Source organism: Thunnus albacares, chromosome 6, assembly GCF_914725855.1.
Source record: "Thunnus albacares chromosome 6, fThuAlb1.1, whole genome shotgun sequence".
Classification (NCBI taxonomy): domain Eukaryota; kingdom Metazoa; phylum Chordata; class Actinopteri; order Scombriformes; family Scombridae; genus Thunnus; species Thunnus albacares.
In genome coordinates this window covers 29,831,722-30,120,079 of record NC_058111.1, presented here as the reverse complement: position 1 = coordinate 30,120,079, position 288,358 = coordinate 29,831,722, and the positions used below count along the sequence as shown (strand labels likewise).

The window sequence follows — 288,358 nt, the reverse complement described above, 5'->3', positions numbered from 1 at the left end:
CGCTTAAATGCAGTGGAGAAACCACCCATTGTAAGTGAGGAGTTGATGATGTGTGTGACCCAACCAGGAAGTGCTCTGCTCCAACAAAGCCTGATAACAGCTACAATCCCAATCAAACTCCAAAACAAAGTTTCAAAAACACTCACCAACCAACTACTGTCTCTCCAATTAAGACCATAAACTCATTAGGAAACTTTTACTGAGGTAATAAATCAAGTGAAAAGTAGGGTCATTTCATCTCAGCTTCTATACAATCGGACTTCTTTTTGCAACCAGTGGAGTTGCCCCCTGCTGTCCATAAGAGAGAATGCAGGTTTAAGGCACTTCCGCATTGGTTTCACTTTTCAGGCTGGGAACTACCTGCTAGGCTGAACCTGTCTGCTGCTTGAGTAGCTCCACTGAAACACTGGCAGTGGAGGAGAACTGTGCTTTGAAAGGTTCAGTAACAGCTCCAGTTACACAACAATTGAATGTTTTAAAACAAGATTGTACCAGCTGATAACTGCAGGAATAGACAGTCAGAGAGATGAAGAGCTGCAGGACAAGATGCAGTTTGTCTACCTCTCATTTTTATTATATGACTCACACAGCCATGCCCCACCCGCCCCCCAGCCTCTTGTCCACATTTTAGCATTTTTAGAAATTATGCAGTGGATGGAGTAAGGCTCAGACCTGCAGTGCAGTCACACTTTAAATGAATGCTTTCTGCATTTAGATAAAAAAAAAACATCAGTCCTGATAGGAGACTTATGATTTATTATTTTAAAAAATTAGATGTTGTCCTCATACAATAATTAGATTTTCACTTGTTCCTCAGCCCTTACTGATGCAGTGAATGATGCTTGATGAGGGGAGATATGTTTTGCTTGCTTTCTTTAACTACATGTTAGATGTTTTTATATGTAAAATGCCAAACAAAGTAGCATATTATTACACTGTAAAACAAGTTAATGGAATTCAAAAAGCACCCTCTCACTGCATTTCAGTATTCATAGATAAGTGGACCAAGACCACATAGGAAAGGCATAAAACTCCACATACATGCCATTGGTTTTTTCAACTGACTGCACAATGTATGAATGAGACAGACGGAAGATGTATGTACATACTTTGGTGGATGTGAGGTATTACTTACAGTTTTATTTTTCCATTCTGCAAGACGAAACATAACACCTGGTAACTGTACAGGAGATGGCAGTGTGTCCGAGCCCCCGCAGTCAGCCTGAGTACATGAACAAAGTTTTGTCACACACATACAGAAATCACCATTTTTTAAATCAACAAAAGAAAAGAAAGGAAAGTTCTTGTATGTGATGTTAGATTGTTTTCGACAGTGATCCAAAACATGTTTTTCTTGTTCTTCCTTTTTTAAAATCAGTGTAGATGCATAATTCATTCCCTTACTATGTCTCTCTTCAGCTCCTCAATGGTCCTTTGCTCCATTTTTTTCCTCTCTTGATAGTTGCACCAAAAGTCAGTGGGTCTGGCTTGGACCTCAGATAGATGGGAGGAAAACACTCCTAGCAGCAGCAGCAGGAGTCCTACAGGAGCACAAAGCGGAGATGAATGACGAACTGCCATCTAGCTCCTTTGTGAGGCAGCAGCCGGACTGTTACCTGTCCGTGTTTGTTTTATTGTGCCATCCCCCTTCCCTTTTATTGCCCTCGGTCGCACTCGTGCTCAATAAAGATAGCGGCAAGTACTGCATCTCATCGGAAGCTGTTTCCATATCCTTCTCTTCTCTTGCCAAAATCCCAGCCACACCAAGCTTTGCCCTGACAAGTTGTATGTGAGTTAATTTGTTTCAAGAAGTGTTTCAGGAAAGGATTACCATGACTTATGAATCACTGTTTACTCCTAATGAATGGTGTGGATTTCCTAATGGACTGATATTTTATATCAAAGCAGGAGTCCTCACATGATCTCGAATGAAATATCATGTTTAACTTCCAGATGACACATTTACACCACTTTAAGTGTGTATAAACCACACTGACACTAGACCCCCCCCCCCTTTTGTAAATAAGGTTTGTAATACAGGGCATGAGTCCAGGCAGCAAACTTACTGCTAGAAGCCATAACACGTTGCTGGATGCATGGTGTCTCTCAGCTGTGGTCTGTCCATCTCCATTGCTCTTCCACGTAACTTCACAGAAATGAGCTCAGAGCACAGATTTATAGATCACTTTGAATCCAGCAGAAATGCCATTTTCCGTGTGTAGAGTTCAGGCCATTTCACGAGTAACAGGTCCATGGTCTGGTGAAAGCATCATTCAACTTGCTTCCTTTTTTAAAAAATTAGGACAATAGACCAGCTGTTTAATAAACTGGCAATGTTTTATCATGCCAGACTGTAACACAGAGTGCAAGCTTGTAAAGCAAGTAGGCTCTATATTTGATTTAGCCCAAAGTTAATGTTTGACTCTGGATCCTCAATGCAAATAAGACAAGAGAGGCACCATGTCGAACCAGACACTAACTCAGTTATAGCATGATAATACAGACATGAAGGATTTACCTGCATCTTTTGTGTTGATTCATCCTGTGGAATATCTGTATCTGTTAGTTCATATCACACTAAAATAGAGAAGGGTTGTTTTAATAACAACCGGCGCTGCTAAGGTCAATATTACTACAAACTATTACTATGACAACTACCACTACTACTAATATTCCAATGCATGACAAAACAAAAGTGTAGAATAACAAACTGATGATACTGGCTTTTCATCAAATTTTGTTTTGGCAGTTTTCACTTTGAGATAAGCAATATGAGCAGAATTTATGGTCCACTTGCAAAATGTCCTGTGAGTCTCTGGAAGTTGAAAACAAAATAACCCTAATGATGTCATGAGTGTTATCCTGGCTTGGGCTTGAGACTATTTTAAACAGAAAGCTGGTGTTACAGACTGGGGGACTGGGGGTGTGGGGTTTGAGAGAAGTGAGCATTTAGTAAGCAGGGAGACTAATGAAAGATATTCATATTACATTATGGGGAAGTATGGGAAGCCTGAACCATACTAGGTATCATAAATCAGGATATCTCAGCCTCTACTGCTTTGATTTTGGCCATTCATTGAATAATTTACACAATATATTACACAAATGTTTTTTTGGGTACTAACAAACAGAACAAACTGAAAACACGAAACTGGGATATTATCTCTTTATGCAGTTGTTATGGCAAATGTGTTAGCAAACAATTAACTAGTCTTACACCCCCAAAAGGCATGGAGCAACATTCACTTAGTATTGCATTTCTGGCCACTCAGTGAATATAAGTCTGGGGATGACAAACACTTCACATATGAGCAAGAATTTGAGTTTATCATTCATTATTAAGGTCACTATGTGTATCATTTGAACATCTCTGACTTTGGCACATACTACGCTGACAACCACCCACTCTCTACTCACTGACCCACGACCACTGAACAAACAACACTGCTAAAACTATATGCCATCAGAGCAATTTCAAGGATGCTATAATCATGTAAAAAATCTACAAATAGAGGCCTAAACAGAAAAATGGGTTGCAAAAAAGTTTCAATTTATAATGTGCCTACAGTGTCATCATTAGAGTGCACTACATTCTGTGTATTTTAAAATCAAGAGGGAAAAAGGCTCTGCAATGACAGTCTGGTTATGTTGCGCAATGCTGCAATGCTGTGACTTAATTTGAATATTTCCTTGGAATTCCAGTGAGGTATGAGGATCATACCAGAGGTGAGTCAGAACGTAAAAAGGGAAGTCTAGGCATGTCCTAAAATTCATCCCAAATTTGTCATCACCATCGTCATTCAAAACTACAGTCAATCTTTTTTTTTCTGATAAGACATTCCCTGGAAGTGCTACGTTTTCCACCAGTCATAGAATTCATAGAATTTGAAAGCCCTACCTATGCTGACCTCAGAGGTGCCTCCTACATTGTGGACAAGGCAAGGGGACAATGAGCCGTCTCCATCTCAGAGCAGTGAATTACAAAGAGCTGTGACAAATATCTTTGCCATTCACATCATGAAGTCCCAAAGGTGGACAGCAGAGCAGAGCATCCAGACCGGGAGAAGAAAATGTATGTTTAAATGAATGTAATGTAATTTTATACATCAGTGTCACAGAGGTTCTCTTTAAGTGGTTTGGCTCATGCTCATGGCATTAATATCTTTGTTAACATTGATGTGTATTTGTGTGTGTGTGTGTGTGTGTGTGTGTGTGTGTGTGTGTGTGTGTGTGTGTGTGTGTGTGTGTGTGTACGTGTAGCACAAGGGTCCTTTGCAGCGCATTATCTTGCAGTTGTGTGTCCCTACGGGAAGAGCCGTTACCATGGCAACACCAAGCAATGAGTACCTTTTAAAAGGCTGGGCTCCTCTCTCTCTCTCCCTCTCTCTATCTCTCTCTCTCTTTCTTTTATCAGCTCTCAGGCCATTCTACCCAATTCACCCACAATAGTCAGCTGGCAGACAGAGGGGATGGTACAACAGGGGGATTTCTTGATGTTCAGCTGGGTTCTTTATATCCTGCAGACTGCCCATGTGCATTTGGTCTGTTAGAAAAAGAGGGAACTTTGTCATTTTTGCCACAGTGGGATATCTCTAACTACTAGAACATCTTTGTCATTTTCTATCAAAAGGATATCTTGACAACAGGATGTAAAGCCGGTGTCTGCTGGGAGGATGGGTCATTGATGCGTCTTCTACACCAGCCTGGTCTCACCTCTACACTGACCAAGGCCTTGCTTACTGAAGATGATGGCTGGATACACACACTCAGGAATTACCTCCATTTTGGGAATAAATGGAAATGTCTTTTCATGTTGTTAGCACATTCTCTTAATTTCAAAGCAAAATTGGATGATACACATCTAAGGAAGCGTGCAGCCCAAGAGATTTCCTTTCCTGGCCTTAATTTATAACAGTAGAGGAAATGAGAAAGTCGAAGGAGGAATGGTATTTAAAGAATTTATTTAATTATCAGTAATGTCAGCAAAGACCTTTTGTCCCCAAAGAAGACCCAGGGAGCAGAGGCTCCTTCTGGATGTTGGAAAGTCTGACAGGGATGAAGATGAGGCAAAAGACACTGACTGTTTGCAGCAATTCTCCAGTTGTCCTGCCTGTAACCAAGAATATGACGTCACTCTGATCCTACCATGCTCTCACACAATGTGTGTTCTTTGCATAGCAGCTGGAGGGGGGACAAGGTCAGGTCAATCTCTCCGCCAAAGTGCAAGCGTGCCTGTCTGCTCTGTGCTGTGCCCCTGCTGTCGACATGCTGTGGAGCTGCCGTGCCAGACCTGGTCATCAGCCACCTCCTGTCTACCAAAACATCCCACCCTGAGGTCTTCATGTGTCAGCCAGGAGACAGGCACCAAGGAGGGAGCATCTGGAGATCACCTCCAGCATCTGCAGGTGAGAGAGACATGCTGTGTTTGAAGCTGACTTATTACATTGTATAAATATATGTATATATATATATATATGTATGTGTATATATATATATATGTATGTATATATATATGTATGTTTGTGTATAAATATATATATATATGTAAAAGTATGTAAGTAGGGCTGTAGGCCAGATTTTAGAACTATTGAGATTATGTGTTGAAGTACCCCCAGCCATACATTATGCAGAAAAAAGAATTTATTTGATTTATTTGTTCTCAGATTTGATCTATCAAGTTTTGTGATGGAGAAAAAAATATGTACTTATTTATTTTCTTATTTATTTTTGTTTAAGTAAAAGCCGTCAAATAGCAGTACAAATACTGGAAATGGTTGCTCAAACCATTTATTTACCTTTACCTTGAAGAATCACTATCACTACTGGAAGCAAAAATGAATTCTTGCAAAAAAACTTGCAACTTATCTGACTGATACTATGTTCACTGGTTTGGATTAAGAATTTATGAAATCTTAAAATTATTAAATTCCATCCCTCCACTATCACTATATCTAGGGGGACACATACTGCAGGGATGCAGGTGAAGAAACAGCAAAGAGCTGTTTACATGGTGAGTGTAGTAAGGTATTTGTATATGTATTATATCATATTGTTTTTTCAATTCAATAATTTAATCAAGTTTGTAGCTTGTTTTTATTATTATACATAGATTTCTGTGTTGTTGTTATTCTGTTTTATTCTCTTGATTCTTAACTTATTTATGTATTTTATTAGTGTATTAATCTTTGTTTTTATGTGAAGCACTTTGAATTACCTCCAATGTATGAATTGTATGTATGAATGAAAATGAAAATGTATGAATGCTATAAAAATACATTTCGATTGATTTAAGTGATTCATAAGTCCAGACGGTTTATAACAGTAAACATATATGATCCTGATGTCAACATGGGAATCTTTTGACAACATTCTCCCTATACAACTAGGCTCCACTGCTACCAGTTCCTCAATAACACCAGTGGATGGTGCTGAAGACCTGTGGGAGGAAGAGATGGCGCAATCTGTTTTTGGTCAGCAAACATGTTTATAATTCCCACAAAATACTTTTAAAATACACTAATGTATGTTGAAGATGAGCAATATTTTTAGCTGAATGAACTGCTATAATAAGAGCCAACACATCCATTAATAAATGTCTTTTTTTACCTATTTTAGGACTATGTTTTGCTCTGGACCCTTCAACTGTCCCTCCACCCCTCCGTCTTTCCAACTCCTCCCTCACTGTCTTCTACCAAGGAGAGAGCCCTCCTGTTCCACTTCCAGACAACAGAGTCAGGAGGTCCATGATGACCTCTGACCCCGGGGTTATGCTGGCCCTCCCTCAGGTGTGCGCTGATGTTGTTATCACACGGGGACAGTATTACTGGGAAGTGGATGTCTGTAACAGCTCCATCTACAGAGTTGGTAAGAACTCTCGAGTTTGTTTCAGTTGGTTCAGTGCCAGAGTGATTACTGCCTCCAGAAACCCACACCGTTAGTCAGCAAGACTATGCTTGCTCAAGCCCACACTAACATAAACATGCACACGAATATGCAAAAACACACATGCACACGTCATCAGACACAATTTCATTGTTCATAGTGCCACCATGTGGTGAGGATTTTGACAGACCACACATTATTGGTTAAGCAACAGGAAAAGTGATTTCTATTCTTTATCAGCAGCCTGGAGCAAGTTTCCCTAATAACTGCAACTTGTGTTAAACTTTATTTTCTATTACTATGGCATGATAAGAAACTGACACTTTACAGCTTTGAAAAAGAAAATTCAACCACTGAAAAGCCTCTTTGGTTGATGAAATTCCTTTTGGAAAAATGATACCTATAAATTGCCTGGAGTGTTTTAAAATGGATGGAATAATGTCTCATCATTCTGGTATTTGTAAGTGTTGGGCATAAACAGATTGATATTTAAAAAATTAAATGTTGATATTAATTTAAAGGGAATGGAAGAATTAATATTGAGCCTGTCCACCTTAACCATTAAATGCATGGGTGTTTTGCATTCATAATGTTTTTGGGGACACATTAACATGCAGACAACAGTTGCAAATTAAAATAAAATTGCTTGTAACCTTTCATAACATAGTATTGACAATATTAAACTGCAAAAAAAAACATATTTTGCAATGTATTTGCTTTTTTCCAACAATTTAGAGGTGCCAAAAAGTTTTTCAAAAGTTTCCGCAAAACGAGTCAGCAATAATCATACATCACAGTCTGTCTTGTGGTCTTCACAACATGTTTGTGTGCCCTGTCCACTACTTTGTGGTCAAGCTAATATCCTCTGAGCTAGCATAGTCATTTTCATGCAAAATTGTAATCCACAACATTATGTGCTTCAGACACATCTTAATTTTCCGTCACTGTCATTTTCAGTCACTGTGATCAAAACCCCCCAATATCAGAAAAACAAAGAAAGTGCTACTCTACAGCATACCTGGGACCCTGGTGCTAAACTAACATACAGAAAGTTACTCATTCTTTTGTTACAGTATGCTATCACCTGCATACCTTTTTGGAGGAAAACTTTTAGAGAAAAACATTAGAACAAGTCTAGAAGTCTACAACTAGCAGTCAGGCTGTATGTACAGCAGTGCTCTGAGCTAAATGCAAAAGTCAGTATGCTAACATGATAACAGTGACCATACTAACATGCTGATGTTCAGCATGCAAGTCTACCATGTTATTAGTTCAGCATTTTGCTTATTAGCACTAAGTGCAGCTCATGCTGATGGAAATGTAATTAGTTTTGCAGAGTATTCTGATTTATATTTTAATCTTGATACATGAAAAATCAGGGGGTCCCCAAAGTTATTACAATTTAGTCTGACTGGGACATGAATGCCTGTACCAGATTTATTGCAATCCATCCAGGAGTTGTTGGGACATTACACTTAAAACCAAATGTCAGCTTCACGGTGGTACAATAGGAAAAGTTAGGGCATCATCAAAGGCAGCAAGGATTCATCCTCTGGGGACCATGAATGTCTATACAAAATTCCAATCCATCTGATAGTTAATGAGATATTTCTGTTTGGATTAAAATTGTAGACTGACCAACAGACCAGCATCGCCATCCCTAATGCCACGTTGCTAGTATGGCTAACTACAATGATTTTCAATTTGTAGGCGTGGAATAAAATAGAATAAAATTAAAGAAAGAATCAGATGGGTTGAAATATGGTGTTGAGATAAACACTCAAGATATGCGCTTAAGACTTAAAAATGTTAGAATTTTGTTTTGTAAAGGCTGTAAATGCATAAATATACATAGCGAATATGGAACTCAAGTCTTCTGTCCCTCTCAGGTGTGAGCTCATTGGACGGTTCTGGCGGTTGGTGGCTCGAAAGGCAGGGCTTGTCATTTTGCACAGTGTATGATGGGAGCATGGAGCCTCTCTGCACTGTCCCACCCCAGATCAAAACCCTTGGGGTCTTCCTCAACATTGGAGGGGGCACCCTGAGCTTCCACAACCCTCTGACCCAGGAGCACCTTGCCACACTGCCAACCCGCTTCAACCCTGCTGGTGTGCTCCCAGCTCTGGGTCTGGGCCAGGGCAGGCTGAGGCTGCGCTCCAGCCTTCCTACTCCTCCCCACGTCTTCCTCAGTAAAGACTCAGCCTACAGGGGGGCTTGTGGGGCCAGTGGAAGCCGGTGGCGCAGGGAGATTCCCTTCCAGTCGGTGCGGAAAGTGATTCAGAAGTTTGAGGAGCTGGCTGCGTCGGACACAGACTCAGGCCTGGTGTCCACTTTTGGATCGTCCTGCTCCACCTTGGCGTCACTTCCAGATCTTGGGATTCCAGGGATGTTTCCCTCTGGGCACACAGGACAGGAAGCTGGGGCTGAATAAGAAGAACTTTTGAGTCTTACTCTTGAATGGAAACATCCACCGACCAACATACCCACAATTCCTGTGAGGGGTTTGATCTTTGGGTGTCATTTGAAAGGCAAATTTTTCATCTTGAAGGACTTTTGGCTGCCTCTTTCCACTCTCTGCGTGACCCCGGACCAGCAATTGACTCTCTCCCCAGGACACAGTCCTTTCCTCTCAACCAAACAACCCCCGCTGCTTTGGGCTTGGGCCAGAAAGAGTCCTCTATAATGTGAAGTGTGAGGAAAGGGTGGGCTTTTACCAGCGGGATTCCTTGATTTGTCTCTGTATGACGGTTGTCAGACAGTAGGGGTCCTACACTAGTGCCATGCACGTTCTTGTATGTGTGTATGTGGGCACAAGCACTACCCATGAGTGTGTGCATTTGCTCAGTCGCTCAAGGATTCTGATGTGTGTGTGAGCAAGAGAGAACAATGTATAAGCAGTGGGGGGTGAGATGCCGAGGTGTGAGTACAGTGACACCAGCGGTGTTGACACAGAGCAGAGAGGACAGGTGGTAACATACGTTTATCCCACGGCCTGCCCTCGATAGGACAGTAGGCTGCCCTTTCCTGACCCTTTGAAAACCACAGGACTCCCAAAGACTTCAAAAGGGGCGACAGAGAGCGAGAGAACAGAGAGGGAGAAAGAGAAAACAGCATGCATGAATTAAAGACAGCAGGTGATGAACTGGTAAAAAGAAATGAGCTGAGAGAGGGATTCCCAACAGCTTTCATGGCAAGAAGGTCTGAATAGATCAACTGGCTCAGGCCACACCATCTGAGAATTAGTTTAAAGGAAGTATTGAGCTGCATAAGCCACTGTATTACATTAGAAGTAGTAAGATTACAGTATAGTGATAGACAACCATGTGGCAACTGTTGTCATTAGTTGTCCTGGCACATTAAGAGATGAAATTACACACACCTGTTGCACTGCTTTTAGTCAATCACACATCATTTTATTGGCTAGATGTTGAATGAAAATGCTGTGTTTTATTATCTTTGCTGAGCTTTTTCTCTGCAACTAAGACCTTCTCTTGCGTCTCTTCTTCACTGGCTTTTAGCTCCACACACCCTTGGTTTTGCATGTGAGGCCCAGATTCAATTTGTGCAATTTTGGCAAAGGAAGTAATGAAAGTATAAACTTTTCCTCATTTTCTCCCCAATCCCTGGAGATCCAAGCCCCATTTGAAGAACCACTGGTGCCGAGGACTATTTATACTTGGCATGGCCAATGTTCATATGCACTCTCCCTGTGACCACTTGACTTATGATTAAGTAATGTGGGCTTTAGAGTAGAACTCCCTCCTGTCCTATCTTCTCGTTTCCTGTCTCTGTTTTTTGCAATGACTGTGTTTGGCTTTTTGGGTGGTGCAATCTCAAAGTTTTTGGTCCTAAACAGTAAATCTCATTGTAAGAAGAAAAAAATCCTTGAAATTAAAACAAGCATTAATCAGAAGGGGCACTACAGGAGGATTTTGGAGGACGAGTAGCAGTGGCCAATTTTCCATTGAGATTCATTCATTTCACGCATGCACCAAATCAGTTAAGCAACGGGTCAGACTCTGTAATAACCGATGAGTCAAAAAAAGGCGCTTGACTGTCGCCTCTCAGACCACTCATCAGGATGACTGAGTGTTGATGTTTAAAGGTCGAGGTATTTACCGCTCGAGTAAAAAAAGACCGCTTTTGGCGCAGCCTTCTCTCTGCAGATCTATTGGCTTTACGAAACCCGCCTAGAATAAAGTGTGTGGAAGCAATTTCACTCTTGTAAACAGAAATGAGACCGGCGTGATGCAGATTTCAAAGGACCGAGGAGAGAGGGGGAGTCTGCCAGGAAGGATGGATAAGACTTGAAACGCGTTGTGCCATGTGTGCGTATTTGGCAGCCTTTATATATTCTGTCCTTCTGAGCATGAACTGTATGCCAAGGTGAAGTGTTGTGATGTAACCAAGTAGAGTTACTCCAGTATTTCCATTTTTATTCTACTTATACCTCTGCGTATCAGAGGTAAATGTTGTACGTTATTTCTACTATATTACTTTGCATATTAAGATTTCACACAAAATATATGATCGGTGTATAAAATGTGATACATTGTTATACATTAATCTATCCAGCAACTCATTATAAAGTGGTTAAAATCAGCTTCCCCCTCCAACATTAAAATGCTGCTCAGACATGAATTGCAACCGCAATAACAGGCTTATATAAGACTTACATGGGGACATTTTTCTGCGTAATGACCTCTTTCACTTTTGAGACTTAAGGTAATTTTGCTGATAATACTTATGTACTTTTCTTAAGTGAGATTTTGAATAGCTCATTAGCTCAGTAGCTAATTTCAACTTGCAGTGGACTAGTTTTGCAGTGTTGTATTACTATTTTTACTTCAGTAAAAGATGTGAATACTTCTTCCACCACTGGCAACACATCTGATGACCTACAAAGTCTCTCATAAGGAAGCATCACCATTTAGTTTAATTTACCCTACTGAAATTTGAATATTCTTGTCAGTCAATCACATGGCGCTCCATTTTCTTTCTCCAGAAATTACACTCTTTATTGGTGGCAAATTATGCCTTTTAGTGGTTGACTTTACCCTATACCCACATAGTTCCTTTCCCCGAGGTGTCAAAACAAACCAAGCAGCTCCACACACCTCCACAACAAGCACACCCAGTACATTTGGAGTTGGCTCCTGCTCGCTAATTGCCTCCAGTAATTATTGCCACACACTCTCCATCACGGATCCCAATTCGGAAATAGCGACGGTGAGAGGCAGAAGTTTTTACTGTGTCTGCAAATGGATTCCGTTTGTATGAATAAACATCAACTCTGCAAGACTTCCTACATTTGCACATTGAGTGATGAAGGGCCCATTCGCTCCTTTCCGTTGCCAGCAGCAGCAAGAAATTAGCTTTACAACTGAGCGGGGCGCCTCTTATTACCATCATTATCAACATCAGCATAACAGTGGACGTGAAGGCATCATGCACGTCTTGTTTTGTTGCTCTGTCATTGCTATTTAGTGGGAACTCGGGCAGTTTTTACGGCTTGCTCTGAGGTACATCCTGCCTTAACTGATATGCAATGACGCTGTGAGGTGAAGATTACAGCTCCTGTGCTGGGAAAAATGGGATACAGTTTAGCTCAGATCTGATTGTTTTAGATAATTTCCCTACATCTCGTAAGTAACTTTAGATGTCTGCTTTTGATACAATTGATACAATAACCGTAACCTAAAATGCGCACATAAGTTAAGAATGCAACGGGAAATGCACAATTACTGAGTCAGATATAATTGGGTATTTAAGAAGCATTTCCAGTAAATTAACATGTGAGAAAGAGAAGGCCACGTATACTCTAAACAGAGTTTATTCTATAGGCCACATGGGAGCCTTTTTAGTTCCATAAATCCTTTTGGAAATGTTCTCTACTGCATCATGTTTTATTTACAATCCCGTGGGCTGAGAAAAACTACATGCATACATTTTTAATTTTTAATTTTTTTAACAAATTACAAGGCTATTTTAGTCTCATTGTAAAAGGCAAGGGGTAAAACATGTCATGCTTGTTAGTGCAACAAGCTTCCATGTGATGAGGAACAGGTGGTGTGTGTGTGACTGAGGGGAAAAGGGGGCGGGGGGGACACATCTGCCGGGCTACCATAGCTCACAGGCTGAATATTCACACCTCCCAGTCCGACCAGCAAACAGGATGCGGTCCCCGGTGGGTGCTGTGTAGTCAGACAGACAGATTTGAGGGGGTGGGGGGTTGATACCGTTAAACAACCCGCATTTATGACCTGCAAGCCAGGCCGTCTGACAAACAAGAGCAAATACACAGCGCGGTGATGGAAAGTGAAGTATCCATGTGTGTATCCATCCAGCTGCACCATCATGCACCATTATGGATGATTCACAGCCGATACCCCCCCTCCGCTCGCCCCCAACACACACACTCCCCAGGCATGCCTGAGAGCAAATTTCGATAATGTCCCTTTAATGATGTCACATGCGAGTCTGTAAAAATCTGTAGCTGCATATTTCCTCCATGCCAGCAGTGTTTCATATCGGCTTATTTCGCTCTCCTCTGGAGAGATTCCTGGACTGTGGAGCGATATTATTAAAAAAAAGGAACATTATGTCTGCTTCTAATTAAGTCCTGATCGGAATCAGAGTCATAAAGCGCAGTCCACGGTTAATCGATTTTATTGGGCTGTAGAGTTTCTTGGCATATTAGAAATGATTTCAGAGTTCATTCTCACTCTTTTTCCCCCTCTAGTCTCTTTCCCTTTACGTCACACCTCTCCTGACTTAAAACACATAAAAAAAGTCGGTAGCCTATAATAAATGAGGATGAGATAGCTTTGTAAATGTGCGTCCTGCAGCGGAACCCAGGCTATCTGGGGCCATCTGAGGTTAAATGTATTGCAAATTACCCCATTATCTTCAACAAGTCATATTCAATATCAACATAAACCATATCTGATAATATGTAAATAACATGCTAATTGAAAAGAATGTGGGTTCTTCTGTGGCCTCATGATAAGGTACGCATGAAAGGTTTGCTGGATTCTATGCATCTCCAAGTCCAAACTTCATTAGGGAATCTGGCAATTTTATGTTTTTTGTAGAAAAAAACATAAAACTGCACTTAGTGTCTAATCAAGACTGCGTCTGTAAAACTGCATGGCTCTAGTAATTAAAAACGCTTTTCCAAATCTATAATTAACACTCGGCAATGGGCTCAAGCTTTTATTAAACTGCCAGAGTCAACTTTCACCAAAATAACATCATGCTTGGAGTTACATGGACACCTTATGACTGAAAGGAGTATTGGATGAGTATTTGGATGCCGATTCAATGATGGCCTCATACACAGGAAGGATCTCGTGTCATGATTTATTTTTCATAAATGGCCTTATAATGAAATTGAGTTCGGAGCCCTCCCAGAGAGTCCGTTTCTAAACATGCGCTGGACGCCTCCAATACACAAAAACGTTGCCGTCATTATCCCAGTGGGGCTATAAGTGTACTGGGGTTTTGTTAGCTCCAATAGACAATTTACCATCCAGTCTGCCTAATGAATCACCGTGTGCAGCGCAGAAGAAAAGCGTCGCTTATCACCCTATGATGAAGTGCAAACAGGCCATCATCGACTCTCGTTGCTGGTGGGGGGAGAGCTGCGTGAATCCCCACACCAGGATGGAAGTGGCTCCCACAGGCCACATAATGTGACACATGCATAAAAATAACACCTTGCGCTCGCACCTTGACCTGCACTTTTGGCACAAAACCGGTCAGATTTGACACTTTTTTACGTGACGCTATAAAGACACACAGTTTAGGGGCTTTTGGGGGCTGATCAGTTGTTTATCTGTGGACAAAGTAGACCACAGAACAACTTAAATGAAAGAAAGTGAAGTACACCGGTGTTGTTGTCCCTCACTGGTTCTCAGAGTGTGGTCTGGAGATTTTAATGATAAGAGCAAACAACAAAATCTCACTGTAAATGCACTTTTCCTCTAGATTATATTGTAACAAACCTACTCTTAGATGAGCTTAAACAGGACAACGTGTGCGATAAGCTTGGCAACATTATCATCATTACTGATTATTATTATTATCAAAATTCCCCAATCAATCATTCAGTTATTCCAAACATCTTGGTCATATAATAAGCCTGACCTTCACTGATATAAATCAGCCCATGAGCACCACTACAGTAATGTAAACTTGAACCGCAGAGCGTTTGCTCTGGCCCCCGAGGGACCCCTATAAGAGTAACCGAACTGTTGCTCAACTGCTTTGTTTTGTTTGATGGGAAATTTTCCCAGATCTAAATAGGCCCTAATAAATTTCACTCCTTATTGATGTTGTGAACACACTGGCCACAGTTAGTTTTAAAAGATTTGATGGTAAATAGCTTCTGGCACCTCTGTTCATGAGAGAGGCCTGCAAATTAAACAAGTCATAATAAATGGGATTTTAAGTAGACTGGTCCAGGTATAGACTTTGAGGCAAGCCAAAAGAAACAGTTCAAGGTCTGAAAGAGGACAGAGGTTTGTAGAGGGCCAGGACAAATTGAAACGGGTTGCCTCAAGGTATTCCAACTATTTTCATTTGTTTCTGTTAAGTCACTTAGGTCTCAGCTCCAAACACACTTGAAAAAATAGACGGTTCAGCCAGCCACTGCAGACCCTCACACACATTCCTGACTTACTGTACACGATCTGTAGATTCACACTTTGTCTCCACAGGAGCTGTGACGTACTACTGTTTCACTCCACTCTACTTCAAGGGTGTCATCTGACTAAAGTGTGGCATCCTGAGCAGATTCTTTAGGTTTTATCACTGCAACCGAGTGTGAAAATCAGAGTAGAATTGTCATAATTCTACATAGAGGCCATATGACAAACAAACAAGCAAGCCAATGAATAGGTATAGAAGCAGAAATGACCACACTACCACCACCCACAACAATAGCATGATAATAATAGACTTTTATTTGCTCTAGATTATTAAAATGATGAAATAAAACAAAACCACAACCTCACTGAGACAAGCACAATTGATTGGAAAACAAAACAATAAAGATATAAAAAGTCACTTCAGAATATGCCAATTTATGTCCTTATAAGTTTAGTTTAGTCTCCAGAGATGTAACCAGTGTTTTGTACTTTTATGGTAAATGCATTATATGCAACTCAGCTTATATTTAAATGTATAATAAACACATTAGGCTAATTTCTAGTAGGAAACCATATCTTTTTAACATAAGCAGAGCATTCAGGGCTAGGGTCTCTCTTTCACCCCCAAAAATAATATATGTCCCTTCACTTTGTCTGTAAGAATTTATTTGGTAAAAAAACAACAACAACAACAACAACAACAACAAAAAAACAGTGGAAAGTTTGGATAGAAAATGTATCAGACGCAGGCTCGTTTCCATACCTTAAGCGTAAGTGAATTGATAGGGGCGTCGATTTCCCTTTCCATCACCCACCCCCACCCATCACCCATCACCCATCCCTCCCATCACCCCCCCCTCCCCTCCCCTCCCCTCCCAGCCGGTGGCTGCCTCAAGCTGTCAGGGAAGGAGGCTATAAAACAGAAAGGGACGGGGCTCTGTGGAGGCTGCTGGTACTGAGGAAAGACACACAGCACAGTTGACCAGAAAACCTCTGTCTGACTGAAACTCGGATGATTTAAAACAGTGAGGACCTTCAGCTGATGACCACGGACACTTGGATATAAAGAGGGAACTTTACGTTTGTTAGGGGACGTAATTAGTGGTTTCAAGCCGACAGTGGCTTCATAAACTGTTCGACAACGGAGGTTTGAGGGAAACATTTCGTGGAGAGAAAGAGACTGACGTTTGGGATGCTGGTTCCGCGCGCGCTCCGCTCCGTGCTGTGCGTACTGAGCTGCGCGTGGCTGCACACCGGAGCGGCCTCGCGGCTCAAGTCTCCCGCTCTGCCCATCCAGTCAGAGAGAGAGCCGCTGCCCTCCAAAGGCTTGTCAGGTAAGAAAACCAACATGTTATCATAACTTTGTTTTTTGTCTTAAGTTTTTATTTATCTATGGTGCAATTGTGTCTGGTAGGCAACAGAAGGAGGAAGAGAGTAGCGAAACTCCCTTCAAAATGTGTAAATTTTAATGTGACGAGTCACCGGCACGTTGGGTCTCTGACTGCAGAGTAAAAAGCTACATTTTCTACGAAGAGGAGCTAGTCGTCAATTCGGTTTACACAACAAACAGCATTTAACGGTTATAATAGCAATAATGTCATGCTTCAGAAGTCTCTGATATTTTCGACCCATCACACATAGAGGGGGGCAGCAGCGAGCACAAGTAGGTTTACGTTGACTAATTTAAAGTCCTGATTTTGTCTAAATTGATGCTGTGTTTTGCATCATAATTATGCCGAATTGCAGTGAGCATACTGGCATTGTTACCAGTCGAAGTGTAAGTATAAAATGTATTTGTTTTATGCAGAAAAACAATGAAAATTTAAATTATCAGATTTTCTCACGAAGTTTGGTGTGTTGTTCTGCAGGCGGGTACCGGTGCCAGGTGAGTGACCTGAGTTCAGCAGCCTGTAAGCTGCAGCCTGCAACTTTTAAAACGTATCTAGAGTTAGGTTCAGTGGTCTTAACTTTTCCCGCTTTACCAGCATGCAAGCAAAATTTTGTCAATTCCAATGTTTCCTTAAGTAGTTAAATGTTCCTCTAAACTCGAGCTGCTTCATGTGTAAACTAGCGGCGACTATCTGAGTCATAACCGCAATGAATGCCATTTGATTCATGTGTAAAAGCCCCTACGTACAAAGCTCACTGCGGTTTTTATAAGGTAACTACTCTGGAGTTCAAAACTGTGGGAACTCCACAGCGCCGTTAACGTGTAATTCAACGTTGGAAACTGTAATCAATCGACTTTCCATTACAAGCATTGGCTCCTCTGAGATGATTTATTTCAGATGAAACAGAAGTGGCAGGCAAAGCGAGCGGCTCACAGTTTGGCTCTCTTTAACTGGACTGGACTGTTTAAAGTGTGTAGTCACTGTAATGAAAGAATAATATGAACCAGGTTGGTAGCAGCGAGAAAGGCAAGGCATCAGCGGTGAAGTTGGCGAAGGGTAACATCACGTTTAGTGTGTGTGTGTGTGTGTGTGTGTGTGTGTGTGTGCGTGCGTGCGTGTGTGCGTGTGTGTACACTCAGACAAGGGCGCTCGCCACGAACACTGCATACAGGCACTTATCCTAACCAAAGATCACTATAATATTCCTGTAGTAACTCAGCGTGACTAACACTCAATTATGATTTTAGTATAGTAATAATAACACTAAAAGCTATTGTTATCTCCTGTAACGTCAATATACAGTGCAGTCACTATATATTAGAAAAGTGATATTCATTGTTTTGGCTCTACTCCAGCACACTGGATTTCACATGAAACCATAACACACTGACATTTAGCTTTAACAGTGTTCGAGGGTGTTTACATCCACATTGGCTGAGCGGGATTGTCTACAAAGGTCTGTAATTTCTACAGAGTTCAAATGGTGTGGATGTGAACCCTCAAATTAAAGCACAAAATCAGCACTTAAACACCATAGTCATTGTTTCTTTTCAAATCCAGTGTGTAGAAGCACAGAGCCAAAAAAAAAACTGCCCTACCATGTATGGCTTGCACTGATATAATCCTTTTAATATACATCATGTCTAGTGTGTTTTTGTGTGAGCTTATAATAAATAGTACTTCATACTATTTTAATATCCAATTGCTTGCTTTCATGTAGGATTTATAGTATGTCTTCAAAATTTGTTTAATGGCTTCTGAAAATCTTTTGGAATAAGGCTTGGCTTATATCTTGTACATTTCTGGGAACCTCTGATAATCTTTCAGTGGAAAATTGAATGTCTCCCATGCCTGTGCATGGATCATTTAAATGAGAGAGGATGCAAGGTTGAGTCCCAAAACTCATGAGGCATCCAGGAAGTTTCGGTCGCCTCCAACATGCCTGGGCAGTGAGCTGTGCAAGATTTATTTGTTGTTGAATATGGAAATGGGTACAATGCTTCACTCTGCATAGTTTTTCATCCTGCGGTCTGACACTTAATGACAGTTATTTCTTGCTCTACAATATCAGGAACTTTATGTAAGGCAGAGTTCAGCTCACATCTTTAAATGTGATCATTAAAGCAAGCTGCAGCTAAATTCTAACATAATTAAAAAGGACAAACCTCATATGTAGTCATATAATTCCACTTAGTGTCTAATCAAGACAGCCTCTGGTTTGGAAAGAGCCAAAGAATTGTGATCATAATCATCCAATGTTTGACCCTGAAGACAGCCATGTGTAATCAGCAGTGTTTGTATTACAGGATGCTCATTCGGAGGTCGATTCTATTCTCTGGAGGACACATGGCACCCAGACCTTGGGGAGCCCTTTGGCGTCATGCATTGTGTCCAGTGCCTCTGCGAACCTGTAAGTTTTTTCTCAATCTCTGTATATATCAATCTCACTTAACGACGAGTTCCAGGTGAATTTGTAATCAATTCTTGCCCTAGACATAAACTGATATATCTATTTCTCTGGTGTTGTGCAGCAAAAGAGTCGTCGCGGCAAGGTGTTTGGGAAAGTAAACTGTAAGAACATTAAGCAGGACTGTCCGGACCCTGACTGTGATGATCCCGTCCTGCTGCCAGGGCACTGCTGTAAAACCTGCCCTAAAGGTAATCAACCACTGACCCACGCTTACTTCCTGCAGCTCGAAGGTGTTTGCTAAAATGTCTGTTTAAATTACTGCAAAAACCTTATGGGAGAAAAACAAAAAAAGTATTGCACTCAGTTGTCGATCCCTCCTTTGTCACAGTAATGGCCTCTTATTCACATGTTTATTCTTTGTTTTAAACATACCTCTCTCTCTTTTTCTTCCCCCTCCCTGTCTGTCTTCGTCTTTCCCAATTGCTCTCCTGGGTCTTTAGCTTTTTTCTTTTCCTCCTGTCAACTGGTTAGTCTTAAAACAGCTGTTGGACACAATGAACAGGTCAATTGATTTTCCGTTCAGCTGGCTCAAATAGACATTTTCTCTAACCAGCCACAACCAAAAGTACCACCCATCTATTTAGCCTCATTCACACATTGCCACTTACCTTGTCCACACACTGCTGCACATACAATTCCCTCTATTAGAGAATTAGAGCTCCCCTGCACACGCTCACACACTCACGTGCACACACACACACACATACACACACAGGGTGGGTCCTCATGCTGCGCTGTTATTCAGCAGATTTGGGTGTTTTTCTACGCTATGTGTCTGGTAATGGAATGGAAAGTAAAGGTAAAGCACTGTGGCCTCCATCACTAGGACAACACTGTGCTGTGTGTGTGTGTGTGTGTGTGTGTCAAGAACTGGACAGTGTGAGGGCTGTGTATGTGTATGTATGTGTGTGTTGTGGTCAAGTTTTAGGGAAAAGGTTGAGTGTGTTTGTCTTAGCTTTGGCACCAACGCTGCTGGTATGTTTGTGTAAGTGATGGAAAATGGTGTGTGTGTTTGTGTGTTTATATATGTGTGTGTAATGACTGGTGCACCTGAGGATACAGTATTGCTAAGTGGGGAGAAGTGAGAGTGACACTACCCAGAAGCCCTCGAGCGTGCCCAGTGGAGCAGAGGAGTGAGGGAGTGAGAAAGGAATGATGAGATTTGAGATTTGTGGGTGGTGTGTGTGTGTGTGTGTGTGAATCAGACACCAAGAAAGAAAGCAGACAATCCAGCCGAGCTCCTCAGAATAAGCCGGGGAGAAGTAAAGTTTGGTTGACTTAGAACCATTGTGTGGTTTTCTTTCTCGAGATCATGTCAGTGTATCTGGATTTGGCTGAAAGTGCAGCGCTGTGTGTGTCACTGTGTATTTGTGTGTGTGTGTGTGTGTGTGTAAAGCAGTGAGGTCTACTCATTACATCAGGACGCACAGCAGTTTGTGTGGAACAGCGGGTCATTGTTGGGATCGCACGCCAGTGTCACTCCCAATTCTCCTTAAGCTCCTCAGCTGCAAGAGACTACCCTGGTTAGTTACTGCTGGCTTAGAGAGAGAAGAGAGACTTCAGCCTTCAGTGCTGTACTGAAATTGGTGTTCTCTCCTGCTAGAGTTCCTTCTTCCAGTGTCTGGCCTTCCTAATGTCATTTTGACCTGTTTGTCACACTCCCTCTCTGACTGGGCTGCTCATGTGCGCACATTTCACACTATCTATCCATACTCCAAACATAATCAAGGGGAAAAGAAAGACAGACAATTCTTCAGTCTCATCTGCGCACCAGACTTTGGAGAGCTATGTAGCAGAATGTGTTTTGAAAAGTTTGGGTTCACTTGGTTTATCTTTCCAGACACCGAAACAGTCTCAAAGTCAGGCACTAAAACTCTTTATTGGAAACCAGAAAACCACTACTGCTAATAGGGTTCCTACCAGAAAACTATAAAAACGACAAAATAGGATAACTGCAGCTATCTCTCTTTAATTAACTGTAAAAAAAAATCTTTCCACAGGTGATGATGACAAGAAACAGACAGACTCTGTGCTGGACAGCTTTGAGTATTTCCATGAGAAGGGCAAAGGGAAGGAGGATGACCTCCACAAATCTTACAATGATCGATCCTACCTGAGCTCTGAGGACATGGGCCCCGGAGAGAGCCGCACTGGTGAGTATGAGCACTGACAGTCAGACACACAGACCATCAACACACACATATTAAGACAGTGTGTTAAAGAGTATAACATAACTCAGTGGGAAAAATGACATAATTTATTGGGTCTAAATACAACTGCAAGAATAACTCCAAGGTTTTGCAGTCATGCAACACTTGTACACATGCAATTACGCACACACACAGTACGAATGATCAGTACGTATGAACAAGCCTGCTAAACATGTCTTAATATAGTAAGTACCTATCTAACCGTCTCTCCTGATTTTTCCTACAGACTTTGTGGCAGTGTTGACAGGGGTGATGGACTCATGGCTGCCCACCTCCAGTGGTGTTGCCAGAGCTCGTTTCTCTCTGAGCAGAACCAGCCTGGCCTTCTCCATCACATACCAAAGGTAAAACATTTTTGTGGCATTGTAGTTTCCAAAGGTGGCACTCTTCTCTTCAGAATTTCAAATCAACAATTTGTCTATTATTTGAACCACAATTTTGTTGTGTCAGTCAGCATAAAGAGGCAGCAAATGTATATGAAAACACTGTTATTAATCAAATTATATTAATCAAATTTCTGTCCCTTTTTTTAAATTTACCTCCCTCTTTCCTGTTTCCAGAATGAGCCGTCCCAGTAAAATAGTCTTCCTGGATTCAGATGGCACGACTGCTTTTGAATACAGAGTCCCCAAGGGACAGTCAGACATGGTAAGGCACCACACAAATAGAGAAACATCACCTCTTGCTTCTGTTAGTGCTCTTTTTTATTATGTGTGCATGGGTGTCTGCGTGTTTCCTGAAAGAGAGATGAATGATGAATCACCATGATGAATGCTCTGACTCCATGACTCTGTGCTCAAACTCTGACTCCTTTTCCCATAACTCACTTTGCAATAATAAACAGCAGCACGCACACACATACAGTGACACTGGCTTTCTGCTTCAATGCTTCTTTCTAAACATTACAAGCTCAGTCTGATTGCAGCAAACATCAACAATCACTCACTCACTCACTCACTCACTCACTCACTCACACTAAAGGTAACATCAGGGCAAACAGCTATCAGATCAGAAGTGTAGAACACTGAGTTTTAATAAAAAGGCAGATATCCTGATAAATCAGTAAACCAATATGTCAGTGTAACAGTAGTACCCATGCATGCATGTCCACACACTCCCTAAGGTCTGACTTTATCACTACACATCATTTCCTGCCAAAACACACATCTCCTCATTCCATTTCAGGCCAAACACTCTGCTCAGCGAGGCAGGAGCCCCCTAAATACAGGTCCCAGAAATTGGCCTATTATTATTTTTAGATAAATGTCAGTGTCAAGCACCAGAGGACCTTAGAGAAAACACTCTAGCACAAAAAAGGAACACAGGGGGATGAGGGAGTTTGCTGGAGCAAAACTTTTGGAAAGAGAGAATTTTTCACATGTTACATCACTGCTTAGCAGGGGGACAGAGAGTATCGCTAATTAAAACGGAGATTACCCCTGAACTCTGAGTTATGAGGTGCCGGCACACTGCCACATATCTTCCCTCCTCTCTCAGGGAGAAATAGGAGTTTTATGTTGAAGGTTTGCAGCCTGGGGTTGAGTGTACAATCACATGGTTTGATGTATTCAACAGATGTGCATGTGTTGTGTGTATCTGTTTGGATGTGTTTTTGTGTGTTTGCCTAAATGTGCAAGAGAAGTATGAAAATGTTTGAAAATCATAGCTCAACTATGGTTTGTTGTCCACACAGTTTTCACTGCAACCATACTGCAGCTTACCTGCCTGTGTGTTTGTTTGTGTGTGTATAGATCTGTGGAGTATGGAAGAACCTAGCTAAGCCTCTCCTGCAACAGCTGCAGTCGGAGCAGATGCGCATCAGCATGACTACATCGACAAGCAGACAAGAAGAAGTAGAAGGGAAGATCATCAAACACAGGGCTCTGTTTGCTGGTGCGTGTTTGTGGGATATTATTGCATATTATACCATATGTGTATAAATGTGTTGTTTCTATTTTTTTATGTAATCTTTCCTTTAGACATGTTTATGCGTTTGTCTTTGTGTTGCAGTATACAATAAACTCAATATTTACAAAGCAGGGGAGTTGTATATCTTCTCATGTAATCTTAAAAAGCCTTGCATGGATTAATGTAGCTAAAATGTGTGTTTGTTTATAGAGAAGTATTTGCACAGGCCTGTAAGAGAATACAGATACTCAGTACGATAATGTGTTTTATGTACAGAGACATTCAGTTCAACGCTGACATCGGAGGAGGAGAATTCAGGCATGGGAGGCATCGCCATGTTGACGCTGAGTGACACAGAGAACAACCTCCACTTTATACTTATCCTTCAAGGCCTCATCAAACACAAAGACAAAGGTGAGAGGGGGGAGACAAAGGGGGAGAGGGGGGTTTGGATGAGCAGAAAAAAGAAAGAAATATGTTTTGGGATGACAGGAATTTAATCCTTTCTGGAAAAATAAAGGCTTAACAAAGCCACTCTGACTCCAATCATCCTCTGGGATCTCTTGGCATTTTACACCGTTGCTTTTAGGTGCTAAAACCTTCTTAAATCTGGGGATCAATGTTGAAGTGGTGGCATTAATAACAGACATTAATGAGAAAACTTTCCCTCATTCCTCAGAGCCTCTTCTGGTGCCTATCCGGGTCCAGCTGATGTATCGCCATCACATCCTGAGAGAGATCCGAGCCAACATCACCTCTCATGTGAGTAAAAACACATGTTAACAAGGGTATATCTTGTGACTGACATGGGCTTTTCAAAGTGAACACCGAAAGCTGTCGGTTGCCATATTTTATATTTTTATGTTTCCTGTATTTCCCAGACATGTTTTGGAAAAGCTGAAAGAGCGAATTACACTGTGTGGCATTGGAATTAATCATGCAAACTGCGTTATTCATCATACTGGTGGTTGCTGACTAATTTTGAATAACAGTGTAATATCAGAAGCTATCAAAGATGCGAGAAAGGGGAAAGAGTTGGGAAAAAGTGTTATCAGGGACAGACTAAGAATTAAGGGGCGAGTGTGGGAGGAGGAGTAGAGTTGTTGTCGGTTAGGAACATATGACACAGCAACACACTCACACTCCTGGTCCCCCCCACCCCTCCCGCCTCCTCCTCCTCCTCCTCCTCCTCCTCCTCCTCCTCCTGCTCTCGGAGACGGATGTGGTTCAGTCACCACATCCTAGCACTGTTGTCGCCACCGCTCTGATCTCAGCTAACTAACCCGAGACGTGACAAGAAAAATGGATGGAGAGGAATAAGAGACAGGAGAAAGTGTGTGTGTGTGTGTGAGTGTGAGACAGAGAGAGATAGAAGAGTTTTTGCAGGAGACAGATGTGAGCGAGGGATGAGAGACAGAATAAAGAGGGAGGGAGGAAGAGAGGATGGACTGCATACACACTCCTCACACATGTCAGTGGTTAGTGGTCTGTGGGCTGAGATGGATAGAGGGAGGGAAAGAGGGAGGAGGAGTGATGAAAGGCGGGTCTGTTTTTAATTCTGCCAGGAATTGCGTGAAGGGCCGATGCGCCTCTTTTGAGCCTGGAGGTGAGAGAGAACGTCCGTGAAAAATATGTGAAATGTTCAGCTACAGCCACATGACCCCTCAAAGTGTCCTTGAGCTAGACGCTGAAACCCAAAGTGCTGACTCATTTTTTTTTTGTCAAGCCGAATAACAGAGGCATGTAAACAACATATTGCACATATTATGAAGTTTAAGAATACGAGTTCCTTAATTTCTTTGTCCCCAAACTTGCGTAGATAAGCAAACACGTTTCATTTTTTAATATTTTTAAATGTGTGAAAGCATTTTCTGAGTGACTAGCAATCCAGACAGTGTTATTGATTTACACAAGACTCCAATACATCATTTTCGCACCTTACTTCCCTCTCATTATTCTCTTCATTCATTTTCACAAATTTAAGTCGCCTTCCCTCTGACCAGCCCCTTCTCCGTTCCAACTCTGTTTTGGCTCCTCACTGTGTGGATTTATGGTACATGTATATTTATACTGAACTGAGGCCCTGAGGTCATAAAAGTAACATTTCTTCAACGCGCTCGTACATCTGTCCTATTAATCCAACATTTCTCAACGTCCTCAGCAATCCCTCGTCCTCCTGGAGTCTAGTCTGTCTGCTTAAAATTAAACCTCGCTCAGTATGAAACGTGTTAAGGCAATGCAAGCCATATTTTTTCGCCCCAGGGTTTTAAGTGTGTACTTGTGAGTGGGGGTGATTTTAAAGCATGTGTTTTTATGTAACACCACTTTTTGTGTCCGTAATGTTTATAACTTTGCGATGCCTTTGTGATTGCTGAATTAATCTTATCATAAAGAGATTTTACTGTCCTCCATCCTGTTTGGCCCTTTGTGCTCTGGTTGTTTTTATTTAGTATAAACCAAAGTTCATTTTAGTTGGAAAGAAAACACTACTTTTGTCTGTCTTCTAAATAAGTTGGGGTTTAGTTACTTTGGTAACATGTCAGTGTTGTAACAAAACCACATCAACAAGATCTTAATGGCATAATGTGACATTTTCATCTCTGGTATTGAATAGACGCTTGTTTACAATGGGAGAAAGATTCTTACTCACCCATTTGTGGACCCAGATAAACCAGCATCTCAGCCTCAAGCTAACTATTTCAATCTGTGCAGGATCCAGACTTTGCAGAGGTGCTGACAGACTTGAACAGCCGCGAACTCTTCTGGTTATCTCGTGGTCAGCTGGAGATCGCCGTGGCAACCGAGGGTCAAGATCCCCAGCAAATCTCTGGCTTCATTACTGGCAGAAAATCCTGTGACAGTAAGTTTCCCCCTCACAATCAAACACCTTTACACAGGTGAAATTAAATCATCTTTTCTTCTACATGTCTCTTCTCCACATTATTCCAGCGAGTTGGTACCATACACTGTAAAGACAACAAATACTGAGGTTGCTAAGAATGTGTTTTGCGTTGTAGTTCGTTTGTGCTAGTCCATCTGTGGCTGTTTTTGTCATTCTCCTCTATAAATACTTGTTCTCCCTCTTTTTCTCTCCATCCTTTCAAGTCTTATCGCTAGGGGAAAACCATGTTTATAGACCTTCTGTTTAAATTGGTGGCCCACCAAGACTGTGTATGCTTGTCTCTGTGTGTTTGTGTGTGTGAGAAAGAGAAAGAGGTTTCAGGAATGTTGTGGACAGCCCAATTGTCTGAAACCGTTAAAGCACACACATGGTCTTTTCATGAGACACATACTTAAACATGAACATTGAACATCGAGGTGTCCAACACGCTTTGAATGGCGCATTGTCTTAATGCGCACACACACATGCAAGCACAAACAGACACAAATATATATAAAGTTGTTTTTCTTTTAGTCCAAGTTTTAAACACACACACATGCACACACTCTCAGACCGACACACACTGGCGCTGCCAAGGTCACAGTCTGCTGGACCTGACTCTCCATGCCGGTGTTCCAGTGCTGTGATTAACAGCTTGACGTTATGTGTGAAGAATTCAAACCCAACACACTCCTTTCCCTCTCTTTCCTCCTTCTCTTTCCCGCTTTCTCTCATTCACAGTCTCTCCCTTCATGTCTCCATCCTGTCATCTGCAACCTCTCTTGTGTCTCTTTGGCGTCGTTCCTCCTCCTGTCTTCTACCATTATTTCTGTCTCTGTGTCATTCTCAAATTGTTCTCTGCGCTTTTCTCATCTTTCTCTGTTACTCATTCCCTCCTGTCCTCTCAGTTCCTCAGCTCGATCTTTTTAAGCCTGCTGCATTCAACAAGGGTTACCTCATTCTAAGGCTTAACCTTGGGTGGGTTTCTGTGTGTGTGTGTGTGTGTGTGTGTGCCAGACAGTACAACAATATGTATGTTCTTGGCCCAAGGTCTCACAGACAATTACACAAGCAGACACGCCTCCTGATTAGTGGTCCAATTGAGTCTGTCCCCTAAATGACTGTTTCTCGGTGAAGGGATGGTGTGGCTTGGATGTGTGTGTGGTTGCAGGACGTGAGGGAATGCAATGTGCCCCCTTCTTTCCCCTCCTTCAACTTACTAGCAAATTTAAACATGACAGAAATCATTGCCTCATCTCGCATGCTGTCAGGCTCTACTATGGTTTAAGGGAGGGAAACTCCGAGGGGAAAAGTGATGGTCTCAGATAAGTAATGTGTGCAGGAATGTGCTCTAAAGTCGATTTTTGATATTAATCTGTCTCTGTCTGGCTCAGCCATCCAGAGTGTGATGTCCAGCGGTGATGCATTGACTCCGGGGAAGACAGGAGGTGTTGGCTCCGCTATCTTCAACCTCCATGATAACGGCACACTGGACTACCAGGTATCTGCATTATTCTTTTCAGTGCAGTTATTTGATTATATGTCACTTGAACCTGATGGTGGAGTATATTACTATAAATAATTTACATTGTACTTAAAAGTACTTAAAATGTTACTTTAAATGAATTTGATAGTCTTTTCAATAAAAATCACAGCAATAAAACAGGAGAGAGAACATAAAAATCATCACCAACAATCAACCACTTCCTCCCCTTCCTTCAGGTTCAGGTTGCAGGTCTCACCAGCGATGTGGTCGGCCTCACAATTGAGCTGAAGCCACGGCGGCGTAACAAGCGCTCGATACTGTACGACCTAACGCCGGAGTACAACAAGGGCACAGGCCAGGCGTCGGGCAGCTGGAGTCGTCTGGAGGCCCGACACATCCACATGCTGCTGCAGAATGAACTCTTCATCAATGTGGCCACGGCTCACAACCAGGAGGGGGAGCTGAGGGGGCAGATCAAGGCCCTGCCCTACAGCGGCCTGGAGGCACCCAGACATGGTATGGAGTTTCTGAAATATGTGGAATTTAACAAATGTATTGCTTTCTAAATGTACTGCAGATATCTATATAAGTCTTTGGAAGACTCTAACTTAGCTCAGAAATGTCATGGAGCTTTAGCATTAGTGCTACATTTTCAAGGTTAAATTTTAAATCCATACATATATCTCATCTAACCATTTTCTTCATCCTCCAGAGTTGCCCATCCCTCTGGCTGGCCACTTTGTGTACCCACCAGTAAGAACTGGTGCTTCTGGCCACGCCTGGGTGTCAGTGGACAAGCAGTGTCACCTTCATTATGAGATCATCGTGGCGGGCCTCAGCAAGACTGACGACCTCACCGTGAACGCCCACCTCCATGGGCTGGCTGAGATCGGAGAGCTAGAAGACAGCACCACCACTCACAAGAGGCTGCTGACCGGCTTCTATGGCTCACAGGTACATCATTGTACACACACATAGAAATAAATGCAACTATGTGCACACATGCCCACAACCACACCGAATGTACACCCAAACGGAAACACACTCATGTCCCCTTTTCTCTCCTCTCCTCCAGGCTCAGGGAGTGTTGAAGGACATCAGCGTTGAATTGCTTCAACACCTGGACCAAGGAACAGCATTCATCCAGGTCAGCACCAAGCTGAACCCCCGAGGAGAAATGCGTGGACGGGTATGTACAGATACTACAATGTGTCCTATACTTCTTGCTTTTTTGTTGTTTTGTTGTTTTTTAAAATGTATTATTAAATTTGAAGCAGTATCCCTGGTCAAACACTAGGCATGGGTTGGTCACCTAAAAAGTTTAATTCATCTGCATTTCAACAAAGGATTTTAATGTCCTAAAAGTTTTAGAATTCCTGGTGTGATTTTTATTTCTAAAGGTATTAAAGAAGCATTTAAATATGAATATCAGCAGTTTCAACACAGAAAAGGGGAATGGAATTTAAACCCATATCTACATCCATACGTGACATACAGCTCAGCCACAGCACGCAGTTACTTACCCACGCAGTTGGTTTAGTAAAACACAACTGTTTTACTATTGCATGACAACCATTTACAACTATAGTGCTATAAACGCTAGCAGAGCAAGCTAGTCTCTGACAGCACCAAGCCATGACTCGGACCCTGTGATTTGTGATGCTGAATACATGGACAGAGTGGTGGAATTTGATCATAAAATTGGTAAAACTGTAAAACATGGAATATTGTGGAATTTGCCAAAATGTGGATGCAATTTATAAAAATCAGGGTTTTTCCCTTCCATTATGAGTGTTTTTTTCACAGCGCTTAAGCTGAATGAACAGAAAAAACTATGCTGAGTCAGGTTTTGGTGTTATTTACGGGCACGCTGCTGCAGCTTCTGTCCTCTGTATATGTATCTGTGTTTCACCGAGGGGAGGGCAGGGCTCAGCTCCTCCTCCTCCACAAACACACAAACACACACACACGCGCACAAACACACACACACACACACATACACACACACACACACACAGCACGGCTAAGTCCTCCAAACAACTGAGGAATCAAACAGCTAAATTTAGAGCAGAGCAATATCCAAACAACTACTATGAGTCAGGAGAACAACTGTTCTGTATGTTTTGCCAACATATGAATGTGAAGCTCAGATGTGAAGCACTTTAAAGGATGACATTTTTTTTTTATGACTGTATTGAAGCACTTTCTTTGATAAAAACTAGTGCAATGTTGTTTTACATGACATTCATTGATATTAATTAAATTTTGAATATTCTCTTATTGAATTGTTGAAAGTATATTCATCCACCTCATAATTAGATACTCTTTCTGATGACAAAATGTGCTTAAATCGTAAAACACAGAATAAAAAAAAATTAAAACGGAAAACACAGAATTTGGGAAAAAATAAAACGAGATCTGGAAAAAATTCCGACGGATTTCACACAGTCCTACATAACACAGAGGGATTAGAGCATTTTGTGCTCAATCTTTGGCCTCTGTAAATGGATTCATTATAATACAGGAACAGATTTTAGGGCATGAGCTAATATTCAAAACATTAAAATGAATATTAAATTGAGAAAGTGCTTTAGAATTTTAAAATTTTCTCACTTTGCACTTTCAAATCTCAGAAAATGTTTTTGAGATTTTAGGACCAAGCCAAGAAGTACCGCTCTACCTTAAGAAAGGCAAAGCAGAAAAAGTGATTAGATTAAAGAGGAGCAGTGGAGTCCCCGGAGGCCTCCTTTAACCATCTGAGTGTTTATGTGTCTGTGTGATTGCTCACTTAGCGCTCACTAGCCCACACAAACACACTCTTTCACTGGCAGGTGCTGTCTGCTTGGACAGACTTTGTTGAAAAGTAAAAGTTTTATTGGGTTTCAGAAACACATACACACACACACATGCACACACACACAAACTAAGACCACAGTTGCTCACAAACCTATTTGCAGCTCTGCAGGTGTAGTGGTTGATGAGCTCTTTTAGGCAGCCAGGTTATAACAAAAAAGGTGATGACTCACACATACACACACATGCACACGCACACACACACACACACACACACACACACACACACATCAGTAGAGTCCAGCTGTTTTAATAGCAAACAGGGCCAACACATAAACAACCATCTGCTCAGGAGCACAGAAATGTTCCATTTAGGAACAATTAACAAGTCAGCTTGACACCAGCCTCAAATCAGGTGTGGCCAACAAATTACTAATGTACTCACTTCCCTCTTCTTTCTTACTCTTGCTTCTTTCATCCCTCTCTCCCTTTTACCTCCATCTATCCCTTTCTTTCTTTCTTTCTTTCTTTCTTTCTTTCCTTCCTCTAGGTCCATGTGCCAAACAACTGTGAGTTTGGGACCAGGGGGGATGTGGAGGAGGCTGAGTTTGACGACCTTTTTGTGAAAGACCCCGAGGAGCTGAAGAAAGACCCCCATACCTGCTTCTTTGAGAACCAGCACCACGCTCACGGCTCCCGCTGGACGCCCAACTACGACAAGTGTTTCTCCTGCAGCTGCCAGGTAAAAACAACAAACACCAAGGCAGCAATGAAATGTGTCTGTTAAATGAATTCATTGATGTTTTTGAAGAGAAACTAAGAAATACATTTGTAAGGAATCAATATTGTATTTTATCTTGTGTCACAAACTAAACTTACTCCTCTTCATCTCTCTCAGAAGCGAACTGTGATCTGTGATCCGGTAATCTGCCCGGTGCTGACCTGCTCCCGAACCATTCAGCCTGAGGACAAGTGCTGCCCGATATGTGATGGTGAGGTTTTTGTTTTAGTTGAGATATAATGTGTGTAATATTAGACTGTGAAACAGTGTTTTTATAGTAGTTATGCTGCTGCGAGTTCTTGGTTGTGAGCAGATTTTATCGTTTCGGGTGAAGTCCCAAAGTTCCTTACAGTAATCATAAAGTTGAAGACTAATCCTTTTTATGTCCCCATTTCCTTTTTCCTGTACAGAGAGGAAGGAGCCCAAGGACATGAACGCTCCAGAGAGGGTGGAAGAACATCCTGAAGGTAGGAACTAACACTCCTGTCTGACTTAGTTTCTTGCTCCCTCCCTCTCTTTGTTTGATTTGATTTGTCTCTAAAGAGTTCTTCTCTTTTTCCTTTTATCTCTCAATACAGTATCCCTTTCATTGAATCTCCACCTACTGTTAAAAAGTTAACTATAAATCATTTTCTTGCCAGTTGTCCTCAGTAACCTTTTCTATCCTCTTTCTGTCTCTCAGGTTGTTACTTTGAAGGAGACCAGAAGATGCATGCCCCAGGAACTACATGGCATCCCTTTGTACCTCCCTTTGGCTACATTAAATGTGCTGTCTGCACTTGTAAGGTAAATATACATCAATAAACCCACTCACATCTGGTTGGCTTTACTTTCCATTAGCCCTTAATGGATCATTTATCCTGTATTAGACTCAAAGAAATTGAGGCATAAATTTCTCATCAGTTCATTCTTGGAAAACGTTCAGACTTTTTAAATGGAAAAAGCACTAAGTCAACTGTATTTGGTGCTGGGAAAAAGAAAATAATTGCTGCTAACCTGCTGCTAATTCTACATTATGTCTTTAGGGGTCAACAGGCGAGGTACACTGTGAGAAGGTGACATGTCCGGTGCTGACCTGCAGTCATCCTGTAAGACGGAATCCCTCCGACTGCTGTAAGGAGTGTCCGGATGAGGAGAGGACCTCTGCAGGCCTGGAGCACAGCGACATGATGCAAGCAGATGGCCCGAGACACTGCAAATTTGGCAAGAACTATTACCAGAACAGTGACAACTGGCATCCCTGGGTACCGGTGGTAGGGGAGATGAAGTGCATCAACTGCTGGTGTGATGTAAGTATTGTGGGAGCTGAGAAATGTGACCCAAGTGGAAATATTGTCATTTCAGAATTTTTATTGACATATACGTATATCTGGTTGTCATAAAAATGACCCAAAGGTAGCAAAAAATTGATTCATTGAACTAAAGTTATGTTTTGGGAAAGAATACTGAAATATTTTCTTTTCATGAAAGCACAAAAATGATGAGTCACAGTTCATAACAAGTTCAAACTAAATTCTTTTAACATAACAAAATAAAATTGCTTTGATAACGATCTGAAGTCAGCACTTTAGCAAATATGCTCTACTTGTGCACAGAGCCTTTTTATCTCTGCTGCTCTAATTAGTTTTATATGAATAAAGGGTCAAATGGCTGTAATCTGAAAGGTTTGTATCAACAAACTCAAAGAGAATCATCACTCATCTCTGTTGTTCTCCCTAAGCTCTACAGAGCTTTTTAGCATCATTCAGTTCATTGTTTTGGTTTTATGTCCTGTAACTTTACTGTTTTGGTTCACTCTCACCAGTCTCATTAACATTGTTTCCAGATGCAAAAGGCAGCTTTTTTCAGCGTATAGTGTACAGTGGGTTTCACTGAACATAGTGGAGCATCTAGCCGCTAACTAGACAGTTATTTTCCTCAGCAGTTGGTGGAGACCAAAACAGAGCTAAAAGGAGAGCCAATATTGGACTTACATTCACCAGATAGCCAGAAGAATGTTTCCAAATGCATAAATATGTAACTGTTTGCAAACACAGTCACCATATCGACTTGAATAGATGATTAATATAATAAAAACAAAAAAAGTCTAACAAAATCATAGTTGGTACCTCCTGTCATAGTGGAGGGAACCTTGTAATCTGCAGTTCAGATGCATGGCGTGTTGCTCCCTGTGTCATATTGTGATATGTCGTCTTGTCATATCTCCTCGTGTCTCTTTCACCTGTACCGCTACATTTTGCCTCATTTCACCAACCCTCCATCTTCCCCTATTATTTTCCACAGCATGGTGTGACCAAGTGTCAAAGGAAGCAATGTCCAGTACTGACTTGCACCAACATCACCCGCAGAGAGGGCTCCTGCTGTCCTGAATGCCTTGGTGAGCAATGAACACACACAAAATGCACCAGCAGGGGTTAGGCTGATAGGTCTGACCAGTCCTGTGCGATGGAGGTTCCTCACTGAATAGAAATATGTAATAATCTGTCAGATCTGCAATGAAATCTTTGTCATTAACTAGTGGAGTGCCTGTTTGGAATGGGCCGAATAGCTTGGCCTCCGGCTACTACTTCAACGCATAGAAAAATTAATACAGTTGATGTGAGGTGTCAATGGGGAACAACAACAACATGAAAGAAACTAACATTCTATTATACACAGATTATATAAATAATAAGTACTCTAATAGTAATAGTAATGTTATTTTCTAATTTCAAGTGGCCTAAAATAAGGGCTGCATTTAAAAATAAAATAATGTGCATCCTAAAATAAAGTGGATCGATCATATTGGACCCTTAGATCGTTCATATTTTCTGTGTCTTCAGTTCGGATTTGAGTGAGTAGATTTTTGCAAGATTTGTGCTTTGTCTGTAGTGGCGCTGCACAGTTGTCACGGTCTTAGAACATGTGAGACAAACAGGTTTTGAACTGCCCGTGAAAAGTATTTCCTTCGTTTTACACACGTAACTACAGTCACTGTATGTTGGGCTCTGAGCTCTTCCAAAATGTGGGTGACCTACGCTCAACACTGTACCTGAACACCTCCTGTGTAAACACAATGGTTCACTCACTGCTGCTGATATGCGTAATGTGCTGCTCACGCTATGTTTGCTCAAAAGATTTGGGCTTTGTCTGTAGTGGCGCTGCACAATTGCCACAGTCTCAGAACATGTGAGACAAACTGGTTTTGAACTTCCTGTGGAAGTATTTGCTCCATTTTACACACGTAACCACAGTCATTGTGTATTGGGCTCTGAGCACTTCCAAAACGCAGGTGACCTACGCTCAACAATGTATCTGAACACCTCCTGTGTAGTCACTCGCTGCTGCTGCTAATGATCTGCTAAATGTGCTGCTAACACAATGCTTTCTGTCTAGACATGGGTTAAGAGTGTCCATTCTTGACTAAAAGCAATGTTTTTGCTATCTACTTTTCTCTTTTTCAAGCACTTTTCTCTGACTCGTGTCACACCTTGTCTCTGGTTTCTCCCTGACCTGCTGGAGTCAGTTGGCAGAGCTTTGAAGCTCCGCCCTGGCCCTGCACAGTGCAGAGTGGCTCGCTGGTCATTGGTTTATTCATAGTTTATTAATATTAAACATATTGCATGTCCAAATTGTACCAAATTTGACACCGCACTCCCTTGGGTTCCCAGCCATACATCTGCCAAGTGTGGAGTCGATTGGATGAATGGTTCAAGAGATATGTGTAAGGGAATACATACAGACAGACATACAGAGATTCCTTCCTTTAGTAGAGAGACAAATTCATTCAGTCAAACCTAAGGAGATTCAGTTTTGTGAACTTTGATCCTAAATGGATTTTTCTTTTATTCCCCATAGATTCCAAAGAGGAAGATGACCTGATGATGAAGGCTCCAGACAAAAGGCGAAGCTCGAGACACTGATCTACCCCACCTTTACCCAGTTAACCCTCCTCCTCCCAGATGGACCCAAACCCAGAGCTGCACATTGGGTCTTCTTCCCTCCCTCCCTCCCTCCCTCCTCACCTCACACCCACCCTGTCATCAGCTTCAGGATTGTAATGAACAGAGAAGAGCAGAGACGGATGAGTAATAAAATGCAAACAGAAAATATTTCCAAAGACTCGTTAAGTGACGGGATGAAGCAATGGAGAGGACTAACCAGACTTTACCAACCTGCTACCGTCTGCTTCTTGCCTTCCTTTTTTGCTGGAATTTCTTTTTGCTCTTTTTTTTATCTTCTCAATGGACAAAAGACATAGACGTAGATATAAAACACAGCTGTTCAGTGGGATTGTTTAGCTGTTGTTGTTGAAAGAGGTTCAACTTGGTTTTAAGTGGCAAACGTTGGCAAGAGTTGTATTTCATTGACAGGGCTTCTTTTTGAAGTAAAGCCATAGCTACTGAATGGAGAAGTGAAGAAAGTGTTGCTTAAATATGTGTGAATGTGTATGTGTGTGTCTGGATGTGTGTATGTGTGTGTGTGTGTGAGATTTTTTTTAACCCGTAAAGATACAATTAATTAGCAATACACACGTAAATCACAGTAAACTTACTGGATGGCAAGGCAGGGTTCAAAAACTGTAAAAAAAAAACAAAAAAAAACAGTGAAAACCTGGAAAAGTGTCTCTTCATCCAGTCTGCTACATTCTTTTCTATTAAAAATATATTTCCACTCAACTGAACCAGTCAAAAAGTATCAATCATCTGCAGTAGGCATCAAGATCAGTGTTACTTCACTGGGAGAGAAGCTTGAAGTAGCTCAGCTGGTTGTTGTTTTAGTACAATACTAGCAAACACAAGCTTTGTCTTCACCTCCTGTTGATCTCATTGATCTCTGCTTTGGTTGTTCCTATTTCTGTTTTGAATTAAGTAATATTTTATGAATTTTTCTATCATTGTTGTTGATGAATATGAAGCTGGTTTGTATTTTGTATTTATTGAATGGTGTGGAGACAAAATAAAAAAAGATGTTTGTTGGTAAAAGAGAGAATGCCTGTGGGTTTGTTTTGGATGCAGCTACTAACCAGCGTCCCCTAATAATCCCATCCCTCGCTCCCTTTTTTGCATTTATATCTTAGTTTTTCATCTCCAGTCCATGGGATTTTCCACTGTGTTGCTGTCTCTCTCTTTCCATTTGTGTTTCTCTTTCCGCTCACTTTTTCACATATGGAGCTGTGATTAGAGGGATGACGAGCCAGATTGACCTGACTTAATCTTTTACTTTTTGTTTCTTTCTCCACTTTTCTGTCTCTGCCACTTCATCAATTCCCTTCATCTTCTTTTGCCCTTTTTTCCTCTAATCGGCTATTTTTTTCCCTCTGTTCTTTTATTTCTTTCCATTATTCCCGTTCTCTTCTGATCTCCTCGCTTTTCTTATTTCCTTCATTTTTTTCCACATTTCTTTTCTCCTTTCCTCGCTTGCTTTCCTCCTCAGACAGTCACCACATGTGTTCAGCAATGTTTTGTCCCTTACATACCTCCCCATGTACACACACACACATGGACACACTCATACACACACATGCAGAGTGCAGACAGACTGAAACATAAACACATATTCACAGATGTACACATGTACAAACTCCTGAATCAGGAACACACACATTGCCAAAGGGCAAGCAGAATTCTTTCCAACACACACACATACACATACACACACACACACACACACACACACACACACACACACACACACACACACATATCATGATCACTTTTGGGGACACTACATAGACTTACATTCATTTCCTGGAGACTTACCGTAACCTTAACCACTAACCCTTAACAACAGCTTTTTCCCAATAGGGGACACAGCTTTTGTGTCCCTAATTAACTGGTCCTAAGTCTGAAATTTGTCCCCAGAAGTAGCCTATGACAGACCACTAAAATCTGCTACTGCCCTCTGCTGGCCTAATCACATAATTACAGTAAAGGTGCCCACTAAAATCCTGCTGGCTGACAGCGGTTCTGACGGCACCTGTTGACCTCCCCCAGGCACAGAGCAGTGTGTATGTGTGTGTGTAAGTGTGTGTTTGCACTAAAGGCATGTTGGAAAGTCATCAGGACAGCAGGGAGAGGTGTACGGGGGGGTTGTCATAGCCGGATGGTGGAGGTCAAAGGTTAAGCATTCTGGGACTGTGGCAGCCTGTGAAGAAGCATGAGACATGTATCAGCCTGAGCCCTGCACCTGCAGATATATGCCTGTGTGTGTGTGTGTGTGTGTGTGTGTGTGTGTGTGTGTGAGTGCAAATGCTCAGCAACTTGAACAGTCCAGAAGAAATGATATAGGCCAAACAACTGACAAGAATTATGCAGACAAAAAATTAACAAACAACCCAGAACTGAGAGTTTCCCTAAACTATTCCAATAAATTCTCTCTGAACATTTGACACATGTTTGCAATTTTGTGATGAACTTCTTTCCAGTGTATGTATACAAATAGAGTTAACATGCCAGAGACGCCAAAAATATCTTAATATCTAATCATGACACAAAAAGTATATTGATGCTCTTTTCTTGGCTTCATCTTCCACGTCCTCAGATATTGTTCTCTCTGTTGCTGATAGGAAACATTTGACAGGCACTGTGTTGACTTATTCTTATTATCTATCACTGATTCAATTTAAATTAGAGCCACATGTAATGAGCGGGACTCTGGTCCCATTTCTTGTTGTGGTTAAAGTAAAATGCTGCACTGTTTTGTCCAACATGGATGTCATGCTGATTTGTTTTTTACTCACTGTTCTTAGACCTCTTATTTATATATTTCAGCAGGTTGGTCTTAGGCATAGCTAAATGCTAATGCAATCATGCTAGCATGTTCACAATAACAATGCTACCATGCTGATATTTAGCATGTGAATGTTTATTGTGTTAACCATCTCAGTTTAGTGTGTTTACATGTTAACATTTGCTAATTAACAGTAAACAGCTGTCATGCAGCTGAGGATGATGGGAAGTTTTACGGGTATAATGGACAATTGGACAATATGAGTTTTTGACCTGATGCTAGCACTAAATGAAAAATTCAGAAGATCATCAAGATTATTACAAGTCATCCTGCAGAGGACCTGGATGTATGCACCAAATTCAACGACAATCAATTTGATATTTGTCAAGACATGTTTGTCAAAAATGTCAACCTCATGATGGAGCTAGAGGGAAAGTCAAGGGATCACCAAAGTCATTAGGATTCATTCTCTGGGTACCACAAATATCTGTACAATATTTCATAGCAATCCATCCAATAGTGGTTGAGATATTTCAGTCTGAACCAAACTAGACCGACCAACCAAGCAACCAACATTGCTATCTCTAAAGCTGCTAGTGTGATTAAAAAACTGATATTGATATACAATATGGAATCAATATATGTATCCAGTGTTAAGAATTTTAAAAAAAAATGTAATCGCAGGCACCCCAGTTTGCCTATGCAACAGGTGAGCCCCTGCCTGGATAGTATACACCCTCCTCCTGACCACCAAACATCTCTATGAGGGCTGTCGCTTTTTCAAAAGGTCAAATTCAAACTAACAAGTAATTTATTCAAATTCATTTTGAACACAACTCATTTACCATGTTTGAGATACAATTTGATGTGTCATAAACATATATGTCCAGCGATGTCCATCTATCAGCGGTCAGAGAGTGTGTCTTACTGTTCAGTATTTATATTTTCCCATATGGTATCATACAACTGCACTATGTGTTTTTGGATTGCACTGTGTCTTAAGTAGGCGGTCAGATAAGGTTGTAGAGTTAACTCTGCTTGTTTGATGCCTCCGCTGCTTCATTTATGTGGCAAGTTAGCTGTTGATCTCAGATTTGTTGTCATTGTAGAGTAACGCAGCTGCTTTTCACAAATTTGGCAAACAACCTTATCTTTGTTGGAAACTTTGCCATCTTCAGTGTTGCCCCCAAAATACTTCCACACACTGCTTCCTAGATGCTACAGTGTTGTGATTATCCCGTTAGCTCCATTTTTATTTATTAACTGAGTTTAGTGATAGCTTCAAAGAGCATGCGGAACCTCTTGCCATGTGAAACACTTTATGTCTTTGTGCAAAACTTCAGGTACATACATTTCCATTTGCAGTGCCAAAACCCATACCTCACACACTGACACACTGTCTTTCACTTCTCCTGTCTTTTATTTTTCTTTCATTCTTCTGTCTTTGTCTTCCTCTGTTGCCTTTTCCTTCTCTCATTCATTCCTCATGTGCCTCACTGATGGTGTCAGTGAACAGGTCAACTGATTTTCATTCAGCTGGATCAAATAGAGCTCTACCTGAAACAGCGTCGCCTGATGTACGATTAATGTATTTGTATGATAATTTTGCTCTCTGTACGATGTTTGGTCAAATGCCAAAAGTCCCATAATGTACAATAATTTGATCATTTTGTGACACTTAGTATTAGTAGTTGTAATCAGTCTAAGCTATCTCATTTTATTGACTTCCCGCCACGTTCAGGACAGTAAAATATGGATCCTACGTCTGTATTTACGCATCTCTTATCACATGATGTCTTTCCAGCCAATCACGCTTGTTGTTGTGGTTGTCGTTCTCCCGTGAGAGTTTGCACAAGAGATAGCTTACTGCTGCATCCATGTGAAAAAAGTAAAGAAAACGTCTGCTGAACAGGAAGGTGAAGACAGACGAGAGGCAAAGAAGAGGACAGAATCATTGTTGGAACAGCCAAAAACTTAGCAATAACTCAGCAACAAACATACAGGAATGAGTGCGAAAGTGAACCCAGTTTTACTGGATGGCTAAAACCTGTTGCAACCTGTTGGTTATGACTCACATACGATAATTTTTCTCAAAATACAATCATTTTAAGACTCTGGTATGATACTTTAACATTTCCCATCTGGCTGACCTGAAGTACTACACATTTATTTAGTCTCATCTTTGCTTCTGTTTAGCTTGGTTGAAAACCACTTTAAATCTCTCTGGCACTGTCCCAACACCTACTAACACACACACACACACACACACACACACACACACACATACACAATTGTTAGCATAACAGTGTGATATATGTGTTTCATTTGATGTGAAAGGAATGTAAACTGCTACATTTCTCACTTTATAAAGTAAAGCAGAACTCACAAAACCTTCAGCTTCTGGATTTCAACATTTTTTTTAGGAATGTTTGAATATTTAGTGTTAGAAAATCATATGAACAAATGTTTCATTTCATGTATAGAAGATGTAAATTTGTATTTGTTTCAATCATTTTCATGTAGCTAGCAGCATGGCTCTAGGAATGGTCCAGACCAAAATTTTTCAACATCTTACAGAAGTATTGTCATGAAATTTGTTAGACATTCATGGTCACCAGAGGATGAATCCTACTGACTTTGTTGATCCTCTTACTTTTGCTCTAGAACCACCATGAGGTTCACTTTTTGGTTTAAACTGAAATGTCTTAACAACAATAAGATGGAGCACAATGAAATTCAGTACAGACATTCATGTTCCCCTCAAGATTCATTGTAATAACTTTTATGATCCCTTAATTTTTCATCCAGCACCATCATTAGGTCAAAATTTCTCACTTGTCAGATATTTTTGTTTTCCGTTTTGCAGTAGTCCTATACGATAAAAAACAATACAAACAACTTCATGAGTCCCACTAGGGTCAATTTGTTTGGAGCAGTGCAATAACATACAAACAAACAAATAAATAATACAATATACGGCACCCAAAAGTGGCAAAAAAAAAACACCAGGGAGATGTATGTGGAATAAGAAAACATAAATAACATTAATAAATGAGCTTGATAGATACAATATAAAACATCAGATAAAACATCCGCCAACAATAATAATGCTAAGACCTATGGAGCATTTACAGTAAGTAGTCGAATCACATTATTATGCAATTAGAAATTAGGCCGATATCTACAGGAGGATTTAAATCCTCCTATAGATATCTACCTAAAGTATGAGTGTCAGCTGGGTATAGCAAGACTTTAATAGTAATTTTAAAAAATGTTTTAAAATTGCATTAATTTCATTTGCAGATCCTGTGTAAGAATATTTTTACATAGGTGTATTCAGTAAAGAGGTTCAGTAGCATAGAGTAGAATAACAACATTAATATTGGTTGTTATTGTTAATATACCTCACTTTCAAAGCTTGGTGACTTGGTGGTCCGATCTGATCTTATCTTATTTTGCCATTTAGTTTAAAAATGTCCTTTTAGTTGCTTTAAAGTTAAAAATAAAGTGGTATAATAACCCTCTGTGAGTTGGAGCAAAGTTTATTGACATAACATGTAATTATAATAATGACGCAGATCAGTGGGGCCAATTAGGTGGGTTTAAAGTTATGGGTGTCGATTATATTAGATGAAAGGACTTGGCTGAAGCTTGTGTAGTTTAGTGAATTAATGACCCATCAGTTCATTAAAGGGAAAACTAGTGTGAATGAATACAAAACACAGACAAAGTAAGAATAATGCAAATGGTGTCATGAGAGATGTGAGAGGAGGGTGGTGCAAGAAAAGCTAATTTGAAGGAAAAACGTTGGGTTTATAAGAAGAGGAGAGAAATAATGAACTGAGATGAGGAGGGGGTGGAGGAGGTTGGTCTGCGGTGTTGGTGTGACCAGGGTTATTTATCTTTATTTATCTTTCACACTGCTGAGAAAAAAACAGTGTATGTGTGTGTGTGTGTGAGAGAGAGAGAGAGAGAGAGAGAAAGAGACCTGGAAAATACATTTCAGAGCCTGTAAGTCTTGTTGGCATTTTTTCATTTTTATATACCAGAACTCCTACAAACACACATGTCAGCAGAACCAAAACTCACAGTTTAAAATATACTGAGGGTATCACAACAACAGAGAATACACTGTAAGCACACATACCCACACACAACCACATTTATCATGTATTGACAGTAGTGCTATAGTGTGAAAACAGGTGTTTGGTCATCAGCAGATCTCATTTATCTCTCTCTCTCTCTCTCTGCCACACACACACACACACACACACACACACACACACACACACACACACACACATTCCCCTTGTTATTGTAGTCATATTAATATTATAGCATACACATGAATATAAAAAGGCTAATTTCAATGTTAATTTTAACATTAGAATTTTAACTAATACTTTGACTGCTACTAGTTTAAACTAATTTTAAATCATATGCTACTGGGTAGTTTAATCTAGAATGATGCGTCATATTTTATCAGGTGATTTAATTTGTATCTGAAATCTTTATCTGCAAATGTAGTGGAGTAGAAATCTAAAGTAATTACATCATTTTAGTGAATGAATTTAGTGACTTATCACTGACTGGTCCAGTGAGCAGTTCACGTCAGGGAAGCAGAGTAAAAAACGGGTAAATGATTGTATCCATGGCAATCAGCAAATTCCCTAACACCAGTGGTGGAAAATACTCAAGTACATTTACTTAGTAAGTATTATGCTCAATTACAGTTTTGAGGATCCTGTACCTCAGTTTAAAATTTACATTTTATACCACTCTACTCCACCTTATTTTTCATTCCATGTTTGATATTTGATCTCCACTTCTATGCAGAATAGAAGCTCTTCTGTATTTGCTGTTCTACTACATTTATCTGACAGTTTGTAGCTTATAGATTTTATACACAAAATATATGATCAACAAACTATATAATGCATTGTTATAGATTAAACTATCCAATAAATACTTAAAAATAAATAATATTTTGAATGCAGGACTTTTAACAGAGTATTTTTTAAGTGTGGTATTGATAATTTTACTTAAGTAAATGATCTGGTTACTCCCCCTAGCACTGCCAGTACCAACACTTTCAATTAGAGAAAGGGTGTGAATAAGGCACGATAGGTCCCATGTCTAACAAATTGCATTGTTCAGTTGATCTGTACACTTACAGGTAATAAATATTAAAACTTGTTCTAATCTGAGGAGTCTGTATTCTGAGGAATGAACATCTGATTCAGTGTTTTGCACTTCATATGTAACAACAGCATTTTGTCTAAGTCAGTCTGTTTGGCTATTTGCAGAAAGAGTTTTGCACTTTGAAAATTTGAGCCAAAGCTATCTTAAAATACCGTAATACTAGAAATATTTGATGGGGAAATATGTATAATATATGAATGACGTGTTAGGAATGTATTCATCAAGGGCAGTAGGTTGGGACACCCTCAGACACACTATACTGGAGAGAGAGGGAAAGTTTATCAATATTTTATCACTGCTGCCCTCTGCTGTGAACAGCTGAACTGACATTTTAAATCAAGAGTATTAAAATGAGGATTTACAGTGTTTAATCAACTATATATATATAAATATATATGAGCCCTATATGGCATCATAAATTGGTTCTTTAGGCTTGTACCATCGCAGCAGCAGTCTTTATGTCGTCATTAAGAACCTTTTCAAAACTGTTCTGAGATGTCTCAGCCTCCGATATGCTCTGATGATGACTAATTCTCTTTCTCAGTGTTGCCCTTCTGAGTTTTCACACAGTTTACATGCTCCACTGGTGCAGTTGCAAGGGTAAATGCCTTGCTAAAGGGCATGACGGCAGTAATTACTCAAGGAAAGAATTAAATTCTTCTCCCTGTGCAGATTGTTTGAGCCTAGCCAGTCTGTCTAACCTTCAGGCACCTTGGACATACACAAACAGGTCCAAGTGCATCTGGGAGAAGATTGAGAAAAAGTTGCAGCAAAACCAGTTTCATCATATCAAAATGACTTTGACTGTAATTTTCTGGGAAATTCATCTTTTTGTTTAACCTGTGCCTGGAGCAACAAAACATTCTCTGGCATTAAGGATGAAAGTAAAGGACTTGATGTTTTATAGGCGGCCAAATATTATATTAAATGAAGGGGAAAAGTTTGCTTTCTGTCTTTATCCCTTTGTTAAACCTTTTCTTGAGTTTATACCATCAGCAGCCACTTTCAAACCTCTCTATCTGAAGAGGTCACTTACACACTTCTATCTCCTTCTCTACCCGCTGTTCTCACATTTGGGATTTCACATGTTTATAGTGTCTAAGACATAAATATAAAACACATAAAAAGGCATCAAAACAAAATATAAAATAAACACAAAGCATTATAAAAAAAAAGACACATATAAATGGGATTTTAAGAGTAAAAGAAATTAAAGGTAAGCTAAAATAGAATGAAACAGATTGAAAAAGAAAATAATAATTACAGTCCAGTTACAGTACAGTGAGAATGAGACTTATGAATGAAGTCATACTTTAATTTAGTCCAAACTTTAATTTGATTAAAGGCAGTAGCAAAAAGAAAAGTTTTAAGTCTTATTTAAAACATTGGAGCATGGAGTATGGAGTTGGAGCATGCATAAAAACTGAACTCTGCTTCTCCATGTTTAGTTTTGACTGTCCCAGACCATCTGTGAGGTCACGATAGTTCATACTGTAAAGTAACAGCAGATCAGAAATGTATTTTGGTCCTAAACTATTCAGTGCTTTATAAACCAACAGCAGTATTTTAAAATCAATTCCTTTCACAAACAGGAAGTCAGTGTAGAGATCTGAAACTGATGTGGTCCAAATTTTTGGACTCAGTTAGAACTTTAGCAGCACAGTTCTGAATCAGCTGCAGCTGTCTGATTGACATTTCAGACACTGCCTTTCATCTTTAGCTCTTGTTAAGCTAAAGATAAAAGCATAGGCAAGGTTTTCTAAATCCTGCTGAGACACAAGTCCTTTAATTCTTAATATGTTCTGACTTGGATGTTAAAATTTAGGTCCAAAACTACACCAAGATTTCTGGCTTGGTTTGTGGTCTGGCACTGGTTTTTAACTGTTTTTTGTTTTAGGTTTACAAAAGTGGAAGACATTTTTTCACATCCAGTCACTAGTGTATTCATTGTACTTTTTTAGTAAATAGATGGAATCATAGCCATGTGCTGATATCAATAAGTAAATTTGTGTGTTGTTTGCATAGATATTTTGTGGTTTTCCATAATTTGAACTTGTGGGAGCACGTAGGTGTTGAACAGAAGAGGCCCAAAAATGGAGCCTTGTGGAACTCCACGTCCTTTTGGTTCACCCAGATGTGTAATTGGACACAAAGTAGTCCCTTTCCTACAAACAGGAATTTAAAAGTTTAGCATTGTGCCAAAAAGTCCCATCCAGTTGTCCAGTCTGTTTAGTAATATGTTCAACTGTGTCTTATGCAGAACTGAAATTCTGCCACTGACTGTGTTTAAATAGATGTCATACAAGAGCAGTGTCAGTGCTGTAATGTGATCAAAATTCTGACTGGTAATTTTTTAACAATAGTTTAACAATAACTGCCTGGTAAGAAAGATGTATATCTATATTTTACAATATCAGGAACCCATTTAAAAGTAGATCAATATCTGACAAAAATGTTTGACATAAAATCTTATTACCAGACCTCTGCTGGAGCTGATCAGTCTTTGAACTGGTTAAAGCTGCAACAGGCATTTTATTGGCCCAGAGTGGCAGTGAGAGATAAACACTGAAAGACTTCTGCCCATATCATGTCAGTAAACTACACTTTTCAAAACTCAGTTTCTCATCATTTTTACCTTACAGCTGTGTAGTTTTAAAAACCACTGAACTTTTTTCTGATTTGCTCCCTCTCTCTAAGTTTTATACTAATGAACCCTCATGTAGCTGTTAATTGTGATGCTCTCTTGAATGCAGGGGAAAAGCTAAAGATTTAGTATCTACTCAAGGACACTTAAGCCAGGCAGCAAACATTTGGGGTGCTGGGGGATCAAACCTCAGACTTTCCTCTCACAGGTTGCTAGATTCTCCTCTATGGTGGCCACTTGGTGGGATGTATATGCCACACGTCGTCTGATGTTTCTGTGGTTACATCAGCCAGCCTCTCAGAGCTTGCTGCCCAGCTTTTCCTTCATCTAGACCATCAAAGATTAAAGTACTTCACATGATGCATGCTCCAGGAATCTTTATTTTTCTTTTGCAATAGAAGTTTCTCCAGCTGACAGGCATTAAAGGTCATCTCTTGTAATGTTTGTCTTTTGAAAAAAGGAGTTCAGATGTGAAATCTGTGCAGTCGCTGGGTTTCTCAATTATCCAAGGAGCTTGGTTCTCATTGTGATGCTAGCAAAAACCTCATTGAATTCATAATTCATTTTAATTGTGAGAATATGTTAATAAATCTTCTAGCAGCTAAATTCATTCTAAATCCTGCTTTAGTTATAAACTTTTCATATGCATTTCTGTATTTATATGCAAATGATGGCACCCGTAGATGGTTTCAACTCAATGAATCCCATCTTTGTTAATTTCTTCACTTTCTCTGCACCATATGTCTCTTTCCACCTTCTTTTATGCAAAAATCAACAATTATTACCTGCAATTTATCAGCGAATGTCTGAAAAATAGACAAGTGTATCATTTTTCATTCTTTTATCAAAGCATTGATGGAGATAATTAAAACTGAGACACTGAAGCATTGAAAAATTGAATATTATCCATCATCGATTGCATTTTTATGTCTTATCATGTTTTATTGTGATATATTGTTACCTCATGTCATGTTATGTTATGCCATATCTTGTCATGTCATGTTATGTTAAATTAGGTTATGTAGTGGTGTGTCCTGTCATGTAATTATGTTACATTACGTTACGTTACGTTACGTTACGTTACGTTACGTTACGTTACGTTACGTTACGTTACGTCATTTTATGTCATGTCATGTCATGTCATGTCATGTCATGTCATGTCATAGAATGTTATGTTATGTTATGTTATGTTACGTTACGTCATTTTATGTCATGTTATGTCATGGAATGTTATGTTATGTTGTTGTGCAAAGTCAATTCAGATGTAGTTATATCATCATTATTTTATGTCCTGTCATGTGTTGTCTTATGTTATCTTATGTTATTCCCCATTTTAATAGACTTTCATTCCAAATAATGACTTTAAAGACTTATTGCTTCTTACTGTCTGCATGTCACTAAACAGAAAATTGTGCTTTTCTGTTCATCTTTGCAGGGTAGAAACAGCCTCATGAGCTATTTTCTCACATTATACTCAGCGCTGTTCTACTCTCACATAGGTCATCAGCTTTCTCCTGTGCTGGGAGCAAAAAATCTTTCTGTTATTTGCTCAATTTCCACCACTCTGAGCAGACTTTAGTTAATAATGTTACTTTTTGACAAATGCAGTGTTATATTTGCAGCCAGACAACTTGATTTAAAGATTGGTAGATTAACTCTCTCCATTTGCTATGAGCAGGAAGCAGAACTACTCACATAAGTGTGACAGACTGAGGCACAAATGGCCTTAACTTCCTCCAAAATTCATGTGTTAATCTGTTGGTAGCCCCAAGCTAAGGCTGCAGTAGAAGGTAAACACATCTGTATACACCTTGTAAGGCATTATCATGAAAATTAGTACCAAAGTGATGTAAAAGACATGAAAAGCAGACATTTACCTTTTTATTTCTCAGTTGAATCCTAACCTGAACTACTGTAATGTGATTGTAAAAATTGCAACAAAAAAATTCACTTTTACTATCCCAGCAAATCACTTGTGGGATCACTTTTTCCCTTCATTGATAGAAGAAGGATGTTTATGAGTAGCTACCTCCCAACATGTTTCCTCTGCCAACTGGATATGGCTTAATTCATCATTGCCTGCGGGGTTTATTGCATCTTGTAACTCTGTTGCCGCCTCATCAGTGACAGCAGGGCCAGATATGGTAATGTCAGACTATCATTACTCCTACTACCTCTATTACTGACGTACATTATCTGCAACCTGAACGCAGAGGTTGAGAGGGTTAGAGGCTGGACAGACAAGACAAGACAGACAACACACTGCTGACATCTGCTGAGACAGATGGAGAGACAAACTCACTGCAAGAATGAAATTGTGATCCATCTTCTTTTACACAGTCCTAAATGTTTCCTTATCAGCAATCTGTGTATCCCAAACATTTTCTGATAGGATCAAGTCATTCTAAGCTGTAAATGATAGTGTGTATTCTGTTATGAGAGCCAATGATTTGATTCTGTATATCAGAGATAATGTATATTACATGTGTTAAATCATATTTCCAGACCAGAGTCATGCGCTGCTTATAATAATGAAATATGAATATTTAGCTGTCAAACCAGAATACTTGAAAATGTTTAATTACTGTAATTGAAAGGACCCACACCTGTGTCATCTCCCATACAAAAAAGCACACATCAAATTCATGTTTTCATGTGTACTTTTGTGAAATATTACATTCATTTGAAATGTGCAAAACCACATGTGCCTTTATGTGAATTTATCTCATTAGAAAAGGTGTTTCAGGAAACCTAATGAGACTAAACCATTTGTTGTGAATAAATCATTATCTTATCAACACTTTGAATCGAATCTTTAGCTTTTGCTTCTTTTAAATCTCATGTCAGTTTCTTTGATTCATTCTGTTTTATCTGTAACACTGTTGTCTTGGCCAATGCTGGATTATCAACTGGGCTAAGTGAGCAACTGCCCAGGGTCCCAGCCCCTGAAGGGCCCCAAAGGCCCAAGTTTGTCTGTATGGCAGGCTCAATAGGAACTAATTTTTGCTCCAGGGGACCTCCTAGAGGTTTACAAAAGACGTTTGTGACCTAAGTGGGACTAACCTGGTCAAACAAAGGTTAAATGAAATCATGTCTTACCTGGTTTTGGATTATTAACAAGTATTAATAATACTACAGATATGAATAATATAAACTATATTTGTATAGCTCCTCTGTATGAACAGAGCTACACTGTACCGTAAAAGAAAACAAACCCAGACATACAGTATAGAAAACAGCCCTTAAACAGCATTACTGACTCCATTAAGACCTACAGCTCATTAAGCCTGATTCAGCAAAACTCAACAATCATAACAGCTTCCTCACACACACATAAAACAACACATAAATAGACCTACTACTACCTAGCGCCTAATGAGAGCAATGAAATGCCAGCGGTTAAACACACACTGAGGTTAATTGAATTAAACAGCTTATTCTGACTATTCTGCTCTGTGACCCTGAGCTGTGTTCTTCATGTTTGGAAGGCACTTCACATGCCTCTCCCAAGACACATATTCATCTCCAGCCACAGTAATACCCTATAGTAGCCCACTTACAATTCAAGCTGTTCAATTCCAAAATTCCCAAAGTGTTGCACTCTATTATTGTGGAGGGGCTCTGTCACTTCCACTGTGCTTATCGAACCATGCAGACAGAGAAAATTATGCCATATCTCCCACTGGCAGAGGAAAAAAGTAGGAAAGAGCTAAAATATGTTTCAACTCTCTCTATATATTATCAGTGCAAGGCTGTATGGATACAGTTAACAGTCTAAACGTAGGAGGGGAAGAGCTGATTTTGGTGCTGTGAGAGGAGGCAGAGACAGACGAAACAGAACAAAAATGGTTATTTTGGTGCCGGAGTGTGTCTGTACAGTAACTCATAGACACTGGATGGATGTAGAATCTCTTTAGTTTCACATGCATTGCTCATATTTCCTCTTATTGCTCGGGAAACAAGAAGAAGAAGAAAAGTCAGGTGAGTCAAAGACAAAGAGATTCTCAAGCAGACTCGGGTGCTGTACATGAGACACAAGCAGCGAAGAAGCTCAGCAAGGAAGCTTCCTGTTTGTTTGTCCAACCTTTTAACCTTAGACACCCCAGTCTGGGATATTCAGGCTCTAATTAGTGCTTATAGATTCCAGATTCCTATATATCTGATAAGTCTTTAAAGTGCACAGATGAATCTGCTTTAGGATCTCGGCAGCTGGTTCACTGGTCTGTGTGCTAATTGAGCGAGATTGCAAAGGGGGCAATGCAGGAGTGTCGCAAATTACTTTATTGACTTCCTTATGCTCTCGGCGTTTCATGTGAAGAATGGTTGTAGAAGAAGAGTCTGATGTCACAATGTAAAAGGCGCAGAAATAATTAGTGCCTCTGCTTCACTGGCTTATATTTGGAAATTCAGCAGCATATACCACATCATGACATCATCCGACTTATGTTCAAATGTTCACAGTAGAAGGGACTCACTGACAGGAGTCACATGTAACAAATATAAGAGCACGTTTCCTGTAAATCTCAAATTTTGTGCTGGAAACAGGCTTTCTTCTCATGTTTTGCGCTGTAAAGAAATCCACGCTGATATGCAATTTGCATACAATGTAGATGAATGTAGTATAGATTAGTTGATGCCGAAACGCTACATGTTGCACCTTTAACTCTTCAAATCAGCTACTGGAGCCCTGGTTCAGGTTTTCTGGAAGAGCGATTCTTTGGGACTCAATAAAAGAGGAAAAATGTGTCTTGTAAAAAATAAAGCAGTGTAACTAAACAAGCATCTGCAGGCATGCTATCAGCTCTGTGAGGCTGTACTTAGGCACAGCAGTGCTTTGAGCTACATGCTAACATCAGCATGCTAACAAGTTCACTGAGTTTGAGTTTTCTCTCTCAGTGGGTAAAGGAGTTCAGAATCATTTGGATATTATATCCCCTTTAGGCCACCGTCACATTCATCTCTTCAGTTTCCAAATGCTCATGGTGAGGTGTTACTTTTGACCTGAATGCCTATGGCAGAGTGTCACATTTTGAAATGAAAATTTTGAAGTCACTATAGTATGCTGATCTTATACTAAGCTTTTTGATGTCCCCATACACTGTAGATATGTGTGCAAACCAGAGACTCATTAAATAAAAGGTTTGAATTAGAGAGGGAGATTTTACTCAGCAGGAGAGAAGAGGAAAACTACTCAGATCAGTCTCCCTAAACAAGGTTTAAAGATGCAGAAGCAGGTTCTTTGGGTATTTTAATGTGACAGAATCCCTTCTATAGACCTAATAGTTCTCTATAACAAACACCATGCTCAGAAATGGAAGTGGTGTGGTGAACTGCTTAAGAATGCATGAAATGCTCCATACAAAAGTTAATAGAGCTACTATGGTGCTGAGGAACTGTAAAACTCTGTTTTGCACCACTTATATATAATAAGTTACCCATTATAAAAGATTTATATGTTGTAATTAATAGATTCATTAATGGGAAATAAAACATTTACTATAAACTTTATAGACTAGTTATAAAGTAATAAGTGTTTTTTTCACAGTTGCCTGTTTGTGAAAAAATTATAGAGTCACAGTATAAATGTTGGTAATTTGGGATGTCCTGGCATCCCTGTACTGAAGCATGGTGGTGGCAGCATCATACTGTGGGGATGCAGCAGGTCCTGGAAGGCTTGTGAGGGTAGAAGGTCAAATGAATACAGCTAACTACAGGGTAATCCTGTTGCAGTCTGCAAGAAACCTGCCACTTGGGAAAAGATGTTTTTTTTCCTCCAAGACAATGACCGCAAGCTACACAAGAATGGCTCAAAAACAACAATGGAGTGGCTGAATGAAAGGCCAGATCTCAATCCAATAGAGAATCTGTGGCTAGACTTGAAAAAGGCGGTTCACTCAGGATCCCCATGCATCCCGACAGAGCTTGAACAGTTTGCAAAGAGGAATGAAGAAAATGCAAAGCTGACAGAGAGCTATCTACACTGACTCAAGGCTGCAACTGCTGTGAAAAGTGCATCAACTAAATAGAGGGGTTGAATATGTGTGCAAACATGTATTTAGTATTTTATATTTGTAATTAATTTAGATAATTTTGTAGAGATCTGTTTTGTTTTTGGTTTTTGTCTGCTGATGATGTTCAGAAAAGACACATTAGGCTACATCTACTTTGATGTTTAAAGATATTAAAACATGACGACTTAAAAAAGAAGTTGAATACGTTTTATAAGCACCATAAGTGAGTTATAAGTAAATCATTAAAGATAAATAAAGCTGTTAGTTTTAATAACCCTGAATGGTGCCTCGTGCCATTGTTTAACTGAATCAGGAGGAAAAGAGACAAACACTGACTAAAATGCATGCAATGTTATATCTTCAAGTTTTGTTTTTTTTTCTTAAATGTGAAAATTTTCTATTGGAGGTGTTTTAATCGGATTTAAAAACTCAAAAGTAACGCAGAGTTCGCCTCCATCCAGCTCCATGCCTCTAATGCGCACTAGGTGTCAAATTACTTTGCAGCAACTGACTACATCCATCTGAATTTTTAAAAAATTGTTATCTATAACTATTCTTAACAAGACGGAGGGATGTCTAATCACAAGAAATATATGATTTGGATTCGTTTTTTCTGGATTATAATCTTCTCACCCTTTATAAAAAAAAAAAGCCCTCTACATGTGAAGGAATGTCAGCTGCTGCACCTTGACGCGCAGATGAGACAGATGTTCCTCACGTCTGCAAGCTTGGTGATTTCCCGTCGGTGCCGGCATCTAAACCGAATTCTCAAAAACCTCCCACAGGTAGCCTCCTCTCTCTCCCATTCTGCTCCTTGCGTCGCCTGCCTCCCCCCAGCAGTGCGCACAACCCCCACCCACCGCATCCCAGTGTGTCCAGTCCGCTCCAGGTTGTGGGAGCCCGGCTCAGCTCTGCACATCTGGAGAAGCGAGGAGGAACCAGGGATGAGACGGGATCGAGAGGTTTTTTTTTTTTTGTCGCGGCATCAACCCGCATTGCAACACAGGAGCGATGCTGAGGACTGGCTGTTGAATGTCTGAGGAGCATCACTCGCCTCTTGTCATTGTTTTACGTGTTTATTTTATGATCATATTGCACTGAACAGACAGATAAACACACTGTGCGCAGACACCCACCCACTCCAGTCATTAAAAATCATCCTAATAGGATTACAGAGAGGGTGTGTTTTTGGATATTTAATGCGTCTTGGAAGTTGGGCTGTTGCAACCAATAGGATTCCATCCAGCCTGGCCCCGGCGGCAGCCTGAAACAACAGGATCTGGACTGGGCTAGTTGACAGCAATCTGAAATCTTTGAAGCAGCAGCAGCGCTCAAGTTGTTGAGGAGGATGAACAGTTGCCTTGAATGAAACTTTGTCTTTAAACTTGCGGGATTTCGACCTGTCCGCCGCTCCCTTCCTCCCCCCTCCTCCGTCCTCAGCGCTCGGAGGGTGAGAGATGGAGAGCTGCAGGTGACTGACCGCTCACCGCCGCTTAAGGACGCCTACTGGGGATTTACTGGACATACTGGGAATACCCAGGGGCCCAGGGCAGGATGGTGAGTAGGCTGCGCACTGCGCGCCCGCATGCCTGATGAGTGCGCGTGTGTTTGTGAAACAGCGACAGCATCAACTGCCTTTCATCTGCCCTTAACGGCTTCACGTCTCCTCTCAGTCAACTTCCTCACTCCATCCTCACCTCCACCATCTCTCTCTCTCTCTCTCTCTCTCTCTCGCTCTCTCTCACACACACACACACACACACACACACACACACATCACGCGCGCGCGCGCGCATGCCCACACACATTCAAAGGGGGGCTGGTTTGGCGCGGTGGTCATGGTTCTACTTGTCACAAGACAGATATGATATCTGCACATCAGTTGCAGGCTCGCAAATCACAAGATGGTCTCTGAGAACTCGACGCTTCACACACATTAGGCTATCTGTGACTTAATGGGCGAAGTAATCATGTGCCCTAATTTCAAGAAATGGAAAAAACTCCTCCAATTATGCGAGGCTGGCGTCTCCAGTCATGACCCCCCCTCTACACACCCCACCACACACACACACACACACACACACACACACACACACACACACACACACACTCGAGCACACACAGTGTTGTCATAATGCTGAACTGGCTAGAGGCGACCAGTTGACTTTGATTTTGTCAAAGAGGAATCAAAGGCAAGGCGCTGGCCCGCAGCAGAGTGCATGAACACTCCACAGGTCCAGGTTCTCAGTGAAATACTCTGTATGCTGAGTGGCAACATGAGGACCATGACTGTGCCTGGATTGTGCCACTAGGGGGCCCAGAGCAACCATGTTGCATAGCCTCCCACATTTAACCCTGCGTGTGTTGGAGGAGGAAAACTTTCAGATACTCCGGCTTCACATGTTCACAGCATTCCAGCAGTCGTTTTTGAATTTAGGTTTTTGCAAGTTTTCTGTTTTCCCTCATTTTGCCCTTTTCTACTTCTTACATCATTGATTTTATTCCCACAGTGCTTCAGTGAAGTCTCATTGACCTGTTGCATCCAGCTGGGTTTTCCATGTACCAGGTGATAATAACTATTGACAGCGACTGTGACACTAAGACAGTGATTTTATTGTTAGAAAGTGCATTGAGTCACTATTCTGAACAAATCTTCTGGTTGATGTGCATTCTGATGTAGAAGCTACAGGTGGTTGTTATCTCTGTGATTCTATGGAAACTCTGGAAAGAAGCTTTTACGCTTTAATCCAAAAGAACTGACACAAATGAACTGGATGTCAATGATACTTTGGAAACATTTTATATTGATAAACCCCATCGTATTTTGATATACTGTATATTGATGTAATATCAAGTCACCTTTTGTTAAACTGGGGCAATGAGTATGACAAATTACACATATATTTTTTTAATATCAGTCCATGGTGACACTGCATGTTGTACTAATTTCTGAGAGCCTTACATACACGGATTACAATTAGAGCTGATATAAATGCAGAAATGTTCTGAATGATTTCAAAAAGATGTCAGGAGAGCTGCTCAGAAAAATAAAGCATGTGCAGGTGCCACAAGATCCCAATCCCTTTTCTGTAGTTTATGTTAAGAAATCAAATTTGTCTCAAATAAATGGTATTTACAGGAATAAACCACCATACCATTATGTTTTGGAGTTAAATGCTATCTATTGATTGCATCAATATTAATTTTTAAACTTTTGAACTTATTCACAAGAGTATTATTGCTAATGAGATGCTAACTATAAACCCTGAGTACTTACATCACAGCTGACACTAATGTAACCTGCCACATGGTTCTGATAGTGTTTCTAGGAACCATAGATTTCATAATCTTACTATTATTTTATAAGATGAAGAGGTAAAATTATGCCAGTTGGCACTGTGTACAAATTGCATACGTTACATGTTTGTAGACTATGTTGTTTTAGTGAATATATAATGACGGGAAGTTACACTCTAAAACATGGGCTGTATTATAAAGTGTTACCAGATGCTTTGTGCTTGATTTCATATTGACGATTTTCAAAGTAAAACTACGTAACACAATATTTTTCAGTATAACACTTTTACGTATTTGTTCTTATGAATTTGAGAGGAGCTGCTGGTGGTTGTGGTGTGATGACATAAATATGGAACTGGGATTATAGAATTGTTATTTTGAAAAATGGGACTATCAAAAAAAATGTGTCCGCTAAGAACATTACTACTGCTACCATTTGATTTAAACTGGGAAGGCTACATCATTTTTCCATGCCTACAAAGTAATGGTATTCGTGATTTTTGTCTTCATGGCCAATCCAATCTATCCTGTCTTCTGAGACTAAAGGTAAAACATTATTCTTGTACTGCATGCTGAACAGAGACTTTCTCCACTCCACAAACCTACTAAATTTATTCATCTCTTCTCTTGGGCTCTTTAGACACATCCTATTAACATTGTAGTTGACATTTAACTGTAAAACAATTAGGTTTGGGTTAAGAGCTGCAGGTCTGCAGGCTAGAGGGGGTTTCTCAAACACGAATCAGTCCAACACATCCACGAGACCGATAGAGTTGTCTACCACCAAATGAACACCAAATGTATCAGCAGACATGCTGCAGGGCGCATGTGATGGATTTTTCTTTAAAGTTCACCACTTGAGGGGCAGTGTAAGACTTGTTGAGACAGGAAGAGAGGAAGATGTTGAACAGGGATGGAGTCAGGTGGGGGATGGATATTGAGCATCAGAGAGCAGTTGGATTGTTCCCAGTATTTAATATTGATCTTTGAAACTTGCTCCCACTTTGATGGCCTGAGAGAGTGAGCCAGAGCGTGTTGCTGGATGATGTGTTGGAAGAAGATCTAATTACCCATTTTGTTCTCAAATCTTGTTCAAATGAATGTACTTTTAGTGAAGGAAAAAGCAATTTTAATGAAGTTCATCCATTTCAGTCAGTGGGTGGAGTTTTAGAAATTAGGATTTAATTGAGATTGCCTTAATTTCATGCTGGTCTCGAAAGAGTTCAGTCGAGCAAAACACTTTATGTGTTTGTGTCTGTGTGTTTGTGTGTGTGTTTGTGTTCATTTTGTGCATTTGTGTGTGTGCACGATGCCGCTAACATTTTCATTCAATTTGTGCTGGATAATAGTTTTCCTTGATTGTTTGTACACTCACTGGGGCACAACTTGGATGGCTTGCAATGTTGAACAAATTACAGTTTTTCCTGTTGATAGGACACTGATGGTATAGTAATGACATGCAGCTGAGAGACACAGAAAAACAAAGAATGGCTACTGTAGTTGTTACAGCCTTGTAGGCAGTTTTATGTACATGCAGGATGTGGCCAAGTTCAACACTGAGCCAAACAAGCACACAGAGCATGACATTATGGTATGGAGGACATTGATGTCAAAGAGGTTTTGAGAACAGTTTTTAACTGATTCAAAGATCAGTTAAAAAGATCTGATTTTTCTGTAAATAATTAAAAAGTATTAGACAATATTCTTTAAACATCTGGGTTATACCCAGATAGATCTAGATATTACCAAAGGTAATCCTTAGCTCTGACATGGTAGGATAACATTTTAACCCTCAATGGTATGGTCTTGCCCTCAGGCAACAAACCAGTTTTTTGGAGCTCACACCACCACTGTACTTGTTTTAATTAGAAAAAACATGTCTGTGTCCAATGAAATGAGAGGTTGAAGTGGGTTTGACCTTTTGTCTGGGGGTGGAACAGTCACTTTTTAACATGTTTAAAGTCAAATAACTTTATATAAAAATATATATGCATGCATGTGCATGAGTATGTAATGAAGTATATTTGATTCTTTAAAGATATATTTTGTTTTTATTTATATACTAAAACAGTGTGTTTTAATTTGGTGCCTCAGGGCAGCATTGTGCAGTTACACCACTCTTGTTAGGGCAACATCATGCATTGAGATGTGCTGGCATGCATAGTTATTACCATAGCCAATTACTTTACTGTGTACTGAGTAGATCCAAGAATCAGGTTTGAGTCACAGTTAGGAGGTCAGGGGTCAGTCAGTAGAGTAACCTGTGTGTTTGTGTGTGTGTGTGTGTGTGTGTGTGTGTATGCATGTGTGTGTGTGTGTGTAGGTATGTGTGTGTTTATTATGTTGTCCTGAGGTGCCATGTTGGAAAATGCTCCTAACATATACACGTGTAGTTTTCACGCCTAAGCGAAGCAAAATGTGACAGACACGGTGGACCAGCAGGTGCATTGTATGCTTTGCCGTGATACCAGGTTGTATAGGTATCATACTCAAGCTCGCTTTAGTCAGCACCCAGAGTTTGACTACGTATTTGAATTTGACTACACTTCCTCTATGAGTTTGACAACTGGAAATGCTGCATTTAAGCCACTGAAAAATGTGACACAGCTTTAAATGGCATGTTAAAAAAATCCAAAGTACTTATTCATCCAACCCAAGAGCAAACCAAGACTAAAATTGCAGTTGAGACATGACCACTAAATGGTAGGCCAGATTTTGAGACTGAGTCTGGGCAGTCTTATCAACATTACATTGCCAAAACAAATCAGCAGAGTATCTCTGCAGCCTAAGAGATCCAGACAGATCCTAACCACATCCAGACAGTGTCCACAGTCTGGCCAGACAGGAAGGACAGCACAAGAAGTCCTTGCTATAGTAAATAGAGGAGAGATGATGTAGGTACAGCAAATTAATATGACATAATGTCACGTACAAAGTTAAAAAATGTGATAAATCTTACAACAGCAGACTAGTTTAATTCATTCCTCAGACAAGGTGCAACAACTATTTGTGGTAAAATAGAAGCAATCAGAGGAGTTGGCTGCACAAAAAGACACTGAGGACTGGGGGGATTGAAAAGGAATAATACTCTTGATCTTGCAGTTTACTATCATATATGATCAGTCATCATATGGTCATGTCATTCTGGCTTTGGTTTCAATGTACAATTTTACCATCATAATGTAAATATTTTGAATTTGAATTAAGAAAATTGGATATCAGCTGGTCACTGACATCCACCTTCTGATATGATGAATATGAGGGAATTTATTTGAATGGTCAGATTTAGTGCTTTAAAGCTTCACGAGTCAATATTTTTATGTAAACAATTGATCAAATAACTATTCATAATGTGAAAGGAAGCACTCGTAATGATGAACCCACAGAGAATTATCACCTGGCTCGGCAGTTCCCCTCAGATTTTTAATATCTTTTTATCCCATTGTTTTGGTTTTGCAGCCTCACAACTCTACTATTTGGTTCAGTGAAGTTAATCTCTTTTCAGCCACAGCATTCCACTTTTTTCTGCCAAAAAACCCCCTCTGATAAACCCACTGTACACTGTACCCTCTGAGACCTGGTTAACATCGTGGAACATTTAGCAACTAGCCAGATACTATATGTTGATCAGGAGGTGGTGGAGACCAAACCAGAGCTAAAAGGAGAGTCAGTCAGGAGAGGACTGACATTCACCAGGAAGCCTGAAACACAACTGAACCAACATCGCTCTGTGTCTACTAGATGTGTAAATAGGCTACTGCTGGCTAGCTTGTTAGCCATAACAACTTTATAAGGTGCTAATATGTCAATGTTGCTTTTTACAACTTGTTGTGCTGCCTCCAACTGGAGCAAAAAAAAAGAAAAAATCAGTTAATGCTCTTTTTTTCAAACACATTCTTCCAGGTTTATTGACTCTGAAGTTAAATAATTAATTTTTTAAAAAAAGCAGAAAGCAGTCATCAAACAAAATATCAACTCATAATTTATATTAAAAACTTAATACATCATGACATCACATTTAAAGCTGCTAAGAAGAAGATCTCACTGCTTCAAGTGCTCCCAGGCCCCTAGCACAGCATGGTTAAGCCTGTTGATTATTGCTACAGATAGCTCTGTTGTCAATATATCTACATCTGCACCACACAGTTGATAAAGGGATAAAAGATTTCCATTTAAGATATCAGCAGTTAAATTCCAAGCATAATGAAATACAGGTGCCAGCCTTTAAAAGCCTATATCACTGAGACTGTCAATAGACAGCCACTGAAGTGAACAAGAAAGGAAAAAGCAGACAGACAGACAGACAGACAAGGACAGAGTTATGGTGACATTTTCTAGTGCCAGAATCTATTTCCTATTACCTTAGGCATCATCAGACCTGTGGCTTCTCATCACTGGCACCTCAGACCCATCCATTTTTTTTTTTTAAATGACAGTTTGATGGTGGGCGCTAGTGCCCATTGCAGTGGCTCCTTTCTTTTCCGCCTTTCTTTCTTTCCCTCCAGACACATTGAAAAAAGGCGCCTCCTCCGACTCTGAGGACTGAGACGGTGACTGTGGAAAAGAAAGAAAAGAAAGAATGAGAGGCGAGACTTGGTGACAAATGGCCCGAGCTGCCTTGTTTTATGAATCATGTTTAATTTTTAAACACTCTTGACTTCTAACTCAGCTAGGTTCCAACCGAACATGTTCTCTGTGAATATGAGTCCATAGTATGATGACGACCAGTGTCTGCAGCAGGTTGTTTTTGTGTGTACGCTCTTCCAGTGCGCTCCATCAATCCCTGCCTGTAAGTAAGTTAGGGAATCCTCAGGTGCAACAGTCATTACTCAGATGGGCTTTGAGGGGCGAGTGGAACAATTTATGGGTAAAACCAACAAACTCCCGCCAGTATATAAATGACTTTCTTGTAAACATCTGCGCAGGTGTTACTGAGAAATGAAGGCTTTTTTTTGTCTGGAGAGAAACCTTTTCATAAGCAGAAGATTTGCAGGTAGACGTGCACACAATGCAGATATTATACACACACACCTGAACACACTGGGAGGTTCGCAGTCACACACGGATGCTGCTCTCTCTGCTGAACACACACACACAGCCTTACAGATCAGAGAATCTTTATTTCTTGTAATTAAATCATCTCAAGGCTTTTAATCCCAGCAGAGACCAGTCAGCACGTACTCCCAAGGTCACAACCACACATACACACACGCACAGTTGCACGTAGGTGTTCAAAAGTACAGTGACTACACACACACTCTACTAGAAGCATGTTCACATGCTCAGCAGTCGCCTGTTTGCCAAGCCAACAGCGTTTTGCTGAAACAGGTGCAGAGAATGACGAGACATAATCTTTACACTAAGTGGCAGCGAGTCAGAGCAGATTTGATTGCTTTGTCTTTGCAAATGACTTCGACCCAGATTTTGCTGACACACATTTTCAACAGTTTAACTGATTAAATGGCTTAAGTAGATTTGCTCCAAAAACAAACAGAAATGCTGCAGAGAGAGAAGACATCCTGCTGCAAACCAGGGTACTACATCTTAATTTTTAATGCCAGTGACAGCAGAGAGAAGCTGAATTGATAAGAAAAGTTGACTAAAAAGCAGACTTGGGATGGTAGAGCAGTTCACAAGTGATTTTGGACATTCTGAAAAATGTAATAGGAAAAATTATTTTCACACCAAAACCTCAAATGATCGCATCTGCTGTTATACCATGTGTGAAATGACTAGGTAACTGTTTTAGTCTTAAAGATGTTTCTTTTCTTAAGCTCTGCTGACAGGTGGGGAGGCCCAGGATATTAACAGTTTATGAGGTCAAAGATTAAATGTCTGGAAACTCCTCACCAGTCAGTCGAATCTTAATGGTTATATTCTCACTGGTAAAATCTCCCACCATGGCCATTAAATGGTCTTTTACAGTATTAATGAGGGCATTTTTGTGTTTTTCTTGTCATTGAATAGAAAATAAAGCATGAATGAATGATTTTTAGAGAAAAATAACATTTTGCTCTAAATCAATCCCTAAAAGACAGCAAACTAAAAGTGACTAAATATCTTCATAATATCATTGATAAAAAAAATGACATGAAAATGCCAAAAAAACCCCACCACCTATCTAGAACGCACTATGTACTGAGGTTACCACAGGATGAGCTAGACTTGACCCAAAACATATTGAACGAAACATATTGAACAAAAACATATAGAACGACATTGATGTAGAATTTCTCCGTTTCTGCTGACAATCGCAATTTCCAATGCTCACACATACACAGCCATGAGTGCACCAAATTATACAGAATGTTCTTTAATACAGAACAGTTTTATCCTTCCTACCTCCCTCAATTCGACAGAGCCTAGTGACTCACTGCTGAGTGCAAGTAATGATGCACAGCTGTTGTCACTATCACTCATTAAGCAGACGATCTGCCCACCATCACAAAACTCAGCAGGACTGAAGCTCTTCCACAAAATATAACATTGTGAAATGTAAACTACTCAAGTGAAACCCGTATTTCATTCATTTGAGTAACATAAATTAACAACAACGTAGAACTGAAATCAGAGACTCAATACACAAAACACTAGTCATTTTGGAAACCAGGGCCCAGTGAAAAGGGAGAAGAGCAACCTTTTCACATATACATATTGTCATATTATAATGCAGCTCAGTTTTCCTCTATGCATCGCAGGGAAGGCAAAATATATTGCGAGGTAACACAAAAGTATTTCCGAAAACAACCGTGACCTTTAGGGGACTCCATATTTTGTATATGGACTGGACTAAAAAATGTTTTTGCTGCATAATTTATTGAAGACTAATGTTCTTGCTAACTAAAACAAGACTGAAATGTCCAGTCTCATCAAATAAAAATTAACAAAAGAATATGAAGGATGACGTTGATAAATCTGAATAAAACTCTCATGGACTTTCCAAACTAAACATTAGTATATTGTGAAATACTATAACTCACCCACAGAATTCAATTTTACAACAAAAACCACCTGTGTTGTTATTTGTAGCTACACTACTGAGAGAGTGAACATAGTAGATCTTTCTCACTGCAGACATTTTCACATGTCAAAACAGGAAACGCATGGTGTAATTACTAACATTAATATCATTTAGGTGAGCCCTGGGCATATTAATCTTATTTGTTACACCTGTGCGTTTCCTGCTATGAAGGGTCAAAATGTCTGTTGTGAATAAAGTCTGTTGTAGCATAATCCCAGAAGTTAGCAAACTTTGCCCAGAGCATTAAGTATCTTTAGTGTGCTCTGTTTTTGTTGGGTGCTAATGTTTGTTTACTCAGACTCTGATTACAGTGTTTTGCTTGTGATTTAATGGTAACTGGAAAGGGTCAAACTCAATGGCGAGAAGTCACTTTGGTCACAGAAGACGAAAAGACAAAACATTCTCAGTCATCAATGTCAACTGAAATTGCACATAATATATATTTTCAAAGCAACCAATCAACATACAGCACTTTAACAAGAAGAGGGTGGGAACTGGCCTGTTATAAGTCTGTCAAAGCTAGTCCATGAAAACACATCATATGCAGGATATTACAATACATATCCAAATAATAGCAGTGGCAGCCTGAGTAGTATATATTATAATTTGACATAAACATGGCTGAACTCAATGACATGAAATGCCTTAAACAGAACAATTGCCAGTAAATAGGCCTGGTACACTGTATCTATGCTATGTAGAGTGACTTTCAAAAAACATTTCTGATCCAATTACATAAGAAGGTGTTACCTGTGACACACCTTGTGTTAATGTGGTGGAACAACAAAGCCTGTCTTGTAACAATTGTCGCCAGAAGGACAAATGTTTACAGTCAACATGAAGTCCTCATCCAGCATTCCACATCTCAAAGTGGACTGTGACGTTCACTCCCACAACTTGTGTCCTTTAGGATCGGTCTAAGAGAATGTGAAGATCATTATTGATTACAATGAAAATCATTACATAGACAGTAACTATTAGCCTACAGCTAATAGTTAATAACTACTGTCTGACATAAGTGGCACCAGCTGCCAGATGCTTTTATTAACCAGTGTTTAAAATCATATAAATTGCATTGAAAATAGGTTACCTCTTTTCTGTATGTGTCATTGTACATTTCCTGCACAGCTGGTGAGTAGGGTAGAGAGCATTTTGTGAACCTCAACAGTGTTCCTGTCTGGCCCGGGGGAATACTGGATTCAGTACAGCCCAGCTGATGGAAACACAACTCTTTTGCATTTTGTTTTAAAAGTTGGCTAAAAGTTGACAAACGTAAACAAATAGGGAATAGCGTAGACAGCTGAACAGTGTGGGCTGAAAATTTGTCTGCACCCTAAGCTGCTGCTGGTTTGTAGCAAAGAGTGAAAACTGAAGTCACACCGGGAGTGTTATGGAGTTTGTACCGATTCCTGACCTCAGTCTCATCAAAAGAAACAGCATCATACAGAAAAAACCACTTCACACTGTTCTTACTGCTGCTTCTCTCAATGTGTGTGTGTGTGTGTGTGTGTGTGTGTGTGTGTGTGTGTGTGTGTGTGTGTGTGTGTGTGTTTATGTCCTCAGGCTGTTGTGCATGACTGGCAGAGTAAGACAGACCAATTGGAAATGTGTGTCATATATTGCAGCAGATGGACAGCTACCTGCACTGTGTAGTGCTGTTCGTGTGTGCACTTGTATTAATAATGTTGTGGGAAAAAAATCTGATCACAGAGTTACATTATGGTGATTTACCTCCTGTTTGTGAACACAAAGGTTGTCACCAGGATTTAGGGTTTTTAGACAATTTAGGGTTCAGATTTAGTGCTTATGGTTAAAGGATAGATTGGGATTTTTTAAGTCCATCTTAATGCAATACTCACATGCATTATGGACAGTATATTGACAGAGTTATTGGTTACTTCATGGTCATGAAGAGATCAATTTGTAGCTCGACTATGCTAAGAAATGGGGAACAAAATCTACAGTCCTCGTTTTGTGTCCAAACTGCATTGTAAAGTTTAGTCAAAGCTAATTTGCAGCTTCAGCAGTTTTAGTTTGCCAAATTAAGACATAATTTTCGTCCTGGTAGTCGTGTTTAGATATATTGTGTTTTGTCCTGGCAACGCAACTAGCTCAGCAAGGAAATGCTGTCCTGGGAGAAACTCAAAGAGTGAATTTCTCTCTAAAAAGTAACTTTAACTTTACTCAATTTGTGACTCGCGTTAGGTGTGGATTTTTTCATTTGACAATTCATTTTAAAAGGACAGATTACATGGTTGCAACACTATGCGCTTGCACAATTAAATGATCATCAAAGATAACACAAGAAAGTCAAAGGACTTATTTCCATTGTAGTCCTTGTAGTTAGATGTCGTGGAGGTATGTGCACGTACATGCACATGGAGATGGTGGAGTACAGCATTAGCAGCATATAAAAGCACCAAGAAAGTATACAGAAAATATTCACATTGAGCATCTACAGGCATTATTCTGACAACAGTACACACATATTATATAAAAAAAAACCACAACTGCCTTTACAGGGGTACATTATCTAAAAGCCAATGTTTCAGTTTTGCCTTAAACGTGACTGGGTGTTTAATGCTATTAGGGACCTTATTCCAACCCTGAGCCTCTCTGACCTTCATCGTATTAAGATAGACTTGAAAATAATCTGACCCGCTGCTTTAAAGCTAGTAAAGAGTTTCAAAGTTTTGGAATTTTTGCATCACTCACACTATAAGAAATTGTTATCCAAGAATCTTCAGCTCACTATCCTTGAAATTACATCCAATGCCAATGTTCATCACCAGTGAAGGAAGTAGTGCATAGAAAGTGTAGAATGATGGAGCGTAGGTGAAGTTGGGGTTGTTGATGGGCATGAAGCAAGTCTGACTTTCATGTAGGACACCAGAGTTCTTGTCCCATCATAGATTTGCAATTGACATTCTGTACTTAACCGTAACCATGATCTTTCCCTCACTTAAGGAATAGTGCAACATTTTTGCTTTCTTGCCAAGAGTTAGATGAGAAGATCAATTCCATTGTAATGTTTGACATTGTGACAGGAGCCCTCTAGCGGCCAACAAAGTCGGAGGTTGGAGGGGATGGATGGATCAACAAAACATCTTTAACACAGAAGATTGCTGTTAGTTTCCCATTTCTAACCACAAGTTTCCCCTTTCCAACTGCGAGTCAACACTATTTTTTAAAACCCACAATCACAATTGTCCCCTAACCTTAACGACATTGAATTGTAACCATGACAATAATGTTCTCATAACCTTCAGGAAGTCGTAATTTTAACCCCAAAACCATGATGCTTTTCCAAACCTTAACAAAGTACTTATTTTAACCCAAACCATGATCTTTCCCTAAAACTAACTAAATTATTTTTGTGCCTAAACCTAACCAGACCTTAACCATAGTGTTATCACGTCATAAAACGTGTTTGTTTTTCACCAGTGACTTTAATGCTTTCAGAAGGCACAGCCAGATGCTGATTACTGCTGATAGGGGCATTGGATCTGAAAATGGTTCTACTGAATGTGTTGTTCTGGAGTGCATTGACCAACAATCTATTTTGGAGAACTTGTTAAGTATTCGCTTGGCTTTATGGTGCAGTTAAGGTTTGGGTCAGGGTTTGGGTTGGGCTATGGTTAAGGTCAGGGTAAGTCTCTAAGTGCCACAGAGAGAGATTTAAAGCAAAAGAGGAACAAGTTAATGAAGAGATGTAGAGGGAGACATGATGATCAAAGGAGGAAACAGAGGCACAGATGACAGAGAAAAAGCATTTTCATAATTTTATCTCTAAGCAGCGCGCAATTGATTTTCAAGGTTCTTGGAAAGACAGTGGCCCTCATTCATCAAACTATCAGCGTCCGCTTGCCAAACTCCATATCTTTCAGTTCAATCTTTGTTGGAGCCATGAACAAAGATCTCACTCATATCTGCTTAGAACATCTCTGCTTATTTCAAAGAAATACAGTATTTGCACTGCACATGGATAACTATTGGAATTACATAATGATAAAGATTACCTCCATGCTTTGTGACAAAACGTACATCGTTCAGGTCATATTTATGGGCGTGCCTTTTGCTGTGCTGCTTTAAAGACGTCAAAGCTCACATAAAATCAGTGTTATGTAGTGTTATAATATTCCAAATGAATGTTTGTGCTCATTTTAGTCCTCTGAGAAAGTTTTATTAATCTGATGTGGCAAGCTTTTAGGATCATTTTGGTTGTAAATTTGTCTCCTCTTCTAAAAAACCTTTGTGAATGAGGGCCAGAGTCCTTAGATGAATACAAAGTGTTGAGATATTCAGTCAGTCAGTGAAATGCAACAAATGGTCATAAAGGATTATTTAGGCCATCATGTTTAATGCTCATGCACATTTAGAGGGATGGTTAGTGCTTTTGATGTTTGGGTTATGGCTGAAATTGTAACAAGATGCCTGGGGCTCATATTGGACACTGTTGTAAAGCTGTCATCAATACAGCACCAGTTCACAGTTTCCACAGTGATGAAGGACAGTAAAATGTTATGCTAACCTGCGGGTATGTTGTAGTAAAACTGAGAGCAAGGCTAGGGTTTCAAAAAAGCAAGAATTTTCCTTCAAGTGGTCACATTATACATGACAAAGAAGACAAAGATAGACATCTGATTCTGTAATTCAAGAACATTTCACTATTTGTCTGGGACACTTGTTATTTCAGTAACAAGATACTGTAGTTGTTTTTCATTTGTTGGTAAATGGAACAGAAGCTATAGATTAGATTGGGACATTATTTTAGGAACTTCTGCTGGGGCATATTGTATAAGACTCTTACTTTACTGCATAGACTGAGTCAGACACTCTGACTCATGAAATGGTATTAAAAGGCAAAGTATAGTGATATTTTACCAGGTGGAGCTGGGAATCTTGCTGAGGGAGTCATAATATAACTTCTTCTATATGCTGCAGTGGTGGAATGTAACTAAGTACATTTACTCAACTACTGTACTTAAATAAAGTACAAGTACATAAAAAATGCACTTGAGTATTTCCATTTTATGCTTTGTACTTCTACTCTACACAATTTTGAGAGAAATATTGTACTTCTTACTGCACTACTTTTATAACAGCTGTAGTTACTTTTCAGATTAAAATGTTACATTAAATAATCTCTGATAAACTTGTTGAATGTTAAACCAGTAGTTCCCAAATTTTTTGGCTTGTAACCCTTGTGTGTAGTTGTGGCTGCCTGTCATTTAACAGATGTTTGAATTGTTAGCAGTTCCACCAAATGAAAAAATGAAAAGGCCCAGAGAGGTAAAACTGTCCAATATTTCACAAAAAAGCAAAGTTTAGAGAAAAGTCTGAAAAATTAATAAAAATTGGTGTGGCAGAGCTTTATTTTTCACTCTGCTGATATCAGTCACAGTCACAGCAGCCGATTTTCTGCAAAAGCAGTACTTTTACTTTTAACACTTTAAGGAAATTGAGCTGATATTACTTTTGTACTTTTACCTCAGTAGGATCTTAAATGCAGGAATTTTACTTGTAATGGAGTAATTTTAGATTGTGGTTTTGCCACTTTTACTTAAGTAAAGGATCTGAGTATTTCTCCCACCATGGAGATACTGTAAATCCAGTATAAATGACCATATTTTAGATGCATGGCAGGTCTTCTAACATTTGTTGACAGTTCTTCAAACTTATTGTAATGCATTTTTTGCACTTGTGTCCAAGCTCAGTTTGATTTTTGTTTTAAAAATTGCCTCACACTGTATAATGCTACTTCAATTCTATAATATATATATATATATATATATATATATATATATATATATATATATATATATATATATATATATATATTCTGTATAAGTGTTCACATCATTGACTGTATATAAATATGGACGTCATGACAGCTCCCCAAAAATGAGCCAAAACATCTGGATCGCCTCCTGGTGGCTGGCTGCAGTATAGGTCATAAGTCCTGCCCCCTCCATGTTAGTGAATGGGACATGAGCCAAACTAAAAAAAATCAAAGTACACATCAAATACATTTTTCTCAAACATGGTTTCTGTCATTTTAGGTAGTTTTAACATGAAGATATTTGTCCAAGTGCTCATTCTTCTTATACGTGTGTTTTTAATTAGTTATTTGACAATATAAAAGGGGTTGTGATGTCATGATTGACAGCTGTGACAGCTACTCTCAAACCTCTGCCAGGCAGCAGGACAGCTGGGGGGTGTGTCTGTGTGTGGTCATCCCGCTGCCCAACTCTACTGCACAGACTCTGGCTCCAAACGTCACACAAGCAAGATGGCAGCTTCTGGAAAGAAGATATTTTAGTTTCACTTTTGGAAAGTGGTAGGAAATGAAGACGCTTCGTCCATATTTATATACCGTCAATGGTTCACATTCTTGATCCTTTTCTTTTTGGTATTAAGAAGACAAAGAGTCTACAACAGCACTAGCAGCTGTGTGAGGCTAATTAGGTGGTGCATTGAGTTAAATTCTGACACATGCTAAAATGCTCACAGTTACAATGCTAACATGCTGATGTTCAGTAAATACAAAGTTTACAATGTTCACCATCTTTAGCGTGTTAGTTAACATTGCAATGCTAATTAGCACTAAACGTGTCATTAGTTTAGCAGGTATTTAGTCATAAACCCAAGTACTGGACAAGAATACTTTTTCTTGTCCAATATGTAGTGTTGGCTCTGTCTCTGTCATGTCCCGCCTTTTGTCTATTGTCGACTGTTGTCTACTGTCCTGTCTAACAATAAGAGATAAACTGATAGTCAGGCCAATATTTGAAGACAAATAAATAGAAATGACAATGTTTCTGTTCTTAGTCTCTACCTACGTGTATAGAGGGGCAAAGTTATGTCTGGGCTAGCTTCTGTTCTACTAGCTTCTGTCATTCAAGTTCTCATTCATTTTCTTCATTCTTCATTTCATTTTCTTTCTGAAAAAAAAATGAAGCATGTTCAAATCGGCATCCACTACAGTACTTTTTTAAAAAAGTTGAAAACTTTGTGACTTTAAGTTAACCAACGGTTACATTGTAACAACAGCTCCCATGAAACTTTACCAGCGTGGTTATACTCATATTATCGTAAATTGAATGTGTCAATATCCATAATTAACCAACACTCTCTTCAAAAAGTCATTTTCCCAACTTTTTAGATCATGTACATCTCTGCTGTTTAAAACTGCTACATCATTCAGTCTTCTCTGTCCTGCTGTTATTACATACATGTCTGAACTAGCCACAACCTCTACTAAACCCTGAAATGCTAGTTTCACTTGGGCTTTCTGTTGCTGAATGGGCCAACTTGACATCCTAGCAGCCGCTCTGCTGCAATTTTCTAGAACCACCAGATGGTCAGTCTGCTGTTGCCTACTGCCCAATTATGCTCTGAATTATTAATATTCTCCAGCATGGAGGTAATTCTGGTGATCACATGGGTCCTGTTACACAAAAAAGTCTTTAAAATAACTCAATGAAAAGTCTTGGAGAGTACACTTTTGTAGAATATCTTGTAAACTCATAAATATGATTGTGATTATGAAATTAAATTAATGTCGCCCGTTCTATTATGAGAACTTAATCCATGTTCATCTGTGGAGCGACTTTTAGTTGCACAGCACTTTCACTTCCCATGATAATAGGGGAACTGCAAGGTTGAAACATTACAGTTTGTCATTGTTTTGTTACATTTTCATCTGATGTAAACCATTTATCTGCCAGACTAAGCAACTATATTTTGGCATTGTGACAAGTGCTTATTTCAGTACATCTTTTGAAGTATTATGAGCCATCACTCCACATTTTGTTATGCTGAAGTGTTTCAATGAGCACTGGAGCCAAAAATCTGCTAGTGACACATGACTGTTTTTAATGTTTGTGTTATCATCACTTACCAGGACAGCACCCAACTGTTCATCTGGCACTTGAAAACATGTCAGGGAGTTTTTACTTCAGTATTCTCAGATTCACAACAGTTGAAACAGGTCCAGAGAGTTACCCAGCAGCTCATCACCACAGTTAAACAATTGGATTGAGCTGCAGCAGTGAAAGTCTTCACAAAGACAGGACATGGTTGAGAAAAGAGAAAAAAAAATTGTTTTTGTGCACGTGTATCATGGTCTTTCATCTCTCTTTCCACACGTTCCATTGGCTGGCTTGGCAGCCCAATGCCAGGTAGGATTTACCAATAAGCTCCTGAATCCCCCCTGAGAAAACCTTTTGTTCTTCTATTTCAGCCTCCATCACTGTGTGGATAGAAACTGAATTCACACAAACACACACATGCCGAACACACGTGTTCTCAGAAACACATGAGCAAAAATGGACATTGTGATTTATACAAACAAAAGTCTGGACACACACACAGAGACACATAGGTATAAATCTATATAACAGCAGACATATAGACACACAGGCAGCTCAGAGGAAGATGTGTGAGATTCGGTATTTTCTATTCGTTAATTGATGATGAAGCGTAATGGCCTCAGTGTATAGTGGCTGGGTTAGATCTATGTATACTGACGCTGCCTGGACTCACACTATTCTTCATCTGAGTATATCCTGGAGACTCAGACTGCCGATACACATTCCCCATTCAGGCTTCACAAGTTCAAATCCCAGTGCACCATTTATTTACCAGATTCCCTTTCCTTGTCTCGATCATTTTGAGGACCCCCTTGAAAACGAGATGGTGCACCTCAAGGGGTTTGTCCTCTAATTAAATTTTGAAATAAAATAAAGTTGAGTCTCTTTTCTGAAATCATTTTAAAGCACCTATGTGTAGAATTTCTGTGATTGTGATATAATGTGATTTTGAAACCATTCTGACTACATAATGTTTTGCTTGTAGTGAAATGAGATACTCCTGATGAAAAGTGGTGCACTCTACAGTATGTGTTGCTTTAACCTTTTCATGCATAGTGGTCACTACAGTGGACAGCTATTCAAAAGCCGTTTTCTTATATATGCATGGGTTTTAATGGTAGAGTTGCACTTCAGCCAACACAGTGGACTCTAGTGTGTCATCCCATACACTGCCATCCATTGGCCAGCCTTTGTAAGTGCAACACAAATTTCTCAAAACCATAGACTGTAAAAGCTCAAAACCAAGATGGCCACCTGCCAGCCGGAAATGCTCAGCAGCTCAGGAATATCTTGCCAATCCCTCTATAGTAATAGACCCTTGCAAGTAAATAAAATTTTGTAACATCAAGTAACAACTAAGGAGTAATACAATTGTTAAAATTTCCAAGTATTGATTTTATGTTGGGAGAAAATGACAAATAATCATCTGTCCACTAAGTTGCACAAACTCCTTGAAAAATGCGTGTTTAAAAAAAATGATGTTCAAATATTTTTTTTATGCCTAAAGAGGAATAAAAACAATCCTGACTGAGGTTATCATAATTCATGCATGAAAGGGTTAAACCCGTTAAGTCTGTATCCCTGGGTTAGATCCATGAGGTGCAGTGTGCATTACTGTCTGCCACGCTGTGTTTTTGATTCTACCACTAGAGGGTTCCAAAGTTGGAAATATCTAAAGTTGTACACATAGTGGCTAGAAACAACATATTACATTTATATGCTACTAAATTGTTTTCCCAATTACGTATTACGTACATAGCAAGCATAATCGCTGTCTGGATGATGTTAACAGGCAACTTTTTCTCGAATGAATGAAGTGCTACATGCACTGTATGTATCACGCTGAAGTTGGAGGGAGGAGGTCAGGGTGGACAGCGGATGTCCGCAGGTGTAGGCAACAAAAGCACTTAAGTTAAGGTTGATGAAGGTTGTGGTCTCGCTTAAATGTTAAAAGGTCATTTTCTATATTTTTCTTTTTGTTAACAAATCTCACATGCAAAGCCAAACCAACAATGAATTTATTTACTTATTAATTAGTATTGTGTGTGTCCACTGTGCCGTAGACCTCCGTTGTTGTCCAAAAACTATTATGTTGGGTGACATGCTCCTTACGCCACAAAGAGTATGATCACATTAGTTTGTTTAGAAACAGCTCCAAAGTCTAATTACAGAGATCACGTCCTCAGTCTTCCAAAAGCAGTTCTGTGTGCGGCAGACGCCACTGAGCATGTGCGAGAACATGTTTCCATTTACAGTGCTTCGCTAGCTTGTTGTGAAGTTGTGATGTAGTCACTGCAGACTTTTTTTCTGTATTAAACTAAGACCATGATCTTAACCAAGTGCTGCCAGTTTCTAAATATAACCATTAAAAAGTTTGCTTTGACTGCAAGATATTTTGTAAGGAAAAAAATAACTATGTTGTCACTGAACATTTTACTCATTCGTTCAGTATCAACATTTTGTAACTTAATTAACAACATTTTCTCATTATGTTGAGAGAAAATCTAATGCAGCCAGCATTATGTTTCTAGGAAAATGTATTCACTGTTGCAATTAAGTCGTATATGATTGTAATTTCTAGAGGACAAGGTTGCTAGAGACACACAGTTGTGTAATGGAATGAGAGATATCCCACAAGCATGCAGGGTCTTATAATGTAGCTATAATGTGATGGGCCAGTAATTTGAGGAAACTACAAATGGGTGACATATTAAACAGGAAGAAAATAGTATAATGCAAAGACCTCCATGAGCTTCAGTGCTTCTTGTCACAGGTATTTTAATGATGGTAGTGGAGAGCGCTGTCTAACACATCGCTCAAAAATCTCCAATTGTAAAAGTATTCAGTTGCATTGGGATATGGTGACTGTGGAGGCCATAGCATATTATTTTCATACTCATCAAACCATTCAGTGAGCCCTCGTGCCCTGTATTAAAAGATCTTGTGTTGTGTGTATGTGTGTGTGTGTGTGTGTGTGTAAGCTGAAATAAAAGAATAAAAAGGTTTTCTCAGGGAGCTTCAGAAGCTGATTCGTACTCGGTGCTGGGATGCAGCTTTGAGGTCGGCCAATGAAATGTGTGGAAAGAGAGATGAAAAACCACAATGAGACTGAACCGAAACTGTTAAGTCACAGGCCGTAAAAAACAAGAATGATGAGCTGAAAGATGCTAAAACGCTCTGTTGAGCCGAGGGAAACTGCTGGGTCAGTTGAGAATTCTCAGTGAATTTGTCAATACGAGCGACTACTTTCACATCACAGTCATTATATCCATTGTTACAATACAAAGTTTGATTAGAGCAGCTTTAAAGTCACTGTCAGTGAGTGATCTTTTTTCTCTTAATAACCAGGCAGTTCTGTAGTAAACAGTAAAGTGAAAATCATGTTATTTAGTCAAAATACAAACAAAGTTCAAACAAGGTGACTAATCATGTCACCCTGTCATAGAAAAGGCATCCCAACACTGGGTTATTTACTTTTTTAGATCAATAAATGTAATTTAAAAATGAGAGAATGATAAAAGCCCTATTTATGAAGCTCTTCATGGTGCAATCAGAGGTACTGTGTTGACAAGTGGCTAGACATTCTGGGACCATCCATAATTCATCTCCTAATTGTTTTGTGGAGGACAACAGCAGAGGTCCAATGATTTAACTTTTCATTGGCTGAAGACACTAACTTTGGGTGCCATGTATATTCATTCAGTTAGCAGCAAAAGATGTGCACTATTTAATGAAAATGATGTGGACTGACTTGTAATCCATCAGATATCTTGGTTTAAAGGTTACAGCAGTCAGGTATCTGTCTGATGGGTTCAGTGTCTGAAGGACAGATTGTGTGCATGTGTGTGTGTGTTTATGTGCACCTAAGTGTATCTGGGGTATCTACATATCCAACAAAAGGGGTCAGTATTGCGCAAGCTTAGTTGCCACTATATGAATGAGCCTGTTTGTTACAATCACAGAACATCCCCGCCTTGTGCTCCACTATTGCAGATAATCCATTTGTCTGGCATATTTTGAACAACTTTGTGAACATTTTAATGCACAATCAAAAACACACATAGCTTTAGGATATTTGTGAGTTCTCCACATGGCGCAAGGAGGAGGCTAAAGCCTCAGAGATCGCAAGCTTGATTTTACCACAGACATACATATTAAAACACACTGAGAAAAATAAATGTGCCAAGACTGAAACAAACAACATCACATGCTTTAGAGAAGAGTAGCCTCGCATGGAACAGGAACAAGGAGTACACATTCTAATACACAATATGTGCATGCACAAACACAGACAAACCAAGAATAAACAAATTAAGTGGTGGAGGAGGGATTAAGGCCATTTAAAGTAGACTCACGAAAAGCAGTAAAGAGAAATATTACTGGTTACAGGAAAATGTGTGTCTCTGCGTGTGTAAGTGAAGTGAGGGATACACACTCACAAGCAGGACAATGAAATGAAAACAAGAGCTAATGTCTAGAAGTGTAATGTTGTAAATAGAACTCACTAAAAGCAGCAGCATCCTCAGCTGTGAGACATGTGGTTAGAGTTTAAAGAAAGTGTCACGGCTGGTGCAAGAAGGGCAACAGGGGTACAGGGGAAGGACCCATATGCAGATGTCTGAGGTAGAGCTTGATGCAGTTCAATGATATAACACACAAAATGGAGGTACAAAGGCTTATAGGATGGTGAGGCAGGCAGGGGTCAAAGCAAGAGAAGGCAGTCCAAACAAGCAAACAAATCCAACAAGGAGCAGACAAGAATCAAATCCAATAAACAGGCAAGGTCCAAAACAGGAAGGTAACAGGTCTCCAGTACAACAGAACAGAACACAGATACAGAGGCTTGGGTCAAAACATGAAGCACAGAGCAACTTAATCTGGACCTCAGGTGAACAGCCTGGGGGCTGGATAGGGACCGAGCAGGAAACCTCAGGCAGACGCCCAGATCTGGAGGGTGACCAGGATGTAGGACCAACAGGGCCCAAAGGCAGAGCAGCTCTGGACAACGACCAGGAGGAAGGACTAAAAGGCCGAGCAGCTCTAGACGACGGCCTGGATGCTGGCGACACAGGCGGAGCAGCTCTGGAGGACAAGCAGACAGTTGGAGCCACTTTGGAGGACGGGCAGAATGATGACCAGACTGGAGGCTGGCAACATGGGTGGAACCGCTCTGGAGACCGGTGACATAGGCGGGACCACTCTGGAGGTTAACTAGAGGGCAGGAAAGATGGGCGGAGCTGCTCTGGAGGTCGGCCAGATGGCAGGACAGATGGGGGGAGCCACTCTGGAGGTTGACGACGTAGGCTGGGGTGCTCTAGTGGGCAGTGACAAAGGCCGGGCTGCTCTGGAGGTCAGCAATGAGGCTGGAGGTCAGGACAGGAAGCTGGCACCAGAAGATTTGGCTGCAGGCCAGGGCAGACTGTTGGATAAGCATCCAGCGTCTGCAATTCAGGACCAGAGGCCACTGGCTGGAGTGCAGGACTCAAGGCCAGCAGGTGGACTGCGGACCAGAGGCCGGCGGCTGGAGTGCAGGACCGGCGTCAGTGGTAATTAACGGCTGAGGGTCAGGGCAGGGTGCAGGGTGGTTGGGCATCAGCGAAGACAACCGACTGATGATCTGTGACATCTGGCTGTGGGTCGGTGGAAACGGCTGACTGGGGGTCTGATTGGGCGTCGGCAGGGACTGCCAATAGGAGGTCTGGCAGGATGTCAGTGGAGGTGGCCGATTACTGAAGGTCGGGCAGGGCGTTGGCAGGGGTGGTCAACAGCTCAGGAACAGAGCCAACAAATCCAACAAGGAGCAGGCAAGAATCAAAAGCCCAATAAACAGGCAAGAATCAAAAGCCCAATAAACAGGCAAGATCCAAAACAGGAAGGTAACAGGTCTCAGGTACAACAGATGAACAGAACTTAGATACAGAGGCTTTGGCCAAAACATGAAGCACACAGCAACTTAACAATCTGACAGAGGACAATGAAAGTGGACTGGTATAAGTAGTGAGTGGCTGATGAGGAAATAAGTTGCAGGTAAGGAGTGGGCATAGTAGGCCAGATAACTGCAGGACTGATGGGAAGTGGGAACAGGTGTGTAGATGGAGAAAGGAGGGAAAGTCTGGGGGCATCTGGTGTACAGCTTGAAGATGGCAGGTCTGGGGAGTTTGGGGAAAGTATATGGCCTTTAGGAAGTAAGCAAGGGCTGGAGACAGAGACAGGGAGCAGTGCAGAGGGCTGGGGATGAGAGAGTGTGGCTGCAGATAGGCATTGAGGAGCAGATTGCGACAAAAAGCCTTTTTAATTGCTTTACCACACACCAGCCACTTGAGAGTGACACAAGAACAAAGCCTTGGGGGATAACAACACCCACAAAGAAAGTTTGACCTTTTCAGAGTTTGATGAAGTTACACAGTTGGTAAAAATAAAGTTAGAATTATAATATTTTTCTCTTATAGGATGCCAGAAAAACAGATGCAGCCTGAATTCAAGCCACTGTGGGGATAACATCCATCCTCCAATGGGGCCACAGATCATCTATTGTCATGTTCATGTTAGCACTTGTGTGACAGTAAAAAAAAAACAGCTTGTTGATTCCATTCCTGGGAAGCGCAGTGTTATGATAAGCTTCATTTACTGTGGCGAAATGAAAAGCTGAACTTTGACAGGTTCGATTATGTGATTATGAAAACCATTTCCCAGCACAGTAAAAAGGACATGCTGAAATATTGGAATTTTACCACTTCCACTACAGTCAGTGTAAACATGTCAGACAGTGCTGTCTTCTTTCATTAAAGATATATCAGTTTATTTGTGATTCTTCGGGACGTTTACTTTGCCCTTTACCACATTAAACAGCAGGTGTCTCATGGGGAACCTCCAGCTTTGGTTAAATTACTCAGGTCAGGTGAGCATAAAGTGACATTTTTTTTACTATTCTCATTTCCTAATTAAAAAACAAAATCATTTAAAAACGACGTCAGTCAACATCTTGTGTCTCTGTTATGCAGCACTGATAAAGTTGCCTCATTCAAGGTTATCAGTTGATTGAAGCTACAACAGCCCTTCAATGATAAAAAATATTTGAAAGTTGAAATGAATGTATTCTTGAGCATGAAAGTTTATTTTTACTTTGGAAAAGTCAGTTTCACAAAGAATCTTGGCTCAATTTTAAGATTAATCAATCTTATTTCAATATATATATATATATATAGCAACAAAGGTATATAGCAACAAAGGTCCACTGCTGGCATTGAACCGCGGATATCACGGTTATGTCTTAATCAGTAGGATACTGGGGCGCACCAACACATTCCCATTTTTGACGACCAATTATCATGTGACCAAAGTGCCTCTATGACAACCGAGTAAACTCTTTCCGCTAAGGAAGGTTCTGATGTGTGGTTGAAAGCTCTGGGAAAAAAATATTTTTTTATGCAAAGTCAAGTTTTTTTCATTTTGTTTTTTTTTCTGTCAAACTAGTCTATTCTTTTGTAAAGACTGAGAAAAATATGGGCAAATGTTGCACATTTTACACCAGATATTGTAGCTAAAGTAAACAGAATTTCAAAGTAAAATGACATTGTGTGAAATGGTGGTGACAGGCTAAACATCAGAGAAGATATAAGTGCAGAAATGCACGAGAGCAAGAGAACCAGTTTGGCTGGAAATGCAAATGAGTAATGCTCTCCATGCTTTCATTAACTAGTGCAAGGCATGCAATGGCCAGCTGCACCAAGAGTCAAATATGTTTGTACAGTACAGCTCTTGAATATTAGGGATAAGTACTGTTGACAAAAAAAACAGTTAATAGCTTTTGTTGTCCTTTTTGTCACTTAGTCCTCCAGCCTGAACGACAATACAAGGTCATTTAAAGTGCATTTCAAAACTATTACAAAAAAGATTCATATAAGGATTTTGTGAACTTCCACCTCTGTGATTAAGTCTTGGTTAAGTTTAGACAACTAGAACTACATGGTTAAGCTTAGGGAAAGACCAACTACTGTTGACTGTTGGTAGGAAATCAGACACGTTGCACACTTTTAATTGTTTGAGCAAATGACCAATAAAAGAGACTGAATAGGACAATCTGTGTTATTGTGCTGTATTTTCTCTCTGATTTGGAATATTTTTTAGTCATACTTTCCCTAAAATTAGGAAAACTAATTGCCAGCAGGGGGGGGAAGAAGCACTCAGAACTTTTACTCAGCAATACTACATTGTACAGTAGTCAATTACAAGTAAAAGTCCTGCATACAAATGTTGAAATGTTATCAACAAAATGTACTTTAGGTATCAAAATGGTCCCATAAAATCCTTATTTTCTTAAAAAAAGAAATCTACCAGTGTAGTAAGAATGTTTCAATTGTTATTTAAATTAGTTTGTTTAAAAAAGAAAATGCTATATGAAAAATGACTATAATTTAAAAGGGCAGGTTCTGCTCTGTGAACAATTATAATTTTAGAAAATACTTACAACACTGGCAGACTTTTTTTACTTGAATGACTCAACTACACACTAAAATGACTTGATAAAAGGAATACTTTACAATAATATTTTAGAAACTCATTATATTTTGTGTGGAAAATCTTCATCTATTAATAATAACTATTAATAATAACTGTCAAATAAATTTGATTGAGTAATATTTTCCCCTGAAGTAGCTCAGGATTGTACTTAGGTAAAACTACTTTGTTATGTTCCATCCCTGAAAGCCAGCAGGGTAAAAAGACTTTGCCCCGGCCTGCTGGAGAGCAGACAGACCTGCTGGAGGATGTCAGATGGGTCTTCCACAGAAATCTAACGAGGATTAGAAATAGTGAACTGTGGTGGGCTTTTCATCCAGCCAGACTGATCCGTCTTGTCAACACAGACGATGTGAAAAAGGAGTAATCTGGCCCAGAGCAGGACGGTCACAGCTGAGCGGCTCCTGTCAGAAAGGTGCCAGCCTACCTGAGTCACACACACACACACAACAACACACACACCCACAATGAATGGCTCTTAGCAGTGTCACAGCACCGGCCTCTCCCTTCCATTGACCTCCATTCTCCAATTACCATTTTAGGAATGTGCCAATTCTGTTGTGCAACACACTCCTCAGTGTTTGATTTAGCTAATCGTTTATGGACTCTGGAATGCTGGTGGTTCCTTATCATAGTGTGTTTCCTTAATGCTAGCGGCTCTGAATAAGTGTTTGCTATTTGAACAACTTGTGTTGGAGACAAACAAACATAACACATCTGTTTGTGTCTCGTGTGTGCAGACAGGCACGCGAATCAACTGCTTACAAAAGAGAATTATCATCAATCCATCCCGCTGCTTTGTTGTCGGCTGTCTAATTTGCCATTCTCTAGGTGTGTTTATCCCCGGTGGCCCTATCTGTCACATTCAGAGGCCTCAAGCAAATAAGCTGCCACACAGTCAAACAAAAGCTATTAGCTATTGTGTTAGGGCCGCTGATTGATTTCATTATCCTTAATATGAATGTGACAAACACTGTTTTTGTAGATTTAATATGAGAAAACAAGAGAGTGGAAGTGAAGGAATATGGGGTTTTTGTTTGTATGTCTCGGGGCCATAGCACTTGAGTCTGGTATTTATACAATACTTGTCGTGGACTTTTCCATCTCTCATATTTTGAATAATTTTGGTCTCAGACACTATTAGATGTTGATTTTTTTCCTCCGTATTAAAACAATTACAAATACATTCTTCTCCTTGTGAATCTTCTATATATTGATCAGAATATTGATCAGAAATATATAGTTTAAAGTTAAGGAATGAAGTACAGAGCTGAGGTCAATCTACTTCGGTGTTTCCTGAAGAAGCTCATCAAGCATTAGTATCATGTATTGAACCGAATTTACTTGTCTTAGCTTATCCAAGTCCTCTTTTTGACCAAATCTGACTCAAACTCAACTCTTTGCCAGTGTCTTATCAGCCTGTGACCTCCTGCGTACGCTGTTAGGTTTACAACTGAATGTTAAGTGTTTGGAACGAGGGTCAGTATCTCCAATTCTGAAGCCAGGACTGTGCCCTCCAGCTTAGGAGTAAATGAAGGGATCTCAGGGCCTGGCTCATGAGTGAAGTCAGATTTACTGTGTTCATTTGTGTTGTAGCCCACAGATCTGAAGACAAGTGTTTATGAATGATCAAAACAGCCACACTTGAAGGTAGGGTAAAAGTCTGCTTTAATACAGAGGGGTGAAACACAATAATTATTTAGATTTGGGGATAAAGGCACACACTTTCACTCAGTGTCTCCTTGAAGGCATTCATTGTACACACAGAAAGTGACAGAAGTTGTTCAAACCCTGCATACTTTCTCACCTCCACACACCTGGCCAAACATGGTATGAAGTGGGGATGAATGTCAGACTGTCAGTTTCGGAAGGTTACGTAAAGAGTTTAGATGTTCCCACCCTCAATTCCAATGTTGGGAAAGGTGTCAGGGGAGGGGAATTCATGTTTGTTCATCATCCTCATTTCCACACAGTCAGAGAAACACAAAGTGTGTGTCCTGGTCATGGTTTAATATTGAAATCCTAGCACACCACAGGGCGTCTCTCCCTGCGTGGTAGATAACAACACCGTCAGTTGAAGAGTCAGCCACACTGGATGGCAGCAGTGGAGGTTGTAGCAGCGTCTGGTTCAAAAATAGTTTAGGCAAATTTACTAAAATTCAGCACCTAAGCTGAGACCATAGGAGCAAACAAGAATGCGAAGCAGTGAACTGTGTTGTTCAGTGATGTTTAGTGGGCAATGCTAGAGCCTACACAGGTAGCTGACATGGCTACATCAAAGGCTGCTCTGTAGCTGAAGTGCACCTCCTCAAGTTTTCCACAGGTGTCCAGTGCCAGTGGAAATTTTTAATACAACATCAAGAAAGTTGAACAAAGGTTTGAATGGAAATAGATTAACCACAAACCTTCTGCTGGATGAAAAAAGCAAAAATATACTCATAATCACTTTGGATTGCGTGGCAGTAACTCTTCATTGTCGTTCTACATCACAAATAGAATGAATGAGTGGGGTATATCATTTACATTTTTTTTTACTATATTTATGGCCTGATAATGTACAACACATCCATTTGGCCTTGCAATGGCTCGCTCAGTGTGTGAAATGAAAAAAATCGATTCCTACACTAGAGACACTTCCGGCTAGACAGTCACACACCGTGACACTGAAGTTTAATTCCACCTTGAGCGCAAGCTTTTGTTGCCCAATCAATGCACACTCCAAAGCTCACCTGTGGTCACAAAGCTTTGGGTAGTGACTGACAAAATTTAACTGTAGAAACAAACATGTGATTTTCTTTTGCAGAATGTCTCGCCTCACCCTTAAAAACCGGCTGATGAATTCAGATATTTGAACTGCTGCTTCTTCGCATTAAAGGGAACCATTTGAAGTGCTTTAGGCATTTGATCAAGATACCGCATGGACACCTTCCTGTGGAGGTATTCTGTGGATGTTGAGTGGGAGAAAACACGTAGAAAACACGTAGGAGGCATCATACAGTATATCTCGGGAATGCCTCGGGATAACGCCAACAAGAAGAGGAGGATGTAGCTTGGGAGAAGACATCTTTTAAAAACTTTTTTTAGCCAGTTGCCATCATGGCCCGGATTCAGATGAGTGCTGTGAAATGGATGGATGAATTCGTTGATCATTGGTGTTTCTGCTTATTATATACTTCCAGTCATTTTCCATTGTGAGGAAGTAGAGCTATCATGAGTTGCAAGAATGCGAGCCCTTGTATAACCTTGAGAAGAGCAGTTCAACAAGATGGTTTAAACTACAAAGGCTGCCGATCTCAAAGGAGATTCACACAAAGGAGAGGTGTTCTAATGATTAACCTACTCTATCCAATGCACACAAACATACTGTTTAAGTGGAAAATATCTTTGTGGGCTCAAGTGTGTTTTTTTGTAGAGGGCCATCTCAGGTTGAACTCCCTGCTGACAGCTATGAATAAGTTCTGTGTATTTGTTTCACATTGCTGCAAAAGAACATCAAACACTTCAGTTTCTCAGTATCAAGTTTCTGAAGACAAATTAAATCAGGCATGCGTTTGACCTGAGGAAGGGATATACTTTGCTCTGGGCAGTACTTAATATCTTGAGAACTGTTAACGTCTAAACATAGAAAAATCGGAAAAGGTTCAAGCTATATAGATCAGTGTAGCTGCAGTTTTCTGCCCACTGATCCACTGTGGATTCACCTCAGGTCAATGTTGTTTTCTGACTTTTATTTCAAGGCGTCTTGTTTCAGATGTGGCTCTGCATTCAAATGAATGTGTCGTATTACAAAATGGAAGACAACTGATATGAGATATGTTTTACTCAAACATCACTGAAAGAGTGGGGTGATAAATTCAGGCGTTATGTTTCTGATGCTTAAATAAAAAACATTTTTGGAAAGAGGATGTTGTCATTTAAAGGTCTAGGTTTCAGACTTTGATTTTATTGATACACGTATCATGTTATCTGTGAGTGATAGGCAGCATGTTTACTTATTTAGTAATTAAAGTGATTATTTAATGTTACAACCTTGGAACACCCTGTGCCTTGTAACTTACCTCAGCAGCTCCCAAAGTGAGATGTGGGGACCACCAGGGGTCTGAAAGGGGATATATCATGCACATTTCCAAGTCTATATTCATAATCTGGGGCTCTGCTGGAATACCTCTGCATGATTTACGGTTAAAAAAAACCTCCTTATCTATATTATACTGACCCTTTATGCAGCACCTCAGTTCAGTCTCTGTCTGAAACAGGCCGTTTTAGTTCCTGTCTCTTTAAGGCCCGCCTCCCGAGGAGCCCTCTCTTTCTTCTAGTTTTCATTCTTTACTCGAAATGGAAACTTCTCAAATACATTTTTCAACATGTTTTAGCCTGAATGTGATTCGAAATATGTGGACAACATGAAAAAGATACGAGGAGCATCTGCACACTGACTCAGAACTCCCTTTACTTTATTTGCGGTTTTTACCTCAGGCAAAAACCCACAGGAAGGAAATGAGGCAAATGACATCACAATCATCTAAACACATTCACATGTGTCAAGACACCATCATCATAAGAAGAATAAAAACATTGATATGAACAGTCATGTAAGAATGATAGAAGGTCTTGATGCAAATTGTATGTAATTTTCAGTCATTAAGTCACAAAAAACACGACCCATGGAACAACCTTATCAACAAAGGCTATGAAGTAGATGGTTGTTTGTGAGCATGTGTGAACAATGTGATGTCATCATGAGGAGGAAGTAGAGGTAACACTGGAAACTAAGTGTTCAGAGCATGAATGTATTAAGAAAATTGGATACAGTGCCACTGCGCAGGCTTGCTGCCAATTTTTCACAGTGGCTACTCAGTATTGGAGCGAAAAGTGAAAAGCCCAAAAAGCCCAAAAAGCATTTTCCCAGAAGACAACCATTATAAAAGAGACGTGTGTAAAATTGTTGACAAGACACCTCGAACTCCAAATAAGTTAAATTATTACTCTTTGTATTATGAATTTTTTATCCATGAAGGTTTTGTACTTGTAAAACTTTCCTCGAGTCTAGAAAAGCAATTTTAAAATCTGTGACGTCATCACAATGTAAAGTCAACACTACTGTACATATTCATGTGCCAGGCAAGCAATTTTCATTCAACTGAATATGTGCCATGTTTGAATCCAGTATCCAGTTCTTATAATACATCCTTGGTTCAGAGAAGGCTGGAGCCAACTGCAGGGAGCACTTTACATATATTCACCTCAAGTTTTGCAACTTTGACAATGTTTGACATAGACATCAGACATCATAACAGCTAAAAAATAACAGAATATCCCAAAAAGTATGATATGTCCCCTTTAAAAGTACCCTGTGGAGTTTTTGACCACTAGTGACACTATTGAGCAATGTTGTTAAGGAGATTTTTGAGGCTGATACTGATATTTGGGTGTTTTTATGACTAATATTTTATTGATTTTGCCTTTTATAAAGACACAAAAAACATATTCACAGAAGCAAAAGAAGTAAATCAAAGTCTTTAAAAAATCGGATAATGATATATTGGCTAATTTAAAATCATTTTTGTGCCATAAAAGAATAAATAAATAAAAAAAATTGCTTATTTTTTTCCCTTTATAAAGAATTGTGACACTGATATATACTGAACAGGGCATTTTACAATTAAAAAATAAACTTCTCAATAAAAAACTATTCAATAGTTTAAAACTATTCTAACTATTTAACAGTCTAGCTCTACTATGTATGCATGTCTGTATCTATGTTTGCATCTTATCTTATTGTCTTTAAATTAACATGTTTAGGGTGCAGAAGAGTTACAGTATGGGCCGTCCACAGTGGGTTTCATTTGACAATAATTCATATAATATAACTTATAATGAATTTAGTGCTTGTATGGGGACTTTTTGTTTGTTTGTTTGTTTTTAAATCAAAAACACTGATTAACGCTAAGACAATAGTCCAGACATTGTCATATAAATAGCTTACAACCATTCGCTCTAAAAAAGAAGGCTTTAAATAGTTAATCATCAACATCCCAGGATGTTGTGGAGGAACAATCCACCTGAACTCAGGTAAGTTACCTGAAATGTTCTATGAATAGTTACTTTTGCCTTATGTTCACCTTTTATCTATAGGTATAAAATGTCAAAACATTTCCATGACTCTAAAATGTGAGGAAATGTGTTTTTGACAGTCTTTAAACAGTCCAATGAGCGTCATTCATCCAGGTCCGACTGACACTGCTTCAGATGGGAGGGTCGATAAGTCCCGCCTCACAGTGTGTATCTGACTGGAGACTTGAGGCTATAAAATGAAGGAACTTACTGTAACCGGGACGCATTCTGTAGCTGGAGTTCCCTTTGTGAACTCCCACACAGAAACTAAAGTCAGCCCAATGCTTTAATCACTACTCACATAGAGAGATATCGACGTCGGTTTCCTCTCACTTCCAAGCTCAAACATTTCATCAAGTCGCCGGCCGGGTAACGCTGCAGACAGCAGAGCCATGGCAGGGGACGGGTCCGACCAGCGGGCGCTGCAGTATGAACAAACTCTGGTAAGTTTGACCTGTTTGTTGCCACGCTGAACTTTGTTCACTGGTCACACAGTACGTACAGTCCTCTGGCGGGCAGTAGCAAACCAGACTCCACTCACAAACCTCTCAATTTAACGCTGCCTGTGTTGCTGACGGGACGTTCACAGCTGGTATTAGCTACATGATAGCCAGCAGTGTGAACAAATAGTTGTGAAAAGTTGTAATTTCATTGAAATGAATGTGGTTTGGTGTAATGTGTGTATGCCGAATTAAACAGCGTGTCTGTGTGATTCTGGATATTTCTACTGGAGTGTGTGTACTGGCTGGTAATCACTGCTCAACTTTAAATAGTCAGATTTTAAAGGAAGTTCGACCTCCTGTGAAAGTGTACGAGGTTTGTGGTATCTGAAGCCGCTAATTGGGCATTTGTAAACTTGTGAGGTGACATAAGTAAACATCTAAACTGTGTAACACCACATGTTGACTTTCTATACAGCCTGCTATGCTGCTAGCTTAACAGTGCAGATAGTAAAGGCTAAACATCTGGATTTGGCATTTCCTGCACAGGTCTTATGTATGTATAGATTTTGTCCAAACTCCATTGTAAAAAAAAAAAAAAAAAACACTGTCAAAGAGACATTTTAGAACATGACTTCAGATTTCTTGTGAATTTTAAAAATGCACTGATAATTTCTGCATACAAGTCAGTTCATAAAGCAGATATTTATCCGCCTGTTCTACACACAATCTTGGTTGTTGAAAGTTGAAATTTTATGAAATTGAGTACTGCTTGCTGTTTTGTATATTAGCCAAACCAGAGCTGGGCAATATATCAATATTCTAATGATATTATGATATGAAATTAGATATCTTCTTAGAATTGGGATGTTGTAATATGGTGATATGACATAAGTGTTATCTTCTCATGGTTGTAAAGGCTGCATTACAGTAAAGTAATTCTCTGAACTTGCCAGACTGTTCTAGCTGTTCTATCATTGGCCTTTACCCACTTAATCATTTAACCACATTACTGCTGATTATTTATTAAAAATCTCATTGTGTAAATATTTTGTGAAAGCACCATCCCTACAATATTGTCACAATATCGATATTGAGGTATTTGATCAAAAATATTGTGATGTTTGATTTTGCCCTAAGCTGGACTGACAACAGGCTCCTACTGAGTGGTGAAAGGCCAGAAGTCATGTTCTGCACAATGTGTATGTTTGCATACAAGCACATTATGTCTCCTTTGACAGATTTTTGGACAGAATTATCCTTAATGATCTGTCCAGAACCAAGATTTGGCAAATATTTTGCCTTTCTGCCTCTTTAAATGAAATACCTATATATGCAAGAGCAGCATGTTCGCCTCACACAAACACTACAGCAGTAGTGGGGTCACTGTACGTGTCAGGATCTCACTGTGTGTAGGCTGCGATGATATCAGCCACTACCATCCAACAGTAGATCAATTCATTGTTGTTCAACAGCTTGGTTGCTGAGAAAAGCTGCTGCGTACATGTCTGAGCGTAACGTGTTGTAAGATGTGACTGACAGGTGTGCAGGTGCCTAAAGCTACACCAGCCTTCCAACACATGTGTGAACAGTGATAGCTTATGAGGTTATAAATTACTTACTGTAGGCCTCACAACCATTACCTAAGGCTCTTTCCTTTTTAGCTTACATAATGAGCAGAGATTCATAGACGGTCTGGTTTAGAAGATGAATCAGTGAGTGAATGGTTTGATATTAGATGTTTTTTTGTACAGCAGGGGGCTCTCAAACATTTTCATGTCACGGGTCCTCAAACAGATACAGATCAGGGCTCATTGTCCTTGGGATCTCTGTAAGGACTTGTAAATTAATATTTAGCAATGAATTGTGTGAGTTGGGAGATAACAGTGTTGCAGAAGAAACCAATGATTGCACACTGTGGTGAATTTTGATTCAGTGAAGTGAAACTATTCATCGTTTTGTTACTTCTGGAGGACTGTCTGAGGGTCCTATGTCGGGCTTTGCTGCATGCCCCTTCAGAATAAGAGAGGGCAGGGTTTGAACTGAGAGTCCATTTACTCTGTGCGTGTGTGTGTGTAAATGTCTAGTTGAACTTTTTCTGACAAAAACCTCTGTCAAGCCTAAAGAATCTGCTATTTGAAGAGACTAGTTTTATAGGCCAACTGGACCCATTCAGTGGCAGCGAGGCTTTAAATTAAGAAGAGCCACAACTGTAACACTTCTTTGGGCCTCTGTTTCCTTTTTCTTGAAAAAGTTTCTTTGTAAAGTGCACCCCCACCCCCCCCCCTCACACCCCCACCTCCTCCCCTCCACCCCTCCTCTCTGTGTGCTGTTAATCTGCGCAAGTGTGTTTGTGTGAGAGATTACACAACGTGTGACCCGCTGATTCAGCGCTGGACGCTCTGTCACCCTGGCGGGGTCTCGTGCTCGGCCCTCCGGCTCTCTCTGAAAGGAACGTGCACAAGCAGCTTTCTCTGCACACCACCCACCATCTTCTCTCTTGTTTAATCTCAGCTCACCCTGCCCCCCCCCCCCCCCCCCCGCTGTGTTTTTTTTTGGATGATTTGTCAGATGAACAACATTGTGAAAGCATCTATATAGAATCAAATAAAAATAACTACACTGCGAGAATAACCTCTTTAAACATAAATGAGTCCTCTCTCTGCCCCCCATCTCCTCACCGTGGGTTGTAGTAACATGGTGTCTTTGTGTGATATTGGCAGTCACGGTGGTTGTGTGGGTTTGTTGTGGGCAGTGGATGCTCAAAGAGGCCAGTGTAGTTTGGATGTGAGAGAGGCTGAAAGGCTGGGTACAGAAATGTTGGCAGGGCCAGGAGTAAAGGAGCACTTGCAGTATAAAACTAGCAGGAACATATTGTTAGTATTGAAGCTGATATCGGTTTTTATTTCTGCAAGAACCTGCAGTCAGGTGTGTGCTTATCTGGGTAGGATGTGATGGACACAATGCTGTTTGCTCACACTCAATATTTATGCAAAATTACACTATATATACAACAAAATGCGCTCAAAAGATCAAGAAGAAGAAGTTTGGACTTTCTTTTTGGCATTGAAACATTTGAAGAACCTGCAATATCAGCAAACAGCCGCTACCATGGAAACATACTTGTATTAGAAGGTTTCTGTAGATCTTTAATCTATGAACCACTAGAAGCATGCTGCTGCATTGATAAAACATAATGCAAATGTTGAAAAACTGTCAAAAAGTTGTAATTAGATGGGTTTTTTATTTTTCTGACAAGCAGATATTTTTAGGTTGGCAGAAATGTTAATGTGGCCATAAGTGTGTTTTTGTGATTTAGTATTATTATGCCATTAAATAATAAATTCACTGCCCTTCGATCAAAGGTTAAGTTTTATTGGGTTTTTATTAGATTGCACAAATGACATCTGATCACATTTGTGTGACTAATATTTATAACACTTTATGTACTCTGACAGGAGTTTTCCTAAGCAATACATGGCAATATGTCAGCATTGCTCTCATTAGATTGCAAAACTGTGCACACACGATGAAACTTTTGTTTAACATAGCAACATCATTAAGAGCATGTGCTTGAGTTTTCTGCAGCAACAAACTCTCTGATGGTGTCGGTTGTTGTTTTGTCCCAGTCTGAATCTGCTTGCTTAAACCTCTCATTGTATGGGGGGGAGGGTGGGTGGAAAGACTTGCACCCCAGTCGTATTTTGTGAACCTCCGGACAGGATTAATCACAGTCAGGTGTTCAGATTTGAAAATGAGTCCGCTTGTTACTTCTCATCCAGTGTTGTCATAATTAACTGTGGTCATAATGATCCCAAATATGGTATCTAAAAGATATGTGAGGCTCTTAAAGGGCCACTCCACAGATTTTCCACATCAAGATCAGTTTACTCATCGCGGGGAATACTACTCAGACTGTGCCAACAGCTTTATAATGTCTTCTTTGGCTATTCCAAAGACTGACACAATAACCCTGATTATGTCATCAGGGTTATGCTCGGCTTACCCTGTCAAGTTGCATTATGGGGATTGGAGGAACCAGCTTTTTTGGAGCTTGAACCCGTACAAGAAAGTAGCCTAAAACTTTCCACTCTCATATATGGAAGTGCCCAAGGAGTTTCTGTCCTGTGGTAGCGCTATGGAGCTGTTGGGGGCTCAGTATGGACTGAAACAGTCAAGTTTTGGAACAAGTATGTCAGAAAACGTTCTGCACAAATCACACACTGTTAGAGGTGTATCAGATAGGAGTAGCATACCAAACCAAATGGCCTGTGCCAAAGAGTTTGAGAGGAATACATACAGTGACACCTGTTTATGTGGTAATATGGGCAGCAGGTGGGTAATACTGACAATAACACCTTACCCCTCAGGATGCTCCATTTTCCTGAAAAACATACATGCCTGTGGAATCACAGCACTAATCTGCTCTGATTACGGGACATTTTCCTAAGTGGTTGTGGATGTACAGTGTGTGTGTGTGTGTGTGTGTGTGTGTGTGTGAGCCCCGGGGCATCGTTCTGTTGTAGTCGCTCCGTCCTGCTCGTGTCATTACACCCGCGACGACGCCCCCCTCATTCCTGAGAGTCTTGATTGGTTACGTTTTATGTTCCACCTCTACATCCCATTCCTGGTGGACAGTCAGCAGATTGTCCCTCCTTTGCTCTAGTCTAGATCGCTGGCTTTGATGGCGTGTTATTGTTATTACCAGGCCATAAGAATGTGTTGGGTAATTGTGTGTGTGTGTGTGTGTGTGTGTGTGTGTGAGGTGACATGGTCTGTCTGGAGGCTTATGACCAGATATCCCAGAGGTTGTGATGGTGTCAGTGTCGCTGCATGTTGTGTGTGTGTGTGCATGTGTGTGTGTGTGTGTGTAGAGCGGCACAGATAAGAGTCATAAAGTGAGAAATATGGTTGCCGGTAAATATTCAGGTCAAAGGATAATCACAGATGTTTTTATAGTAGTGTTCTGTTCTGACACATGGAAGCTATAAAAACATTAAATCCCATTTTTTATTGTAAGCGCCACTTGTGCTTTTGTGACAGAATCAACTTTTGACATGACAGAAGTGTTCACTCTTACTTGCAGCAGTTGGTACAGGCTATTTCATGAAAAAGGAGGTGTATTTCCTGACATTAGGACTTCTGGTTTATGATGGGAATGTGTTAATATTCTAATAATGACTGAGGAGAAGTGAAACCGTCCACCAGAGAAGTACGGAAACGTTAGAATTTGCGAGCGCCGTGTTTGCGCATGGGTGTGTGTGTTGTGGCCATCTGTCTTGCTGTGACACAGGGTAATTTGTAACCCTGCGTTATTCGCCTTGCTGTGGTAATTAGGCTTTATACAGCCACGGCCTTGTCTGTTTGATGTCTGCTCCCTTGCAGTCATAATGGAAATTTCCCTTTTACTTGTCCTCAATCACTTCATCACGCCTTGTGGGTCTTTTTTTAAAAAATTTTTTGCAAAGAAAAGGTCAACAACTCCTTGACCCCTGCTTTTATTATGTGGAGAAAGGGGCGCTTGCATAACGTTTGTTCAGAGCTAAGTTGTGAATAGGCTGGCTCTGGCTGCAGATAAGCATCAAAAGCCTTCAGCGCTTTTTCTCTCTGTTACAAAAGATCAACATTTTTTTTTTTGTTTTTTGTTTTTTCTTTGCCAAAATGACCTATCCAACTCTATTTACTTTCAGCTGTGATGGATATCTTCAGCCAGGGCTTGTGGTATAAAGTATCTCAAGGTCCAAACACAAACATTTGCACAAAAGCAAAAGCCTCTCAATGACCAACATTAGCTTTTAGTATTGACCGTGAATTCAGCAAACACTCCACAGAGAGAAGAAATGTTGACCGTGTCCGTAGGTAAAACCAAAGGTGGAATGTGTGTGTGTGTGTGTGTGTGTGTGTGTTTGTTCTGAGATGCATTGATCACACAGACGGGGCCGTGTTGATGATTAATCACTGAGAGAAGGAACGAGAGAATAAGCCGGATGGGTCAATAGATTAACAGATGAAGCAGTTTTTCGAGTGCTGTGGCGTGTCTCTTGATTAGTGGCATACAATTCTCCCTCTTGTGTCCTTAACAAATCAAGATGAGAGGATAGATAGAAAACAGGGATCTAAGGCAAGAAGATGTTGCATCATCAGTACAGGGCTTTAAGTGGACTACATCAGCAGCGTGGTGAATGAGATCAATCTTATTAATCTTATTCTGTTGAGTCTAAATGAAATATCCACTCATGTCAGGAGGCTGAAGATGTTTTGTCATGTTGCAAAAAAATCTCTATTTCTACAAATCTGTTTATAGTATGGTATTTTTCTAAAGCTTACCGTGCTTTTATGAGGCATTTTAAAGGCACCACATTGTAGGTAGCAATTTGTTTCCACTTATTTGAGTACAGTTTAAAAACCAGCTTGCAGTGACTTGAACTGTAAGCCTGCAACTAGCAATAGTTTAAATCTGACAATCAGTTTTTCAATTAATCAACTTTTTTTGTCTGTAAAATATCATGTCAGTGTCCAGAGAAAAGTGGTAGATCTTAGCAGTTGGGAGGTTGGAACTGGAAGATGTCTGGTTGTTTGCCTTGAGAGGTGATTGGGGCATTGATTGATTGATTGATTGATTGATTGGTTGATTGATTGATAAACAAATAAATTGATCAACTAATCGTTTCATCATTATAACGTCCCCATGACTCACTTAACTAATCTATTGGTCATAAACCTCATGTATTGTCTTTGTGTTTTATTTGGTTTGATCTTTATAGTTTATTATGTCCATCACATTTTCTCCAAGGTGACATCATCAAATGACTTTCTCTCCAACCAACAGTCCAAAACCCAAAGATATCCAGTTTATAATGATATAGAATAAAGAAAAGTAGCAAATCCTCACATTAGAGAAGCAGATGTTATTTGGCAGCTTTACTAAAGAAACGACTCAAACAATTAATCTGTGATCAGAATAGTTTGTGATTTATTTTCTGGCCACTGACTGCTCGATTAAATTAACCAAGCGTTGAAGCACTAAATGAACATACTGCACAGGTTTACATTAGTTAAATCTACTTCTGTAAATAAATAATAGTAATATAAATAGAACGCTCAAGCTGATCTGTGGTCTCTAAAAGCTGGTACCTTCAACTCACCTGGAAAACAGCACTACATTTACATGCTGATATGTTGCAATAAGCCTATTTGTAAAAAGGATGCCTAATACATGTATCATGGCCTTACAGTTCTTCTGTTATAAGCTTTTCCATTTGGGTACGCTAAATAGGTGAAAATTCTATAAAAAGGGTGGATGTTAAGGGGTTAAAGGTTCCATTAAGATGCATGTACATTTTTCTTGTGCATCTTTCCTCAGTCTCGCCACCAACAGTGAGGACAGGTGAGACTCTCGGTAGTGATAGTGAGTGATTTTTATTGCCTTATGATGGTTGGCAAATATGGTCTGATCTGCATTTTAATGATCACTGTGTAACCCTGGCAGAGGTGTGTGTTGTGCAGTGAGACGCTTGAGCCAGACAGGAGGGAAAAACAATCGGTGAATGACTTTTTCAGCAAAAATGAAATTTAATTGTGTTCAGATTTCGTCAAAAATATTGCCAGACAAGATGAGGAGGGGAAGATGACAGATGCTGTGTGATGGCTCAAAATTCATTTGTTAGACTGTAAAACTGGGACATCTTATTTGTTTAAACCGATTGTTTGTTTGTAGCACTTTTGGATGTTATTTACCAGAAAATAGCTGCTGTGGCTGATGTCATGCTAAAGACAGGGCCGGATTCACTGCAGCTTTTGAGTCTGTTTTTCAGGCAGTTGTGACGCATTCTGCCTCCAACACATAGGCTGTATCAGATGCAGCAGTACACTTCTCACCTCACTGATTATACATTGAAGGGAGGGTTGCACCGATAATAGGAGGAGACACGTTAACAGAGGTTGATTATGGAGCTGTTAACATGGTGCAGAGGGGATTTACAAGAGCCACGTGGAAGGTTGTAGTGAGGAAAACAAACATGCATTCAATATAGGCTTGATTATAACAACAAATATAATTAGAAACAGGAAAGGCTTTTATTAATGAACACAATATCTTATTACTGTAAGACAAACTAATGGTGGATGGGGAGTTTTAGTTTGTTTATCATACTTGAATTTGAACTTGAACGCCAATTAACTGTGAAATCACAGCGTTTGGCTGCGTTTACCTCAGAATTAACATCCATATCGACACCATCTCCACCTCCACCTGCTCTGAGCTGCTCTGTCTCTCTCACTCAGTTACTTTATGTGTCTTATTATATCACCTCATCTTCTCTTATTTTCCCATAAATAAGCTTATTACCTCCTAACGTATTAATAAAGAGATATATGCTATTAAAATCATCATTTATTTAATTGACAGTTTATCCTCAGTGGAGTTGATCCATGGTCAAAGTATTGCTTTTCTGTGTCTAGTGCACCTAGCTCTCCTTCATGCTCAGTGTGCATCTGGAGGATCCAAACTCTATTAAAACCTCTGTGTATAGAGGTTCAGATGAGTCAGTCTTGACTTAATGTGCTCTTCTCATTTCCCATTTTTAGCAAGAGGAACTGTTTTTTGTTAATTTTCCCTCCTCTACAGTTTCAAAAGTGCACATCTGTACAAAATTCACAAAGAAAATGTAAATTTTTTGGTTATGAGTAGTTTACATTTTTTTTAAAACTGACACTTGGTTGAATTGATGCTTTTTCATGACTTATTTGGAGTCTGGCTTCTTTTCTGTCAGTTTGTGTGATATCAATTGTTTTACTGTAACAAACATATATAACAAAAAATGACATCAACAAAGAAACCAGTCACACAACAGCAAATATCCTTTTTTTTCTTTCCTCTTACTGACTATCTGTTCAAAAATATGTGAACGCACACATCAGTGCACAGTCCCTCTGTCAAATTCCAAACTGTCAGTCTAAATCTGAAAACACCCACACAACAACATGAGGCTCTGCCACAAAATACTTTCTGAAGAAGGAATTTTTTTTTTTTTTTTTTTTGACAAAACAAATTCAAACATCCGCACTCCTACGCAGTGCAGTAATATGTGCCGGAGCAGCAGAAAAGTTTAAGCTTGGCTTATTACCTGAATAATTAATGCAACTCTAAATATGTGATGTCATGTGAATATTTACAAACGGCATGCTTCTGAAAATAAATGTAATTAGAATAAATTAGGCATGCAGAATAGATAAATAGTAAAGCACACGAGTCGATCCTTTAAATTAGCCCTTAACCAACAACAAGGGACTGTGTGCAAGGCTGCTGACCGTTCTGATCTTGATGATATTAATAATCAGAATTGAATTCCAGCTAGAAAATCAAAGATTTTTCACACAATAACATCAGTTTGTTGTGTGTCAGTAAAAGTCTAGGAAACAAGCGTTTACTGTTCCCACCCACATCAACACTTGAGTTCTGACTTTCGGTTTTCCCATCTACATAATTCCTTCAAAAAGCAAAAGGTCTAAGATGCAACAGTATTTCCATTTATATGAGCTGCTCTGTGGGCTGCTCTTCTCTTTGTTATTTCACACTACTCATATTTTCAGCCCACAAACAGGCCAAGGCTACAATAAGCTTTTCTTTTTGTTTTTCAGTGGGTAGGAACAGATATAAAGTCAAAAGGAGGTAGCGTAAGTTGACTGTGTCTGCCCTTCAGGTAGCTCTCAGCTGCTTTTTCTAATCAGAGTTGCTGATATCTTTGTCTCACTTTCCTCAGTCTCATATCCCAGCTATCATTTGAAATAAATGACTAGCAGTCACCTTTTCTCTTGCTTCTCTGTCACTGAGAGCACAGTTAGTCTGTCTGTAGGAGCTCAGCTGGTTCAAACAGGTGGACAGTCTGGACAAATACAGCCCAGTCACCTTGAGGTGACTGTGTGCCATGATAAAGCTGCAAATTCAAAGTTGACACATCAGCGGATGTTCAGTTCATTATCAGCTGCGCGTGTTTGAGATTTTTCATGCCTAGAGCTGTTTTTATCTCAAACACACTTTTGATTAGAGGTGATCCTGTTGATGTATCAACTGTTTGTCACGAAAAAAGATCCAGACTCAATAATGAATGTTTCAACTATCAGCCACATTTACCTTGGCTGTTAAAGGTTTCATTATGCAGCTGTCTTCTCTCTAAATGCCCTTCACCTTGTCTGAATGATGTTACCTCATTGCGTTGGTGATGCTTAAAAAGCTGCCGGTGTCTCTGCCAAACTGTTTACCAGGCTGTGAATGTGTCTCCCTCTCCCTTTTTAATATGTAGGCCAGTAATCAGTGAACTAAAGCGAGAGGCACAATGACAGCAAAGCTAAACGATAAAATACTTCTTTATATTGTATTTTTTACTTTTGCCATCTTGCTCTTTGTTTTGTTATATTATTTACACGCTGAAAGGAGAGCTTAGTGTCGATGTACCTCTCTGTCAAATGAAATATATTAAATAAAACTGTATCCATTATTGGCCTGGAACTTGGAAATATTGATCCTCCCTTGGGTTTGGCATTTCTTTCATAAAACCTGCCTTTCCCTGGATTAGTAGACTTTGATGAGTATTGTTTCCATTTAGAACTAGTGCCAGGTTAGTTGATGGTTAGTCTATCGACAGAAAATTAAGAATTTTCATAATCTGTTGAAGTCATTTATGAAGCAAAAATGACATTCCCTGGTTCCCACTTCTTAAATGTGATCATTTATTGTTTTTTTTTTTTTTATCACTAAAAATTGATATTTTGGGGATTTGGTTAATTTAGAAAATATTGTTTAACTGCTTAACACAAGATGCCTCCTGCTTTACTGTTGAATCCATTCTCAGTGTTTGTGCACTGGAGGCTTCAAGTTTCCACATCACACTTGTCTAAGTTGCATACTGGACCATGATTGGCTTCCAAACTAGTTGTGATGTCACAAATCATGCTCACATCTCAAACTGACGTTTAGGGTGAGCACAGAGAAACTTTTCCCCCCCTTCAGTAGATGAATGTGAAAAACTCTGCACATACATCATTTTGCTCAGTGAAGCTCAAACATCCAAGTGAAGCAACACAAATCAAAACCCATTTTGGGCGGAGGGGAACTTTAACATCTTTACACATGGCTTTCTTTGGTGTCTGTTGTGGGTGGATGCAGGAATAAACGGACTGATCATTGCTCACGCAGATGTTTGTCACAGCAATAAGGAGACATGGTGTAATGCTGATCCCTTCCTCTTGAGAGCGGTTCATCACCCAGTGATCAGAATAGCCGTCTGTAATATAATCATGTTGTGGTTTGACAGGATGATCTCTGGTGTGGCCGCTCCTTATCTGCTGTCAGTACTGATCTTCCACATTGCGGCTGACTGCTTCAGTGTTTATGCATCCATACTGTGTCATCAGCACATTTTCCACTGTTGAATGTCGACATTGATTAGTCACCAGCAGCACTCTGTTTCAACATGAGTGTCAGGAGGTCAACATTATGACTCTGTGGGACAATATATATGTATTTTTTGTAAGTAGTTGGGCTGTGGACAGCTAAATTCTCCCACAGCTTCTCTTTAATGGCGTCATGGTGAAAAATGGTGTAAATACCAAGCTATGCTGATGACACGCCTGTGTAGATACAGAGCTCCTGAAACCATAGAATCCTATGATTAACACTGATTCAGAGGGCTTTCCACCTATACTAAGATAGCAGTCTTTTGGGTGGTGGGTAGATGGGGAGAGCTAATCCTTAGCACGGTTGTAGGAGGATATCATAAATTCCACTAAATATTCTGTACAGAAATATGAGTATATACTTAAAAATTCCAACAACGTCTGTGTTAGAGGTGGTCAAATGGACTGAAAGGGTCAAGACTCCAGCAACAGAACAACTTACTTACTACAAGTACACTGCACTACTATAATGCTATAGTACCACAATGTCTGCTGGGCAAATGGGGCCCATTAGTACTTTTCTGGGGGACAATAAACAGCAATGTGAAAACTGTATTTGAGTGCTACAAAATGATTCTGAAGTGGCAATCTCAAAGATCTCTGTTTTGTTCTCTTTTGCGGCACCATATGATGTGGTAATTGCGGGTGTGTTTTTGGACCTCACTTGACCTCACTCCCCAACACATTTTCATCCCAGATCATCAAATACTGATGCTGTGTCAACGCCCCTTGGTGTCTGATAATGACACTCAAGGTACCTGAGCTGGTGTGGCCCACTTAAATTTAGGCACAAAAACCACTTGGTTAGGGTTGGGGAAAGATGGTGGTTTGGGTTAAAATGATCACCTGAAACATCGTTGTGGCAACAGTAAACACGGCAACAAAAAACTGTCCCAAGTCGCAGTTGGAAACGTGAAACTCGTAGTTGGAAGTGGCAGACGAACAATGGTCTCCTGCAGTAAAGTCCACTATCTGGCCATCCACCCAACCCGCCTCCTCCTAAGAAGGAAAATGTGACCTTATATACATCGTCATTGGTCTTGTGGTGTCTAATAATTACGTGTATGGGTTCAGATTGGAGTTAGTTAAGAGCCTTGTGTGTCTCATACAAATCCCAAAGGGTACCTTGAACGTTGGTATCAGTTGTACAACTTCATCAATCTTAATCATCAATCAAATCAAGTCTGTTTACAGGTGTTGGAGAGGCATATTGCATGTGTGAAAAACTTTGTATAAAACCTTGTGTGGCCCCAGAGCAAAGTCTGATAAATAGTTGAAAGCACCATCTCTGCTTGAGGCTAGTAGATTGAAGGTACACACCCGAATCTCTGATCAAACCGTTGGCAGTCAAGTAGACATCGTGTTTTGACAAGAAAGGAGAAAGTGTGGAGTAAAAAAAGATGTTATCTCCGGTTGTCGTGCATTGACTTTTAAAAACTGTTCATTGTGAGTCTGACAGTGTTACAGGAGCGCACTGCTAAATCAGTGGAGTACTCTTTTAAAGGGAGGGTTATTGACGCCATTGCTCAGCCTGGATCCAACCAAACAGCTGTACTATATCACTAGTCTTAAATGAGACAAATCTATCCCCAGGTGTGTTTGTAATGAGCCTCTAATGTGCTTGTAATAGTCCTACATCAGAGTAGACTTGAAAATAAAGTATTACCAAGAATGACTCACATATTTACCCAGAAAAAGTTTCATTATGGATATTGTAAAAGGGGTTTCAAACATCACAGCGTCCCTGTGTCTTTGCCCTTTACGCGACTCAGCTCCGGCTTTGTCCTCAGCTCATCAACCCAGATTTACAGTAGCTCTCCCCCTCGCCCGCCCGCCTTCTAATTGCTGTTAGTTTACAGTTGATGGAGTGTAATTAAACAGACGCTTGGCAGTGTTTAGCCGCTGATAGAGTTGATCAGCGCTGCGTTTGGCAGCCGAGGCAGAGCGGTCCCCGTGCTGACAGATTGGAAGGCAAGATGGAAGGCGCTTTGATGCACCAAACACTGGTTAACAGAAGGCATTACAGCACTCTGTCACTAAACAAGCTAGGACACACTTGTCCTTGTATGCCACGCACACACATTTTTCACTAATAGGCACTCGGCCTTTTTCTTACATGTAGCTCTCGAGTGAGTGCACGCAGGCAGGTGTGAGATACACTCAGAGCCTTGCAAACAGAGCAGATCCCACCTGTTTCTTTTTACCCTGACTGAGCTCTGCCGTAATGACTCGTGCTACTCATAGCGTGGCTGTGATGAAGAGTGTTGAACTGCTGCTAATGAAGCCTGGCCCGGAGCAACCAATCGGAGCACAGAGGATACATTACAAACACTCCATCCACATCTCTTCCTCTACTTCCATCTCTTTCCCTCGATTAGACTTTATGTAAATGTGAAGTTTTATGGTGTTTCACTAATGATGTCATATGTGTCTGCGGTTTGCTTACTGTGTGTGTGGGTGTATTTGTCCTCTTTATGAACTTCTAACCTCCCTATTTTCTCGTCGGATGACTACATTCTCACACACTCACTCTCTCACTCTAATCTGCTAACAGGTGTTACAGTTTCGCTTTGTGTATCCAACCCAGTCTGGACCAGTTCAGTCTACTCCTTTCCTATCTACTTCTTGATCGTCTGGGACAAATGTTAGGCTTGTTAATAAGATGATGCTGATCTCGAGTTTCTCTTAAAGGTTACTCTGTATATAATATACAGTATATATTATATATAATTGTTTCTTTGTTTGGGTGAGACCAGACATTTAGACCTTAAAGTATTACTGTCCAGTTGCTCTATGGTAGAAATAGAAAACACTCACTCCGAGCTCCATATTAAACATGCATATTGTATTATTGAGTGATAAGGCACAGCAGCAAGCTGTTTACTGTATGTGAGCCTTTTGACTAACGGCAATAAAGGAGCTGATTCTGAATATAAAGCTATATTGCACAATAGTACTTCCACTGCAGTGTTTTATCATTTTATTATCATTTCTAGTTTAACCTTTTTATAGAATAAAATATATTTCATGCCTTTTCTGGATGCACAGGTTGTAGAATATAAAGAATCTATAAACCATATCCCAAGCCCCCATATATTGCAGACAACTTCCTTATTATTCCTCTCACTGAACTGGCCTCTGCAAGAGTTCATGGTATGCTGTTTCTTCCCTTTTCTTAGACATTTTGAGGAAATAAATGACATGGGAACACAGCCTGTCACACAAGGAAAATGATTGTTTGCTTTCTTGCTGAAAGTTAAATGAGAAATCTGTCTGCTAAATGGAAAAGTATTAGGATCTGTATAACTGCAATATGTGGTTTTTACACTTTTTTTTTTTTTTTTTTTTGGTTAAACAAACTGTTTCCACTCTTTGTGCTAAGCTAAGTTAGTCAGCTATAGCTTTAAATGTACCATACAGGCATGAGAGTGTTATAAAGTGAAAGAGTGTGTTTATTAAAACCTTTTCTTCAATTGCGAAAATGTGATCATATCTTTTTGTCTTCTACCAAGCGATGCGAGGGCGACCTGAAGAAGTGGCCTCAGATAGCAGTAAGAAAATTAGTTAGCGTAGCATTAGTCATGTGGCACTTGGAGGCTCTGACTTGGCACTGTGTCTGCCTTGAGATAGATATAGTTCTGCTCTACCTACATAACAAAACATGCCTGGCTTAATAACTGTAGAAATACTGATGAGCTTCAAAGCTTTTTCATATCGTTCATCTTTTCACCGTCAGCAGCAACAGAAGCGGTGAAGTAGCTATATATGCTGCTGTAAGTAATCCGAAGCCACTTCTTCAGGTCGTGCTTCCAACACTCGGTAGTAGAAGATAGAGGTATGATCACATTATCCCGTTTAAGGTGAGACAGGTTGTGATCCCACATAGTTTATGTTCTCCAAAAAGAAAAGACACCTGCAGCATACTGCTAACTCACAGACATCAGTTCAGTAAAAGGAATAAGCAGAAGTCGCACCCACAATTCACACAAGGTAGTATGGAGCTAAAGTAGATAATCTACACAGATAATGTAGTGAACATATGTACTATAAAGGATTTGATTCTCAGATTCTATAGAACAAAGTGTGCTGCAGCTTCTGTTAGTTTTAGATTGAAAGCTGGACTAAACGATGTGCAAATATTTGAGAACAAAGTGAAAGATATACATCTAGTGATGTCGGTTTTTTATCAACAGTGTTTTTATCAACCTTTTTTGTAACAGTTTATCTACTGATTCTTGTTCACACACTTCATCACCCCTGTTGAACACCATAATCTTATTCAAAGTGCAGTCTCCCGAAGTCAGTGTGTAACGGGATCTCAGAACAGATGTGTTGCTGTTTGGTAGATCTGGCACGCGTCAGGACTTCATAATCCACTTCTACTGATTTAGATAAGGAACGGTCGCTACAAGAAGTGTAAAATGTCAGTGTTGTACAGTTCAGCACAAAATGAAATTCTACCTAGATTGTGTGTCCATAGAACATAATCTTAAAGATGTGGTATTATGGCCTTTTTTGACCATTTTTTTTATAAATAGCAAGTCTATTTTAAACACAGTATGTGACATTTTATTCACCAAAAGTTGTTTAGATTTCTCTAAATCCATCTTTCCTTACAGCTGTCTGTCCTCCAGCAGGCTGTTTCCAAAGCTGTTCACATAAAATCGGCATTATTAATGACCACCTACTCCGATTGGCTTGAAGTGTGGCCCCCACCGTCACCCTCAGCCAATCGGAATACTACCTAACGAATAATGCAAGTTTCCTTATGAAGCATCTTTACTGCGAGTAATGGACGCATATAGCAGTCTATGACCGGAGTATTTTTTTCAAACGTAGCTGGAGGTCTCCAGCTTAGCTTTAGCATAGATATATTATATTCCTTTAGCTGAGTAACAAAGAAACAATGTTTACAAGTGCACTTGTTTTAAAACTTCATCCAAGGATTGAAGCGACGTGCTGAGTCTTGTTACACAGTTGGCTGTAAAATGTGCCGAACACACACAACCAGCGGCCAATAACGGAGGGAAGATTGTCTCTGAAAATGAATTTCAGTCATTCCTGGCATACATTTCCATCCTCTGGAAGGCTATGAAGACTTTTTAGCCGCTGAACAACCAGCAACGGCACACTTCCAGTGTCTTGCTTTGCTTTAAAAAACAGAGGAAGTAATTTTGTAGCACAGGAGGCCCCCACCATCACCCTAATCCATCCCAAAGCTCATTTCTCTTGTTTTCCACCACACCAGCACTTTAATGTGTGGGTTTGGTGACCTAATGTGTATCGTGAAAGTATCATACTATATATCAGTGGATTTGATCATTTACTTTTTAAAGAAATCTGTTTCTTCTTCATCTCTCAGGACACATGCAGCTCTTCTCCTCACCTCTCTCTGTGTGTCTGCTATGAGTATGTAGTTTCCCCTCCTATGTAGTCATTCTAGGAACCAGATCCAGGATGTAACTCTGAGCTTTCAGGACAGCTGGAGTATTGGCAAGTGTGTGTGTGTGTTTGTGAGACTTTACAGTATATGTGTGTATATTGAAAGGATGGATTGTTTAATGTGATGTGACAGCAGGGAGGAAAAGGAGAGATTAAGTTCAAGACTTGGCCTGCTCACTTTAATGTCTCCTCTATTAAAAGACCCCCCCCCCCTCCCTCCCCTCCTCTTACACACACATCAACAGATGAGAAACACACACTTCTGTCTCTTTATTCACCGAACAAGCGCTGTCTGTGTGTACAAACATACAGGGCTGTCATTTTGTGTTTTATGTGAACTCTCCTCGATGAATGCCAATAGACGATGGTGGTGGTGCCAAGATGTGGCGACTGTGTGTGTGTTTCAAATGCATCAGTAGATACAACAGTGCTATTAGAACTTGTGAAATGGATTCCCTTTTTGAAAATTACTTTCATTTCTTTCTTTTTTTTGGCATGTATAATAAGAAAAGCTGGTTCTGCGGACTGTGATTCTCCTGTTTAATTTAGCATCACAACTACAGTGGGGCGTAACTCTGCTGTGGTTTTTAACTTGTATCTTTTTGTGGTTTGCGACTCGCTCCAGCACCTACTTACATGTGTTCTTACATGTGGGAGTGACTCTACTTTTTGAACGTCCAGTGTTATCCCCCCCCTTCCTCCTCCTCCTCCTCCTCCTCCCCTCTTCTATAGTGTTTTGCATATTTGGAAAACAACAGCAGCGAGGAAGCAAATGCACAAACACATTCCGCAGCATTCTTTCCCCGCTGGGAGAATGACTGTGAGCCTTTGAACGTCCCTCTGCACTCTCACCACAACATACGATTAGTCCTCCCACATGCGCACACATACACACACTCACACACACAATCACACACACACTCACACTAAACGCGGGAAGGCAACGGGACATACTCATTGCACCCGAAGGCATGTGGACACACACACACACACATGTAGAAGCACACACAAACACACACACACATATACCCAGGGTCCGAAATTAACACCGGCCAAGCGCCTAATGCGGGTAGATTTTCCATTTCCGGAAGGCCATCCGCCACACTGGTGGGTAAATGTTTATACTAAAATAGCATCCGGCATGATGGCTCGCAGGAAATTTCTCATGTTTGTCTCTATACAGTGTAGACACATGCACCATATGTGTTTTTTACACGCACCTAAACAGTGCCGCGAAACCATAGAAGCACTTGAGACGATCTGAGACAATGTAGCGCCAGCATCAGACTCAAGCACGCCTAGTTTTGCGGCACTGTTTACTGTTATAGACTTTCTCACGAAGTTCTTGTCAGGTCTTGGTGAACACCCTCAAAGGTGTTTTCACTTTTTTCGGCTGATTATACGTCTTCTCGAGACTCCGCGGGCGTGCACACAATGCCGTGACTGTTGGACTTCTCTCTAACTCTCGGGTTGGAGATATTACACCTTTTTATCATCATCATCATTAGTGCATCATTAGTGCATCATTCCCAGCACAGCCCACCTTCAACCTGAGCAGAGGTCTAATCAGCAAGCATAGCTGAAAACATCTGTGGGGGTGTGCTGGGCTTTTAAACGAAGAAAGGATCTAAGGATCTAAACTCGTTTCATCAGCACCAATACAAAAAATCTCCAATGATGCCCAGCCCTATTTGTATTCGTTTGACCTTTAACATGTCCAGATATATCAACCCTTTACATTCTTTTCTTCACAGCTACATTTTTTTTTCTGAAGTCGATTTCCCTTTGCTTTGTTTCTGAGAGCTCTGCCAGCAGGGACCTGTGTGTGTGTGTGTGTGTGTGTGTGTGTGTGTGTGTGTGTGTGTGTGTGTGCGTAGAGGTTATACAGGGGAGGAAACGTTCAGTATGCTGCTAAGCGCTGGTAGCAAATACAGTAGGTGTGTGATGTTTTCTCTTGAGATTGAACCCTCTTATTTTTCTATCTGTATATCGCGTGCTAATATATTCATCATGAAGCCTGCGCTTGTGATGAATTGAAATGCATCGACTGGACTCATAGATCTGTTCTTGATACCTAAAGTGTTGAATTTGCTGAATCGGATCAAAAAGCTGGGTCAGAACTGGGTCAGACCGATGTATTGACTCTATGTTCAGAGAGAAATACTATGGAGAGCCCTTTCATTTAAAACCCTGCCCATACTGCACACCACCTATCCTAATACTGGAGTTAGATGTTACACAGTAATCATATTTGACTTGTATTAAAGGTCCAGAATCAGCAAAGGGATAACTGCAGTAGGCACAGTGGCAACAGTATGTGTCTCCTGATGTCTGGTGCTACTGTTACCGCATAGTCTTATCATGTACTCATCTCTGACCTGTCTGGCTCCAGCACACAAAGGATGAAGTGTGTGTTTTTGTGTATGATGTCAAGCCCCCCCAAGATACAGCAGATTTGGCTCAGAGGATGGAGGATGAGAACACGGTTGGCATTCAAAACTGTGTTGAAACTTACTGTGAAGTGTGTGTGTGTGTGTGTGTGTGTATCCTTGGAGGACAATGTGGCTCATGTCTCGCATTCACTCCCTCAGACCTCTCTCACCGCACATCCAAGACTATCTCATGAAGAATTATTCAAATACCTAAATCCAGAAAGCCCAACTCTCTAACCTATTTATTTCATCCGATGAGGAGCGCTTCACACAGCCTGGCCCTGCGGCAGGCACACTGAACGAGTGTGAAACCTCTTTAAGAATATCAACTGCAATATCTCCAGCATCTCCTCCTCTCCGACATCGTCTAACCCCAAGTCGCCCCCCCCCCCCCCACCCCCTCCACCGCCTTAAGTCAGTTTTTACAGGACTGAGATCCCAAGATGACAAGAAAAATCTAATTCTCTGCAAATACAGTGGCTCCATAAAACTGCTGGCACTTTCCTCTCTTGGCTATTTTCTGCAAAAGTGGAGTGAACCATTTTCTCAATTTTTTTTTTTTTTAAATCTATTTTTTTTGCTTCATGCTCAAATGATAATGGACATTTATTGATTTTGTGTGGAAATACTGTACCTGTGTGTGCTATGTCTACACTGTAAAAAAAGTAAAAAAACTAGAAATGTCAATGCAACACACATCAATAAAAATTTAAGTTCAAGACAATTTAATATAATATTCATGAGATGAAGCGGTTGTAGCCATAATCACCCTGTGTCAATTATATTGTATTACCCATAATATCATATGTTTTTTCTAGAAATTACGTTAGAAAAATTGGAGATTGTATTACATTCAAATATCAGACATTTACATATTCACAACATCAGATACTATACACAATGATGCCAGTAGAGAGTGATGCAGTATGGGCCTAAATGTTGCTACGCTAACAAGTTACTTCAAGCGTGTTTGTGGTGTTTCTTTTAGAGTTACTCAGTCCTAAAAGTGCTTTGTTTCAACTTTTGTTTTTAATGATCTTCATTATGATTTGCATTGTTTTAATTTTGATAACAGCAAAGAGAACACAGACAGACGCTTAATGGCCTCAATCTTGTAACTTCAAATCAGATAAAGATGAGTTTTAACCCAGTACAATAAATGCTGATTATTGATTTGATGAGCTAATTGAATGATCAGTTGGACATTTAGTCATAATTTCATTGTAAGACTGAACCCACGATTATAATTTCCTGAAAGTAGTTACTTGTCACATTAAGTTGACCAGACTTAAATTAGATATATTTATCTAATTACACTGAATTTATGATCAAAGAAGAGTTGATGTAATATAACTGATGATGAGATTTCACAGTGTAGATGAGTCTGGTCTAACACTCTAATGGCTCACAGATAAGTTATCATGATTCACTCACTTTTGTTGAAGCATAGATTAGCGTGGCTCGTTGCCACAGCAGAGAATCTTACCTGAAACGCTGATCATTTATATTTCTATGGCCTCGAAACAACCAAAATAATATAATCTGGCATTTTTACAGTGCATGTCTGTCATGGGTGTGCTTATCGATGCTGGTGCGAACAAGCAGCTTATCCTCTTCTCTCAGCACCTGACAGTGAGGTCATTCATCCATTCATCCTCCTCTCCTACCCTGTTCTCCAGGGAAAGAAGGAGAGAACAGAAAGAGGAGGACTGTCAGTCAGACAGACAGACTGGTACTCAGGAGGTGTGTGGGCACCCATTGGTGTTGCAGTGACACCTGCGCGGCGGCAGGCATGTTGGTGTAATGCGCTCTCTGCTCAGTTTCACACGGGAGAGAGTGCATTGTGGGAGAAGGAGGACCATTGTGCCAGCAAGGCTTCACTGCCACTCGATGCCACCTGTGGGCGACCAGGATAAGACGTTTAACAAAAGACGTGGATTGAAAAGTGACACAGTTGGGTGCAGGGACACAAAGGAGAGAGAGAAACGATGACAAAAGTAAAAGAAAATGATGATTCCAGCTGACTGATGCTGACTTCTGCAGACTGCCATCTCTTGACAGACGCTACTAATATGTGATATCTTTTGTCAATATTGTTTAATATATGTTAAAATATATTTAAAGTGTTAATTTATCAATACTTAACAGTTAAAAAAAACAGATAATGATGGTAACAGTCTCTCAGATTTGTCTATTCACAGATATGTACTGTATGAAGACAGGTAATAGTTCTGCTAGAACAGTATTTGTATAACAGTGTATTTGTTTGGGTGTTTCAAACTGTGACTGCCTCTTGTACTTCTGGGTAGTTTCATCTGTAACGATGCTTTTTTATAGTCAAACCTACAACTTTGGCTCCTTCAAATCAGTCATTTTAACACATAAGCTGACAGACGGCTCTCAACAACTAAGTTTAATGCTATTTTAAGAGTATAACAACTTTTTTGCCATTTATTTTAATTGTACGGCTTCATGTTCACAATATTACATTTTTAAAGTTATTGCTACACTTGATTTTAATGAGTTTTTTTCTCATAAAAAGCTAAAACGTTTTTTTTTATAATTTGACTGCATTTGGAATCACAACTTTATTCTCATAATAACTCAGAGTATTACAGTTTGATTCTGGCTTTTTAATGGCCACTGTGTTCAGTAGCCCTAAAATACTCACCAGCAATGATGCATGCTTATTAACACGAGGCCATTATCAGCCTGATACCAGTGAAAACCCAGCTGAAAAATTGGAAGCCGCAATTTACAAAGAGCATACATGTCCATCCAGCTCTGCTCAGCACTTCTTGTCTCTCTCTGTGTTCCCACTGTAGCAGAAATATCACTCTGTTTTATTTTTACCGCAGGTGGGCGTTTGTTTTTTAAGTATGTATGGCACCTACGGCTGTACTCACTCTCCCATAGCCAGTGCTGTTCCCTGCATCGTGTGTGTGTGTGTGTGTGTGTGTGTGTGAGGTAGGACAGGTATGAGAGAACAGGAGGCATCTCAAATTGTCTTTTTCTCCATCTTTTGTTCTTCACCCCTTTCATCTGTTTCCTGTCTGCCCAGGTGAGACGCACTTGAGTTCAGATGTGAAGCTTTTCGTTTAGCCTTCAGTCACTTTGTGTGTGTGTGTGTGTGTGTGTGTGTGTGTGTTCTGTCAGAGCCTGAGAGAACCGGTGTGTTGCATTTGTGCATCTGCATCAAAATAACTCTCCCATGTGTTTGACTCTGTTTTCATGCAGTGGCAATTAACTGTTGTGTGTAACAGTGTGAGTAATTCTACAGCGTTTATGTGTACGTGTGTGACGTCTCGGTTACAAAATGCCAACCAGACCACTGGGACGCTTGATTGAGTCTCTGAGACGGGCGCTGCATTTTTTCACTCCACTATATTCATTTTAAAGTTGAATCAATAGATGCTATTTTTAGCTCTCTTCTCGCTTCCATCCCTCCATTATCCCCCCCCCCTCCCCTCCCCTTCCATCCCTCCTGTCCACGCTCAAAAGTGTGTGCGTGCTGGCTTCTCCTCCCACATCCCCGCTGCCAGTGTGGAGAACTCGCACACATCGATCTCTCTCTAATAAGTTGGCCCAAGCATCAGCAATTCTGCACCCTCCTCCTCCTCCCCCCTCCTCATCCCTCTTCTTTCATCCCCCCTCCATCTCCTCTGCTCAGGGAGGGTTGGAGGTAGAGGAAAAACCTGTTGGGGCTCGGCCCCCTTAAAGTGCCGCAGGGCCATGCTATGGTGCACTGCACTAGGCTCAGACATGTGAGAGCTGTGACTGATGCACACCGCCGGGCGCGTGGGATCTGCACACACACACACACACACACACAAACACTTTTTCCACACAGGAGCATTTTTCAGATGCAGCAGCCGTCTGATCTGTTGTCTGACTGCACTGTGATGCAGCTCGCTACAACATGAGGCGTAATAACACACACACACACACACATACAGTAATTTGAACTCCCACAACCTTGGAGGCACCTTGCTGATGATGCAATGTTTCTTGTGTTCAATGTGACAAACACACACACACACACTGATATGAATGTGGACATTGGTCACTGTATCACTTTCTGTAATGGCCGTACATCCACTGATATGAGATTAGCCAGTGTTAATATCTCACTGTTCCTACCTGCGCAGCAATTTCAGTCCAACACACAGACAGAGAGGTTAACCTGGCAGTCAACACAGGCATGAAAAACCTCTTGAGTTAACTATGAACACACACACACACACACACACACATACTGTCTGCCGAAGAGAGTAGGGACATGGTGTTGTTTTGTGTGTTTTGGCTGTGTATTTGCAGCTTTTTATTGCTTCATACGTACTGTTAGATACAGTATACAGCCACTGCCCAGGTACCCTTGAGCAAGGCATCCAGTACTTCCTACTTCAGTAAACACACTTTAGCTTTATATACCTGAAGAATAGATTTACTTTAGTTTTTTTTCCCATTTCATCAGTTGTGTTAAATTGCAAATAGGTAGTTTTTAGGTGTATTTTACTCTTCAGTGGCAGGCAGCATTAAAAATGTGAATCATACAATCAGAGATGCATTCACAGCAGAGAAATCTCTTCCAGAAATGTGTTAAAAGATTTGGTGAAAGCACCAGAGATCTCTTCCATCACCCTGCGCTGGTCCATGTTTTTGGGAACAGATGATGCACCCAATTTTTGTCCTGATTCAATGCAATTTAAAGCTTTTATCGAGCGAGGCTTCAAGTGATGTTTCCAAAATGTCACTTTTTCAGAAACGTCTCGGTTCTGGCTAGAATAGCATGAATTAGCATGGATATCTGAGTTTGTCATGGATTCATGGTTGACCTAAACCCCATGCTGGACTCTGAATTGAACTTCAAACTGGAAGCTCATCAGACAGTCCTCAGCTTTTGACATGTTAACAGTAGTATGTAGAGGATGTAATCTGCTGAGAGAAAGTGTTAAAGTTACATAACAAAGAAGAGCGACTGTGTTTTAGAGCGGCTGTCATGTGATATTTCACACCCTGCAGTGTGTGTGAGTGTGAGCTGCAGTACATGATGGACCTGAAAAAATCTCAATACAGGTTACATGTGTAAGCCACTTCTGTATTTTTATAGTGTATTTCTTCAGAATGCCTTTTACTGCAGAGCGAGACATTTTTTTTTTTATGTTTAAAGAAAATCTTTTACTTGATTTCACAGCTGCTGTCAAATTCTTCAACAAGAATAAAAACCAGAATACAAAATCCCCTCATTATTTTATATAATTTCAAGTGGTTCATTGTTCTCTTTGCTGGTAACTGTGTCAAATGTAAAACTACAGGACGCCGTCTGTCTCTCTGTGTCTCTGGTGTACAACGTTTAATCTGCATCTGCTGTCATTTGTGTGGCGCAATACTTCCCACAGATCATTCATCAGTTGAACAGCTGTTAATGATTGAATTTAATATTGACACCCATGCAGGTTAAGTTGTAATCTACTTGCCCAGCAGGTTATCTGCAGGTCAGGTCATACAAAGATGACATGCCGGCAGGACAAATAGAAATGAGTGAAATCAGATGTTAGTTTTGATTAGATCACTGAAGCAGCGTCGATGTCGATTAATTGACGGATATATGACGTGACGTCAGAGCTGACACGCTCACGTCCTGTCGTTTGATGAGGAGAGAGGAAGCGATTGAAAAGTACAGGTTTGGAATTAAATGGAGGTAAACAATATAATGTGTCTACTGATTCAGGACACACACACACTTGCCCTTTGAATTCAATAAAACAAAACTAGTTCAGTTCCTTTGCCAACATCCTGTTTGTGTGTGTGTGTTGCTTAAATATCATGTGTGTGGTGCCTCTTTTCTTGTCAGAGTGGCTGCCTTTCTTCCCAAAGGACCAAAAGTGTGTGTGTGTATGTGTGTGTGTGTGTTTGTGTTGGTGGTGGTTGTTTGTGAACTCCATTGATCGCCTCTTGTACCTGTTAGCACAAGACCACTCCAGTAAGCCTGTGTACAAGATCCCCACTGACCACAACACTACACACACACACACGCACGAACGCACGAACGCACGAACGCACAAACGCGGGTAAATACATTACATATTCAGTTGCCGCCCACAATGGATCGTTTTATCTTTTGCTAAGCATAATATTATGTACACTGTCAGAACAACCTGTAATCACCTATTGGTATTCTACTCCATGCAGCAGGAAACACACACACACACACACACACACTCTCCGTCTCTCTCACATACACACATCTCAGCAGCAATCAGTAGTGCAAGTATCTGTGGCCTGTGTGAGGGGCTGGTTAAAACAAAAGACATTGATTAAATCAGTCATCTGTGTGTGCGTGTGTGCCCACTTTCATCAATGATACTCACTTGCTTTAAGACAGATGGGCGTCATTAGCTTTAAATTAATTATAACACACACACCTTACTTGCATTCCCTCACTTTCTTTTCTCTCTTCTAGTTGTTTTTAAAGGTAGTCCCCGCAGTAAGAAAGCAGCGCAGCGGTAGATACGGGCGTAGCAGGTGAATATGTATAAAAACAGCGAAAGGACAATCGAACTCCCGCTGTGGGTTGTTTTAAAAACCAAAAGTTAATAATAATGTTAGCTCAGGGCAGGAAAGAGCAGGACAAGGCTGAATAGATAAGAGGCCGGAAAGCTTCTTAGCTCCTGATGGCAGAGATAGAAAGGTGGGATGTTGTATGAAAGAAAAACAGCTGCTGCGCTCCTTCAAAATTAGTTCAAATGCATGTTTTTGTTTTTGGCAATCATGAAAGTTTAAAATCCACTTTCATGGCCGTCATCAAGGCAGGGAAGCCTCCTTATTCAGATAAAAGCCATGGAGCCAAAACATGCCATCTACAGTTTCTTTATTTGAACAAATAATACTCAAATAAAATAAAGGCTTAAGGTCATTTAGGGCCACATTGGATTCTCTTTTTTTTTCTTCAGGAATCCTATAAAGATTCATGACTGTGTCTCTGCTTTCTCCTTTTAACATTTTCACAACAGCGAGGTGATCTGAAAGAGCTTTAGGAACTTCATTTAAAATGTAAAGTCTGGTCACACTAAAAACTAAAAAGTGGCACTGAAAAATTCATCCTCGTGGGGACATACAGCTTGGTGGCACAGTAGTGTCCACTCGCAGGACTGGTTAGTAAACTGCTGCTAATACATTAGCAAGCCGGGAACAGGCTGAAGCCAGTCAGTCCCAACATCTCTCAGAGCTTCTTTCTATTTCCTTTATACTGCACCATTTATTCCTCCAGGTATTTTGCTATGAGGGTTTGTATGTAATTTTGTTCAATAAAAAGCAAGAGAAGAGTGGATAAAGGCTCCCCAAGCTAGCAGCTCACCGACTGTCAAGGACAATAAGTTCACACAGTTTATTCGAGAGACGTATTTGTACCGTCGACTCCTATAAAGCTCTAGAAATAAGTCCTCTTTTGTGGAGCACTTTATACTCTTAATATAATTAGATGATGCAACACAGCTAAGAAGCTATAATATCTGCCTCTATTTTGAATTCTCCGGCTCACAGTGATTTCATTAAAACAAATTAATTTTCACAGTTTTAAATATGGGTGTGACTGAGCCTGTAGAATGTATTAGATACAGTTGTATCTGTATTGTAGGTAGATTTCTATCTGCTGAATTGGCCACTACTGATGGTTAACTTTAGAACTTTCTTGAATGACAGTGTTTTCAGTCAGAGACGGTTAGAAACACACAGGTTATTATTTCCTTCCTTTTTTTTTTTATCTTGACATTGGTTGGTACGCTTCAGTTCAGCTGCAGGTAGCATGAAAACTCTCTAAAAGTCTCAACTTTCTATAACCTGAACAAACCTCTATGTCAAGGACATACGTGCACACATATCTTGTTATGTAACCATGTAGATAGTATCATGGTATGCAAGTATAGCTCAGCCGCACAGACATATGCAAATACAGATTAACATTTACAACACGCTGGTCTCAAGATAACAGTATACTCAACAAGCTCTTTTATTAGGAACACCTCTGCAATCTAATGCAATCCAATGGAACAGCTCTGCCATAAATTCTGTTTTTATGATGCTGAAAGGTGATAATTCTACTTTATGGGTTCCTAATATTTTGTCCACCCCATTAATATACATGAGAGGGATAAAATAAAATACTATCTGACAATGTCAACAAAAACTGAAAATATATAAGCTTAGTAAAAGTAGAATTTATGGCAAAGCTGTTGTATTGGATTGCATTAAACTGCACAGGTGTTCCTAATAAAGTGCTTGGTGAGTGTATTGCAGAAAGTCAAACTGTACTATCTTAAGATTTCATTAAGGGCAGACCTTTAGCCTGTAAGGGGTTAGCGTGTGTGTGGCGCACTTTGGACAAATATTGTTGACTTGGCTCAGTGGACTAGCAGTGGGGGATTTTGACGGGGATCTTGTTGTGTTTGTCTGTAAATTTGTGTGTGTTCCAGTAAAAGCAGCGTGATTGAAGCTACCTGGGGTCCCACAGAGTGGAGCCTGGACAAACAGTCACTGTGAAATCCTCTCTATATGACATCCTTCATCCGGGGCCCGGACTGAAATCAGCTCTCTGCATTATTTTATGTAGACAACAAGTCCGGACAGATTCTGTAGTTTACAGTAAACATCTGTAGAGGGAAACTTGTGGGTTTCTGTATGACAGCATGGGAATTACATCCAGGATCACATAAATATTGTCAGGACACCATGATCTAACCTAATCTAGTACACAAAAAACAAACGCTGTTAAATATACATAGTATTTACACTTTTTACACTTTTTACAGTATTAGCTGACACTGTTGTAGCTTGTTGTAGGTATTATTTTGGTATTATGCATTAGTCTGCCTGGATTGGTAAATACATGTAAATTTATGCCGTTTACTGATGTCATATTACAAAACTATATCACACCCCCCCCACTCAACAATTGATCCAAGATAGCCTGATATTGCTACTTCAGACTACACCAAATACATAAAAACTGTGTTTCTGACTCTGGGAAAGTGGGACAAACAGTAAAATTACCCAAAATTACTATATCTCTCAACTATCTCTTAAACCAACTCACACACATTTAGGCTATACTATGTGATCTCCTTTTGATAACTAATGTAATATTTTTTCACTTCCATTCACTGAGCCTGCCCTGGAACTGTTTGGAGACCCCCCACTTTGAAAACCTCTGTTTCAAACTATTCTCATTCATCTTAAGTCAGTTTTTGTGTGACATTATTTTAATGCCTGAAATAGAAATTTAGATTTTTCTAAATACTACTGATTTAATACAGTAGGTAAGCTCTGTTTAATGCAGATTTTTGGCAACACACCTCGATGAATGCTCTGTCATTTGATTGCATGGTTGCATATCATTACTGAAGATAGTAGGGCTGTCGTCAACCAAAGAAAATCTTGGTCAACTGAAGATGTACATAATCTTCAACTAATCGATTAGTCGCCGAAGGCTATTGATGTAGCACTTCTCTCCTTATGAAAGTAACACAGAGATTATTCAACCAATGATAATTTAGTTGGACAAGAGCAACTAATCGACCAGTTGACCAGGAGACTACAGCCCTAGAAGATAGACACTCTGAGCTGGACCTTTTCTAGAGTGCACACCTTGGGTTACAGCACAAGGGATAACAATGTATATGAATTATTGTTTGTTATCAGTGAAGTCAGAGTTCACTATAAAGGTGATGTTAGAAGCCATCAACAACAACAACACAAAGTCTTTACCACCAGAAAAGTGATGTGCACACATCAGTTGCATTAATTGTCAGTGAGGTGACGTGAGGTATTTTCTTGAGGCTATAGAACATGAATGCAGAGTCAGTCCATCTCTCTCTTACATAAGCACTATGTGATGGATCAGGTCAGGTTATTGTTCTTTTGTACTCCATGACAAAAGACAGCTGCACCACTGGTGACCCCAGACTCTGATCTGAAACCAGTTCAGTCGCATCTTTCACCTCAGCTGCTGGTTTGACTTGACTCATATGGTTGCAGGAGTCACCCCCTGAAGGGATAAACCTCTGCAGAAATGATTTTGGAAAGCTGACTTTTACCAAAGATTAGACATGTTCTGGAGGACGTATCACTCCTTAGTCAGTTTCCTGCCCTGTGTTTGTAGAAATATTTGGTACAGCATTAACCACAGAACTTCTGCTTCAGCATATCAGATTCTTTTTTTGTGATTGTTGTGACCTTTGATGTTTATTTTGGAGCACTTGGTTAACATTAAGTCAATATTTCCACCAGGGTGAGATTAATACAATGCTTCTTTGTAGGGCAGAGGGCATCTTTTAGTAGTACATATTAAGTACTGAGTAGCTCTTAGTGGATTAAGCTCAATATTATTAGTGTCGTGCACCACAAATGCGATCTTTTCATAATATATTTATTACTTAACTGGTTGAGTTCTAGTCCACAGGCTTCAGTGATGTCATGGTCATTTTGTCAGACTGTTGGTCCACCACTTTGGTCTAGAGCTGCAACGATAAGTTGATTAATCGATTGGTTGGCAACTATTAAATGAATTGTCAATTCATCATTTCTAAGAAAATATCCAATTGTGAATATCCTCCAATGTGAATATTTTCTGCTTTCTTCAGTCCTCTATGATAGAAAACTAAATATGTTAATATTTTTCACCATTTTTTGACCTTTTACACTTAAACCTACTGACCCCTGACTTTTCTTCTAGCACCATCCTGAGGCTCACATTTGTGCTTTTTAATGAAATTTCTCAACAACAGTTGGATGGATTCCTATTAAATTTAGTACAGATGTTCATGTTCCCTTCAGGATGAATTATTATAAGGTTAGTGATGCTCTGACCTTTCATTTAGCACTAGTGTTAAGTAGTCCAGTACTTTGGTTTATGACCAAATGCCTGCTAAGCTAAAGACCTTGACATCAGCCTATGCTTCATTTTGTGCTTAGTGCTAATTAGCAAATGCTAAACTAAGATGATTAACATGGTAAACATACAGTAATACCAGCACATTAGCATTTGTCACTGTAAGCATGGCTGTGGACTCTTGTTGTTATGTTTCTTCTTCTACTTTGCTTTATCTGCCTTCAAACAGGATCAATCTGGTGTGCGTGTGTGTGTGTATGTGTGTTGGGTTGCATTTGTGCCTTGACTTCTTTTGCAAATCTCCACACAGTTTTTGCACACGGCACATGAGGACATCCTACAAACTGATAATAACAGTCAACAATTAGGAAGAGAACCGTAATGTATGTAATATATAGAGCCGATCAACAGGGTTGCATCCAGGTTTGTGAAGATGTTGATGCTGTTCCGCATGAACAAATGTGGTCTGATGCAGTTCTGTGACTTTCAGCCTTCTAATGAATAGCTTCAGTCTGCTCTAATTTTCAGATTCAGAGGTTGTGGCATGAATATTGTCTAATTCGGCAAGTTTTTCCAACCATTTTACCTTCAGTCTTGAACTTGTTGTTTTTATTGGCACGTGTAAATCAGAGCAAGTTGCAGAATCACGATGTTAGCAGGAAACCCAGCCAAGAAAGCTCTGTCTGCCGTTTCCTGCTGTCTGCTTTTGGTGTGGAGTGGAAATGCGTCAGGTATATTGCCACAAAGAAAAAGCTATCTTCATGCACTTGAGGTTTTTTTTTTCCCCCTTTAATATCCTGTAGTCATCTCAAAAAGCACTGACGTAATTGGTCTGCTAAGTGGATTTACCAAGGCACCGAAGTGGAGCATTTTCTCTGTCACCTGTCCAAGTACCTCAGCTCAGTGATTGTTAGAGAGATTGGGGGCTGGGTGGGGGCATTCCCAACATTATTTTCACAAGGCCATGCAACACTGATGCCAGATCAATATATGTAGAATGAGTGGGTTATGAAATAGGGATTTTAAGACTTAAGTGGATGTTACACTACAAAAGCTGCTCATATTGCCTCTTCTAGTGTGGGATTTGTTTATAATACTCTTTCTCACACTCACACACAGACACACACACACATGGCCACACACCTAATAGAGTGGCTAGTATAATCATTTCAGCCCTCTCCTCCTCTACACTTTGTCTGTCTCTACCTCTTCTCCTCTTTTATTTCAACACTGATTTTGCTAAATGCTTTCTTTGTTCCCCCTGCGTGTCTGTGTGTGTGTGTGTGTGTGTGTGTGTGTGTGTGTGTGTAAACTTGATTGCGCTAATCTCATCTCGCGTGATAAAGCTAAAGAAGTTAATCCCTTAAAACGGGGTAAAAGTCATCCCTCTTTCTGTGTGTGTGTGTGTGTGTGTGTGAACCCAGCACTGAGCCTCATTTGTCTGTGTGATTGTGTGTACAGTGTTACTGTTGATGCTATTAATTATCTTCATTTCAAATCCAGTTAAAACTTCCAGGTGTTAGCAGTATTTAATGTGAGACCCTGATCTATTTCAGGTGTCCTGTTTATCTTAAATGTGGTTTTTAATTCAGCGTAAATCTAAAACTATATTTATATCCTTCAATTCATTAAGATATTATTTTCAGTCCAGAAGAGGTATATTATTCAAGGAATATACTTGTTCAAATCTTTTCTTCTGGGAAAAAATGGTGCTTTTATACCAGATGATATCCAAATAAAGTCAGTTTTATCATAAAATCAGAGCATGCTAATGATTCTTCTTCTTCTTCTTCTTCTTCTTCTTCTTCTTCTTCTTCTTCTTCTTCTTCTTCTTCTTCTTCTTCTTCTTCTTCTTCTTCTTCTTCTTCTTCTTCTTCTTCTTCTTCTTCTTCTTCTTCTTCTTCTTCTTCTTCTTCTTCTTCTTCACCTTCTTTTTCTCCTTCTCTCACTTTCTTCTTCTTCTTCACCTTCTTTTTCTCCTTCTCTCACTTTCTTCTTCTTCTTCACCTTCTTTTTCTCCTTCTCTCACTTTCTTCTTCCTTCTTCTTCTTCTTCACCTTCTTCTTCTCCTTCTCTCACTTTCTTCTTCTTCTCTCACTTTCTTCTTCTTCTCTCACTTTCTTCTTCTGCTTCTCTCACTTTCTTCTTCTTCCTCTTGTTGTTGTTATTGTTGGTCTCTGTCCTCTTCTTCTCCTCATCCTCCTCCTCTTATTTTTTCCTTTTCTTCTTCTTTGTCTCCTTCTACCTCTCTGTCTTCCCCACCTCCTTATGCTTTTTCTTTTCGTTTTCATCTTCATTTTTTATTTTATTCTCATCTTCTATTCCCAAATATTAATAGTGTTTCTGATTTCATCATAAAAATACACGCACAGGGGAACACAGAGCTTTAATAAGCAAAGTGAGAAGACTCTTATTAAAATAATTGGTGTAGCTGGTAGGTGATGGTGGTGTGCAGTGCAGCTGTATGCTGATGGCTGCAGGTTTGTCCCTCGCGCACACACACACACACACACACACACTGGTTGATTGGATACTGTCTCAGGCAGCCTATATTCCATTACAGATATTGACGACCGCCTGGCACTAAGCTATGTCCCTCCTCCTCCTCTTCTTGTCTGTCTGCTTGTGGGTGTGTGCGTGTGTGTGTGACACCGCAGCCGCTGAATTCCTGAGCCTTCAATGAAAGTTTCTTTTTCTGTTATTTATCCTCTCACCTCATCACCATCTGACTTTCTCATGCGCTGTCTGTTTTTTTTTTGCTCTTTCTCACACTCCGTGGAGTTCTGTTTATGTTATGACTCTCATATTTCGGACTCACTCCCACCTTCTTCTCTCTCCATAATGTTTTCTCACCACTTGTCACATCATGTCTTGTCTTTTTCTTTCCCAAATTGACTTCCTTACTCTCTTTCTTTCTTTAGGACTTCATGTTTTTCTGGCTTTCTGTACTTCTTTCAGTCTTACAGTCTTTCACCCGTCACTTTCTCAGGCCTGTTATTGTCACAGCTGTGTTTTCGCAGTCAGATGTCAGTGATGAGTTTGCTGGACAGTGTGTCCCCTGTGTGTGTGTGTGTGTGTGTGTGTGTGTGTGTGTGTGTGTGTGTGTGAGTGTGAGTGTGTTTGCATGTGTGTCGGGCCGGTACAGGGCAGTGCCATGGTGGTGCCTTCCCACGTCCCGACTGAGCACGTGTGATAGACCGAAAGGGAGAGAGAGAGAGAAACACAGGGAGTCATTGTGAGCAAATGTCTTTCTCCCTGCTCTCCTCCCTCAGTCTCACCCTGCTCCTCACTGGGACTCCATTGTCTGTTCTGTTACTTTTGCTACACTTCATTTTCAATCCAGTACTGTCATCTGAAAATGAGAAAGGAGTGTACATGTTGAATTCCTCAATGCTGCATTACTGACAGATCGATGTAATTATTATTTAATCATTCATTTCCATCCTCCTTGTATTATGAATGTTGATTCACTTGATTTAAAACCCACTATTTAAAGTATCGTGTTGTGAGATTGTATTAACCCATTTGAGGGCCCTTTTGCAAAAATGGGGTGTGCACACAATCAATTTTGTTTACTATCACTCTATGAGCACTTCCACTCCTATCCTGAAAATAAATAACGATAATGGAAAAATCCCTACTGGTTTGCACTCGGTCAGCAAAACTGAAATTATAAGGGCTTGCATTATCTTTTGATCACTGGGATACATTTCACATAAACAAGTTAATGAAACGGAAAAACTGGGCAGTCAGACCTTCACCAGAGCTGAGCTGAGATGTGAAATATAATTTTCTTTTTTTTTTTTTTTGATTTATGCACCATTTTCCACTTTGGATCTGGTGGACTTGTGAGTCTGTTATCTTTCACTGAGTAGAAAGCATGGCGAGAAGTGTCATGGAGTCAAGCTGAACATAGTGAGTAAGTATGAAAGGGTCGAATTTGCAGGTTGATGGGCCTCTGTGTAAAACAGGACTGAGACAATTAGGCGTTTAATTGATTAGTCAAAAAATAAATTATCATACAAAAGCATTTTAAGCTGGTTTGACTTAGAAACCTTTTACTGCTGCCTTTAAAATGTGTTAAATGAACTTAAGTTGAATAATCAGTCCAAAGTTGTCTCATGAGTTGTGAAACTGTAAAACCAACTGAGTTCAACTCAACTAGAGATGACAAGTTCAGTAAACTTAAGTTATTAAATTGAATCAACAAATCTTCATCCTCACTGACAAACGTCACAATCCATTTATTTTCTCAGTTTGAAGTAGGGATGTCAACAGTTAACTGCTAATCAGTTAATGGTAAGTTTTAAAAACACATTTACTGAGTGAAGAGTCTCACACGAAGGCCCCGACACTGACAGGAGCACCAACCCGCAGATACAAAGAGATGTGACGGATCTATTTTATCAACCTGCATGGTGGCTAGCAGCTAGTTAGCATAGCTAGCATCGTTAGCATAGCCGTGCTGTGCTGTGTGTAGCCCATAGACTGTATAAAAATAAGGTGTAGCTGTGGTGTCTCTGGGCAGGTGACAGGTGTGTTTATGGTGTTTATGTGCTGTAAAGTCACACAGCTGATGGACTGTTAGCCTAACATGCTAATCCTATGCTAATCCTATGGTCTATCCGATATGCTGCCAATCAGTGTGGTGGAGGGCGAGGGATTGAAAGAGCTAGTTCTGTACCTCAAGCCTGAGTACATTATGTCATGGAGAGCTACCGTGACTAAATGCATTGAAAAACACTTTGAGGTGAAGAATGAAATGAGTAAAAGTCAAGCTAACCAGGGCAGACAAGCTAGCTCTGACCACTGACTGCTGGACAGCTTTCACAAATGGTTAGTTACCATTTAATGGATGTTGATCTATCGAAAGCAAGATTAACCAAAACTGACATCCCTACTTTGAAGAGTCGGTTCTTCATTTGTCTCAAATAACTTCCAGCTGTGGCTGCTTTTGGAGCCACTTTGTTTTCATTACTATGAAAAGTGACAACCATGACTTAGCCTATCTTAACATGTCTTAAAGATGCACAGCAAGTTTCCATCATGTATTTTTTCTTCAAACTACAAAAAAACAGTTTTAACTCTCAAACAGTGTGTGCTGAGAAGTCTGATATACTGATCACATTTCTTTAGAATCATAATTTAACAAGTTGTGTGAACTCTCATTCACACAACTTGAACTCTACATTTATTTAAGTCATCATTTCAAGTCAAGAGACTTGAGGTCAGAAGAACTTAAGTTCAAAAGTTCTAAAATGCTCTGAAAATGAAAACTTAGAAGTGTTAAAAGTTGAATTAACATGAAATCAATAAAACTTTAATATATTCATGTTTTGTTAAAAAAAAATGTTTGTACAAAAAAAAAAAAATGTTGATTCTAGTCAAATCCTTTAGCTTCACCAGTGTAAGAATTTACTGCTTTTGTCTGTTTAATGTTACTCTAGATTGAATATTTGTGGGTTTTGCTCAGTGTTGGGACAAAATGAGCACTTTGAAGATGTCAGCTTTGGCTCTTGGAAGCTCTGGGATGGGCATTTCTCCCTACTCTTCTTTGTGACAGATACCATAGTGTCAGGGCCAAATTTCACAGCAAATAAAAGAATCAGTGATTGACAGGCAATCAATTGACATCATGTGGATACTGGGAATAGATCTTGTTTCGTATATTTTCCACATTCTGATTCAACTGAGGCTCAGACAGCAGCCTAAATGATTAATCTGCTTGCCGTGATGTTAATATCTGAAAGCTCTAACCTGCAAATCACAAATCTAGACTATTTACAATCAGACTTTCTGATGTTTATGCAAATGCATTGTTATTCTTGGTGTATAAAGCTGATGTCTCAAATGTTGTATGCAAAACCTGTGCATTTCTCATTTTGCCTTCAGTGCCTTCTTTTTAAAAAAATCTCACAACCTGGTCTGAACTCTCCGTACGGATTTGCTTTCAGATTTATTTTTACTCTGCAAGTCATGATGTGTGTCTTTGAATGTGTGGTTTGAGTCATAGTACACTGCTGTCAGCCATGTCACCTGAACAATTCCTCTAATGGGAATCTGTCCACCTGCTTCTCCACTGACATGACACCCTCATCTCTCGCTGCAGTGTACTAATTCTGACTCTGTGTTTGTGTGTGGGGGGTGGGGGGTGGATGGTAAAGTGAAGTATAGCATGGAGGACATGAAATGTACTGTGAGGAAGAGCATTATGGTGATATATACTGTATGTTAGCAATGTGACTAAAGTTATTGAATAATATGATGCTGTTGTAATTTTTATCAGACATACCAGAGTGGTGTGTAAGATTTTTTTTTCTTACTACTCTTGATGAAAACCTTCTGTGAAGCCGTTCTCATCCTGCCTTAAGGAGCTTCTAACACATCTAAAACAATTTCATAATGTTCAACAGTAGTTTTAACAGTAGTTAACTTCTGAATTTATAATAAAATCACACATTTACTCTCTTTATGGAATCAGACCAAGACCTACCTTTTTCCTTCCACCACAGCTGCTTGTCAGTCAGTTGTTCAGTTTGACCCATACACTGTATATAAAGATGGACGTAGTGAGGTGTGACGTCACCTGTTGGTTTGCATTGGAGCCGGTCTGAAGCCCAGAGTTGAGAACTTCCAAAAAAGGGTGTTGCCTTTCATGCTCTGGAAACACACCCTGCTACCTCGGACTCAAGCTAATCCTAGCTTACTGGGAACACCTAACTGTGCACACGTTACCTGCTTTAGCTAAATTGTGCCAAAAGGGCAGGGTTAGGGTTAGGTTCAAGTAACATTAAACTTACTGAAATATTGTGACAATAGTCTGACTCAGTTAGAGTCACAGCTGTCAGTCAACGCCCACATTTTTTTCAAAATGACCACCAGCACACTCATCAGAGGGCCTGAATTTAGTGATTGAGGCCGTAATGATTCGTTGACTTAGTATTTCTAGAGAAAATGTGAGGCTCTTTGAATGGGAGTCAGTTGGAGCATCTAGTGGCTGTCAGTGGTGCTTCCGCAACGGCTTCAGCCTCAAGCCGTGGCAGTTACTATCAGGTCTAATTATCCTCAAGTCTGTTTTGAACCTGGTCTGACTGGCCATGGATCAGATTTGTTTTCTGAAAAGTAGCTTATGCATGTTGAGTTTGGGGAAAAATTTCTATAGGCCTGTTTTACAAAAACCCTCCAACCTGTACCCCAGATTGTTTGAATGGCCTTTCAGACATGGGTTAAATCACCAATATGAAGGGGCTTTCACACCGCCGTGCGATAACTGTCCTGACAACCGCCTACAAGAGCGTTCCCCAAAAAAGCGAAGCGTTTTTAAATGCGGCTGCTGTTGCTATGGTCCAAGGCTGCCATGACAGGCAGGTGAACGTCATAGTGTTGGTTCAACCCACCCAAAAGTCAAGAACACGTTGATCTGTTGTTTCTTTCAGTGACTGGATGCCGCCATTATGAATCTCACCTCCTTATGTAGCATCAGTATTCATACACCAGCACTATCAGCTCCTCCATGATTGTTCTTCAGTTGCAAAAAAAACGGATCAGAATCAGCATTCACCTTCAAAACTGCATGTAGGTTTAAACCTCGGAAGGAAGGACAAGGAGTGATGGAAGCAAAGGATTTGGAAAGAGGAGGAGAGCAGTTTGCCAGCAGAGCTCAATGTGCCCAAGTAAATATGGGTTTTCTTAATGAGGCAACAGGATGGTGCACCTGCTACACACACACACACACATGCACGCGCGCACACACACATTCCACAGGTGAATATCAGTGCTTTGCAGGGTCTGTGGTTTTTCTCGTGGCGGTGGTCAAGACGTGGCACTAATACCAATGTGCAGCTGCCGGCCTGCCATTGGAACTGATTACTGGAGCAACAGAACGAGGCAGCGAGAGAGAGAGAGAGAGCGAGAGAGACATGCTGTCACTGTAATGTGGCATTAATGCTTGTCTGTCTACACGCAACTGATAAAGAGAAAAGAGACAAGCGGAAGAAGTTCATATTAATTGAACTGAAATGTGTACATCTAGCTGTTAGATGTGTTGGTGCTTTAATGTGTGCCATAGTGTGTGTGTGTGTGTGTGTGTGTGTGTGTGTACTGTAATTCACCGCATTTCTTCGCTCGCCCCACAGCGCTAACGTCGGACAGGTGTGAAGGCTCTATCATTAATCACTAGCCGTTCCTCCAACGTTCACAGCTGCACTCTTTCATTCTTCCTCCCTCCATCTTTCTCTTTCCCCGAGTCCTCCCACCTCCCAGATGCACAGTTAAAATCTAAATTCAGCTCACATTGCAGGATGGATTCTGTATATGGTGCCAAACTTCACTAATGCCCCCTTCGCACACACACATTAACCCATTCTCTTTTTTTCCTCTCTCTTCTCTTTCCTTTACCTTTCCTTTTGCAATTTATCCATCGTCGGCCCCGCCGCTTTTCTCAAGCGCCTCCTGCAGCTTTTCCTCCCTCTTATTTTTCTGTCATCCATCCAGCCATCCTTTTCTTCCGTGTGTTTGTCCGGTTCTGGGTCAGTGTAAGAGAGGCCCAGAGGGGTTGGCATGGCAGCCTGGCACAAACACACAAGACTCTCCTATTAGCCCCCCGGGCTGCCCCACAGGAGGATTGGGAAATCTTTATTTACTGTACATCCTTCCACATTTCACTTCAGCATTTCTACTACTAGCTCTCTCTTTATCGCTCACTTTGAATCTGTTTTTGCAAGTACAGCTCTGTTCTTCTTGTTGTAAATTAGGGTTCAGATGGTTTTAGAAGGGAGGTTGTAGCTTAAGTTGTATTTAATTTATTATATCAAAAGTTTATGTGTGTTAAACTAGGAGTCCCCCAAAATATGCAACATCTGAAATGGAAATGCCAGCCCTTCAAAATAATACAAAGGTGCTGCTGTCTTCAGTAACATTCTGTGAACCTAAAAAACTTACAAGAATGCAGCGTTTCCTTCCACAATTTTATCCTTGTTAGGGTGAAAAAGAAAAGTCTAAACACCATCAAATTCCTTTCTCTGTCCCACACATTCTCACTCCTCACCCTGCCTTTCTTCACTCCCCTCACACAGTCCCTGCTTCAGATTAATTGCACAATGATTCTTTCAATGTCTCTTCTTCCTTCCTTCCCTCACAAGTGTGCTGACACTCTTTTACTCACACACATACTGTACGAAAAGTAAAACAGCAGGAAAAGGTGTGCGTAGAACTCCCCTCTCTACCTGTTATTTTACGGACGAATGTTTTGAAAAGGAAGGTTGACGAGCGAGAAAGAACACCAGCTTATCTGCTTTTCGTCGCTTTTCACCGCACCTCTCTGAATCTTTGATCGATCGAATCAATGTTCTTTTTCCGTTTTCTTCACACGTACAGAAACGGACATGCATGCACACACACTCTGTCAAGGAGCTCATTAGCTGAAGTGAGTAGTGGCATGCTGGGCCCGAACGGTGAGGCTCCTGGTCATTTGGGGTTGACTGCCTGGACTGCAGCCAACTGTTGGTGTGTGTGTGTGTGTGTGTGTGTGTGTGTGTGTGTGTGTGTGTGTGTGTGTGTGTGTGTGTGTGTGTGTGTGTGTGTGTGAGTGTGAGTGTGAGTGTGAGTGAGATTGATGTATGTGAATTCGGCTCTCCAGTCCCGTTCTTGCCGTTCTTGTATATTTTAGGCTCTTGTTCCCTCATTTGGGGTCCTCGCTGTGCCTGACTTGTGTGTACTTGGCATGGAACCACACGCTATGCCACACAAGATAATACACACACATGCACACTCTCTTTCTCTATCTCCCTCTCTCTCTCTCTCTCACACTATTTCTCATACATACACACAGGCTCTTGTTTTTTCCAAGTTCTCCGTGGTCCCACATTATCTTTGCATAAAAGTTAACTTTGCCTGTCAGTGCAATTACTATTATGTTTTCTATATATATGCATGTGTGGAATTTAAGTTGAAATAACTTAAAGTGAAATATAAACTGATGATACTGCAGTTGTTGTGCTCATTTTTAATTATATTTTAAAAACCAATGTAACTTTTTTCTTTTTACATAATTCAGTGGAACCGTCTGAGAGTTAGCATTGCTAGGAAGACATGCTACCAGTCTCAGCTACTGATTGGAGCACATCATAGCCCTGCTGTATAGCCTATGAACATTTATACAAGATATTTTCCCCCCTTTTCAACAAGCACACATAGTGTTGGTTATAGGCTACCTTTAGTGATTTAAGACACCTGTCTCTTTACATTTGGGAGCACCCATCATATAGTTAAATTTGTATTCCATTTGGAAATTGGAAGCTAGCAAGCTAGGCTACCTTGTTTCCCCTTGGAAATTTTAATTCAAGTCACTTTAATACAACTTTATTTATTCCTGTAAGAGCAGTTGTATAGATGGGAGTAGAAAGAAAACAAAGGTTGACGCTTAGCTGAGCTTGCAAACGTTAGCACTAATTCCCACCTGACAGTACTTTTCGGTCATGTTATATCAACACCTGCTGAGTCATAGGCACCTCCTACACACTCAGTGATGTTTGTCACACACTATACAAAGCATGGGGGTGTCTAGTTGGCATATGCTGTCTCTCTTACATGGCTCCAGCTATGTTGATGGCAAATGACCTGTAACCTCTGCATTTCATACCTGATGATTCAAACCATGATACTGAGTAACTAATGCACAGAGTCACAGTGAGATGTACGGATTGCTGAAAACACAGCAGTGTACAGGTGCTGTCACTGCATTAAAACCAACAAACAACAAAAAAACCCTTAGATTTCCTCTTTTTTATTACAATTTAGTACACAAAAGTACACAAGTCAAAATTGAATCGTAATTTCAGTTTGAGGACTTTTTTTTCCAACATTTTCATGAGTTTAACCAAGCAAGGGAATGTATATCTGTGTGTCTGAGTGTGTCCACTGTAACTATGATCTGCTGTGCTGATTCACTCATTAACCTCTCTGAGTGGCTAAACCAAAGGAAGGCGTGGCTCCAACCGGGCTCCTTGACTGGCTCCTGGAGACAACCAGGCCCTTTGTCCATGCCCTCCTTCTCTGTCCTCTTTTCTTTGACCTGTTTTTCCTCATTTCTTATCAATATGACATGACTTCCCCTCCTTCTCCCTTGCCCTTGTTGTTTTTATCCTTGTACCAAGCTCAGAATTGTAAACAGTTTCAGATCTTGCTGGAGAGGTCCTCCATCACTTATGTGTAAAATTTATGAATTCAGCTCTAGTGCTTGAAGGATTTTGTAGTTCCATGACAGTTGAAAAAAATTTGAGACCTGTGAGTTTGTGAAACGTTTGGAGGTGTTTTTGGTTACCTTTAATCTTTGTCATCTATCTATTCATCTATCAAAAGAAAGCTAGGACTGGTGGATTTAGATGAATTTACCTTGCTTGGTTCAAGTAGAGCAGTCACCTCACACACTTTGAATATTCATACTCTGTCCCACACAGGTGATTGCCCAGGTTTTGCTCTCCCTCCACCTACTCTTTGTATAATTTCTGGAAGGATCATCAGAAAAACAGGTCAAGGACAGAAGTGGGGCTTATCTTTATGTCCACCTCTATCAAACCTGTTATCAACAAGCAACAACAACCATGGCTTGAAGTTAAGCCAATGCAGAAGTCTCTTAAATACCACTTACAGTTGTTAGTCAGCAATAGACTCTCATTCAAAAAGCCTCAACTTCTCCCATGAAATACTAAGTCAATATTTTTTCAGTGAGTCATTATGGTCTCAATTGCTATAAAGATATAAAGACATGTGGGCATTGATTGACAGCTGTGATTGACAGATGGCTCACCTGCTGTTCTCCCCGGCTCCGGGACTTGCACTAAGTCGGACTACTGTTGCAGTATTGTAGTAAATCTAATGTTGATAATGATACCTGCTGTGTTAGTTAGCTAATGTTAGCACAAGTCTGAACTGCTTGGTGTTCCCGGTAAGCTAGCATTAACTTCGGTCAAAGTTAGTGGGGCATGTTCCCAGAGCGTGAAAGGAAACTCCCCACACTCCTTATTTGGAAGGTCCTGGCTCCAAATGGGAAAGATGGCGCTGACTGTAAGCAGCAACTCTGGGCTTCAAACTGGCTCCAATGCAAACCAGTGGGTGACGTCACGCCTTGCTATGTCCAACTTTATATAGCCTACAGTTTATGGTTATCACACTTGTTTGGATATTTATGGTTTTCATCTTGGCGAAACTGTCACTTCTTAATTGCAGGTTTGTCAGTTAGTCTTTGACCTGTGTTATTTCTTCCATGTTTAATGTTTAAACTCTCTTGGAAGGAAATATTGCATGGTTTTGAAACAAGTAGAATTTTGGAAAGGATCTTTCTGCATGGTATCTCTTGGGTTTTCCCAGTGACTAATACCCTAGATATCAATACAGTATTTATTCCTCACCCATGCCCTGTCCCTTGCCCCAGCAGCCAGGACAATGAGTCCAGGACAACCCATTCATCTGGGATCAATTACCCCAGGCAGGCAGGCTCAGCTGAGTGCCCATTTCTGACTATGCTCAACATAATGATAGGCTTTCAACCAGTAATGCCTTTGTTCTGGATGGGTCTGTTTGTTTTCTTCCTCTGGTCAGATGCTAGTTTCAAGGGGGTGCATCTGAGAAGGTCTATTTCTGCCCTCTTGTTTTCGGGTCTTTTGAGTTTCTGTTGCGTTTGAAGTCTCCTTACTTAATTAAAACTTTGGGTTGGCGATCATGAATGTGGCTGAGCATGCCATGCAGAATGGCATCTTGGGTAGAGCAGCGGTTGGCATTTGATGTCAGAAACCCCAAATCGTTCCCCAAATGTTTTCCCTCTTGATTTTTCCTCTGTTTCCCACCGGTTGTATTCCTTCCTTCCCTACTCCCATATTGGACTTTTACATGGCTCTGGCGAGGTATTTTGAGACTTGTCAGTCAATTAATTCTTTCTACCAAGTTTGCTTTGGTATTGAGAAATGGGTTTGAACTGGAACCATTTCTACATTTTTAAGAATAAAGAATCATCAAGAGAACTTTTGGATTCTTTTTGAAGATTTATGATTCTGCTGCAATCAGTAAATTGGCCCTATTGTGCTTACATATGCTTCAATGCATGTGTGTAAGGTTGAGCTAGTGCTCAAATGTGTGGCTGAACTTGACAGGCAGTAATGATACAGTAAAATGTAACCAATGCACAAAGGTAACTTGATGCAAGGAAGGAAGTCTGTTCTATGCAGTTAAGTGAATCATCAAAGAATGTTTCATGTTCTCAGTCGTAGTTATATTGCCCCCAAATCAGCTAATGGCAGTGTGTTCAATTCAAGCAATTAATAAAATGTGATGTACAAAGCAAGAGAAATAATATTTATATTGGAAAATCAAGAGAGTTTGTGCTTACGACATTGGTTTCTGTTCTTACCTTTATAATAAGAACCAGAATACAATAAGAACAGAAACTGATAAGCACAATCTCAATCAGAGTCAGGATTGATTAAATGTAAACTATACCTAATCTTACTGCCAAGTAATGGCCACTGCTGACTCTAGGATTTAAGCTCACAGCTTTATACCAACTCATAACACGCTGGGACCCAACTCTGTGCTTCCCTCTCCAGCTCCGTAGAAAGTCAATCATCTCTTTCTCGGTTCACTTAAGCCACTTATTTTAACTGTAGATCCTTCGATAAGTCAGGCAGTTTCAGCTGCTTCCCACTGAATGTGTGGTGAGGGGGGTCTTCTTATTAACTTTGCAGAGCTGTACTTCATTCTGGTCAAGTGTTCATATTAGAACAGGCCGGTGCTCCCTTACCCGACTTCGGCATGAATACAAACATTTCTTATTAATGAACTGACAAAAAAAAAAAACGTTGGAGGCATATTTTTTTGCTTCTGATATGCAGAATCAACAAAAGCACACTCATGCACAGCAAAAGGCAAACATGAGTGGTCCAAATATGCAGATACACTTTCAAGCTTAGTACTTGGCCTCAGAGTAACATTCTCTGGTCACTTGCCTGGCTTTGGCATGTGCATTTACTGTTCCCATTTTCTATTTCCAATTATCATTTCCTCACTTCATTTTCTGTAAAGGCCTCTGTGTGCTTTAAATGAACTACTTCGGAATCCTGTCGCCTGACCACATTTTAAGACAAAATGTTTATACTTGTTCCAAATAGCTACACTGGACAGTTTGACGAAAAGCCTGCCGTCATAGAACGGGGTAGAAGCCGGAGGATCGAGGATGAATCCTGCAAATGTTGATAATTGCACACTAAATTCAGACAGTGGGCGTGACTAAGACTGATTTCTAATGATCTGGTCAACATTTCGTTTGAAGCGTACTGCGGCTTTTAGTGGAGACATTTACAGCAACATTGTTTTCAGGCTTGAGCACATTCTAAATATGGTGACTCATTGCATTGTTACAAATTTTGTAACAATATTGACTAAGACACATTGTTTAATGTTGATCTGTCACGTCTGGCTGATACTGATCCATTTAATAAAGTTGGTATTGGTGCTGATACCAGTGACAGATGGCTGAAATTCCATTGTGCTCTAGTGACACAATTGGCAAATCTTTACAAATACCAAGCATGTTTGAAATGAACCGGACTTGCACAACACATGGTTGCAATGCTCAGACACAGCAGTGCTTGACCTTCTAGCAGGGTTGTGATGAAGCCCTGACAGTTTGACTTGAATGTGACTTAAACCCTTCCTCTCTGTGAACGGGCACCTGCCCTTTATTGAGGTAAATGTCCTTGCTTGTCTGTTCTGAAAGACCGATGTGCAATTTAAAATCCTGTACTGCTGTCAGTCAACCTGCTGTGGTCACTGACCTCAATGAAACTCAGTGAACTGGTCGGCTTTATGGTTCACACAAATCTGCACAAGTATGTGTATATCTGGCTAAAAATATCCGGCAGGTCTCTGTTTGTGTATATGGCAGACTGTGTTTACAAGGTGCCAAGCGCATCTCTGTCATCATTCATAGCGTTGTGTGTGTGTGTGTGAGTGTGCGTGTGAGGGTTAATGGGTGTGCGTGTGCTTCCATGTATGTTATCTAAACACGTTCCTTCATCAGGCCATGGGGGCCACGTTCCAAGAAGTGTAGGCCTGCTTCCAGCATCTGTTTTATACTGACATGCATGGAAATATAGTGAATCTGGACATTTGATTATTCAAACAAAATAGCAATGTACCATTTGCTTTGCTGTGTAAACACACGCATAATAGTCTTCAAGTCAAAAAAAAAAAAAAAAAAAAAGGAAATGTCATTATTGAGACATGGAGAGAGTATGCATTTCTTCAAGGTCATACCAGCATTTATAGATTAAAACTGATGATAGTTAATGTTTATACTCATAGTGAAGATTCTTTTTTTTATATTTGATAGTTTCCATGCCTCTTTCACCAGGAAGAAAGAAAGTTTTTAAAGGTTGAAAGTCTGTAAGTGTCTATATCATAGTGTTCATTTTGTTGCTCTTCAAAACCTCTGTTAGCAACACGCTGTCTGTCCATGACTTGTAGCTACAGCAGTTTGTTTACTTTGTCTCCAATGAGATATTAAATTTTGCAGTTAATCCACTGTTCACATGAGTGCCAAACCGTGGGGGGCGATCCGTACAGATAATGGATCAACTACGTACCGTTAAACCACTAATTAGAAGATCCCTTCATAATGAACTTACAGTGTAAGTAATGGAGGACAAAGTTAAAAGTTTATCCGAAGCTAATATGAAGCTACAGCGTCCAAATGAGTCACATCAAGTAGATATCTTTCAACGTTTCAGTCTTTTTAGTGCCAAAGTTCCTCTTTTTGTTACTATACTTCCTCCACAGCTCAACAGGGAAACACTATCAGAGGAAACACAAAGAGGGAATTTGATGCTAAACAGACTGTATCCACTTGGTATGACTAACTCAGACTGCTGAAGCCTCATTTAAGCTTCAGATTAACATTTTTGCACAAAATGACTGTGTGGACACACTGTGGATTTTGGCCCACATCACTTACATTGAAAGCACATTTGAAGGGGATCTTATAATAACCAGTATGAACAGGAGGAATGATTACAATGGGGGGAAACCTCTTTCACTGTTCATATGGACACCTGACTGTTGTTTTAAGACAGACTGGAAAAACTGTGAACCTGTCCGTTAAGCAAATCAACAGTGTTTTTTTCCCCCCACAAGCAACACATTTGATGAACCTTTACGATGCTTTTTCACATTTCAATTCCCAAATATTCCTGAAATGAATGATGGCTGAATTCCATTTAGCTGCTTCAGTTTCAGGGTCAACACTGTCATGCTGTCATGGTTCTCTAAGACACTTGAATAGAACAGAGCTATCGTTAATTATAATTTATAGACCTATAGTATACAGGTCTTTTAATGTCATTATCCAATATAATTATGGTCACAAAAAGTTGTTTTATAGCTACAGGGCTTCTCTGCTGACACAATCATTATTTCTCTCTGCAGCAATGACAGTTGTCCAACCAGGTAGATGACCCAAGTGTCAAAGTGTGTACATCATTTTGTCTCCTCTTAAGTTAACATAAAAAGTGGAGATTTAGTCAGTTTTTGTCTTGTAAATATCTCATCTTCATCATGGAAAAACGTTAACACATTTTCTCAACACAATTGGTCAACACAGTTAACACTAATGTGACCTTAATAATAATAATAATAATAATGATAATAATAATGATAATAATAATGATAATAATAATAATAATAATAATAATAATACTGATGAAACAGCCACTGCAACAACAACACCAACATATACACCTCAAACAACAGCAACAAATAGAACTGGAGGTATGTGTCATGGGGTTTTAAAATAAGAATATATTGTAGCTAAGTCGTGCAAATGCAGCCTAATATGAACTGCCCATTTTTCCTACTGTCAGACACATTCTTCAGGCCCTGTCACAGGCAGATGGACCTGTATGGAGTTTAGATGGAGTGAGGAATGTGGCTACAGTATATTCCATTCCCTGTTTGCCCTTCACTGACTTCAGCTGTGCCCCACAGGGTTTGGACTTTAAAGAGTAGGAGTAGTAGTTCAGATATGCTGAGTGCAAAATTTAGTCACAGCTGGATCATTTTTGCAGGACTCATTAAATAATTAATAGCGGTTATTAATTTTTAATACTTTTAATAATTCATTCAAATTAATGATTATTACATTTAGCAAATGTCATGCCGCTGAAATCAGCCCCGATGACCTTGACTGACCTGTTAATGCGGGTTTCAGTACCTTGTTATGTTGTGACGGGTGGCCAAGAGGAAGTCATTAGTGCCCCTCTTCCTGTCCACCACCCAGGAGCATGATGGGAGGGGGGAGTTGTTGTCTGGGCGGTGTACTTAACTCGGCGCTTCCTGTCTCTTGCACTGCTGACTTGACGTCTTTTCCATGTGTGTGTTTGTGTGTGTTTAAAGAGTATGTATATAGTATGGGGGTGATTATGATTGTGTGTGTGTGTGTGTGTGTGGTGTCACATTAAAGGTTGAGGCTTGAAGCTCCGATTTTAAGATTAAGAGTTTGTTGTTGAACAATAATAAAAGATGTTTCTGTTCTGTGTGCTGTTCAGTTTTCCTCCTCACTGACCTGCAGGCTGACCTCTGACCTTCAGATAGGGAGTAGTCCCGCATGGTCCGGAGGTCATCCAGGTCATTATCAGTCTGAACAAAAGTACACACTGCAAGTCAGCAAATCTGCACTGTCTCTCCGTTTCCTTCAACAACTCACTTTTTTCACATTTGATTGCTACAGTAGATGCACACCCACCACTAGGATCATTTTAATGTCAAACAAATTATTTTGCACATGTGGAAAAATGAGAAATAAACTGTCAATATGTGACGTCCTCCCTGTTTAAATGTACACCTGTCCATTTGTTGGATGTTTTTTGTACATTGCATACATGTGCTAATGTTCTTACTGTGGCTGTTTCCAGATGTATGGGCGCTACACCCAGGAGCTCGGGGTGTACGCCAAAGAGGAGGCCGCTCGGCTGAGGGAGAGCGGGCAGAGACGATCGGTCACCGAACGAAGCCGGGCCCTGGACCTGCTGGAGTACGACAAGGGACGCTGTGCCAAGTGTCGCAGTAAGTGTCACGCCACAGGGTCAACAGTGAGACTGAGGGTTAAACAACCACTTGAAATGGAAGTATAGTTACAGAAATGTCTATACATTTATAATCCAGCTGTGTCTGTAATCTGGGACTAGTGTTTTTTTTTGTTTGTTTTTCTTTTTAACTGATGATGTGACAAAGAAAAGGAAGTGTTCTTGGTTGCATAAATGCTTCTACTGTATGCAGAAATGCAGTGACCAAAAATATTCCTCTGAATTGGTGAAAAAATCTACATAACACCAAGAGGTTATTTAGGTTCTTTTTTTAATATTGTAGGCAGATGAGATAATCCATTTTCAATTTTCACTTCACAAAAAAAATGTGATATACAGTCTAATAGTCCCCTGATTGGCTAAAAAACCTTAATGAATGCCATTTGAAGAAAGACTCTGTTTTGAGGACTGCTTCAACATTTAATAGTTGCATAAATCATATGCATACTGTTTGTTGATTTCATGATATAATATTATATATAAGGATAAAACTTCTCAGAATATGCGTCAGATCCAGTCAAGAGAAATATTTTCTCACATCATGAGAATTATTCAAATACTGTTCAGCCCTTGAAGGGAGCAGAGCCTATTTTGTTTCTATCAAGAACCATTTTATAAGTCCTTTCTTTAGCATCACACTCAAATAGCTCTCAATGAACCATTTATGGTGCTGTATGAACCAAAGAAGAAAGTAAGAAGCCTGAAATTTCTCAAATCAGCAGGATGAAACTTTTTCTTACCGTTTAGCATTTTAAGAGATCATAAATCATCATACCATGCTGCATAATAAGCATTCACATCTCAATTCAGTATCCTAGCACTATAGACTATTACACTGTAAATCATGGTTCACTGTTATTACTTTATACTATATCTGGCAGTTATGCATGTGTAACAGCTGACATTAGCGTCAAGTAGAAGGAAAATATTCTGTTGCAAAGCTCCTTTCTGGCTCTTAAAATGAAGAAACATCTTCATTACCATCAAATAAAATCAGCCTACAATTGCAGTTTGTACTCTTCAGGTTTTAATACAGATTGCTTCCTGGCCAGCAATTCTTTACATCTCCTCATATATGATATAATTGACTGGTCTGACATTTCCAAGCAGTCAATAATAAGGTGTGCCTTGGAACAGAGTGCTCTGTAATACTAAAAAGGTCAAGTGCAGTGTTTCTCCGAACCCCTCACATGTATTTTAACGTCACTGAACCTTATATTTTACTGTAGTCTGACCACCAGTGCACTGATTGGACAACTGCTCAAGACAATTTCTAGGTAGCACTTCTAATGGGACTAAAACCCCAGATAGCTCCAGTGTAAGACAGTGACATTAAGGGTTTTTCTTTTTTAATCTGGAAAAGCCAAAAAAAAAACAAGGAAAGTATCACTTTATTAGCAGTCTTTACTGATGAATCACTTCAAAAAAGTCATGTAATAGCTACAGTGGTAAGTGATAGGATTAGATAGTACATTATATCTGCCTCATTAAAACAAATAGTCAGAGTATTCGCTCCATATACTGCAGAAGCCCGAGCCATCTCAAGCATGACTGCCTAAAGGGAACATCATTTGAACATTATAGTGTTAGAAATATAATACTGAAGGCAGTTTGCTGGTCTTAAATAGACTAACTGCGTTACTTGCTTTTTGCTAGAGGAGCATTGATCATGTTGGACAGTGGGGAAAGAAAAGAGAGGAAATGCTGTGGCGCAGAACAAAAATCCTTCGCTGTGGATCTGTTGACATCATGTGAACACATCCGGCATTTAAATGCACGGGTAGATTCACGTGAACATTCGCCCCTCTCCTTTGTCTTTGTACTGTTGGTGGTGATAATAATAATTATGCCTGTATGTTTGTGTGTGTGTGTATGTATGTTTGTGTATGTGTATGTGTGCAGCAGATAGTAATGAGATTAAACATGATTGTGTATGGGGACACATAACAGGATAAAACGGGTTGTAAACACAAGTGGGGAAATGTCATTCAGATCCATGTGGAAGATGAGAGAGGGCACACACTCTCTCTCACTCTCTCTCTCTCTCTGCTTTTCCTCCCTACAAACACACACAAACTATGGTAAATCACAATGATGCACAACTTCAACTCCTGTTCAAGCTTTATTTACCCGAAAGTCTCATAGTGACCTGTTGGGACTTGCTAAAGGAAATCTACATCACCTCTGTGCTGTGTCGCTCTTCCTCTTTTTAGTTTGTTTCTGTGTTTTCTCTGTTTTCATTCCCTTCTTTCCTCATATTTTAAATAGGTAACACTTTATCAAGTGTCTGCTGAAGTGCTGTTGAGCATGTCGGTAACATTTTCCTCCCTGTGCAGCTGCCTGCTCTGTGTAAATATAGTGCCCTCTACTGTTGAGAACGACTCAGTGCACCCAGCAATAATTACACAGATACAAGTTTTTCCTAAATGCAGCAGTGTGTGTGTGTGTGTGTGTGTGTGTCCTCTTTGCTCTCATCTCAGTGATGAGTTTTACTGTTGTTTTGCTGGCAGTTGATGAGTCAGCTATTCATCTCCCTCTTCCTCCTCCTCCTCTTCTCATCCACTTTGTATGGATCAGGACACCAAAATGCCCGCAATTGAATTGATTTGTCCCTCAGCAGGTAGCTTCAAGCAGGAGAGATTTGGTCTGGATTGCCCTGCGGCCACACATGCTTTTTTTCTCTGCATGACAAAAAGACAAATATGAACACACACAGAGTGAAGAAAAAGAGTAAAACAAGAAGTGACCGGCCGGAGATATATGTAAATATTAAACTGACACACACCCTCTGTGCTGCTGTGGGTTATGACTGTAGCTGCAGTGGGAGATGGGGAGGTGTGTCCAGTCCTGCTTACATGCACACACACACACACACACACACAAGCACAGTATCCCCTTGCTTAGATCGGCACAATCTGTCTTTATTATTGCTCACTCACATTGTTTTGTTATTTATATTTTATACATGCGTGCATGTGTGCACATATACACACACTGGGAAACAAACACACATCTTCCCATTCATTTGCTGGTGTTTAATGATGCTGAATGATGCAGCCAGCAGCAGTATCTCTAGCCTATCATCTGCACTCACTGGCCCCATAGGAGCTGTCATCACTTTGACTGTGTTAGCAGTTTGTGTGTGTGTGTGTGTGTATGTTTATGATATGCTGGTACGACTCCTCCAACAGCCTGGCAGTCCCATCAGCTTCAGGCATTGTTGCCGGCGAATGTAATGTAATGACAGCAGAGCAGCTCAAACAATAGGTAGCGCCTCTGTAATTATGGCCAGCAGTGTAGCAGGCAGAGCAAGATGCTGCTGGCAGTTGAGTGTAGTGTAGAGCCTGGCAATGTGTTCACAGAAGTCAGCTTTAAAATGTAAGGTTTTCTTTTATAACAATATGAGATTTTCTTTTTTTGAGATAGTTTTTATGGTGAAAAGCAAAAGCAAAAAATAAACACAATACTAGCTTTACAGGTCAACACTTCACACACTTTCATATTTTCTTTTCCTCACCCACCCTTCCACCCCACCCTGCACAACAACGACAACACACATTACCAAAAATAAATGAAAAGGCGAAGACAGCAATAACCAATTAAAACCGATACAATAATACCAACAATGGGGTGAGTAAGTACATGGCCAGGAAAAAAGGAGTATTCTTCACCTGGCTAGAAGTATTTCAAGGGAGGGGCTCCACTGGCACCCCGAAAGTGGTCACTAACAGGCAAGGCTATAAAGCTGTTATTCAACAATGTCGAGAATACATTGAAAACTGAAGATCAATATGTTCAGTAAGTTTTGGGCAAGACCGGAACATATGTGAGAGGTCTGCCTGTAGACTGCCACAACGATCACATTTGGGATCAGAATCTGGGTAAATTTACTGAGGTGGGCTCTGTGCACCACCTTTAGCTGGATCAAACTGAGTCAAGCACAAGATGACGAAGAATTCACCCTATCTAATGTCACGTCCCACCAGTCCTCTGTCAGTTCCATTCCCAGTTCCCCCTCCCATCTGGACTTTGACTTGGAAATATAAACCCCCTCTGAGAAGAAGATAGCTTAAAAAGGCTCTCCCATAATAGTTCTTGAGTTGGCCTGGTAAGGAATCAAACTTTCTACGTAGGAAGTGACGGACTTGAAGATAATGGAACAAGTTTGAACATGGCAGACTAAATTTAAGACATAAAGTAGACATATCACCATCGTAGAGGTCTTTAAATCGATTGATACTCACTCTGCTCCAGAGAGTAAAGGTTGAGTCCAAAATGGAGGGAGTAAATACTATAAGTGGGTATTGCTAATAGGCCCCAGATTCCACACTGAGGACACTTAAAATAATGGTGGAACTGTATCCATATCTTTAAAGTGGACATGGAGGGAGATAGAGGGAGAGAGGAACAAACCAGTGCAGACAGGAAGTATGAGTGGCATAATTGCACCTCTGTTAGTCGCAGGGTTTTTATAACCTATAAATACGTTTTTGTTTGTTGGCGGCCCAGTATAATAGCGCATAAAATTAGGGAGTGCAAGACTGCCACAGTTTCTTGGTCTCTGTAAAATAGCTTTACTCATTCTAGGAACCCCTTCAAATAAATGTAGTGATTGCCTGATTCAGCATGCAAAAATAAGACTTGGGTAGAAATTGAGGAAGTCATTGAAAAACTTACAGAAACTCAGGTGAGATTTTCATCTTAACGTATTGCACTTTTCGTGAGAGTGAAGCGGCAGACTGCTCCAACGCTGAAAGTCTGACTTCATGTTAGCTACTTGTGAGGCAAAGGTGGCCTCAAAAATGGAGGGTACTGTGTGGGGTAATCTTGATACCCAGATATTTAAAACCTATTTGATTTATTTATTTATTTTTTCTTTGAACTAGTGACTTTTAAGGCTTGAACGGTTCTGCCCCTTCAGCAATATTCCACATCCATCATCCCTTATGAGGCAGAACCCGGTGTGGATCCTCTGCCAGGGCACCTTTGGCCTTTTCAAGTCTATGGAAATGCTGAGTGGATCTTTTTTGCTGGACATTTTCCCATGATCAAACAATCAGAGTAGCATAATTAAGTAAATTTGACATTTATGGTGGACTGGTAATCCTTGAGTTACTTTCATAAAGTTGCTTTACCTGCAGTTTTCTACCTGCAGCTGATCCACCAGTTGGGAATCAAGTTTTGTTGTGCAGCTTTGTTGTGTGCCCTCGTGAGTCGTGACCTAATGCTTCAGTGATTGTAATTACTGTAATCTGACCTCATGGTTTATCAAATCTTGATGAAATTGTCTGAGCGTTAAAAAGAGAGTAATTGCCATTTACAACTTTTTAATTAAGAATATTTGGGGAGAATGAAAAGCAAAATGTATCCGCTTGACACACATTATCATCTTTGCACATGCTAGTTTTCAGTGACCCTGTTTTTAGATGATGTCAGGTCACAGTTTTCACCAAATTTGATATATATAACACAAATTGGACCACTGAACTGTCTTTATGTTTATGATTGGAAAATTTGATCGGCCAATAATAATGCAGCCTTCCATGCTATCTATAGTAAACAATCTCAGGAATACAAACACCACAGGGAACTGAATACTATGGTCACTGATGTTCACTTGATTGTTTGAAGCTTTTTATACGGGACTCCCTGCTGTGTTTGGCCATGTTGAAAGAGCATTTTATCTGAGTTGGCATCTACAATGATGCTCCTTTCACCCAAACAAAAGAAAGCGGTTTGATAAACTAACAGAGGGAGTGACCAGTTGGCATCATCATCTATAGAGCTCTGTGTATTTTTAGCTAACAGGGCTAAAAATATCTAAAAAGTTAACAAGGATTGCCAACTATTTTCAGCAATGAAATGCATTCACTCTTCAGGGAGCACTTTGATCAACCTGCCAGGTCAGGTTACCCAAACACCTTACGTTCTCTAAATACTCACTCAGCACATTCCCTTTTCAGTCCAGTCAGACTCTATAAAAGCTGGGATCATAAGACCTAAACCTACAACTAGATAATGATTGCAGTTTTGAATTGGGTTAACACAAGAACGGCACTGCTGTTTATCAGGGTTTTGACAAGATTACAAGGGTACAAATAAATACATGGAGTAAAGCACTCTGGCATCACAAGGGGGAAACTGGCAACTGAGAGCAGCAAAGCTGAATGTGTTTTCGTGCCCACAATGCTTCCATTTGGAGCGCATAAACTGGAAAACAAGTGCCACAAGAATTAACATACGGTGTTTTCACTGACTGTTGCCTGTTCAACCACCCAGTAAAGTCCTTGGGGAAAGCCTGTTGTTGTGCTGGCTGACCAGCAGGGTGCAGCATTGAGCTTCACAGCAGCACATGCAGAATGATGCTGAGAAGATGGAAGAGAGGGAAAAGGGGAGCAAACAGTATAAAACAGGAAGACCCCAGAGAGGAAGTGTGATGCTGGCACCCCTCTCATCCTCTTAGTTGTGTTTGTGTGTGTGTGTGTGTGTTTGTGTGTGCTTGTGCTCAGGTGTGTAATCTCTGGATGTCAGGGAGCATCTTCTCAGCCTCAGTCAGCCTGCCTGTTCACGGTGCATCAAATGGACTTATGCAAATATTTGTGTATTTTTTCCCTTTTAATCCATTTTTTATTTTCTGCCACTTCACATTCAGTTTAAACGGCGGGTTAGGTTAGGTTAACCATAATGTCATTTTCTTATGTCGCCACCAAAGTAATTTCATTCAATTGGATCATTGAATGTGAAATAATAGAATTTCCTGTGTGTTATTGTGCTCTAATGGTTCGTGGCATAAAGATACTGCGTCTAATTTGAGGTTGACCATTTTAAATTGAATCCCTGCACCGGACAGGGTTAAAAGGTAAGGATTACACAAGCAGTGTGATTTCATTACGTGTGTGTGTTTGTACTTGTGCATGTGGGCAGTATAACGAATTCTGTTAAAAGAGCTCAGCCATGAGAACGGACATAAAATATTCAGCTGACAAGAGGAACTTGCCTTGACACAAGCACGCACGCACACACAGTGCAGCATTACAAGGTAACTCAGTGATGCACCAATTCAAATCCCAGTCAAGCTTTATTTATCCACAGATGTGACTTAGTGATCTAATAGGACTTGCCAAAGCAAATCTACATCAACCCCATCGGCTCTTTTTTCCTTTCAGTTTCTTTTTCTCTGTGTTTTGCTATCCCTTTCTCAGTTCAAGTCAGCGTCAGGCATTCATTTGTCTAATGAGCTACAAAAGATAAAGTTCTTGTCTTATACCAATAGAGAAACGTTCAGATAATGAAATATCTATTTTTATCTCTCCATCTCAATCTTTCTTTCTTTGTCTCTGTTGCTGTGGGAAGCGGGTGAAGAGGGGGGTCACCTCTAGCTTTTGTAACAGCACGTGTGTGTGTGTGTGTGTGTGTGTGTGTGTGTGTGTGTGTGTGTGTGTGTGTGTGTGTGTAGGAACAGTCAGGCTTCAGGCTACTGTCATTCACTCTCTGTGCTGATGTCACAGGCTCCCACATGGGCTCCCAGCATCCCAGAAGGGTCTCTCTCTCTCTCTCTCTCTCTCTCTCACACTCACACACACACACACACACACACACACACACACACACACACACGGTGCAAGCAGCTGCATCCATGATGTGATGAAATATACACAGCTGTCTTTTTCCTTTTTCTTCCCCCCCGTCTCTCTCCCTCTGTTTCTCTTCTTCTGTCCACCTGCACCGCTATGTCATTTAATTGGTTCCAAGACACACACACACACACACACACACACACACACACACACTCATACACACGCACAGCGTTTTGCTTCAACAGGTGTGATGTCAGCAGGAGCTCAGCATGGCGCCGCATGTTGCTATGGTGACCGGCAGGCACCTAGCGACCAACAGTTGCTCACATACTGTACTCTCCCTTTCCTACCTCTCTTCTTTTATCATTTCTTCTTCTCTTCACTTCTGTTCTGTCCTCTTCTCATCTCCACCTCCCTCTTTTCCCTCTCCTCTCCTCTTCCCATACTTTCCCTCTCTTCCTCTCCTTCTTTCTTTTTCTCTTTCACTCCTTTCTATGTTCCTCCACTCATCCTCCATTGGTAGTGGAAAAGCTGGACAGAAATGGCAGAGCAGAAAATCACCTGATAGGCTGATGGCAGGTTGAGGTGTGAAATGGACACATTTGTCACAGGACACACACACAAAAACGCACACCAACGCACACATGTACACTTTGATACTCGTTAACCAATGACACTTTCCATGCTGCTGCTTTGGTGACCTGCGTGGGGTGCAGGCTCGTGTTGTTTTGCTTGCACCTGTGTGTATTTGTGTGGGCACTCATACTGTAGGTGCATACGAGTGCACCTGCAGGTGTGTGATCATGCAAAAAACGTGTTTTCCCAGCCTGCTAATTCCTTCTGATGTGTTGTCACAGCTATTTAGCAAGGATTAGCAAAACACATCCAGAATTAAAATTTTGAATCACCTTTATTGGACAGAAAAACAACAACAATACCAAGTAAACAACCAAATACATCCATCCTCTTAGGTAAACTAGAATAATAAATGAATCAACCAATAATGAATAAACCAGCAGAAATTGAGGAAGAATGAAGGGATTAGTTGAAGAGAGAAAGGGAAGAGTAAAAAAATGGAAGGAAAACACTTTCTCTTCTTTCTCAGTCTGTCTTGGATGTTGTCTTAAATCTGTCAGACAGTTTCAGTTGTCAGGTGTAGCGTTTTAGGTGAAGGACAGCAGTTAAAAGATTCACTGCTGTCTTTGCTGTCTGCCTCTTCATCAATAATCATACCAGTAACACTTGTTTAACACTTAATGAATAAATGCCACTAATCAATACTTTTTAAATATGAGTCAAATGACTGCCTGTAATGTTAAAGTGATCGCTTGTGGTAAAGAACCCACAGAGAATTATCACCCATCTCTGCAGTTCCCCTCACCTCTATGGAGCTTTTTAGCCTCTCTTAGCTTGTTGTTTTGGTTGTACAAATTCACCATCAACCCTGTTTCCAGCAACAGCAAGTGGCTATCTGCCACTGAAGATAATGCCACTGTATAGCTAACAGGTAAAATATCAGGCATGGGATGATGAAGACCAAAACATTAAAAATATTTGACTTAATTTGTCATGTAGCCAGAAATGCAATATATGCAGTTATTGATCTATGTCCGTTTGATGTGAATGTAGGCAACTTTTATCCACGCTAGCAGCATGGCTCAGAGATGGCAATGTTTGTTTGTTGGTTGGTCTGCCACTTTGGTCCAGACTGAAATATCTCAACAACTGTATTGATTGCCATTAAATTTGGTACAGGTACCCAGATGCCCAGATAAGGAATCTTAAAGACTCTGATGAACCTCTGACTTTTCCTCTAGCACCACCAACAGGTCAAAGTTTTCATTTATTCAATGAAATATCTCGACATGTAATAGATGGATTGCCACAAGATTTAGTGCAGACATTCATGGTCCCCAGAGAATGAATCCTAATGAAATTGGTGATCATCTAGCGCCACCATGAGGTTTGGCTTTGAGTGAAACTATTGGATGGATTACCATGGAATTTGGTATACACATTCATGGCCTCCTTTAGGATCAGTTGTAATAACTTTGATGATTCCCTGACTTTTCCTCTCACACCCTCATCAGATCAAAATTTCAGTTTGTGCAATACTTTGGTTTATGAGCAAATCTTAACAAAACTTATTCCCTCAGCCTCAGCAATACTTTGTGTTTAGAAGAAAATAGCTAATGTTAGCATACCTACACACCAAACTAAGATGGTGAACATGGCAAACATTATATCTGCTGAACAGCAGCTTGTTAGCATGCTGATGTTGGCATTTTGCTCAAAGCAATGCTGTGCCTAAGTGCTGCCTCACAGAGCCTCCAGTGTGGCTGACTCTTCTTTGAAGTCTCCTATGCTGATGCATCCAGGTCTGTAGCTGATTAGCTGATTTTCAATATCGGTAAATCTGTTGACTTTTTTTTTTTTTATCAACCAATTAATCATTTGGTCTATAAAATGTCAGGAAACTGAAAATTGCCCATCACAATTTCCCAGAATTCTAGGTTATGTTATCAAATATTGATTTTTTTTTTTTTGCCCATCTAAATCATTCAGTACTCAAAAGTATAATTTTTTTTTACAAGGAAATAAAACAGAGAAGAGAAGCAAATCCTTTTTTTGAGTGTATTTATTTTAGTGTTTTTTTGCTGCCATCTTATACATAAAAACTTTTTTTGTGCCTGAGATGTTTAGAGCAGAAACAATTACTTGATTTAATCAATATAAAGCTAGTTGATTGTTGATCAGTTTAATTTTTTTGGAAATCAATTAATCATTTCTGCTTTGAATAAAGTAATAAAATAAAAAAAAGGTGATACAATATGCCAAGCAGTGTATGAATCAGCTCACTGCATCTGATAAACAACGTGACAAAGCAGTCACGAGTTTTTACACGTGGACCCCTTAATCTGAAGTACCCATACATAATATCCACTTATGCACCCACTGACATGATAATGTTCCCACCACGAAGATCTCATTACACAAAACACAAAGCGCATACCTCTTTCACATGTCCAACCTGTAGCCAATTTACTCACTTTAAAGTTTCCATATTTTAGCTGTGATGAAGGTCATGTACTGGAGACTGCATGATTGGACTGCATTTAACAAATCAACAGCTCGTGCAGTGAATGGGCAACATTAAACTGGCGCTTGATTGAAGAACACATGCTGCTCACCGTTTGCATGCACTCACCAAAACACACACACACGTTTTCGAATACATATACGTGAGCCACGTGAGTGTATGTCCTGCCCGTGTGTGTGTTGGGCACCACGCTGATGCACTGCGGAGGTGTTCGGACGTCATTCACATTCAGCTGCCAACCAAGTCCAGGAAGTAGCACAGATGACATGCACACGCATACACACACACACACGCAGCGTTTAACCATTACTGCTTGTGTGGTTGATGGGGCGTGTGTGTGTTTGCGTGGATGAGAGATGAGAGAGTGAACTTTCACTTTAATATATCAAGTAACCAAGGAGACTTAGGCCACTGATCAATATTTGATTCAGTGTCATTCGAGCAGATTGTGTGTGTGTGTGTGTGTGTGTGTGTGTGTGTGTGTGTGTGTGTGTGTGTGTGTGTGTGTGTGTGTGGTGATCTTGGACCGCTGTTGTCCATTGCCTTTATTATAGAGGTTGTGGCGCAGGTCCAATGTGTGTGTCAGCAGAGAGAATGGTCACTACCCACAGTGTTAGCTTACATTGATTTTGTCATCCCAGGTTGAGCCAAGATGGCACCCATAACACCAATTGCTGCGAACATTAAAATGGTGACATCATATTTAATATTCATACACCTGTCCCTGGGTGCCAGATTTCTTCAGGAGTGGTTTTGTGGTAATTCCAGCATACAGCCGAGGAGGGAATTGTTGCCAAACAGGGACGTTGAGTTCCATCAGTGCAATAAGAGCTGGAGCACAGTGTGGGACGTGCTTCAGCTGAAGGATGATGCAGTATCCAGTGTCGTTCTTCATCAAGAGAGACAGACACTGATATGTTCTTGTCTTTTTAATAATAAAAATATATATTAAGTAATGTTTATGTATCAAATGGACTAAAGTAAAGGCCAGCTTTCTCTATCAGCTTTTTACTATGAACAAATGGGTCTAATGTTACAAGAACATAAGCATAACTCAGCGCATTGTCCTGTCATTATCATTATCTTATATTACATTTAGAAAATATGAGTGAGTTTAGTTGTTACTGAGATATATGTTTCCAAAAGTGTGCAATCTAAATACATAAACTAGCCACACCACAGTTGCAAAACTTTAGATGGCAACGCTGAGAGGTCGCTCAGTGTAGAGAGAGAGAGTGAAACCTATTCCAGTCCCGTTATTCAGTTTGCATGATGACAGGTTTCCGTGACCTCCCTCTGTAGACATACTTGTCTTCTCTCTTGGCAGTGGGGTAAGAGGTTGACGAGCCGTCTTTTTCCAGCAGCGATACTGTCACTGAGAGGGACTCAAAGGGTTGCCAAAGTCATCAAGTCTCTAAATCCGCTGGGAGCCGTTTTAAAGAGTAATGCGGCACCCAGGTTGAGTATCTCATCACCTATTGAATGATTTTGACAAAATGCGAGACGGTGTGGGTGAAGAATGGGGGAGAGCAGGGGAATTCAGGCTTCGGCCAGAATGTTGAGAGGAGGAAGAGGGTGGAGTGTGCGTCGAGCGATATGATAAATCTGTAAAGAAATGGGAGGGAAATAAAATGGAAGTGGAAAACCACTTTGATTCACCACTCTGAAACAGATTCTCACTTTTAATGGTCTATTTGTTACGTGGTCACCGTCTTGAGATCATACTGCAGTAATATCCACTTTTATACAAATTACTGAGTCAGTGGGTAGATACAGTAAAAGCAGATTTATTTCTGAATTAACTGTGGTTTGATTTGAACCTGTCCATGGAGGGGCTGCATTTATCAAGTGCATATATACTCATCAATTAGCTATGTGTTTCTGACAGTCTTTACTGCAGCTGTAAGCGGACAGCACTTAGGCTCAGGCCAAAGTTTTATTAATGCTGCCATTAATTTTTATGTGTTTGGATTGTGATATCAACATGTGGCTTTTATGGCTGGCTCCTCTCACTGTAAAATCGATGGTTATTAAACACCAAAGGCCTCAGAGAAGTCGGCGTCCTACTTTCTTGGTTACTTTGATGCTTTTTGTATTTCTATGTTTCGATCCTCCTTGATCTTTTCTGCTGTCTGGTTTTAAGTACTTGCTGTTTTTTTAAAAATTCCTTCTTTATTCTTCTGTCCTCTTGTCCGATCTTGTTATCCCCATGTCCTTGTTTCCTCTCCTATCTCCTCTCTCTCTTCTCCTTTTCCTCCATCCCTCATCTTCTTTTCCCTTTTCTCTCTCTTTTCAACTTTTCCCCCTCAATCTCCTCCTATTGTTCTTTCCTTCCTCCTTCAGTCCTCTGACCTCTCATCTCCTCCGCTTCCTCTCCATCCTTTCATACCACTCAGCTCTCTTCACTTCTCTCTCTGCCTGCAATCCATCACCTCCTCCTCCTCCGCCCCCTCTTCTCTACTGGGTATAATCTGAAGCATGAGTGTGTGTGTGTTGGTGTATCTCTCTCTCTATCCATCTGAGCCCCATGTTCTGAGTTATTACTCTCTAATCATCAGTGAGCCCAGAGCCAATCCACAACACACACACACACATTTTTCCATACTTTACAGATATGTATCCAAACCTGGATGAGAGCACTTTTCATCCTTTCATTTGTACATTAAATGACTGTTTGTTTCAGTCATTGAGTTTTTGCGTTTGTTATGCAAATCTATCAGATTGTCCATTTTGTTCTTTTTAAAGTTCAATATCATTCAGTTGGGATTGTCCTTTGATATGATGGATATGATATTGTTTGATTATTTTATTGCTATAATGTTAGTCTTGTGATATATGCAAAAGTTCTTTTAACACATATTTTTAACCCTGAAGAATCCACTGAGATATTTTGGCATGAAAATAGATATTTGACCATTCGCACCACAGCCTCTTTAGTTACGTCTGCTGTGACGTCAAGCTTCCCGTTCTCGCACGGCAATGCATTATTTGTGTATTGCATGGTTGAGCTAGTACACACTTTTATGGTACGGCATGATAGGTGAAATGTTATTCGTCCTGACATAAACCTGCTTGCTCTATGCTTTCTAGAGCGAATAATACATAGACAAGGAACTCAGTGGTGAGATTTGCTTTAATTAACATCTGTATTTTCAAACAGTGTGCTTTACCTTTTGAAGTGAAAAGAATATGAGGAGGGCAGGACGAGCTGCCTTCGTTGCGCTAAACTCTTGATATACTAACGTCTTGGTTCCCACAGGGTGGATGTTCCAGTCCTCAACAGGTATTTCTCTAAAGTAACCTGCAACGTTGCATAATAATGTACAGTAATGCCCAGAACGTTTTTAAGAATAGATTTCATTTCCTGTATTCTGGAGTCTTTTAACAGGGGGTTTGATACTTTTATCCAGCTATACTAGCATGAGAAGAATTATGGATACATATTTTAATTTCATCCAGAGGAAGTGGTTTGCCCCGGATCTCATATTTAAAGATATTAAAAAGTTAAAAGCACAGAAATTGATTCAATGACTAATTCAGAGCCGTCTTTAATGATAACCACTCATTGTTTATTTAAACTTCAGGATGTCTTTATGCTTTCATGCAATTGCAATTTCTGTTAAATGAATTTCTTTAATGTTATCAAATCAAAGTGGAGAGAACAACTATGGTCTAAGTGCCCCTGTGCATTCTCCAATAAACTCTACTACTATGAAGAATCAGCAGGACCTGAGGCCTGTGTCTCAAAGCTAGATTATGTTGTTAGCCAGTTATCTTGGTGGCTTTGTTTACACACATTTTTTTGCACATAACACTGCTACCGAGAAGCACTCCACATAAATATTTAAGACAGCATTTCATGACAAAAGGTATCAATATAACAACCATCTGCCATCTTGAATTTATATGTGTCATAGGTTTGAGGAGTGTGGTGTGAGCAAATCCATCAAGTTAGTTAACTTTTTTCTGGCTAAAAATACATATTTGCTAACATTTCAAATGGAAAATAACTTAAAATTCAACACATCTCATGAAATATTGAAATGAATGTGACACAATTAAACACTAACAATGACTTAAGTGGGTTGAAGCTTTTTCTGTCTTTTATTTAATACATTTCCTAACCTCACACAATTATCAGGGGTCCTGTGCCCAGCTATAGCTCCTCTCTGCCTTTGTACCTCCTTCATTGTTTTCTTCATTAGTCCCCTTCATCCCTTTTTTTCTTGGCTTACTTCACTTGTTCCTTCTTTACCTCTTCATTTCATCCCTTTCTTTCCTTCTCTTTTAAACTCATTTGCCCTCTCACTTTCCTCTTTCCTGTCATGCTTTCCCTCTTCCTACCTAGTGTTAGCGGCGTGCTTGTGTGTGCGTGCTATATGAGAATCTACCTGGGTTAAAACATGATATGGAATTTCATTGATTTTGGCATTATCTCAATAAACAAGCGTTCTGAAAATAGCTTAGAGTGGATAGACTGATGCACTGATTTTTGACATGGTAAAAACATAGTTAAAGTAGGCGAGTCTAATCTAGTCATTTAAAAAAGTGGTCGTGACTTGTCCCACCCTCATATAATGGCTATGACAACCGTGCCGAGCATAGCTGTTGTTAGAGCCTCATGCACACTGTTTAGATGTGTAAAAATTCTAATCTTGATAGTCCTGCTTCCATTTGCCATTCAGGGATGGTTTAATGGTCAATTTCAAAAACTTAAAATCTCACTTAGTCTCAGATCTCATTCGTTCATTAATACAACAATAGTGTGTGTTTGCCCCAATGTGATCATGCCATCAAAGTCAACCTCATGAGTGCTAAATCGTTCATTATCGACACTTATTAAACTACCGGTGTCTTATTTCCTCCTCTCCTTTTCATATTTCCTCCTTTTCTGTCTTATTTTCTTCCTCTTTATCACTGATAAACCCCCTCCTCCTCCTCCTCCTCCTCCTTTCCATCCCATCACCACTCTTCCAACACTTATCCCTCTCTGTCGGAAAGTTTGCATTCTACCATCACTCCTTCGTCGCTCTTCCCCTCTCCCCTCGGCTGCTCGTTTATTTGTCGTGCTGCTGACTTTACACAGGGCCAACATCGATCACAAACTAATAATGTTGCATAGAAAAATGGATAAAGAGGGAGATTTTTCCCCCTTTTTTTTTTTACATTGAAGGAAGGGAAACTTGTTTAAAATGAAAGATGGATTGTGGTGGGGAAAAACATATGGTTTGAATCCATTTTTCAAAACACACATACATGCTTGTGTTTAACTATGTCATGTGGTCTATCTGTCCTCCAGGGTCAGGGTACCCGTATGTTCTGGAAGCCCCAGCCCAGGACTTTATCTCTGGTAAACATGCAAACAAAAAACATCTGAATTATTATTCCCAGTCTGCCCGTTGAACTACCAACTACCCATCAATCCTTACACCGTCAACTCTGCTACAGCTAATACAGCCGCACTACTACTCCCATCATTAATCTTTAATAAGTGGTCATTAAGTGTTGCTGCAACTTAATCAAGTGCTTGAGAAATGTTCCTTCCCCAAATGCTGTGCGACGTATTAATACCGTCAACAATTTTAAAAAATCACATGGTTGTTATCTGCAGATTCCCTCCGTGTGGGAGTGTGAGTGTGCGTGTGTGTGTGTCTCTGAAGGCAGAGAAAGAGGGAAAAATAAAAGCACTAGCCTGCAGTTTGCAAAGACACACACACACACTCTCTTACCTTGTGGCTTCATATTAATCAACATCCAACATGAAAAATATCTGTGTGCATGTTATTCCCGTTCTGCTGTGCGTCTCTGCGCCAAAAAAGACTAACTCCCGCAGCCTGGCCTTATTATAGCTAGCCTCGAGCCTTAATGGAAAGTAATAAAGAGCTCTGAACATAGTTTAGTTGTGTGTGTGTGTGTGTGTGTGTGTGTGTGCGTGTGTGTGTGAGATAGGGGAGATGAATGGCTCTGATTAGTCGGTGCAAGCTGCAGACAACCATGATGATCAATGTCTCCTTTTCTTTCTGCTGCTTAAGAACAGACAAATGTTCCATGGCCACACACACACACACACACACACACGCACAACTGTGTGCAGTGTGTTTGTGTGTGTGTGTGCGAGAGAGAGATTGTGCATTTGCGCGCAACTACGTTTTGTTTCTCTTATACAAAGCCAGAAGATTGATGGTGTTTCTGCTTTAATTTTGCATTTCCATATGTATGAATGCTATAACACCTTATATGGACAGTACATATATGAATATACTATGTGTGTGTGTGTGTGTGTGTGTCTGTCAGTTTGAAGAATTGCAAAGGTATGTGCAATGGAAATGCTCTGAAATTGGTTGCTCCATGTGTATCGGGGTATAAAAGTGTAAATCAGTGCACTTGTGTGTCTGCAAAACACTGCAGAGCGGAAGCGCTGACTCTGCAACAGCAGAGATGGGGGTGAGAGGGAGCGAGAGAGAGAAGAAGGAATGAATGGACCAAGAGCAGAAGTGGAAGGAGGATTTGAAGGAGAGGGAGGTAGAAAAGTTAACGTAGGAAGGGGGAGGATGGAAGTCATAAGGAGGTAAAGAAATAGAAGAAAGAGATGGAGGGGGAGTTGATGGCAAAGGTCTGGGGACCGGATGGATAAAATAAATGGAGGTAGAATGAGAGAGGTAGATGAGAGAGAAGCAATACAGACAGTTACTGTAGCAAAAGGTCCCTCGGCTTTTGGTTCATCAGGCTTTCATCCAGGAAATGAAACGACTTACCTCTCCCCTGTGTGATCAGGCTAAACACACACACACACCCACACACACTCTGAGAGAAAGAAACACATTCTCCCAGGGCGTTTAACACATTAAGACCAGATGCAACATTTGCGCGCTTCTTCCTTTAGAGCCCGATGCGACATGAGTGTGTTTTAGATGATGTCATCGTTTTCAAGACAGGTGACCAATGAAAAGCATCGTGATTTGCCGAAATACATATGGGGAAGGTGAAATACAATTTGGGATGTGTTTTTTTGTTTGTTTTTTATCCCATCTTAGCCTCAGATTTTACAAGGTTGTTGTCAAAAAATGCCTTATGTTTGAGAATGTTTTTTTTTTTAGAGGATGACAGGGTGCAATTTGTGAAAAAATCAGAGGGAGGAAATGTTTGACAATGCTAATTTAACATGCCAGAATGAAATCCCCTGACACTCCTTTCAGTACTGTGGATAGCACCACTCGGCCAGACATGCCAATACACTTAACGTCATTCTTGAAAGTCACTGTTTATTCCAGCTCTATATGCAGCAAACTTCAATACTGAATAGAAAATAATCACAACATGCAATAGTGCAATGTGCTTTCATCATACAAATAAATACGCCACAGTAATGTGTAGTAAGAAAACAGTCTGTGATGTGATGACAGACTTCTGTCTTCTTTTTAGACTTTCCTGTGGAGGGGTCGTCCCTCTTTTACTCACATCTCCGCAAATCTCTGAGCAGGGAAGGAGGCAACCCCTGGTCCATCATGTTGCAGCGCTTTACTTAGATTTTTTAGCCTGTAGCTTATTTTTATTTTAGATATTTTATATGGGCTATGGATGAAGCGGCATAAATCACTATGAGGAGGATAAATTTTTGTCCCCACCGGGGATAAAAATAACCTGGCAAATTGCACCCTGGAGGGCCTTAAGTCATAATGGGTTAAATCACACACACACAAACTTACTCACTCACTCATACTTGTATTGATGGACTGTTATTGTCATCATCAGTGGCACCATCTGGCTGTCTTGACTCTGCGCACGTGTCTGTGTGTCCGTAGTGTGTGTTGCCAGTGGAGAAATCATGCCGCTGCTTTCTCAATCACATCATCTCTGCTTCAGTGTCGATGCAGAGCTAATTTCGTTCGTTGTCATCATCACCAGTGTTTGACTGTTGTTTCACTGAGAATCATGAAACAGAGGTGTCTGATCATTAGTCCAAACGCTAGTCCCACTTGGAGACATTTTTAAATATCAAGTAAACGCGTCTTCATTTGATGATGCATCTAAAAACCTGTGCTGCTTTACAACACTTAAACTTCGTTTACTTACTGTTCACAAGCAAACTTGCATTCATTACTACTGCTCATGAACAATAAAATATTTACAATTATTACAACATTCTAACTCCAGGTTTTATTATAGTGGTAGTTTATGATTTATTTTTCTTATTATGAGAGTAAAAGGTTTAAGGGGCTATGAATTTGCCACCATAGCAGATGAACCAAAGTTTTTCATTACCTATGAAACTTAAGCTGTTCTGAAATCCTCCAAACCTTTAGCTTCTTTACAAACTGCACTACTTTTTGATCATCTGCGTTAGGGTTCAGATTCCTGGACTCTTTCTGGAAAACAGTGATCTTTATTAGTGAGCTCTATCTGCACCAGTACACTCTTATCAAATCAAAATAGTGCTGCAACTATAACAATTAATTTATCAATATTTTGTCAATTATTTAACCAGTCTTTTCATCTTCAAAATATCAGAAAATAGTGAAAAACTCCTCCATGGCACAGTTTGCAGAGTTGAAGTTGATGTCTTCAGATGTCTGCCCAAAAGTATTCAATTTGCAATGATATAAAGAAGGAAAGATGCCACTTCACTTGTTCTTTAATATATGGTTCTTTGAATTCTGTCCCTGCATTATGTAAAGTACATTTTACCTCACTCACTGAGAGCATTTCATCACCCAAGTATTTAGAAATTCCAGACAGACTAATAACATCAATAAAGGCTTTTCTTCGTTTGATTCAAATCTAAATTGGTCCTAAGTATGACAATATTCATTCAGACCCTAGAACATAAGAAGAACATAAGAACATATTTCTGATTGGGTAAATTGGAAAATTTCTCATTTTTAAATGCAGTAGTAGTCAAATTTAGCTATCAAAGGCTTCAGCTCTATTGCTGCTGTATCAGCTATCAAAAGCCCATATTGCTCAAAAGCAATGACCACTGCATACACATGTGCTGGCTTGGCTTGACTTGGTTTGACTCGGTGTGTCAGTCCAGCTTGGCAGGGATTTACATCTCCATTACAACAGGGCTGCCCGCTTGAAGGTGTGTCTTTAACTGATGACTTGCGTGTCTTGAGTCGATGACGTTTAAAAAGCAGCAGGCTGTATACATCATGGCTGTGACTAGTGGTCAAAGGAGCGGCTGCAAAACGGTGGATAAAGACATTTAATTTCCTATAAATTCTTCACAATAAAAGTCCCCCCATTATTTTGTTATTTAAAAAAAACTTTTAATATGAAACAGAAAAAGCAGGAAATGTTGGGTTTTCATCAGCAGTAACTTAAACACTAATAGTATCGCTAACAAAGCTCTGCTAACTCAGCGATAAACACATTTCATTTCCTATAACTTCTTCACAATAAAAGCCTTCTGTTAGTTTGTCAGTCGAAAGCTTTTAATATGGCGCAGCAGCAGGAAATGTGTTTTCATCAGCAGTAACTTAATGTGGCTCAGATACCGCTGAAAGCAATCAAGAATGAAACGGTAAAGTAAAGCAGGAATCTGAAAGTACAATTACAGCAATTCAGGAACGAAACTAAACTTAAAACCACAAAGATTTAGTTAGGAGCTCCAAAAGTACTGAGTGCTGAACACACCGAGACGGCTCCCTCTCTCTGGTCTCCAGCACAGACATGAGTTGAGTCTCACAACACAGCTTGTTTGAGGGGGAGAAGCGGGGAGAAGGCATGGGTTGGCCAAGGTTGGTAAGATGTCACCGCAGTCCGCTTGGGGGCAGGTTGGGTGCGCGCATCTTGGGCGTGACTCAGCCCAACTCAGCACATTTAAACTAGTAATGGAAACACAAATCAACGTGGCATGGTTTGACTTGGTTCAGTCAAAAGTTCTAATGGAAAAACCCCAAAAGGCTACTTTCACCTCCTGTCTCATAATGGTTCATTCCAAACCATTAGATTCAGAAGGGGTGGTTGCCATGACAGCAAAGTTCAGGGTCTTGCTTGTAGAAACCAGGTCAGGTGCCGATGGCTGGCACTGTTGGTTCTAAAGCTCTGATGAGACACAGGGAGGAGTAACTTCATGGACAGAGAGAGAAAAAAATCCAGTTGCCCTGAGGACCTAATGCGTTCATTAAAGATGACATTAAGGCCATAGTATTGATCTTTGGATGTGTGTGTGTTCAGTCGAAGATCAAAAGATCCATTGATCAAAAAGTTTCAAGTAAAGTTTTCCAAGCCTGAGGTGCTCAGGCTTGGAGGTAAAATAATGACATCCTGCAGTAAGACTATTCCAGACAATTAACCAGGGACCATATGTCTTGCTAGAGTAATGTTATACCATTAGATTTAGATACAAATGAAAACAAGTTGGTGATTGCCTACCCCCTGAAGTCCAAGTGTGTGCATGTTTGTGTGTTTAAAGTTTAGTTCCACTTGGAATCCAGTCCAAAGTTGACAAAATTCTAAGACTTGTGACTTTGTGTTCAGACAGAATGCAAAGCAAATTTTAGAGGAAGTGCAATTATATACCAAATCAATGGAAAGACGCAATTAGTCAAAAATTCCCACGGGGTGGCAAAGACAGGTCTGCGTGAGTTGAAAACATTCCAACCTGAGTGAAAACTTCCTAAAGCTTTATAGACAAGGGAAAAAGAGAGCAACTTGACAGTGGGTACACAGGCTGTTAGCTAAAAAGTTTACATACAGATGGGTGACAGATGATAGTAAAAACCAACATAAAATATCTGATTAAGGTCTTGGTCACCAAAAGCCTCCAGAACAGCTTCAGTGCTCCTTTTCATAGATTCTTCAAGTCTGTGGAACTCTACTGGAGGGATGAATGCCAGTCTTCTAGTGCTGTCTGCCAAATCTCCAAAGGATGTTCAACTGGGTTTAGATCTGGTGACTGTGAAGGCCAAAGCATGGATGGTAACTGCTTAATTCTGCTGTACAGCTATCAAGAATCTGCGTTGGTAATGTTACTCCACTTCTTAATTTGGGTGAGCAGAATCTTAACTAAAGGATGTCACGGCACACAGCAGTGAGGCACCAAACCTAGACCCCAAAAAATTAAAATAAAAAATCATAAGTAACATAAACTGAGAGCCGAACTGAAACCTCAAACTGAGACTTTAGCCTTAGATGTTCAGCTCATTAATGTCCCTGTTCGCTAAGAGTTTTGACCCAATGAACAGAAATCGTATTTGCTTCTTGGAAAAATTATTGCTATGAAACATTCATAACAAGTCCACTTGATGCTATTTGATGACATTTCTCTTCTTTACCCTGCATTGCTTTGAAATGCAGAAAAATATCTGAGTTGAGCTCATGGGTTTTAGTGTTACTCCCTTAAGAAACATTAAACATATATCACACTCTCTCCGCAAGCGATTAAAGAGGAATGCCAAGGCTGTTTTTGCATAATAACTTTGTGGATTGTGCTGGCCTGTGTGTGTGTGTGTGTGTGTGTATGTGTGTGTGTGTGTGTGTGTGTGTGTGTGTGTATATATGCCATTACACCTCATTAAACAGACATTGTACTGCAGCCATAAGACGGATGTCACAACCACCGTTACTCGACGAGCGAATGGAGTGATTGAGTGCGAGACGAGGCGCTTTGCCTGCTCGCCCGGGACTGACGCCGACGCCGTTACAGCACATTTACATAAACATCACCTCCTTTTACATCTCATTAGCATAGAGAACACATCAACATGAAGGAAGGAGCAGAGGAGGGATAGATGGATAGATTACTGAATGGAGGGGAGACAGGCTGGGGAGAGCAAGAAGGAGACGCTACAGTTAGTGTGCTGAGAGAAATGGGATTGCCATATTAAGTACCAGAGGAAACATTTACAGATGCGTTGTTGGTTTCATTACTACAACAACGTTTCTTTTTTGTCTTAAGGGGCCAATTTGTCTTGTTAGTTTTTGCCCTAATCTTCTTCCTCTTCCCTCAATTCTCTCCTGTGCTGCCTCTTTCTTTCTTTTTACCTGCAGCTGCAGACAGTATCAGCCCTTTATGTATAAAAGACAGACCAGCTTTCATGACAGCAAAATTCTGAACTGGAATCTGTTAAATTCAATGGTATCGCAGTGATCAGTGGAGTCACAAGGCGAGATATATCTGTACAGAGCTTTCACATTTATTTCAGCTTCGGTCAACTTTAGCATGCGAATTCGGCCAATTGCAGTACGTCTTGTTAGTGCTAACTTTTCCAACACTTTTATCTAACCCTGCTCTACTTTGCAGACAGAAATCAATGGCAGAAATATGACTTTTAACTAAACTGTTTTAGCTTTTTTCCAGCTGGCTAATTTCTAGCTGACCTGCTCAAAGCATTGTTGCAGAGTGACAATTCATCCAGTGTAGCTTTTTGCTAATATGAGAGTGAAAAAAATAATCGCAGAAAATAAGAGACCTACTGTGTCACTTATACATTTGTCAAAATCAAGCCAGTCTGGAAAACTTTAATAGTGGATTCTGCTGATTAGAGGATTCTGCTTCTCAAGACCTAAACATTTCTGTTGCAAGCAATCATGTGATGCCAGTGGAAATTCCCATCTTATGTGAACGTAGCATAAAATCACTTTCATGCCATTATCTGTTTCAGATAACAGTAACTGTAAAGGGCAATGCATGTCAGTGCCAAAAATGTTAAAGATCCCTTCCAGACATGTTTGAAGATAAATTTAAAAAAAACTCTGCTTTGACTAATAATTTGTGTCTGATATGGTTTTTCCACAAAAAAGTTCAAATACATCCTTAAAAATCCTCAAAATTAGATCTCATCCTTTCCCCTCAAAAATACAGAATCAACAAATATGCAAATATTGTTAATTTCAAAAGTTTGACTGCTGGACATGATGTTTCCTACATAAATCATGCTCATAAGTACACACCTTAAACTGAGATTTAAGGTGAGCACAGATAAACTTTCATCCCTCAGCAGATGAATGTGAAAACAGCTTTCAAATGTCAAACTCTGCACATACATCATTCTGCACAGTGAAAATCAAACATCCAACCGCAGGAACAGGAAGAAAAATACATTTTTTAGTTGAGGGAGACTTTAAGTATAGTCTTTCACAATTCACATTTCACAATTAAATGAAAAAAAAATCTCTATGGCTCTGTTTCTAGCCTCCTCTAACCGTTTGACAATGGAAACAGTCAATAAGAATGTTATATACTCTACAATGTCGCCAACTTGTATGGTGGAACCTGATAATACGAACTAAGTTATAGGTTAACTCACACAATATGTTCAAACTATGCTGTGCTTGAGTGTAAACACCAACCTGCTGGTTCCTAACTTAGCTGATGTAATGGTGAGACATGAGATGGTTGGCACTGTTTGTCGAGACTTCTGCTCCTGAGCATAATATTCTGACGGAGACAGATCATGATGTAAAACCCACAACAGGTATTGAAACATCTTTTAAGTACAAAAGTAAGTACAAATTAAAGTTTAAAGGTATTCACACTAATTTAACTTTGATACCAACATTTGTGGCATAACCCTTTAAAAACCTTTGTTCTGTACTGTATATACATACAGTATATACTTTACTATACATACTGTATCTCGCCTCACTCTATCTTTCAAAGTTGCTGTTTAAAAAGCAGAAGAGCTGAATAGTCAGATTTGCCTATATTAGTTCTGATCTAATTAAGCTGGTGGTCTTAAACACAACCAGGCATTTCTAATTGAATCTCTCCCTTATGCATGAAGCCACATAATGAATGTGGGAGCACATACACGCGCAAAATGGGGATAGGCCTCATTGGCATGACTGTGCAAAATTAAGGCATTAATGGTAGGCTTCTTTACCCTTTACACCCATATATAGCTGTCACCTTGCATAACAAATGAGGGGGTGATTTGAATAATTGGATTTTGTGTGGGAGCTGTAGCAGGGAATCTGCACCACTAGTGATTTTCCTCCAAGATGTGTGTGTGTGTGTGTGCATTCACTCTGCCTACCTCTTGCCCTCATTTTCAACATAATCATAGCAGAGTTAGACCGATATGTTGGTTTTCAGATACTTTCCTTTTATTAAAAAATACACATTGGTTTGTTAGTTTCATCTACCTCTGAGATGATGGATAGGGTGCAGTTTGATTGATTACACATTTAATGTACAAATGATCAATATTGCCTCGGAGAAACCTTTTTCCTACTGGGAAATATCAACATGCCATCCATGAAAAAGGTCTATTCTTATTAAAAAATTTCAGGCTAGTATGTAGGAATATCATTTCTAGTTCGGTAGGTATCAGGAGGTCTTGTGCACTCTCACTAGTATATGCAAGACATTTGTGATATTACACTGGACGTCTCAGCAATAATGGCTAACTTTGGCTGCACACACCAGCCCCAGTATTACCATTACAATGCAGTCAAAACCCAGAAGGTCATTCAACAACATATCACTGTTCTGAAGGTATTTCCACAATCCTTAACTCTTTTAACCGTGTATATGAAAAAATACAAGAAAAATACATTTTTTAGACTCTATTTCAGACAATATACCAGTATAATCACAGAAATGTCATTTCTGCTTACCTGTGTTTGGTTTAGGAAAAAAAGGCACATCTTGGGAAACAGGTTAAAAATAAGCATTTTATTGTGCAACATTGTGCTTTCTTTGATGTCCCGTAAAGCCCCTAAACACCTATAATCCCCCCTCACAGGTGTTTCCACTTATGTTGCCTGATTAGACCTCTTCTCAGGAGTGTGTGGGAATGTACAGACTGTGCTTGATTGACATCTCCCTCACCCTTAGTTTTGCTGCACCTGTTGGGCGAGACAATTTACACTCATTGTTATTAGTTCATAGCATCTGGCGACATTATGGTTGTGACCGAAATCACTCCCTGTTTACAGTCCGCTGTATTTAGCCTTCACCATATTGAGTGTCCAAATTCAAGTGTGTACAACTATATAATGTCCTCAAAAATGAACAACTAACAATCTCACAACAATTCTACACTGCACCACATTTTATAGATGGGGAAATTACTGCGACTCTACAGCTGTCAGAGATGAAGCAAAATGATGATTAGTCAGTGTCTGAAAACCCAATTTACTGCTCACTGTTGAGTGTATAGAATATAGGGGGTAGTCACAACATATGTAATAGTGCATTCATTCAGAGTTAGCATAATTATGAGATTCCAACTTGTAAGTATCACTCACACTGACTTCCAAGTCATGCTGTAATTACAACTGGGAAACTGACTTTTCTGAAAGCTCCTCTGTATCCAACTTCATAATACCTGAAAATCTATCAAATAGGGATGTCAAATGTTAGCCAAAGTCTGGTGCTAAAGGTGAAACTCAAATTTAATGGATAGAGTTACATACAGCACAATATTTTTAACCTTCACTACACCAACTCTCTCTAGTCGTAACCATGGGAATCTTTCCCATTCCCAGCATAGCTCCACCCAACCGCAACCTGAGCAGAGGTCTAATTAACCAGGTTGTTGAAAACATTGGTGTGGGTGTACAAAATTTCAGAGCACAAATAAGTCATTTCAAAGGACAAAGGGCAGAAAATTAGTTTTTTGGCACTGACACTTTCCAGGTTTCATGTATTTTTCTGTAACCCTCCCTGAGAAGAGTAAAATTAAGAGAATCACTGAATACTTAAAAGAAAACCTTTTACACATCCAAGTTCAGTTTACTTGTCTTGGAGAGTACTTGGCCTGTAAATACAGTTGTATAATGACTTCTGTGGCTCTGATGTCACCACAGTATTTTATTTTATCGAAGTCTGCCTTACACATTTGGAGGTGGAGCTTGACAGATATGGATCTATCAAAAAGACACAATTGAGTTGCATTATGGGAAATGTAGGATCCAGAGTTTGCCCCATTAGGAACTGATAGTCAGGATATCTTGGCCTCTGTTGCAACAATTTTGACCCTCAAGTTTTAAAAATCTGTCTCTTGCAAGTCCCCAAGTTTTCTGAAACTTTAATATCAAATAGCTGGAGTAGCCCTTTAAATTATTATCAGCACTTAATTTCTGATATAAGTAGTTTCAATCCAGAAATATTGGTATTGATACTCTGATAGTCTTCAAAAATGCATCACTCAAACCAAAATAAACACACACATGCTTAATGCCAGGCCAAGGAACTAGACGCACTGTGTATCCAAGGCAACCTAAATTAGTCCCAGCAGGTATGTGAGCATTATGTCTTGCAGAGGAGAGCGCGAGCAAGCGGGGCGAGCCAGAATGAAAAGAACAGATAGAGGGAGAAAGAGAGAGGTGAGGGTGCAAAGAAAGAAGTGTGGAAAGGAGGAGTGGAGGGCAGCAGATAAGGCCTGAGAGGGAGAGGAGGAGATGAGAGGTAAAGTCAGGGGTTGAATGTGATTAGCAGAAAGGCAGAAGAAGAAAAAGAAGGGAGGGAGCGAGGGATGATGGGATCAAGGAGCAGAGGGATGGAGAGGGAGAGTGGTGCAGAGGCTGAGTCAGAAGGCAATGAGAGTGATTGGGAACTAGCATGCTGCTTATTGCATGCCATGAAGAATAAAGTCAGCAACCAGTCTGCAGGGTCACTGTGTGTGTGTTTGTGTGTGTGTATGTGTGTGTATGTGTGTGTGTATCTGCAGAAAAAGCTATTAAGCAATACCAGCACAGACAGAGCTAACTAAATTACATCTCCAAAAAGACAAGATTACACTTGCTGCTAGACATGCACACACACACACACACACGCACACACACACTCCATGTTAAGAAGTACAAAGAAATCATGTCTGCACACACACACACACACACACTAATGCTCATTTACATTGACTAGTGTCTGGATGACAGAAGGGGTCCAAGAGCACAGACGGCCCGTGGGTGAGATGACGCACACACACACACACACACACACACACACACACATGATCAAACACATAAATCTAAATATACACATATATGAAGCCTGTTTCTCAGAATTGCTACATAGCAGTCTGTGGAGTGATGGAAAGCAAAAGCGAATCATTGTGGGCTTGGTGTCTGTGGATGTGTTTCGGCACAGCTTTTGCCAGCGTGTGTGTGTGTGTGTGTGTTAGACAGCTCCTGAAGGTGTTGATTGGGGAACGTGTGCGTGTATGTGTGTTGGCGTGGAAGTGTGTGTGTCTGCATTTTTTTTTTTTTTCTCTTCCCGTCCCTGCAGCATTTTATCATTCACCTCCTGCCCTCTCTCTCGCTTTCTGTCTTCTTCTCTCTCCTCTCTGTCTGTCAGTCAAACAGAGGTGTCAGTCTCGCCTCGACTTTGTATTTGTTTTTTTTTTACGCTTAAGTGTTGATTTTTCACTTCTGAGATGTTTTTTTAAGAGGTTTGATACCGTTTCCCACTGAGTGATGTGAACATAAACATTCTCCACGTGTGTCTGGTGAACCCTCGGCTCTGGTGCTACATGCTAACACTTTAGCATATGCTGTGTTGAATGACAGTAGGACATTCACATCATCTGAAACAAGAGTGAAAGAAAACTCTACTTCAGCTCTACATGTAAATGATAAAGAAAAGATAAAGTAATTGATAAGATGGTATGGGTTTTTTTTGCAATTTTCTCATTAACTACTGCACTCAATTAAAATAATATGGCATATGTATAGCATGATTGACAGACACCGTGACAATCATGCTGTTAATATGTTTTGAGACAGATATCAGAATATCTAAAACTTAGTCAAAATCTGTCTAAAAATAGTACAGGACACTGAACACTACACTGCTTTTTAGGGCTGGGCGATATGGACAAAATCAAATATCACAATATTTTTGACCAAATACCTCAATATTGAGACAATATTGTAGGGATGACTATTGGTGCTTCCACAAAATATGTACACAATGAGATTTATGATAAATAATCGTCAGTAATGTTGATATAATGATTAAATGGGTAAAGGCCAATAATAGAACAGCTAGAACAGTCTGAGTTCAGAAAAGGACATCACGTTACTGTAATGCAGCCTTTAAAACCAGGAAAAGCTAGTCTCATATCATGATATTGATATAATATTGATATATTGCCCAGCCCTACTGCTTCTCTAGTGTGATCGGCTATTATGTACTAGCAATCACATCATCAATAACTCAACACAGAGTACTGGTAAGAGTAGACAGGATGAGGTCAGTTATGGGATTTTGGTGTTTATTAAAGATGTGATAACACAGTCTGGTGGTACACAGCAGTTTTACTCTCTGTGTACTAGGTATATGTTTGTATAATGATATCTTGCTATCGGTTCAGTTCTTGCTTTTCAACAACCGGAGTGAAGGTAAAGTGGAGGGATGTTTGTTTGGCGAGGGAGAATTCGAAAGAAGATTGTGATCTTTAATCTTTTTTGCCACATTATTTGACTTAAAGGAACAATTCATCAAAAACAACAGATGAACCACCTACTATGTGAACAGAATGTGACTTTTGGCCGTCTTGTTCTCCCTGAAGAAAATATTCCACATCTATACAAAAAAAGTGTGGATGGATTTTCTTGGGTACATTTGAAATGGGGGGGAAAAAAGTAAACCGAGACAATAAAAGTAGTCTGAGTGTTACATAAACATTTGTTCTACATGCTGTAGATTAAAAGGGGAAACTGGGAGCAAGAAACATAAAGAGTGTCTGCGTGTGTGTTGAGAGTGTCATTAGAGGGGCACCCCACTGCTCCTAAGTGTCATTTCCCTGCAGAGGAGAAAAGGGAAATGAGGACAGGCCTGGAAGAGAGGAGGAGAGGAGAGAAAAAAAAGAGAGAAGAGGAGGTGGAGAGGAAAAATATGGTGTGAACGAGAGGCATTATGAATTATAGCGTGTGCATGCACATCCTAATGAGTCACCATCAAACTAATGTTTTGTTCCAGCAATTAGTCCTAATTAGTAACTGTGTATGCATGTCTCGCACCAAGTGTTATACAGCACATTAGCCGTGACTCTGAGTTTCCTGTTGCTTAGAGGTGAGTATAGCAGATCTGACTGTGCTTCATACACAGTGTGTTTGTGTGTGTGTGTGTGTATATATATGTGTGTACATTGTGTGTTTTGCTTTGTAGCGCCTTCGTTTGCCGTGACTTCTTTGCCGTGCATTTAATATACATTGATCAGTGTAGTAGATCAGTTTAGTCCAGTTTGTCTTCAGCCTCTTGTACCACTGCATTTTATGTAATATAGTCTTAACACAAAATAACTTTGGCAGTCTTTCATTTTGTGTCATAACACAGTTGTTTTGTTGTATCCTCTGCTGAACACAGTTGGCACTGGTAAATGTAACAAATATTACAAAACTTCCTGGCATTTGGCTTCCCAGCTTTTATTAAAAATTAAAAAATGTAGAATCATTTCCCAGATGTCTGCAAGGAGTTTGTGATGTAAAGGGTCAATTCAGCCAAATTACAAAAAAACATATTTTCTCTCTTACCTCCCTAATGGCACTGGTTTTATGTGTTTCGGCTTTGAGATATCTGTTTCTGTCAGATTTCTGCCTCAGCCCGGTAGAGTCGAGGTAAAAGTCATTGGCTTGTGGTGCTTACAGCATTGAAAAAATATGATTTAAAAAAAATTCATCAGCAGTTTACATCTCCAGAAATGATGTCCCTGTCATTCTGGATAATCACTGGACCTCAGTGTGATCAGTATTCGATGGAATTACTTTCTCGTAAGAAATGAAACCATTTGAGAACTTTTCACAACAAGAAAACTGTGCAAATAAAACAAAACTCTCTGCATAGCTAGATACCACTAAAGCTTAATGAGTTATTTGGGTGAACCAACTAGAGCTGCAATGATTAGTCGATTAATCGATTAGTTGTCAACTATTAAATTAATTGGCAAATATTTTGATAATTGCAAGAAAAAAAAACAAGAAAATGTCCAAATTCCCTGATTCCAGCTTCTAAAATGTAAATCAGTTTTTAGTTTCTTTAGTCTTCTATGACAGTAAACTGAATATATATATATATATATATATATATATATATATATATATATATATATATATATATATATATATATATATATATGTGTGTGTGTGTGTATATGTATATATATGTGTGTGTGTGTATATGTATATATATGTATATGTATATATATGTATGTGTATATATATATATATATATATATGTATATATGTATATATGTGTATATATATGTGTATATATATATATATGTATATATGTATATGAACTTTCTCCATTTTCTGACACTTTATAGACCAAACAACTAACTGATTAATTGAGAAAATAATCGACAGATCGATCAATAATGAAAATAATTGTTAATTGCAGCTCTAGAATCGACCCTTTAGTAAAGTTCTGAAATCATAGCCTTCCCTAAAAGTGTGTTGTGGTTCTCCTGATAGTGTGTTTCTTTCATGATTGCAGGGTACATTACCAATTGCCTTAACACTTTATATAGTTTGTTATAATTTTCTAGACAGAACTCACATGCAACTGTTAAATTCAAAGTAGTGTTCCTTGATGTACTTAAATTATTGTACTAATTAATTAATGTACATTAATCTACTTTTGGATACTAATTATAGGGAAAACTGAGACTGTGGTGCTATTCCAATTAATTTCTAATGTCACTTCATCTTTTATTCAGTGCCCAACAGTAAACTAACATGCAAATGTGAAATGTGTCTACAAACAAGATTACAATTCAACATTTATGAAGAAACAAATAATCAGTTGATAAATAATGAATGAATATTTACTTGGGTTTAAATGAAGCCATTCTTTCAACCAACTTCCTTTTGAAAATCAACAACAGCTTTTATACACAGCACATATAAGTGTTTCTGAACGTCGTCTCTATTTCCCCTCTAATTTGTATTGATCATAGTTCTTTCCTGGAATCTTACAGGAAATTACTCATCCGTAAACAGAAAGTGTCAAACACATTACTGAGCTTCTTCAAACCAACAGTTACTTTGTTTTCATTCTCTTCGGGTGGTGTCTATATGTGTTCACTTCCGATCGATCTCTTTGTTCATCCATCTATTACATATCTGACACCACCCATAAAAGTTAGGGGAAATTTATGCACCTCACTATTTTAAAGATGTATTGACTCACTCATTCACTACTTTCCAAAAGAAGGTGATAACACTATTTAGAACTGAGTAGATCGTTTGTCAGCAGATGACATGTTTGCTGTTGGCCAATATTTCAAAAACTCAACCAAAATCTGCTTGCTGCTGGATGGAAACACAGATACTGTTATTGGCTTTCAGGATGTTGCCAAGAGATAATCTAATTGGCTAATACATTAAATACCATTTGCATTTTCGGTGCCAATTTCTCTTCAGCTGCTGGGTAATGTAAGTCTAGCATGTGTTCTTGTAGTCTTAACATGTTATGTTTCCTTCCTGCCCTCCCCGTAGTCTGCACGGTTCGCTGTCAGAAGTTCCTGATCTCGCGGGTCGGGGAGGACTGGATCTTCCTCATCCTGCTGGGACTCCTCATGGCTCTGGTCAGCTGGGTGGTGGACTTCTGCATCGCCATCTGCCTACAAGGTGAGGCATGGAGAGAGGGAGGGAGGGATAGACAGGAGGAAAGGTGGAGGGATTGGGTTTTGTACCTACAGGTTGGCGCATGAGCAGTGTACTCATATAAGTTGGAGGCAAATAAAGGTGATTTAAGGGGTAAAGGATGGATTTTTAGAAACAACATGATAGAAACCAGAATTTGGGGAGAATACATGCGTGGGATGCATCCAGATAGGGAGGAAGCGATAGAAGGATGGGGAATAATGTAAAAAGATGCAAGGGTCAACCTTATTCATAAAGTGCTTTCACACAAAATAGGCTTCTTTCAAAGAGCTTTAAAGATATAATATATAAAATAAAACCAGGAACTTATTCTTTTCTGTAAGGATTAAATGGAAAAGTCAGTGAAAAGGTGTTTTTGAGTTTTGGTCACAGTTGTGACCATTGGGAACATACAGTTCACCCCCGAAAAACAGCTGTGGTCATGTAACTCTACACTAGAAGAGTGACATATCTCAAATCTGTTCAACACGAGTTAATCATGCATTACACATGACAATTTTACCTACAAATGCTAAGAAAGTAAATCTATAGCCTGAAAAATAAGGATTTTATTGGTTACTGTCATGGTACTGATGTCAGAGCTCGGAGACAACAACAATAAATGCTGAGTTTCTGTTCAAGTTGAAATCTTTGACATTTCAGTCCTGGTTGATTTGGCAACACCTGTGGTTACTGTGGTAACACCAAGTGTAGTTTAATACTACAGCAAACACTTCTTCAGCAGCTTGTTTGTCAGAAATACAACACAAGAGAAACTGGTATATCTGTTTACAGTGCAGCCAAACAATGACAAATGGCAGACCCGCCACTAATAATAGGATCTTCTATATAAAGAGGTAATTACTGAATGTAAGTACACTGGATGGTTAATGCTGACCTTAAATAGTATCAAAAATGGGGTTTGATTTTAAGAAAATCTTAAGGAATAACTTTAAAGTATGATTTTATTTTTTTTAACGAACGAGAGATCTGTTGTGTTTTGGCGTTATATAAATTAAACTGACTTGACTTGACTATAACAGTGACTCTAAAGGGCCTAGATTAATTAAGACAACATGAGGCTCTGTAGACACACAGGAAGATTTTGTATGTACCTTTACAGTATGTAAATGACAGGAGTAGTTGGGAGTGCCCGGGCTTGTCAGGGACGAGAGAGAAAAGACTAATACCAGTATAGTGTGAAATACTTGAAATAGATAGAAATAAAAGTGTAACTAACTAAATTAGAACCAGAGAAAAAATAAGTATTTTAACTGGTAGAGGCCAGTAATGTTTCTGATAAAGAGCTCAACATAGTAGAACATGTCACAGGGATTTTGGCTGATAATATCAGTAGAATCAGTGGAAAGAGGTGCAGGTATCTCAGATGTAATTTCATTCAGCTGGAGAAAATTATGAACTGTCCAGCATTTTTTTATTGCATGCGTGCAGTTAAACTCTGTTAACAGAGCTTTATCGTGTCATCTGTATAACATTGCAATTAAATGGAATATTTTTGAATGATCTTGCCCAAGAGGAGTGTGTAAATAGAGAGAGATTGCACTGAGAATTGAGCCCTGGGGGACGAGCAGTAGAAATTAGTGCGGAGGATAACAACGTGTTGCCTGTGGTGACTGAAAAGGTTATTAAAGGGTTGGAAGAAAGGGATGATAGGACTGAGGACAGGCAGAAAGATAGCTGTGTGACTGAAAGAGGGACACTCGGGGACAGGATAGAGAAGAGAGAAGAATGGAGAGATGTTGGTATTGAAGACAGAAATAGAGATTCAAGGTGGATCACAGCAGGGATGGATGGTAAGCACCTCGTGGTATCTATCATGTTAGTTTTAGAACACCAACTATGTACAAGGTGGAGTGGAAAAAAACTGAGTGAGGAGATGATGTGAGCAAGGATTTATCTGAAGAGGAAAGTAAAGATCTCAAAACGACTGAAGGAAATTGTGAGAGCTGATCTAAAACCTTCTGGGACCGGCTCTAATTCAAATGGATTTTTAAGGGGGTGAATGTGAGTGTGAGTGTTTGTGTGTGTGTGTTTTGCTCACAAGGAGAAGCTAGCCTACTGTCAGTTGTAGTTATGGTTTACAGTTCTTTTAATTGGATACAAAACATGGCTAACCACCTGTCCTTAGGAGATACACACACAACTACACACATATTTCCTGTCTTGAAATGGTTTATATGTCAGCTCACCAGGATGAACACTGTATGTGTGTGTGTGTGTGTGTGTGTGTGTGTCTACAAAAGTTTGTCCTTACAGCATATTTGCTGCAGTTGTTATCTCTAACATGGTGAATAAAGCTCTATGTTGTGACTGGTATACTGTATATATCCACACTTGACTTGAAATACTGCATGTTTTTCTGTTTGTTGATACACCTGATTGTGGTTTACATGTCTGTGTGTGTGTGCGTGTGTGTGTGTGTCCACAGCACAGAAGTGGATGTACGGTGGTCTGGACAGTAACGTGTTCCTGCAGTATCTGGCCTGGGTCACCTATCCTGTGGTCCTCATCACCTTTTCTGCCGGCTTCACCCAGATCCTCGCCCCGCAGGCTGTTGGTACGATGAACATAACAGAAGATGCATGAAGGGCATATAGATAAACAACAGCATAAAGCACAAAACACTTCAACACAGATAATAGAACCACATTACACTACACTGTATTGTGTACATTACAACGGTGCTGAACAAAAAGTTGATTAAATGATTAGACAATCGACAGAAAATGAATCATTCGTCAGACAGAAACATTGACAAACATTATCTGATTCCAGCTTCTCAAAAGTCAACATTTTATGATTTTCACTGTTTAACATCATTGTAAATTGAATATCTTTGGGTTTGGACTGGGATTTGGGAGCCTTTTTCAATATCTATATATTTAGTATACTAATTGATTAACAGCAACAATAATTATTAATATATTAAGCAACAGTGAAAATAATTGTACATTCAGCCCTAGCTTTATTTAGACTGCCAGAACAACAAATATGCTCTCAAAGTACCCAATGTAAAGTATTCAGATTTGATAAATGGATTCAATCCTGATTTTATATATAATAAAATACTATCAAACCCAACTATATAAATACTGTACATAAAGTTACAGGTTGAACTGAAAGCTGATCCACAAGCATTTCCAATATCTGCATTCACAGTTTTACAGAAAGTAAAAAAACAGTATACCTTCATGAATCCTGCAGTCCAACAAGGCCATGCCTTTTCATACAAATAACTCTTTTTATATATAGATGTTGTAGCAGCATCAGGTGTTAAACTGCTACATCACCGTCATCCTCAGCCGAGGCCATCTGTCCTCAAGTGTTTCGACCCCTCGCTCGGTACACTCTCAAAATGGGGGTCTGCAGTGGTGATTAGTCACTATGTGTCGGTGGTGGGTCTCCAGCTACCACTCTCTCTCCTCATCTGCACCCGACAGGACACTCGCTCTACAGCCGCAATGATCTTCTGCACTGCTGTTCTCCGCGTTGGCCCTGTCCCCCTCTAGAGTGATAAACATCCCCAATACAGACTGTGCCAGAAAGCCTCGACATCCCACCTCCACTGGGCATATTAATTATATTAAAATTAAATGGGGCACACATTATGATACTGATTGTATTTTCAGAGGCAATATTAACATCAAAAGAAAACAAACTGTTTTAAAATCTGCTGATTCATATTTTCCTTTGTTACACATATGGACATACAGTGACTTTTGATCCAATTGTGTGACACTTCAACAGCCTTATAACAGCACAAAGACAACTAAGATGAAACAATAATAATAAATAATAAATAATAACCAGAATGGAGCTCAGCAGAATTTACTGCCAAACTTCATTGATTAACATCAGTGTTTGGAACAAATATCAGCCTGAAGGATGGATCTGTCAGATGTGGGTAGACTCAGATGTCAGATCCTCCCCTGACATCTGAGTCTACCAACAGAGAGGCTTCCCTTTAACATGAGCTTAACTGTTAAAGATACTAAAAAGCATGTGTAAAGGCCAGAATAATAACTCTTAAGATTGTTTCTGCAACTATTCAAGTCATTTTCTCGCTATCTGTTTTATTCTGTTGCTTAAATATGAATACTACTGCACTGATAATGCCCCTCTGTACTGTAATGAACTCCCTAAACACACTGAACTCCTGTGTGCAAATAGTTGCTACAGTGTAACACCATTGTAACACTTTGTAATTCTCCTCTCCAAAGGCCAGGCGTCTTCCCCAGGGGTCTCCTCTGCTTTAGTATCAGACAACAGAGATGCTGAAGGAGAGAATTCCTCCACAAGTGCTATAAAATTCAAAGCTACAGAGACTCTAGAAGTCAGTTTGGGTTTGTCTGAATTCATTGCAGTACTTCGTTCAGGTGCATTCATACTTGTCTGAAGTCATTTCTGCAGCAGGTGTAGCATAGCCCTCACTGTCACTCTCACTAACAGATGTTAAAGAGACACGTGTGCTCCTGAGAATCGGAGATACCTTCTTCTATCAGCGAGACACACCTGCTTTTCCCTTCCACTCTTCACCTCACTGAATCATGGTTTTTATGTGTTGTGTGAGCTCGAAACAGCAATCCTCTTTCATCCGCTTACTATGGAAAAGAAGCTGAATCTGCTGTGGAAAAGATCCTGCAACTCCTGCTGCATCTGAAATTCTCTCGCATCTTAAAAGTCAACACATATCACATCATAAATTGATATATCAGAGGCAGCAATGGACAGCAAATACATCAGCTGTTCACATATGAGCATGTAAGATCAAACATAACGAGTCTTGGTCTGTAGTGGAATTAGCACATCCTCCATGCAAGCTGCGAGACGGAACATGGTAAAAAATCCAAGACGTATTAAACCTGCAGCGCTGAACTGTTACATATAAATGAACGTCTGTTACATTTAAGCCCTCGCCAAAAGAGTTCACACAATGCTGATTAAGCCTATCACCACCAAGTAAATCTCTCTATATTTCACAATATACAGAGTTTTTAAATCTGGTGTCTGGTTTGACATTCCCGCGCTGCTGGATGAATGCATACTGCACATGCTCTAAGGGCATGCACACCAGAAACCTCCACCTGGCCGAGCGGCTAACTTCCAGTTAGCTCTCTGCTAACTTGAATGGGGATAAAATAATGTAATCATGTGGCTCTTCTAGACTTTCCAAATATTAGTGGACTGAATGGATCAAATTCTTAAACGAGTCATCTCATAGGGGTTGTGTGACACTCAGAACAGTTTATCCCCCGTAAGCCGCAACAGTGGGCGACATAAGCATGTGTTTTTGTAATTACTCTCACTGTCAGAAGGGGGAGACAAAAGTCTTGCACTCCAGCTTTAAATTGTGAATCTTAAGGCCATCAAAACATTTAAAGAAATTATAAAGAAATGACTTTGTCTAGCAGTACCATTTCAGTTAAGAAAAAGAGTTTTCTGTTAAATTCTGCAAAAATCTAGTCTGTCATAAAACAACAGTGAAGTGCATATACGAGCACTGAAAAAGCTTTTTCTTGCTGTAATCATTCTCTCTCTTCATACTGGCTATTAAAACATCCCCTTCATAATGTGGTGGACAACAAGCAAAAATGTATTTAAAAGTTCATCTGAGACTAGTATGAGGCTTCTGCTGTTCAAATAAGTCAAATCAAGTGTGTGTCTTCCAAAGCTGCAGTCTTTTTAGTACAAAATTTCCTCATGTTGAGCTGCAGTGGAAGGATAGTAACAAAAAGGACATTTATACTGAAAAAGCTGTAGCTTTGGGAGTTATCCTTGTAATCCTCTCAGTCAGAGAGAAATGATCTGATATTAAAATCAGATCCAAAGAGCTGCAGCAGGAAAACGCTAATTATTCCACTAGTTATCCATGTGCAATGCAAATGCATAGTTCTTTGAAATTAGTGTCCGTGGATTCCAGCCATATGTGAGAGTGAAATAAATCCAAGAACAGTGTCAGTTGATATTTTGGTTGCACATATTTCTGTCTATAATATATAGTAATGTACAGTCATTTGTATGTTTTATTATATAATTTGTCTCTGTAGTCTTTTTATTACTACCATCATAAAACACAATTTGCTCAGCAATAACATTGTCTTTCAGCTGTGTTTAGATGAAGCAATTATGAGTTACTTTTTAGGAGGTGTTAACTAGAAGAAGATGTGATCTGACATATAATCCATCTCTGTCCAAACTTTATTTATTCTCAAATCAGAAAGACATTAACTTATATTGAAGTTTAACTCAAAAAAGCTGTGGCAGCCTGGGATGCTATTTTTTTCAGTAGTTATTCATACACATTGTGAATACATAGCTTGAAACTTGCTCATATTCTGTAATGTGTGACATGTTTTTCAAGCAGATGTGAGCTTGATCTTAGAGCTATGACAAAGATGTGATTGTGATTCTGCTTAAAGTTCAGATGCGGGATGTGTTGGGTTCGCTTGTAAGTGCTCGCTGTGCTCCTCTGCAGGTTCGGGTATTCCAGAGATGAAGACCATCCTGCGAGGAGTGGTGTTGAAGGAATACCTCACCTTCAAAACGTTTGTGGCTAAAGTCATCGGCCTCACCTGTGCTCTGGGCAGTGGCATGCCCCTGGGCAAGGAGGTAACACATACACACACACACACACACACAATCTGCATTTCCTGCTGTACCTAAATGCCTTTTTGTATGTGTCCAAGTGGAGCCACTTGATGATGGAGTATGCTGAGACAGCATGTGATGCTCACACGCGACTATCTTGACAAATTTATCAATCGATATGTGACTCATAGACTCACAGAAGGAAAAAAAAAATGCAAGTTGCTGGAAGAAGTTTCAAGAGAGGAAATTAATGCAGTGCAAGCAAAACTGCAGAGCTGACCCACATGCAAAAGTTTGATAACACAGTTTCAGTGATTTACAGCATTAAACCATTGTGATAAAATAACTCATGTAGAACCCGCACTGGCACCATGGAGGCAAGGTTTGAATCTCCAAAATAAACCTTTGATATCAGCGCAGAGTACCAGCTGTCTGCAGCTTTAAATTCAAACTATTATCAGTCATCATAAAGCAATGTAGGTCAAAGTGAAGTGAGCAGCTTGTGAGAGCAGGTAATTCAGATTTTACGGCAGCTGTATCGTGTCTGGAATCACTGCATATATTCAGAAATAACAGGCAACAATACATGAACTTCCCTGGGAAACATATCCGTCCCCTACTCATTCACATTCCAGGTCCCTACATCCCTGCAGCATGAATTACAAATGATTCATAAATGGCACAACGCGGGCTGATATGCTCGGGTTCAGGTCCAGAGCAATGAGTGTGAAACCCGGAGAATGAGGAAAAAAATGAGGAAAGAAAGAAGTTGTGGAGAAAGTGCTGAAGGCCTTTTGTAAACCATGAGGGAGGGAAAAAAATGCTTTGATGGAGATTTTGGGAACCTCAGCCTAACTATGCAGATGTTGTTTATGTCTTATAGACTAGTTTGTGTATATGTGTGTGTATGTACAGTAATGTAGTGCAGTAAAAAAAGTTTCAGGTAAGTGTGGCATCCCCCAAAAGACTGTCTAGCCTGAAGACATACTCACAAGAAAATATTCTCTTTCCTCACACACACACACACACACACACACACACACACACACACACACACACACACACACACACACACACACACACACACACACACATACAAGGCAACATATTCAGTTTGGATTCAGCGCAGGCCTCTCACTTCCTTTTAACTTCAGCATCACTTTTCTGACGCTCTCACTTTTAATCCTGTTAGTTCCACTTTGAACTTCATACCCTGAATTTTAATATTCGCTGCACACTCTGTTGTTGCTGATGTGTTTCCAAAGAATGTGCGTTATCTTATGACATACAGCAAATACAAGGCTAGAGTGCTTCTTAGCTTGCAGCATTTGCACTTGTTTTATGTGTTTTCTTTTCGTCCTGTCAGGGTCCGTTTGTACACATCGCCAGTTTGTGTGCTGCCCTCCTCAGCAAGTTCATGTCTCTGTTTGGAGGAATCTATGAGGTAAGTCTTCCTCTCTGTTCTTCTGTCACTGTGTTCTTCTTTGCGTGTTTATATTCACACTGTCTTTTTCCACTTTCCCTAACTGCTCAAATGAATTCACACTGCTTTACTAGTGTGAAAGCAAAGACCAGTTCTACAAAAATGTCAAGATCAAAAAATATATTATTTTGTTCTTTTTCTTTTTTCTTTTTATACTACACTTCATACACATAAACATATATTTTCTACCTTCTTCTCTGACCCTTAAGTCTTACATACAAACAGCAGACATATTGCTGGTAGTATCTGTAAAGCATTATACAGCATGGTTCTGGTCCAAAACCAGTATTTTGTCAATCACTGGCTTCTATTCTCCATGTTAACATGTTACCAAAATAGTACATAGCATGTTAGTACTAAGGTAATACCTGATTTTCACTGTAGATATCAAAACTATAACTTGCTTAGAAGTATATAAACATGTTTTTCTACAGAAGCCATTTTTATTTTACTGAAATTGGAAAAAATATCAGAAAGAAAACTGATTTTGGTAAGTACCAAAAAAAGCCCAAATAAATAGTTACTCACCTGAAGTTTTAAATTCAAACTGCTAAGTATACAGGCAATATTGTACAAAATATCAAAAGTATATGTCAAGTAAAGTCAAAATTGTTTTTGTCAACCCATTCACATACAAGTATACAGTAGGGATGACATTTTATTTCTCTGGAACCAATGATGCTACATTTAACGTTTAAGCAGTTCAAATATGGCAGACAACATCAGGTGCAAAAAGACAACATAAGGTATCAAGATGAGACAGAAACAGTACGATGAAACAGAACATTGCAAAGACAAGAAAAAAGGTTTTGTATGGTTACCACTCAACCCCATATTACTTTTTATGAAGCCAGAAAACTGAAATTTGAGAAAAGGATAGAAAGCCTGGATGGAGCTGAGATCGGACATGTGAATGTATTGTAAAGAATTATACAGTATGTATACTGTAGATGTAGGTATAAAACAGGAAAGTGGCTGCTCAGTCATGTGACCGTCTGACTCAAAGGTCCACCTCTGAATATGGTTGGATCAGTCTGAGACAGTGACAGCTTGTATTTAGAGCTGTACGTTTGTGAGCAGATGTCCTCACATGCAGTTCACAGTCTCTAGCCACTCTAGCCAGTGACTGTGAGACTGCAGTCATGAGCCTTTTAGACATTTTGTCAATGCTTTTATTCAAAACAGTTAACATCAGTTTTTTAATCATCAAAAATGGATCACTTTAACAGCCAGAAAATCTTGTCAAACAGCCCTCACAGGAGGATCATGTAAGAGAAAAAGGCAGGGAAAGGGGATATTAAGAGAGCTGGAATGAGAGGGAGAAAGAGGCTGACTGTTTTTGAGAGAGAATGAAAGGGAAAAAGAAGAAGCAGTTAAAGAGACTGGCTGCAGGTGGAGTGTAGGAGAGAAGATAAAAGAGAGGAAGAACAGAGACGATAAATGAGAAATAATTTCCAATAAGGCTGCAGCCTGATACTGCTTTTATCATTTTTTAAACACTGTATGTTTTTTTCTGTCTGGTCTGTTGATGCCTCAATATTTGACTGTCACAGCAGACAGAAAATAAATTTGTCCCTCTATTTGTTCAGCTAAAAAAAGTGGGAAAAAAGTGAGTGTGCACAGACACAGAATGCAAATATAATGTATTTTTTTCTCTTTTTTTTCCCTTATGAGTGAATTACTTTCATCCCATGTAAAGTCAACAACCAGTGATAACCCATTTTATAAATGTTCAATCGCTCTGTTATTTGTGAACCAACTACATCTTTTTCACCTTCAAAACCAATTTTGCCCAGAGAGAGACGCAGAGAGAGAGATGAAATTTTCAGTAGGGGAAGAGAAAAGATCGAAAAAAAAGCGGGAGGGAAAAGATGCCAATGGAGCAGGAGAAAGGGAAAGCAAAATCATTTTTTTCTTCTTCATCTTCTCCTCCTTCTCCTCCTCCTTTTTCTTCTTCTCCATCTTCTCCGTCCGTTGGGAAAGGAGTCCTTTAGCTGAAGGAAGGAATTCTTGACTCTCATCTCTCTCTTTTCTGAAGATGAGAGCACCTCTCTTGGGGGATGAACTGGTGAGAAGATGGGAGTGTTTGAAGGGAGTATAGAGGGCACTGAGACAGAGGAGAGGGTTGGTGCCAAAGCCCCAAGGTCCCCAAGCTGCATCAACATTATGGCCTTAAATTTCAAAAGTTATGCAATTCACTGTATTGGCAAAAATGTTGATGCAAAGGTGACTTGTAGTAGTAACTGGGTTGCATAGTGAGCCCAAAGCTTGAAAAATAGCTGCAGAACAAGAGTGTAAATAAAAAAAAGCATACTTTTGGTCATATAGTGTAATCATCATCCTCATTGTATCCAGTAACCCTCTCTCCCCTCCCTCTAGAGTGTTGTGCTGCATTTTATGACATATTAATGCCGAGAGCGTGCGTGTATGAGTGTGTGAAGTGTCCCTCTCCAGAGTTTCAAGTACAGTATGCTAATGTAGCCCGTGGGCTGTGGAAAACAGCTTTTGTTTCAGTGTGCTTTTAGATAGTGTGCTGTACTTTTTCAAAAGAAAGATGAGCTTACACACACACGTGAGTAATGTCATTGTTTGAAAAAGGCTGGACCAGATATCATTTAAAATGTCAGTTGATCAAGCACAAACCACGTTAATATCAAGATAATCCAGTCACTTTAATTATATTGTAGAATGTATATTTTGTTTCTGAGCGTTGAGTGTGACCACTGTTTGTAGTTTGATAAAATTATTGAAAATCAAGTTAATAGTTGGTTAATTTTATGATGCACACAGAAGTATAGGCAATAAAAAAGTGCTGTTCATCTGTCCTCACTCACTAAACATTGTTTCTTATTCCCATGCTACCTGAAGGAGCACTGTCTTATAGGGATGAAGGTAATTCAGTCGCACATTTGCTAGCATGCTCCACAGTCCTCCAACTCACAAGGAGCCGGTTGCACCAGCTCTTCATTTAAACTTAGCCTCACTATCACATACGTGTTTATTAAGTAGACGTTTACTCGTCACCAAATTAAAATGGTTTTTAGTTCTCACATAATGATTGTTACTTAATATTTACACCAAGTAACGACCCGGTGTAACTGTAGTGAACTCAACTGACAAAACTAATGTTATCTTGTTAATAAGACCTATTTAAAGTGCAGAGTAAAAGAGATGGATATAAAACAATGTAATAATTACATTTACAAAGAATTTTCAGTTCAAATTGTAAAACTGCCTTTTTTGGAAGGGATGTTACAGCAAGTTACATTGGGGTGACGTCATACACATAAAAATCACTTTTCTAGGCTCTGGGAGAATTTTGTAAATATCAAACCTTCATGATGTAGAAATGCATTATATAAAGTGTTCAAGGTGTCCAGTCAACAGTTTTACATTGGGTCTATGGAGAAAATGCTTTTTTAAGGCGTGCAGTACCATGGCTGGCCACTGGGACAAACTGGCATCATGGTTTGAGTGGTGGTATCCACCTGGACACAGCAAATGTCAATTGTGACAGTAAATTCCTACATATTTGTGTCTGTTGTAACATTTTTAATTAAAAAGTCATCGGCAAACCCATGGTCACTGTGGTCTCTAAGATAATGTATCGACACACACAGTGTTCAGTCTGTACTATAACAAGCTAGTAGATTAGCTATGACTGCTAGCTCAGCTAACCTCGTCAGTCATGTGATCATCTCCTTGCATGTCACAGTTGCCCATTGAGAGTCTGCTGTATCCAGCTCTCTTAATACAGCCACGGTTATCTTACAGTTACTTTCTGTTTATATAGTAAAGTGCTTTTAATTGAGCAATGCTACAGATGTTTCCTAGCAACCGATTTACACATTACTATAATTATTTACTGAGACGTTTTTTAAATTTTAATTGTGCCATCCAATTTAGTAAATCACTAATTTGAAACTAGCCAGTAGTTGAAATTAGGAAGGACTTTGCACACATACTTGCTAACTGATTTATGAACAGCTGGTGCAACAAAAAAAGAACTTCATGTCCCTTCGTCATCAACATGTTTACACTTTTAAAAAACATCTGTTGGTTTGAATAATGTGTTGTTGAGTTTGTAATGACCGGTCCGCCAGCAGGTTGCTGCCTAAAGAAAACGGATTCCAAGTGGAGAGAGAGTTTCTGTAATGCCATAAAAGTTTCTGTAAGGCCGTATAGTTTTATTTGAATAGGAACAGGTGCTTCTATTCTGGTACAAGCTTAAAAACATGTTGAACAAAATTCTTGGAGGAAGTTGATTTGAACTTAGAAGACGTAGAAATATTCCAGTCAACAGAAAATGTTTTGAAATATTTATTTACGATGAAGATGTTTTGCAGTATAAGCTGCTTCTTGACCCTTGATTACCCTGTGACCATCCGGGTGGGTGTGTGTGTGTGTGTGTCTGTCTGTCTGTGTGTGTGTGTGTGTATGTATGTGAGTCAGAGAGAGAGAGTGTAAGCAGCATTACAGCATGCTAATCGGAGTTTCACACTGTAAGTTTGTCAGAACGGGATAAGCCACAGACTATACAGTCGAAGGGAAAAACACAAACACACACACTAACCTCTCTTTATCACTGTCACGCCGCTTGAAGGAATCCTGTCTCATAGGGATGAAGGTAAGTAAGATCAAGCAAGTCAAAAAGAAAACTCATTTCCCATGATGCACCATGATCCTCTACCCTGCAGTCATGCAGCTCAGCCTTTTCATTTGTTTTTTTCCCATCTGTCTCACTGTGTGCTGCACTGCAGCTCCTCATCTGCTGAGAGCTCCGTTATGTTTTAAAGACAGAGAATTATGGAAAATAAGAATGGATGTGTGCTGTTTGCAAATGTTATTCAAAGGTTGTTTAAGCATGAAGCTCCTTTATCAGCTTTTTTTTATTAATTTTTTTGCTTCACCTGTTTTTTTTTTGTGTGATTAAACACAGTAGCTCCGCTCTGAACTTCCACTTGGTGTGGAAGTTTTGTCATTAATTTAGAGAAGTTGTCAGTGTAGTTATTGTATGTTCACTGTGTTATGTTTTATTTTTAGTCTCTGTTCTTCGGGCTAATTACTTAAATGGCTCAATACTGAAGACTGATTGAAGTGTAACCACTTGTATGTATGTGTGTGTGCGTGTGTGTGTTTCAGAATGAGTCGAGGAACATTGAGATGCTGGCAGCAGCCTGTGCTGTGGGAGTGGGCTGCTGTTTTGCTGCCCCCATAGGAGGTGAGTTTTCAGAAAAAAATAAAGTAACATAACTCCAGCACATTGAAAGGTGTATGACATTTAATTTATATGATATCATATATAATATCAGCTTCACATCATGCAACAAACAATAGCACATACTGACATCTATGTCACTCAGAGGGGTTATTTTACTGAGGGCAATATCTCCTTTTACAACTTTATATCAGGCCATGTTAAGATTATCCCCTGTTCATGCTAGTACAGGTCACACAAAATCACTGTCAGTCAGTGAAGTGCTGTTTTGATTGGCTTTGCACTTGTACAGTAACTTTATGGTTTGCCATTGCATAGATTAGCCAGAAATGAGTTGATAAAAAGTGTGTCTTTACATATTGGGTGGTGCCATGCAGTTTAAGTATCAAAAATTCCACCTCCACCAACCCAGAACAAGTGTCCAGTTAGATGTTGGCTAACATGGTTAGTTGTAACAGCACACATAAACATAAAAATACTGTTAGCAGTTATTGTTATACAAGATAAACAAGGTGTAAAACAGTGAATTCAACTCATGTAAAAATGAAGGTTACTATTAATCATTAGTGGTAAATGTGAGCCAGAGCTTTGGAGCAAATTTTCATATACATAATAACCACAATGTGGCCAGTTTATTATATTTAAATTGTATGTATTGTGTGTGTGTGTGTGTGTGTGTGTGTGTGTGTGTGTGTGTGTGTGTTTTAGGTGTGTTGTTCAGTATTGAAGTAACATCCACATTCTTCGCGGTGAGGAACTATTGGAGAGGTTTCTTTGCTGCTACCTTCAGTGCCTTCATCTTCAGAGTGCTCGCTGTTTGGAACAGAGACGAAGGTGAGGCAGACATATGTTAGTGTATTTACCTCTATCAACATCAACATCAGGAATTCATGTGTATTAATGGAACAGAGGTCCAAGTTTAGACGGTTGATTTAAGATACCTTCATAATTCTCAATAGAAAAAGTTGAAGAAGTTCTTGCACACGACAGAATCTCATTGACATTTATTTCTACTGGAGCTGAAAACGAACAAGTGTCCAGAAGTGGATGTTCAGACTTTCAGCTTATCGAATGTCTGCCTTAGCATTTCTAGTGTCTTGTTAAGTTTTTTAACAAGATTTTCTCTAGTCTTCTGTTGTTGAGACAAAGCTTTGAACTGCTGTAACACTTGTAGAATAGATGGCATCCGACTGCAAGACCTTAGACCTCGTTTTAGACCTTGACTTAAGATTTTGATGATTGTTTGGCAGTGCTTTGCCCTCCTCAGTAACTCTTGTTGGGCTTTTCTTTTTTTATCTCCAGAGACCATCACAGCCCTATTTAAAACCCGTTTCCGGCTAGATTTTCCCTTTGACCTCCAGGAGCTTCCTGCCTTCGCCGTCATTGGGTAAGTTTTAACTGGTTATTTACCAATATCTGATTTCACAGATACATATGGTCAAGGGTTGGAGACATGATATTTGTTTTTAAATCTAAAAAGAAAAGGAAGGTGAAGCATCAAGGAGGAAGATAAACACCAGCCAAATGGATTTTTCACAGCATTTTTAACCATTAACTTCAATTTCTAAGCCCTTTTACAAAGGATGCCTGCTTAGAAAGTGGTACCAATTACCTTTTGACAAATACTGTTATCAAAATGAACTCATGTTTGGTTTGCCATAAAAGTCCATAGAAACTTCAAATATGTTCAAAGACATGTGAGTCATTGTTTTTACCAATCTGGTTGTTTTGACAGGGATTCCTATTCAGTATGACTGCAGCATAAATTCAGATATTCTTCAGGAGCTCCTCTTACTGTAGCTTGTGGAGGTGTTACTTCAGGGTAGCCTGTGTGAGTCACCTAACATGGATATTCAGCCAGCAACAGTTGCTGGCACACTGAGGGATGTCTTATTTTATCCACCGTAGCCTGGGGCCTCTTCCATGGTTGTGAATAAGACCACGGGCTCTTGGAAGGAAGCTCATGGAGAGGTGGGAGGAGTTCTCTCTCTCTCCCTCTCTATCTCTGATGAAAGCACCGGAGAGAGGAAAATCCCTCTCTTCTTTTCTTTCTTGTCTTTCAGCTATTTTTTGTCTGGAGGTGTTAACACGCGCTGCTACATCAGTGACGCACATACAGTACTCTTTAACACTGCCTCCAGAGAAGGCAGCAGTGCGCTAAGCCCTAGTTGTACAGTGTGCTAGTGTATACGTATGCACTGGCACATTTGTGTGTGTGTGTGTGTCAGAAGGAGACAGTGCGCCAGAGCATCCACACAGTTTCCATCTTCCTTGCCAATAGCTGTCAAGCGGGGAAAGTCGGTCAGTATCTCAGTCAACTAGACCAGAAAGAGGTTGTTCTGTGCTACATGCTACCAAGGGCACGTCTTTGAAGAGTCACACACTATTCTACTTACTGTTTTACACCTTCAGGCTTCAGAAGTGAGGCTCACTGGGGCACATTACAACTTGATTTCTGCACATGAAACATAGTGCACATACATGCTGTACAGTGATACGTGTGAATGTATACGGCAATACATGCACACACAAATATTTTTCTATAGTTGTGTCGACCATGCAGTGACAACCTTTATCACACCACATCCACATTGTGCATTTTTACAGTATCATCTTTATCTTGAGTTGTATTTAGTATGTCAGTTTTGTATTGTTGTCGCAACAAATGTATGTGTTTTCTTGTAAACAAAGTTATGTTTACATCCAGTGTCTCTCACCAAAACACATCATGAGGCTTAATACATTTTTTTGAACAAAATTTCTTCCACATAAATCTTTTGCAAAACTGATTTCTTTGAAATTTTAAAACCTGGAGATTGAAAATTTCTTCTTGATCTTGGAAACAGCCGTTGACAAGTCGGTCTCCTCACAAGTTCCTTTAGAAGCTGTTCTTTTAATCGTATGACACGATCTTCCTCAGCAGATGGAGAAGATGTTCAGATATCAGGACAAATTTAAGCACTTGTCATCCATGTTGGCTTAAAAGTTGGTACTGAAACTTAATTTTTCACCTCGAAAACAGCAGATAACAAACAATCTCACCACATGGTTTTCATCACAAAGTTTACCTGCAGTCCTGCATTGTTTACATCCATGTTTACACTGACTAGCAGTCTTCTTCTTCTTCCTCGCCTTTTTCTGGTGCAAAGCTACACCACTAGAACCATCAGCAGAAATGCCTGTTTGTACATGTGCATGTGCTATAGAACGTAGAGTATAGATATAAACAAAACAAGCACCCGCTCATCGAAATATTGCTCCATACCACCACTAGGGGTCAAAACCTCCACAGTGTACCTTTAAAGGATGAGTCAGTAACATTCTACTACACTTTTATGTGATTGTCAAAAATTCCCATGAAAAGGCCAAAAACAACAATGCGTTAGTCCGTCTCAGTACTCTCTGACTCAACCCCAAGCACATTCATTCTCACAAAAGCATTTTTAAAAAGGGTCATGAATATATACTTTATTGGGCACTGTAGTTTTCAGCAAATGTTACTCAAACAGGCATAAATAGTCTATTTGAGGGGGTCTATTTTCAGAGGCGGATTGATACACATTTGGTGCTCTACTGAGTATTTCCAGCAGTAGGACGGTGTTTGAGGGATTGATTCAAAATTATTATTATTCATTATTCATGGTGTCACATTGTGAGATGGAGCAACAATGGAGCTCTACGGCTCAGAGGAATAAGAAATATCAGGCTTTAGATATACAAGCAGGATCAATTCATTGTCGGTTTTGGCCTTTTTATTTTGATGACTATAAGAAAAATATAGATTAACAGAAGACTTTAAGTATTTTAAGTTCATACTAAGCTATTAATTTCAGTCTGCCTACATTTAGACTAGATAGAAAGTCATGAAAGTTGGGCTGCAGCCAAATGATTTTTTTGTTTTGTTTTCATAAAATAGCTTTTTCCTAATTGCTTTCTGTCATTCTTTCAATTGATTTCTTTATTTTACTGGATTGAATTTGTGATGCTAAAGCCTTTAGGGGATTAATTGAACTGGCTGATCAACAGAAAATTAATCAACAACTTCTAACTTTCACATATTAGGATTTCTCTCTTTTTTTGTCAAGCTATATTAAGATGTCACCTTGGGCTTTGGGAAATTGACTAAACAATTAACTCATGAATTTAAAAAAGTCCAATGAATCTATACTGAAAATAATCATCAGTTGCAGTTCTCATATTTATTTTTCCCTGGTTTATTGTACCACACAGTTGCCTCCCCTTAGGGGAAATACTGGTCTGACTGAGACACCTTTACCTTACCATGGGCACTGTAAACTTTAACCCTATCCCTGCTTAGACTCAAACAGTACCCTAATACTTTACCATAAACCCCAATCCTATTGCTGAACTGCTCCATGGAGAGAGAACATTCTGTCCTTTTTAGGGCAGGAGTACAAAGAAACACAAAATGGCACACATGCAGTGTTTTCCTCGGCTGCACCACAGGGGCAAAGACTCACTCATCATCATGTTCATTATTTATTCAGAGGTATTTGACGGAATTAATAATGCAGCAAGATACATTTATAAGCACTAGGTTGTCTGCATAGCTGTCTGAGTCTATTCTTTCTCTATACCTCCTCTCTCCTCTTTCTTTCCCTCTTACTGCCATAAAGAGGACTCCCACTGAGCTTTTAAATGCATGCTTATGTAAACCTCTTTCTCCGCTTTGTCTCTGACTCCCCCACACATCCCCATTTGACTGTGAGCTCTCTCTTAGCTGTAATTCCCTGCTCATTTTTCATCTCTAGTATGTTTCTCCTTCCAATTTGGTTCTTTGTTTTTTCTGTCATTTATTTGTTAGTTTTTCCCTCCTCTGCATGTACAGTATATTCCTCCTACATATCAAGTTAAGATTTTCTCTTTTTTTCCTTATTCATTTCCCCTCTTTGCAACCTTTTTTTTGTGTGTCTGAGTTGTCTGAGTTGTCTGAGTATTTATTTTTATTTTCTCATGTCTAGCACAATGTGGAGAGTATTCTGTGCATATGATTCAAATAAATGTGCACCCATCACTGACATACTGTATGTCTCCAGTGTATTGGAGATTATATTTATGTTTTTTTGTTGTTGTGGCCAAATGCAGTGGAGACAACTTTTAAAATTAGTTAGTGAGAGAAAAATGTTGGAATTGATCCTTTGGTTTGGTTTTGAGTGAATGTATTCTAGTCTCAATTTGATTACCCAGGATGCAATTTTTAGCCAAATGGAACACTTTCTTTGAAACCCTTGTCTCAACTTTCTGATATGTGTGTGTGTTTCTCTCTCTGCAGTATTGCCAGTGGTTTTGGTGGGGCTTTGTTTGTCTACCTGAACCGTCTGATTGTCCAGTTCATCAGGAAACAGAAGGCCATCAACAGATTCCTCATGAAAAAGTGAGTCTGACGCATTTTTTCGATTTTTTTTTTATTTTTCTTTGACCACTAGTGTTTTTTTTCAGTCTGTCTTTAGGCCCCATGGAGTCCAAAGTTTTTGACTTTGATGTTTGTTGTGACAAGACAGACTGACATCAAAACTATAGGAATTCCAGTTTCACGTATTTTTCCTCTTGATCATCTTCTTTCTGCTTCTGTCTCTGTGCATTCATGTAGTCAACCTGGAATTACAACACATTTCCACTCAAGTTGTAAAGTCTTCAAAAGGTGTCTTTGCTCATTTCGAAGTGCCTAGAGAGTAAATTTCGAGTCTGTGTCTGTGCGTCTTTTAATTTACTTTGTTTGCATGCGTTACTCCTCTACATATCACTTTGCATTATAACTGATTCACCAAGTTTGCTTTGGAAATTGGGTGTTTGGAGGATGTTAGTCCAGTTCAGTCATATGCTGTTTACATTCATGATTATATTCTTATGTGGGCTTTTTTTCTCTTCAGAAATTTGCATTTTGCACTGAAATGAAGGGGTTTGATTTTCGTACAGTAGACAGAACAAAGATAATTATGTTCTCTTATTTTACTGTAACTTGGAAAAGGGCGCTGCTGTTGACCCCATGTGACCCTTCCATTTTTTTGTTTGTTCAATTTCCTGTTTTGGGTCTTAACTTCTGGTCACTATTGCGGCCTACAGTAAATACACGTAAAAGGTTGCAGTCCTGATTGGTTCACACACCTCCACATATTTCAGGAGGTCATATGGTGTGACCTTCAGATAGTAGATTAAAAAGACTTTCTTCTGCACAAAATTAAACTCGGTATTAACTAGCTTATAACTAGCTGAACTAGCTTACTTATTGTTGCTGTAGCTGTTTTCTATGGAAGAACTCTGATGCTATCTTATCAGTACGAGGATGCAGGTTGTTATGTTATTACCATTATTTGCTTTCCTCACAAGCAATCACTCTGTCAGTCCTTCACGCTGTATATTATATAGACTGGTCAGATATTTGCTTAAATGTAAGCACAAGGTGATCACAAGCAGCAGATGTCAATGTAAGCAACTCCACATATTACCACTCCAGGTTCAGACAGGAAGTTGCTGAAATTCATATTTAAAGAGGACATATGCTAAACCTACCTGTGTAAATCAAGTTACCTTATAGAAATAAAGGTTGAATTAAAAGATAAAAATACACTTCTGTACATACTGTATCATGATCCCCTGTAGTTTCACATGGTAGGTTTTTGAGATTTTTTTAATTTTGGTATATATGGTGGTTTGGTGATGCAAATATACTGTATGTGCATACCAGGGATGTTGCGGTTACAGTATGTGGCATGCCATTCCTGCCATTTGGCTATGATGACTGGTATTACTCACTCTGGAACAGTGTCAACATGACATGCTTTAGTTGATTTCATGTAATGATGTCAACGAAATCACCAACATTTTACACTGCAGTATAAGGATTAAAGGTGCACTACGTAAGATTTGGCCACTAGCACCAAACAAATATGGGAAGCATATCATCCCTCCCCCAGCCTTCCCCTTCCCCTTGAAGGCATCACCTCACCACCACCACCACTCTCATAGAATTATTACTCATTGAATATAGCGTAAAGTTACTGTTTACAGTGACGCAGCAGTGACTCACTATCGCCCTTGAGTTATAAAGTGGTATTACGAGACAGGACGGGCAGGGCTAGCTGGTTAGCATGCTAACTTCAGTAGATATCTCTGCAACACAATACATAGAGGTCTTTGACATAATGTCAAAACAGTCTGTTGATAATTTTAGTTAATTTTATAGTCAAAAATGTTTTTAACTAAAATTCTGGTCAAATCTTACATAGTGCACCTTTAAGGAAAATATTTTTTACCAATGAGCTCATTTAATATATAGTGATTTTTTTTCTGTTTTCTTTTTCCTTATATTTATTACTCTCTCTGTCTGCCCTTTCTCTTTTCTCTTTCTTCCTGTCTATCTCTCAGGCGTCTGCTGTATCCAGCACTGGTTACACTACTTGTTTCCACACTAACATTTCCCCCTGGCTTTGGACAGTTTATGGCTGGCAAGGTAGGTTTCACCCACTACAAGCATTCAACACATACTATTACTTTTTGATACACACTGCACTGCAACCATTACTGGACTGTAATTCAAGAATATGGAAGAAAGCCTGTGACATTACGGGCCTTTATGTGTCGATGTAGTGTGTATGTTGTGTATTTAGTGTGCAACACAATGTTTTACAAATGAGATTTTCAGCACATACAGTACCAGTCAAAAGTTTTTGACACTTTTGCTTGGTACTGTACATGATGTCTGCAAGTTTAAGTATAATAGTATAAGTTTTAGTAGTAGTATTAGTATAATCACTGAAAGAGGACTAATTTTATAACTGAAATGAATGTGAAATCTGAATTTAACACACAACATCTCTCCACATGATTTATAGTCTATACATTTTGTATATTTTTTGGTTTTTGTCTTTATGCAGCTGTGTAATTGAGCCATCTTAGATCCTTCCATAACAGTCTGATTGCCATTCACATCAGTGCATAATTTTTATTTAATCCTCACAACAGGGGTTCAAATGTGCTTATGAGTGTTTGTGTGTTTCCATTTGTGTACACTGGAGACTTGAGTATACTGTCCCTTTTGCTCCAGGGATAACTCATAAGTGTGCATGTGTGACTTGCCTTGTGTGTGATCCCCTTCATCTGTCTAATTATCAGATTTAGAGAAGGAATCTTCTGTGTATCCTTGGGCCTTATGCACACATAAAGTACACACACATTCCCTTGGTTTTGGTTCCTAATGAGAGAGGGTGAATCAGGCTGCTAAAGCTGTAAATCTGCCTACACTGACCCACTCCTGTTAAAGCCCATCTCTGGAGTGCACACTCAGAATTTTGTATCTCAAATCCCTCTGTCTTGCTCTCATACTCCTCAGTCATCATTTCTTTGGAGGTTGGAGACACTATCACCACCAGTATCGACAGCTATTCCGACTTTAAAACTGAACTACAAATGAATTTGTCTTCATACTCTCCCTGCCCGCTTTATCTTAAATCTTCAGGGACATCTCTTTATACACTTTCAGCACATCATCCACCCGTTCTGTCATGATGTATTTTTATTTCCAGGTTGTTGTATTTACATTACATACAAAGTCAGATGCACATCAGGTTTTGAGCACATTTAAGGCCTAAAGGATGGAAGAAACACACCATTTATAAAGTTACCAGGAGCTATTTCAGGAGCTCCTGGTTCCGGAAGTAAAAGTCCCATTCATTTTTTACCGTAGACAATGTTACATGACTCACTGCTGGAGCACTTCTACGGCTTGGATCCCCATGAAACTCTCCTGGGTGAATCATCAGTAGAAAAGATAAAGAAGTGTTTGAAAATATAGATATTTTTAAATGGTTCTTTGATATCTGGTTTGAGAGCAGTTATTTTCATTTTATGGTAAAAATTCAAAGGTATGGAGCCCCTAAAGTTCCAAAAGGTGGTAATTTTTTTTTATCTTATGCATGCAAGATAATAACTTGTTCCCACATGATATTAACTTGTGCACACAAGATTAAAAAAATACCACCTTTTTGGACTTTAGGGGCTCTTTAAAAAACATAGCAAATTGACTGTTCAAATAAAGCAATACCTATCATGCCTTTACTGTACAGATAATAACCTGTTCCCCCAAGATAATTGTCTTGTATGCACAAGATAAAAACTTGTGTGCACAAGATAAAAAAATACCACCTTTTGGGACTTTAGGGCTCCGTACAAAGGTGCAAGCCTGTGTACATAAAACTTTAGGGTAGATGTTAACTACAACCCCCAAAGTGCATTTTGGAACCAAGTTCCTAAGCTTAAAATTCAGTTACATTCCTGGCAAACAGCAGGAGAAAGCCAAGGATTAAGTTGTTGAGAAAACTGAAAACACAATCTACATCTTAAATCAATTCACTTTTAAATTTTGGGTCAATTGTGGGTGAATTCAGCATCTATGGCACCATGTTTTGTTCTCAACTGCAACGATTAAGTGTTTTGAATTTGCTACCACTCTGATTTGTGGGTCTGATTGGCCTCTTCTCCATGGCAACAGCAGCTGAAGCTCCAAGGTATTGTAGTATTTAAATCCATCCACCATGTGCAAATCACAGACCGAACATGATTTCTCAGACACAAAGCTGAAATAATGAAACTGGAGGTCGTAATATAAACCTATATGAAAGTTACATCATCCGGAAGAGTCCTGTGTTGCTAAATAACCTTGGGGATATTGTTTAATGAAAAAATTTTAATTAGGAATACAGCATGGGGAAAAACACTTGTGGAACCAGCGTTCCCTGCCACTTCATAACTTTATACAATACACTTTTGTTGCACATGAAACAACACAACTTACCTCTGTCAATTTATACTGATTATGTCACTTCCTATGGCCTGTAGCTGACCCAGAAGGAATCTCTGGTGACACTACTAGACAACCGGACGTGGGCCAAGCAGGGCATCGCTGAGGAGTTTGACTACATCGGACACTCCCAGGCCTGGAAACACCCACAGGTCAACGTCTTCGTCACACTGGTCCTCTTCATCGTCATGAAGGTAGGGGTCTATAGCCTACACAGTTAAAATTTTCAGAGTTAAAAAATATGATTGACCTATTATAGATAAATAAGGTTAATTTGTGTACATGCGAAATCATACAGGAATTCAGCGACACCCATACACGGTCCAGCCATACACTATGTTTTGACCAAGTATTGTTTTCACCTCTACATGTTGTATATTATGAAATCTTCCTTGTACTGCCTTCCTGTATTGTAAGAATTGTGCTAGTATAGTATGTGAAATTCATATGTGCAGTTGCTGCCAGTGTAGATGCTATAGTAGCATTTCAGTTAAAGGAAGGTCGGGAGGACAGTGTGCTTTGGACCCTAAATGTATTATAAATGGGAGGGGTTTGCCATTTTTATTCAATACTTGGCCTGGACTAATGGGAAATTATTGGAGCTGAGCCCATCTCCTCTTGTCACTAGTAAAGAACAAAAAGACACCATGTTATTTTAAAAAGTTGGCGAGTAGCCTATCTCTCACTCACTGTGTTACAAAGTTATGTTCCCGGGAGGCCATTTAAAGTTTTGTCCACTTCGATGCTATATCAGTAAGTAAAAGAGCTGATGGACTCATGTAAAAAAAATTACAGGAACAGAGCATATCTTTATGCCTCAGTGTTACACTTTATGCTGCCTAGGCCATTTTAAATGACTGGGACTCAATCTGTCCCGCTTTCTTAATAAGTTCAAGTGAAGGAATGGAATCTATCCAATTTCTTCTCATTTTTAAGGGCCAATAGATAGTACTGTATGAGTTTATGAGGACAAAAAAAAAGAAAGTAACAAACTTAGAGGTACCCTGGGGATTTTTATGCCTCTGCGTGGGCGGCAGCCGTGGCTGGAGGCATTATGTTTTCAGGTTGTCTGTCTGTCCGTCTGTCCCATTCTTGTGAACACGATATCTCAGGAGTGCCTTGAGGGAATTTCTTCAAATTTGGCACCAACGTCCACTTAGACTCAAGGACGAACTGAATAGATTTTGGTGGTCAAAGGTCAAGGACACTGTGACCTCACGAAACACGTTTTTGGTCAAAACTCAAGAATTCCTACGCTTATGACGAAGTTTCACACAAATGTCTAATAGGATAAAATAATGAAGTGATGACATTTTATATCTAAAAGTTCAACTTCACTGTGACATAATAATGTTCTGCAAAAACACTTTTCTGACCATTATTCAACGCCATAACTCAGGAACAGAAGGGGAGATTGTGACCATAATTCACATTTGGTTGGATACTGAATTGGTGACACTAATCTTGGTCTCCACCTTGAAACTGTGGTGCTTGTATAGATCTTCTGTGCTGCCGGGTTGAAGATGTGTGTGAAGCATCCATGTTTTAGAATTTGTAGCTTCTTTGCAGCAACATCTATATCTGAAGCATCGTCTACGGTCATGGCTACAACTTTGTGTTCTATCAGAATCAGCTTTATTGGCCAAACATGTGAACACATACAAGGAAAATACACTTAATACATTGTATTAAATCCCTTCAAAGGCTTCACTCACTTCACACATGTGCATCCTGTGGGCCTAACAAATGTGTTGAATGGATTTACTTTCAATGGAACATTTGCAAAGCTGATTTTTTTTTAAAAATATATTGAATTTGTACATGAATTAGTTTACATCCATGTTTGCTAGCTAGCAGCCTTCTTCTTTACCTTTGCTGGCTAATTGCCACATTGTGGTGCATTTTTGGTGCCATCAACAGTCGATTAGTGGAATAGTGTGAAACCAGCAGAAGGAATGGGTATCACACCACCTACAAAGTCACCTTCAAGTGTGTTGAAGTGCTTGTGCACTCAATATAAACTAGATGGGGACCCACTTGTAAAAATATTGCTTCATAGCACTGCTAGTGCTTAAAAACTTCACAGGGTACCTTTAATGTGAAGCTGACAAACACAGCTAGACAGGAGAACAACAGCCTCTATGGTGTCAATGTAGCAAGGGAAGGTAGGATATACAGTATAATGTACTCTAACTATTGACACCTGGCTTATATCCCCTGAGTCTCAGTGAGAAACATGCAACACTATGATATAAAGTACTGAAGCCAAGCCGCTGCACTTTTGGCCTCAGTGGAAAAAACAAGCTGAACAGTTACTATATATTCATTTTTCTCTTGAGGGAAAATGCTAAAGTCTTGCCACCCATCCCCCTGTTTCTCATTTGGTCTCAATGATGAGAAGAGGCCGAACAGAAGTTTGGGAGCCCAGATGAACTCTATGCCCTGCTAGCCTTCCTGTTATGGTCTCAGTTTAAGGGCTGCTGGAGGAGAGTGCTGCTTGTGTTGTGATTAAATTGGCTTTTTTATGTAACCTTTATTTCTGTTCAGCTGGAATGAAATGTCCTTTCCGAATACAAAAACCAGAGGTTGTAAATCTTCCCTCACTGCATCAAGAGCTGCACTTGTGTGTGTGTGTGTGTGTGTGTGTGTGTGTGTGTGTGTGTGTGTGTGTGTGTAGCTGCGCTGTGCGGTGCTGTGCTTTGCTTTGCTTTGCTGTGAGTTTCACAGAGCAAGTAAAGCACACAAAAAGGGCCCTGCAAGAGTGCTAGTGGGTGCAGAGTAGAAAGACGCCTTGTGTGTGTATGTGTATGTGTGTGTATGTGTATGTGTGTGTAGGCAAGTACATGGCCAGTTGGCTGCAGGCGGGGTTGGGGAAAGTATTTTGAAATCAGATTTTTCTAAACTATAGCTGTACCTTTGTCAACTAAAGTTACACAGGAAATTAAAGTAAAAAGTTAAGAAAGGATCATATACACATTTGCAAATTCACGCAATAATAAAACCATAATTGCAAAAGAATATCCCAGATGAAGATGTTAAACGAAAAGTATTTTATGTGAAATCAGTGTAACATTTGAAAGAACAACCAACACATTCTTCCTCTTACATATAAAAAGTTGCATTCATAAGCAATAAAACTCACTCTTGCTCCAGGAAAACACTGCAGAGTTTTGCTGCTACATCCTACTTGTTCTGATGTTACCATATTCTTGTAATTTTAATTTAAGGCCAGAATGGCCACTGCTGAACATCTATTTTTTGTGATACTAGCTTCATTCTGATGGAATAATAAAATGAGACAATCTTTTGATTCCACCACTAGGAGTCACCAAAGTAAGATATTTTAACATCCTACACATAGGGGCTTTAAACTCAAACCAAATAAACATAACTGGATTTATGGAGAAAACAAATAGTACTCTGCATGAAGTGGATAGATGAATTAGATTGAGTAGTTCACTATATTTCATTTAACAACAAATAATTCAGAAAAAACACTATCCACAGATAAGTTGAGCAGCAAACTGCCCGGCAGAATGTGGTACAAACACACTCTGAAACTATTATCCAACACTAGCCAGGGGCTCCAGTTTCAAAGTTATGTAAGCACAGAACTGATGGTGTGACAGTCCATAGTGCGGTAACGGCAAAAACTGACTCACTGTCTCTTTGTCATTGTTTCTGTACAGTGCAATAAAGAATGTCTCTGTCAGCCTTTTGTCTGTCACCATATCTCAAAAAGTGACTGTCAAAAACTGATTTTGATTACTTTTTGAAGCCAGCTTCACTGAATCAACTTTTCTTGATGAAACTCCGCTGTCCATTCTCTCATTCCTCCGTGTGTGCGTGTGCGTGCGTGTCAGTCTCATCCTCCCTCTGTCCTCTAGCAAAATGGCAGTAGGTGTAATTCTTCTCAGTGTGACATCCAACCTTGCGTGTGTGTCTATGCATGTACGTGCCTTCTTTGCATGCGCAGGGTTACCAAAGACAGATGCAGCATTTCCTACATAGACTGTAGGTAAGAAACATACAGTACGAGGACAAAAACACTAACTTAATCACCCACCTGCACATATCACATGGAGCTGCTCTCAACATCTATCTGTGGGCATGTACTGACTCATGTCCTCTCTCTCTTACTGGCACACGCACATACACACACACCAGAATCTCATATGACACACACATAGCATTCAAAGTGAGGCTGTAATGGCTCTGTCTAATTACAGTCTTTGGTTTTCTTGGATTCAGCCTGGTGAGGAGAGATTGCTCTCTCCCTCTCTTTCTTGGTAATGAACAGTTTTATCCAACATGGCAGCTATCTTGTTTTGTTGCTCCTGTTCAAAGCTGAAACTTCAGGAAGGCTCCTTTGCCAGCTGCTAAACTGTTGAAAGTAAAGGTGCATGGAGAATATCTAGTACCAGGAAGTCCTGATCCTCAGGTTAGTAAATGGAAGCTGCTATGAATACTTTAATCACATGTGTATAAAACGGTCAACAGAGTGTGCCCTAAGTGAAAAGACAAGTGAAATGTTGCATGTTGAGTTAGCTGTGATACTGCTGAGAAAGTGTTTTTGTATTTTAAGGGTATTGGTAGCGCACCTGAAAACACACACACACACACACACTCACACACACACACACACACACAAACCTGCAGACCAATTTGGCATGCTTTGTAGTTAAATGCTATTTTCAGTGGTGTGCAACTATGCACATCAACAGCTCTGAGTGCGGTATGTGTTTATTAATACAGGTGTGTGTCTGTTTGTGTGTGTGTGTGTGTGTGTGCATGTGTGTCCTCCAGCTTGAGTGAGTCCTCTGTTATCTATTTGTGTGGGTGCGTGTGCGTGCGACAAAGTGACAGAGAGCTGGCGGGACTGTAATTGGAGTGGGAATAGAAGAAGGGCCCCTGAGGGTCCCCAGAGGCCCCCAGGCGAGAGACTGTCCTCTGAATGTGACACACACACACACACAAGCACAGAGGACTCCCAGATGACTGACAAATTAAATAGAGTATAAATGTCCTGGGTAGTGCGTCATAACTGATACCGTTGACCTGAGTATCCTTCACTTCTCCCTTCTCCACCACTTATGTTCACTTACATTCTCCTGGTTTTTTTTCTCTCCTTAAGTTCTCTTTCTTGTGCACCTCAGTCTCCAGAGTTTTTAACTTTTTTCTAAAACTAATGTTAAATTAACAGAACAATAAATCAAAATGAATGGAGACCCTACAGAGGCAGAAAGTATAGGTTAAGCTGTACTGCATAAGCTTTGACCGATGAGTTTTAGAGGTCTCATGCTCATATATTTGTATGGAAATCACTCATACAGTAGATGACTTTTTTGACTGTTCGCTAAACCCCTCCCCCAAACAGTGATGTCCAATCATAGCTTGGCAACCGTACTTACACACTAATAAAAGCAATATACATATAAAAGTGTATATGAAGAGTTCAGAGGGTGGTGTCTTTTTTGAGCCTTTCCAAAACCAAAAACACCAGAGCAAAAGTGTAAGGAATGGATTAAACAGTTTGTTTGTCTCCACTAATGTAAGCTACAAACATTAGCATGTCCAGCTAACCAGGTGACTACTACTACTGAATAGAGCTTCTGTTCATGAGAGCAACATCCACTGTTTAGTACTTTCCCACTGTGTTGGCTCTTTATTGATTTGGGCAAGTTTACGCTCCAGCAACACCAGCCAAACAACACTGGTGTTATACCAGCTAAAGTTGTAGTAATAAACATCAAACATGTTCTTTGTAAAAACTAACAATAAAGTTAAATGTAACATCTGTCTTGCTCTCTAAGTGTGTAAGCTTAACAGCCAAACAAGGTTATGTTTAATGGAAATATGAGTCCAATCTTACTTTTCCCAATCATACTTAAAGCCTAAAACTAGGACTAAGTAGCTCTACACTGCAACACAAAAAGAATATTGTTTCTTTTTTCGACGTCTTCCACATAATTCAGCTGGTGAGGATATAGACATTTTGCCTGGGACATGCAGCTTTAGCCTCTTTCAGCACATTATCATGTAATGATGCAATGAGTCGGCTGGAAACATCAAAAAGTCAACCAGGGACAAAGGTTTCAGCCAACTCTTGGATAAAATTTGCTTGTGACAGTTTCAGCTGGCATAATGAATGGTTGCCAGCTACTAATTTTTAACGAAGGGGGGGGCAAGCTTAGCGAACAGTCTATATTTTTTCGTTGAATTCAAAATGTTAGTCTTCCAGCCTCTGGATAAGTATTTACTGGTGTAAAATCCTCCACTAAGAGCCAGGATGAAAAGATTTTAAATTAAACGGATGATAAAACATGTTCATGCATCCTTCAGTGAAATCTGATCAAAATCATCTCATGTTATGAGTCTCCCATAAGTAATCAGGGTGGTATTGATCAATTATATGATAAATATGCAATTAATCTAACTGCACCACATCAACTGGTTATCTGTTTTCTTTCATGAAAGGCCAATATGCACCTGAATAAAACCTGCAGCTGTACTGTAGGTTTGTCTTTTTCTTCAGTAACCTCAAGTGCACAGCTTCACAGAAATTGCGATGACAGATACATTTTTCATCTGAACAAATTATACAGAAATAACATGATGCCAAGGTTACGTTGTACATTTCCCAATGGTCTTAATCAGTTTCTAGTTCTCTTGGACTGAAAAGTAGCACACTCCTAACATCTGAGCAGTAGCAGAGGAAATGTTTTCATTGTCCTGCACATTACCAATAAATTAATGCTTTGATTTTGTTTAATGAGAGGATGATTTATATGTCAGTGAAGCAGTTTTACCTGTCAGACACCTACAACAGTAACCACTGCAATATCTAACACACCATGGGACCTGTTTGCCCTGTCTACCATTCAACAAGTTCTCAAAACGACAAAATAGGTCAATGGCTGGTCCAAAAACACTCAAAGCCATGTACATCTGAGAGCTTATACAGCACAAGTAGGGATCTAGTCAGGAGAGAACAACATGAGTAAGTGCTATAAAGCTAAGTTTGAGCCTGATAGGAGGTAGATGCCAGTAGGCAGTGCACAGAAGCAATGCATAGAGTGCATAGATTGCTTAGAAGCAATTTTTTTCTTTTCTTTTTTTTTCTCTCTTCCTTCAGTCCATCAAATGCTTAGAGCTGGGTCTTTAGTCTTTTCTTAAAGACTGAGAGACTCTGCAGATTGAACTGAGTTTGGTAACTCATTCCACCACTGGGGAACTACAGAAGAGAAGAGTCTAGCTAGTGACTGAGGGCCCTGTTGTCCAAATTGTCAATTGAACCACTTACTACATCTTAAAATTATATTTGTATCTTCGGTGAGTATCATGGTGACGTATTTTCCTTAAAAGTTATAGTAGAGGAAGTGTTACATACAGTTAACAGTTGACTGGCAGTATTATTAATAAAAATAGTGTGTTCCTTCTACTCAATTCCTGTTTGAGATTCATATCCGCTATTACCCATTTTATAAAGGCAATGATGCAAAACATTAACGTCCACCAAAGAGACAATTTGTTTACTTTATGGTTAGATTATCTCTGTTTGCGAGGCTCTAACCTAATCATTACATTCAGCTTTGTTGCTCATTATGTTCTCACATAAAGCAAATTACAGCCACACAACGATCACTAAACCACATCATCATAGCTGTTTAATGACGTTGTTATGAGCCACATATGTAATCTTTAAAAGATGCCGAGTGTCAGAGAAATGTCTTCTGTCTGAGACCGTTTTGACACAACTTTAGCTCAAGCAATGCTGAAATGCAGCTAGAATTATTAAAGGCTGCTGGTAGTATTTTTGAGCAAACCTACTTATGTCTACTGGTGAAATCTGAGTTACATATATTGATTGAATTTAATTATTTTTTGTTCTAAAATAGTTGAGCCCTAAAGCAGCTCTATAACTTATAAGTCTCATTAAGGCCAAAAATTAAAATTCATGTGGTTCATTAAGTCATATTTAAGTGGATTTTAATTCATGTTAGAGGTTTTCTTGTTCATTTCTTTCATTCATTTTTTAATCAGCTGCAGGGTTTTCAACCAACAACCCAATAAAGTCTCGACTTGGTGTTCTTGCCTCCAGGCTTCCGTTTTCTCTGATGGTTAAGAAGTCCCCCTTCAGTTCGAGGTCAGAGATCCTCATAAATTTTGATGGTCGTGCACTACCTCTGAGAGACGTACACTTAGTAGATTACATTAGATTAGATTAGATGAAAAATTAATGTTTCCTCGGAGGGAAAGTGAGTCATTGCTGCTGTAAAGAATCGGATACAGAAATGGCAAGGAGGATATAGATAGTCACTGAGCAAATAAAGGGTCTGGAGAAATATGTTCGGAAATGCTAATGCCTCTCATCAAAAACAATCAACTCTCAATTATATTATCAAACCATCAACCATGTCATTTTGAAAAGCGCTCAAGGAATCAGGCATGAAAACTATCCACCAGCTTTTATCCCATTATGGTAAACCTTGTAACATTGTAAACTCCTGCAGGAGGTGTTTCAGCAGGACAGGGATATAACCTTGTGAAAATGCACATTTATTGAGTTAGACATCAGATCATGCTGATTCTGTCGGGTAAGAGGGTTTAGATAAAGTGAGATTGATGCAGTGTCTTTTCAGTTATGTTTTAGCCAAATGGTCAAGTTTTCTCTTTAGGCTTTTGCATACTGAGACACCTGAGCAAGCCTAATGTGAAGTTGAGCATACTGGGAATTCTTATACTCTGTTTACATATATAAACTATCTTATCAGGAGGTGGAAGGAGCAGAATGAAGGTTACATTGACTCACTTTCCATCCATGTTTTTATAATGTATACAAGTAAATGGAACTGCATATTTTTATTCCTTTATATCACATAAAAGTGGACACTTGAGGCAGAAATGTTGATCTGTGATGTTGATAAAGATGGTTCTGTACATTGTTAGGGAAGCACATTCAGTTGTATCATTCAGAGGCAAACAAGGAGAGTTTACGAGGATCTGAGGCAGTGCATTAGCATTCAACAGAGACTTCTCAGAAATGTAATCCATGTGATTCCTGCCACAGATTATACACAGTGTGTCAGCTTGTGTGGCACAATATCACCAAACCCAAAAAGATCATAATCATTTCCTAGAAGCAGCAAGATGTACATGTCGAAATACATTTCCAGTGAGAGAGGGCTGATTCTTTAATGGCTATTAGTCCATCACCTTGGCAACCCCTGAGCCACCTGGAGGAGGACCCTTTGTAACTTGGAACCTGCGCATCAGGACGGTTGCCATGGTTAAGTCAGCTGTTCTAAGAGGTTGTGGAAGAAACTGCAGCCAACATCTTGTCACATTCACCTGTGTGCAAATGTTAGTGTGGCTGTGTTATAATGAGTAAACAAGCAGCTGGTTTAGATTACACTGTCAGCTCCATTCAGTAGTGCAGCTGGAAGTGTGTCTTTAAGTGTCCTCTTATCCACTCTACAATGCGTTGGATGAAAATAATGGCTCTCACACAAAATCTGAAAATGCTGTTTACATGTGAAAATGTTTTCAGGTAGCTTTTGTAAAGATATACATGGAATAGAAAAATGAAATATATCTTATTTTAGTCTGCAATTGACAAAATTATGCATCACAGCCGACACCTGGTAAGGAGAGACACAGACGCAGCTAAATCTCAGCTGGATAAACATCCATTGTGTCTCCTCCTGCTCTCCATTTTCACCTATACTACGTTTTAATACATAAGATTTACTTTATCTCATTCACATGTTTTCTATTTCTGTTGTCAGACAATGGTAGTGATAAAAGTGGTTTGATTGCAGCCTGCAGATGCTGCCTGTTAACCGTGTGAACACTCCTGTGCTGAGATGTTAGTTAAATCACTAGTTTATGATCACAATGTCATCTGCCAAAATCAACATAAATACAGAGTAATGAATACAGCTGTGCAGCGTGAGCGATCACAGAGAGGTTGGAAGTTACAGGAAGTTATCTTCTTTACTGTTCCATGTCTGAGCAGGCTTAAGTGATCAGTTTTTAGGGAGTTTAGTTTTCCCTGTCCACACTAAAATTCCAGACCAGTGCAATCTGGAGACAGTTTTCGAAAAGCTCAGTTTTTGGATTTTGTAAACACAGTTTTTTTTTAAACTCATTTTTATGACCTGTTACAACCATCACTACACACTGTTATCTACTGTGCTATAGAGGCTTAGTGTGGTTGGAGGGTCAAAGCAGGGAGAAAAAGATAGGTTTTCAAATTTAGCTGTCTTAGTGTGGGTGTACTCTCAGCCTGTAATTTGATTCAAAAAATATAATAAATTAAAAACTTACAGATTACTCACCGTTTTTCTTTGGGTCTAATGTGCTGTATTTGCTGCCTCATGGTCTTTTGTATTTAATTTAAGCAGTAATGCCTGCAGGAGAGTAAAGAATGACTTGACAAAATGTTAAATATTCTTCTAAATGAGAGAACAGTTTACTATATTTTTATGAGCAATAACGTAATTCAGCAGTTGTCACATAATGTTTCCACAACCCTATAAAAAAAGTAATTTTTTATACACATTTTATGACCAGTTATGACCATTGTTACACACTGTTACGATGCACTCAGCTGTAGAGTCTTCAGTGAACAGTTCAGATAAGAGCGTGTGTCATGACTAAGTGTAAATTTACACCTGGATTAGATCGCGTTGTTCTCCAATCAGAGTGGTTTTAAAAGTTGTGTGACAATCTGTCCCGCAGCTTCACAGGGTATTCTCATCAGAGTTCAAGGCTTCTGTAATAAAGTTAAGCCTTCGTTATGAGTTCCTAGATCCTTTAAACCTTTCTAGGAGTTATTAAGGTTTTAAAGGCTGGGAGTAAGTAAAGGGGAAAAAAAAGAGAAGAAGAGGAGAGCAGGGCAGACAATCCAAGAGAAGTCTGAAGAACGATTCTTGTGACTGTCTTGTCTCCCATGAGGCCTATTTTGAGTGTTCATGTCTGTAACATCTCTGGCGCCGGGCCGCGTTCAGCTGTGATTCTCGTCACCAAGTCTGCGTCGAGGTGTGTGCGTGGGCATGTGTGAACACCTACGCACGTATGTGTGTGTGCGCACGGCACAGGTTGTGAAAACGGCGGCGGTGTAGGGTTACAGAAGGAGATCCATTACTTCACCATGGCAGCCGGCCTTAATTACAGCTAACTATAGACAGAGCAGAGGGAGCGGAAAAGAGAGGGAGAGGACGGGAGGCATGGAGGGATGGAGAGACAGCGTAATGAGTGTAATTAAAAAGTCTATTTGAAACCGTGAGATTATTACATCGATGAGGTTTGTGTAATGGCTTGCACAATACTCTCATTCATACGTCTTAATTTATGCGTGCAAACATTGAATGTCACCAAGTCTTAAGTTTCTTTTTCTCTGCTGAGGAAATGTCCTGCTCCATGGGGGAATGTATATGTGTCTTAACATTGGCCTAAATTAAGTTTGGCGGAAAGAGAGAAAACGAGAAGTGTGACTGAGTTGAAATAAAGAAAGTCCTAAATAAAATAATAGAAAGAACACCAGTTAGTCATAATGATTGATGATGTATTTACTGTAGAGCTGATCAATAGCACTCTTGTTGTGTCGAGCTTCGCTTGAAATCTAATAAGACATCTAATCTAATGTCTGTCTTCAGTATCAGCACAGCTTTTTCTCTCCAAAAATAAACATGCCCGCCTTACAGCACTCATATGTGTTGATCCCCCTGCTTTAACTGAGGCGCACGCACCGACCTGACGACAATGCTCACACGTTGTCAGTGGTGACATTTCCCTTTTTGTTTGTCTTTCCTAATTAGCAGTCTCTTCCACTGGCCTGGCACAGTGTCGGCCAATCGGCGGCACCCGCTCATTACCCAGGGTTCATTTCAGGGTCGTTGTCAAATGAAGAGTGAAAGTGATAGCTCAATCTAACCTCAGCAATAAGCTCCGCATGGCTGCCCTCACTGCTGGTGGAGGATTCAACTTGGCTATCATCGAGGGCCACACAGGATGGCACTCTGAAGCTAATTGAAATGCCACCCTGTTCTTTCTTTTTATGTCTGTTCTTTATCTCCCTCTTCTCTCTTTCTTAGTTCTGGATGTCTGCCCTGGCCACCACCATCCCAGTCCCCTGTGGAGCTTTCATGCCAGTATTTGTGATTGGTAAGTTTGTGTGTGTGTGTGTGTGTGTGACCAGTGAAAGAAGATGTGTCTGTGAGAGAGAGAAGTTAGTAGAAATGTGTTAATCTGAAACACGTACACAAGTTCCATTCGAAATCCAATAATATTACAGTTAATTTCAAAAAAGGGCATTTTACCAACCCCTCTAATATAAAAAGAACATTTCAACATTTTAGGAATACACTTATTTGCTTTCTTGCTGAGAGTTAAATGAGAAGGTCGATACCACTCTCATTTCAGTCCCAGCCAGTAGACAGTTAGCTTAGCTTTAGAGTGTAAACAGCTATCCACCTTTCAGCACCTACAAAGCCCACTAATTCACACGTTCTATCTTGTTTAAAATGTACAAAAAAACAAAATGTAAAAAAAACCCTGCTAATTTACCTTTAGACAGAGCTAGGTGTTGTTTACAGTCTTAATGCTAAGCTAAGCTAACCATCTCCTGGCTATAGCTTAAACGGACAGACATGAGTGCCAATCTTATCAAACTCTCGGCAAGAAAGCACATATGTCCCAAAATGTCAAACCATTCCCTTAAAGGTGCAGTGTGTAGAATTTAGTGGCATCTAGCAGAACAAACTTGGCAGAAATGGAATATAATATTCATAAGTATGTTTTAATTAGTATATAATCACCTGAACATAAGATTTGTTGTGTTTTTGTTACCTCAGAATGAGCCCTTTATATCTACATAGGGAGCAGGTCCTCCTCCACGGAGCCCGCCTTGGTGCACCGCCATGTTTCTACAGAAGCCTATAACTGACAAACCAGACACTGGCTCTAGAGAGGGCCTTTCATGTTTTTTGCAAGTTTGGTGGCCACTGTAGGTTCTCCTACATGCTTAGAAGGGAAGGGGGAGGGGTATTCAGTTGGTTGTAATCTGCAACCCCACCACTAGATGCCACTAAATCCTACACACTGGTCCTTTAATTGAACTCGGAAGTATACTAAAACGTTATTATACCACCACTCTTCACTGTTTTTCCTCAAAGATTTATAGTTACTGTCTTCAAACATCAAACTAGAGGTGAGAGTTTTACTTAGCCTGAGGGTAACAATATATGCACAATTTTATTTAGTAAAAGTTATGCTAAAACATTGGACTAATAGAGTTTTCTTTTCTAAAGAGGAAACACAGTCATTACTGTAGAGCAGAAATACAGTTCAATGGTATCAATAATTACTACTCCCAGTTAGTATTAAGCTGATTGCTGATTGTTGCTGTCTGTTTCTTTGCACACGTGTGTGTGTTTATACTGTAGGAGCAGCGTTTGGTCGTCTGGTTGGAGAGAGCATGGCAGCCTGGTTCCCAGATGGCATTAACACAGATGGCACCATCTACCCCATAGTGCCAGGAGGCTACGCTGTCGTGGGTGAGTTAAAGACACATTCATGCTGCTGTGATTCTTCACCTTTCTCTCTCTATGTCGTACTGCGCAAATGTGCTTTTAGTTTTTGCTCTCCCTTATACTCTTTTATACAAATCAGTTTTGGGCTCTTCAAAAAAATATTTCCTATTTATAAGCAACTCAGCTGCTTTTAAGTGCTTCAGTCTTTTCAAGATGGGAACTGCACACATTTCTTTTACTTCTCATTTGGCCTCTCTGAGTCATCAGTGCTTCAACTTGAGTAAAATATTTTCCTTTTTATGCCACTACTCACAGAAAATGAATCAAGATAAATTTTTCCTACAGCCTATTGCCTCAATTTACAGCTCCAAGTTAAGTCTGTAAATGGAGCCAGATTAAAGGAGACGTAGGATATGAACAGCCTCAAACACAACAAGACAGAATCAGATTACATTCACAAGATCACCGGACTAGACTAATAAAAAAAAAAAAAGCCTCCAAAATAGCTGAGACACCAGCTGGCAAAACAAACTTTCACAGCTCATAGTGCTGCTGTCAAGTGCTCATATCCTGTTTCATAGTTCGGGAGTTGAAAATGTAAAAGATGCAACAAAACTTGTACTAAAGTAGTTGTTTGTTGGCTGTTGATTCTTGGAATAAATCAAGTGTCACAGAACTTCTCTGTTATGTGTGAAGACTGAATCAGAGGATATACGTACATGAATAAATAATAGAACAAGTAGAATAATATCAATCATGTATTATTGCTTTGTCCTCCAAACAATCAATAGAATAAAATACAAAAGTAATATATCTTATTTTACCTTTTAACCTGTTTTAGTTACTGATGCATTTTACTTTTCAACTTCTCACTACTTCTGTTTTCTGAGTATTAGTTGAATTGCTAACTATATTTCTCTGCCCAGCATCTGCTGAATTGCTTTTCTTTGCTTGTCTCTAATGAGAAGGACTTCTGCAAGAGTAAGAACTGGAAGAGTAAGAACTCTTCCAGTTCTTAGCCCAGTTTAACAGATCACACAAATCCCCAAATGTAGTTTTGGACAAATTATTATCAAACAAAGAGAGCTAATCTCTGTAGCTGAGTCAGCCGTTCTTGCAGCTGCTTTTTAGTAAAAGCCTCCCAGCAGCATCACCTTGCTTAAAGTCCCGGCAGTGTCTGAGCTCTGTTGGATTTTAGTGTAAAACAGAGAAAGTATCAGTAGAATGTACTTCATTTATTCAGCAACGAAGCAACAGATAAAGAAGTTTTGCCAGAGAACTTATCGTTCCCCCTGAATCACTGCAGAGGATTTACTGTGAAACCACTGCAGGAAATGTTGAGTTTCTTTTCTACATTAGCTGAACTGTGCAAACTATACTACAGATTTTCAATACAGCCCCGACAGCAACTCTTTTGTTTTGTGGAAGCTAAAACCACTCAGGCGTTAAAGACACGTCCCTCTCATTATGAAATCACTGATAAGAAAAATGCTCATTTTCTCCATTTTGCTCAGGCAACATTACCCGAATGTTAATAAGATAATGACCTATTTTATGTTAGACACTAAAACTAAAACAAAAAGAAATGTGAGGAGTCAGACGATATGGTCAACCAAAATTAATTTAATTGATAATTGAAGGCAAATAAAATGATCTGTCTTTTTAAAGCCATATGGGTGCAACACTGTGCTGCAAGACAGAGCATGAGCTAAGAATTCAAATGTACAATGTCAGGTTGTAGCCAGACTTATAATGGATTTTTAAGGTTGTTGCCAATATTGGTGGAGAGTTTTTTTTTTATTGTTATTTGTCCTTTTTTTACATAAAAACATAAACTGAAAGCATTTTTCATAGGGATCCCTTAAATGAATACAGTAAAAACATTTAAAAATGTATGAGTTGCTTTCTTGCCATCTATTGGTTAATTTTACTGAAGGTGATGCAGTAACTGAAATAGATTACATTTAATTATTATGTAACTTGTGGACCATGCAAACAATCAAAAGTGGCATGTTGTTGTTTTTTTTCATGTTTATGAATAAGATCATGATAGCATGATGTTCTTGGCCTATAATAGAACAATCCTTGATATATTCCAGGTCTTTCAGACACCAGTTGTCCCTTCATAACACGTCATTTCCATCCCTACTGAAGTTCCGTGTCTAATGAGATGCAGCATTGTGATTTCCTCCACTTTGCTACTTGTTGACAGCCGTGCTGGTGATTATGTTGCAGGTTTGGCGGCGGCTGTTTTTCTGGGTTGCTGATGTTGTTGTTGGGGCACTGAAGCTGGTGACTCAGCCCTTTACAGGCCTGACACACTGATGAGCCTCTTTCATCTCACAGCAGAGCTAGCTTTAAGGACTAAATGTTAGGATGGGCAGAGGGAGCAGTAGCATTTATCTGAGGAGGATAGGCAGACATACACGGGCTTAATTAAATTACAAGAAAGAACAATGAAACCTGCCTTTCTAGACTCTCTCTCACACACCTCCTACACCATCTGTTTCTCTCTGCTCTCCTCTTTAATTTAAGGCTTTCATTCTCTACTGTTGTTCTCCCGTTTTCGTCTCATTCTTTGAATTGGACTCATCCATTTTCCCTGTTGAGCCCCGTGCTGCTCTGTCTGCTTTGATGCAGCTTTTATATTGCTGTTTTCACAACACTTTATTAGGGGAAAAAAAGGTTTGGAAATATTGAGGTTCCCTTTTGTATTGAATTAGCAAAATAAGTCGATTTTTGCCTTACGGGCATGTGAGGGGAGACAGAGAGGAATGTGAATTTGGTTTGTTGTGTAGAGAGGATAGATTGCTGGGTCTGGTCATGGAAATTGATAACTTGATGATGACTTGGAACTAAATCGATTTCCAAAGAAGCTGAATTGTGGTTTTGAGCACTGGATCAATAATGCTGTGTATACAGTATTCTGTCTATATGATCCAACCAGGGAATTTCTAGTATTGAACTGATTTTTTTACAAATATTGATATGTTGGTATTTCAGTATAACTGAGCCACAACCTCTTATACTGTCCATGTGGGAATAATATTGATGTAAATACAACCAGTGATTAGGATGGTCGTTTTTCTAACTTTTAACGTATGTTTCTATAATGTTTTTATGCATTTCTGGTAACTTGAAGGTGCTTTAGGTTATCTGTCAGTGACCAGTATTGCAATGTCTGTGGTGCATCTTACAGTGACCTGTAAGAGACAAAAGTCAAAGTCACATTTTCACCACCAGAAGAAGTAAGAAACTTGGCTAGTGAAGAATAGAGGTTCACCATGCATCTTTTTATCTTGAAAACAAAATGTGTTTTGACTGTTGTTGCTCACCCTTGGCACCATTGCTGAGCCAATTTCTGGCAGGTCTGGTGAGAAGTGAGCTTTAAAAATGAGAAATCTCAGCAGCTAGTCAAGATGTTGAGTCCTTGGTATTGATCAATCTTTTCTATTATATGCTGTGGGGTAGTAGAAATATAGTTTATAGCACTTTGAACTCATGGTAATATTGAACTATTTCTCATTTTGATGGATGGCGCCCTTGAAACCTCCTTCATCTCCCTCCTACTTCTCTGTTCTTTTGTTCACCCCACTGTCCTGTCCCCCACAAAAAGGTGCTGCGGCCTTGTCAGGAGCGGTCACCCATACGGTTTCCACCGCAGTCATCGTGTTCGAGCTGACCGGCCAGATCTCCCACATCTTGCCGGTGATGATAGCAGTGATCCTGGCCAACGCTGTGGCCCAGTCCCTCCAGCCCTCCCTCTACGACTCCATCATCAGGATCAAGAAGCTGCCCTACCTCCCGGAGCTGGGCTGGGGACACCATGAGTATGTACAGTGGACCATGCCGGCCACTAGCACACACTTACTACACATTACATAGGTTACCAGATATTAGATTGTTGTAGCAGCAAGTACTTTGTCTACACCGGCGGCATAGTGAAAGCAGAATGTCAGCAGCAACTTCCATGCATCATTAGAGTCTACACTTGACATGTTCAGTCTGAGAGACAGCATAAAATGAAGTGAAGTTTTACATGAACGTCAGAAGAAAATAGACTTGAAGCTTAAAGATCCCCTCCAGACATATATTAAGGAATATGAAAATACTCTGCTAATGTATGTCTGATATGGTTTCCCCACAAAAAAGTTCAAATACTTCCTTAAAAATCCTTAAAATGGCATCTCCTCCCTCTTCCTCATCAAAAATTCCAGAATCTATAGATATGCAAATATATTTAATTTCAGAAGTTTAACTGCTGGACCCAAGATGTCTCATACTTCACTGTAAAGTCTATTCTCAGAGTATGAGCACTAGAGGCTTCAAATTTCCACATCACACTTGTGTCAGTTGCATAATAGACCAAGTTTGGCAGCTGTGATTGTCACAAATCATGATTCAAATGGAAGCACATCTGTTCCATCAGGGGGACATAAGACTGTCGACAGAGAAACGCAGTTGAAATGCATCTGGTGTGGTCAGCCTGTAATGGAAAACTAAAAGAATATTTCAATAAATACATTGCATGTTTTGGCTGAACGAAATGTAACTGACAATGGACAAAATTAGATGTTGAGAAACATAGTTGTGTACCATGAAATTATGTGCAATTTATGCCATAAAATTAAATACAAGTGACATAAAAGCAATTGAAACTTACTGAAGAACAACACTAAAACCGCACTAAATACCTGTGGGGCGATAATGTTTATCACACACCAGATTAAAAAAGTGTGGAATCACAGTGACAAACATGGATGGAGGTGCCTGGTTCAGTGGCTCAGCCTTAAATGGCTTTTAATTGCCTTCACCCCCATTAATAATTTATAGCAACCACACAATAGTGAATGGGATCACCAGCTGCCGCGTGTCCTCCGAGCTCAGTGAAACCACACAGAAGCACTTTTCATTTAATTGTTTGGAACCCTTAATTGTTATGGATGTTGGCAAATCACTAGGTGGAGGTAATAGTTTGGATGCATCATTCCCAAATTGGGAGTAATGAGAAAAAATCTGATTTCATCCTCCATCTGTTCATCATTTTCTATGGCCATCCCCTAAAGAGTTTCCTCTCGGTGTCACTACTTGAGTCCTTCACTTTCTGCATCAGCCCCTCAGTTGACCCACAGTCTCCATCTCCTCATTATCTATTCCTCTCTCAATCTATTCCTCCTGCTTTCTTCTCCTCTCTCTCTCCTTATTATCTACCGCAGCCTTATGACCTCTTCATCCCATCGTCACTCTCCTGTCCTCTGTGTGTGTGTGTGTGTGTGTGTGTGTGTGGAGTGACAGAAAGAAAGAAGCTGTGTGTAATGTGAGCCGTCGTGTTCTCAATGAGCTGTTGCACAGTTTGTTATTTCCTGTGTGCTGATTATGTAATGTAGCAACACAGTGGATATATGTGCATGCACATACAGACAAAGTATCAGCCACACAAGTTCCCAAGGCCTTACAGAATTATTAGCAGTATGAGGATGATGCATTTAATTGCCTTAAAGGAAAATTCTACTTTATTACAACATGGATCTTGTTTCCATGGGTTTTAGACATTGATTCCATTGGTTATGACCATATCGTACTCTACATGTTAATTGGTGAAATCTAGGAATATGGCAACATCACTAAAAAGAAGTCAAATGAGACAAGAAACATGAGTAGCCACATAAACACACAGGTTAATCAAACTTTCAAAAAATAAAAACAAAGGGTAATAGTAAAATTATGTCCCAGACTGTCATAAATGTTCATCTCAGTTTGCAGACAGACTTTGTGGTTCAACTTTGACCTGCTGCTGCAGTGTCTGAAATAAGTTCATTAAAACCCCCGCTGAAAACCTCAAAATTGAATTTTACGTTAGCATTAAATCTTGTTGCCATGTCCTACGTGTGTAAATAATTAATGAAGATACCAGTGCTCTGTGTAACAAGATGGTCTGAGCAGGTGGAAACCTAAGTGAACAGAAGCCATTGAAAACCTCTCTCCTCAGCAATCTGCATGTACTGTATCACTTAGTTTTTATTTATTTTCATCAATTATTTATTCCCCCTGCACTACCCCGGAGCAGCAAGCTTTTGCCTCTGATTACGGGTCTGGTCACAGCTTTTTGCATGTTAAAAGTTCAGGAATTGATTTAGAGATAAATGCAGAGATAAATGTAGTTTGTTTGTTTTACAATCACAGCAATTGTACCAAACTATGAAAATAAGATCCAAATTGCAATAAACCAGAATTATTCTTTAGCTGTCTGTTTTGTAACTTGTAATTCTATCTCTGGGGGTGTGTTAAACTTCATGAAATATTTATAATTGAAGCTTCAACAAATTCAAGTGAATTGAATTAGAAACTGTCAGGAAAACATGAGAACTCCTCAGTGTGTTGGTGTGTGTGTGTGTGTGTGTGTGTACGGTCAGTAAAACATAAGACAATCATCAATCATCTACACACAGTCAAATACTGTAATATATATTCAAGGATAAACACAAAGTTTCAAAATGTTAAAAGTTGCCCGGGCATAGATGATTGAGAAACTGTCATAAATCCTGTGTGTGTGTGTGTGTACACATCGATCATCAAAAAATATTGAATTATCTCTACATAATGATTTAAAAAAATGTTGTTGCCGAGGCAAAAGTTGCCGAGGCATAAAGATGATTGAGAAACTGTCAGGAATACCCTCTGTGTGTGTGTGTGTGTGTGTGTGTGTGTGTGTGTGTGTGTGTGTGTGTGTGTGTAAACAGTCACACGTCCACACAAAAATGTAATCTCCTTGAATCATCTATTTTTAATGACACACACTCTACAAACTTCAGTTGCTGCGCAGAAAGCTCCTTCTTCACTCCATTCTTCATTCACTTTTATGCCTCTCTGTGCCTCTCACCTCGCTCTTTCACACTACTCTCCATCACCAAGCCTGTGTGTATATGTGTGTGTGTGTGTGAGTGAATGAATGTGTGTGTGTGTGTGTGTGTGTGTGTGTGTGTGTGTGTGTTATATTACTGCAGCATATGAGAGCGGAGGAGGCAGCTGAAGGGGGGGGGGTGAGACACTGTAGGTAGCGTGGCCCCCTCCAAGCTGAATGTGTTTTTCACTCAAACTGGAAATTATCCATCTCACACCCACGCAACCGTCCACCCACACACACACACACACACACACACACACACACACACACACATACTCACACACACAGGAACACTTGTGTAATGCCTGCCGTGCGACACGCACATATGATTGCATGTACATTTGCTCACACACACCCACATGGACATGGAGAGAATTGGATTTCTTATCTTTTATTTCTGTGTATCTTTTGCAGATTTGGACACAAACATACACACACACACACACACACACACACACACACACACACACACACACACACACACACACACACAAACACACACACGGATCACATATATATTTCCACACACTTCCACTACAGACATGCTGTTACCCTCTGCCTCTCTGTAATCATACCCAGCAGCACATATGAAACCTTTTCCTCCTCCTCTCCCCCACTAGCGTCTTTTATTCCAACCTGACTCTCGTCCTCTCTCTTGACAGCTCCATCTTCAGCGTTGGAGTGGCACAAATGTGGGAACAATTACATAACATCACCTTCTGTATGTGTGTGTGTGTGTGTGTGTGTGTGTGTGTGTGTGTGTGTAGCACAGCTGTTTGTTTCTCTATCTGTCACTTTTTGTTTCTTAGCATTTCATAATGGCCAATTATAGTTTGTTGAATTGTACACAGTCCACTGTTGTCCCTGCTCCTCTGACAGCCACAGCAGATGATCATATTTTCTCTGGATCATTACAAGCATCGTTTTATTGGCTTCTACACCTTCTCCCATACACCCATCTACACCCTCCTTAACACACACACACACACACACACATACAAACCCGTATTTACTCCACTCTGGACAATATGGATGATCTATAAGCGGGGATTTATAACCCTTATAAATCTGTTTATCTTGGCTGAAATCTATAAGTCAAGGCTTAAAGCAAGATAGCTCCAACTGATCAGATGTATTGCCCAGCCTTGTGGGGAGAAAGGTTCAATTAAAAGAAAACCAATCAGATTTCATCAACTGCCTTTGATATCCCGAGGGAAATTAGTCTTGGCAGCGGTTGAGTCCAGTTCAGAGGCATGCATTACGTTATTCTCTCAGATCCACTAGCAAATTGAAAGAGGCTGCCAATGCACCAGAAAGAGGAAGCGTTTTTTTTATTTTTTTTATTATGTTTTTATATTTTCTACCACAGACTGATAGAAAGCATTAGTGACTCAACATTTATCCAGTTCAGGAAATCTGTTTGATTTGCTGTTGATAACAGTAGGTGTCTAGTAGTTCTGTTGTGAGGAAGTGATGTGATTTCTGTTTGTTTAGAACAGAAACACAGAAAATAGGGGAGTTTGGATTAACAATGACAGTCACAATGGCTAAAAATAGAAAGAGCATCACCTACAATGTTCCAGGTTGTTGATTATAAATCATTTGCCCTACACTGTTTGATTGACAGGTAATCTCTGAGACATGCAGTACAGCAACATTGAGCACATGACATTTAAGATGAAGACAAATTCAAAGTGGACTTTCTCTGATATTCCTCACCTTCTCTTTCCAGAAACTGTGTCCCTGTCAGGCCAGATAGTACACAAACCCTGATGCAAACACTTTCCTTAGGGAGTATTTCTTCTGTCGAAAGTAGTTCCGATGAAAAATTCCAGCTGGTGGCATTAATGCAATTGTTCAATGCTGGGAGCACCACAAACCAAATTCCAATCAGCTCCATTGAATTGTGGTGGAGGCAGGAATCTCATAAACCAATATCTCAAAACCTGGACAGAAAATATCGGCATGGCTAGACACCAAGCTTACTGTTCCGAAGAAATATGTTCATATCGGACAGTTCTGCATCTCAGGACTTATGTAAAGTGCCCACATTCAGCACCACTGCAGGTAGTATTGTCTCCATTATGATGTACGTAGTGAAGTGGAAAGTAAGAGTGTGGAGGTCTCGGTGGTGTACAAGTAAGAGTCTGACTTTGATGCAGGAGTCTTTGTCTAGTCATAAACCTGCAACTGTAACCACAATCGTTCCCTGACCTTAACCAAGTAACGTAGTTAACTAACCATTGTATTGCTATGCAAATATGTGGAAACACTGGAACTGAGCCTTTAATGACATCAGCACGACAGAAGGACCTGCAGAGAACATTTTTATGAGACCTGTTCTGTTGGTGCCATTTCCTGGAGCTGTCTTCAAGCTTTTGCTTTATTGGGATCTTAGACTAACTTTGTGAGCTGTTGTATTGAAGTCAAGATGGTCATCAAATTGACTTTGTAGTCCAAGAGAGGTCAGTGTATTGAGCTGTCACTGCAACAAGGAGCGCAGGGTTGGCCGGTGCCTGTGTCCTGGCATAGCTACGGGGCTTGGCAGCGGAAACGTCGAGTGACTGCTGTCGTGTTTGCAAGTTTTGGCAAGCTCAGGCAGGAAGAGAAAGCTAAGTGTTTATGACTGGTGTACCGGGGCGTACGATTCTGCTGAGGCAAGATCTGCTCACGCAATGTCACCCATTTTCTCCTACTGTACACATGGCCTTGCCGTCAGCGCTGCTAACATCCGGCTGACGTGTCGACAATGTAACGTGTTATTGGATTGACTGGTCAGCTAAAGGAAGGATGTACGGTCAGAGAGCAGTTATAGATCCATGCATAGGAATATTTTTTTGAAAACTGCACTGACCAAGCGGGAGATATATAGTTCAGTTGTTTTGGTGAGATGACATCAGAAATGGTGTCATCAAAGGTTTTAAGTCAGTGTACAATTTCAAAAGTCAGCATATATTTATTCAAACTCAGATGATATTTGATTTTCCACTTGTTCCATCTTTTTTTCACCCCAGATATATCCCTTATCCCACTTGATAAATTCCATGTCTCATTTCTTTATCTCCTCTCCCCTTTTCTTGTATCAGGAAGTATAATATTCGTGTGGAGGACATCATGGTGAGGGACGTGCGGTACATCACACTCAATTGCTGCTACAGAGATCTGCATAACGTCCTGCTGACAGGCCACCTCAAGACTCTGGCTCTAGTGGAATCAGCCGGTGAGACGCAGACACACACAGACGGAGAGGGAAGTTCACATTTGTCATTTCATTTCACACTCACACAGATAGACGTGCACTTTACAAACACGCACATCTCATATCCTGCTCATTTGTTCTTCTTTTTTAATACACTTGTTTATTTCATAGAAGATATCCTCTGATATCCCGCAAAACCTCCTTATCTCTGTCTGTAAAAAGAATTGAGACAGTTTTCCACATCATATTGCTTTTCATTGCAATATATCATATATCATATCAGACACATATGTACATATATTTTCAGCGTACATGACTACTGCATATACACTAACCTGTCCATACAGGAAACAACCTATCACTTTATCTCTCTATCTATACAAATGTGAAAAGTCATAAGCATGCACTGCAGGTCTGACATCCCAACCCATGAGTGCCAACACATAAGCACAGACAGCATTCACATGCAGTCAATACATGCATGTTTGTGTATCCAGATTTATATCATTTTATCTTCAAATGGTTTCTGAACAGAGTTAATCAGGTGTGCACAAATGATAAAGTGAGAATGGTGGGTGGTCAGTTCTGTAGATTATTTAACTTGTCTCAGGACTGAAGAAATGATTGTTGTGTGTAGAGAAATGAATTATCACCAAACCTAGTTGCTGTGCCACCTGCTTACAGGCCACAATAAATACTGTATGCCATCAGTTGTCAACATCAAAGAAAGAATGTGGGTCCACTTGAACCCCAGTGGGTGGTGGGAGTTGAAGTTAAGGGTTAACATATAAATGCAGACGGAAACTAATCAAAATACTTAAGGGTTGAGGGTTATTATTCATTGTCAATCACAGTTCCAAGAGTTCTTCACTGCCCTGCAGCTTGCAAACTTTCCTGAGTTTTTCTTTCCTTCTTCCCTCCTCTTAGCATATGTCTCTGACAGGTTCATATTAGATAAGACCCACATTACTGGCATTCAGCAACCAAACAGGCAGTTTTTATTCATAGAGGAACATACTCAAGGATTCGCAAGCTATTGGTGTCTGTGTACTAGAGCTAGACCTATAAATCAGCCAGACCAATATATCAGCCGATATTAGCTTACTGCAGAATTATTGGTATCTGTGTTTACGTCTGCCGCTACGTAGCAGGAAATAAAAAGAGAAAGATATTTTGAGGTAGTTTAGAAACACTATGATATAGTTTGTCCACCACAAAGCACTGACAGGTTCATTTTTCACATGTAAAATATGCCTCATGGTAGCACATCCCAACACCTTATCAGTTGTGGAGGCTAAAAATCAAAAACTGTCTCAAGAACAAAGAACGCCCACTCGCTGAGTAAATGCAGTAAATGCTCTATTCAGGGTGCGGGCGTTCTTTGTTCTTGCAACTTTAAAATCTCCCACTCATATGCTCATATATGTATATATGTATTATGTGTTCATATTAATAAAAGTGACAGACACAGTATATTGTTATTGGAAGGTCCCAATATCAATATCTGCCTCAAAAATTCATTATTGGCCAGGCCATACTGTACACCATAGTTTTTATCTGTGATAACTGTGCAAAAGAATATATAACAGTAGAAATCAGCAAGTCATACCTCCACAGTCAGATATCATTTACATCACATTATTCCTCAGATAAAATCTCACCAGGTTGACCCCTATCATACTTTGCTTGATTGAATCAAAGTAGTATTAATCAACTGGAGAAAACAGACTTTTCTGCCAGTGTAACCGTAAGTGTTACCAACCACTGAATCATCAGATATTTAAAGAGTGTTACATCATTCAAAACAGCTTCTGCCTAAATTGGCACAAGACACTGTAGCTACAATGCATTATAATAAAGTAATAAATCGTATAATGTCCTAAGCACACAAGAAGAAGCTTTTTACAGTGGTGTAGTCCATGTGAACACAGTGTGTTGTGCTAATCACTGTGTCTGATGTGATATTGATGTATGTGTGTGATGTTGCTGATGCTGTTGAACTGAGCGTCCCTTCCAGTCTGTACCAAAAACAAATTCCAGCGACCTTGGTGGCACGCTCATTAAAGTGATTGATTGATTGACAAACTTGCTTGAGCACAGATTGCTGATGGCACCGCCTCACTGAAGTGCAAATTTGGTATTCCAACACTGTTTCAATTATGCAATCATGCAGGAACAATTAGCTGCGGCATTTAACCAAATACATAATCAGCACATACTGTCACAAAGGCAATTACTTAAAGCAAGCAAGCTGCCATCCTCACACACACACACACACACACACACACACACACACTCACACACTGACACACACACACACACACACACACACACACACACACAAAGGACAGGAGAGTGACGATGAGTTAACACACATTCGCTGCATTCTGGGATGTCATTATGTAACTGCTGAGCTCTCTGCAGTGCTGCAACATGTGTTTGGGATCTCCTGCAGTCTGCTCACTCTCCCCTCCTCAAACATCTTTTACTGCCTCGTCTCCTCCTCCTGGTTCATCTCTTCTTCCTGCTTCCCTCCTTCTCTTCTCCACTTCCCCTTTTTCTCTCCTCCTAACTATGCTTTTCCTTTTTTTTCCTCTCCTGTCTCTCTCTTCTACTCACCCTCTCCTCCTCACTCACACTGTTTGTTTTCCTTCTCTGGGCATACACACCTTTCTCCTCATCTTCCTCCTGTTATTTACCACCTCCTCACTTCCAATCTCCTCCTCTTTTTTTCTTCCTTCTCCTCCACAAAATATCTCTCCACTCCTTCCATTCTCTTACACTTTTTTTCTTCCTTTCCTCATCTTTCTCTCCCTCTCTCTCTTTGCCCTCTCTTCCAGAGTCTATGATCCTGTTGGGCTCCATCGAGCGTGCCCAGCTCCAGTCATTGCTCTCGCAGCAGCTCGGGCGCCCTCGGCGGTTAGAGTACATCAGGGAGCGAGCCGCTGCGGAGAAGAAGCGTCTTTCTGTCGTGTCAAACACTGGCAGCGAGGACGGCAGCCAGCGGACCAGTCAGGAAGTCCGCTTCCAGGTCAGAGGTTACTAGAAACATTAGAAACATGTTTAAATGTTGCTTATAGTGTATTTAAAGATTAACATTCTGGAGCTGACGTATCCACAAGGTTGTTGCCCCAGACACATTTGAAATGAATGAAAGACCTCTATCATGAATGATTCCAGACATTTAAAGCTTTTCACGTTTTCCGAATTTTACTTGCAAGGCCACAAGAAATACCATCAAAATCTAAGCTTTTGTTGAAAAAGCAAAAGTATGAGCTGTTAGGTCACTATGACAAAGAACAGGAGCACCACCTGCACCACTGATCGGCAAGTGAGACAGAGTAAAAAAAAAAAAAAAATGTTTTGTTTACTTTAGAAAGATTTAGCATTCTCCAGATGCTCAGTCTTTTTAAAGTAAACCAAAAAAAAATCTCATTTTTTAAGGGATACATATTTTTTAAAGCAAGGAGATAAAATGAAGCCCTGCAGGATTTTTGACATCCTTCCTTTATCAAATCTCTACGGGAGGAACAAATCCAATATTGGTTTGCCTGAACTTTGAAGTTTTGACAGTGGACAGAAGAGAAAAATGAGGCTTGAAATACAGACATTACAGGTTCTGTTTCAGGGTCAGTTACGTGTTGCGCTAAAACCGAAGCTCGTGGAGGCATAGTAACATTTACTGGACAGATACTTCTGTTTGGATGGTGAAGATGTGAAATATGTTCAGAAACTGTGTATGTGTGAGACAGATGGATAGCTAAGAGCATAATTAACATGTTATTAAGCCATCAATAACGGCTATAAGGAGATTGCATGAGTTTTGCGTGCGTGCGTATGTGTATGTGTGCAAGAGAGAGACAGAAGGGATACTGGCAGCCAGTGTTTAAGGTAGATGTCTAAATTGGTTTTAGGTCTTGCACTGTACTGCTCAAAATGTCGATTCTTCCCTTTTTTCCTGTCTTCATTTCTCTTTCATCAGTTTGCAGTGAGTGGCTGAGTAGAACACCCTCAGGCATAGATGTGGGAGTGGGAGGAAAGAGTGTATGTGTGTGGTGTGCGAGAAGCTCTTTACCCTGTTTTTTCTTTTTTTTTCCCCTTTTTCTTCCACTTTTCCCATTCCATCCTGTGCTGCTTTTATCAGTGCCTTTCAACTGATAGAATATTGTTACAGTATGATATGTGTTTCACAAGGTTTGACTCAGGGTTTTTAAAGGTTAACAGACACTATTCCCCTTCCTTAAAACAAGAATAATGAATGTTCTTAAATGTAGGGTCTCCCACTACTGTTACTCACTGGAAGCAGATATTATATTTAACATTTTAGTCTTTAATTTAGGAATTACTCCACAAAGGGGGCGGGGGGGCTGAAATATATCTGCACAGGAAAAGAATTAAAGAAACTCCAGCTAGCTGATGTCCAATATTTAATTAAGAGACTGTATCAGCCCAGTTTATCAGGAATGTTAATGATTTTACAAATGGGTCACATCACAGAGTCGTAACTGAATATATTTTCCAACTTGTTTCACACAGCATCTGATCTGTGAAACATTTTATGTTCAGCCACTTCAGAAAGACATTAATGCAACCGAACCAAAGTATTTTTTAGGTCATGGAAAAGCCAGCATAGAAAGTCACTGAAGTCATTTAATGTTATATCAGCCCTTCTTTAAGCTCTCAGCTCCCACTGGGTTCTTTTTCTCTTTCCCTGTGCTTTCTCTTTTAGGTTGGACTTGTTCCCCCTTTTGATTTCTCTCCATCTCATCACTCCCTACAAGTACATCCATTTGTCTAATGAGTCTGCAGGACGAGAGAGAGGAGTCGATCTCTTAAGCAGGATTGGGTTTTGGGAGCTTTGAGTGCCGTTTCTTATCTATATATGTGTGTGTGTGTGTGTGTGTGTGTAGATCTCTACTGAGGAGTCATCCTTCAGTCCTACTCGTCCAACTCCTCAGAAGCCCCTTAAACCCGCTCTGAAGAGACCCTCTGTGGTGGAGCGACCTACTGAGATCCCCACCAGTAAGACACACACTCACCTACACACACACACACACATCAGAGAGTTTCCAAACACTAGACAGATGAGGCAATCCAAAAGAAAAAGGAGATTGAATAGATCCGGAAAGAGTGTTGTTAATGGCTTCTGTCTCTAAACTCTTGTAACAGTATTAACAACTCGTAGTCTCTCTCTGATGATGAAAAAACTATTTAAGCACTCGCTGACTACACTATCTGTTTGCCAAACTCTACTTTTTCTCATCACAGTGCATGCCTTTCAAACCCTCCAATTTAAATTTGCTTTTGAATACAACAACATGAAAACCATAATGTTAATAATCATAAAAACCATAATGCATAATTAAGAACAATATTACCAAATAAACTTGTAAAAGGTTTGCTATTTAAATTTAATTCAGCATGTGAAAAAAGACTTAAATAGTTTGCACATTATTACATAGATTACTGTATTCAAAGAGGTAATTATAAAGGAAATGTATGAAATTTGTATGTGATGAGATACAGTTTAATAGAAGAACCATACAAGAAAAGACATCAAATAAAAATCAGTGAAGTAAATATTGAATTTATTTTTTTCTAACAATCTGTATTTAGTTTCTGGTCGCTCACAGAGCCCAATAATCTGCCTCTCAGTATTGTCTATACTTTGAGTTTTCGTCATATAGGTTGAGTGGTTGATGTACTTTTCTTTGTCTGTGACTGTTGCTGTGCTCAGGCCGTGTACTGTTAAAACCATTTCACCTGTACACTACAACATCTTAACAAACTGTAACCTGATGCTTCCCATAAACTGAAGCCTGTGAAGCTTTAGTACAAGAGGTTCTTCTGTGTGTGTTTGCACTGTATTTAATTAATTAAATTAGTTCAGTAATGGATTTGTATATTTTTAGCCAGTTGGTCTAGGTGGGTCTGTAAATTTTTTCATGGCATAGAAAATCCTCCTTCTAGTGCTTTTGATATCCTTCACATCCATATTGAAGTTGCATATAGATTGTCCTAATTATGTATATATTTTTTTCTAGTAAAATCAATACCTTGGTCCTATCCAGATTCCCAGTCAAGGCTCAAGTTTGACAGAATTTTTGCAAAGGATGCAGCTATTGTAATGCTTCTTTAAACGCAAGATTAGGTGCTCTGCAAACAGAAGGAATTTAATTTAACAGTTGAAGAACAAGGAAATCTGATTGTTCCAGTGGTTTTGATTCTCTGTCTCTGTTTCAGGCCCACACGATAATTCAGGCATTGCTTTGAAGAACCTGTTCTGCGCCAGTCCAGACACAGAAGGCATGGAGGTGAGAGAGCCATGTCCTCGAATACACCCCAAAACGCCCCCTCACACACACACACACACACACACACACACACACACACACATACACACACAAACACACACACACACTGGCTCACATCCTGTCCCTCACACATTCTGTACACGCACACAGTCCTATGCTATCTCTCACATACAGTCCTTCACACTCCGCAGTACAGTACCTCCCACACAAACACACACACACACAGCATCTCAGTCGACCTCAGTATAGAACCTTTTTTACTTTGTCTCAGGCTTGCATCCTGCAAGGCTTTAAAGAAATATTTCTCCACTCTTGCACCACCCTACAAATGACTTGTTTCATAGAAATATATTCAGTGTATTTTTTCTCCCAGCTTTGCAGTGAAGTTTGGTCACGTAGAGTGGCATTGCCAGAAAGTTTTTTTGGCAAAGTCAATCTGACGTTGAGGTTGTTGTTGTTAATGTTGTGTGCTTGTCTCTGGTCGCCGTAAGAAAAACAACAACATGGAGAGCCCCACGTCTCCTGAGCACAGGAGGCCGTCCAAACGAGTCCGGATATCCGTCGTGGTAAGAGCCACCGATCAGGGCTACCCAAATGCCTGGAATCCGCCCGGCAACAGGTTCATCAGCCAATCAACCAATTGTCTTCCCGCCATTCCATTCCAGGGCTAATCCCTAATGCCGATGGACTTAGATCTGGGCAAGGCTGAGCCAAAGCCCGTCTGTGCCATCGTGCCTAAAAGTGTTGAACACCCTCTTCCTTGTCCAACCTGTAACCCTGTCTACTGACCTGTCACTGTCTGTAGTTGCTTAAATGATTGGCTAGGCCTAGGATCCATGCAGCTTAACCTGTTTTCATTGGTCCAGTGGTAAGTAGAGGTTATGGAGAACACTTGACCACTGAAATACCACTCCTGCTAAATGGCAACTTGTAGAATTAGAACATTTCAGACTCGTCAATTTTTTCTACAAACAAAAACTTGACAGTTTGAAAGATCCGATAATCAGTGGATTTAAACATCTCAAACATCTCAAACATTTCATTTGAAATATTTGTATTTAAAGCTTTAAAAGCACAGTTATACTTAAAATGTTGAATGTAGTTTATATTTGAGTTTAATTTTTTGCCAATAAAAAGTGAGTGTACTGACAGATCCCTTATATTATATGGAGCTTATTAGTAAAGGCAAATAAAAAGGATAAAACCACAACTCCTGCTAAAGTATAACAATCAGCTGTTGGGACCCAAAGTTTCAAATGTAATAAATACAGTATATAAGACATTATGAAAAAAATCATAGAGATGAATGCAAACTAAATATGCAATGTAACCATTTAATTGCTAATTTTTACTTATTTTAATCTTAATTGATTAAGATTGAGAGTTATTTCATCTCTCTCAATTTCAAGTTTTGAGTTTTTCAATAGAAAAAAAGTTTATTGTGGGACATTTTTATTTAATTCAATTCAATTATTTTATTTAAAACTCAGTCCAGCCTTTTTAAAAAATGGGCATTGTGAAATAAAAACAATGAATTACTGTTATATGTTATTGTGGAAATGAACAGGATGAAATCCTCAGCAGAGTTTAATTTTTTTTTAATTATTTCACAGTGTCATGGTTACATTATATATTTTGTCTGTATTTATTCCTATGATCATTTATTTCATAATATTGTATTTAATTCTTAAATTCTTAATGCTTTGGGTTAAATCAAAAATTGGACCCTAAACCCTTTTGTTTCGATATCCTTTTTATTCTACAGCCTTTTTTAGGATATTTTTAACTTTAGTTAGCTGTAGTTTTTAACAGCTTTTTGCACATTTTAGGTATTTCTTGAGTTTCAGAGAGCTTCAGAAAATGAAATGAAATTTAGCTTTTCTCAGACCTGTTGCAAAACTCTAGAAAGCAGTTTTCACCTGGTGACATTATGGTCCAACCACTGTCATCTTATAATCAAGTTGTGTTCAAGATGTGGTCAAGTGGTCTACAAGGATGAGGCTGTTAAACCGAGCATGCAGTGTTCTCCATCATCAGCTGTGTCATCCGAGGCGTCCAATCAGTGACCGCCTCCCAGAGCGGGCATCACTCCGCTCCTGGAATGACCCAAAGTCCCATCGCTTTTGTTGTAATTGATAAAAGTGGCCCCGGTATACCGTGAGTTAAACATACAGGGGGAGGGAGGGTGCGGGCGAGCTCCTCTGTGCATGCAGCGTTAAATATCAGGATAGGAGCATCATATCTCTTCATTAGGAACAGGCAGGTATTTGAACGACAGCGTTTCAACAACAGCTCAGATGAAATGATGATGCATGAGAAGTCCTGTGAGGTATTGGAAAATATCCCCGCTAAACTGGGATGTAGCCTGCTGTCCAATTACCAGCGACCGCATACGCTCCAGCAGCGATGCATGTCAATCAATGAAACAAGCATCTGATTATGAATTGAGAAAAATGATTCCACGAAACAAAATCATCCAGCGCTGCATGACAAATGATCAGACAACATCAATTTCGAGGAATCAAACATCTTTAAGCATCACATGATCATGCATTTAGACAAAATACGTTCACACATTTGATGTTTGTCTGTCAGTTTTGATGATTCATTAATAATCTGTCCGAATCCAAAACTTCAATTATGCAAATCTAATATCATAAGATTGTTTGTCTCTCACCACATATAATGTCATTCCATTCACTAGGAACCACCAGCCAACTTAAAGAGTTTACTTGGGGTGAGCATGTCATCCACATTTCTTTTAAACATTTTGAATATCAATACAATAATTACTGTTTGACATTTCCAAAGTTTTTGCTCTATCTTCCAAGAGCTTATAAATCTAAATGACCCACTAAGACCAATGTATGTAATGTAAGTTTTACATTATGGTTTTCTTTTTAGTGCAGTCATCTTATTAGATTTCAGTTTGAAGAATTTGTTACTGTATAAAGAATTCCATTAAGATAGAAAGGCGAATTTAACTTGATTACTAACTCACACAGTGGATCCTTATGGTTTATTCTTTTTGGCAATCTCACAGCTGTTGTTGCCACATGTTTCTACTGATTCAGTGCCACTGAACCATACAGAAAGTACAGAAACAGAAGTATAAGTTGTCCTGTTGTATCTAGAATGGCATAAAGGTGTCATTTGCCAATGACATGAAGGGGGAGGAGTTAAGGTAGTTTTGCCTTTATGTGATTGTAGTACAGTATAGAGAGACAGGAACCACAGTATTGTGATGGTTGAAACTCTGAAGTTATTTCTGTTATTTATTTCTTTTTTCCTTCGGTCTCGGCTCTTTCTCTTCTTGTCTCTGTAGTCCTGCAGCCTCTGGATAACCTCTTTTTAAAAAAAAAAAACACGTTCAGCTGGCACAGACTCATCTTTGCATCAGTTTGCACTGCCTAGAGCAAACTTTTTGTCTATTCAAGCCCATTTGTTTTTTCATTGACTTTGCAGTTGTACCACATCTAACATTCACTTTAAAAGGTAGCAAATCAGGAGTCTTTGTTTGGACTGCTTTGATTGATAGTTCAGAGATTAGATTGTTAGATAGTTCTTTGATTTCAATAGCAGACAGTCAAAAATGTTATATTGGTTTGCTGAGAAACAAAATTTTACAATAAAAGACAAAAGATTCTCAAGTATTTGAACTATTGTTATCTCAAAAAACAATTCCTATCAAAGCAAAGTTGCCAGGTCTGCATGCACAAACCTTCATGGAAATGTTTATTTGTCCCCACATCATTTGAATATAAATAAAATGCAAGAACACACCATTTCTCCTTATGACTCTCAGTGAGTATTGTGTCTGTGTAACTCTATTAACACTATTAATGATTTATACTTGAGGCACTTAAGGGGCTCCATTAGTTTCACATGTCAGTGACAATTATTGAAGTCTGTACACATTTTCAATCATTCACAAGCACAGAGTAGCGTCAGGTCATTCTTCATCTATCGCTCCAAGGCCTGTGTGTAAACCCGTAGTACACAGTTGATAAATGATACTGCGAAATCTTAATCTTGTTGATAAGTAAAGGCTGTGTTCTCAAATTATACACTTTTCCCATAAAATTCCTCCAATGTATTTCAAAGGGCTTTCAGGCCCTGCACCAAATCCAGTGTGATTTTTGTAATATCCGGCTGTGCTGTTTTCTGAAATGACCAGTTTCAGTTATGAAATACCACAAAAAATGGTCCCAAAATCCAGCACATTGGTGCCTTAACACAGTCCATGCTGCCCAATTACACAACAGATGTAAGACTTGCCTGGAGGAACTCTACAAAAATACAAAATTAGTAACAAAGGAGGCACACTGGGACTGTTTTCTTCATTTGGTGGCGTAAAATGTTGAACCCTCAGGCATGAATTTCACACTATGACACCACAGTGCTCATGTTGAGTTGTGTGGCAGTAAAAGACAGCGGAGACTATATTACACCAGAGGAACTTTAGTCTGATATGAATGACGAAATACATTTCTTCAACTGTAGTAATGAAAAAGATTAATCCAAACATAGTGTACTAGCTTCTCACATTTGCAGCAGACGTACAGTTCATTACGTCGTCTGTGTTTTTGAGGCAATGTCTGGGAAAGAACAGCTCGTTTGCACTGAGTTAGAAGTTTAAAATCACATTGATTGTCCTGATGGTGTGCTACATTAAAGGTCAGCATTTAAAAAACTTTGTTATTGATATACAACAGTATGTCTGCATCATTCTTTAGAAATGGCCTTTAATTTAATGGGAAACTCCGTTATTTATCAATGTGGACCCTATTTTACTGTCATTTTGTGTCTAAGTGAGTAATGGGGACAAAATTTTTTGAAATCAGTCCAGTATTGAGCAAGAGCACTTCAGCCGGCAGCCGCTAAACAGACTGCAGTATAATCTGGTGGGGCGATAGCGTCCTGTCAGTGTACATCCACTGAAAGTGCTTGTTTTTTGTGTGTAACAACATTATGGGAAAATAAAACGAGAAATAAAACTTTCTTCTTTACCTTTCGCTTGTTCTGGTCTGTTTGTGGTTGTGTCTAACCACATCTCGCTCAAGGAGAAGTCTCGCTCTGAAATCTTGCGAAAGTTGAGTTGTTGTGGAAATCGGCTAAATATTCAGCCATGACTTTGAAAATCTTTTAGATAAAACTAAGCTACACTTTCTGTACTCCAACACAACAAACTCCTCCCGGCACTCCTCTCTCCAACTCATCTGTCATGGCTGAATATTTGGTGAATTTCGACATTTCGACTGATTTCGCACTCTCGCTCAATACTGAACCAATTTCAAAAATTGTTGCCCCCATCAGTCACTTAGACACAAAAAGATGAGAAAATAGGGTCTAGGTTGAAAAATACCAGTTTATATAAGTTTCCCTCTAAGCTTGTTAGTTAATAGGTACAGTGTAGTGAGGGTTCAGGGACAGTGAAGAGTTTCTTGGCACCTCCAGCAAAACAAAGACTTATTCACTCAGTATTACACGGGGACCTCATGTGATTTGTAACAATTGCAGAGGTTGTTTGATCTTTTAATCTGGTGCAAATTCACCATTTGATAATCTGTTAAGTGAACATTGCACCACCAACATATTTCACCAAACACAGTGATCATCTGGTAGTATCTCTCTGAATTGGAGTAATATCGCAGTAATTTATGTTCATATTTTCTTTTTATCTTGGATTTCTTGCAGCTTTTTTCTTCTTTTGAGTCAGAAATTTTTACATTTTTAATGTAAGCTTTGTACAAACTCAGCATAGAGACCCACTCAGAGAGGAAATAAAATAAAAAACAAATAAATACAATCTTGAATAGATAATGAGAAGTAATGATGTACATGGCATTTTGTAAGGAACATTCTGTCTTTCAACAAATTTCTCTGAAAAAGATCTAAAAACTAAGATTAACTCACTTCTAATATTTGAATAAGAATATCTAAATTCTGAATATCTGAATTTTTATATTTGTGTTTGAAGAGCTAAAAGGAAGTTCCCAATTTAATTGAATTTAAAAGTTTAAGATTACATATGGTCTGTTACCATGTGTCTGCAGTGTATATTTTAATTGGGTTTTTTAATGACATGAAAACAAGTTTGCATGCTATGAGTACACACACGTTACACATGTTGTCTTTTCAAAGCTGATTTTGATATTATTTTTATATGATTATTTTGAACTGAAGTTGATTTTCAACACTTTGAAATACCCATGTTTGTAATACACTAGATAAGTGCATGAAACTTTGCTGCAGTCACACACATTCATTCATTTTCTTCTCAGCTAGTCATACATTTAAACACATCTTAATAAGAAAGAGACAGCTTGCACATGAAATACTTTTGGACCAAATCAATCTCTTAAAATAGTTTACTTGAAAGCTGTTGTACAGTAATACGTTTTCTATTCCAGTTTTTTATTTCGGCACTTTTATCCTCATGTAAACAGCTCTGCCTATACATCTCTATAATTTTAAGCATTAATTTGTGGACACTAATCAAGTTTCCAGCGGCCCTCAGCTGCCACTGCTGGTAGTAATTTAACAAAACACAAGGATTTGTTAAGTGTACCCATGAGAAGCATATTGTATGGTCAGTGCTGAGACAGATGGTACATTATTAGCACAGTGCATTTTTGGATGTGTTAAGTGGGCCTAGAAGCATGTTAGTCATTATTGCCTCGCAGTGAGCTAATTAGTAATGAACCCCTGTAACACTTGGCGTGTGTGCAGTACAGTACAGTAAGCCTGTGGGCTTGTTTCCCCTGTCATCAGGAGTTATTATTAACATTCAACAGTGTATAAGTGCACATGGCGGAGGCTGATGCTGATTACAGTGTTGCTCCGAATCTGTCGAGGCTCCGTGGGCCTGAGCACGGATATGGACAAACAAATTTATCAAATGTATTTTTTCCCAAACCTTGAGAGTACACCCCCGCGGCGGAAGAGAAATTAAGTTATTACTTCTCCCCTCCCTTTCCATCAGTCCCACTCTCGCAGTGCTTTTCTTCTTTAAGTCTTTGTTTCTGGATCTGGTTTAATCTCTGCAGCTCTGCTTCACGCTCTTCGTCCATCTTTACGACTTTTCTAAAGCCCTCACACCTCCCCCTGATCCCCTTTCCTCCCCTCCATCTAGGCTGTGAAATATTGATGCAGGGTAAATGACATCAGTAGTCTGTTTGAGAGAAATGATGCCGCCCAGCCTCTCAGTCTCTCCTCGCTGTTTTTCTCATTATTTTTCCCCCTTCTTGCGTCTTCGTAATGCCTCCATGCTTTATTTATGATGGCTTGTGGGCTCAGTTTTTTTGGCACCTGGCTTCTCCCTCTTCATTTCTTTTGAGTTTTTTCTTTTGCTTCTTCAGATCATTGGGGGATGTGTGTCTTTCTTTCTTTCTTTCTTTCTTTCTTTCTTTCTTTCTTTCTTTCTTTCTTATATTTACACACTTACATGGTAACACAAATGCACACATGACGCAAGAGAGAGATGACAGAATGTGTGTCCTCTTGTCATCTTAACAATGGGCTGTGTGTGTGTGTGTATGTGTGTGTGTGTGTGTAATGAGCCCTCTTTCTCAGCTGCCCTACCTAAATTGAATTCTGAGTAGCTGTTTGGCTGTTCACACTCCACTGCATCAGTATCACCCTCTGTGGAGAGGCAGAGAAAACAAGGCCCAGGGACAAAAACAAGCAAAGAAACTGGTCGAAACCTTTTTGTGTTAAACAGATATGCATATTGTCAGTTGTCCACTTTTGTCAGCAATCACAGAAAATGATAGAGAAATAACAGAAGATCTTAGAGCCTGTTACCACTCTGGTGGCTACATTTTGTAAAAAATGTAAAGATGGCTGTAAAGGAAAGCATGAATGACTTGAGAGAAATGATTTATTCTTTGCAATTTTCTCAAGCTGAAAGAAACAGATTTGCACAACTGGTTTGATGTGTTTACCCAATATTATTACGAAAAATAACTTCAAACTTTCACGATTATCAGTGATGCAGTGAGATAATGAGCTAAGTTGCTGTGACATCTGGAGCCTCCATCAAGCTGCAGAAAATCCAGGAACATAAATGACCAGTTTGCAGTTAGGAAGAAAATGCAGTTTCTTTCGTTCCATTGGCTAAAATATATCATAGTGTCATCTGCATAAAAATGAAAGTCAGTGTTTTGTTTTCCAGGAGCTAGTTGCACTAGCTGTTCATAAGTTCAAACTTAGCCTGGTTGTAATGTCATTGTTAGCAAAAGAGCCAGCCAAATTAAAACTGCACCACACAAACTATTTCTAACATAGAAATGAGCTGTTACTAAACATTTACACCCAGTAACTGCCAGGTGTTACTGTTGTGTAGCTACTTGACAAAACTACTGTTAGCTTGCTAATATATTACCCCATCAGAGGGAGGGTAGAAGAAGTAATGGCGGAAAAATCTGACCTGACACTGTTGTTTAATACTAATGTAAACTGGGAAGAGAGAACTACTTCTCACAAAATTAACAATGTACTTCAAATTACAAAATATAATGCTAGTAACATCAGACTATTAGTTGGGATGTTTCCCACTCATTCAGAACCTCAGGGATACTACTAACTCATAACACACATTTCTCTATGTAAGCATATATAATTAAAACTGAGTAATATACCTACATTTACAAAGCATTGACAGTTAGTTTTACTTTGACTCCCTGTTTATAAAGGTAATTGTTTTTGATTGGACCGCGCTACAGATGGCTCATAGCAACAGAAGTCGTTACTAGCTAAGATATTGCTTAGGTTTTAATGGTGCTACTTGATAAATTACTACTTTGTAACCAGTTAGTTGTTACTAAGAACTTAGGAAGGACTTTACACACAAACTTAGTGATTGTGATTTGCAAATAGGTGATGCAATCCAATCCAGATGAGATGAGCTAAACGTGGTATGTAAATGGAGAATAAAATAGGGCCAAGCAATGTGGAATAGTAAAGATCACTGAGGACAATACGGAAGATCCTGTGCTAGAAGTTGGACTCCATGCTAACCCAATGCTCAAGACAGTCCAAGAGGATAGAATGGTTAATTATTATGTTAAATACCATGTTTAAGTTTAAGAGTACAAGTAATAACTGGTTTCCAACATTGGCTGATAGAGTAGCAGAAGATTAAATCTGACAGAATCTGACTCAAACCTTTCAAACAGCCACTTCTCATTCCTGAAGGAGAAAGGAGATTATTGTAAAAGTCAATTTGTTTCAAGAACCTTAGCAAAAGAGGGGAATTTTGGAAAAAGGTACAGTAATTATTAAAATCATTAGGGTCAAGTGTTATTCCTTTCAGAATAGGTTGAATATAAGTTCAGACTCTATTAAAATTGTCCAGGTATCTGACAGGAGGAATATTCAGGGGACAGGATGAAGTTTTCATTTCCTGAATAATTTCAGGCAACACAGAAGAGATCTGCAGAGAGAGTGAAGTTATCTAGAGGATATGAGTGTGACATACTGACTGTAATTTGTTTTTTTTGAGGTTGAACTGATTGGATGCTTGATATCATTCAGGTGGAGGATTTGCAGGTTTCAGAGTATCAGTGGAAGGACTTAAAATATTAAAAAGATCTTGGTATCATTCTCACGGACTTATTCTCATGTATTCAACATGCAGTAAATCATCTAGGGAGTTTAACAAACAATGAGGACAGTCACTAGCTACAGTCACCACCGTAGTGCTGTGAATTGGTAAGACTAACTAACCACCAATGTCACCTGTCTCCAATTCTGTTGCGACTGCATCATAGCGCAGCATTATTATTGTTCACACCATTGTAGTTTGAACAAAGTCATTAACGATGTTGTTTCACAATTGTGTTAGTCTCCACAATCTTATCAGATACACAAATAGGGCAGTAATAGAATTTGAAAGCAATAAGCAAAGTGAGCGTCACTAGCAAGGAAATCAGCAGCTAATTGTCTGCACGTGAGTGATAAGTAATTATGGTTGCAATGTTTCCCTCTTGCACCATTTAGTTTCTGGTGGAGGCAGTCGTCTAGATAAACAACACACATCATTACAATGAGTATAAGCCTGAGAGACAAACTTTGTAATGTCTTTTGTCATTACTTTACCAATTAAAAAGCTACTCAGACGACAGAGAACAGGACCCACAAGATTGCTTGCTGGAGGTTGTTACATTACATGAAAGTCAGAGATGACATGTGTTGTCCTTGCAGCAATATGGACAGAGTAAAAGCTAATATACATTATAGTGACCTAATATTAAAAACTGATCCTATCTGGCTTCAAGGACAAATGATTTAAAGTCAGTTGACCAAAATTGTTTACATTTACCAGCAGTGGTATCTAGCCATGCAGATGGTTGCGTTTTAATTTCCCAAAGGTTTTGAGTTATCTGTCTCTCAGATTTCTGCTGCCATCCCAATAGAATGGAGATGAATGAAATTAAGTGTGTGTTTGAAGAATTTGAGTGCCATTTCCTTACTGTGAACTGTTTACACTGGAACACCAAAGACAGGACACTAGTTTTGGAGAGTTTTTTCAAAGGTCATTTTCAAATGCTTTGGGCACCACAAATTAAATTCTACACAGCAAAACACACAAAGTCTGTGCCAAAATGTGTTGTTTGCACTCTTTCTTCTTGACAAAACTTGGCACCTACATTACCCATAATGCAACCTGACCACTAACAGTTTGGTTCAGAGATTCAGGTGTGTTATGTTAGTAGCAGCTAATGTATCCTGGAGCTGCTATCCTCCAGCAGAGATGAGGAGTGGGCTACAGAGGTCTGGTAACCTCACTTCTTTCTAACTCCACATAATCATCAACATGATTTTTTTTTAAATTTTTAAACTTATAGTCTAAAAAGAGCTAAAAAAAAAAAAAAAAACCCTTTTTATATAGCCTGCAGTAATACTCCCCAACACCTGAAAATGGACATTGATGTGTGAAATTGCTGGAGTTCCTCTTTAATAAACATGAACGTTGAAAGAATATTAACACAAGCCTCTCAGAGTTTGATGATCTACTCTTTTTGTTGTTGTTGCTGTGTGGGTGCCACTCTTGTGATCACTTTAAGCAATCCTTCTCAAAAATTTTATTCGCTTCCATTGTACTGGGGTGATGGCAGAATTTCCAGATGAGTATATTTTTAAAACCTGGCTTCATAAAACAAAAACTTTCTATATGGCCAGATACCACTAACCTGACACGTCAGATGGTTTGAAGTCGTCCTTACAAACCATTTGGAAAAGGACGGGCACTTTCAAAAAGTGCTTGGCAGGTGATTGGATGAACCATCTTTCTATCACCATATTACCTTGCGAGGCAGCTGGATTCACGAGATCATGAGATCACATGATCACACAAGAATCCTCATAGGATGCTGATTGGTCTGAACCGTTGATGGTTCAGACACAAGCACATAACTTGACAAGATGGATTCTCACGTGATGTTGTGATCTTGTGAATCCAGCTGTCTCACAAGGTAAAGACACCACTAGAGGTAATTGAGAAGCTATGTTTTTTAGAGATTTGGATGATTAAACCAGAAGCAGATTTTGGATTTACAAGACAAAATAGAAATTTAAAGAAAGCTACCTGATCAGCACCCCTTTCATCTACTGTAGTCGAGGCTGATGAAAGAAGGAGTATTCTGGAGGGAAGGCTGCAGTTAGATGAACTGTCCTTTTTATAAACTACCATGAAAACCTCTTCATTATACACTTTAGCTGACTACATAATCCTAATAAGTTTGTGTGTTTCATCCAGCTGTCTCTGATGTTAGATTGTGTGTGTTCCCCCACTGACCCAGTCTTGGATGGTTGCCACTGATTCAGTGATCGGGTTGCTGGATGGAAGTAAAGATGGATCACTGCAGGAACAGGGAGGGAGAGGAAGAGCAATGAACCTTTCTAATCTTTGTCTGGTCACAGAAACAGCACACCAAGCAATACAGCTTCATTGGCCCATTGTCAGCACTCTGGGGTCTCATTGCCTCTCACATATCTGCACCCACACGCGCGCACACACACACATGCGTGCGCTCATCCAAATCTCATTTGAATATGCCCACACTCTTCCTCTGATTTCACTGTCAGTCGCCATAGACTCACAATGTTAACTCTCCCACCTCACACACAGACACACGCACACGTACACACACCAATTCTGCCTAACTCATGTATCCAGAAGCTGTAATTTGCTCTCTTAATAGAGCAGCTAATCTTTCTAAAAGTACCTATTTTGCATGCACAATCGCACCTTACTCACTCTCAAAAAAACCCACCTTCCTCTGCAAACACACGCGCACGCACACACACAAACAATTTAATCTCCACATCTTTTTTTTAGTTTACATATTACCTTTTCAAACAACAGTGTGTCTTGGCGACATTCAGAGTGCCCTTGTGTTGTGTGACAAGCAGAATGATCAGTGAGACAGCAGAGATAAAGTGCTGTGTGTGTGTGTGTGTGTGTTTGGTTTGTCTCATCAACTCCAGGCACGTCTGGCCTTTGCTTGCATAATGCTACAGTAGGGCACCTCTTTCTACCCCGCGGCAACAGTTGCTAGGGTTACCGACAGGTCGGCCACCACAGCGATAAGGATAAATGAGCTCAGGGCTCCCATCAGCCCCCGGGTCACACTTCACTTTGCCTTCCTCTCTCTCTTACACACACACATGTTCTCCTTCGCTCAATCCTGCGAAAGTAAATACTTGTACTCAAGCACATGACTAAACACTTTGAAATCGTATTTCACAGCCCATCACACACACTCACACACACACACACACAGGAGCTGCATACACACCCTGCAGGAACATTCTCACACACTCAGGTGTACATTTCCATCACCCAGCCCTCTACAGTACCCCGAGTGCGTCTCTGCAAAGCACGGAGTTGCTAGTTTGATTCTAGATTGTCAAACAGCGTCGGCAGCGTCAGTCTGTCAGTTATGAGCCGTGAGGTCTGAGCGCGCCGCAGATCCATCATTATAATGATCATCTGCTCTGACATCTCATACATCACATCCCCCGCACTCATTAAATGTACTGTAGTCGTTCCTTTAGTCACTCATTCCATTTCTGTCCATCTGTCTCAAGACGGCAGTGCAGTATAAAGCTTATGATGGGATGCTTGGGTGATTATGTGTTTTCAGTGTGTCATTTGACCCATTGGTACAGTTGAAAAGTACAAACAAGTGTTTATTGAGATGATAACACACTGGACGCCATTGTTTATGTATCATTTGTTTACCATCCCATCACTGCTTGTGTATTTGTGTTGTACTATTTGGGTTTCTTCATGATACTGTAAATTCTTTACTGACAGCTCTCCTATTCTTTCCTCTTTGCAGGACGATGGAGATGTGGAGGATGACATGACCATCAGAGAGGTGAGACGGGCAGCTGCACAAAACTTAAAACCAATTAGAATGCAGCATTAAGAGATCACAAGCTCAGAGATGAAAACAGCTCATACAGTTAAACCTTACCCTCCCTCAGAGATTAACTACAACCTCTGGACAAAGAAGTTAGTCAAGTCTTGTATATAAATGCTATTTTCTTTGCACATTTTATGATTTTTTTTGATTGTTTATTAAAGGAAAACTACAGATTTTACACTTAGAGCAAGATCTGCCAAATGTAAGAAGTGACATCAACCAGAACAACATGGGCTTGGAGATTACAATTTTTAACAGAAAGCCAGGTTTCCAAATCGAGCACATTGAGTTTTCAAGGCACAGGCATTTGCCAGGTAGGAAGGGTCTTTTTCTTTTTTTTTCTGTTTCACATGTCCCCCAATCTCATGGAAGTGCAATGCTATTTAATACTGCACTTTAAATACTTTCTTTAAGGGCCTAATGTATTTCAAAATGTACCCTGCCACTGAAACAATAGCCTGGGTCACCCTGCTTTAAAGAAGCCAATTATATTCACTCATCAAAGCTGAAAGTCAGTGAGGAGTTTTGATTGATTTTTTTGGTGGGGCTTGAAAATTGCCACATTTATAGGTATTAAAGGACAAGACTGACACTTTTCTATATTTTATTTATATTTACTATCAACACATCTCATGAAAAGACCAACATCCAAAATATATTCTTCTTTCAATGCTTTCCTGCCTTGTCTGTGGCACGAAGCTCATAGTTCCATTTTTAAAAAGGGCTGACTAATTTGTTAAAACAGCTTGGCACTGTAGTTTTCAGTAAATGTTACTCAGACAGGACAAAATAGCCAATGCAGTGCAGTGCAGTGCAGTCAGGCTCATCGATGTACCTTTATTAGTTTTTGAACAATAATAGACCTCTATGCCACAGAGGAATAAGATATATCAGGCTTTGGATACACAAACAATTCTAGTTAGTACTGTAGGATCAGTTAATTGTAGGTTTTTGTCTTTTTATGAGATTTTTTAGCAATAAGAAAATTATAAAATATCACCAATGTTATCCTTTAATACCAGCTACTGTACCAGAAAACTTTGGATTCTTGGTGTCGGTCTATATTTGACTATATTTGTCTAAGCTGAATCTCAGCTTGCACTTGATGACATCACGTTCTGACAGACTCTACTTTTCAGATTACTCAATATCCCCAGACAGGCCGATTACCCTGGACTCTTATATTTTTGGATATGACATCATTCATAATTCATCCATCAACAGCACCTCTCATTTCCTCTCTGTCAGCCTCATATTCCTCTCAATTTCTCCCTCTATCCCCTCTTTTTCCTCTCGGAATCACTCATCGCTCACTTCTCATACGTCTGCCTTGTCATCGCGTCTCACTACCTCTCCCTTCCTTGTTCGCCATTCACCTTCCTCGCCGTCCATCGTTGTAGGTCTCATATGATTTATAGAGTCATTCAGCACATTGCCCGGTCCATTGATTGTCTATCAGAGGGAGGTGATTTGTCAGGAGGTGGTATGGTATTATTTGATGCCTTTGTCTTCTGATTAGTGACTGACAGCACACATAAAGGCATGGTCTGTTAGCAGCATCTATTAAGCATGCTGTCACTCCAAGATTCCCAGTCAGACAGTCAAAAACTTTATGGGTGGGCCCTTTAGGGTAGCTTCTTCTTTTTTTGTTCCTCATTTTGTTGGCAGTTCTTCAGTGATGTTGTTTAATTCTCATCACTCCACTCCCTCCTCCTTTGTGTGCTCTACAGATTGCAGAGTGGGAAGAGAATCAGCTTGATGAGCAGGTCAACTTCAACAACTGCAAGATCGACCCCGCCCCGTTCCAGCTGGTGGAGCGCACGTCGCTGCATAAGGTCTGATTGTAGATCCAGCTGTTGTTCAACCTCTGTGTGATTCTCATATTAGAGCACAATTATGTATCCTTGCACAATAATTATGAAGGATGAAGAATTATATGAACAAGTGCATTGCCACTTATTTATTGATTTACGTGATCAAAATAATGCACTGAAAGTCATAAAACCGTCCTAAAAATAGTAATAATGTCAAAGAAGAAAACAAGCTCCATAACCGTCTGTAAGTTACAAGTTATGATTTTTAGTCACTGGTAAACACACTAAATGAGACAGAATGGACTTTGTTAAAGATCATCAAAAAAATTCACCACTGACTTCTGTAAGAAACAAAATTTACCTGCATAGCCAATTAACCCTTTAAACCTGAATACCTTTTTTTTGGGGGGGGGGTCTCTCCTCAATCTGGACAAATGAACTACTGTTGATCTTTAGACCCTTGCAATGACTTTTGACATAAAGTTTTAAAGGATTTAATACATTTTTGAACTGACAGACTGCTTTGAACGTAAGCAGACATCATATTGGTGATGTCACATACTTCTGAGGACCAATCAGGAGGTTTTGAGTGTTAAACTTTTAATAACTAAATACTTACAATGAAGCCACATTTTCAGGGCTCCCTTGTATACTCTGCTGTGCATTGTGCCTAGATTATTTTTGAAAATGACCACAATTAACATTTCATACTGTAGTATTAGCAGTTGCAGTCTGTGTAAGTCCTACACATTGCTAGTGTCCTGTGGGCGGAAACGAGTCATAAAAGGAAAACAAAGGATTCTATGATTAGGAAATTCATAAATCTTCAGCATTTTGTTCTCCGGGAATGGAAAAGTTTTCTTTTATGCTTTAGTCTTTGTCATTCAAGTACCAGTGTGACGCCAGCTTCATTCCACAATACAAACAGAAGCTCTTGGAAAGTGAAGTGCCACCAGTTCCAGCACTGCAGATACTACTGATGGTCCCGTTGTGTGTAGTGACATTGAAGAAGCATGCAAACACCTCACACTCAAGCCAAGTCTCCCCTACTGCGTGAAGGAGAAAGAGAAGATTAAGTAAAGAAGAGAGCTTTAGCTCTTTAGAGCTCGTGTTGATTTAGTTTTCTTATTGCGGCACCGTCACAAACGCTGGAAGAGACCAGCGCACACACAAAACACATTTCAGTGTTGAAACTCACTTCCTACCAAGCATACGCACACAAACACACACACACACACCCTCACTCTTTGTGGTTTGCCAGTGGCTGTGGCAGCGCCTAATGTCCTCCATTCATAACGCTACCTTCTCTCTCTCTCTCCCTCCCTCATCCTCTGGGCTCTGTGTGAATACTTTTTAAACATTTAAGAGAGGGATCCTGCACCAATCCATCTCTTTCCCCTCCCTCCGCTGCACACTGCCAAAAGCCAATACCACGCACAATCTCCTTCAGCATATTAAACACCGCCCGCCCGCCGCCACTGCCCGTGCTGTATGCCGGCATGTGTGTTTCTGTGTGTGTGTGTGTGTGTGTGTGTGACTGAAGTTATTCTCTCTACATCCCTGCCCTGCTCTCTGGATCTAGCTTCCATTTATCCCATGCTGTTTACTCTTGTTGTCTGTGTTTGTCTGCGGGCCCTTTTGGAACAGACAAATCTGTTTTCTCTGAATATTTACATGAGAATATGTTTCTTCAGTCACTGTTGTCTGGGTTTTGGCCCAGGGCTGCTGCCACACATTAGTTCATTTGAGGTAGTGGGTAACAAGACTGACTGTGTACATTTTCATCAAAAAAAAAGGACTCTTGAAGCTGTTGTTGTAGATATTCAGCACAGAAGCGACAGTGAAATGGAGGCTGTATCGCAGCACTTTTGGCCTCCACCAACACCTCCCTCACCTGCATTGATGCATCCGGAGGCGGAGGACAAAGGGGAAATGAATGAATCAGACCTCAAACGCATTCTCTGGAAAGGTTTTTGCTAACTGAAATCCAAAAACGCATCTCAAATTCTGATATTGCTTTAATTGAATAAATATATGGATACAGCCCCAAGTTCATGAATGAATCAGTAAAAATATCTTGTAGAGAGAAAAGACACAAACATATATATGATGTACACACACACACATATGTATATATCACACATATAACAAATATTTGGCCTATAACAAGAGATAGATAAACCATTAACACAGACACACAGGATTAGTACTTATATTTCACTATGTCTTTAAAGGGTTGGTACACCAAAATTACAAAATAAAATAAATAAACAGATGGTGACAAATGAAAGTTTATGTGTATTAGTAAGTTGTGGGGTCATGACAAGTCTCCACGACACCTTCAATGCTCACCTGGAAGGATGCAGCATTCTTCCAATCGATGTTCACTCATTTGGTGTTTTGATGACGGTGGTTGAAACTGTCTAACATGTTGCTCCAAAATCTCTTATTGTAGGTGTTCATTTGGGTTGAGATGTAGTGACTGTGAGGGCCATACCACACAGAGGTGGTCTGACATTCCTGCCACCACTCCAATACAATGGAGGGTGAACGTAATATCATTTGTGGCACTCAAAGCATTCAGAAATTGCATTTAAAAAATTCAACAGCAGATTCTTTCTGGAAACAATGTCCCAGATACTCTGGATAATTCAGACCTCACTGTCAACAGATTTCGCTCTGACTGTTTCTTCATTTGAGGGTCGTTTTTTGGAAATATACACAGCATCACTTCATTATTAACTTGATTAATTGATTGACCATTTTAAAAATATCAAAAAATTGTGACTGACTGAATGACTTATTTTCTCAAACCAACAGTCTAATCCCAAAGATATTCACAATGTAATAAAGAGAAAAGCAGAAAATCCTCTGATATGAGAAATAAAACCAGAGAATGCCGCCTGAAAAACACAGGATGTATTAATCAACTATCAAAGTAGCTGCCAATTAGTTTTCTGTCAATCATGATAAAACGTTTTCAGCCATATATTACTGGATTGTTGGTCGAAATCTCAATGATGTTTAAAAATATGATATTTTAAAAGCAAGGCTAATGAAACCAAAAGAATATGTGCATGGCTCATATTTTATCATTTTGGTGAACTGACACTTTAAAGGTGAAATAGGATCATTTTTAAACAATACATAATTGTGATACAATAAACAGATGAGAATATGTTGGTGATTATTTGTAGCTTCTTGTACTGGCAATGCTTCTCTATACAAACAGAGGTTGTTGGCTATTGGTGTGACTCTTGTTTGTTTAGAGTCTCTAATGTCTCAAATGACTGCGCTGATGATCAATTGATTGTAAAATGCTATTAGTAGCACCTTTAATCAGTGAACTGCAGTTTAAATGGATGTGAATGGGTTGAATTGGAGGTGAGCTGATTCTATCCCCAGAGAAGCTACTATATCCTCCTGTGGGGAAACTCTTAGACAGATTATGTTACTGCTGGCCCTGGCCTGAAAACACTTAACAATCTTTTCCTTGGCACAGCCTCTGTTTGCTTGGCACAGTGGGATCAATTTCACAGTCCCCAATGCCTATTCTGGCTACACAGAAAGTCCCATTAAACACTAAAAGGGTCTAAAACAAAAAGGTCCAGTTGGCATCAGGCCTGCAACCTTCTGATCCGCCACTGAAGTTTTTGACCTCTTGCTCTTTTTGCTTTTAGCTGCATGTGGCCACATTCCTCCATGGTAACTCTAACAGTGGAGATAAGATTAAGAAAAAGAAAGAAGAAGAAGAAGTACTTTATTGATCCCCGTGGGGAGAATGATCCTCTGTATTTGACCCATCCTATAAACACAAACTAGGAGCAGGGGGCAGCCACAGTGTAGCGCCTGGGGACCACCTCCAGTTCTTTTTACAAGTACCAGTGGTCAGGGGCACTGACAGGAGTATTAACCCTAACATCCATGTCTTTGATGGTGGGAGGTAACCAGAGCACCTGGTGGAAACCCATGCAAAAATAGGAAGAACATGCAAACTCCACACAGAAAGGACCTGCGTTCGAACCAGGACCTTCTTACTGTGAGTCAACAGTACTAACCACTGAGCCACCGTGCTGCCCCTTAATTAAACTTTAATGATCCCAGTGGGGAAATTGTGTCATTGCATCAGCAAATACAGTACTAGTAGGGCAGAGAGGATAAATGGAGCAAAACAGGGTCCTATAAACATGCAAAACCAACATTTCCAACATTAAGTTAAAAAAACAAAGCAGAAATTAAAAAATGAAGACATGAATGACACTAATAGCACATAGACACACTCGAGTTCTATCAACTCCAACTAAAGCATGAAGAGGAAGAAAGAAACTAAGCACAGCAAAAAGGTTTCATTAATACAGCCTTCTTATCCGGTGCATCCTACATGCGCACACTACTTTATAGCATGCTTTCTGGCCCTCTTTTGGTTTCTCTCAAGAGATCGGGCTACTTTAAGGGACAGATGTGTCCACAGCTGCTCTAAGTAACAAAAAGCACAACTGGCTTAAAACAAAATCTGCTGATGTCTTTAAATGTGTGAGCTGTAATCTGTGTTTCACATTTATTGAGTTTAAAACTAACAAAAGAGGAATATAAATATTGTATTAATTCTAATCCTCATATGGCTTTGATGCAGGTGGTTTGGATCAATCGGTTTAAGACCTGCAACTTTCTTGATGTAATGATGGAATTAGCTTCGGCACTCTTCTTATAAATGAGTCTGTAGCCCCTTTAGTCAAGAGACTCATCACACTAATATGTTCAACCTGCGTTTGACCTCATTCATGAGGCAGCTGTCACAGGTTAATGTGTGGTCATCACTGTCACAGACTTCAGTCTGCAACAGGAGTTCTATATGCATTGTTGCTAAAACATAGTTAGAATTACATGTTGGTAGCAAATAAAACAGTGTTTCAGGTCTATAAAATGTTTAAACTTGTACATTTATTCACAAAAAACAGGCAGCATCTGACTGGCATTCCATTCAGATCGCACGAAAGACTGTGTTGGTCTTGAAAAGGGTTACAAGTTTGGTTTCATGGATGTGTTTTAGAGTACGTCCACACTAAACGCATCTTTTCCTCTCTGTTTCAGCCTTCTGTCCAAACTAAAACAGCCTTCTCTTAGCCAAAACACAGCTTTTTAAAAATGGCCTCCAGAGTTTGTGAATCTGAAAACGCTGGCTTGAACAGGGTTAAATGAGATTTTGCAAAATCTCTGTCTGATGATGTTCAGTGAGGGTCAGGGCTGTGTGTCAGTAAAGTTAAGAAGGCCTCTAACATTCTCTGTGATTGTTCATTCAAATGTCAATACAGCCAAAAACACAGCATAAATGTATAAATGTTGATTTTTGTCAGACAACATCGGGGTAGTGTTTCATACTGGCTTTAACGGCCGGCTGTCCAGTTACAGCTGACTGCAGCATAGAAGACAACTTTCTGTTATCTAACTTGTTCTGTGATCATGTGTCTTTATGTTGCTTTTGACAGACGATGTTGCAATCACGTTTGTCCTTCTTACCAGATGGTGACTGTAATGTGCAGTTTTGTATCTGAAATAAGGATGAAGAAGAGGAGATTTAGTTTTAATGTTGCTCAGGTGTTTCACTTTGGCCACAGGTCTGTACTAAAACAACCTGGAGACACTAGCATGGATGCAAATCATTTTCACACAAAAACAGCATTTTAAAATGCTCAAAGTAGTATTATAAGCCATACTTCTCCTCTTGCTCACTGTATTTGTGTTATTTTTTATTTTGTTTAATCCTCTGCTTTTATATTAAGCCTTGATTATTTGTTCTTTTCCCTCTGCTACAGTTTAACAAACTGATAAGCTTTATCTAAAGCAGTTTCTATCAGACAGGCCTGGATTATGATATTATGTGCCAGTTTCTGATCACCTCTGATAAAGACCTTTTGCTTGAAACATGGTTAATCATCGTCATCTAGCCATGTTACTGAAGATTTTTCAACGTACTATCTTGTCTCTTTTCTCATTTTACTTTGATCAGAACACACTGTGTTAGTTTCTAATCAGCGCGAGCAGATATCTAAACTGTTCTCAATACCATGAACGTCCCTGTGCCACATTTCCGAAAGCAATCATGTCCCATTTTATCCAGTGTGAATGAGGTTGTCAGTGCTGGATAATTGAAGTCAGTGGAGCATTTCTAGATGTTCCCAAACTGAACCTCATTTTCTATTGAAAGTAGGACCCCTGCACAGTATTGTCTGGCTGGGTTTTTTTTTTTCAGTGTTATTCATAGACTGTTTCCAACCATTTCTGCTGTCTTCCTCCAGACCCACACCATCTTCTCCCTGCTGGGCCTCGACCACGCCTACGTCACCAGCATCGGTCGGCTCATCGGGGTGGTGTCCCTCAAAGAGGTAAGAACCCCTTTATAGCTCGTTTTGGGATGTCTTTATTGTTTATTTCTGCAGCATTTTCACACAATTGTTGTACATCGCTTTATCGGATGTCGTGAATCTAAACTCACGATCCAGTTTTTGCTCTTTTCTTCGATACGTAGCCTGACAAGTCGTGACTGTCATCATTTACACGGGCAGCATATTTACTGCTTTCATAACTGTAAAATCACTGTCAATAACATCAGGAGTGCTGTCACCATGCTGCGCACACACACAGAAGGCATTTCAGGCAGCATTAATGATTCCTCCTCCCTCTGCCTGTTATGTACTGTGACAGACAAAAGGCTGCTTAATATTGCTGTCTCTATTTATTTTCTCTGTCTATTCTCTGTCCCCCCTCCCTCCATCTCTCTGTCTCTCTCGCTCTCTCTCTCTCTCTCTCTCCATCTCTCCTGCCTCACAAACAACTGACTGAAAACCCCTCGCTCTTTGTGAATTGGCCAGGAAGTGGTGAGAGCATTGTTGCTAAGTGCAGTGCTGCTTGCCTGTTCCTGACATTTAGGCTGTTTTGTTCTGCGTTCCACCAGCAGACAAAAACCCAGCCAGGGCAGATAAAGCCCAGCCCCCCTCCTCCCCCCAACCCCCCCGTCTGCCTGTCTGTCACACAGACACGCTGTTACATCACAGCCCCGCTGCTCCTTATGGAGGGGAAGAAATGCGCTGATGTTTGTGTGTGTGATTATGCTGCATTATTTCCACCCTACAGAATGCAGACGCTATTCTTTTCAATGCTGCCACAGGATCAGTAGCTCCCAAATCCTTCACCCTATCAGCCACTTGACAAACTTGTCCCAGCCAAACAGAAAGTTCAATAATACACTCGCAGAGCGCAGAGAGACGGGATTAAAGACACTGCAGAGCAACAAACTTTCACCCCATTCCAGAATGTTGAGGAGATTGGATAATATTTTTTTACATTTTCAAACATTTGGGTAATTATTTCAAAGCTGTTTAAAGCCAGTGGATTCTGCATTTTGAAGATGCAAGATAGATGTGTTTTTCTGTTTCAATGGATGAAATCTAAACGCATCTAGATTGCATGTTTTGCTCTCTGGACCAAAAGAAGGTGCCTTTGAAAATAGAAATAAGAACGAGGTTGGTGTGTCAGCGTTTTGTTCCTATAGTCGTCACTCCTCTGCAGCCATGGTTACCACAGTCTACAGATTTCAGCATAATGGCCATTTCTTTAGTCTTCAATGCCCCAATCTATCGTGTGGAGCTGATTGGATGGTTATCAATGATAGAAATTCTCATTCATATAACATCACCTCTAGATTAAATGATTTGGTAATGCTTTATTTTATGGGTCCGTACTTATACTTTTCCTGGAAAGAACTGTGTAATTTGTCACTAATTATGGGCCCAATATTGACAGTGTTCAGGAGTGTTAATCTGGAAATCAAGAACTACTTTTAAAATCAACATAAGTAACCTAAAAATTTCCAAAATTTTGGCTGTACTTTCCTCACAATTTGTACCAAATGACATGGTTCTTCCTAGGAAACTGTCAAGAAATTATTAGGAAACTATTAGGAAATAAAGTGCCTGTAAAATAAAGCAATAACATCTCATTTTGTCTACAAGGTCTGTATCAAAAATGTCAAAAAACAGAATTGATGCAGAGGTGATGGTGTTTGGTTGGAAGTTTCCTCTTTTGGACCTCACACATTTGGAACTCAACATTGTGTGACATGGATCCAATGTAACTGATATATACAGTTGTAGTAAGTGTAGTAAGTTCAGTTGAAATTGCAGAATTCTTTTTAAATTAATGTGAATTTATGTCCAAATTTGAAAGTTTTGTATAGTTTGTAGGTAAGTTTGTAGATGGTGCTTGCAAAACCACAAATCGTCTTTAAAGCTACAGAATTATGTTTGTGTCAAATTGCTGCAGCAATGCAGTCTCTATCAAACACATGCAGAAATCAAATCTAAACCTACAGCACTCCCTCCCCAAAAAAATATAGTTTGTGTAATCTTCTATTTCATCCGCTTTGATTTTTTCCTATAAATGATTCCTTTATGAACATTTCTGAAAGGGGGACTGCAGTATGTACTGTAGCAGAAGGAGGTCTGACCCCGTGTTTGGATGTTTTTTAGATCTCCCTTCATTTCTGCTGCGTGTAGGTGGCAGGGTGAGCAGCAGAGATTAATAGATGTGCAGTCATTCCATCCTCTCCTTTCTCTTATTCAGTGAAATGTTTCAGCAGACCACAGCGAAAGTCAAAGTCACTCTGACCTTCCTTTCCAGCGCACACTGCCCTCTGATCATGATCTTTCCCTCCATTACATTTTGGAGAAGAGATTCCAGTGTAAAACAGAAAATGGCTTGTATGCCTGCAAATCAGATTGTAAACTACAAACATGATCTTGCACGGAAGAGCAAGGCCAGTGCAGTGTTGGGGTTACCATTTTGAAAAGTCTGTTAGTTGGGTGAGGCATGTACCTAAATTATGGTGACACCTTCATGAGTTTCTGAACCTTCTTCTCTAACTGTCTGGTCTTTCTCCGTCCAGCTTCGCAAGGCCATCGAGGGTTCTGTGACAGTGAAGGGTGTGAAGGTGCGTCCTCCTCTGGCCAGCTTCCGGGACAGCGGCACCAGCAGCAGCGAGAACGAGGTCACTGAGCTCCACAAGCTGTGGGACCGCCACAAGAGCATGTCGCTGCCCCGCGAACACACCCCCTCCGAGTCCGACGAGAAGTCCCAGTGAGGGAAAGTAGAGGAGGAGGAGGAGGGAGTAGGGCAGGTGGAGGAAGAAAAGGAGGAGGAGGCATTGAGGTCTTGAATCCCCCAAAGCCACAAACATGCAAAAATCCTCAGGGCTTAGGATCAATATTTAATTCTGGAAAGAGTTCTACTGCTACGCCAGCCTCCTCACAACTCCTCATCTCTCTCCTCATCTCCTCCTCTCCACCTCCAGCACTCCTTCACTTCACGGACCACCCAGTGCTTTCTGTAGGAGCCTCGCACTGACAAAGCCAGACACTCCACGGGGGAGCGGAACACAACTCAACCTGTGCCCTGCTCTCCATTTACCCTCGGGAACCCACAGCAGAGAGAATGTGGATTTGGGGGGGAGGAGAAAAAAAGACACATAGTCAATGGTCAACATGGTAATCAAGGGACTGGGTTGAAATCTTAAAAAAAGGGATTTTTTTTTTTTTTTAGAAGACTTTGTTTAGCTCGTGTATCTTTAGAGTTAAAGTTTGAACGGACAGGACCTACAAAAGTTATCTTTTGAATGAGTCTTCCACTTGAGTAGAGAAATTCAGCATTGACGACAAGGAAGAATAATGTATGCGTGTGCTACAAGTGTGAGTGTATGAAATGAGAAAATGATGAGTGTGCATGTATTTGGAAGAGGGAGGTAGCAAACGACTATTTTTTTTATCGCCTTTTAAACACATTTCAGTCTTTGATTTCCTGCTTGAATAATTTTATTGCCGACTGATCAAGTTGTCTGGGTTTAACTGGAATTTGCTATGGCGCCATTTCTTTGTAAATTTCACTACAGTTTGTCCCTTTGACAAGGATTGGACTCACATGGGGACAGATGCCTTAGTTTTCTGTATTCTCATGTTTCCATTTCTCTCTCTTTTTCTTGGTATTCTCATCTCATCACTGCGAGTCTTAATGGTCAGGTTGAGAGTACAGACTATGCAACCAGACATGCCTGTTGGCAGCGGCGTAAGTACCTGTAGCCCTTTTCATAATGTACACTCCTTTCATACGGTAGCTAGAGCCTTACATACACAGGAGACACATAGAAACACACACAACGATGGCGGTGATGCGCTCCGAGAGTCGAGGTTTTCTGCTTATCTAAATATAGCTCTTAATAACCGTTCCAGAGAAGGTTGGGCGGATGGAGAGGGCAGGAAGTGAGGGAGGGAGGAAGAACGGGGAGTAAATGGATAGCTGAAAGAATGAAGACATCATTACCTAACCAGCTGCTCTGGGCCCTCTCATCAATCTGCCTTTGATCGCCATGTTAGCTAACCTCCATTACTATCAGAGACACAGTAGCCCCCCCACCACCACCACCAGCTATATGATGTAACGGTCCAAGGCTGAGGCAGACACTGGTCTCAACATACACAGCACTAGATGACAGAATGTGAGCAGTATCAGCTTGATTAATGCGGACGAAGAGCCTGAGTGAACTGAACAGGTGTAAAAATCCATAAGTGACTATTAGTTAGTAGTAACTATTTCAAAATCAGCTGGTTTACCACTATAAATCCAAATTACCACTAAATATTTGCTCCTGCTACTACCCAGCGTGGTTGACTGATTTAAACTTGAACTCGAGCCATTAAAGTTTTAATGACAGCATGGTTTCTGAGTCAGCAATCAGTCTGACATGACAGATAACATATAAGTACTGTGTATTTAATTATTCATATCTGCCATAATGCTTGAAGCTTGTCGGTGTACTCTCCACTCATCGACAGAAAAACATTGATTTGTTTTCCCTCTCCTCCATCCCTCCGTTTCTCTTCGGCTTCCTTTTTACACTTGTGTGGGCTACTCGCCCGAAATACATCCTTTAAAGGTGCAATATATGACATTCGGCCCCACTTGCACTAGCACCAGCATCTCAGACCAAAACAAACATGCGCGTTGTTTTCTCAATAAAGTTGGTGGGGGGAAAAAAGAAAGCAGCCCCTGAAGAGACAGCTCACGAAACTCAGATCAAACTGTCAAATTGTCAAATATGGATCTTTGTGATGTTTGTGATGCGGCTGCCATGTTGGAAATGGACGCGGAGGACGCGGAGGGACTCACATGCACTAACATGCACGTTCACATGCACAAACATGCACGCGCAGCCAGACCGGCTTTCAAAACAAAGAAAAGAGAAGCTTGGATTACAACACACATAGAGGGAGTGACTTCACTCTCATTACTCCACTATATCTTGACATAGGGAATCGTTGTTATCTGACATCTAGTGGGGCTGAATGTCGTTTATCCCAACTTTAAAACACACTCCTTTTTTAGTTTTTATGTTGTTTTTTTGGAAAGGATGCCCACTACCATCCACAGAATTGCTCTACTGTTTGAATGCCTTAAATACGCACAACTCCATTGTCGTTTCCACATTCGATGCGTTGCATGGATTTTATTTTTGGTGTCTTGTCTCGCTAGTTGCCGCTGAAAGTAAAACACACACACACACACAGTTAACAGCATGGCTTTGCAGTAGGGAGTGCATGTGGGATTAGTTTTTTACGATCGAAATGTACCAAAAACAAAACGCTTGACAAAAACTAATATGGGACGAGTGAATGATGTTGCATTTTAGTATATTCAACATCTTCTGTCTGTATGTTATGTGTATCTTTTCTGTCTCTTCTTTTGTACTTAAAGTAGATTGAGATTCCACTTTGATTGGCATCTTTCATTCATGCAATGAGCTTTATTCATGGCCTAATTTTGGACTGGGGGTGGCGTCTTTTGGGTTAGCAAAGTTATACTCACAGATTAATATATTTAACATCATGGCTGTAATATAAAATCATAATTTAATGTCTTAATCAATCCTTAATTGTTGACTATTCTCTAAGAGATTTAGGGGCTTGTTTTATATTTGTCTTTTTTTCATTATTGATGATTGATTACTGATTTTTGTGCTGCCTTTTATGTTTTTTATCTTTTGACATGCTGTCTGAAACATTTCAACCATGTCAAAACTCAGACATTGTACATTATAAATAACACTAATGCGGTGAAGCCTGGCACTGGCTGCCTAATAGGAAAAAAAATGTATTTGTAAAGCCAAGGGAAGTTAATGTTGAAGGGACCAGCATGTGGTCTGTTGGTGACATGGTCATTCTACAAGTGCCTGCATCGACTCCTCTTCTTTGTCAGCTGGAATAAGCAATCGACATCCAAATGTTCGGATGTGGTTTTCTAGTCATATGCATGTAGACGAGGCACTTTCCACACACACACTCAGAGACAAATATGTAAGCGAGGTGGATGATGTGTCAGCGCGGTGTGCAATTATCACCATGGCAACCTGTCGTCATCGTCCCCCTCCCTCCAATCTGCTCGCCCCGGGGACTGACCGAGATCCACTCGTGTGATTTGGTTTTGTTCATTTGTTTGTGCTTTTCATTGATTTTCATTATTCTGCCTTCTGCCAGAGCCTTCCCCTCCGCGGACATTTCAGAGTTTTTCATCTCATTTGCTACCAGACAGATATAGACCAAGGTAGACGCATATTTATTAGTCTGTATTAATCAAAGTAGAAGTTGTAATTTTTTTTTTTTTCATTCTTTTTATGGATGATCTCCTTGTAGGTAATCAATTTGTGCAATAACAGTTGTTCATCTCACTTTGTAACCCAGTTTTAATTGATGACATGAATGCAAGATAACCTTATTTTTGTAAAGAAACCTGAAAAGTGTAAAAAGATGTATGTATATGAGGAGAACTGACGCTCACACGGGAGCTTTTGTGTGATAAAGTGATGTTTGATTGACGATTGAAGGGGGAAGATTTCCCAGAAGCCTCAATAAACGCTGTCAGAATCTCACTAAAATCAGCATTAAAATATTTAAGACACTGTTTGCACCTTAAGGTGTGGTTTAGATTTTGAAACCTTGGCTTTGGGAAACCTTCCCCGTCTGGTCTTAAAAGGCTCTCTGGTGAATCCTGCTACATAAATGGTAGCTGGCTCTCTTATACAAGCTCCCCCCAAAGCACTGATGCTGAGTCTGTTTTATCATGCTCCCCTCTGTCTTCTCCTTTAGTCTGAGGGGCTTTGATAAGACCACCTCCTCACATCAGTTACTGAGGGTTATCTTTTATCCGCTCATTAGGGCTCTTAAGGACTGTACGTTGTACATACTGGAGGGCCTCCACTACGACGAACCCTGAGGGCCAAACCAGACAGAGCTGAACAAAATCCAGAGCTATTTTTCACACAGAAAAATTAAACTTTGTTTTGTATATCAGGGATGAATAAATGAGATTTTAACAAACAAGTATTTTGCTGAAGACGACTTATTGTCTCGCAATCATTTTGTGGTTTCTGTCTCCCAGGACATCTGTTACTCTGCAGCTGTGTTTCTTTCCTGTCTGTCCTCTTCTCTCCCCTCGGCAACAGCTGGAAAGCACCTGGAGTGTTGTTTTTGTCTTCCACTGATACTCCCAATGGGAAAGCACACACAATAATGCCACAATAATGTTCAAGTTAGTTCATTTTGTCCTAAATTTTTTTATAGCTTAGAGAGTCAAAGGCTTTATATATAATATTTGTTTCCAACCCTGCTTTTGACTGGAAGGTTCCTCGATGCTCTATACTGCAGTATCCATATATGTACCCTAAAGTTTGATATGTCCCAGTCCTACTTACTATAAAGCATTAAATTATATAATTGTTGCTATCAGAGAAGACATTTTTTGTCAAAGCTTGTGTCTTTGCACTACACTGTTCACTGTGAAAATGCACCTACTTCATCAACTTTCAACAGAAGCTGCAGCGAAAAAGGGCACCGAATACATTTGGATATTATTGGTTGAAGGGTGGATGAGGTATACATGTAGGTTGTTTTGTACACAAAAAATGAATAGTGTAAAAAATGTTTTAACCATTGTCTCAAATGTATCAACGAAGATACTAAAATATGCCCCAAAGCTGTCTGATGAACAGCAAGATTGCTAGTTGCTAGTTGCTGGAGTCTAAACTTCCCCAAACCAAGTAAAGAGCAGAACAGAGCTGCTAACATTATAAACTCTGATATAGTGGCATCATGGCTCTCACAGTCTGAATGTTTCAGTGCGAACATAATATCATGTAGTTAGCTGATGATATGCCTCTTTGATTTGAAAATTACATTAGGTTACTGGTAATAATATGCTAGTATTAGCTGGACATGCTAAAGTTAGCAGCTCATGTTAGAGCAGACAAACGCACTGTTTAATTAATTCCTTACACTTTTGCTGTTTTTTTTCACTGTTTTTGTAAAGCTAAAAAAGACAACACCCTCCAAACTCAGGAGAAGAAGACAGTTTTGGCATCCAAAGCTTGACATGACTGCCATGCTTAGTTGCATTTGCTCAGCTATAATTGGATGGACAGTCTCTGTTGAGGTGTTGGGTTTAGCAGGTCAATATGAGGCCTTCATGTGAATCTCTAATGTTTGATACAACTGTCAAAGTGCTGTAAACCTGAAAAAGCCAAAAATATTTTATCTAGTAGATTGCAGCAATTCAGCATCACAACAGCATGTAAGTGAACTAAAACAGTGTTGCTATAGTTTCTCATTGGGAGTGTTTATCGCAACAGTTCAGTAATTAACTACAACCATGCACCTTTTTCACAGTTTCAATTTTGTGATTGCATGTGTGACTGTCCCCTCCTTCTGGTGCTTCCTCATTCACATTATGCACACACACACATACACACACCTTCATTCTGTTGTTTTGCTGTCTGTGAATGAGAGGAGAGCATCTGGACTGTAATAGGGGGAGAGTGCAATGGTAAAAGCTTAATTAGCTAAATGAGTTCATTTGTTAAGTAGGCTGCAGGTCTGTCCCTCGGTGAGTTCCAGGTGGGAGCGGGAGACCTTCTCTTGAGAGACAGAGAAAGTTGCCTTTGTGTGTGAGCGTGTGTGTTGCAGATATAATTTAACACATTTTAAGCTTCTTTTATTTTTCATACCTCCCATATAATCTGTAATCCACTCTAATCTGACTGCGACTTTATAACAATAGACATGTAACACCACCACCTTGATATCCTGTTACACAACTGGGTTATCAACACGTTTGCGTGACTGTGTGCCTATCTGAGTGTGTTCTTGCATATAACGAGACTGAGTTCAAACAAAAAGACAAAACTCTGATGTTTTCCTCTCTGTGTAGTACCTCCTCTCATTAAACTCCGCTGCAGTCGCTCATCTGTATTGGGCACTTGAGCAGCACTGAGCCCTGTTGAGCAGAGCGCCATCTGTCCGTGCTGACACAGCCCTTGTTCTGATGAATATTAAGTAAAGGTGTCTCGAGAAAGTCTCCCTGCCTCCCAGTAACTGCTACAGTGTAGGAAGTGCTTGTCGTACTTTGAGACTGATTGATGTAATCGCTGGTAAGAAGTGCAGACAGGCCTCTGGAGACAACTGCACTCTGCTCTGTGTGTCTGTCTTCATCAGTGCCATATCTCTTAACAAGAATAGAAAAATGTCAGAAGTACTCCAAAGTACAGCTGCCTCTGTACCTTTTCTGTCTGTCAGTCTGCTGTCTTACAGGTGGATATAATGGGTTAAACCTATAGGTTGACAATAGAACTGCTAGTACAGTAGTAGTATCATTTAGGAGTTTGGGCAAATGGTTTCAGGGTTAAGAATGAATTAGCATTAGCGTTAACAAAGCAAAGCTAGTTTAGCATAAAACAAAAATAACTTTTTTTTAGAACCTGGTTCTCGTTTTCCTCAATTATTTCTAAATTTAAGAGGAAGGATTGGATAGGAATCAGAAGGTCTGTAGCCTTTGTATTGAAACAGCATAATGTGTTTTGTATGAACATGAGGAATAGTAACAAATGCACACTAAAATACTATTTAGGCTATCTATATTTAAAGCTTCACTAATCAATATTTTATATAAACAATAGATCAAATTATTTTATGTAATGTGTCACTTATAGTGACAAATCCACAGAGAATTATCATCCCAAATCTGCAGTTATTTAGCCTCTTTTAGCTCATTGTTTTGGTTTTTCAGCCAGCAACTCGACTCTCATCATCCTTGTTTCCAGTTTCAGTTTTCAGCAAAAAAGCTCTAATAAACCCCCTGTACGCTACCTGCCCAGCAGGTCAAAGGCCAGACTGACAAAGTAAGCGACTATATGAAGAATAATATTGGAACATTTCGTAGCTAAAGAGCTAAATATTCCTCAGGAGCTGGTTGAGAGTCAACATTGGCCAGAAACATCATTCAAAATGTAACATTAGCTAACACAGTTTGCTTATACATTTGCCATCACAACATTATAAGGTGATAATGTGTCAATATCGTGTTTTCACCTTGTTCTTCTGCCCCTAAATGGCCAAAAAAAATAAATGAATAAGAGTTACATCTAAATTAATGGCACTCTCAAAGAACCTTTGTTCAAGTAATAATGTGGAACTTCATTCATACCTGATGCTACTGTCTTGTCATTATATTGTATATGTTTGTTCTCCATCCGTACCATGTTGATATGGTCTTACAGTAATAAACCTGAACCTGTGGCTTAGCAAATGATGGGCCCTGCAGGTTTAGTAATTGAAAGGTGTGTGTTTGTGTGCAGATGCAGGTAGAGGAGATGAGTGGTGACAGGCATGAGATTTCATTTAGTCTCTGTTTAAAGCCCTGTGTCAGTCCAATTATCTTGATTATTATCAGTGACTGGGGACAAGCGCTTGGTTGTTGTTGTCATAGCTGATGCTGCTAATATCCATCTGTTTATTCATGAAGAAAAACACACTGTGAGCTCAAGTCTGCTCACTGGCATGTCATAGAAACGTAACAACGCTTTCCAAATGCACAGCAGTCAGTAATAACCACTGTCAGAGCAGTGATGGAAGGAAATGTCACTCTAAGACGAACTTGAAGAAAAGTTGATGCATCTCAGCACTCAGGACAACTTTAGATGACCAAATGAAGTCAGGTGAAGCTAGCTGTCCCACACCTGAATGCTTCATCTGCAGGAAAAACTGCCGATTGCTGCAATAGTGCCAAGAGAGGTGAAGAGACACTTGAGACATCCTCTTTAGCCTGCATTTATACTGAACTGCACTATTTCAAGGGATTCAAAGAGGTAAAAGAAAAACTGAATCAATGTGATGTTGTGTTTTTTGTCCTTGAAAATGTAAGCTAACGCTACTTTTTTAGAGAACTAAAGAAATGCATTTAACCAACTGCCAATATACTACTTCAATATAATAGAACCTAAAACTTTTGAGAGTGATTTAGGATTGACCAATATTATTTAACTCACTACTGATGTCAGATCAGGTACGTATGTCACATAGCTGAAAATGGTGTGTATTTTCTGTGTATGTGTGTGTTTAGTTTCCCACCTATAAAGGGGTTTTATGTTAAAAATTTGGGAATCATTGTCATAAGCCATCTGATCAGTGATGGAAAGAAAAAAATGTACATAAAACATAAATGTAATTATATTTTATTTAAATTTTATCCAAAAAAAATAGTGTCTATTTCTATGAAACAAACATAAAATTAGTCTTTTGCTTAAAACTTAAACAAGATAAACTGTACTGTGAAAATAGAAAAAATAAAAACTAATATAGTATTAAATTCTAATTAATAATTTAACATGCATTAATTGTATCTCATAGCAAAAACATAATGTTGCTGATCAACTCACAAAAAGTAGCTAATTCTGTTTCCTCTTCTATCTAACATTATATCATGACTTATTAAACTTAAAGGGCATGTTCACAATTTTTCAAGTCTGTCTTGAAACTACAGTCAGGTGTCCATATGAACATTGAAACAGATTTGAACAGACAGGTTTGCTCTAATCATTCGTCCTGTTCATACCGACCATTAAAGATCCATTCTCAATGCACTTTTAATGAAAGTAATGGTGGACAAAATCCACAGTCCTCAAAACCCCTTTAAATGTTCATATGTGCACCTGATTTTTGTTTTAAGACAGAATTAAAAAATGGTGAACCTACCCTTTAATAATCTGCCTGTTGGATTTTGATATTTTTTCTTTTGATGTCCTCATTCACAGACTTAATACATCTGATTTTTGAAGCTGTTATCTGCCACACTGACAAGACTGTAATATCATAAACATCCTAAACAACAGGAGCTAAAATACAATGAGAGGTGATTTGAGGTCAGAGGTCAAAGGTGAGTTTCGCTGTGATAGGTGGGGACGCCCAGGGGCTCCAGCCCACCCGGCGTGGAGATCCGGCGGACGCTCACAACCAGGATACCATCAGTGTTAAGGTTCCCACACACAGAAAGGGGGTCCATATCCTCTGGAAACAGGGACTTATGGGTAAATGTGTCACTGACGCTTCCATCATCCATAACCTGGAGGACAGAGACAGACAGTTAAAGATGGAGCTGCAGAAGGACGGATTGATCTGTGGGAGGAGGAGTAAACATACGGAAGAAAAGATGATGAAAAATAATGTCATTGAGCATCAGAGGACAGGAGGAGAAAGCGAGAATAGCAACAGGGCCAAGAGAGGTGCGAGAGTGAGAAGAGAGGGTGAGAACCAGTGAAAAAGAGAGGCAGAGGGGTCAGCACTGCTCAGCTGGTGGAGAGAGAAAAAACACAGGGAAAGGGAGGAGAGGAAATGAATACTGACTAGTTCTCTCTGAAGACCTTTTTTTGCTTTTACAGGCTTTTAAGACTTTTACTTGTAACATAGCATTGAAAGTGTGGTATTGCTACTTTTTCTTAAGTAAAGGCTCTGAATATGTCTACCACTATGTGGCCTTAGTGTGGACATGACCTGAGTTCAACCAATGAATGAGTTTTCTCAGACTGTTTTATTTAAACGATTTTTTGAGGCCTGAAGAGATCAAAATATTGTCTCCTGTCTCCTAGAAATTATGTTCATATACAACTAAATTGTAAAACATAATGCTGGTTAAATCACGTTTTCTCTCAACATAATGAGAAAATCTTAATTAATGTATTTGGAAAGTTGCAAAAATGTTGATACTGAACATATGAGTGAAATGTTCAGAGACAACGTACCTGGTTGTATTTTTTCCCACCAAAATATCAGATCTTGTAATATAACATCCACTAGTAGAAACTAAAGCATTTATTCATTTTTTATGGTTATGTTATGGCAGCTCTTGGGTAAGGTTAGGAAGGAAAGATTGTGGTCTTGGTTTATTACAGAAAAAGTCTGCAATGACTTGAAACACCCAACATATTTATTAACATTTAAGTGTAACCAAGATCTTTCACTAAGCTGAACCAAAGTGCTTTTGTTGCCTCAACCTAACCTCAGGATGTGAGCTCATGTCTCTCTGAGTCCTGCATCTCACACTTGCCAAAGCAATGTAATTGGGAATATAATGTAGTTGTATGTGAATGTAATTTATAGGAGACATGGCTGAAAAATATCCATTATTTCTCAAGAAATACAAAAATAAGTGAAAAATCAGAAAGAAAACAATTATGTACAATAGAAGTTTTTTTTTTATCTTTCTGATCTGATCATCTGGTGAGATTTTTCTGACTATGATTATCAGTATTAAGTACAGTATTAGTATAATATTAATGGCTTAAAGTGTTTGGTTGTTGTCTCCACAGACAAAAAAAGGAAAATATTGATAATACTGATCATTTATTTTACACAGAAACAGTCAATTTAAAGATGTTGGGCGATGCTGTAACATGCTGCAGATTAATGTGTGAAATACCAGACCTGAGTAAGTTTATTCAAACCTCTGATTCAGGTGTGTGTGTGTGTGTGTGTGTGTGTGTGCACATGAAAACACACTTGAAGCATGTTAACATATGCACAGCTACTGTAGTTGTGCCTCACACCTTTCTAAATACAGAAACACACCTTCACTAATTTATACTCACACCTATGCACACACACACACATACACACACACCTTCTCGGCGTGAATAACGACATGGTGGTTGTAGGCCATCACCACAACGTCATGCGGTTCAAACTGGCTGACGTCAGTTGATATGTAGTAGCTGTCTCCCAGACATCGCACCCCGCCGCCTGCACTGGACTGACGGCCTGGCACAACACCACCTACTGGAGCTGCAGAGGAACAACACGTTAAAGGAAGCAGGAGGTCTGCTGAGAAGACAGCTGGAGGTTTGCAAGAACATGTAGAGCTGCAAAAGGATGCTGTGACCATTCCTCCTGTTCATACCGACCATACTGACTTCAGTCATCCAAGTTAGTCAAATCAAGTCAATATCTTTCAATGTTACTCTTTTTAGTGCCTTATTCTCTCTTTTTGTGATGATCCTTCCATCATGGCTTAACAGGAAAACACTGTCAAAACATGAAGAGGGAATCTTTTACTAAAAAAAAGTAACCATGGAAGCCTCATAATATCCTAAGAAAAACTTTTAAGTACATTTTTGCACAAAACAAGGATTTATAATGTGAATCTAGAGAAACCTTTTAAATAGAAATGTATGAATGAATACTATGAGACATTTGAATTACAGCATAGCTTTATATGAATAAATTTGGGGATATATATTTAGATTTCATAATGGATTTTTTATTTTTAAAACAAGTTAACACTGCACATATATTCAATGTTTTCTTTCTCAGTATGATCTCAAACTGTTATTCAGATCACTTTTATAACGCTGTAATGCAAATTTACATACTTTCATACATTTCTATTGGGAATATGGAGGCTCAAATTGTATAAATGAATCAAGATACTGTGAAATATCTGAAATTAAAACTCAACTTATTATCATAAAATGTTATTGCATCATTCTCATTTTCATCCTCCCTCAGCCACACAGGCTCATTAACTGCTGGCTGTCCAGAGCGACCACACAGAGACTGTCTTCCTTTTTACTCCAGTTAGAATCAAAACACTGCTGAGCTACTGACATTAACACTGGCTCTTCACTTTAATGTCAAAATGTTTCCATGATCATGATGAAAATCTAATATAACATTTAATAGTGACTTTTCATAAATTACTTCATAAATTATTGGTTCAATTATAAATTTTACAATTTATTACAATTATTTGTTTCATAATGTCTTGTTTACTTATTTCATATTACAGACACTGGGGCTCCATATATTCAAGCCGAGCATTATTTCTCAGCTGTTTATTTTGTATTTTACATTCAGACTAGAAATCAAAGGCAATTAAAAGCCATGAGAGAGACTGGATCTTCTGTTTGGGCTGTAAATGCGTTTCACTACCAGTCTGAAAAGAGAAAATCTTTCACTAAAGAGATCCACTTGGAGCATCAAGCGTCGTTCTTTTCAAATACTGCCTAGTTATCTATTACCATGAGTCCTCAAGTTCATTACTTTCTGAAAGTGCATGAGTACTAGATTTTCCAAATGGGTCAGTAAAGGAAGTCTTATTGTACTTTAATCTGCATGTGACGTCACATAGGTAATAACATTTTTAATGTGATGGGTAGTGCAGCAGTAGAACCGTTTCAACACTTCATATCATGTTCTTAGAAGCTGCTTTGTTTTATGTTTGCACTTTTTTTCACCGTGCTATTAGTTCTTTATATGGCCCAGTAGACAAAGTCCAGGGCCAAAGCACGTCCGTTCTTATGACTCTGACTCATTACTCCTTCTGAGCCGCAGGTCTTTTTCCTCTGTGGTGTTATTCTTTTAATCAACCCACCACTGTAATGAATGAAGAAATTTCTACCTTAAGCCTAAAAAACTGTGCCAAGATGTCTACAAGCAAGGCACTGAAGCCTCATTGCTGAAGGAAAGCTGTTCATGTGAAGCATGCTGAATTTCAGTTGACCTTTCTTTTGCAACATTTTCACATTCGCATAACAAAAATAATAAATCACATTTATCAGTCTGCATTGGATTTGGGGAAGTTTATACTCCAGCGACCCCGACCAACATTACTCAAGATAGCATTATGTTGTCAAACACATCTTCATCCATAAAGCCTTTTCTCTTGTAAAGTTAAAAAAGAAAACACAGTGTTTGAAAAAGCAAACAAGTATACTAAGCAGGTTTCCTTATGATACTTAAAATACGAGGACTAACTAGTTTTACCCTGCAATACAAGAGCACTGCTGTTTTTTCATTTCTGCTGGTTCATCAGGTGGTGTGGATTGCAGACTTTTTTTCTGTTAGCTTTAGCCTTCATATTTTAGCACAAAATCATGTAGCCAATATGTAACAGCCCTGCTACAAGATTTATGTTTTTAAATAAGTCAGCTGGAAAGTAATTTTCATTTAAGTCAATTCATGGAGCTACAATTAGCTTACATGTAATAAGCTAGCTGGCTGATAAAATTGGCAGCAAAAAATAAGAAGCTGCTTAAGTCTACATCTGTCTGTTTCAAACATTTCTAAGAATTGTGAGTGGTAAATCTGTCATCCTTATTATGAACTGCACATGTGCCATGCAACAACAGAAAGTTTGACAGCTGTAGCAGCAGTAACTGGTGGAGATGGGGCTTACTGAATGGTCGTTTTCCTTACCGGTGTGTCCATAGGACGATCTACTGTGCCTGCTGAAGGGGGCCAGACAGTTGGGCCCCCCGGGGCCCTCCTCTCCAAACAGACTGGAAGCATCTGCTGAGTCCAGAAAGGGCTCAAAAAGGGGGTCCAGAGAATCCGACGACCCACCCAGTGAGCCCTCCGACCGATAGGAGCTGGAGGTGCTGTAACGGGCCGACGAACGATAGGATGAGGAGGATCTGCGGCTGGAAGATGTCAGCGATGCCATAGCAGAGGACATAAAGTGGTACTTCACACTAACTAACACTTTGAAAACACACTCCCACTCTTAATACACCCTAGCCTCAGAAAATGACCTTGTCTCAAATGTGATTTCTATTAAGCCTCCTCAGTATGAATACTGAAAATACAGACAGAAAAGTTGTTCCCCACAGCTATTAACCTCTCACTCATGTCCAGGGGTCTTTGTTGTGGGTTTATATAAAGCCCTGATGCATTGTGGGTCAGTGGAACATAGTGTGGGCTCTATAGTGTTCTTCCTTTAGCCATACATGGCAGTTGGTCCAACCACTTGAGCCAAGAATGTAACGGACAAACTGATAACGAGTGAAGACCCCCTTTTATTGAAACACATACACATCCACACACACACACACACACACACACACACACACACAGCAGAGATAAGGCTGAAGGAGGCCTCTAGGAGATGCTTCTGGCATGTGGTCAGAAATAGCAAAGTGCTGGAGTGGTCAGGTCGTCCGTTAGACTGACCCTGCACACAATACAAACTCTTTATCAATAATGCAGGGGAAAATTGCCCATTTACATTCTGCTTACCTGCTAATGGAATAACGGATACACTTTAAAGTTCATATCTGAAATAGAGAGTGCTTCCTGAGAGAGCAGATGCAAGGCCAAAATCGCAAAATGTGCAAAATGGTTTTTAGTCTGCCAAAAGCCAAAGAAAATGCAACCCCGGTTGAACTTTACATTCCCTCTTTAAAAGCTTTAATTGCAGTGACATTTGCCTATTGACAACACAGTTGTCCTCCAAGAATCACTGTGTGTCAACGATGACATTCAAGACTGTCAAATAAATACTTTTATAGTATGTGTGTGTGTGTGTATTTCATATGAGGATATGAAAAATGACATTCAGCAGTGTGTCATTTTGTCCTTCAAGGTAATGTAGCCTCAGTCATATTCATGTGTGAGCTATAAAGCTGAAACAATCCAGTTAATACAAGCAGCATACATCAACATGACAGTCCCAATTTGTGCTCTTAGGTGAAACACTTGTATCTGTCCTTGTGTAAAATATTATGCATTAATAAATCTTCTACAGCATATTTTAAAAAGGCTTTTGCAAAACATTGTGGAAAAAAAATCTCCACTATATGACCTGAAAAAGTGCAGGATAATAGAAAATAGACAAAATGTTAAAATGTAGAGACTCAGCTGTCTCCTTCAGTCTCCCACAGTCAGCAGTAGAGGTGTTTATCTAGTCAACTCTCCTGCCAGAGGTCCAGTGTCTCCTCTGGGAATAGTTTTAGTCTCTGGGCGACACATTGTGGTCTCTAGAGCCCAGAAGACAGCATCCCTCCTGACCTCTGACAGATGGTGTATCATTAATAGTTGCATTGCGGCTGAATTCAGAAGAGAAGGAATGTTGAAATTATGATACGAGGCATGAGCAGATGAGCCAAAGAGTGGCTGAGCAAAGTAGAAGAACATCAAAGAAACTCCATTAAGCATTTTTGAGCCCTAAATTATTATTGTCAAATCAACTGTAATCCTCCAATATAATGTGTGAGCACCACTGTCAAGACAAGCAATCACTGTTTCATATTAGTGCTTTGTTTTATGCTGTGTCAGGGTGTTGCAATTGGCAGAAATCAAAGGAACTTTTCTTGATTGATGCTTAAATCCAGCAGAGTTCTTCCAAATGTCATCCCTGACACAATGTAAAGTGGAGTGTAAGCTGTCAGTCATTATGCTAGCTGTGTGGCTCTGTAGATTGCAACTCAGACTGAAATATCTGAACTACTTTTGGGTGGATTGTCATGAAATTCTGTACAGACATTCATGGTCTCCAGAAGATAAAGGCTACTGATTCTTCACCTAGCTAGAACATCAGCTCAAGATTTCAGTTTCTCTGATACTTTTGTTTATGACCAAATACCTGCAAAAATGACATTCCCATCAGCCTCAGCTGTACTGTTTTTTGTACTAATTAGTGCATGTTGGGATGCTAGCAAGCTATCAAGCTGAACTAAATGTACAGTATGCCTATTAAACATCAATTTGTTAGCATGGTCATTGTGAGTATTTGATTTTATTCATGTAGTGTCAGGATGTGTCAGAAACATAAAACCCATCATTCTGACTTGACTTGACTCCATGTCACGCATGGTTAGCCTTGTAGTAACAACATTAAAATGGCCTTAAATTAGCTACATTTGCAGTGTTACGTATTTTAGGTTCATAACAAATTGACTGAATCCATTGTATTAGTTAGTTTTACAGTCATTTTCCAACAGCTTCATTGATTTATGTAGTTCTTTTAACCAAGTGGGAGAAATCGTAGCTGTCAGAAATTCTCTATATCTCCATTACGGAGGGCAGTGTTAGCATGCTGATGTTAGCATTGAGCTTAAAACACTGCTGTCCCTAAATTCTGCTTCACAGAAACACTAGCCTGGCTGTCGACTTGCTTTAGCAGTGTTCACAGTTATACGTAGACTAATGTCTCAGTGGTCTCAGTTGACACAGACACTACTGGTTATCCTCCATTCACAGCCTATGTGGCAGCCACTCTGCAAATTCACTCTAACAAAGATCTGATCTTTTGCATGGCTGCCTGAGCTGAGAATATTACATGTGGTTCCACCACCATATGTCCACAGACAAGATGAGAAAAAGTTCATCTTTTTTATGTGTAATTTTTTAACTCAGTCCTGCTGCCAACATCTACTACTTTTTCTGTAAAAACAAACAAAAAACAAATAGATAAACTGCATGCAGTATTTATAGTGTGTCTGAACTGATTTTGTCCAACTTTTTAGGGTGACATAATGCAATATAAACACATAATAACTTATGTGGTTTGTCAGAAGTAAGAATCAAGCCTTCTGCCTGTTTATGAATGTAATGTAAACATGGGTACGTCTTAGTATGATAAATACTGTCTCTGACTCAGTCTCTGTTTCTCTTTCGTCTCAGAGGGAGCCTGGAGCTCTGTCTGCCAGGTAACTCAGGTGACAAGAGATGATCAAAGGAAAACCTGCAAGTTTGAGAGAAAATAAACACAGGAGAGACTGGGTGAGAGTGAGAAGGTAAATGAGAGCAACAGAGATCCCCCCCCCCCTTCCTGTAAATAAGGTGTAATTCTGATGTGAGGATGACAACATGAGATTCGGAAAGATGGCCCTTTAGAGAAGTTTGATCTTCTGATAATGGCTGGTTTGAGGAGGAATAAGTGACCTAGGCGACTTGCTTAGATGTACCTGCCTCACCTTTTCTTATGGCATGTACACTCGCTGATCTAAACACAGGCATCATCAGGAAAGCCTAGAGTGGCTTTCTTTAGCAGTCTTCTGCCTGCAAGTCAAACTGCAGGTCATGACACAATTTCACCAACTAGCGAGGTACATGGAAAAGGGAGGCAGTATTGTGGGGAACAATGATATTCCACACCTTGGTGACCCCTGACATCAGGGTCATGTGCTGCAGGTGCATCGGTCTGATTGAGGCCTTCCTGAAACTGGAGATCTGATGCTCCTCTCATGCTTCTCGCTGCGATCATGGTGTGTTGTTTTTAGAATACTAGTGGTGTTTACCCTTTGATGAATATCTGCTTTAGGCTAAACAGTCCAATAACTTAGACGTGTATGATCAAAAATATTCAGTTTCATAGGAACTGTCTTCATCAGAAAAATGATTGTGTGATCAAACCTTTAAAGACCTACGTTTTTCTGACAAGTGATGTAAGCATATGACTTCCATACTGGAAATCACAATTTGCATCTTGTCTCCTTCAGTCAATATTGGTTTCTTTCAACTGTGACTATGATCTTTCCCTAACCTTAAAGGAATAGCGCAGTGTTTTGGGAGATGGACGACTCTCATATCTGTGCATGGAGTGAGAGCCAAGAAGATGCGCTTAGCTTAGCATAAACACTGGAAGCAGAAGGAAACAGCTAGCATGGCTCTGTCAGAAAGTTCAAAACTACAAACACCTTTAATGATCATTAATGTACTTGATGCATCTCCTTCAGTATCGATCTTCTCATCTTACTCTCGGCAAGAAACCGAATACGTGTATTTCCCAAAACATCAGACTATTCTTTTAACCATGAGCTTTAGTTGCTTGAATTAAATCACACCTTATCCATTGAGGTGGCAGGTCAGAAAATGCTTGTATTGTATTATTGCTTGTATATTGTATTGAGTCATTTTTGGTATAGCTGTTATATATTCTGGTAGGAGTTTTTTTAATTAACCTGTGAGGACTTGTTGAATATATCTTGAAACACAGTTTGACAAAAGCTAAACTCAGTTTAGGAATTGACCTGGATAGACCTTGATAGACAGCCAACATCTTGAGCTGTGAAAAGTGCTCAAGCAAAGCAGCATAAAAGTCTTTCAGGTATAGTTACTTTATTTCAAATTAGACCTATTCAACTCTACTTTGACATCAGAGAGTAATTTAGTTTAGTTGCAGTTTAGTTTTCTAATGCCGCTCATTCTTGGGCTATTTTTTTTTGTTGGGGTTTCACATAAACATGTGGACCTACTGTCCTTCCGTTGTCACATTTTTAGAAACACTCCACCAAACCACGCCTGTCTGTGTGTACTGTCCAAGCATGTAAAACCCTGACGATAACACACGCAAGCCTTGGTTTGAAATTCATCGTGTCCTGCTCTGATATTTCCCTCCCCTCGCTCTGCCAACCGGCCAAATGGATTATTGAGCTCCCCAGGGGCCTATGATGTCATGGAAAAATGAAATACTTACTGCTGTAAGATCACTAAGACCACTGCGACGGTGCGGTTTCTTTCTGATTGCTGTCTTTTGCCCCGGTAATAACTTAATAATGATGATGTCATCATGTCATGGAGCTAATTGCAGCAGATTTTACGGTATATGTACCCCAGTGGCTGTAAGGAGTATGTTCTGTAGTCAGTAGCCTTGGAAGAGGTGAGCTAATGTAATAGTTCATTATATTACCATAACCATAAAACACCATATGGAATCCAGTGAGATTAATAGCGCTCTCCACACTTCTCTCATTTATCTCTTACTCCATCCGTCTTTAAAGGATTTTGCATATGACATTAAAAAAATCACACCAGATATATATTTTTTGCAAAGAACAATAACAATATTTTATTAATTGGAAATAATATCAGATGCAGCAAACAAAGATTCAGTTTTTCAAATCCAAGGTGGCAATATTCAAATAATTACATTCAGCCAAAAGAGGAAGAATTAAAAAGGGAAAAAAAAGAGGAGAAAAAGAACAAGACAGGATTGAGATTTCAGAGGGAGGAGATGGTTGAATGTGTGTTGGATTGATGCGGATGAGACAGTACATTCATTTTGGGTCATCTATTTCCTTGTACCCTGTTAGTTCATAGTGTCTTTGTCTCTGTTGGGTGAGTTGTATGGCTTTGCTCTCTAGACTCTACAAACCTGATGTAAGTCTCTTTTCATTTTGTGTGTGTGTGTGTGTATGTGCCCGGTGTCATCACGTGCACCCCCCCCTCCCGAGGATTGTGGGACGTTTTAATTAAGACCAGCCACAGCAGTGGAGGCTAATGTGGGTTAAACACAGACCATCTCTCTCTGTGTTATTCAGTTTTCACACTCTCAGTCTCAGTTGTGTTCACAGGTTTTTGACCTAATATCCATCGCTGGGGGCCTAGTGGTATGGTGAGTGTGGCTCCTGGGGCCCTTCAGCTTTGTTCTAAAATGGTAAGTAGGGTATAGGGTGACAGGGGCCACTACCATGCCCTCCTGCCTTGACACTAACCGACAGATGTTTTGATGTCTTTTTATAGAGCTGGGTTCTCCCGCCACTATCACACACTCTAACAAAGACACACACAGAGAGAATCTGGAGCACTTCTCTCTGATAAGTAGGCTATCCAATGTCGGCACTTGCCAGGAGCAACGAACTAAAACACACTGCCCAGAGACACACACACACACACACACACACACACTCACACACAAAAAGGAAACATGTTTCACTCTAAAGACATCTGGCTGACTCAAGGACAGCAGGGTGTTCTTCTGTTATTGGTCTACGAAATATTAATCACTCCCGAACAGAGCTGAGCAAGAAACACTTTCTTTCATTGGTCATCACTTTCCACAAACCACTAGGAGTTTTCTGGGACAGCTAACCTCAAAAGATGTCATTTAGACAGTGTGAGACACAGAAGGGAGGGTACAGATGGAGTGAAGGGGAAAAAGACACAAGGGTGAAAAAAAAAGACAGGAGAGAGATAAGCATCTCCTGTTCGTCAGGCGGTTTTATAAACGTGGGCTAATTGCCTGTCGGCAAAGGTAGCACTCAGATGTCCTCTTAGTTACGTAATGAGCCCCCTGTGGGGATAGATGGAGGGAGGGAAAGGAAGAGAGGAATGGGAAGGGGGGGGGGGATAGAAGCAAAGAGAAAAGGACGGAGACAAAGAGGGGTGGGAGGAGAGGAGAGGGTGAGGTGGCAGGAAATGACAGGACAGAGACAGAAGGATGGAGAGAGGAGACATTCATCAGGCTGTCTGTGTGTGTGTCAGCCGGAATTATTCTGTTTCTATTCTTATGAGGACAAAATGTTCTCACAAGGATAGCAAGATGAGAAAAATCCAACCAAGTGCCATTTCTACAAAGGGATTAGGACTTTAGGTTCTAGGATGGGGTAAGGTTAAAGGTTAACTGACTGAATGAATGTAGTAATGGTCCTCAGAAGTATATTGATATGCATGTGTATGTGAGAGAAAGAACAAGACAGCTGGGTGAATGAAAAACACATCACACCAAGGTGCTCGTCCTCTCTCTCTCTCTCTCTCTCACACACACACACACACACTGCGGGGAGAGGATGGGGACACACAGAGAGACAGACGGAGCAAAAGCACGGTGGACAGAGCGAGTGGATAAATAGAAAGGTGGTGGGGGGGGGGGGGGCTGATGAACAATGGTGCGCTCACGTCACCGCGCCCGGACAAAAGCACAACCTCGTCTGGCCAGCATCGCCCGGCTTTTAATGTCAACCAAAAGGACAATGACGTAAATCTCCCCGCTGTAACCTCCAACTACGGCGGGAGAATACACACAGGAGATGCAACAGGATATTTGGTGCCTCTGTTGAACTCAGGCTGAGATGGTTTTCGTAGTGCTTTGATTTTAGGTATTTGAAAAGGAGAGATGGATGCTTATTTGGGAAGCTATGGCCTGAGTGACAGCGTGGAGGATGTGGTGATGATGACGGTGCAACTTGGGAGGTCAAAGGTGACGAATGAAAGGCACAGCTTCAATGGTTCCCCCTGAGTTGTCGCTGTCTTCTCCAACTCTCCTGACTTGTACTTCTCATTTTCATGTAGCTTTTTTTTTATTTAAGTTAGCCGATTTAACAATGTCCTCCCTTATTTTAGTTTCAAAATCATTTCCCAAAGTATGCGCTGCTATTCTTTTTTTTTTTTTTAATCTCCAGCACCAGTAAAAGTTAAACCTCCAACGAGAGCTCAGCTACACCAGACACTGTTTTAAAGGGAATCGCTGCAGTGGAGGGGTTTTGGAATGGATATACAGTGCAAGCTTGAGGAGCTTGCTGACATCTTACAATACATCCACACACACTATCACACATCTGCACACATTGAGGCTTTTCTAAACAGTCAAACAACTAAAAAAAGAAATGTGGGGACTGAATCTGTGCTTTAATTATTTGTAGAAAATAACTACGCACACAAGGCTTTCTCTCTCTAACAAACACGCACTCAAAATCCCAAAATGCACACACACAAGCACACCGAGATGGGGGGGTGAGAGATAAGTGTAGTTATGCGTGCTGGCGGGATGCACTGATGCTCTGGTCTGATGGGATTTCCTGAGTTGTATGAATGACAGTCCCTCTGGGAGAACCTTAACAGGGCTCCTCACATCACCATGGAGATGGGAGTATCTGCATGTGTCACATAAACATGCCCTTTTGCAAACATCATAGAAAAGAAGGGAAAGTACAGAATAAAAGGCAAAGCTTTTCAGGAGTCAGTATGAGAGGAGAGAAAGAAGAGCATTTTGACATTTTTGGAAAAGAAAAAACAACAGCTCTTTGCGAGGATCATGACAAATGGCAATAACAGACCGTATCACAGTATCCTCTTTTGAAATAAAAAATAAAATAAAAACTTTTTTGTTCACATTTGTATTGTTATTTTTTTTCCCAGTAGACTATATCACACAGTGATAACAAAGAAAAGGAGAAATCTACACCCACGTTAGCTTCGTGCAAAAAACCACATACACTGGCACGCCGCATAGGCAAAGAGATCAAAGCAAGACAACGCATACAAAAATATAGAAAATCTCCAATGCAACTCTTATCAGCCTGCGCCACTTCCTGCCGAACATCTATCGCCGAAGGGTCACTTCAGGAACATTCTGTTTGTGTTTGTTGTCGTCGATGCTGCTGCTGCTGCTGTGTATTTTTTTAAGACAACCAAAGTTCTTGTGTCTTCCATGCAGGAATCCACAGAACCCCAAAAATATCCAGTAGCTATAGTTGATCATTATGGCAGATGTCCATCATAATGATGTTTGGAATAATGTGAACAACAACATGTTTGAGTGATAGAAAACTAGTACAATAAAAGCATATCATTTCTGTCATATCATTTGTGACAAATCTTTTTTTAAACTTTGTTATTTTAAAATACATACTATGTCCTGTCACTTTGAAGACATTCCAGCATTTGCTCATAATTGGTAGTGACAGGGTTAAATAGTTTGGCATACTCAGCAAGCCATGCCCAAAAGGATGCTATTTTGTCTCTTGCAAAGGAGGGGGAGGGAAGGGGGTTGGTGAGGACAGGTCCCAGGATGCAGTGCGACCTGCCCCCCCAATGGGAGACGCTGGGGAGATGGGCGGGGTTATACAGAACAGCTGAGATTACAAACCGTGCTCATGACCGGGTCAGCCCATCGATTTCAGCACTTGCAAAACACATGCAAAGGTAAGTCAGAGTTGTGGACTCAGTCACTCTGTCTGCCTGATGATGGTGTCCGTTTTTGGAGTTGCTTCACAGGAAGGTACAGAGCCAAAAACTGTGAGCGTCATACCCACGGGTAAGTCATTGGACTTTTTTACCATAGGCTGCTGTAGCAAGTCTAGCACTCCTGTTTTCACACTGATAAAAAAGATTGTTTGGACGCCTTGAAAGAAAATAGAGTTGATACATCGAATGGGGACAAAGCAGTTATGATGTGGAAAGGAGGAGCTGAAATGCTGCAAGTAAGGCAAAGACGGATGATTTAGACTTCAGTCAGAGGAGAAAAAAAAAAAACAACATGCGCAAAGGTTCAAACTTTTCAGACACCATGGAGAAGTGGGGAAGTTCTTGCAAAGAAAAGAAACCCTCCAAAGAGCATGGGGGGACTAAACACTGAGGTGAGAAGAGAGGAGTCATTGGTTGTTTGGCTCTCCCAGCCTTTCCTCCTCCTCCTCCTCTTCATCCTCCTCATCAAGAGAGACGACCCCAGAGGAGGCCACGTCGGACACCCTCCTGCGTGGGTCATAGTTGGGCGGGTACTCCACCCCGTTGCCTTCTGCCTCTACCTGGCACACGGGGCTCTCATAGTCCTTGCAGGGGGTATCGTCATCCTCGCCGGGTGATAGGTACGTCTCAGAGTAAGACACGGAGTAGCAAGGAGAGTCCTGACCCCCACAGGGCCTGATGCCCCGTCCACCCCCGCCAAGGCTGTGGAAGCTGCAGTCCCCCCCACCGGGCCCGTTCTGCCCCACCCTCTGAAGTCGGGCGAGCAGCAGCTCCTCCCCTCCCTGCAGTGCCGACAGGATCTTTGCCGCGAGCTCTGCGGCGTTGCTGTGGGAGTGGGTGCCACGGTGGCCACCCAGGTCACGCAGCAGCGGGTGGTGCTCGTCCAGGCTGCAGAGGCTGGAACAAAGGGTGTCTGGTGAACCTGCTGTAGGAGAGGGCTCTCCGCTGCCACCTCCCTCTCCTCCTCCTCCGCCTCCTACACTCTCACAACAGGGCCCTCTCAGGCCCAGATGTTGGCAAAGCTGGCTGTGGATCAGGTCCTTCAAGTAGGGAGGATATGATGGCACATCTAGAGGGAATGATACAGACTGTAAGCATGAAGTCCTGAAGGAAGAAAAACAGCGATAAGAGAAGAAACATGAGATGAAACTGAAATATTTCCTCTAGGGACACTGAGTGGTTGCAGCATCAAACATTTGCAGGAAATACAACAGCAAACCTTACATATGGCCGGTATTGAAAAACACTGAAAGTTAAAATCTATATGACAGTGAAGTGAAGAAGTAGGTTTCACAGTGTTATTGAATCAGATCAGGTTTCAGAGCTGATTAATATCACGTACAAGCTGGTTCATATGAAACAGCATTCACTAAATGGCCTTTGCCAGGAGGTAAGAAGCCATAGATAAATATATGAAGATACAGCAACAACACTTAGCTGAATGTTATTAGCTACAGGACAGGTTATTGGTGGTTCAGTGTAATCAAGATGAAAGCTCTGGTAGACACACACCCACGCACATACACATAGCCATGGTCAAATACACTCTGTGTATTTATAACCCGCTCACACACACCGTCCTCACACAGACACTGTCTCTGCAGCAAAAGGAAATGATATTAAACTTGCAGGAGGGATATCAAATTGCGCCGAGGAGCAAAAAAATGTCAGGAGAGGATGAAAACTAGGGCACTGGGACAATGAAAGATAGAGGGACAGAGAGAGAGAGAGAGAGAGATGGATGAGGAAGAGGGTGTGTGGTGGGGAATTATGAAGCATGGGACAATATGAGGGAAATAAATGTGATTTAGCTATTGTGTGTGTGTGGGTGCATACCTGTGCTCTGTGTGGTGGGCTCATTGGCTGGCAGAAAGTCTTCGTCATATGAGTCATCGTTGGACTCATCGCCGTCCACAGACGACCAGGCCCTCAGCTTAGCCTCCGCTATGGCAAACTGCTCAGCCACACCTGCAAACACACACACATGAGCTACACAAGCAAATACATGGTTGGCATGGTAACAAGAAGACACAGGGCCACGTCATGTAGCCTTTTTTTGATTGGCAGGTCTGTGCGAGGAACAAAGTGCACAGTGTAGAATTAGACTGGACAGAGACAGCATTCCCATTACAGTCGATGTTCTTCAGCGGTCATTTGGCGGGTGCACTTAAGATGGCTGTCACTGAGTGTTTGTTAGTGTTGGTATGCAGGTTGCATTCCTGCCAGCGCAGAGCAGACGGTGAGTTAGAAGAAGCATGGAGAGAATGCTATGAAAGCACGGAAAAAAATCTGTATGTCATTGGAAATACCAGAGGAAATAGTTTAGTAAAGTAATCATCACTGACATTTTCAATGAAAATCAAGTTTTTGCTCTCATAGTATAACATCATAACTATGCCAGAAATTGAGTGACTGCCTCCATGACACGGTGTGAACAACAAGGTGAATTTAATAACCTGGCATACCCTAAATCCTTTTACATCTTTCTATTTTTGTTCTTAGTTTCTTGACTTATTCATTTACTGGTGTATTTGTTCATATTTCTCCATTTCTGGTGTTGTGTTTTTGTCTTTTTTCTCATTAAGTTGCAAAACAATTTAAAAACTGAATGTACGTGTTTGGTTTGGTGTACATATATATATATATATATATATACACACATATGTATTATATATCTGAGGTATTGTAATATCTCTATTGCAGAGTTAGTTATTTGTAAATCTGTAAATTGTCCCATTCAGTGCTTATCTCGGTCACAATTCTTCAAAAGAAAACATGTACATGTGAAGCACACACACAGGGCTACGGAGAGGACGTGTGTGCATGTGTGTGCATGGCTGACGTGACTCAGCATGCGCCAGAACCAGTAAGCCACAATGTCCCAGTGACCAATCACCTCCAATCATCATCAGCAGCTGGCCAATCAGAGAGTAAATATCCCTCCCTCTTTTTCTCTCTTGATCTCCTTGCTTGCCCTCGTCCTCTTCTTTGTCTGTTTTGTATTCCTCGGTTACCAAACGGGTCTACCAGGCCTGGGCCCCAGTTCCTAAGGGCTCAGGGGCCCCTGACCCTCTGTGTGATTTTCTGTTATTAACTTTGCATTTCTTGTTGTATAGTCAAAGAGCTTAGTCATTCATGTCAAAAAGAGAGCCACAAAAGTCCTACTGAATAAAGGAATAGCCTAAACATTCACTTTGAAGATGTCACAAGAAAGAAACCATCTTGATACCTTTTAAGTGTGCTGTAAATCCTGTTGAGGAACAGGTGATTTTAGTTTAGTTAGTGTACCTGCCCTGGGGGTGGGGGGGTTAATATTCCACCTATGCCTCCCCGTTCATCTACTCTCTTCTTTATGTCTTTTTTTCCAGTCGCCTCTCTCAATAAAATGCTCTATCGACTCACCTGACTCTCCTCATTCCTACCATTCCCTTTTCTTTCACTGTGCAATCTTTCAGCCTTGTCCCTCACATCCAATTTTGATTTCTATCTCTCTGACCCTCTCTCTTCAGTCTCTTCTCGTCTCTCTCCTCGACTCTCTCCGGTCAATGCTCAGTATTCATGCGTTGTCTCCCACAGAGAGAGATCGATACTCTCATTCATCTTCCACTATAGCTGGGCCCTGAACTCTCCTCACAACCACTGGCATATCCTCCGGCAAATGCAATTGTTTAGGCTGCTCTTTAGTTCTCCATTGAAAGCCTTTTTTAAAATTCCTTCAACCAATGAAGAAAAAGCTTTCACCTGCATACACACTTTTTTTATGTCTCTGACCTACATACCACACAAAAGTGCCCTAAATAAAGATAAAGAGATAGTAGAGAGATATGCCTACAGATAGATTGTTCCTCTGTCTGTATGACCCTTACATCATCAGTAAGTCTGTTTGTTAGCATGTTAGCAACATGGTTCTAGGTGGCAATACCAGTCTTTTGTTCCATCATTACATTCCCATCAGCCTCAGCTGTACTTTGTGTTCAGTGCGAAGTAACAAATGTTAGCATGCTAACACGCTAAACTAAGATGGTGAACATGGTAAACAGTATACCTGCTAAACATCAGCATTTTGACAATGTCACTGTGAGCATGTTAGCACGCTAATCTGCAGATAGTCTCTTTGGAGGAACGGTGACAGAACTTCACTTTCCATTAGTGCTGAGTGTTTTATTAACATCAAAATGAAATAATTGCTCAGTAACAAGTCTCTCATGAAATGATGCCTAAATTGAACCCAAATTTGTTCATCCTTATTTTAACCTTGATCCCAGTTTTGCTAGAATGTGCTCCCTGTGAATGTCTGAAACAGAAACAGGTTCTTCTTCTCTCTCTCTCTCACATACTCACATACACACAAACCTTGCTACATTTCTACTGCAACTAGGACTTATTCACTTTATCTGTACGTATCTAGTCATAAATTTTTATTTAAGTAGACTGCATGGCTGTCTTCTTTGTAAATTAGCCCTGAATCGGTTTTACCCTTGTCAGCTCTTTCCTCATAAATATTCACTTGGTTAGAAGTCCTCAGGAACTTCAAATGGATAAAGAACACAGTCTTATTTTTTATGCATGATGCTCACTTTAAGAAAAACATGCAGTTGGACGTGGTGTTTTTGTCAAAGTTCACCACAGCTCTTACAGCATCACACTCTGCTGCACTGTTGAATTGTGCTTTTACTGGTATCAAAGCGATTTTTTTCCAACACCTAATGCCACTTTCCAAAATGAAAATTTCAAACAGGCCTGTTTGCTGCCAAGATAATGTAAACACACATATACTTTTGCTACACTGACACACCACAGTGCACCAAAAACTGGAATACAGCTACTCTAACAAACATATACACACACTTCACACATAACATGAACTTTCCATGTATTGTCTCACTCACACACTGTCTCTCTCTCTTTCATTCAGACACATAAAGAAACACACACTGTGACATAAGCCTCTCTCTGTGTCAAGGTTGGCAGCCAGTTTCATGCAGCATGGAGAGACACTGCAGGATTAACTGCAAAGAATGTATATGTGTGTGTGTATGTGTGCTGGCAGAAGTCATTCTATCAATAGGACAACCCTACCTGCATTCTATATTCTTAGGGTTCCTCCTACAAATACATACACACACACTCTTTCTGTCACGTCTTCACCTTTTACAGACAAATGCTCACTTCACACACTTGCACATGCTCAATTAATGTATGGACGTGCTCACTGACATTCACGCAGCCTGTCCAGTCACCCACAGTAACACCATCACCGGGCTACAAGGAGACAGTTGACAAAAATAAGAGGAGTCAGCAGCTCCCTGATGGGGTGGAAACTGGACACACACTGATGATGTAAACTAAAGAGAAACATAGGACTATAATGTATAGTCAACCCACCCCATTCCCAGTTATGCTGAATGAATATAATAAAAGGATGTGCAGAGCATTAGAAATCCTTGTTTACACCCTTTTACACCCTGTTTTAGTGTCATTTAAAATCTGAAAAGGGTGGCCAGGTTCAAACAGTTCTACAAAGACCATCAATAACACTGTTAAGAACCAGTATGTTTAAAATGCTTGATTTAAAGAGTGTGAAGAACCATTTTGGGAGCTTTTAACTTTGTGATTTGATGTAATAAATCAGCTTACTTGAGTCATAAAACCACTATCCAAACCAAAGAAACAGATCTTACTTTTACTGTGATAATGGATAAAACCAGAAAGAGAAGAGTAGAGAGTGAGGTCATGTAAATAGTGCAATGTAAGAGAAGAAAAAAGAAAGGAGAAGAGAGGAGGCACAGAGGAAAATCGCTCAGTCACGGTGGCAGTAGCCAGGAGCAAAACCTTACTGTGCAAATTAACCTTGAGAGTCTGCATTGCAGGGAGCGAGCGAGAGAATGGAGGGGAGAGCGGGCAGGAGGGACGAGGTGAAAAAGACGTAGAAAAAGAGGAGATAAAGAGACAGAGGGCAGTAAGGGACATTAAAAGACAGGACAGTGTGAATGGGAGGAAGGGGATAATGAATAGAGGGGGCAGGAGTGAGTGAAAGAAAAGTAAAAGATGAGGTGAGTGAGTAAAAGATAGAGGAGACAGATGAGCTGAGGGTGAGCAGCGCTCTGAGAGGAGCAAACCATCTCTACGTGTGAAGGAGAAGAGTTAAGGGCAACAGATGTGGCTGCACACAGTAGATGCAGAATCAGATGTTTCATTTACACCTGACATAACATGTAATCTGTATCTGGAAACTATATCTGGTTAATGACATCTGATCACGGGCCTTTGCATTTACACCTGGAATTAATAAGTGTTCTTTTTACCCTGATTCTGCCCACATTGTGATTGGATCTATTTGAAATATAATTATTGTGATTATATGTGAACATCTGACATTAATACTCATCTGTACCTGTTTAAAATATGTTTACCTTTTTGTTATGATGGTTTTTCATTTAATGAGGATCTCTTCTGGGATCTTTCATCATGATTTTGCACATTTTCACGAGCTCTTGTCCAAGGTGTGTGAGTCAGTGTATCTCTTGCCAAGTGACCTTTCCACATTTAAAAAACGGTCTCTCAGCTTGAGCTTAGAGTGTAGCAGAGCAGGGTGTTTTTTCCTGTAATATTTATATATTAAACAAACAAACATCTCAAAACAGAGAACCAAATCTTACCAGCAGCAAAGCGTGCCTCCTGTTCTCCCTCAGTGAGGTCGGAGTAAGAGTTGAAGTCTGATTCCAGGGCTGCTGGAGTGTCGATAGGCTTACACCAGCCTTTCCACTCTATGAGATGGGCTACTCTGCCCTGAGCCATGGCTGTAGGCTTTGTCACATGGTCCTTCACTACCTGGGAAATACCTACAAGGCAAACATTAGGGGTTATGCTACAGCATAATCTGGGATTTTTAGTATGACAGTGAGACATTTTCAGTATGTGTATACATATATACAATTACAGTATGTACAAATACATATGTTTGTTTATCAGCTGCCTTCATGAACTTGTTTATGTGGGTAAATGCTGCACTCACCATGCAGGGAGGATCGCGCTAATGCAGCAATCTCTTGAATGGTGAGAGCTCTTCTTGATTTTGGTAACATTTCAATGGTGTCATCAACATTCACCTGGAACGACAAGAGAAAGAATAAAATAATGATGAGAATAAGTGTGACTCAGGGGAAAACTGCTACTGTAGCTCAGCTCAGCATGAATGTAACTCGGCTTCTGAATACATCCTGCTATGACACACAGGAAAACCCAGTGTTGTCTTTTGATGGAGGAGAGACTCCTGTGTGTACTTCAGCTACTTCAGTGTACTTCAGGACCTTGAAAACTGAAGGTATTTCTCTTTGCACACCAATCAATGCTTTATTGAGTCACAAGGTGTACACCAACAACATACACGTGCATCTATGTTCATGCCCACACGCACAGAATCTGAACAGTGATGACCTCAAGAGCTACACATAAATACGCCAATGTTTATGTTTATATGTAGCATGTTCTAGCATCTTAAACATGTTGCAGATTATTATGACATGTTCAGCTACGTATCTGTTGCTGTCTTTTTGTAAACATAACTTAATTGTATATTATTTCATGTTGAAGATTAAAACCGTTGTTTTTTTTGTTTTTTTCAAATAAGCCAGTGACACTGGTGGCTACTCAATGATAACTTTGGTGGCTTGTTAAATTAGCCTGCTGGCTAATGAGCACACTAATAGATTGTTCAGGTAACTGAGCTGACTCTTCTCAAGCTACAACTCGAGTAGTTCACTGTTGGTGTGCCCTGGTAGGCTATTGGGTAAACCGCATGCTACATAACTGCACCATCTGTGGTTCCATTATAGTGGCGGACCTTTGTTGCATATCAGCCCCCATCTCTCTATTTCCTTCTCTGAGTATTTTGCTGTAACTACTGTATGGCTACACAAAAGAGGGCATTTAAGCACAAAAATGTATTTCTAGTTTAGTGGTTTTATATTTGCACATTGTTCGTACACAGGCGATGCCCAAGTGGACCTCTGCAATGCTGCCAGATGCAGCTGATAAGGGATTTAAGATGCACCTGCTAATATTCAACTGATCACATAAAAAAAAGAAATCTTCAAACTCTTGAAAGGAAACTGCTAAAGCTCTGTGTCCAGACCATTAGACAGGTAATTTCCTTACAAAACCAGACAGTAGACAAAAGATGGACCCCCTCCTCCCAGTCTGTCCTCCATCAAATCTGTCTGCTCTGTAAAGTCAAACCACAGAGGGAGTATCGGGTGTTGACAAGTTCTTTTGTCTGATAACTCTTTTTATAGCCCTACCTGTACTCACGTGGGAATCAGGCACGTCAACAGCAAAGGCCACATGCTGAGCTGAGGCGACCGTCTTGTTACTCAATATGGGTCAACACACTTGGCTGACGGAGCAATTTGATGACGGTTTTAGGCAGACATGTATATCTCAACAGGTACAGATTGTGTCCAGTCATGTGGTGGTGTCTGTCTGGTTTCAGCTGCTTTCTTTTAGAAAAACAACACTGAGCTATGTGACTTGCTAGAATAACTGCACCACTGGTAAACATGATAAGTATTTGGATTGTTGAGTCATTTTGAAGTTACATTTTCCTATTTTCTGTCATTTCATCAATGAGTCATCACTCGATACGGACCCGATTTGATTTGCAGTGAATATGAAAACAGCGGACACCCTGATGAAGTTAGCCCATCCCAGAGGAATCAGCTTGACCTTGTCCTGTCAATTCCACTTAATAGCAACAAAACACCATCTGAAGAACAAACAAACAACAACAAAATTATCTGTCGGAAGAGCAAAGGGAGATCCCGAGATCGCGATGGCATCACCGGCTGCCACGAGGCATGATAATCCTCTTGTGCTGCAGAGGAGCTCACAGATCAGCGGGAGGATAATCTGGAGAAGATGTGACATATACCCTCGAGTAGGGTTAGCAGGATACATTGTGTTGGTCTTTAATTAAAAATCCGATGTCAGGCAGTTAATGTTTTCCACCCACAGCTTAATATGTTTTATTTGTCATCAAATGGTTGCCTGAAGAAATCATTCCAGTGTGATGTGGGAGGATTTTATACATCTGCAGGGGTCCAACACTATAGCTCCTGCCTCACCCTGCCTGATGCCCCTAAACCTCTCTTTTTTCCAGTTGGGTATCCCATAACGATGTGAATGCTGTTTCAGAGACATCTCTACACTGACGAAGATAAAACTTTGGAAAGACAACTTGTCATTTCTGGAGTTTGGAGGCACAGAATGCTCCGATTTAAGTATTACATTCAAACACATCAGTATGAGCTTTTGAAAACTGGGTTCACTGGTACGCTCGAGCATCATCGCACCACACAGCTCTAGTTAACAGCACTGCTGGCTCTGCTGCTCCATTCATCCCCTCCTACCCCCCTCCTCTGCTCCCCCACTGCCCTACTGAACAGCAGAGCGAACACAGAGGAAGACACGAGCAGTGCTTAGAGCAGACGGAGCGCTTCAGTTCGACCACAGTGCCGCATCTTTTCTTTCACGCTCTCCAACAAGCACACATTTGTCCCTTGTAAGAATAGTGCGCACACACACACACACACACAGTGTCAAGAAGCCATACATTTTCATGGTCTGGTGAACACAGACACTAGAGAGGCTGTCATGATGCTCTTCAGGCTCACCTATGGCTTTTAAATCATTGGTTAACTGTTGCCTCCGTGAGTCAGTGCGGCGGGCGAGTGCAGCGCTGAGAAAAACACAACATATTCCTCAACACAACGCGCCTGTTAGGAACCAAGAGCAGTCAGAGTGCAGGTTGACATGTGACATTAAACTGACCTGACTGCTGTGTCCCTATGTGCGTCACCTGAAAGGCCGCACACACACACAAAAGTGCATTTCAAGGCTTTTTTGGGCGTGTGGCTTTATTCAAACTCATGATTGACATTTGTTCACATAAAATTGCAAACTTTAATTTAATATCTCAATGTGGCTTTTTAAATATAGTTATTTCTGTTCCATTTTATGATGTGATTAACCCTAAATAACAAATGTTGTTGCCCCAGAAAAGCCTGTTTTCCATTGCAGAGATGTCAAACAACACCACAGGTTTCCTAAGAGGTCTGGCAGAGAGGTATTTGTATTTGTTACTCTATTTTTGGGCTAATTTAGGTTACATCACAACAGAAATTTAATTTGGGCCATTGTGCTGAGTCAAAAACCCTTTTCTTATTTATCAAACATCAAGTGCAAAACACTGTGGCGTGGCCTATTTTCTTCAGCACTGCAGATGTATTTTGTCTGTAGCAAAACACACACAGACACACACACACACACACACACACACACACACACACACACACACACACACACATACACACAGGCACTTCACATTATGACTTCCATCATAAAGTGAAATTATATGAAAATGCAAGCCATGAATGGTTTCAGTGGAGCAGACTGGTGTGATATCTGTCTCCCCTCGGGGAAAATAACCTGTACATGCTTCTCATCCCTCAGCATGCCACGTTTCTGCCCGACTGTGCATACCTCTCTCTCTCTCTCTCCCTCTCTCTTTTCTATCTCTCTCTATCACTCAACTTTTCCACAATGGGAACATTTCTATGGCAACTGGTCGCTATGGAACAATTCCTCCCAGTATGCCTGCATGCCTGATTCACTGATGATGTCACACACACAGAGCACCAACCAACGGCCACAACAGCCAAATTAGAGACTCTTGCACGTGCCTTCCTACTATCAGTTAGTATTTCCAGCTAACTCTGGTGTCTCAGATGAGACATTTGCATCGTCATTGCTACATTTACTCTCATTGGTAGCATAAGGTAAGGTAAATATGAAGCTACAAAAAAATAAGCCAGACATTTATTTGAACCTCACATTGTAAATGAGTAGAGTCTTCTCATGAGTAGTTCTCAATTGACCAAATAGTTGTCATGTGTCAGTCAAGAGTTGTTGCTACAACTTCAACAAAAATCAAAACTTTGAATTATTTCTTGAAGCAAAATCTGACCAAATCTAGCCAAAGTGTAACCCTGAGTGTGTAAAGTGTTCGAGAATCCTTCCTCTATGAAAGACATGTGATAAGATCAGTCGTCCAGTGAAATGAAGAGTGAGAGGCTGCATTTCATAATGGATCACTTAGACGCTGCTAATCGTGGCCTGGCTGGTTCACTGCGACACATCTGATTCACACACAGACGGTGCGCGCTAATGGATAAAAGAGGCAAGGTGGATTCATCATCATCATCATCATCATCATCTCTGAGCCACTAACTTGAACTCAACAGCCTTGGTTCAAAAAGAACAGGCAATACCTTGCATTAAAGTCCTGAATGTCAGGGTCAAATGGCCCTGTTGGGGTAAAAAAGACGAGACAACAGGAAGTCTATGTGTGTTCAGTGGAAAGGAAAGTGTGTTTCCTGTAGACTATTGAATTCAAACAACCATTCAAGAGAGCCACTACAGCACAATCAGTCAAACTGTTCTCACCTCTTAAGTAGAGCAGCATTACACTCTGTGACACTGAGATTCCATTTAAAATCCCACATTAAAAATTAATTGCTAATTATGCTGAATGGCTTGCAAATAGCTAATTAGAAACCAACTGGTTAACATTAATGAAAACTAAAATGGAGAAAGAACCCGGGGTTGAAACACATATTAAAGACTTAGATGGCTTGATTTATTAGGTAATTATTAAACCAGGAAAGGTTGAGAAAATAATTTTCTGCTTCATGTGGCGAATTACTGAGAGACTGTCATCTTTGATTAGTCATGTCTGGTAGGCGGTCAACTAACTTTTAATAAACTTGGCTTATTTTGGCCTGGTTGCTTATTGATACAGTTCATCCATAACTCACATAACAATAAGAAACAGATGTCTGTTGAGAACATTTAGCCTATATTGGAATTAAGTTTTCCTTATATAGTAATAGTCCAGGCTCTATCAGTTAATGTGACAGCCTAATACAAGTGAAATTGAAACACTAATCATTTATCCTAATAATAATAATAATAATAATAGTGTTTATTTTAAAAACAATAGATTACTATCTGTTCTACAATAGGTGAGTGTTAAGTTAGTCTATCTACTATCAAGAATCATATAAGCTTTATAGACCTGCCTGAGAAAAACCTCTTTATCTACAATTTAATGTGTAGGTTGTGTGTATTGTCCTTTTCTTAACCTTTACATTAAATGGCTTATATAAGCAACACCAAGTATAAAGGGCAACTTAATTGTTCTTTGATAAACAATTAAGTTGTTCATTATAGGCTACTTACTGCAAGCGTTGCTGGAGTTTTGGCCTTTTGGTAAACCTGCTATTTCCTTTCTCCATGCACCTTGAAAATAAGTGAAGTTGCGCCAGAACGCTTTTATTGTCAGAAATAACCACTTTTCAAACAGCCTAACCATAAAGTGATGTAAGCTAGTGGTTAAAAGCTTCAAATGATTTTTGTATGACTGTTCCTGTTCGTTTAAATTTGAACTGTCATTGTTGTAAAGCAGAAATAGCAGTAGCCAATGTTTCAGTGATAAAAGTGGCTAAAGCTAAGTCTTCAGGCTATATTACAAAACAAGACCAGGCTGATTTTTTTTTTAAAAAAGAGAGTTATGGGCACCTCGCTGAAGTCCAGTGCGCCCAAAGGTGCTGTCAGAATCAGTCTGCGCGCCAAGCAGGTCCGCGTGCTGCCCAAAAGCGCGAGGTCAGACAGGGAGCTTGCCGCGCTCCAGTCCACGCGCAACGAACCGTCGACCGCCACTGTCAGGAGGAAGAGAGCCACGTGAAGATTATAGCAAATTCACAACCTTACAACTCATAGTAGCCTCCTGGATACATACATAAACAGGCTACGTTCAAATAATATTATGAAAACAATGCGTCCACTTTAATGTGGCGATAATCTTTTTCATAATATATTTTGTTAGTTACTAAAGCAATAACGACCAACTATGAGTTTTAAGGATTAGGCCAATCCTTACTGCGCGTTCCTTTATGGTCAAAGTTGCAATCACCATGCCAACCCATCATGCCTCCCCAGGGCAGCCACTGAGGGGCGATGACCATATAGGGGAATGTTATGTTGCCGTATCTCACTGCAGTTTCCCCCAAAGAAAACCACATTCAAACACCTACACAAAATATACAAATAGGCTGTTTAAAAAGACAACTGTGATGTATAAATACTCAAAGAGCCTTCTGATTTGAAAAATCAAGTTTTAAATCTGAGGAAACATTTTAATAGGATGTTGTTGGAAGATTTCCTTTAAAGTTACTCATAGCAACATCAAGATGCAGGTAGCCTATTATTTCGGGTGCTATAAAACTTAAAAAGCGTATTCAGGCTTGTACCACGCACTTTCAGAAAGCATATAATTGTTCTGGAGAACCCTCCTTTTTATTGTGCATGGTACAAGTCTAAGTGCAGGGCTCTGTATACACAAAAGCCTTTATTGTAGCGTACTCTGTAGAGACTACTTGTAGTGAGATAAGTTGGGAGGGGGCGGGCGTGCAGGCCTACTTCCATGCACTTTAAAGCCATGCCGTGTCATGCAGGTAAGGCCTTGGCAGCAGCCCAAGCCTGTTTGATATTTTATGAAGTTTCTTCTGCTTGTCAGAGGGAGAGAAGCAGTGTAACACATAAAAAAGCACAGAATAAGAGACATGCCTGTGAGGGCATTAGGATTTTTTTTTTACCTCCCTGTTTCATACACATTTCTCTAACGTGAACAGGCTACGTCATCAACACAACCAAACAGAGCCACGCTGCGAGAGCAACATGGAGCTAAAATGTCACTAAGCAACCTCCTGGCTGCAGACGTCACTTAACGGCCCAGATATATAGCTAAGCCTGTTCGGTTGACTTCATGAGTTTAACCTTTTCTCTCAGTTGCTCTCGTCATGACCGGGCAGGCTCGTAGACCATGATGGACGAAAGGTAGACCGTGCCTAAAAACCTGTTCCTGTGGATGAGGCCTCACACAGCATCAGCGCAGCGCACAGCTGAACATTTCAGCACCCGGACAGCTCCCGTCCGCCACATACTGACGCTCCTTCAGCCATGCGCACGCGTGCAATCCTGCGCGTGCTCGTCACTCTTCAAATCAGATTTGCAAAACGAGATTAAGAGGTGGGCCTCTAAATGTCAGTGCCTGGCTAATCTTTCCAGCCCTCCACTGCAGGGAGGCGTTTCTAGTTACTGTCTGTGAAAAGAACAACTCGCTCGATTAGTCGCCAGCACCCATCTCAAATATTGAGTCCAATATCAAGACCAATGACTCACCCCGGGTCAAAGACCTGTGCGCTGAGCTCAAGTTGCCCACCAGCAGAATTCAATATCTGCCGTTTAATTGGTTGTGATGAGATCAGATGCCCGGGGTGTATTGTATCGTTGAATCTAGGCCACCTCGGTCAATGAAAGTATTGTCTTGAGGAGTGAAAGATGCGCGCGTAGCATTAGATGGATGGCCAGAATGTGTCAGACATATGAGGCCGGTACACAGAGGCCATGATGCAGTCCCGCTGTTTGCCTGAACCCAGTGGGATTTTATGGTGACACGTCAGCAACTGATCGTCCTAAAATGCACACATTTCACATTAAAGCGCCGGCACAGCCTGAGCTGAGAGAGGCAAAGCTGCTCCGCTCAGTCGGTGAGTTTGCTGAGCGGGTTTACTGTCCTTTAATGCGACACACAGTTGCCCAACAGATTTTAAACGAGACTGCGCACACTTCAGAACTCTTTAGCATTCACGTCTGCAATGCACAAGTCTCTGTAGCCGATGGATTTGCAGCAATGACCCTGAGCCAGACCAGGAATGCAATCTAAGGGTCATGGCTGCAAGCTGTAGACCTAAAATGAAACGGAAATAAACAGATGTAATGGAATAAATTGATGAGATTGAGATGCATTCTGATGAAAGACGAGACACACACAGTATGTGAACTGAAGCATTGCAGAATGAAACTTGTTACGGCCCTCCTGTGAGGACCTGCGGTCATCCTCAATCTGTGGCTAATTTGTTCATTTGTTCGACGTCTTTTTATCTTAATTAATCTCCTTCCCCTGACTGTGATCTTTCTAAAACAGTGCTGGAGCTCCAAAAGTGCCTCCTCTTCCCTCAAAACAGATGAGTATTGCAGTCTTCATTTTATTTTTATTTATTTATTTTACTTAAGTCACACACACTCACACACACAGACACACACACACACACACACAGACACACACACACACACACACACACACACGCTCTTCTCTCTGTAGTTCCCGTTGTCGTGGAAACTGCAGATAGAGACCTCGGCCGTGCATCTCTCTCATGCCTTTTGGGCTCTCTGAGACACTTATGAGCGAATCAACACAATTAGGTCAAGACCAGCAGCAGCGTGATGTCACACACATACAGGCTGGATATGAGAGTCAAACAGGTGGCAGCAATTGACCCACTGTAATAGCAACCTTGATAAACGTTCAGGTACGGGAGCTTTATGTGAGGTTTATGGGACTAGGGCATGTCCTTACGCACTCCGCGACAAGGAGACGCGGGGACAAGGCGCCATAATCATCAAGTGACTGGAGAGACAGATTACACAACCAATTAAAGGCCGAGAGGGGATCAGTAAGCGCGGTATAACGGATAAATCACAGTTGGGCAGGTTACATATCACAGTTACATCACCAGAAGGAATAAGCGGCCACGTCTGTTTATGTGGGAGAGAAGGAGATGAATGGATGAAGGATGGATGGATGGATGTGGGGCACGTTTGATTTGTGGCTGCTACGGAGGAGACCCAGTCAAATAAATAAAAGGGGGGGACACGCGTCAGAGGTCGGGGTAGCACATAAAGGACGGGGCCCTCGGCGACATTTAGCCGCCAGCGGAGCGGATGGGAGACGCGTACAGCAAAGGTGTAAACAACCGTGAGAGCAAATAGATGCGGTGGCAACAGGGAGCTTGTTTCTTGGCAACAAGCGAACGATGTATTGCTGCATGTGTGTGTGCAAAGCTGCGCCCGTCCGTTTACATTTGGATGTCTGCGAGTGCGAACTAATTCATGCGTTTTACTTTAACATCAAGGCGAGATTATTCTGAAATTCCTTACAAATAACCGAGTTGTAAACCTGGAGATCTGGCGCGGTCGAGTGCGTGTGAATAAAGAGCAAGAGGTGTCCTACCTTGCAACTAAACTGGGTCAGCGCGGTCAGAACCATCGTGCCTGGATGAGTCTTCTCGTCACAAATATAAAAGCCGTTTAACAGCGCATCTCTCAACGATGTCAAGAGCACCTCCGTCTTCTGTGCCTCTGACTGGCGTGCTCACCAAAAAGCTTCTTGCAACTCTCGAAGCATCGCGATGTTTAGGCTGCAGACACCAGCCTCTCAGCTCATCCCCACCACCCCACTACTAAAATGCACCCCTGCACACATAACGCACCACTTAACCTCCAATAGACTGACATTGTTGAAATTCCAGCTCCTTAAAAACGGTATATTACATTCAAGGCTCCTTATTCATATGCATATGACTCAGCAGCGCTATCATATCACATCTCAGGCACAGCATGCTGTGCACTACAAGCACCCGAATTCACTTCATAGCCTCTGCACCCGCGAAAGGCTGCAGCAAAACAAATGCGATAAACCAGGCTTCCTCCAGCGTGCTTTTCATGAGAGCAAATTAAAACAAGTCTTACCAACTGGCGCTTTGGAGCTCATACAGCCCATTTTCGCAGCTGCATGTAGAACCTTTTCCGAGTGCAATCTATCAAATTTCCTGCCTAATTTCCTTGTGTAAGAGACGCCGAGCGTACCTCACAGATCGAAAGCCTCTGGCACTCTCCTCATCTACGGAGGCTCCGCTGGGTTCCGGTGCGAAGCGGCAGCGCGCTGCTGTGCTCAGGCCGCCGGAGTGACGCCGAGGGCGGGGGGAAGTCTGACCATCACTCGCGCTCCGTGTTTTCTGTGTCCTCTGTGTTTTTTCACTTGCTTCAAATCCATATATGTAAAATGTGCGTGCAGCTTTGTTGTTTGTTTGTTCTTGTTGTTGTTGTTTTTTTATAATAGGTTGAGATGAAGTGTTTCTTGAATGAGCTCTACGTCACCGGTTGAAGGGTCGTGTCCTGCGGTTCAGCACCACAGCGGACGGACAGCGCTCTGTCGGGCTGCAGCATGGGTTTCTGTCCCGGTTTAGCAGCTGCAGGGGCTGGGGTTTCCCCTCTCGGTCACTGCCGGTCAAGTCCACACCACACACCGGCACGGATCTCCGGTCCCTGTGCGCTCTGTGTGCGCTCTTGCTGTCGTCCGGTCAGACAGTGGAGCACTGGAGGGTGACACATTGATACAAAAATCCCACGCTTAACTGCTTATATACAGCCGAGCCAGTTTCCGCCTCCTTGAACTGTTTTTTTTTCACCCTGTTAGGTGGAAGCGGAATGAGATGTGATTGGCTGGTGTCACCTTACATGCCAGCCATCATGGGGAGAAGGGAGGGGTCTAGTGGTGAACGCACAGGAGGACCAAGTTGTCAACTAAGGATTGCATTTCTCCTCGTGTATATATCAACTGACATAATGACAAATGAGGAACGTACTGCATATTTCAACAGGTCTAAAAAGGAAAACATGCAGAGTTGATGACAGCCTGGAGCAGGTTACAGTGCTGAGAAATAATAACGAGGGAAAAAAAACCTACTTGTGCGGAAGGTGAGACATCAATTCATTTTTTCCCCTGTCGGGAACAATCAAATAGTCCGAGGGAGAAAAGGTCGTGTTGGACCCTTTAAATGCCCCTGGGCTTTATACACGGTGTTGTGCAACGATGCAGTAATGTGACCATCCAATTATGGCAGCAAATCACATGTGAGGAAAGTGACATTTTTCACACGCAGTCAGACACGTTTCAGGACATCAGAACCCCATTTTATGTACTCCCACGCTGTGTAGTGGCCTAGCTGCAGGCTCATTACGACCTCAAAGTCCATGCGACCAAATACAGTCAATGTTTCTAAAAATAAGGTTGACATTCTCTGTTCATGCATGTTCAATCAAAGTAACCCATTATAGCAAAACACATCCGAAGAGGGCGAGAATAAAAAAGAGGAATAAAGGCCTATTGTGGCCTATTTGTAAGCGACCCACTCTTGTCTCCAGGCAGGTCGGCGCTGAAGCATCTTCATTCTCCCTCCGTCTCTCTTAACGCCCACCAGGACTCTAAACATAGACCTGCAGAGCTGCTGACCCAAGCGGCCGCTCCTCTACTGCTCCTATTATCTGTTGCCGGAGAGCAGATCCGGGGTCCTTTTAATTCATCCCCAACAGAATGATGCAACAGCCTCTGAATGAGTGCTTGGCAATATTTTAAGATACTATGAACCATATTATTTATCAATGTTAGGGTATACTCGTGTTTTTTTTTAACTGAATCTACTCCTGAGCGCCAGTGGAGTGAAATGTGTGGCACTATTAAAAGGAGAGAAAAAATGAGAGCATTTAGGACCAAATGTTCCCTCTGAGCGTTTCTGGGAGACACATACCAGTGTATTACATTGACCTCAGTGGTTTGAAAATCGGAATATTTCCCTAAATTGTCAACAGAAATGTAGTTATGATTGGTGGAAATTCGGTGATGAAGGATGGCTGTCAGATGCAGGAATTTATATTTCAGCACTTGTTACATCAGAGGAAAAGGAACGACATGTTTCTCGGTCCCTTCACCACAGTGATACAACCTGATATGTAGTCAGTGTGATGCCGAAAGATCCCAATGGGGAATTTGATTGGACGCTCCCGCAGCAGAAAGCTGAGTTAAATTACATGTCCGTGTGTGCGTAAATGCGCACGATGGAGACAGAGAAGGACAAAAATAAAGTGAGAATGAAAAGCCATTGGTGCCACAGGTGTTTTTCTGTTGTGACTGCATATTTCAGTGCAATCCTTGGAACATTAGGGATCTAAAATTACGAGCTTTAATTTCTCTGAAAGTGAACAAAAATACAATAAACTGGGCGAATATCTGCACAGTGTGTCACTTTGCTCATCACATATCCACCACGTGGGAACAAACACATTAGTCACAGTTATTTTTATTCATGTAGGAGTGTAACATGTTCTGTGGTTTTACAGGTTACAGCGCTGAAGACTAATCTTCTGTGATTCCTTTCCTCCTGCAGTGCGCACTCAACTCTCATTTCATAACACATCAAAGTTGCGGCAAATCCAGAGCTTATGTAGCAGGATCAGCCCTGTTCATGCCACACGGCACTTTATCCGGTGCTCTAGCGCCACCGAACGGAGGGCTGTGGGACAGGCGGCTGCGGGAGCCACAGGAGTGCGGAAAGCCTGTTGCGCAGCACTTCAGTATGTGACTGCAGAGCTGAGACCACACGGCTGTGTTGGCAACACATGAGATGCCATTATCAGGACCTCAGGGCATAACAAGTTTAGGATGCATTACTGAAATCCACCATGTCTCCTGTTCTAGGAAAGCTGTAAAACAGAGGCTTTAAATGACAAAAAGAAACTACGCCTATATTGAAAAAACAATAGTAATAATAACTAGTATGTACAGTTCACTGCTTGTAATGTATTTGAAAGCATATAAAAATGGCTGCAGTGTGTTGTGTTTTGTATATAAATAAGTATATCCAGTAATATTAGAACAACTGTGAGATCACATGCACATTCTCATTTTCCTGCTTTGCAGAAATTATATACATAAGCATATAAAAATACATGACCATATATGGATAAATCCTGCGCTATACATCAGTCTGACATATATATTAAAATAGTAAAATATAAGATGATATAGGGCTCCATTCCTGTTATTTATAGTACTGTACTTTTTAAAAGTTATAGTAGATGTTTAGATTCGTATCCATAATGCAACACAATCAGGGAGATGTCTGATTGGTCTCAAATATATTCTGCAGCATGACAATGAGCCCAAACATCCAGCCAGAGTCATAAAGAACTATCTTCAGTGAAGAACAAAGAGTCCTGCAACAAATGGTTTTGCCCCCACAGAGGCCTGATCTCAATATCATGGAGTCAGTCTGGGATTAACATGAAGAGACAGAAGCAGCTGAGACGCCTACATCCACAGAAGAACTGTGGCAACTTCTCCAAGATGCAGGAACAACCAACCTGCCAAGTACCTGAACAACTGGGTGCAGATGTACCGAGGAGAACTGCTGCTGTTTTAAAGGCAAAGCTGCTCACAGCAAATATTGATTTCATTAAGGTTTTTTTTGTTTACTCAACTTTGTATTAATTAATTGATAGATAAAAACTATTCATGGCATTATTCTTGAAAGTATCCTCAATTTACTTTAAGTGCCTAAAACTTTTGCACAGTACTGTATATTCTGGAAAAATGAGAGACATTTACAAATAATTGTTTAAATAGCAAGAAAAAAAAACAGCAAGAGGTCTAGTCACTGAGCCTGGAGGCAGAGGATAAATGTCCAATTCCCTGACTGCAGTGTCTGCAGAAGAGAAACCTTCTAGTTTAAGAGAAATCAGACTGTTTAACTCCAGCCGAAGAACAAACCCCTCACCCAGCAGACCCAGACTGACCAAAATACAGATGAACTCAGATAATCCTCTGAGCTAAGCCATAAACAGGACAACTGCGTCTTGGTTTCTTGGAGGAAAATTTAATGAAGGAAAACAGGATGAGATGGTGTTGGAGAGGTGCCTGACTGAGCAGAGACACAGTAGAGACGAACAGAACAGCACATGCTTTGACCCAGACCAACTCAAACACCATCTCCAGATGAAAGAGAAGATGTAAAAGGAAATAGAGATGAATAAAGGGCCATTCCAAGAACTCACATTTCAATTTAATTTTAATATTGTAAAACAGTTTTAGTTTGGTTGTAACAGCAAGATTGATCTTCTTAGTTTTATTTTGTTTTCATTAAGTATAACCTTGCCCCACATCCTCTCACACCACTCATTCCTCAGACCTTGTCATTTGAATTGCAGTTTTAAAGAGGTTTGAGTTTTCCAAAACTTAAAGATCCATTCCAGATATATAAAATATACTCTGTTTTGAATAATAATTTGTGTCTGATATGGTTTTTCCATTAAAAAAAAGTTCAAGAGTGGCTTTGAGCAGCAGACAGGGTTGTTCAGTTGTCATGGAGATTGCTTAGTTGTTCTGGAACTTCGATCACATGATAACACCTAGTGAAGAAGGCCACTACAGTTCTTCAAATACCTACATTTCAATTTAATTTTAGTTTTGTAAAACTGCTTTAGTTTTGTTGCAATAACAAGTTTTTTATTGAATTTTATTTTCATTAACTATAATATTGCCCAACATACTCTCACACCACCCAGCCCCTCTCTGATTTCTTGTCAGTTTAGTTGTAGTTTTAAAAAGGTTTGAGTTTCCAAAGCTTTTAACCACATCTCATGGTATTTGTCAGTTGCTCACATGTCATAGATAATGTTTAGTTGCTTTGGAATGTTGGTCACACTATAACATCTAGTGAAGAAGGCCATGAGATGTGTTTGAAAGCTTCAAAATCAAGGAAATTGGACTTTGTTTTCTATAGTTTTGCCTCATGATGTGTGCTTTACCAAATCCCTAAAAAGAACATGTATACCATGTGTTAAGATCAGCATGTTGGTATGCCATATACTGTATGATGTCAACTGACAGTACTGTACGAAGTTTTGGGGGAAAAAATACTCTTAAAATCATAACTGGACAACATACTGCATTTCCAAATGTAGGAACGAGATCATCTGATGAAAAAGACCTTGTGCCAAAAAGAGTCACTCTTCCTCATCTCCACCTCCTTCTAGCCCATAAATATAACACTAAAGAGATAACACTTGTTCTTGCATCTCCTCTCAAGCTGTTGAGCGTCTCTCCACCATATGATCTATAAATGAGTCTTGACTGAGTACGTGTAAAAGATGAGAGCAGGCCCATCATCTGAAACAAAAATGATGGCCTCCGGCCAGTCTAAATGAGTACAAGGAGAGTCAAAATCAGGTTTAATAAACTCCAAACCCCAACAGATGTCCAAAATAATTACCACAATCTGTCACCCAAAGATAAAAATAGTTGATCTTTAAATATTTTGCATTATTAATGGACTGCTGTAGTAACGTCATCAAACCCAGCCGCCCCGAACCTCAATTAGCACTGCGGATATTGGACGGCCAGATCAAAGGACTAAGGAGTCATTTTTATACTCATCCACTCATCTTGTACCACAGCTTAGTAAAATTATAGTTATTACAAACTAAATCTCATTGACTGAGAAAACTTCTGC

At 40.1% G+C, this 288,358-nt stretch overlaps 4 protein-coding genes across 9 annotated transcripts; 2 read left to right on the top strand and 2 right to left on the bottom strand.

Moving 5' to 3' along the window:
- The first annotated feature begins 16,451 nt into the window (after nucleotides 1–16,451).
- Nucleotides 16,452–36,421, top strand: chrd (chordin). The gene is made up of 21 exons (XM_044355201.1): nucleotides 16,452–16,867; nucleotides 19,231–19,334; nucleotides 19,456–19,582; nucleotides 21,395–21,547; nucleotides 21,831–21,948; nucleotides 22,165–22,252; nucleotides 23,356–23,497; nucleotides 23,789–23,926; nucleotides 24,192–24,274; nucleotides 26,225–26,372; nucleotides 27,788–27,894; nucleotides 28,116–28,395; nucleotides 28,592–28,833; nucleotides 28,955–29,068; nucleotides 31,223–31,414; nucleotides 31,571–31,664; nucleotides 31,864–31,920; nucleotides 32,136–32,239; nucleotides 32,479–32,742; nucleotides 33,737–33,830; nucleotides 35,291–36,421. Exons 1-21 carry the CDS (start codon nucleotides 16,726–16,728, stop codon nucleotides 35,353–35,355), a joined length of 2,856 nt encoding a protein of 951 aa, XP_044211136.1. The 5' UTR covers nucleotides 16,452–16,725; the 3' UTR covers nucleotides 35,356–36,421.
- Nucleotides 36,422–85,013: 48,592 nt separating this feature from the next.
- LOC122983737 (chloride channel protein 2-like) lies at nucleotides 85,014–247,592 on the top strand. Of its 4 annotated transcripts, XM_044353787.1 has the most exons (26): nucleotides 85,014–85,287; nucleotides 133,455–133,605; nucleotides 149,602–149,652; nucleotides 165,696–165,827; nucleotides 168,292–168,420; nucleotides 172,339–172,472; nucleotides 173,818–173,895; nucleotides 179,077–179,155; nucleotides 179,861–179,986; nucleotides 180,455–180,539; nucleotides 184,446–184,547; nucleotides 186,539–186,623; nucleotides 189,008–189,163; nucleotides 201,068–201,137; nucleotides 202,418–202,528; nucleotides 206,121–206,334; nucleotides 212,495–212,628; nucleotides 215,448–215,638; nucleotides 217,518–217,629; nucleotides 218,851–218,921; nucleotides 219,413–219,487; nucleotides 221,626–221,658; nucleotides 232,271–232,309; nucleotides 234,088–234,192; nucleotides 240,468–240,554; nucleotides 243,113–247,592. In XM_044353787.1, the coding sequence occupies exons 1-26, from the start codon at nucleotides 85,237–85,239 to the stop codon at nucleotides 243,305–243,307; spliced, it is 2,796 nt and encodes a 931-aa protein (XP_044209722.1). In that variant the 5' UTR covers nucleotides 85,014–85,236; the 3' UTR covers nucleotides 243,308–247,592. The 4 variants fall into 4 exon arrangements, with proteins under 4 accessions (XP_044209722.1, XP_044209723.1, XP_044209724.1 ...); XM_044353788.1 differs by lacking the exon at nucleotides 149,602–149,652; XM_044353789.1 differs by lacking the exon at nucleotides 219,413–219,487.
- Nucleotides 247,593–251,844: 4,252 nt separating this feature from the next.
- On the bottom strand, nucleotides 251,845–257,489 carry LOC122984108 (heat shock protein beta-7-like). The gene is made up of 3 exons (XM_044354423.1): nucleotides 256,788–257,489; nucleotides 254,215–254,375; nucleotides 251,845–252,660 (listed from the first exon to the last, which is right to left on the bottom strand). The coding sequence occupies exons 1-3, from the start codon at nucleotides 257,044–257,046 to the stop codon at nucleotides 252,469–252,471; spliced, it is 612 nt and encodes a 203-aa protein (XP_044210358.1). The 5' UTR covers nucleotides 257,047–257,489; the 3' UTR covers nucleotides 251,845–252,468.
- Nucleotides 257,490–262,823: 5,334 nt separating this feature from the next.
- zgc:165508 (uncharacterized protein LOC100101652 homolog) lies at nucleotides 262,824–283,474 on the bottom strand. 3 transcript variants are annotated; one of them, XM_044355357.1, is made up of 5 exons: nucleotides 282,879–283,474; nucleotides 273,070–273,163; nucleotides 272,714–272,896; nucleotides 267,891–268,022; nucleotides 262,824–267,123 (listed from the first exon to the last, which is right to left on the bottom strand). In XM_044355357.1, the coding sequence occupies exons 2-5, from the start codon at nucleotides 273,137–273,139 to the stop codon at nucleotides 266,462–266,464; spliced, it is 1,047 nt and encodes a 348-aa protein (XP_044211292.1). In that variant the 5' UTR covers nucleotides 273,140–273,163; nucleotides 282,879–283,474; the 3' UTR covers nucleotides 262,824–266,461. The 3 variants fall into 3 exon arrangements, with proteins under 3 accessions (XP_044211292.1, XP_044211291.1, XP_044211293.1); XM_044355356.1 differs by lacking the exon at nucleotides 282,879–283,474 and adding an exon at nucleotides 282,244–282,375; XM_044355358.1 differs by lacking the exon at nucleotides 282,879–283,474 and adding an exon at nucleotides 278,691–278,826.
- Between the last annotated feature and the right edge of the window lie 4,884 nt (nucleotides 283,475–288,358).

Excerpts from the sequence above, each read along its gene's own strand:
- chrd (XM_044355201.1), top strand. The coding sequence starts at position 16,726 with ATGCTGGTTCCGCGCGCGCTCCGCTCCGTGCTGTGCGTACTGAGCTGC. Across the intron at positions 21,548-21,830 it reads CCCCGGAGAGAGCCGCACTG|ACTTTGTGGCAGTGTTGACA; the intron begins GTGAGTATGAGC and ends TTTTTCCTACAG. Across the intron at positions 28,834-28,954 it reads CCGGCTTCTATGGCTCACAG|GCTCAGGGAGTGTTGAAGGA; the intron begins GTACATCATTGT and ends CCTCTCCTCCAG.
- LOC122983737 (XM_044353787.1), top strand. The coding sequence starts at position 85,237 with ATGGCAGGGGACGGGTCCGACCAGCGGGCGCTGCAGTATGAACAAACT. Across the intron at positions 206,335-212,494 it reads CTGGGCTGGGGACACCATGA|GAAGTATAATATTCGTGTGG; the intron begins GTATGTACAGTG and ends TTCTTGTATCAG. Across the intron at positions 217,630-218,850 it reads ACCTACTGAGATCCCCACCA|GCCCACACGATAATTCAGGC; the intron begins GTAAGACACACA and ends TCTCTGTTTCAG.
- LOC122984108 (XM_044354423.1), bottom strand. The coding sequence starts at position 257,046 with ATGTCCTCTGCTATGGCATCGCTGACATCTTCCAGCCGCAGATCCTCC. Across the intron at positions 254,376-256,787 it reads ATCGTCCTATGGACACACCG|CTCCAGTAGGTGGTGTTGTG; the intron begins GTAAGGAAAACG and ends GTTCCTCTGCAG. Across the intron at positions 252,661-254,214 it reads TCGTTATTCACGCCGAGAAG|GTTATGGATGATGGAAGCGT; the intron begins GTGTGTGTGTAT and ends TCTGTCCTCCAG.
- zgc:165508 (XM_044355356.1), bottom strand. The coding sequence starts at position 282,279 with ATGGTTCTGACCGCGCTGACCCAGTTTAGTTGCAAG. Across the intron at positions 272,897-273,069 it reads AGCGCGATCCTCCCTGCATG|GTATTTCCCAGGTAGTGAAG; the intron begins GTGAGTGCAGCA and ends TTTGCCTTGTAG. Across the intron at positions 267,124-267,890 it reads GCCCACCACACAGAGCACAG|ATGTGCCATCATATCCTCCC; the intron begins GTATGCACCCAC and ends CATTCCCTCTAG.